Source organism: Hemitrygon akajei, chromosome 3 (genome assembly GCF_048418815.1).
Source record: "Hemitrygon akajei chromosome 3, sHemAka1.3, whole genome shotgun sequence".
Lineage (NCBI taxonomy): Eukaryota > Metazoa > Chordata > Chondrichthyes > Myliobatiformes > Dasyatidae > Hemitrygon > Hemitrygon akajei.
The window spans coordinates 99,513,145-99,754,266 of NC_133126.1; the positions used below are offsets into that span (position 1 = coordinate 99,513,145).

At 45.0% G+C, this 241,122-nt stretch overlaps 2 protein-coding genes across 8 annotated transcripts; one reads left to right on the top strand and one right to left on the bottom strand.

Annotated features, from left to right (window-relative positions):
* Positions 1 to 3,041: 3,041 nt before the first annotated feature.
* On the top strand, positions 3,042 to 94,993 carry dnal1 (dynein, axonemal, light chain 1). Its single transcript, XM_073040453.1, has 8 exons — positions 3,042 to 3,083; positions 3,169 to 3,207; positions 21,667 to 21,776; positions 33,520 to 33,575; positions 55,253 to 55,308; positions 71,609 to 71,735; positions 84,698 to 84,838; positions 94,299 to 94,993. Exons 1-8 carry the CDS (start codon positions 3,081 to 3,083, stop codon positions 94,340 to 94,342), a joined length of 576 nt encoding a protein of 191 aa, XP_072896554.1. The 5' UTR covers positions 3,042 to 3,080; the 3' UTR covers positions 94,343 to 94,993.
* Positions 94,994 to 112,666: 17,673 nt separating this feature from the next.
* On the bottom strand, positions 112,667 to 228,193 carry mideasb (mitotic deacetylase associated SANT domain protein b). 7 transcript variants are annotated; one of them, XM_073040459.1, is made up of 13 exons: positions 228,087 to 228,193; positions 192,505 to 194,795; positions 140,450 to 140,731; positions 135,281 to 135,620; positions 130,103 to 130,169; positions 128,501 to 128,643; positions 126,145 to 126,248; positions 125,960 to 126,035; positions 124,543 to 124,631; positions 123,839 to 123,988; positions 121,134 to 121,301; positions 116,652 to 116,809; positions 112,667 to 115,377 (listed from the first exon to the last, which is right to left on the bottom strand). In XM_073040459.1, the coding sequence occupies exons 2-13, from the start codon at positions 194,521 to 194,523 to the stop codon at positions 115,212 to 115,214; spliced, it is 3,762 nt and encodes a 1,253-aa protein (XP_072896560.1). In that variant the 5' UTR covers positions 194,524 to 194,795; positions 228,087 to 228,193; the 3' UTR covers positions 112,667 to 115,211. The 7 variants fall into 7 exon arrangements, with proteins under 7 accessions (XP_072896560.1, XP_072896555.1, XP_072896561.1 ...); XM_073040454.1 differs by lacking the exon at positions 228,087 to 228,193 and adding an exon at positions 227,374 to 227,725; XM_073040460.1 differs by lacking the exon at positions 228,087 to 228,193 and adding an exon at positions 227,374 to 227,723 and having other exon boundaries at positions 116,652 to 116,806.
* Positions 228,194 to 241,122: the final 12,929 nt, after the last annotated feature.

Sequence of the window (241,122 nt, forward strand, 5' to 3'; positions counted from 1 at the left end):
AGTTTTGGGCTCCTTATCTGAGAAAAGGTATGCTGGCATTGGCAAGTGTCCAGCGGAGGTTCTGAGAATGCTTCAGGAATAAAAGGGTTAACATATGAGGAGCACTGGGCCAGTATTCACTGGAGTTTAAAAGAATGAGGAGGGATCTCATTGAAACCTATTGAATATTGAAAAGCCTAGATAGAGTGGATGTGGAGGGCACGTTTCCTGCAGTGAGCGAGTCTAGGACCAGAGGGTAAGTTTCTGAACAGAGGGATGTCCATTTAGAATAGAGATGAGGAGGAATTTCTTTAGCCAGGAGATAGTGAATCTGTGGAATTCATTGCCATAGACAACTGTGGATCCAAGTCACTGAGTATATTTAAGGAGGAGTTTGATAGGTTCTTGATTAGTCCGGGCATCAGAGATTACAAGGAGAGGTCAGGAGAATGGAGTTGAGTGCTAAAATAAATCAGACAGGATGGAATGGCAGAGCATGCTTGATGGCCTGAGCAGCTTAACTCTGCTCCTATGTCTAACTGTTTTATGGTCTAATCCTTGAACTCAAGGACTGTCTGGTCATAATAGGCCATTGTTGGGTTACCAACATATTCTGATTTTTACTGATGTCTATAAGTCAATTTAATTAATGTCAGTAAGTACACAAGATCACTTGATACAGTAACCACACTGCCACAGCATTGTAATGATGAGGGCCTATTAACACAATCATTTATTTATGATCTTTCTTGTTACAATGGTACAGAATCAGAATTTGATGGGTTTTAAGTATCAGTGGATGTAACATTGTAATAGAGAATTGTTGAACCAAGTATCAATAGAAGCAATGGCATTATCAGTGCCCAAACAGCTACGATATGGCCTCTGGTGGTGAATTTGACATTCTGTGTTCCTAAGAGGCAATAGGTCCGATTATTTGCATTGTATTTGTATTTATTTATCTCTTACATCAAAGGGAGTAACATTTTTATGTTGCGTCTCTGTTGCAATGTACAAGCAATAAGGAAGGGAAATGTGGGAGGATATTGCCCAGGTACTAAGATTGTATACATAATTGTACCTGTGTACAGTCAGATACGATGTACAGTCAGATTTGCAATCAGGTCAATGTGTATTGATAAATCTGATGGCCTGGTAAAAGAAGCTGTCATGGAGCTTGTTGGTCCTGGCCTTAATGTACCATTAATTGTACCATTTACCAGACGGAAACAGCTGAAACAGTTTGTGGTTGGGGTGGCAGGAGTCCCAATTATCCTCTGGCCCTTTTTACACACACCTTTGTAAATGTTCTGAAGTGTGGAGGAGCGGAGGGATCTAGGGGTACATGTCCACAGATTCCTGAAAGTTGCCTCACAGGTAGATAGGGTAGTTAAGAAAGCTTATGGGGTGTTAGCTTTCATAAGCTGAGGGATAGAGTTTAAGAATCGCGAGGTAATGATGCAGCTCTATAAAACTCTGGTTAGGCCACACTTGGAGTACTGTGTCCAGTTCTGGTCGCCTCACTATAGGAAGGATGTGGAAGCATTGGAAAGAGTACAGAAGAGATTTACCAGGATGCTGCCTGGTTTAGAGAGTATGGATTATGATCAGAGTTTAAGGGAGCTAGGGCTTTTATTCTCTGGAGAGAAGGAGGATGAGAGGAGACATGATAGAGGTATACAAGATATTAAGAGGAATAGATAGAGTGGACAGCCAGCTCCTCTTCCCCAGGGCACCACTGCTCAGTACAAGAGGACATGGCTTTAAGGTAAGGGGTGGGAAGTTCAAGGGGGATATTAGAGGAAGGTTTTTACTCAGAGAGTGGTTGGTGCGTGGAATGCACTGCCTGAGTCAGTGGTGGAGGCAGCCACACTAGTGAAGTTTAAGAGACTACTAGACAGGTATATGGAGGAATTTAAGGTGGGGAGTTATATGGGAAGCAGGGTTTAAGGGTCAGCACAACATTGTGGACCAAAGGGCCTGTACTGTGCTGTTCTATTCTATGTTCACATCTACAGATGCACTGGGCTGTCCACATCACTCTCTGCAGTGCCTTGCAATTGATGGTAGTACAGTTCCCACAGCAGGCACAGCCAGTCAAGATGTTTTCGATGGTGCCCTTAGGACTAAGTGACTCATGCCAAACTTCTTCAGCCATCTGAGGTGAAAGGGGCGCTGTTGTGTTTTTTCACCACATAACGTATGTACAAAACTGGTGAGATCTTTGGTGATGTGTATACTGAGGAACTTGAAGCTACTCACCCTCTCAACTGCAGTCCTATTAATGTCAATGGGGTGAGCCTATCTCCCATTCCTCCTGTATTCCACGATACATTAAGGGAAAGTTTGTTTTCTTCACACCACCATGTCGGGGTGTTGACTTTTCCTCTGTAGGCTGTCCCATCATTGCTGGAAATAAGGCCTATCAACATCCTGTCATCTGTAAATTTAATCAGCAGAGCTGTGCATGGCAGGCAACACAGTTGTGATGTATAGGGAATAGCTCAAGACACAGCCTTGGGGGCTCCTGTGTTGAGAGTCAGAGGGGTATAGGTGAGGGAGCCCATCCTTATCACCTGTCGGCGATAAGACAGGAAGTCCAGGATCCAGCTGCACAAGGCCTGGTGCAGACCGAGGTCTCTGAGCTTCTTGTCGAGCCTGGGGGTAATTATGGTGTTGAATGCTGAACTGTAGTCCAAGAACAGCATTCTCACATAAGCATCCGTGGGAAGGTGACATGCAGACAGTTCTTTCCCCAGATGTGTTCTCGTTTGTGTAATAATATTCATGGGACTCCTCGTACGGCTGGGGTACCTATAAATAGGACGCTCAGAACCCTGGAAGGGCCTGTACCAGGTTATTGTTTGTGGGAACAAATAGGAAATTGGCTATGCCTTTGTTGCTGCTCCTGAGCATCAATTTAGTGGACGAAGAGCTCTGCAATACGGTCTTCTTCAAGCTGGACACCCTGTTACTGGTTTGAATAGGCCCGACGCTCTTCCTTCAGCCGACATCGGGCTTCAAGGCACTTGGCCCCGCCCCCTGGGGCCGCGCATGCGCGGAGCATCCGTGTGCCTAGCAACGGCAGCAGAGCGCGGAGGATGGTGAGTGAGTGCCATTTCGCTCTCTGCGCCGGTGCTGTCCGTCGGCCCACTCTTTCGTAATGCCGTCTTTACTCTTCTTTTCCAGGCGAAAGCGACCACCATTAAAGAGGCTCTGGCCAAATGGGTAAGTAACAGACGGATTCCTGCTCCTCCCGCCACCAGTTACTGATCTTCCTTACACCCCTGACCACACGACCGGCATCATCGTCGACCACCCGCATTCCCCTAACCGTGCCTGCCCTCCGTACCCATCACCTCTCTCCTCCAGTCCCTGACCATCGCACACATCACTCTTGACCCATCGCCCCACCACTTGAGGTCCATCCCTGTCTCCCAATGCACACGTCACTCATGACCCCCCACCCTTGTCCCCGTACCGAAGCTGAGTGCCAACCCCCTACATTCACTTCTTATTTTATCCCCTCCCCCATGGATTCCCATACCTCCATTCATCATAATATCTGCTTCTGTGATCCTGTTCCTCACCCTGTGAACTCCAACACACCTCATCCCTCTCTCTCTCTTTCCAGCATCTAATTCCTTTGCCTTCGGAGTCCAACAACTTATCTACCTCTCACCTGTTGACCCCTCAATCTGTCCCTCACCTTTTGACGCCACTAACCCCTGTCCCTTGTCCCATGGAGCCCAAAACGTCATCCTCTTCTGTTTCTCTGCTCCAGCACTCTGTTTCAACACCATATCCCTCAACTCAACTACCCTACCATCCCTTGTTGACCCCTACACACCCTGCCCCTCAGCCCATGGACCCCAACAACTCCTGTCGCTAATCTCATCTATCCCTGTGCCCCCTGTCTCTTGTGCAGTCCACTCGAATGCCCCCATCCATTACCTAATCAACCACAGCATCCTCTGCCCAATGCCCTAGCCCTGAGCTCTTTGATTGATACATCCTTCCTCTCTCTTTTTGTTCTAGTCCCTAAATCTGTTAATGAATGAGGTTAGGTTTCTGGAATTGTTGCCACTATAACATGTTGTGGATAGGCTTTCAATGCGTAGTGCTTCTGTCTTCACCACGAAACTCACAGTGTCATGGGAGCAGCACAGGTTGAATGGACTAATCAATGTTCTGAAATGGTGTGAGTTGGAGCAAATAATCCTAAAGAAGAAATGGAATGCTGCACATAATCATCTAAATACCTGTTCCTGTCTATTTTGTTTTAAAACATTGCTGCCCTCAAAAGTATTTGTAATTACATACAGATACACACTTTTAAGCAAAGTCCAGATCACTGAGTGCTTCTTCAAAAGCTAGCTGTTTATATCTGCCACTCTGAGCCTCAGCTTTAATCCCTCTCAAGTTAGGAAGCTGGACACATTTCCAGACTCTTCCTTCTCCGAAACCACTGTCCTTTTGCTGGGAAATGCATTAGGCTCAGATGCACATACCTGACTTTAATGAGTGAAATCTGAGAAGATAATTCAATTAAACTTGTAGCCCAATATGAAATGGTAGCTGTTGTCAAAAATTAACCTTGTTCACTAGTACTGTATCCTAAGTTTATAAATACAGCTCCCATGCCCATCTATACTGGGCACAATTTTTGTATTTGCATGACAGATTTGTGTACTATAAGCATTACATTCCAGCTGTGCCTACCAGTGTTTTACCCATGTGATGGACCTGTGGTACCCAGTAAACCTGAGCATTCCTCCCCATCTACTGGCTTTCTCTGGGCACATCACTGTTAAATTTTACCAGAACTGGGATTGAGAATTGCAAGGTAGGAAATTAGCATTTTGGATACTTTTGGATTCATTTTTATGTTTGCTGGCAGTCTTTACTCAATTTTCACCTAAATTAAATGTTCCTTCAATCTTCCTTATTCCAAAGAAAATAATCCCAGACTAAAAGGCCTCTTCAGGTAACCATGATTTTCCAGGACTGGCAAGATCCTTGCACATCTCCTCTGTATTCTAGTGCTGTCATATTTGTTTTGTGCTGTGGTGGCAAGAACTGTGTGCAGTACTCTGACTATAGCCTGTCTCTTTTTTTATGCAGTTATAACATAAACCTACTGAATTCAGCCAATATCTCAAATGCCTTTTTAACAACGTTATCTTCTGGTCCCGTACTTTCAAGAATTAATGAGCATTAAAGATTAGCTTTATTTTCACATGTTCATTGAAACATACTGTGAACTGCATTGTTAGTGTCAAACGATAATGACTTATTTTGTATTCTGCTGCCATCTTTACCACCCAAGCATATTACCTTGCATTTCTCTGGAATGGATTCCATCTGTCATTTTTTTGTATCCTTTTAATCAAGCCAGTGATAACTTTCTAAGGTGTAAAACTTTCTTCAAAGTCAACTTTATAGTCCTATTCACTATATGTATGCATACGTGCAATGAAAAACACTTATGACAACATTAGATAAGCAGCATTCATAAGAAAAACACAAGTTAAACATGTACACAACTTTTTAAAATCTGGGTTTTTTTTTCTTGTAGAAGTTCATTTTGGTGCGAAGTAATCAGACTGGTCATAGTGGTGCCAAACTCTAGTTTGAGAACCAGATGCTGGAAGAGAAATAGCTATAGTCGAATGTGGTGGTGTGGGACTTCAGGCTTCTGGAGACCACAGTGCATATTTTAGTATAAACATCTTAATTTTTGCCAATTATATAAATACAGATATGTTTCCAGGATCAAATACAGATATACTTCTAGGTAATAGGGGGTGTGGGTTGAACTCTGCAATCCCACTGCGTTTTTATTTCTTGTATTTATAATGATAGAGGAGGACATTCAGCTTATCAGATCAATGACAGCTCCCAGGGAGTAAGCCTATTTCCCCTTCCTTGTTTCTATATATCCCTGTATCTTATTCTTATTCATAAATGTCCATCAAATCCCATTGAGGTTTTGATGGGAGGAGGCTGAGTAGAGAAGAGGAAATGGGTGAGGTTGGGTAAATCATTAAAGCTTTACTATTTAGAATGAGTTAGTTGAGATGTCAAGTTAAGGTAGCGGTGAGCTCCTGCAGAATGTGGGAGATTGGGGAAGCTTCTAGCATCTTGAGGACTACACCTGTGGGGAGTGCGCCCAGGTACAGATCCTGACTGACTACATTAAGGAACTGCAACTGAATTTGGACATAGTTCATTCAGGATACTGAATGTGTCATAGACTAATATGGTCACACCTGGGGTGCAGGCTGTAGATAATTGGGTGACCACCTGGAGAGGCAAGAGGAAGAGACAGACAGTGTAGGATCCCCCTCCCCAGTGGTCATTCCCATCAATAACAAGTATATTCCTTTGGATACTGCTGTGGGTGTGGTTGGGTAAATAATATTGACAGGCCATCCATTGTGTGAAAGGTTTGGACAGAGTGGAATTTGTGAATGATGTCCAAGGAAGCTTCCTTATCCAGTATACCGAAGGAACTTCTAGAGAGTACAATGCTGGGACGACTCCTGGAGAATGTGGTAGGACAAGTGGATGTGTGTGTCGGCAAGCACCTTGGGTCCTGTGACCATAATTCTATTAGTTTTAAAATAGTTATGAAGGGGGATATGGCCAGTTTACAGGTAAAGGTTTTGAACTGAGGAGGAGCAGATTTTGGTGCCTAAAGTGAATCTTAGAGGTTGATTTCCAGGGAAAGGAGTGTCTGCCAAGTGGGCAGACTCTAAGAGTGTGATTTCAAGTGTTGAGGGCCTGCAAGTTCCTGTAAATGTGAATGGCAAAGCTGATAGGTTTTGGGAACCCTGATTATTGAGAGAGATTGAGACTCTGGCTAAGAATAAGTGGAAGGCATACACAACCCATAAGCAATTGGGATCTAGTGAATCCTTTGATGACTTGTAGGAGTGCACTTCAGAGAAAAATTCAGAGGATATGAGATATATCTGGCAGGCAAGGTGAAGCCGTCTGTGTGGGACCAAAGGAAATAGTTGATATTTTTAATGAATGTTTCTCTTCAGTATTTACTGTGGAGAAAACTGAAAGTTAAAGAAATAAGTGGTGTTGTCTTGGACCATATAGAAATTAGCAGGGAGGAGGTACTGGAGGCCTGAAAGTGCATGGAAGTGGATAAATCTCTAGAGATGACCTAGTGCATTTTTGGACTTGCAATTGTGGGCAGGTGGAGTTCCAGAGGACTGGAGATTATAAAGGGTAGCAGAATGAACTAGGAAGCCACAGGCCAGAGAGTCATGACATCAATAGTGGGTAAATTTCTGATGACAGGGTGTGAGAGGGGACAGTCAGCATGGCTTTGTGTGTGAGAAATTGTGTCTATAAATCTTTTGGAATTCTTTGAAGGAGGAACCAGAGAGCAAGTAAAGGTAGGACAGTGGATATTGTCTGTAAGGACTTTAGAAAGTCTTTTGAGAAGGTCCCTCATGGAAGTCTAATCTGGAAGGTTAGATTGTATGAGATCCAGGGAGGGATAGTGGATTTGATTCATAATTGGCTTAGTGGTAGGAAGCAGAGGGTAATGGTTGAGAGTTGTTTGTCAGACTGGAGGTCTGTATCTTGTGGTGTGGTACAGAGGTTGGAGCTGGGACCTTTGTTTCTAATTTATATAAATGATTTTGATGTGAGTGTACAAGGCACGGTTAGTAAGTTGCAAATGTAAAGTACCAGTAAAGTAAAAAGTACCAGTAAAAATGTAAAGTAAGTAGACAACATAGAAGGTTATGAAAAATTACAGCAGATTTCAGTCAGCTGGGTATGAGATCTGTTGGTTGGCAAATGGCTTTCAATCCAGATAAGTGTGAGAGATTAGTCCAGGGTACGACTTATTCAGTGAATTGCAGGACCCTGAGGTATGTTATGGCACAGAAAGACTTCATCAGTTAGGGCACTGATTATAGGAGTTGGGAAGTTATGTTGCAGTTTAGTAAGATGTTGGTAAGGCCCTACGTAGAGTATTATGTCCAGTTTTATACAGTTTCTATAAATATGTTATTGGAAGGATGTCATTAAATCAGAAAGAGTTTATTAGCTTGTTCCCTGATTTAGAGGCTTGAGTTAAAAGGGTAGATTGTGTAGACTGGGACTTTATTCCCTGGAACTTAGGAGAGGTGCTAGAAACAAGAGGGTATAGATTTAATGCTGAATCCAGTTAATTAACTTATTTATTCCTGCCCACCAGCTGCATCGCCTAGCGACCCACCTATTTAACCCTAGCCATATCACAGGACAAGTTACAATGACCAATTAATCTACTGACCAGTACGTCTTTGGAATCTGGGAGGAAACCAGAGCACCTGGAGGAAACAAATGCCTCATGGGAAGGACATACAAACTTCTTCCAGATGACATCAGAACTGAACTCTGAACTCTGCCCTGAGATGTACTAATGTTGCGCTAACTGCTACGCTACCGTCACACCCTCTTTAAACCATGTTATTAAGTTCACTGATGACACAACATTATCAGCAACAATGATGAAACACCATACAGGGAGGAGGTAGAGCAACTAGTGGACAGGTGTAAACACAACACATGAGTCTCAAAGTGGACAAGACTAAAAACATGATTGTGAATTTCATGAAGGTATTGGCTGACCACACCCTCTTGCACATCAGTGGCTTCTCTGTGGAGAGTGTGCATATTACTGACAGCTCACCTGGTCCCTCAATACTACTACTTTAGCCAAGAGAGCACAGCGGCATTTCCACTTCCTGAGGATACTGAGGCAAGCAAATCCCCATCCCCTCCATTCTCTCCACATTTTATCAGAGCACCATCAAGAGCATTCTTATCAGCTGCATTACAGCCTGGTATGCAAATTGCAATGCATCAGATTGCAAGACCCTGCCATGCATAGTGAGGACTGCTGAAAACATCATTGGGGTCTATCTCTTCCTTCCCCCACCACCCCATTCAGGATATACTGTATATCAGAAATGCTGCATATACAGTATCTCCAGCATTGTCAAAAACGCTTTTCATCTTTCCCACAATCTCCTAGACCTCCTGCCAGCAAGCAGAAGGTATCGCAGCATAAGAACCAGAACTGCCAGGCTGTGTAACAGCTTCTTCCCCCAGGCTGGTAGATTTCTTAATACCCTGCTGCCTCCCAGCACACGTGTACACCCCATCTGAATGCCCTGCTGCCTCCCCAACTCCCTCACTCCCCTACTCACAGATGCACACTCATCCTGCACTTTTCATCTTTTATTGCTGATTTTGATGTATTGAAATTGCTTGTTTTATTATCATAAATAATATTTTAAATTAGTGTAGTGTATTGGTTAGCACAACGCTTTACAGTACAAACAACCTGGGTTGAATTCCCACTGCCGCCTCTAAGCGGTTTGTATGTTCTCCCCATGACCATGTGAGTTTCCTTCGGATGGTCAGGTTTCCTCCCACAGTCCAAAAGTGTACCAGTTGGTAGGTTAATTGGTCATTGTAACTTGTCCCGTGATTAGGCTAGCATTAAATTGGGGGAATTGCTGGGCGGCGTGGTTTAAAGGGCCGGATTTGCCTACTCCGAACTGTATCTCAATTTAAAAAAAAATAATAGTGCCAGTAACATTACACTGTCTTATGTCAACATGCACTTCATCAACCTGCCTATCTTTATGCAATGCCACTTGGACTTGTGCTAATATTATTTTGTGACTGCATCTGCTGGATTGTAACTATATGTGCTGTATGTCACTATACATGTAATGTGCTGAGGGAATTTGAGCAGCTAGGGACTAAATTAAAAACCAGGACCAAAAAGGTGGTAATCCCTGGTTTACTACATGCAAATTAGAGTTCAATGCGTGACTCAAGGATTGGTGTGGGAGAAGTGGATTTAATTTGTGAGAGATTGGTACCTGTATTGGGGAAGGAGGGAGCTGTACCAATGGGACGGACTCCACCTGAACTGTGATGGGATCTGGCTCCTAGCGAATCACAAACCTATGGCTGTGGATAGGGCTTTAAACTAAATTGTAGGGAGGTAGGTTCAACAGATTGGGGAAGTATAGATAAAGTCAAAAAAGAGAAGTATGGATAATGTTAAAGTAAAAGCAAAAGACAAAAAGAGAAAAGTAAGAGTGGTGAAGAAAAGTCAAGTGCAAAAGAGTAAAAGATTACACGATTTTAAAAGCACAGTGAGTATAAGGGCAATTTATTTGAATGCCCATAGTATTCGAAAGAAGGTCAGTGAACTTGTGACACAAATCAGTACAAATGGGTATGATTTAGTGGCCATTACAGAGACGTGGTTGCAGGGTGGAGAGGATTGAGAATATCCAAGGATATCAAGTAATACAGAAGGATAGGCAGGAAGGTAAGGGAGGTGGCATAGCGCTCTTAATTAAAGATGAGATCAGGGCAATAGAGACGATATAAGATCTAAAGAGCAGAATGTCAAATCCATTTGGGTAGAGATTAGGAATAGTAAAGGGAAAAAATTCACTGGTGGGAGTTGTCTGTCGGCCACTGAATAATGACATGGCACAGGCAATAAACAGAGAAATATCTGAGGCATGTAAGAATGGAACAGCAGTTATCATGGGGGACTTCAACTTGCACGTAGATTGGGTGAATCAAGTTGGTTGAGGCATTCTTGAGGAAGACTTCATAGAATGCATCGTGATGTCTTTCTTGAGCTTAGATCTGGTCCTGTGCAATGAGACAGGTAAAATTAGTGATCTTGTAGTTAAGGATCCTCTTGGAAAGAGTGAGCACAGTATGAATGAGTTTCTCATACAAATGCAGGGTACAATAATTCAACCTGAAGCAAGTCTATTATGCCTAAATAATGGAGACTACAATGGGACGAGGGAGGATTTGGCTAGTGTAGACTGGGAACAGGCTATATGGTGGAATGATCGAGAAACAGTGCAAGACTTTCGAAGAGATTTTTCACAGTGCTCAACAAAAGTATATTCCAGTTAAAAGCGAAGACAGTAAGGGTGGGGAGCGCCAGCCTTGGATGACTAAGGAAATAAAAGAAGGCATCAAAGTTGCCAAGAGTAGTGGGAAACTGGAAAATTGGGAACATTTTAAAAAGCAACAAAGAACCACTAGGCGAGCAATAAAGAAAGGGAAGACATTATGAAAATAAACTAGCACAAAATACGAAAATAGATAGTAAAAATGTTTATGATTATATAAAGCGGAAAAGGTATAAAGTAAACATGGGTCCCTTGGAGGATGAGAAGAGGGAATTGATATTGGGTAATGAGGAAATAGCAGAGGCTTTGAATGACCATTTTGTGTCAGGTCTTCACGATGGAAGACACATCTAACATGCCAGAGAGAGATGTTATGGATGCGATGGGAGGTGAGGACCTGGATACAGTAGCTATCACTGAAGAGGTAGTGCTGAGCAAACTTGTGGGCCTGAAGATAGAGAAATCCGCTGGTTCTGATGGCATGCATCACAGGGTACTGAAAGAAATGGCAGAAGTTATAGTAGAGGCTTTGGTGATAATTTACCAAACTTCTCTGGATTCTGGGCAGGTCCTGGCAGATTGAAAGATAGCAAATGTCACACCGCTATTCAAAAAAGGATATAGGCAAAAGCAGGTAACTATAGACCAGTTAGTTTAACATCTCTAGTTGAGAAAATACTTGAACCTATCATTAAAGAAGAAATAATGAGGCAGGCATCTGGAAAGAAATGGATCCATCAGGCAGACACAGCATTGATTCAACAAAGGCAACTCCTGTTTGACAAACTTACTGGAGTTCTTTGAGGATATAACAAGCACAGTGGATAGAGGGGAACAGATGAAAGTTATTTACTTGGATTTCCAGAAGAAATTTGATAAAAGGCTTATCCATAAGATAAGGATATATAGAGCTGGGGGTGATGTATTAGCATGGATAGAGGATTGGTTAACTAATAGAAAGCAAAGAGTCAGGATACAAGGTGTTTCTCTGGTTGGCAATCAGTGGTGAGTGGTGTGCCACAGGAGTCGGTGCTGGGCCTGCAACTGTTCATGATATACATTAACGATCCAGAAGAGGAGACCAAGTGTAGTATATCTAAGTTTGCTGATGATACTAAACTGAGTGAAAAAGCAAATTGTGCAGAAGGTACGGAGAGTCTGCAGAGAGATGTAGATAGGTTAAGTGAGTGGGCAAGAGTCTGACACATGGAGTACAATGTTGGAAATGCGAGGTCATTTACTTTGGAAGGAAAAATGGAAGGGCAGATTATTATTTAAATAGTAAAAGATTGCAGCATGCTGCTGTGCAGAGGGACTTGGGAGTGCTTGTGCATTAATCACAAAAGGTTAGTTTGCAGGTGCATCAGGCTAACAAGAAGGCAAATGGACGGTTGGCCTTCATTGCTAGAGGGATTGAATTTAAGAGCAGGGAGCATATGCTGCAACTGTACAGGGTACTGGTGAGGCCACACCTGGAGTACTAAGTGCAGTTCTGGTCTCCTTACTTGAGGAAGGATATACTGGCTTTGGAGGCAGTGCAGAGGAGGTTCACCAGGTTGATTCCAGAGATGAAGGGGTTAGACAATGAGGAAAGATTGAGTCGCCTGGGAGTGTACTCACTGGAATTCAGAAGAAATGAGAGGAAATCTTAATAGAAACATAAAATTGTGAAATGTATAGATACGATAGAGGTAGGACAATTGTTTCCACTGATAGGTGAGACTAGAACTAGGGAACATAGCATTAAGATTCAGGGGAGCAGATTTAGGACAGATGAGGAAGAACTGGTTTTCCCAGATAGTGGTGAATCTGTGGAATTCTCTACCCAATGAAGCAGTGGAGGCTACCTCAGTAAATATATTTAAGTCAAGGATGGACAGATTTTTGCATAGTCGGAGAATTGAGGGTAATGGGGAAAAGGCAAGTAGGTGGAGATGAGTCCATGGTCAAATCAGCCATGATCTTATTGAATGGTGGAGCACGCTTGTTGGGCCAGATGGCCTGCTCCTGCTCCTATTTCTTATGCTCATATGTGGAATGATGTGTCGGTTAGCTGTATACATGTGCATGGTTGAATGACAATAAACTTGAGCTTAAGATCAGAGACGAGAGATTTAAATAGGACATTGAGGTAGCTTTTTCATGCAAAGGGTGCTGCTATTTAGAATGTGCTGTCAGAGGTAGGCATATTAGCTACATTTAAAAGCTATCTATGGATAGGAGATGCTTAGAGGGCTGTTGGCCAAACGAAGGCAGATCGACTAATTCACAAGGCAACAGGGCATGTATGAGTTCAATGGAAGGGCCTGTTTCCATGCTGGATGACTAATTTATTCTAAGTGGTAATTTACTGTGGTTAATTAATCCACTTCACATACTAGGGATGTGAGAGGAAACTGGAGAAGGCCAAGGGTCAAGAAATTTGCAAAATGTGCCCATCCAAGATTAGGATCAAACCCAAGTCCCTCAAGATGTGAAACAGTAGCAATAATTGTCACACCATTGTGATGCCCACATCACTTCAGTTCATGTTGATCCTTTGCTTTCTGCAGCTGAGACATAGAACACAGTACAGAACAAGTCTTTCAGCCCATGATGTCTGTACTGACCATGATGCCATTTTAAATGTGTTCTATCTGCCTGCACATGTCATACATCTCTCCCTCTGACTGATTTGCAGTGTACATACACTGTGTCTGCAATAGCTTTCCCAATCTTCCATTTGTGTGCCATTTCAATTTCCCTTTACATTTTCACACTGACCTGTCAGTTTTGTTTCTCACTGCCAGGGTGGAATCCCAATGAAAACTAAAGGAATACCACATTCCATTCTGACTGGGTAATCTACAAGATTGATTTTTTTCCCATTTTAGATAACAACCCCAACCCCTCCCATGCACTCTTTCTTCCAATCCTTCTGCAGTCCCTCTATTTTTGTCTGTTTTCCCATACTCCTCCCCGCCCCCTTCCCCTCCCAATTCTATCCACCATTATTTCACTCACTGGCTTTCTGCTGCTCCCCCATTTGGTCCTGGTTCCCTCTGCCTTTCACCTCTCTCCTAATAGCCCCCATTATCACCTCCTTGCTTATCAAATTCCAGAACGGGTGGCTCTTTGTGTATCACACTCGAGAGCTGCCTCTACTTTCATTCTTCCCTTCCTACTTCTAGCTCAGCCTGCCTCCATATATGTCTCCAAACTCCAGTTCTACCCTTTCCCAAATTGGCTTAGTCTGTTCATTTTCTTCAACACCCCCTTCTCTCCTAAGCCTACCAATCATCTCATTGCTTCCCCTGCAGAACCTCTTATTTTCTGCTAATGAAATTCTGTTCTTTCTCCTCTTGTTCATTTTCTTTCCACTTATGTCTGTGACTCTCTAATACTCTCAAAAACAGAAGGGGGTGTTGAAGAAAGTGGCTGGAGTGTGATACGCAGACAAAGAGCCACTCGTTCTGCCGTTAGTAAAAGCTCATTTCAGTGGGTCTATTGGCAAGAACTGGACCAAGAATAGGAGCTGTTCTGATTGGCTAAGAGCTTTACAGAGACACATTTATTTGACTACTTGTGAAATATACCAACCAATAAAAGGCTTTAGTTGAGCTGTCATTTTAAGAGTGGCCCTATGTGTGTGTGGTAAGTAAAGAGCCTTGGGCATGAGGAGGCGGAACAGTGGCCCAGGAAAGGTTGTTTAGATTTTCTTTACTGGTTTTATAGCAGTGGCATGGACTTGCAGGATGTGAAAGATCAGGGAGTCTTCAAGTGTCCCTGCGCCCATAATATTACAGGAACGTTATTAGCACAGACAGAAGGTTGGCCAACCTGCAGGAAACAAAGAGTGAGAATAAAGGGGGTCTTTTCTCGTTGTTGGCCGGTGCTTAATGTTGTTCCACAGGAGTCAGTTTTGGGATCACTTATTTTCATGTTACATGTCAATAATCCAGATGACCATAAGAGACTATAAGATGCTGCAGCAAAATTAAGCCATTTGGCCATCAAGTCTGCTCTGCCATTTGATCATAGCTGATCCATTTCCCTCTTAACCCTATTCTCCTGCCTTCTCCCGGAAACCTTTTGTGTCCTGACTTATCAAGAATCTATCAACTTCTGCTTTAAATACCCTCAATGACCTGGCCTCCAATGAATTCCACAGTTTCAACACCCTCTGGCTAAAGAAATTCCCCTCCTCTCTGTTCTAAATGGACACCCCTCTATTCTGAGATTCTGCCCTCTAGTCCTAGATTCCCCCACTATAGGAAACATCCTCTTCACATCCACTGTATCTAGGTTTTTCAATATTCAATAGGTTTCGATGAGTTCCCCTCCCACCCCCATCTTATTTTTCTAAATTCCAGTACAGGCCCAGAGTCATCAAAATCTCCTCATATAATAGGCCTTTCAATCCCAGAATAATTTTTATGAACTTCCTTTGAATCTTCTCCTATGCCAGCACATCTTAGGCACCCAAGACTGTTCACAATACTGCAAGTGAGGCCTCACAATTGCCTTATAAAGATTCAGCATTCCATCCATATTTTTATATTCTTCTCCTCTTGAAGTGCATCGTAACGTTGCATTAGCCTTCCTCACCACTGTCGCAACCTGCAAGTTGGCCTTTAGGGAATCCTGTACAAGAACACCCAAGTCTCTTTGCACCTCAGAGTTTTGAATTTTTTCCCCATTTAGAAAGTAGTCTACGCATTTATTTCTTCTACCAAAATGCATGGTCATACACTTCCCAACACCATATTTCACCTGCTGTTTCTTTGCTCATTCTCCTAATCTTCTGCAGCCTCCCTGCTTCCTCAACACATCTGCCCCTCCACCTTTCTTCATATCACCCGCAAACCTGGCCACAAAGCCATCATCCAAATCATTGACATACAACATAAAAAGAAGTCGTCCCAAAACCAATCAATGCGGAGCACCACTAGTCACTGGCAACCAATCAGAAAAGGTTCCCTTTATTCCGATTCTTTGCCACCTGCCAATCAGCCAATGCTCTATCCATGCTAGTCTAGTATCTTTCCTCTGATACTAAGGGCTCTTATCTTCATCTCATGTGTGGCACCTTGTCAAAGAGCATCTGAAAATCCAAGTACATAACATCCACTGATTCTCCTTTGTCTATCCTGCTTGTTATTTTCTCAAAGAATTCCAACAGATTTATCTGGCAGGATTTTCCCTTAAAGAAACCATGCTGACTTGTGCCTCAGAACCTCATCCTTAACGATTGACCCAAACAACTTGCCTATAATTTCCTTTCTCTGCCTCCCTCTCTTTTTGAAGAGCAAAGTGACATTTGCAATCTTCCAGGCCTTTAGAACCACGCCAGAATCTCATGATTCCTGAAAGCTTATTACTAATGCCTCCACAATCTCTTCAGCTATCTCTTTACAAACCCTTGGCTGTAGTCCATCAGATCCAGATGACTTGTCTACTGACCTTTCAACTTCCCAAGCACCTTCTCCCTAGTAATAGCAACCACACACACTTCTGCCCCCAACATTCTCAAACCTCTAGGATACCGATAGTACCTTCCACAGTGAAGACTGAGGCAAATTTGATCACCTTACCATAGGAAAGATGCCACTGTTCAAAAATGGATGTAGGTAAAAGGCAGATAACTATAGGCCAGTTAATTTAACATCAGCAGTTGGGAAAATGCTTGAACCTATCATTAAAGAAGAAATAGCAAGGCATCTGGAAAGAAATGGATCCATATAGCAGACGCAGCATGGATTCAACAAAGGTAGGTCCTGTTCAACGAACTTACTGGAGTTCTTTGAGGATATAACAAGCGCAGTGGATAGAGGGTTATTTACTTGGATTTCCAAAAGGCATTCGATAAGGTGCTGCATTAAAGACTTGTCCATAAGATAAGGATGCATAGAGTTGGGGTGATGTATTAGCATGGATAAAGAACTGGTTAACCAGTAGAAAGCAGAGAGTTGTGATACATGAGTATTTCTCTGGTTGGCAATTAATGGTGAGTGGTGTGCTGCAAGGCAAAGGTCGGTGCTGGGCCCGCAACTGTTCACGATATGCATTAACGATCTGGAAGAGGGAACTGAGGTTGTGTATCTGAGTTGGCTGATGATACTAAATTTAGTGGAAAAGCAAATTGAGCAGAGGATACAGAGAGTCTGCAGAGTGATTATAGATAGGTTTAGTGAGGGTCTGGCAGATGCAGTACAATGTTGGTAAATTCATGGTTATCCACTTTGGAAGGAAAAATGAAAGATCAGATTATTATTTAAATGGTAAAAGATTGCAGCATGCTGCTGTGCAGAAGGATTTGGGAGTGATTGTGTATGAAACGCAAAAGGTTGGTTTGCAGGTGCAGCAGGCTATCAAGAAGGCAAATGGAACGTTGGCCTTTGTTGCTAGAGGTATTGAATTTAAGAGCAGGGAGGTTATGCTGCAACTGTACAAGCTACGGGTGAGGCCGCATCTGGAGACTGCGTGTAGTTCTGGTCTCCTTACTTGAAGGATATACTGGCTTTGGAGGCAGTGCAGAAGTGGTTCACCAGGTTGATTCCAGAGGTAAAAGGGTTAGACTATGAGGAGAGATTGAATCACCTGGAATCCCTTCTTATAGCTTTTTTAGTTGCCTTTTGTTGCATTTTAAAAGCTTCTCAATCATCCAATTGCATTCCAATACACTTTTGTGAATCTATATGGCCCTTCCTTTGCTTTTATGTAGTCTTTAACTTCCCTTGTTAGCCATGGTTGCCTACCCCTGCCATTTGAGAACTTCTTCCTCTGTGGAACATATCAATCCTGCACCTTGTGAACTATTCCAGAAACTTCAGTCATCTTTGCTGTGCTGTCATCCCCATCAGTATCCTCCTCCAATCCACGTGGGCAAGCTCCTCTGTCATGCCTCCGTAATTCCCTTTATTCCATTGTGATACTGATAACATCTGACTTGTGCTTGTCTGTCTCAATTGCAGTATGAATTCAAACATGTTATGATCACTGCCTGCTTATATTAAGCTCCCTCATAAGATTTGGCTTATTATACAACACCCAATCTAAGACAGCCTTTCTCTGAGGAGGCATAAGCACAAGCTGCTCTAAAAAGCTATCTCATTGGCATTCAACAAATTCCCTCGCTTGCAATCCGCCACCAACCTGATTTTCCCAATCCTCTTGCATATTGAAGTCCCCCATTACAATTGTGTCATTACAGTCGGCCCTCCTTAACCACGAGGGATTGGTTCCGGGACAACCACGGATACCAAAAATCACGGATGCTGAAGTCCCTTATTTAACCTGAATCAGTGTGGTGGTCTTTAGGACCCAGCGGAACCCCAGACTTTATTTAACGTGATCAGAGCGGTGGGCATTAGGACCCGGCGTAGCTCTGAAAACAATTTTAATGGAGCATGTAAAACGCCCTGCCCCGATGAAAGCTACGATTATTACTAAGCAATGCAGTGGTTTAATTATTGGGTTTTGAGGTTTTGGGTTTTTGATCCTCCACATCAACCCGGCACGATGGAGAGCGCACTCAATAGCGCACTAGATCGAACTCGGGAACTGAAACGTTCCCCCGGCGTAGAAAGGTAAAATATATACTATATACGAATGCAAACATTTGACTAACTGATGTTAAATAATACCAGATGTACCTGTTCCAACTTAATTAGTAAGAGAACTTCCGATTTTTTTTTATCCCGATCCACGATAACCCAAGCACATCCTCCCGTATACTTTAAATCATCTCTAGATTACTTATAATACCTAATACAATGTAAATGCTATGTAAAATAGTTGTTATACTGCATCGTTTAGGGAATAAGGACAAGAAAAAAAGTCTGTACATGCTTGAACAACAAATGCTGGAAGAGCACATCCGGGTTTTCGCGGTTCGCGTTTGGTTGAATTCGTGGATGCGGAATTCGCAGATAAGGAGGGCCGACTGTACCATTATTAGAAGCCTTTTCCAGCTCCCTTTGCAATCTCAACTCCACATCTCAGCCACTATTGAGAGGCCTATATATGATTCCCATAAAGGTTATTTTTATTCTTGGAGTTTAATTGCACCCACAAAGATTCAACATTCTCTGACCCCATGTTACCTCCTTCTAAAGGTGTAATTCCATTTCTTACCAAAAGAGCCACACCACCACCTATGCCTTCCTGCCTGTCCATTTGATACAAAATATACCCTTTGATGTTAAGTTCCAACTATGGCATTCTTTCACTTACTAATCTGTGATGCCTGCATTATCATACCAGCTAATCTCTAATTGTGCCACCAATTCATCCACCTTATTCTGAATGCTGCACACATTTAAATACAGCACCTTCGGTCCTGCATTCTTCGCCCTTTTGAATTTTGCCTTTGTGGTACAATTTAAGTCTTTGCTTGGTTTACATTTGTACCCAATCATTGACTTGTCTTTCCTTACATTCATGTTCAATAGATACATTTAATGTTAGAGAAATGTATATAATATACATCCTGAAATTCTTTTTCTTCACAAACATCCATGAAAACAGAGGAGTGCCCCAAAAAATGAATGACAGTTAAACATTAGAACCCCGAAGTCCTCTCCCCCCAGCTCCCCCCTCCCACACAAAAGCAGCATCAAGGGAACAATTCCCCTCCCCACCAGCAAAAAAACATCAGCACACTTCATCGACCACTCAAGCGTGCGGCGAAGCATCAATAAAACCACAGACTTGCAGTACACCAAAGACTACTCATTCACCCGGTAATTCGACATACCACAGGCTCTTTCTCTTTCCTTAATAAGGGGAAAAAGAGGTGTCCCTGTTTCACAGAGAGAGGGGAGACATAACAACTAGCTTGCTGATTGTAATGTTGTAAGTCTGTTGCGTCGTTTTTTCCAAGCTTCGCTCCCAGAGAATTGGCAACGGAAAGCCTCAGGTCTCTGGACACACAGCTCCTGACGTTCTGTGTTCCTGCAAAGAACTGAAGTCAGAGTCTAACTCCAGGTCAGGGTATTCAAGAGAACCTTGAAAAGGAAGAAGAGAGATATCGTCCATTATCTACTTGGCTGGCTCATCCTCAGTTCTATCATATTGGTTCCCACCCCCTGCCGTATTAGTTTAAACCCAACAGCTCGATCAAACCTGCCTGCAAGAATATTGGTCCCCCTTGGATTCAAGTGTAACCCGTCCCTTTTGTACAGGTCACACCTGCCCCAGAAGAAGTCCCAATTATCCAGAAATCTGAAACCCTGCCCCTGCTCAAATTCTTCAGCAACGCATTTATCTACCACCTCTTTCTATTCCTATCCGCACTGTTCCTCACTATCCTTGAGGTCCTGCTTCTCGGGTTCCTTCCTAACTCCCTGTATTCTTTTTTCAGGACCTCCTCCCTTTTCTATCTATGTCATTGGTACCAATATGTACCATGACTTCTGGCTGCTCACCCTTTCAGGATATTGTGGACGCATTCCAAAACATCGCAGACCCTGGCAGCTTGAAGACAAACTGCTATCCATGTTTCCTTTTCGCGGCCACAGAAGTGGTAGCGATATAAGTGATAACAATAGTGGGAGTCTGGAAGAGATTTGCCAGGAATTTGCATGGGATGGAGGGCCACAGTTGCAGGGTTTATTCTCCCTGTAATTTAAAATGCTGAGGAGTGACCTCAGAGAGATTTAAAAAATTGAGGGGCATAGATAGGATATTTAGTTAGGATCATTTGGAATGTAATCACAGCTGATCCAGGATGTACCTCCCTCTTGTCTGCATTAAACTTCACATGTAAGGCAACCTAGAATTAGAGGGCATATGCTTAAGGTGAGAGGAGAATTTCTGTTAGGAGATTTGAGGAGTAAGTATTACACACAAGGGAAAATGAATATTTGGAATAAGCTGCGAGAGGAGTTGATGAAGGCAGATACAGCTGCAGTGTTTAAAAGGGTAGGTACTTGGATTGAAAAGGGTAGAGGAATATGACTTGATATGGATAAAGGTTTAATGTAGGTAGGTATCACCATTGTCATGAATGAGGGGGGCTGTTAAGGGCCTATTTCTCTGTTATACATTTCTATAATTCAAATCAAAGGTATCATAGAAATCTGTATAGACTCAAGCTATGCCTGACTCCTTCTGGGAAATGTGTTAAAGTCCTGTTATATTCATTGTTTGTCTTTCTCAGATTCTTTTACTCAGCTTTTGGTTGGTGTGTTGAAGTCTATAACTGCTTCCTGCCCTGTTGCTGAACTGAAGACAGGAAGTTACATGGCCTATTTTGCCATTTTCCACTCTCCTCACTTTCTCATGTCCAGATCTAGAGACTCCTCCTTTTCTTCAACTTCTCTTTGTAGTTATTAATGTAGAGATAATGATTATTCCAAGCCCCCAGATTCCCGCAGCTATCTTGACTATATCTTCTCCATCCCACTTGATCCATTCTGCTTTTAAGAGTTTGGTCTAATTATGCACATCTCTATAGCATCATTTGGCTGGAAGGAATAATTGCTAAATTGTCTCTGTCAAAGTCAGGCTTTCTGGTGAGGTTTAGGAACTCTATTTCCAGATGAAATTGTTGGCGACCTTAAGAAAAACTAACAGCTGGAGGAGAACAGATTTCCAAATTTGTAGATACTGGAGAGGTAGTTAAGGGATCTGTGGCAAAGCATTGGAAGGACAATAACAGAAGGGTGCAAATTATTTGTGTTTCAGACAGAAATGTTTAAAAGGTTGAAAAATAATTATGATTTTTCAGGAAGAAAAATCGGGTGAGAAGGCAGCTGAAGCATTGGAGGTGAAGTTATATGGTCAGATCCCTCCCATTGAAAAGATGGATGCATCCCTTTCCACGCTTATCAACTGCGAGTAAGTTTTCTTTTGGATTGAACCTTGTGTACTTATTTGTGTCTTGCTACCATTGGACTGAAAGAAAGCATGAAAACCATAATGGTTTCAAAATTTCTCCTACCCTTGCAGCTCCTAACATGTTTAGTAATTGTTCCACTGCTATTTTTGTATCTTGCTTAATTGGGCATTCTTTATCTAAGCCTTATGACAAGGAGTTGTGATCTGTTGATATCTGTGTCCATCACTGGCATTGGAACAAGGATTTTGGTCATTTCATTCAAGTCCCAAATCAGAAGTAACAATTGTGGAGATGAGGAAACTGTAGAAATTAAAGCTCAATCTTGCATTTGCTCGTTTATTGCAGACTTGTAATTTTAATCGGATCTTTTTCATAGTCTCTTTTCCTTCCCTAAATATCTTCAAATGAACATACAAATTTGGAGTGAGAGGTAGCCACATGGCCTCTCAAAACGTTTTCTCAGCACTTTTGTTTTCCTAAAGTAATCTTTCAATACTTCATTAAGAATTCCTCTATCACTTCCTTGATGCATTCTAAGACTCTGCTTCTACCCTCTTTCGTAGAGAGTTCAAAAGACTCTTAAACCTCATTGGGAGGGAGATAGAAGTTGCAGTACTATGTAAAAGTCATGTAAAAGTCATTTCTGGTTTTGTAGGAAAGGTTAATAAAGGAACTGTTGAAGATGACAGGAACCTCTAGTTCTAAAATATCCCATAAAGAGCAGATATCCTTACCGTATCCACCCTGCTAAAATCCCTCAGGGTCTTTAACTGTTTCAATTAAGTTGACTATCACTCATCTGAATTCCAGAGGATACCAGAGTAACCTGTCCAGCCTTTCCTCACAAGGCAATCTGCCAATTCCAGATTTTACTTTAGTAAACCTTTTCTAAAATGCTTCCTATGTGTTATCGCCTTCAAATAGAATTGTCAATATTGTTCATGGTGCTCTGGACCTTACCATGGCTTATATAACTGAAGCGAAACCTCCATACCAGACAATGATATTCTGTTGAATTTACTAATTGGTTGCAATACCTGACAAAAGTTCTAACCAATGGAATAACAGAGGAAAATGTGAAATCTCCATTTTTGGCAGTATTTTTAAAGTATATTGTCTGAATGGTGAGAAGGAGGAGTGACTAAGTTGAGGAAAGGTTGGGCAAGCTTGGGTGGTATTCACTGGAGTTTAGGAGAATGAAGTGACTTGATTGAAAATGTAGGATCCTGAGGGGCATTCATGGGGAGTCAGTGGACAGAGTGTCTCCTTTTGAGGGAGACTTGAGAACTTGGAGCCACTACAATGGGTTGTCAATTTAAGACATTAGGAGGATCATGAGTGTTTGGAACTCTTTCTCAAAGGGCAATGGAAGCAAACTCTTTGATTATTTTTAAGATTGAAGGAGATGGATTCCTGATGAGCAGAAGTTGAAATATTATACATGTAGGTGGAATTGTAGAGTTGAAGTTACAGTTTAATTAGCTGTGATTTTATTAAGTTCGAACCCGAAGGCCCAACTGACCTTTGACTGTTAATTTGTTTGTAAGCAAGCCTACAACTAATGGATCAGATCAAAGCTCCGCAGTCCTGCACTTCCAGATTTAGATTATACTGGAGATTTAAACACTAATATTTAGAAAAAGGTCTGTGATCATCCCACTCTTAACATACCAAAGCAATGACTAAAGCATTTGCAACAGCCAGGGGTGTCTCACCTCCCCATAATCTGTTGATTCACTCTATATGGTGTCAGCAGTTAAGAATACCGTGATCTGTCAGTATCCTAGCTGTAGTGTGAAAGATTTCTGCTGCAAAACTAGCCATGCCTCCAACCAACCTATTGCAGTAGACTTGTGAAACTGACATCTACTTGACAATGTAGAAAATTTTCCCATGTTTTGTCACTATCCATCAGTTTGCTCTCTAACAAGTGTAAATTGATGGAAGATGTTGTTAATCATATTAACTAATGCAGTGATAATTAGGGAGGAGCATTGGTGTAGCTGTGGCCCACCCTCAATTTCATTTATGGAGTTTTCACATTCTTCCTATGACCACCAGGTTTTCTTTGGGTGTTCTGGTTTCTTCCTCATGCTAAAGATGTGCAAATGATATATTAATTGGCCACTGTAAATTGCCCCTTCTATGTTGGCAGAATATGGTGAAGTGAATATGTGGAGAATAAAATAAAATTTTTGTAAATGGGCAGACTGAAAGGCCTATTTGTATGCTCTGTGGTTGTGTTCAGGTGAGATTTTGCCAGGAACTTTGGCTAATCACAGTATCAATGTGAACAAGGTGAGATGAAAATCTCAGACTTTGACATCAGTGTATCTTTTGACCGAGTATAACTTCACAGTTTTGGTAAACTAAATGTGAAGATGCTCCATTGGATGGTGTCATACTGAGCACATGAAGATGGTTGTGTTGTAGTTCAATCATCTCAGCTTCATATAATTATTACAGGAGTTCCTCTGAGCTTTAGGTCCTTCATGAGTGTGCAAATTGGATTGATAAGGCCTATGTCCTTTTGCATTTGGAAGAATGAGAGTGTTTCATTGAAACATGTACATTCAGATGGGGCTGACAGCGGATATTCACTTGACTGCTTGGGATATGAGTGTAGATAGTTTAACATGAGGATTCACAGTGTTGGTTTGCAAACTGAGCTGGAGAAATTTTATCACTCAGTGTGGTGTGAATCTGGATTTCTTAATCTTAAACAGCTGTGAAGGTCGATTACTGAACATATTTAAGAAAGATTTCTATGCACAGACGTCAAGGGATATAGGAGGAGAGTGGGAATATGGTGTTGAGATGATCTTATTGAATAGCAGGATAAGACTAAAGAGCTGAATGGCCTATTCAAAGTGAAAATTGAGTTTATTATGCACAAATACCATTGTGCACGGATGCAATGAAAAACTTGCAGCAGCAATACAGGCACATAGTGTTACATAGAAAACCTACAGCACAATACAGGCCCTTCGGCCCACAATGCTGTGCCAAACATGTACTTACTTTAGAAATTACCTAGGGTCACCCATTTTTCTAAGCTCCATGTACCTATCCAAGAGTCTCTTAAAAGACACTATTGTATCTGCCCCCATTGCTGTCGCCGGCAGCCCATTCCACACACTCACCCCTCTCTACATAACAAAAAAAAACAACTTACCTTGACATCTCCTCTGTACCTACTTCCAAGCACCTTAAAACTGTGCCCTCTCGTGTTAGCCATTTCAGCCCTGGGAAAAAGCCTCTAACTATCCACACGATCAATGCCTCTCTTCATCTTACACACATCTATCAGTTCACCTCTCATCCTCCATCGCTCCAAGGAGGAAAGGCCAAGTTCTCTCAACCAATTCTCATAAGGCATGCTCCCCAATCCAGGCAACATCCTTGTAAATCTCCTCTGCACCCTTTCTATAGTTTCCTGTAGTGAGGCGACCAGAACTGAGCACAGTACTCCAAGTGGGGTCTGACCAGGGTCCTGTATAGCTGCAACGTTACCTCTTAGCTCTTAAGCACAATCCCACGATTGATGAAGGCCATATGCCCTCTTAACCACAGAGTCAACCTGTGCAGCTGCTTTGAGTGTTCTATGGACTGGGATCCCAAGATCCCTCTGATCCTCCACACTGCCAAGAGTCTTACCATATATTATATACTATATATATAATATAATATACTATATTCTGCCAACATATTTGACCTACCAAAATGAACCACCTCACACTTATCTGGGTTGAACTCCATCTGCCACTTCTCAGCCCAGTTTTGCATCCTATCGATGTCCCGCTGTAACCTTTGACAGCCCTCCACACTATTCACAACACCCCCAATCTTTGTGTCATCAACAAATTTACTAACCCATTACTCCACTTCCTCATCCAGATCATTTATAAAAATCACAAATGTAAGGGGTCCCAGAAAAGAGCCCCGAGGCACACCACTGGTTAATGACCTCCATACAGAATATGACCTGTCTACAACCACTCTTTGCCTCCTGTGGGAAAGCCAATTCTGTATCCACAAAGCAAGGTCCCCCTAGATCCCATGCCTCCTTACTTTCTCAATAAGCCTTGCATGGGATACCTTATCAAATGCCTTGCTGAAATCCATATACACTACATCTACTGCTCTACCTTCATCAATGTGTTTAGTCACATCCTCAAAAAATTCAATCAGGCTCGTAAAGCATGATCTGCCTTTGACAAAGCCATGCTGACTATTCCTAATCATATTATGCTTCTTCAAATGTTCATAAACCCTGCCTCTCAGGATCTTCTCCATCATCTTACCAACCACTGAAGTAAGACTCACTGGTCTATAATTTCCTGGGCTATCTACTCCCTTTAAGGGAACAACATCTGCAATCCTCCAGAACCTCTTCCATCCCCATTGATGATGCAAAGATCATTGCCAGAAGCTCAACAATCTTCTCCCTCACCTCCCACGGTAGCCTGGGCTTATGTCTCTTCTGATCCCAGTGACTTCTCCAACTTGATGCTTTCCAAAAGCTCCAGCACACCCTCTTTCTTAATGTCTATATGCTCAAGCTTTTCAGTCTGCTGTAAGTCATCCCTACAATCGCCAAGGTCCTTTACCATAGTGAATCCTGAAGCAAAGTATTCATTAAGTACCTCTGCTATTTCCTCCGGTTCCATACACACTTTTCCACTGTCACACTTGATTGCTCCTATTCTCTCACGCCTTATCCTCTTGCACTTCACATACTTGTAGAATGCCTTGGGGTTTTCCTTAATTCTGCTCACCAAGGCCTTCTCATGGCCCCTTCTGGCTCTCTTAATTTTGTTCTTAAGCTCCTTCCTGCTAGCCTTATAATTTTCTAGATCTCTGTCTTTACCAGGTATTTTGAACCTTTCATAAGCTTTTCTTTTCTTCTTGACTAGATTTTCTACAGCCTTTGTACACCATGTTTGCTGTATCCTACCCTGTCTCATTGGAACGTACCTATGCAGAATACCACACAAATACTCCCTGAAAATTTGCCACTTTTCTGCCATACATTTCCCTGAGAACATCTGCTCCCAATTTATGCTTCCAAGTTCCTGCTGGTAGCTTCATATTTCCCCTTACCCCAATTAACCATTTTCCTGATTTGTCTGTTCCTATCCCTCTTCAATGCTCTGGTAAAGGAGGTAGAATTGTGATCACTTATCTCCAAAATGCTCTCCCACCGAGAGACCTGATGCCTGACCAGGTTCATTTCCCAAAAGCAAATTAAGTACAGCCTCTCCTCTTATAGGTGTATCTACATATTGTGTCAGAAAACCTTCCTGAGCACACCTAACAAACTCCACCCCATCTAAACCCCTTGCTCTAAGGAGATGCCAATTAATGTTGGAGAAATTAAAATCTCCCATCACGACAACCCTGTTATTATTGCACAGTCCCAGAATCTGTCTCCCTGTCTGCTCCTCGATGTCCCTGTTACTATTGGGTTGTCTATAAAAAAAACACCCAGTAGAGTTATTGACCCCTCCCTATTTCTAACTTCCACCCACAGAGATTCAGTAGACAATCCCTCCATGACTTCCTCCTTTTCTGCAGCCGTGACACTATCTCTGATCAGCAGTGCCACACCCCACTTCTTTTGCCTCCTTCCTCGTCCTTTCAGAAACATCTAAAGCCTGGCATTCGAAGTAGCCATTCCTGCCCCTGAGCCATCCAACATTCTGTAATGGCTATATCATCATAGCACCAAGTACTGATCCACGCTCTAAGCTCATCTGCTTTGCTCATTATACTCCTTGCAGTAAAATAGACGCATCTCAAACCATCAGTCTGAGCGCATCCCTTTTTTATCACCTGTCTAATCTCCCTTTACACTGCTTATAAGCTTTCTCTATTTGTGAGCCAACCACCCCTTCCTCCGTCTCTTCAGTTTGGTTCCCACCCCCCCCCCCCCCCATAAATTCTAGTTTCCAGTAGCCTTAGCAAACCTCCTTGCCAGGATATTGGTCCCCATTGGATTCAAGTACAACAGATCCTTATTGTTCAGGTCACACCTGCCCCAAAAGAGGTCCCAATGATCTAGAAACACCTCATTCACAAGAAAAACTAAATATGTTGCACAAAATTTTACAATAAAGAACATAAATTAGAAAAATAAACTCCTGCTATGTTCGATATGTGCATACACAAAAGAACCCAAGCACTAACCAATGAAGTGTAGGGGTGTTTTCTCAGTTTTCTTGACATTTTTTGCCCAGACAGTAACATTAGGTCACAGATTACTCAGTCATATGTTTGAAGGAACAGCTTCACTTCCCATGTTATAACCATAACTCCATGTAATAATAAAAGACTTAATTATATATAAAAGTACAATATAAATGTAAATTTTTTCCTTATTTGGTATTAACATTTTTTTCTATTTCTCTCATTAAATACTCACTTGAGTAAGTTTGCCAATTTTGTGTTTGAGTTCCTTGCAACTAAGATCTAGTCAGAATAGATGAAATCATTTTGCTTAGATCCTTGCAGCCAGCAAAGCAAGACATTTATCCTTGGAATTGGTTCATTATTGACACAAAGTACAGTGTTGTAGCAGCGTGCTACACACAGCGCTGAAATTACGACACGGAGTCGGTAAACTGCAACCACGGAATAAGTTTATTTCACAAACACAGTCTTGCTTAAAAGCCTGTCTCCCCCCACTCGAAACTTGGAGAGGCACGTAACTGAAACTCCCTGAGGCTATGTATCTTTGTCTCTGGCTCTGGCTAATTGTCAGCTGGTTCGAGTGTGCTAGTAATTGGGTCGCCACATAACCCCCCCCCCAGAACCGGCGGTACACCCCCCAATGTCCACAGTCTGGGCCGGGCCCTGTTTGGGAGGTCGGCCTCTGCGCCGCGGTGCCGGAAACTCGACCGGTTGCGCCAAGTCCACGTGGGCCGGTTTGAGTCGGTCCACCGTGAAAACCTCCTTTCTCCCCCCAACGTCCAGCACGAACGTGGACCCGTCGTTTCTGATCACCGTAAACGGCCCCTCGTAGGGCCGTTGCAGCGGTGGCCGATGCCCGCCCCGGCGTACAAACACAAACTTACAGTTCTGCAGATCTTTGGGTACGCAGGTCGGGTGCTGCCCATGCTGCGAAGTGGGCATGGGGGCCAGGGCACCGAGTCTCTCGCGTAGTCAGCCCAGGACCACTGCGGGTTCTTCCTCTCGCCCCCTTGGGGCTGGTATGAACTCCCCGGGAACGACCAGGGGCGCGCCGTACACCAACTCGGCCGACGAAGCGTGCAGATCGTCTTTGGGCGCCGTGCGGACGCCGAGCAGGACCCAGGGAAGCTCGTCCGCCCAGTTAGCTCCTCGCAGGCGGGCCATGAGAGCCGACTTCAGGTGGCGGTGGAAACGCTCCACCAGTCCGTTCGACTGTGGGTGGTAGGCAGTGGTGTGGTGCAGCTGAGTCCCCAACAGGTTGGCCATCGCTGACCAGAGGCTGGAGGTGAACTGGGCGCCTCTGTCGGAGGTAATGTGGGCCGGGACACCAAAGCGGGACACCCAGGTGACGATCAGCGCCCGGGCGCAAGATTCGGAGGTGGTGTCGGTGAGCGGGACCGCCTCTGGCCATCTTGTGAACCTGTCCACGATAGTCAGGAGGTGCCGCGCCCCGCCCCGCCCCACGATATCCACATGAATGTGGTCGAAACGCCGGTGGGTGGGGTGGAACTGCTGCGGCGGGGCCTTGGTGTGTCACTGCACCTTGGCCGTCTGGCAGTGCAGGCACGTTCTGGCCCAGTCACGGACCTGCTTGCGGAGTCCGTGCCAAACGAACCTGCTGGAGACCATCCGGACGGTAGTGCGGATGGAGGGGTGGGCCAAGTTATGAATGGAGTCGAACACACGTCGCCGCCAAGGTGCCGGGACGACGGGACGGGGCTGGCCGGTGGCGACGTCACAAAATAGGGTCCTCTCACCTGGGCCTACGGGGAGGTCCTGGAGCTGCAAACCGGAGACTGCGGTTCTGTAACACGGGATCTCCTCATCTGCCAACTGTGCCTCAGCCAGTGCCTCAAAGTCTACCCCTTGGGAAAGAGCGTGAATGTTAGGGCGAGAGAGCGCATCCGCCACGACATTGTCCTTACCCGAGACGTGCCGGACGTCCGTCGTGTATTCAGAGATGTAGGACAGATGGCGCTGCTGGCGGGACGACCAGGGATCGGACACCTTTGTGAATGTAAAGGTAAGCGGTTTGTGGTCCGTGAATGCGGTGAAGGGCCTACCTTCTAAGAAGTACCTGAAATGCCGGATTGCCAGGTATAGCGCCAACAGCTCCCGGTCGAAAGCACTGTACTTGAGCTCGGGTGGCCGCAGGTGTTTGCTGAAAAACGCCAGGGGTTGCCAGCGGCCCGCGATGAGCTGCTCCAGTACCCCACCGACTGCCGTGTTAGAGGCGTCCACCGTGAGGGCGGTAGGGACGTCCATTCTGGGGTGCACTAGCATCGTGGCATTCGCCAAGGCATCCTTCGTTTGAATGAAAGCGGCGGCGGACACCTCGTCCCAGGTAATGTCCTTGCCCGGACCGGACAGCAAGGCGAACAGGGGGCGCATGATCCGGGCAGCTGAAGGGAGGAAGCGGTGGTAGAAATTGACCATACCTACGAATTCCTGGAGGCCTTTGACCGTGGTGGGTCGGGGGAAATGACGGACCGCATCTACCTTAGCGGGCAGAGGGGTTGCCCTGTCTTTAGTAATCCTGTGGCCCAGGAAGTCAATGGTGTCGAGCCCGAACTGGCATTTGGCCAGGTTGATCGTTAGACCGTAGTCACTCAGCCGGGCAAAGAGCTGTCGGAGGTGGGACAGATGCTCCTGACGACTGCTGCTGGCTATGAGGATGTCGTCCAAATAGATGAATGCGAAGTCCAGGTCGCGTCCCACCGTGTCCATCAACCGCTGGAACGTCTGTGCGGCATTCTTCAGGCCGAACGGCATGCAGAGGAACTCGAAAAGGCCGAACGGGGTGATGAGAGCCGTTTTGGGGATGTCGTCTGGATGCATCGGGATTTGATGGTATCCGCGGATTAGGTCTACCTTGGAGAAGATCTGCGCGCCGTGCAGGTTGGCTGCAAAGTCCTGAATGTGCGGCACAGGGTAGCGGTCCGGTGTTGTAGCCTCGTTCAGCCTGCGGTAGTCGCCGCACGGTCTCCAGCCCCCTGTCGCCTTGGGCACCATGTGCAGGGGGGAGGCCCATGGGCTGTCGGACCGCCGAATTATCCCCAATTCCTCCATCTGCGTAAACTCCTCCTTCGCCAGTCGGAGCTTGTCCGGGGGAAGCCGCCGAGCGCGGGCATGGAGGGGTAGTCCCTGGGTCAGGATGTGGTGCTGTACACCGTGTCGGGGCATGGCTGCCGTGAACTGTGGTGCCAGAACCGATGGGAAATCCGCCAGGACCCTGGTGAAGTCGTTGCCGGACAGTGTGATGGAGCCGAGGTGAGGGGCTGGCAACTGGGCTGCACCCAGGGGGAATGTCTGAAAGGTCTCGGCGTGAACCAGTCTCTTCCTGGGCAGGTCGACCAGTAGGCTGTGAGCCCGCAAGAAATCCGCACCCAGAATCGGTTGGGCTACGGCGGCCAGTGTGAAGTCCCACGTAAACTTGCTGGAGTCGAGCCGTAGCTGCACCGGACGGGTGCCATAAGTCCTTATGGTGCTGCCGTTCGCGGCCCGTAGGGGGGGACCCGGCGCCCTGCTGCGGGTGTCGTAACTCGTCGGAGGTATGACGCTGATCTCGGCACCGGTGTCGACCAAAAACCGGCGTCCCGACTGTTTGTCCCAGACATACAGGAGGCTATCCCGATGGCCAGCCGTCGTAGCCATCAGCGACGGCTGGCCCTGGCGTTTCCCGTGGAACTGGCAGGGCGGGCGACAATGGCGGGCATCTGCACTCCACCGTTGGTGGTAGAAACACCAGTGTTCGTTGGGCTCCACACCCCGGCCTCTGGGTTTAGCGGGCTCTGCGGCCGGGCCTGGACTGGTTTGCTGCTGGGATGGCCTGGTGATCTGTGCGATGGACACCCCACTCACCTTCTTGGCGTTCCACAGCGCGTCCGCCCGGGCTGCCACCTTCCGGGGGTCGCTGAAATCCGCGTCGGACAGCAGCAGGCGTATGTCCTCGGGCAGCTGCTCCAGGAATGCCTGCTCAAACATGAGGCAGGGTGCGTGTCCGTCGGCCAGAGACAACATCTCATTCATCAAAGCCGATGGAGGCCTGTCTCCCAAGCCATCCAGGTGCAGTAAGCGGGCAGCTCGCTCGCGGCGGGAGAGCCCGAAAGTCCTTATGAGCAGGGCTTTGAATTCCGTGTACTTGCCGTCCGCCGGGGGAGACTGTACGAACTCTGCGACCTGGGCCGCTGTGTCCTGGTCGAGGGAGCTCACCACGTAGTAGTAACGGGTGTCCTCTGAGGTTATTTGCCGAACATGGAATTGGGCTTCTGCTTGCTGAAACCATAGGTGAGGTCGTAGCGTCCAGAAGCTTGGCAGCATCAAGGAAACCGCGTTAACCGCCATCTCCGGTCCAAAAAAACGGTTGGACCGTCACCAATGTAGCGGCGTGCTACGCGCAGCGCTGAAATTACGACACGGAGTCGGTAAACTGCAACCACGGAATAAGTTTATTTCACAAACACAGTCTTGCTTAAAAGCCTGTCTCCCCCCACTCGATACTTGGAGAGGCACGTAACTGAAACTCCCTGAGGCTATGTATCTTTGTCTCTGGCTCTGGCTAATTGTCAGCCGGTTCGAGTGTGCTAGTAATTGGGTCGCCACAGTGTAAAGCTTGTCTTGTATACTGTTGAGATAGTACAATGTGAAACAATAAGAATGGAAGAATAAAGTGCAACAACTACAAATGAAAGTGCATTGTAGGTAGACAATAAGGTGCAAGACCATAACAAAGTCAAAAGTCCATCTTATCCTACTAGGGAACCATTCAAAAGTCTTATAACAGCAGGGTAGAAGCTGTCCTTGAGCCTGGTGGTATGTGCTTACTGGCTTTCTGCTCGATAGAGAGCTGAAAAGAGAATGTCTGAGGTGAGTAGAGTCTTTGATTATGCTGATTGCTTTACTGAAGCAGTGGGAAGTGTAGACAGTCCATGGAAGGGAGGTTGGCTACTGTGATGTGCTGAGCTGCATCCACAACTCTCTGTAGTTCCTTCCATCACAGAAAGCAGTTGCCATACCAAGCTGTGATGCATCTAGATATAATGCTTTCTGTGGTGCATCAACAAAAATTAGTAAGGTCAATGGGGACATGGTGACTCCTATGAATTTGAAGCTTTCAACCCTCTTAATCTTAGCATGGTTGATGATGAAAGGAGCATGTGTACTGCCCAACCTCCTGAAGTCAGTGATTAGCTTTTTTGTTTTGCTAACATTGAGGGGCAAAGTTGTTGTCATGACACCATGTCACTGGGCTCTCTCTCAATCCTGTACTCTGATTTTTATTTGAGATACAGCTTGCTACAGTGGTATCATCTGTAAACTGATTGTACCTTGGAAATGAAAGAACATTGTTCTAATCACCATTTCTCAGAAATGCTATTTTAGTCACTTTGGTGATGTTTTGCAGACCTGAAGGCCTTGATTTTGCTTTTTTTTAAAAAAAGATCCTTGTTTCTCAATCAGTAGTGCCGCTTTAAGTAATGAAAATCAGTGCAAAGAAGGAAATGTGCAGTGATCTCTGAAATCTGAAATATTCCTTCCCTTGTTTTTCAGAAAGTTGTCCCTTTCAACTAACTGCATTGAAAAAATAGCGAATTTGAATGGACTGAGTAAGTGTCAGACTTCTAGTAATTTTTCCTTTCAAGTGTTTTTAGTTTTACAACAAACATTTTTTAAAATGAAACTGTGATAATGTTTCAATTAAAGGGAACAGTGTATGTTTGGATTTTTGCTGGCGCTTGTTACATGCCATTTTTACATGAAGGTTAACAACATTTACATCGGTAAAGCTGGCATCCTAAGACCTTTAAATAAAATCAGAGATGTACATAGAACAGCAAACAGTGCAGCACAGGAACAGGCCCTTCGGCCCATGATATGCTGAACTAATTAAATTAATGATACCTAATTGCACTACTCCCTTCTGCCTACACATGGGCCATATCTTTACCTTCTCTGCATATTCATTTGCCTGTCTAAGAAACTCCTCTATTGTAATTGTTTCTGCAGTACAGTCTAGACACCTAGCAATCTCTGTGGGGGGAAAATACTTGTCCTACACTTCTCCGTTGAACTTTCCCCTCTCACTTTAAATGCATGCCTTCTGGTATTAGGTATTTTAACTCTGGGGGAAAAATACTGGTTGACAATCAATGTTCTCATAATTTTATAAACTTCTATCAAGTGTCCCCTCAACCTCTGTTACTCTAGAAAACATATTCAGAGAAAGTATATCGTCAGAGATGTATTCTGAAATACCGTTATGCTATCAATTACCTTGAATATTCACTAATGGTACAATGCAACTTATAGCAGCAATGCTACCAGTCTTGTAATGTAGTGATCTGGAATAATAATTCAGAAGATGTGAACTCAAATCCCACCAGGTGGTATGTTATTTAGAATTCAGTTTCAAAAAGCTAGTAGAGAGAACAAGCTGTTATCCCTAATCCAGCATTAGTTCCATTTCCTTAAGTCTAAGGGACACAGGTGAATGGAAATAATGGACAATGTTTCTAATCTGTTCTTATCTACCAATAACACAAGAAACTTCAGGATGATGGATAGCTGATGGATAAAAGGATCCATCCATTTTAAAAGGATGATGGTTTATTTTCTTCCGGCTGCAAACTCTTTTTGAGTCTCTCTTAACTGACTTTATTACCCTTCCCACCAAAGACAAATGAGGAGGTTATGGACTTGTTACTTAGAATAAAATTGTCTTAACTACATGTGTTAGTGTCACGAGGCAATTCTGTACTTAAACAGGAAATAGGTGCCCAGATTAACCAAAGTTTATAATGCATCGTAATCCCTTAAAGTCACAGGTAACAATGATCAAGTTTATTTAATTAGTTCTTATCATCAAAGGTCTTCTGTCCACTGGTTCCCTGGTCTAGTGGCACTGCTAGCTTAATGTGTGAGGCATGTATCCACATTGACTTCTTTTGGTCCTTCAAAGCAGTAAGATTGGTAAGATCTTGGCTAGGTACCGGTGAGATCTTACCAATGAAAGAACTGCCTTGAGCCCTGGTTGAGGCCCGTTTCAAGTATCATTAACTGGGAGGGAAGAGAGAAACACAAGGTGATAGGTGGAACCTGAAAGGGGAGGGATGAAGTAAAGAGCTTGGAGCTGGCAGTCTTGCACATAGTGTGCTTTAGTTCATAAAGTCTTTTCAGCCTCTGACACATCACGCTGTAATTGGACAAGTTCATCAAAATATTTTGGAAAGTATTGGCAGCTTGGTCACACTGGGATGCCACGTGACCATAAAGATCTGGTGTTGCTGCCTTAGCAGAGGAGTTAACTCGTTTGTTTCCTCCAGTTATTTCATAATTGTATAGTTTATAATAGTAGCAGTAGATATTTGAAAAACAGGAGAAGATTCATAATTAATTCACTGTGATTTATTAGAGTTCCCAAAAAAGGTGAGAAACTCACATCGTTTCCATAATTGTCCATTGTTATGTATTACTCCTAAGGCATAATGGCAGTCTGTAATTATTTACAATAATTGCAAGGATACAGGCAAAAAGTTTGGCTGTTTGAGCAAAGTAGGAGGAAAGGTAGCTGTGCCACCTCAGCTGTTATGAGGTGCACACACCACATATCCACTAAAAATTTCTCAAAATATTTTCCCAGTATCAGATTAGGAGGAAAAGCCATCAAAGAAAAATTACATGTGGGCTTACATCGGGTTGCATTTTACAAAGTTCAAACTTAAAAGTAAACTTATTATCAAAGTATATATATGTCAGCATATACAATCCTGAGATTAGTTTTCTTGTGAGCATACTCAGTACATCCAAGAACCATATTAGAATCAGTGAAAGAGTGCACCCAGCAGGGCGAACAAATAACCAATGTGCAAAAGACAACAAACTGATTCGCCGATTGAGTAGCAAAGGCTGTGACTCACGACATTTTGGAGCTTTGAACAGTGGCCAATTAACATTCAGGATTGTAAGGCAGGTGCGAGCAGAGTGGCAATTGTTGGAGTGGTCAGTCAGAGTTACTGGGGTTTTTAAGGTTTCAGCTCTTTGAGACTTCAGCAAAGAGAGACTTCATTCAGATAAGGCAAAAAACACTGTAGAGTTTCTCCTCCTTCATAGTTTATAGTTTTTTCTTCTTTATAGTTGCTCAGTTAGGAACAGTAGAGATGCCAGGCAGGATAGTGGAATGCTGCTCTTGTGAGGAGATCTCCAGTGTCCCTGATGACAAAACCTGCAAGAAATCCATCCAGCTGCAGCTTCCAACACTCTGTGTTAAGGAGTTAGAACTGTATGAAATCCAGATCATTCAGGAGGACAGATGAAGGTTCTGGGGATGAGAACAAGATTCCCGAGTGCCAGGGTCCGAAACATCTCAAATTGAGCCCTCGGCATTCTTAAGTGGTAGAGTGAACAGCCAGAGGTCATGGTCCAATGACCCCAGGTAGGAAGCTGACGAGGTTCTGCAAAGTGAGCTCAGGGAGTTAAGTGCTAAGTTTAAGGGCAATACCTCAAGGGTTATGATCTCAGGATTGCTCGTGCTAGTGAGACCAGAAATAGGAAGATTATAGTTTTACATATGGCTAAGGAATTGGTGTCGGAGGGAGAGCATAAGATTTTGGATCATTGGGCTCTCCACCAGGGAAGGTGTGACCTGAACAGAAGAGACGGTTTGCCTCTGAACTCGAAGGGGATTAATAGTGTGGGGGGGGGGGGGGAGGTTTAAACTAGAGTTGCAGGGGGAAGGGAGCCAGAATACCAGAACAGATAGTGAAGAGGTTGTGATGACAGATGTTGGTAAGAACTAAGTCAAAAGTCAGGAATCAAAAGGTTGAGCATGGTGAGACTAATGTCCTGAGCTGCGTATATTTCAACTCAAGAAATGTCAAAGGAAAAGTAGATGAGTTCAGGGCATGGATCAACACATGGAATTATGATATTGCAGCCATTAGTGAGACTTGGTTGCAGGAGGTGCGGGACTGGTGTTATGATCCCAGCCCCCTCCTTTGTGAGAATCACAAGAGCCCTAGTGAAGGGGGGGGTCAATGACCCAAGAGAAGAGAGAGATACGTGCGGTGTCCCTCGTTTCACGGCGAGGCAAAAGCTGGCGACTGTGGTCATTGTCTCGTGGAGACACCTTTGTGAATTGGAAACTGTACTACGTGTATACCCTCAGGGCAACGTGGGTGGAGAGACGGAGAGAGATTGCATCATCCCAACCTGATTGACATCTGAGACCCCGTGAGTTCAGATAAAAGAGGGGTTGTAAAGACGGCCCCCCCAGACGCACCAGAAGACACGCTAGAAATCCTGTGACAGCGTTTAATAGCGACAGCCGGTGGGGGGGGGTTCGTGTGCGTCTTTTCCTTGCCTGGGATTGGTGACCTCACCACGAAAGAACGGCCTTAGCTACAGGAGAGGCCACAAGCGAACGGCCACCCCCCAACGAGACTCCAACAGATCAAACTCATAAAGGTTGGAAAAACCCGCCGGGTAACTGTTCCATTCAATCTCTATCTCTCTATCTCCAACAAAGTGCACCACCGCGACACCCCAAAAGACGGCAGCTGGTGGAACTGCAGTGACCGCAAGAGACTTTTAGATATACAGCGGACAATATATACATTACCCCTAGACAACGATAGAGCTTATTTCTTATTGATTATTACTATACCTGCGCTTTAGATTGAGTATTGACGACGTATGTTATTTGAATGTTTGTATTAACCTTACTTTTGTGCCCCTTTATAAATAAAAACGTTTAAAAATGGTACCATCAGACTTCAGCGGACCTCTCTATCTTTGCTGGTAAGTGATCCAGTTACGGGATACGTAACAACTTGGGGCCTCGTCTCGAGATTTGATACCAAATTGGGAGGTCAGGGAATTGGGTTTGTAAGTCAAAAAATTTGGATCTGGTACGCGGGTAGCCAGACGGGAAACCAGCAAAGATGGACGTGGATGAATTTATGAAAAACCCGACTCTGGGGGCGCTAGAGGCGGCTACAAAATTAGACTTGGTAAATCTGTCGAAGGGGTTAAGCCTCACAGAGGTGAGGTCATCAATGAAAAAGCGGGAAGTGTGAAGGGTCATAACTCAGTATTACATTGGGAAGAAGGTGTTTGCAGCTGAGGAGTTGGAAAATATCCCTGAAAAAGTACCAGCTAGTGGGATGGATCAGCTAGAGTTGGAGAAATTAAGGTTGGAACATGAATTTAAAATAAAGCAGCTGGAAGCAGCTGAGAAGGAGAAAGAACGGGCTGAGAGAGAGAAAGAAAGGGCCGACAAACAAAGGGAGCAGGCGCTCCACATAAAGGAGTTAGAGGTGAAACGGGACCAGGAGCTCCAACTAAAGGAGTTAGAGGTGAAAAAAGAGCAGGACCAAGCTGAAAAGCAAAGACAGCATGAAATTCAGCTAAAAGAGCTAGAAGTAGCTGAGAAAGAGAAGGAACGAGCCGAGAGAGAGCAGGACCGAGCTGAAAAGCAAAGAGAGTATGAGGAGAAACAGAAACAGAGGGAACATGACTTGGAGATGGAGAAGTTAAAGAAAGAGCGAAGAGATCTAGGGTTAGATCGAGAGGAGAGGTTTAATGTTAGTCGGGAGTTGAGGGTAGTACCTCCATTCGAAGAGTCGGATGTTGATAGTTATTTCTTGCTTTTTGAAAAGGTGGCAGTAAATCAGAAATGGCCCAAAGAGCAGTGGGTGGCGTTGTTACAAAGTGTATTAAAAGGGAAGGCACAACGAGCATATGCGGCATTGGCCGTCGAGGGAGGGGAAGCGGAGAATTATGCCAAAGTAAAGGAGGCCATTCTCTGGAGTTATGAGCTAGTACCTGAAGCTTATAGACAAAGGTTCAGAAATTTACGGAAAGGGTGGAATCAAACGTATACCGAGCTAGCCTATGAAAAGGGTGTGCTCTTGGACCATTGGTGCACCGCGGAACAGGTGGACGGGGATTATGGGCGTATCAGGGAGTTATTTTTGATTGAGGAATTAAAAGGGTGTGTTCCAGAGGAGATCCGGATGTATTTGAATGAGAAGCCGAATAAGTCCATCTCGGAAATTGCTAGGTTCGCAGATGAATATGCCCTAACCCACAGGACAAAGTTTTCCTCGCCAAAAGGTTATCCGAGAGACCGTGGGAACGACTGAGAAAGTCCTCCGGCTGAGGCAGAGGTCCCGCCGGGAGCTAGTGGTAAGGTTGAGGGAGAAAGGCCAGGCGGCCCGAGATTTCCAAACTTGACCTGTTTTAATTGTGGGAAGGGAGGACATATTGCCTCTAGGTGCTTTGCTCCGAGAAAGGAGCCAGAAAAAGGGAAAGCAGCGGTCCCTATCGGGTGTGCTGTGGTTATCAGTAAATCGATGAGAGAGCCCCGGGGTAGACAGAGTACGAGAGGGGTCAGAGACTTGGCTGTCACCTGGAACCGTGTCTGTGAAGGGGGGAGACCCACCCATTCCCGTCCGAATCTGGTGAAACACCGGGGCGGAGCTGTCGTTGATCCGCCGTGAGATACTAGATTTCGGTTGGAGAAGGGGAATGGTCGCCGTGAAGGGGATAGGTACAAGAATAGAAATGGTACCCCTACATCAGGTAATTATGGATTGTGAGCTGGTATCTGGACCAGTCGAAATAGGGGTGCCATCAGAATTCCCGAGAACTGATGCGGACGTCCTCCTCGGAAATGATTTAGCCGGGGGGCAGGTTTGGACAAGGGTGACACGGCCCAAGCAGCCTGTGAGGATTGCAGCCCCGCCCCTCACATCTCCAATCTGTACCACAGGCGCGAGCATTCGCAGCCTGTCGAGAAAGGCAGCTGAGAAAGCGAGCAGTTTAAATCTGGCCAGTATTGGTTTGGCTGAGACGGTCCTACCGACCCTGTACCACGAGGGTTCTGAGGGTGATAAACCGAAGAGTAGTAAAGTGAAAGGGGTTAAGGGAGAGGAGCTAGATCTTCCCTTAGCGAAGAGAAAGGTCCTAGAGGTAGGAAATAAAGATGAGAAACGGAAAAAGCTGTTAAAAGGTCCAGAGTTGGACATGGATGATCTGTCGGGGGTGGCAGCCCTGTTTGAAGAAGTTGAGAGTTGTCAAGGTGTTCCCGATAATGAGATGAAGGCAGTCCTAGATGAAAAGGATGCCATTACCTTGGAGAGGTCTGCTGGGTTGGCAGACGAGGTTGTTTCAGCCCACGGGGTTGAGTTTACTCCGGAAGGGAGTTGCCCAGAGAGGAACTGGGAGGATCAGGGGAATTTAGAATTTGAAAAGGGTACGGGTATTGAAAGCCTGGAAGAGGCAGATGTCCTGTTTGAGTGTGTCCAAGATGTGGATGCACGTGGTACTGAACCTAGTAATGGAGCTCAGAAAAAGTCTGAGGTATTTGATTCAGTTGAAAAGGAATGCAGTCCCTGTGGGTCAGATGGACTGGGTTCCGTGAAGACAGGGTTAACCCTGGTAATTGGGGGATGGGAGGGTTCCCAGGTGTTTGTACACGAAGGGGTGGTGAACCTTAAAGTGGAACTCGACCATGGGGGGATAAACATTATTATTGAAGGGAACGGGAAGTTTGTAGTTCCCAAATCGAAGAAAGAAAATTTAAAGTTTAGATTGGTGTCAGAAGAAGCAACCGGGCTACAGAAACGATGGCTTGGTAACACGGTGCCTGCGCATCGATTACAGGTTGATTTGGAATGTAAAGGTGCCCCACACGCTGTTGTTATTCAAGAGAGCGCTGTGAAAAAGCCGAATTTTAAATGCGGTCTGAGGGAAAGGTTCGAACTGAAACCCATCAGCCTGCATGGTCTTGACAAAAGGGTTAGCTACCTGTGTAACATTAAAGAATTGGGTGGAAATTCACACGATGATTTAAGTTTGGGGCACGGTGTTGAGAGAATAACCCTTATGGAACGGAAAGGCGGGAGAGTACCTCGCCAAATTACCCAGGTCCCCCACGTAGGAACTCACCGGAAAAGAGGTGACGGTTAATGGGGGCGCCATTTTTAAATAGAAAAACCAGCTGTACAGGATTTTGACAAAGCATGTGAATAACAAAGACAACCCCCTTGGAACCCTGCCTGTTGAAATCTGATGCTACCAGCCTTTAGTCAGGGACAAGATGTTACCATATTAATGGAAGTGCCACTGTAATCGTTAACTGTTTAGATGCTGAAAAATGTATGATGGTACAGCTCTGTAGTTAAAAGAAAAGCTTTTGTACTATGTTAGATCCTAAAACCCTGTAAAACTCTGTACCACTCCGTTTTAACCGCTGGTAAAAACGTTTTTAAGAGGGGAGGTGTTATGACCCCAGCCCCCTCCTTTGTGAGAATCGCAAGAGCCCTAGTGAAGGAGGGGGGGTCAATGATCCAAGAGAAGAGAAAGATACGTGCGGTGTCCCTCGTTTCACGGCGAGGCAAAAGCTGGCGACTGTGGTCATTGTCTCGTGGAGACACCTTTGTGAATTGGAAACTGTACTACGTGTATACCCTCAGGGCAACGTGGGTGGAGAGACGGAGAGAGATTGCATCATCCCAACCTGATTGACATCTGAGGCCCCGTCAGTTCAGATAAAAGAGGGGTTGTAAAGACGGCCCCCCAGACGCACCAGAAGACACGCTAGAAATCCTGTGACAGCGTTTAATAGCGACAGCCGGTGGGGGGGGGGGGGGGGTTCGTGTGCATCTTTTCCTTGCCTGGGATTGGCGACCTCACCACGAAAGAACGGCCTTAGCTACAGGAGAGGCCACAAGCGAACGGCCACCCCCCAACGAGACTCCGACGGATCGAACTCATAAAGGTTGGAAAAACCCGCCGGGTAACTGTTTCATTCAATCTCTATCTCTCTATCTCCAACAAAGTGCACCACCGCGACACCCCAAAAGACGGCAGCTGGTGGAACCGCAGTGACCGCAAGAGACTTTTAGATATACAGCGGACAATATATACATTACCCCTAGACAACGATAGAGCTTATTTCTTATTGATTATTACTATACCTGCGCTTTAGATTGAGTATTGACTTCCACTTTCAATTGAATTCAATTCCACTATTGATGAACGCCAATACACCATATGCCTTCTTAACCACAGAGTCAACCTGCGCAGCTGCTTTGAGCATCCTATGGACTACGACCCCAAGATCCCTCTGATCCTCCACACTGCCAAGAGTCTTACCATCTTACCATTAATACTGTATTCTGCCATCATATTTGACCTACCAAAATGAACCACTTCACACTTACCTGGGTTGAACTCCATCTGCCACTTCTCAGCCCAGTTTTGCATCCTATCAATGTTCCGCTGTAACGTCTGACAGCCCTCCACACTATCCACAACACCTCCAACCTTTGTGTCATCAGCAAATTTGCTAACCCATCCCTCCACTTCCTTATCCAGGTCATTTATAAATATTACGAAGAGTAAGGGTCCCAGAACAGATCCCTGAGGCACTCCACTAGTGACCAACCTCCATGTAGAATATGACCCGTCTACAACCACTCTGTTCCTTCTGTGGGCAAGCCAGTTCTAGAACCACAAAGCAATGTCCCCTTGGATCCCACACCTCCTTACTTTCTCAATAAGCCTTGCATGGGGTACCTTATCAATCTAACATCAGCCTCTGAGACTGAGATCACAGGGTTATCAGGTGCAGCAGCGATCTTGACAGCTGAAAGTTAAAAGCAGGCATAAAAGGCATTGAGTTCATCTGGTTGTTAGGGTGTTTCAGGACGTGATGGAGCGGGAGGGATTAAAGGGGAAGGGGTGGCGTTACTAGTCGGGAAAATGTCTTGGCAGTGCTCCATCAGTACAGACTGGAGAACTAGTCTAGTGAGGCATTATGGGTGGAACTGTGTTTTAAAAAAAGGAGAGGTATTACCATGTTAATTGGGCTATAATACAGACTACCCAACAGCCCGTGGGATTTAGAGGAACAAATTTCTAGAGCGATCATAGACTGTTGCATGAAACATAAGGTTCTTATAGTAGATGCATTTAACTTTCCACATGTTGTGGAAATATTGTAAAATCCCATATTGTAAAAGGACAAGATGGGATAGAGTTTGTTAAATGTTATCATAAAAGTTTCCTTAATCAGTATGTGGAAGTCCCAACGAGAGAGTGTGCGATACTTGAACTGCTGTTACAGAATGACACAGGGCAGGTGACAGAAGTTTGTGTAGTGATCTTTGCATAGTGATCACAGTGCCATTAGGTTCAAAGTAAATATGCAAAAAGATGGGTCTGGTCCATGTGTTCAGATTCTAAATTGGAGAAAGGCCAATTTTGATGCTATCAGAACTGATCTGGCAAGTGGGGATTGGGACAAGCTGTTTTCTGGCAAAGGTGTTCTTTGTAAGTAGGAGGCCTTCAAAAGTGAAAATTTTAATGCATAAAACTTGTGTGTGCCTGTCAGAATAAAAGGTAAAGATAACAGGTATGGGCAACCTAGTTTTCAAGAGATATTGAGGTATGGTTTTAATAAAAAGTTGTGTTGCAGGTATAGGCAGATAGGAACAAATTAGTGCTTTAAGAGTATAAGAAATGCAAGAGAACACTTTAGAGAGAGAAATCAGGAGGCTGACTTAGCAGACAAGGTAAAATAGATTCCTAAGGGATTCTGCAGATATGTTAAGAGCAAAAGGATTGCAAGACAAACTTAGTCATCTGTAAGATCAGAATGGTAATCCATGCATTGAGCCTAAAGAGATGGGGGAGATCTGTATTTACTCAGGAGATGGACACAGATTCTATAGACGTAAAGAAAAACAGCATCAACTTTATGGGCTCTATACATATTGCAGAGGTAGAGATGTTTGCTGTTTGAGGCAAATTAAGGTGGATCAATCACCAGGGACTGACAAAGTGTTCCCTTGGACCCTGTGAGAGGCAAGTACAGAAATTACTAGGACCCTAGCCTAATTTACTGGCAGGCGAGGTGCTGGAGGATTGGAGAATAGCTAATGCTGTTCTGCTGTTTAAGAAAGGTTTAAAAATAAACCTGACATCAGTAATGGGAAAGTTACTGGAAGGTATTCTAAGGGACTGGATATATGAGTATTTGTATAGATATGGACTGATTAAGGATAGTCAGCACAGCTTTGTGCATGGTAGGTTGTGTCTAACCAATCTTGTCGAGCTTTTCGAGGAAGTTACCAGGAAAGTTGGTGAAAGCAAGGCAGTGGATGTTGTCTTCACAGACTTTAGCAAAGCATTTGACAAGTTCCCTCATGGGAGGTCAAGAAGGTCCAGTTGCTCTGCATTCAAGATGAGGTGGTGTTTTGTATCAGTCTGTCTTGAAGGACAATGGATGAGGCTCATCATCGTCTCAAGTTTGGGTGGAAGTTATGGAAATCTTTAGATGCCCAATCGTCAAGATCCTCCTCTCAGCCTCGCCATTGTAGTCCAAAGGAAAGCTTATATAGAAATACATTTGGCACCAGCTTGGCCCCCGGCTACCAGAAGGATGTTCAATAACGTCCAGTCACCTTTGGGGCTCCACTCCAATTTTGCTGTCTGGGTTTACTCCCATAGCCTTCGTCTCCCCCAAGGCTGCCCACAAGGCAGTGGCTATTTACCCATAGTTGGGGATCTGGTTCACGAGCATCAGGGTGTGTCCACATACTAGTGGGCCTGTGTACTACATGTGCAGGGGTCAAACCTCCTCCCCATCCTCTGTAGTTCAGCCTGAGTCCAAAAGGAGTTCAGTTTCTGTGTGTTGCCTGCAAGGAGGCAGTACATGAGGCTTCCTGTTGGAGAGGCTATATACTGGCAAGGAGAGACTTGCACGTTCATCTTTCCTTTTCACAGGCTACTAGCCAGCAGTGGAAGCTGAAAGTGAGAGTGACAAGCACACCCGATACACTGCCACACTAGAAGCACACTAGATAAGGTAGTAAATTGAATTAAACATTGGCTTTGTGGGTGAAGCCAGAGAGTGGTAGTAGATGGTCAACTCTGTGACTAGAGGTGTGCCACAGGATTAGTGATGTTTGTCATTTATATCAACAATCTGGATGATAATGTGATTAACTGGATCAGTGGCATCGCAGGTTGAGAGGTTCGTAAAGAAAACTTCTGGCACATTGGTCCTCGTAAATCAAAGTACTGAGTACAGGAGATGGGATGTACCGTAGATTCCGGACTACAGAGCGCACCTGATTAAAAGCTGCTGGCTCTAATTTTAGAAAGAAAATCAATTTTGTACTTGTACAAGCCGCACCGGATTTTCGGCCACAGGTGTCCCACGTTGTAATATGAGATATTTACACAGAAAGATATTACACGTGAGGATTTTTTAACTTTTAATTAAATCCATATGGTAACATAAACAAATACATATTGCAAATGCTTTTTTTTGAACCGTGCCTGTAACGCGGCTACTTTTAAATATACATACGTATCGGTAACACACAAATTACGTTGTGTATACTTTTTTACCGAACAACATTCCAATATCTCCTAACGACTGGTAAAAAATATATATACTGCAGCCTACCAGGAAAAGTTATTGATCGCCTTTAACTTAAAAGCAGCGTTTTCGCTCGGGTAATGTGCTCGGCTAATGTGCTCCCCCCCACCTTCCCGTTTATCGCAAACCGGTATTTCCCACAAGACGCGGCGAAACCGGATGTGACGTCATAGCATCCCGGGATGTAGTACAGAAAACAAATATACTTAAAACACTTCTAACTTTAACTAGAAAATACTAACAAATGAATTACTAAGCGAAAATATTATAAACTAAATAACTGCCATAAAGGCAGCACAATGCTTTTCTTCGAGTGTTTTCCATGTTGATGAGGGTGAGTACAAATGACTGATTTACAATAATTTAATTGTGAAAGTGCGCTTGATTTATCGTACAATTTCATTGGACCTCTGTGAACTACTCATCAATTTTATTGGTCTACTGTTACGAGGCAAAATGTTTTTGGCGGCATGAAAAAAAAACATGCATTAGCCGCACCGTAGTAAAGGCCGCAGTGTTCAAAGCTGTTCAAAATGTGGGAAAAAAGTAGCGGCTTATAATCCGACATCTACGGTAATTTAGAAGTTGTATAAGATATTGGTGAGGCCTAATTTGGAACAGTGTGTGCAGCTTTGGTCACCTACCTACAGGAAAGATGTAAGTAAGGCTGAAAGAGCATAGAGAAAGTTTACAAGGATGTTGCCATGTCTGGAGGACTTGAGTTATATGGAAAGATTGAATAGGTTGGGACTTTATTCCTTTGAACATAGAAGACTGAGAGGAGATTTGATAGAAATATACAAAATAATGAGGGGTATGGATAGGGTAAATACAAGCAGGCTTTTTCCACTGGAACTGTAACTAAAGGTCATAGGTTAAGGGTGAAAGGTGAGAAGTTTGAGAGGAACATGAATCAGAATCAGGTTTATTATCACCGGCATGCAACAGTGAGAAAAGGGTACTGGAGGTCCTTAATAATGGATGCTGTCTTTCTGAGGCACCGCTCCCTGAAGATGTCCTGGGTACTTTGTAAGCTAGTACCCCAAGATGAAGCTGACTAGATTTACAACATTCTGCGTTCACTCAGAGGGTCGTGAGATTGGGGAATGAGTTGCCAGTGCAAGTGATACATGCAATCATGATTTCAATGTTTAAGAGAAGTTTTGATAGGTACATTGATTGTAGGGGTATGGTCCCAGTGCAGGTCAATAAGAGTAGGTATTTTAAATAGCTTGGTACAGACTAGATGGGCCAAAGGTCCTGTTACTTTTCAATGACTAAATATCGAGAATATAAGATGAAGAATGATTGAAAATGAGTCTATAGGTTGTGGGAACCATTCAGTGATGGGGCAAGTGAAGTTAAATGAAGTTATCCCCACTGGTTCACGAGCCTGATGGTTGAGGGGTAATACAATGGGCAAAATTATTGTTGTACAAGTTCTTAAGCACAATTTGGGAAAGAATTATTATAAATAAACTGTGGTGTCTGTGGTGCTGGTGGCGGGTGAAGCAAAAACTGTTAACTAAGTTGTCTTGGTGCTGAGGGTATCTTTTGAGTCAGTGCCCAAGCTGTTCAAAAACAAAAACATACCCTTCAAGGACATCCCTATGTTCTACCCCTACCATGTCCACTATCGCCATTTCTGTGTTTGTTTACATGAATCAATGAATTATAAAATCACATATTTAGAATAGCATTATCTAAAATATAAATATGCTGTTGAAAACAGAAATAATACAGTATCAGGTGGGTGACAGGAGTATATGTATATAAAACAGATAACGTTAACAGTGAAATTTTAAACAGAAGTTAATCTGGTAATGATTAGCCAAAATTTGGTCACTGTCAATTTAGTTAAATATAAAACAAAACTGTGTTAAAATTGTATAGGACAACTGTTGCAGTAGTTTTGAAATGACATACAATATTGCCCAGAGGCTATAGTGGAGCAGCCTGGGAAGACTCACGCAAGTATTGTCCTCATTCCCCTTAACAGCTTTAATCTTATGATGTTTTAATTGCTTTTGGCAATATTCCACAAATTTTATTTAGCTCTTCTCATCTCACACAAGTAACAGTATATGTTTTGTAACAGTATGTAATTTATTTTAAATGCCATTTATTAAAACAGGCATCCCCACTTTCAGAATTAATCTGAATACTTTTGAAAACATTTACGCACACGTTCTACGTATTCATTACCATCATTGTGTTTTCTATGGTGCTGTATCTTATGCCAATCTAGTATGAGGGAAACATTTTCATAGAGCTGCTTCTAGATCAGTTCAATTTAGGTCAACATTTTGCTCATCTCCTCTGCATCCTTCTGCCTTTTGTCTCCCATAGTGCTACTGGGAGCCAAAACATTGACTGTTTATTCATTTACATAGATACTATCTGACCTGCAAGTTCCTCCAGCATTTTGTGTGTGTCACACTGGAGGAAACTTGTGTTCCAGCAGCAGTCTCAGTCCCTTCCTCAAATATGAACTGCCTAGAATTTAGAATTGATCAGTTACCAGGGCTGAATTCCTTTCTCCTGTACAACAAAGTTAAGGGTCTAGCCATCTTGCTGGTACCTCTGAGTAACTGTCATCGCCGATTACCTGAACACACGCATCATAGTTTATTTTACTTGTGCACAAGGAGAACAGCGAGGTCCCTATCACCACACTGTTCTGAAGTGAACAGAGAAATGCCATTTTTATACAGAATTGACTGGCAGTTACAGATACTGACCATTTGGTAAGCTGCATATGTTTCAAATCCTTGCTTGCAAGACAAATCGCCATTCACAATACAGTTATTAAAAGTTAATAGAAACTATAAGCTGGCAACCGATGATACTTTGAAGATAGTAAAGCAATTGCCCCTTAGTGTGTGTGTTTCACATCCTTCTGTTATATTCTTATCTCATCTCCAGTAAGTGAAAATGGCTTCAGGAATCTGCTCTGTAAAGGGAGGCTATGCACTTCAGAGACAAATAAACTCTTCTCAGCTTCCAGTCGGGTACAGGTATCGATTGTAACCGATCTTTCAATGACAAACTCTGCCATCATCTTCAGGGATGATGCCTACACACGTCTAGTCCAGTGTTATACATACCACCCTCACCCCCCACCCCTCCCCATCATCTGTCTCTCCTGATTGGTTAGACCTCATCCAATCAGTAGTTTTATGCAGTCAAAGTCAATCCTATAGCCATTACAAATGCAATATTCTGCTACTGCCAATTTCACAATAGCAAATTGACTTCGGTACGTAACTACTGTGCTTACCAATGGTTTCTGGGACCATCAGGTGAAGGAAGCCTTCGAAATAAAACTAGAGGAAAGGAATTTTAACAAAGATAAATGTCTTGCTCCAAGTAAGAGCTGGAATTCAATTGTAAACAAGGTGGAACAGTGGAAACCTGATTGGATGAGGACTAACTGTTCAGGAGCGACGGATGACAGGAGTGTATATATACCAGCGGACTAGACTTGCAGAGATATCATCCCTGATGAAGATGGCAGAGTTTGTCATTGAAAGATCGGTTAAAGTCGATACTTGTGCCTGGCTGGAAGCTCAAGAAGAGTTTATTCATCTCTGAAAGCATTAGTTCCTTTTTCTCCTCAAAGACCTTTCTTGCCTGGGCTCTCTGCACTTTGGTTGCAATCTAAACTTGTCTGGACATTGTTAACCCTTGCCTTGCCAAAACTTCTACAGTGTAATCCCAGTTGACAGATTTGGAAAATCTATTGTACTATTGTACACTGCCCCATCGAACTCTTATAGAACAAACTGGCTCAATACAAGTTTCCCTGAGCCTCCCACAGCTGAATTATGGTGGGAAGTTGTGCTTCCGTTGGATTTGTGGGTTGCAAAATTTTCCTCAGTTACTTTCCTAGCATTCAAAAGATCTGGCTGTGTTGCCCTTAATGCATTTGTTTAGCTTTATTACATTTTCGCTTTAGGAATTCATTTGAAATTATTTTCTAGTTAAAGTTAAGGTTGATAACTACGTTGCAGTTGTTGAAGGTAAATTCATTATCTGTGATGTATCGCATGCGATGACGTCACACCCAGTTTTGCCACATCTTGTGAGTAAATACCAGTTTGGAGAAACAGGAAGGCAGGGGCTTGAGTATGCAGGATCAGCGCGAGAAAAGTTCCATTTCTACGCACTAAGAAACATCATAGAAGCAACGCCATAAGTTCATAAGTCAGTCGATATGTTGAAGTAAAAATATTAATGCTGATTCTGTTAAAAGTAATGACGGTTGATAAAGTTTATTTTCTTGTGCTATTGAAAGCGTTGCTGGATAGTTTGTGTTGAAGTGTATTTAAAGTTGTTGATGGCGAGGTAGATTCTGAATGTATGTTGTACTTTAATGAGACTTTAATGTAATATAGTTTGTTGTAGTTTTACAAGTATTTATGATGTAAATGTGATGCCAAGAAGGAAACAAATACTGTATATATTTTATATTGTTTTATCAACAGTTTTCACCATACGTTAATGTGGAAGAGTGAACAGTAAACGGTTAATCTTACTGTGATCCTGTCCTCATTGACTTCGGTTTAACTCGGAGTTTCTACACCTGCATGAGAAGACTACACTGGCAGAGCAGCTAGATTTTCAGTGGGATTAATGTAGATCAATTACACAATGGTGTCTGGCTGCACCTTTATTTATTCATTAATTGATGTGCAGCGACTTGGATTCACTCCACTTAGCTTACCATCACAACAGGTCAACAGGCGATGCCATTTCATAGGCTCTTCACTCAATCCTGGAACATCCAGGCAGTGAAGATGCGTACATCAGGGTGCTCTTGACTGTAGCTCTGCATTCAGTACTATCATCCCCTCAAAGCTAATCAATAAGCTGCAAGACCTATTTTTAATATCTCCTTGTGCAACTGGATCCTCAATTTCCTCACTTGCAGACCCCAGTCAGTTCAGATTGTCAGCAGCATCTCTTCCACAGTCACCAACAGCACAGGTGCACCACAAGTCTGTGTGCTTAGCCCCCTGTTCTACTCGCTTTATACTTATGACTGTGAGGTTAAGCACAGCTCCAATGCCATAATTACCTTTTGCTGACAGCACCACTGTTGTTGACTGAATCTGACAAAACAGCATATAGGAAGGAGATTCGGTGGAGGGGGGAGCTTAGGATGATGGCGCCTAACGGCAACTCCTCTGCTTGCATCTTTGGAAGCAGCTCTATTTCTATATTTAATATCTCTTTTCCCTTTTTGGGGTTCTTTTGAAGACCCTGACCTGGAGTTATATGCTGACTTTGGGTCTTTGGGCACAGAGCTCGAAAAAAGCGACGCATCCAACTTTTAATGCCATGAATCGGCAGGTTGTTTGTTATGTCTGCCCTCTCGTTGTGAAACAGGGACACCTCTTTTTCCCTTATTAGGGAGAGAGAACCTGTGGTATGTCAAATTACCAGGTGAATGAGAAGTCTTTGTGTTCTGCAAGTCTATCTTTATTGATGCTTTGCTACACACTTGAGTGATCAGTGCGGGGGGGGGACCGATGCTTTTTTGCTGGTGGGTGGGGGTCGTTGCCTTGCTGCTGCTTATGTGTGGGAGAGGAGAACTTTGGGGTTCTAACGTTTAACTGCCATTCATTCTTTGGGGCACTCCACTCTTCTCGTGGATATTTGCAAACAAAAATAAGTATATTGTATACATTTCTCTGACATTAAATGTACCTATTGAACATGTCGAATCTTCACAAACTTCTAAGTAGAGGCACTGCTCTGCTTTGTTTCTAATTGCACTAATGTGCTGGGCTCAGGACAGGTCCTCTGAAATGGTAACACTGAGGAACTTAAAACAACACACACAAAATGCTGGTCAGCAGGCCAGGCAGCATCTGTCAACAAGGAGAAGCACTGTCAACATTTTGGGCCGAGACCCTTCATCAGGACTAACTGAAAGGAAGGATACTAAAAGATTTGAAAGTAGTGGGGGGGAGGGGGAAATCGAAGTGATAGGAGAAGACCGGAGGGGGTGGGATGAAGCTAAGAGCTGGAAAGGTGATTGGCGAAAGTGATACAGAGCTGGAGAAGAGAAAGGATCATGGGATGGGAGGCTTTGGAAGAAAGAAAGGGGGAGGGGGGAGCACCGGAGGGAGATGGAGAACAGGCAGAGTGATGGGCAGAGAGAGAGAAAAAAACAAACAACTAAATATTGTCAGGGATGGGGTAAGAAGGGGAGGAGGGACATCAACGGAAGTTAGAGAAGTCAATGTTCATGCCATCAGGTTGGAGGCTACCCAGCCGGTATATAAGGTGTTGTTCCTCCAACCTGAGTGTGGCTTCATCTTGACAGTAGAGGAGACCATGGATAGACATATCAGAATGGGAATGGGACATGGAATTAAAATGTGTGGCCACTGGGAGATCCTGCTTTCTCTGGCGGACCGAGCGTAGGTGTTCAGCGAAACGGTCTCCCAGTCTGCGTCGGGTCTCACCAATATATAAAAGGCCACACCGGGAGCACCGGACGCAGTATACCACACCAGCCGACTCACAGGTGAAGTGTCACCTCACCTGGAAGGACTGTCTGGGGCCCTGAATGGTGGTGAGGGAGGAAGTGTAAGGGCAGGTGTAGCACTTGTTCTGCTTACAAGGATAACTGCCAGGAGGGAGATCGGTGGGAAGGGATGGGGGGGACGAGTGGACAAGGGAGTCGCATAAGGAGCGATCCCTGCGGAAAGCAGAAAGGGAGGGGGAGGGAAAGATGTGCTTGGTAGTGGGATCCCGTTGGAGGTGGTGGAAGTTACAGAGAATTATACGTTGGACCTGGAGGCTGGTGGGGTGGTAGGTGAGGACAATGGGAACCCTATCCCGAGTGGGGTGGCAAGCGGATGGGGTGAGGGCAGGTGTGCGGGAACTGGGAGAGATGCGTTTGAGAGCAGAGTTGATGGTGGACGAAGGGAAGCCCCTTTGTTTAAAAAAGGAAGACATCTCCTTCGTCCTGGAATGAAAAGCCTCATCCTGAGAGCAGATGCGGCGGAGACGGAGGAATTGTGAGAAGGGGATAGCATTTTTGCAAGAGACAGGGTGGGAAGAGGAATAGTCCAGGTAGCTGTGAGAGTCTGTAGGCTTATAGTAGATATCAGTAGATAAACCGTCTCCAGAGATGGAGACAGAAAGATCAAGAAAAGGAAAGGAGGTGTCGGAAATGGACCAGGTAAATTTGAGGGCAGGGTGAAAATTGGAGGCAAAGTTAATGAAATCAACGAGCTCAGCATGCATGCAGGAGGCAGCACCAATGCAGTCGTCGATGTAGCGAAGGTAAAGAGGGAGACGGATACCCATATAGACTTGGGACATGGACTGTTCCACAAAGCCAACAAAAAGGCAGGCATAACTGGGACCCATGCAGGTGCCCATGGCTACACCTTTAGTTTGGAGGAAGTGGGAGGAGCCAAAGGAGAAATTATTGAGAGTAAGAACTAATTCCTCTAGATGGAGGAGAGTGGTGGTAGAGGGTAATTGGTTAGGTCTGGAATCCAAAAAGAAGCGAAGAGCTTTGAGACCGTCCAGCTGGGGGATGGAGGTATATAGGGACTGGATGTCCATGGTGGAAATAAGGCGGTGGAGGCCAGGGAACTTAAAATCATTGAAAAAATACAAAGCGTGAGAAGTGTCACGAATGTAAGTGGGAAGAGATTGAACAAGGGGATAAAACAGTGTCAAGGTATGCAGAAATGAGTTTGGTGGGGCAGGAGCAAGCTGAGACAATAGGTCTACCTGGACAGGCAGGTTTGTGGATCTTGGGTAGGAGGTAGAAACGGGAAGTGCAGGGTGTGGGAATTGCGAGGTTGGTGGCAGTGGATGGGAGATCCCCAGAGCTGATAAGGTTGGTGATGGTATAGGAGACAGTGGCCTAGTTCTCCTTAGTAGGGTCATGATCAAGGGGTAAATAAGAGGAGGTATCAGAGAGTTGTGGCTGTGCCTCGGCCAGGTAGAGGTCAGTACGCCAGACAACAACAGCTTCCCCCCTTATCAGCGGGTTTTATAGTGAGGTTGGGATTGGTACAGAGGGAGCGGAGAGCAGAGCGTTCGGAAGGAGTGAGGTTGGAATTGGAACAGGGTGTGGTGAAGTCGAGACAGTTGATGTCCCATCGGCAATTAGCAATAAAGAGATCCAGAGCAGGCAGAAGACCAGAGCGAAGCGTCCATGAAGAGGAGGAGGGTTGAAGACAGGAGAAGGGGTCATCGGTGGGGGTAGGAGAGTCCTTGCCAAAGAAGTAAGCTCAGAGACAGAGCCAGTGGAAGAAGAGTTCAGCATCATGGCGTACACGGAACTCACTGAGGTGTGGGCGAAGGGGACAAAGCTGAGGCCCTTACTGAGGACAGAGCGCTCTGCCTCAGAGAGTTGAAGATTGGAGGGAATGGTAAAGACCCGGCACGGATGAGAGATGGGATCAGAGGGGGGAGGGAGGCTGGTAGTGTCAGTGGAGAGGGAAGGGTTGGGGTGAGAGGAAGATGGAGCCTCTGAGGGCCCAGGAGCTGACAATGGGATCTGAGGGAGAGGGGATTGCAGAGTGGTGGTGGGGGAAGGGGAGACAGGAGTCACAATCGCAGCATGTGAAGACTCGGCCTGGAGTTCAAGGCTGGAGTCGCAGTCGGTGGTTGCGCAATCACTTTGAAGCTGTCCGTGGTCGTTGGAACCCGTGTTGATGGTGCTGGAATCTGGGTTTTGAATATGCCCTGGGTTGCTGGGGCAGCCGAGATTGACGGCCGGTGCCAATCCATGGTCGTTGGAATATGTGGTGATAGTGCTGGAATCCGGGTTTTGAATATGCCGTGGGTTGCTGAGGTAGCCGAGATTGACGGCTGAGGCCAATCCATGGTCGTTGGAACCCGTGTTGATGGTGCTGGAATCCGGGTTTTGAATATGCCGTGGGTTGCTGGGGCAGCCGAGATTGACGGCCGGGCCTGAGGCCGTGATACGAAGTCCATGCTCTGGGGTCTGCAGATGGAAGATCCTGCGATCCTTGCAGGGAGTGATAAAGTCAAAGAAATGGCGATTGCACGCATGGATCCGACGTAGGATGAAATAATGGACAGGTCCATTGCAAACGGAGAAAAAGGTGTCCCGGAGGTGTGGAAGTGATTGTGACAGGGATGCCAGGTACCTTCTCATGGCGGAGAGTGTCACCCTCAGAGCTCGACGGGAGAAACAATGGGAGGCAGAGTCAATTAAATGTGAGTACCTGGGATCCTCTGAAGGTCTGAGGAACTTAAAGTTGCTTCCTCTCTCCACCTCTGATTGCCCAGTTAGGACTGGCTCATGGACTTCTGGTTTCGTTCCCCTGAAGTCAATATTCAGCTCCTTAGTCTTGCTGACATTCAGCCAAACTTTCAATCAATTGGTCAATAGGTACATTTAATGTCAGAGAAATGTATACATATACATCCTGAAATTCTTTTTCTTTGCAAATGTCCACGAAAAGAGGAGTGCCCCAAAGAATGAATGACAGTTAAATGTTCAAACCCCAAAGCTCCCCCCAGTGCCTCCCTCTCCCTACCTGAAAGACTACTCGTTCACCCGGTAATTCGACATACCACAGGCTCTCTCCCTCCCTAATAAAGGAAAAAGAGGTGCCCCATTTCACAGCGAGAGGGGAGACATAACAAACAAGTTTTTTGTTTTGTTTTTGTTCCATAAGATTTTTGTTCCATAAGATTAAAGTGGGCAGGGGAGAGTGCTAAGTGACATGCCCAACCATGATTGGATGGTTTGATGAACATGCTGACATATCCATGCTGATTATTGTAAAATTAAACGTAATACTGAACTATTGTGTTTTCCAGAGAAACTGAAAATTCTATCTCTCGGAAGAAACAACATAAAGAATTTGAATGGTCTGGTAAGTGAATAACAGATTGACCATTTGATTCTAACGTCCTTAATTAAAATCTAAACTTCTTTCTGTAATGGTGTAGTAAAGTCGGAATCAGGTTTGATATCACTGGTATATGTTATGAAATTTGTTTGGTGTTAGCAGTAATTTTCAATATGCACTCATATACTCTCATCTCTCTTGCGCTCTCTCCTCACTCTCTCTCTCACTCTCTCCTCACTCACTCACTCTTCAGGCTTCAGTACCACCTCCTTGATGGTAGCAAAAAGATGGTACGTCCTGGATGATGGGGGTTATTAATGATGGATGCCACATTCCTGAGGCATTTCCTTTTGAAGGTGTCCTTGACTCGGGATGCTTGTGCCCATGATGAAACTAGCTACATTTACAACTTTCTACAGTTCTTTCCGATTCCATGCAGTGTCCCCAGACGGTGAAGCAACCAGTTAATGCTCTCTGTGTATAAATTTTTGAAAGTCTTTGGTAAGTCTCCTCAAATTCCAAATGAAATATAGTTGCTGGTGTGCCTTCTTTGTAATTGCATCAGTAAGTTGGATCCAGGATAGATCTTCAGATATGTTGACACCCAGGAACTTGAAACTGCTCACCCTTTCCACTGTTGATCCCCCAATGAGGACTGGTGTGCTATCCTTCAACTTTTTCCTGGTCCACAATCAGTTCCTTGGTCTAGCGTTGAGTGCAAGGTTATTGTGACACAACTCGACCAGCTGATCCATCTCACTCCTGTATTCCTTATCATCACCATCTGAAATTCTGTCAATAATGGTTGTGTCATTGGAAAATTTATAGATGCTGTTTGAGCTGTGCCGAGCCACACAATTGTGAGAGTAGAGCAGTATGCTAAATGTGCAACCTTGATGTGCACTAGTGTTGATTGTCAGTGAGGTGGGGGAGAAGCTTTCTGCTTTTATTTTTTGGCTAGAGAGGCAGCTAGGTTGCTTGCAGCGCAGAGGGGTCATTCATGCAGCTGAGGTGGATTAGTTAAGAGTGGACCAGATAGCCAGGGGTGCCCTGTCTCAGGACCTGATTGCTTGGGGTCTCCAACAGTCTCGTAAGACGTGCCCGCCCCTCCATCTTTTGTTGAAGCTACTGGGTACTGACCATACTATCTGATGTTTGGGCGCAAGGCGAGGTTGCCCATTGACCTTTGCTTTGGGACTGATGAGGGCGACTTACCACCGAAGACTTATCTGAAGTAGTGTCTGAACCTGAAGAGATAGGTGAGTGGGTGCAGAGGTCTCAGAGAATTAGGAGACCACCAGATAGCCTGGCCTACGTAGCACCAGGGGAGCAGAGTATGACTCCTACTGTTTTGGGGAGCTGTGTCACTGCTTTTTACACCTGGATTAGAGACTTTGTTTTGCAAGAACAATAGCGTTTCAGTTCTGATGGGGACCAACACCCCTCTTGTGAGGAGGCTCGTGGAGGCCTGCAAGCTCCATTACTGAAATAATGGCCTCGGTTGGAGCTGGGGAACCAGATCCTGTACCGGGTCATATCACCCCCAGACTGACCTTGGCCTTGCCAGCTGGTTCTGTCTGAGAAGTATCGGAGGATTGCATTGAAATCACTTCATGATGATTCTGGACATTTGGGGGTTGAAAAGACCTATGGATTGCTCAGAGTCCGGTTTTAAGTCAGAGATCGAAGAATACTGCAAGTCGTGCATTCAATGCATACGGCGGAAGATGCTGCCTACGTAGGCAGCTCCCTTGTTCCACTTGCAGAGTGCGGGTCCCCGTGGATCTGGAGTGTATGGATTTCCTGTCAACAGAACCCGATGCCAGCAACACGGCAAATGCCTTGAGCGTCACAGACCACTACACCAGATATGCACAGGCTTTTTCTTGCACCTGTCGCTACGGGATACTGCAACCTGATGGCTCTCACCACATCAGCCACCTGCCCATTCTCATGAAACAGTCAAATGCGCAACGTTGGAGCTCATGGTTCCATTCACTTGTTCTCCGTCGACCTCCTCCAAGCGTAGCCGACCCTTGGACCCTCGCTGCTCCTCCACTCCGTCTGGAGGTCTACCCACTCTCTCCATTCAATTCTTCTTTCCTCTACTAAATCCCTACTCCCAGACCCACAAGAAAGAACATCCTGCTCATCAGCTAACATACATTCCAAAGTCCCCATTATCTCTAGTCATAACCCAAACATTGATGCTACAGAGAAACCCACTACCTTAGCAGTGGAACATTACAGAGCGGCCATTACATTAACAGTGAAACCTTACAGCGCGTTAGACGAGGATGATTCTGGAAATGAAGGGATTAACATATGAGGAGTGTTTGACAGCTTTGGGCCCTGTAATCACCGGAATTTAGAAGAATGTGGAGGGATCTTATTGAAACCTACTAAGTGCTGAACAGACTAGATAGGATGTTTCCTCTAGTGGGGGTGTCCAGAACTAGAGGGCACAGCCTCAAAATTGAGAGGCGACCTTTTAGAACAGAGGTAAGGAGGAATTTTTTTAGCCAGAGAGTGATGAATCTGTGGAATTACTTTGCATTACTTTCATAGACTTTCCCTGTCTAAACACTTAGTTAGTGAAACCTAGTTTGCCTCTAAAAATCCAATGATAGCTCTCCTTTATTCAGATTTCTGAAGGTTACTATTAATAATTTTTATTGATTACCATTTTAAAAATTATTCTGATCCAGATTTTCCTCAGACTTCCTTCTGGACAAGGATGTAAAATTTTCACTTTCCTCTGTCCACTGCTATGCCAAAAAGCAAGTTGCTAACCTTGCAGTTCTCTCCTGAATCTCTCAGTAGCCTAGGAGGCACTTCCATCCTTCAGTCAGCTGTTCCAGTACTACTTTCTTGTCAGTTTTCATCATGTCCAATGCTTGAAAAAAAAGATTTTACACTACTTACTTCATTAAAATAAATCCTAGTGTGACAGTAATACTCTTATTGTGAGTGGGAGGCCAGTAGGAGCCTGCAAGGAGAGAGTTGGAGAGAGATTTCTGAAAACATTGTCCATTCACCCTCTGCCCCAAGCTGCTTTTGAGGAAGTGTGTGGCTGCACTGGGCTGGATGATGAGCATAAATGAGAGATAGTGTGATACACCCAGTCCAAACCAGTCGTGTTACAGCCTGGGGAAGTAGCTAGAGTTTCAGGAAGCCCCAAATTTCCCAGAATGCCTGATGCTGAGGCCCTCTTGGTGGATGTTTCGGAAGACCACGAAGAGGAGTCATGCTTACCTGCTGTGGTACAGGTGAGGCCCGAGCAACCGAAGCTCTCGGTTATACAAGTGAACAGAATGACGTTGATTGTCAGGAATACCTCGGAGAGGGAGATTACCCTCAGGGTCAGGTGGCAAATGCCAATGGTGTATCTCTTTCCAGTGCCGGTATTGTCTAGTGTCTCTGTGAGACAAGCCAGGGAGAAACTCTGTCCGTAAAAGGGAAAGTTGACTGTAGAGTCATTCAACTTTGGTGACTCCCCAGTACCTGGAAGTTGATAGAGAAAATGTTGAAGCTGTGAAATGTCTTTTCTGCTGACAAGTTTGATGTGGGTTGTTCCAAGAGCACTTACCACACCATCTGGGTGACAGAGGACATCCCGTTCAGGGAAAGGTCATGGCGACTGTCACCTGTAGAGGTGGAGGACATTTGGCAGCACCTATGGAAGCTGAAGGAAGCTGGAATCATCACTGAGTCCAGAAACCCCTATGTGTCTCCAATAGTGGTGGCCAGGAAGAAGAATGGGAAGGTATGGATGTGTGTAGTCTATCAAACTCTGAACAGTCGTACAGTCCCCGAGCAGGACACATTGGCTTGCCTGAGTGGTGTAAAGTGGTTCAGTGTGCTGGACTTGAGAAGTAGGTATTATCAGATACCTATGAGTGAGGCTGACAAAGAGGAGATGGCATTCACATGTCCACTGGGATTCTTCCAGTTTGAAATGATGCCCCAGGGCATATCAGGAGCCCTGGCGACTTTCCAGCATGTCATGGAGAAAACGGTGGGGAATATGAACTTGCTTGAGGTGTTCATGTACCTGGTTGATCTCATAGTGTTCAGTTCCACCTTGGAGGAACATGAAGCGAGGCTACTGAAAGTGCTGGGCTGCCTGAAAACTGAAGGGTTAAAAATTTCCCTGGACAAGTGCTAGTTCTGCAAAATCTCTGTCAACTACGTTGGGCCCATAGTCTCACAGATTGGAGTAGCTAAGGATCCAGCTAAGATGGAGGCAGTGATCAGATGACCAAGGCCCCAAACTGTGAGCCCCCTGCGCTCGTTCCTGGAATTCTGTGGGTACTATCGGAGGTTCATGAAGGACTACCCTCAAATGAGTCACCCTTTAAATCAGCTTCTGTGTGGTTACCTTCCCTTGGGGAAGAAAGGGAGGAGGGCGAAAGGAGAGGATGGTAAAGATTACCTTAGCTCTTCAGAGCATTTTGGAGAAAGATGAGAAGAGGCCTTTCTCATGAGAAGTTGCTGAAGGAGGTGCTGATGAAAGCACCTGTGCTGGCTTTTGCTGACCCCTGATTGCCGTATGTACTGCATACGGATGCCAGCAGAGAGGGCTTAGGGGGTGTTCTGTGTTAGGATCAGGGCACAGGGTTGAGACCCATAGAGTTTGTCAGCTAGAGTCTGTCACCCTCTGAGCGAAACTACCCCACACACAAGTTGGAGTTTCTAGCATTGAAATGGGCTGTGGTGGATAAGCTAAGTGACTATCTATATGGTGCCAAGTACAAGGTGAGGACTGACAACAACCCACTAACTTATGTCCCGACTTCGGTAAAATTGGTTGCCACTGGCCATCTGTGATGTGTGCATAGAAGGCTGGAGAGTTACGGAGAGTGGGAGAACATTCCTGCCCCTGGAGTGAAAGCAATGTGCCAGTTTTCCATCACGGGAAATGCAGAAGAAAGGCAAGGGCAAAATCAAGCAGTAGATCATTTGGGAGCTTCTGATGGTGCCATTCCACAAGTTTACTGTAACCTGACTGCTCTGAAGAGAAAGCAGTTGGCGGAATTGAGTTCTGGGGAAGTGGCCACCGATCAGTGAGATGACCTGTGCATAGATACTGTTTGGTCAGCATTTGTGAAAGGGGACATGGCCCAAGCAGACAAGGTGAAACACTTTGCTGTGTCTCTGCTACTGAAGGAATGGCCCAGATTCTATACCGGGTCAGCTTTTTTTTCTCTCCATTATTGTGTATTGCATTGTACTGCTGTCGCATGGACAAGAAATTTCACAGCATATGCCAGAGAAATTAAATCTGATTCTGATCTACTACTCCACTTTTGCTGAGATGTTGGTACTGTCCTCTGCCTGATGAATAATAGATACTAATATGTGTTTCAGCCATGATCTCTGGCTCCATGCATAGATTCCTATTTTAATCTTTATTTAGCCCAGCCCTCTTACTATCCATATTTGTTAATATCGAAGACATTGAGGTTTCTCTTGTTAACTTCAACACTATAAAAAAGTCAAATTTATTGTTATATGCACAAGTACTTGTAGCTGCATTCCAGGTACATAGCATCATACAAGCAACATTCATAAGAAAAAGATAAAATAAGCATAAACTACACGGAATTTTTACAAGAAAGGATATAATTAGAACAAAAATGTCAATTTTGTGCAGTGTTCAAAGTAGTAATGCTAAACTGCAGTGATTAAGGCTGTGGCAGTTGGTCAGGAATCTCATGTTTGCAGAGAAGTAATTGGTGGTGTGAGATTTAAGGCTCTGTACCTCCTATCTGATGGTATCTGCAAGAAAAGGAGATGGCTCAGAGCCATCTTCTTTCTCTCTTTGACCTTTTATTAACTTTTCCACTTTGTTTTCCATACTTAGCCTGGTGTCCCCATTTGTATTATAAGACCATAAGATACAGGAGCATAATTAAGCTATTTGGCTCATTGAGTCTGCTCTGCCATTCCATCATGATCCATTTTCCCTCTCAGCTTCAATCTCCTGCTTTCTTGCCGCGAACAATCAAGAATCTATCAACCTGTGCCTTAAAAATAGCTAATGACTGGACCTCAACAGCTGTATGTGGAAACGAATTCCATAGGTTCACCACTCTAGCTAAAGCATTTCATCTTCATCTCCTTTCTAAAAGGATGCCCTTCTATTTTAAGGCTGCGTCCTCTGATCCTAGACTCTCCCGCCATAGGAAATATCCTCTCCATATCCACTCTATCAAGGCTTTTCAACATTCGATAGGTTTCAATTAGGCCACCCCTCATTCTTCTGAATTCTAGTGAATACAGGCCCAGAGCCATCAAACACTCTTCGTATGACAAGCAATTCAATCCTGGACAATCTGGCAATAGAAACCTATCTTTGACCTCTAATTTTTCATTCAATGGTGTACATATTCTTTCTTTAGTATTATCTACTGTTCCTATTCCTTTGTCCATCTTCTACTTATTGCTAACACTGCATGCTGATGCTTTAGACATCTGCTATGAATGTAAAATGGTTATTGGAACATAACTATGCAGTAAACCTGGGTATCATAATAAAACTTAATTTTAAAAATAAAATATTTTTTAATTTTTGGAATATTAATCTGAAGACAAAGTAACCCAAACAAAATCAGTACTTTAGAGCCAGCAAGATACTAATTCCAAATTGCCATTAATTTTGCTTTAATAGATCTATATATATATCATTCACAAAGCATAACATTTTCAGGCTAATCTACTCTGAGAATAGTTTGGAAATACCTGAAGTTGTCATCAGATCACTAATATTCAGAAGCAACATTGGAGGAAATTACAGACTGCAGCTTCAGATTTTCATGTGCATCTAATGTATAGGAGATCTCTTTTTGTGGAGTGAGTGAGAAAGATTAATACTGCCTGTTTCACAAATGTTACAACTGCAAAGTCTACGTTATTTAAATAACAACACAGCCTCACTACTGTTCCAAGTTTATAAAAGGAATGTCTTATCAGTTATTAAAAGAGTCCATAATAATGGATGTAGTGAACATTTCATTCATTGGATTTTTATTGCATTTATTTAGTTAATATAGAAATTTCTTTCTTTCTTTCTTTTTAAATCTTTTTATTAATTTTAAGAAAAACATAAGTGAAATATGAATACAGAACATTTGAGAGTACATAATTAATAGTTTAAATAGACAATCAGATATGTAATAATCAATATATAAGGCCTCCCAAACTCCTAGTATTAATGTTAAAAGAATCGAAAAAAAGAGAGAAAAAAACCCCCAAAAAAACTAAAAGAAAACTTTAAAAAAAACTTTAAAAATAACTAACCAACATGGGCAATTGCATAATGTTAAATACATACAGTAGTGCCGATAACTCCGAACCTCCATCCAAATAATTAAGGATAATAACAGTAAGGTTCAGGATCAGACCATTTAACTCATATGAAAATGTTGAATAAATGGTCTCCAAGTTTCCTCAAATTTAACTGAAGAATCAAAAACCACGCTTCTAATTTTTTCTAAATTCAAACAAGAAATAGTTTGAGAAAACCACTGAAATACAGTTGGAGGGTTAATTTCTTTCCAATTCAGTAAAATAGATCTTCTAGCCATTAATGTAACAAATGCAATCATTCGTTGAGATGAAGCGGATAGACAATTATTATCTATCATTGGTAAACCAAAAATTGCAGTAAAAAGATGCGGTTGGAAATTGATATTTAAAACTCTTGAAATAATATTAAAAATATCTTTCCAATAATTTTGTAAACAAGGACAAGACCAAAACATATGAGTCAATGAAGCAACATCAGAATGACATCTGTCACAGGTTGACTTAACATGAGAATAAAATTGAGCAAGTTTATCTTTAGACATGTGAGCTCTGTGTACAACCTTAAATTGTATTAGGGCATGTTTAGCACAAATAGAGGACGAATTTACCAATGATAAAATTTTTTCCCATTGCTCAGTAGATATAGGACAATGCAATTCTTCTTGCCATTCCTTCTTAATTTTCTCTGATACATCTGGCTGTACACTCATAATCATATTATAAATGATAGCTACTAAACCCTTTTGACAAGGATTGAGGGATAAAATTCTTTCTGTAATGTCCAATGGACATTCTTTCGAAAAAGACTTTAATTCATTATACAGAAAATTTCTGACTTGCAAATATCTAAAAAAATGGGTTTTAGGTAAATTATATTTATTAGATAGCTGTTCAAAGGACATAATGTTATCATCCAAAAACAGATCACGAAAACATGTTATACCTTTTGTTTTCCATAAAAGAAAAGCTTGATCTATAGATGAAGGCCGAAAGAAGTACGTAGTTAGATATTATAGGACATGACAACATAAACTTATTCAAGCCAAAAAATTTACAAAATTGAAACCAAATTCGTAATGTATACTTGACTATGGGATTAGTTATCTGTTTATTCATTTTGAGTAACGAAAAAGGAAGTGAAGATCCTAAGATTGAGATCAGTGAAAAATCTTGCACAGATTTACATTCCAAATTTACCCATTGTGGGCAAGCAGCTATAGTCAATTCTTGTGTCCAGAGTATTAAATACCGTATATTAACTGCCCAATAGTAAAATCTTAAGTTTGGTAGAGCCAAGCCGCCCTCCTTCTTAGGCTTCTGTAAATATTTTTTGCCTAGTCTAGGATTTTTGTTCTGCCACAAATAAGAAGATATTTTAGAGTCAACCATATCAAAAAAAGATTTAGGAATAAAAATTGGTAATGCTTGAAATAAATATAAAAAATTTAGGTAGTATCATCATCTTAATGGCATTAACTCTGCCTACCAAAGACAAAGATAGTGGAGACCACCTATTAACAAGTTGCTTAATTTGATCGATTAAAGGTAGAAAATTAGTTTTAAATAAATCTTTATGTTTTTTAGTAATTTTAATACCTAAATAAGTAAAATAATCTGTAACAATTCTATATGGTACATGATTATAAATTGGAACATACATATTTAATGGAAATAGTTCACTCTTATTAAAATTCAATTTATAACCAGAAAAGTTACTAAATTGAGCAAGCAAAGAAATAGCAGGAATAGATCTTTCAGAGTCAGATATATATAATAGCAAGTCATCCGCATATAATGATACCTTATACGTCGTCTCCCCACGGGTAATACCGAAAATATTGGGTGATTCACGAATAGCTATAGCCAAGGGTTCTAAAGCAATGTCAAATAATAAAGGACTTAAAGGACAACCTTGCCTTGTACCCCGAAATAACTGAAAAAAAGGGGATCTTTGATTATTGGTAAAAACCGAAGCTAAGGGTTTATGGTAAATTAATTTAATCCATGATATAAATTTTGAACTAAAATTAAAATGTTGCATTGTATTAAATAAATATGGCCATTCGACTCTATCAAATGCTTTTTCGGCATCTAAAGAAATGACACATTCTGGTATTTTAGATGAAGAGGTATAAATAATATTAATTAATTTTCTAATGTTAAAAGATGAATAGCGATTTTTAATAAATCCAGTCTGATCTTCAGAAATAATTCAAGGTAATATATTTTCTAATCTAATAGCCAAAATTTTACTGAAAATCTTAAAATCCATATTCAACAAGGATATAGGCCGATAGGATGCGCATTCAGTAGGGTCTTTATCTTTTTTAAGAATTAAAGAAATAGAAGCTTCATAAAAAGATTGTGGTAGTTTGCCTATACTTAATGCATCTTTAAAAATTTTACAAAGCCAAGGAGAAAGTATGGAAGAAAAAGATTTTAAAAATTCTGTAGAAAAACCATCTGGACCAGAAGCCTTACCCGAATTCATTGAAAAAATAGCTTTTTCTATTTCAGTCTCAGTAATAGGTGTATCCAAAAATACACTATCCTCAACAGTTACTTTTGGAATATTCAATTTCCTTAAAAATTCATTTATTATAGAAGAGTCCTTAGTACATTCTGATTGATATAAGGAATTATAAAAATCTTGAAAGGCTTTATTTATCTCTTTGTGATCAATCGTCAAAGTACCATCTTGTTTACGAATCCTAGTAATCTGTCGTTTATCCGAAGCGATTTTCAATTGGTTAGCTAGTAATTTACCAGACTTATCTCCATATGTATAGAATTGGGCTTTTGATTTAATTAACTGACTTTCAATCGAGGAGGATAATAGTAAGCTATGCTCCATTTGAAGTTCCACTCTTTCTTTAGAAAGTTCTTTGCTAGGGGTCATTGAATAAATCTTGTCAATTGCTTTGATTTTATCAACTAGTGTTAATATTTTAGAATTAGTTTGTTTCCTAACTCCAGCAGAATGAAATAATCTGTCCACTAATATATGCCTTAAAAGTATCCCACAAAGTTCCACTAGAGATCTCTGCTGTAGAATTTGTTGAGAAAAACAAATCAATTTGCTGTTTAATAAAGTTGACAAAGTCAGAATCCTGCAATAAAACAGGATTAAACCTCCAACCTTTAGTATTAATATATGAATCCGTCATCTTAATAGATAACTTCAAAGGTGCATGATCAGATATGGTAATAGAGTCATATTTACAATCCATAACATCTGTAAGTAAATGGTGATCAATGAAAAAGTAATCAAATCTTGAGTAATTATGGTAAACATGGGAAAAGTATGAAAACTCTTTGTCATTAGGGTGTAAAAAAACGCCAAATTTCACAAATAGCTGAATCAATCATAAAAGAGTTAATGAGAGAAGCCGATTTTTTCGGAAGAGTTTGGGGGGGCTTGGATCTATCCATCAAAGGGTTTAGACAACAATTAAAACCCCCACCCATTATCAATCTATATTGATTCAAATTAGGAAAGGATGTAAATAAACATTTAAAAAATTCAGGACAATCAGTATTTGGAGCATAAACATTAACTAAAACAACTTTTTGATTAAAAAGTAGACCAGTAATAAGCAAAAATCTACCTTGCGGATCTGAAATTGTTTCATGATGTATAAAAGAAGTTGATGAATCTATAAAAATGGAAACACCTCTTACTTTGGCTTGCGAATTTGAGTGATACTGTTGGACCTTCCAAAACCTAAACAACCGTTGACTATCCACCTTCCTTACATGAGTCTCTTGTACAAAAATAACATTAGCATTCATTCTATGGAATACTTTGAATGTTTTTTTCCGTTTGATCGGATGATTTAAACCATTAGTATTCCAAGAAACAAAGTTAATAGTCCTATCCATATTGACAATATTTATTACAGTTAACACATAAGTTTGGAAAAAAAGTGAACTCATGAACCCGGAAGAAGGAAGTACCGTAGATTCCGGATTATAAGCCACTACTTTTTTCCCACATTTTGAACAGCTTTGAACTCTGCGGCCTTTAATCCAGAGCGACTAATACATGGTTTTTTTTTCATGCCGCCTCGTAAACATTTTGCCTCGTAACAGTAGACCAATAAAATTGATGAGTAGTTCACAGAGGTCCAATGAAATTGTACGATAAATCAAGCGCACTTTCACAATTAAATTATTGTAAATCAGTCATTTGTACTCACCCTTATCAACATGGAAAATACTCGAAGAAAAGCAAGACCCGAGCGCGTCAGACCCGAGCGCGTCAGACCCGATTAGACCCGATCGCGTTACGCAAGCGCGTCAGACCCGATTAGACCCGATCGCGTTACGCAAGCTCGTCAGACCCGATTAGACCCAATCGCGTTACGCAAGCGCGTCAGACCCGATTAGACCCGATTGCGTTACGCAAGCGCGTCAGACCCGAGCGAAAACGCTGCTTTTAAGTTAAAGGCGATCAATAACTTTTCCTGGTAGGCTGCCGTATATATATTTTTACCAGTCGCTAGGAGATATTGGAATGTTGTTCGTGCTGTTCAGTAAAAAAGTATATGCAACGTAATTTGTGTTACCAATACGTATGTATATTTAAAAGTAGCGGTGCGGCCTAAAATCCGGTGCGGCCTTTACAATTAAAAAATTGATTTTATTTCTAAAATTAGAGCCAGCGGCTTTTAATCAGGTGCGCTCTGTAGTCCGGAATCTACGGTAAGTTCAAGGAGAAACCGGAAGTCACGGCACTGCGACCATTTTTGTAGTTTCATATAAGCCCATGAAATAAAACTAAGCAGAAAGCAAGCAAAAAGAAAAGAAAAAAGAAAAATCCCCCTCCCTCCACCCTCAAAACCCCAGGAAAAAAGCCAAAAAGAGGCAAGCAAGCAATCTAATACTAAAATTACCCCCGTGTCTTAAGACGGCAACTCAGACATAACAAAGTTTAAAAAAAATACAAACAACCCACATTATAAAAGAGGGTTGGTATAACAAAAGTTAAAATATAAAATTAGTATTATGAATGTGTATAAACAAAAGGGTTAAAAAAGAATTAAAACGATAAAACCCATAAATGACTAATACTGGATTGGTATTGTAAATGAAAGTTTAAAACTTTCAAACACATCAAAACAGATATGACGTCCCAAGCACTGAAGTCTGTCGGGAAGAAGAAACGCCATTTTATTTTTTTTAAAAATCTTAATATTTAAATGTTAAGAGTATAAAAAAGCGTATATCAGCTTAAAAAGAAAAGCAAAAAGGAAAAAAAACCCTAATAAGTTATTTTCAATGCTAATAGATTAATAATATGGAAAAATAATAAAGTCAAAATAAACCCAGCAAAAAGAGCTTTAACTGTATATAAGAAATACATGTAAGCCATACCCAAAAAAAAACCAAACATCATTCTGTAACAGATCCAAATCTATAGGCTAAATTACATTAGTCAGCCCGATAGAATGTCATTGTTCCAGGAAACCTTGAGCATCCGCTGGAGATTTAAACAGCCGAAAAGTTCCGTCCTCAAGAGTGACTCTCAAGTGTGCTGGAAATAACAGCGCTTGCTTGCAGCCTTTCTGGTGAAATTTCGACATAACCGATCTAAAAGCCATTCTTGCCCTTAAGACTTCAGGGCTATAATCTTCCAGAATGCGAAATTTAAACTCTTGATAGCTGATCATACCCTTTTTCCGAGCTGCCCGATTCAAACGTTCTTTGGTATGAGGGTAATGGATCCGGAGAATTACATGTCGTGGTTTCAAACTTGAATCAGACCGAAAACGGGAGACACGGTGTGCCCGATCAATTACCGGGAGAGAGTCCAGTACCTCTGGACCCAAGACATCCATTAGAAATTTAGAGAAGAAAACGGTAAGATCACCGCTCTCAAATTTTTCAGGAATCCCAATTAAGCGAAGATTTTGTCTTCGAGAGCGATTTTCCAAATCAGTAATTTTAACTTTATAATGATCCATCTGTTGAGAAGTCGAAGTTTGCTCTTCTTGTATTTTTTCAATTATACGATCTTTCTTGCGAGCGGCTTCTTCAAGAGCCAAAATACTTGCTTGTTGTTTTTGTGATTCCAGTGTAAGTATCTGGAGCTTTTCTTCAACCAGCTTCAGACGTTCATCATACCGAAAAAGCTTTACGGTTAATTTTCTCTCCAGTTCTTCAAATTTGTCTTCTATAAGCTTCACAATTGTTTCTAAAGTTATCGGTTCTTTCGTCTGTTTCGATTCTTTTGCTTTAGACATTTCAGCAAGTTGAGAATGATTCAAATAGTTAAAAAGAAAAATTCTATATGTTTAGACCCCTTTAGAATAAGTATAAGAAGATCCTTTAAGGGGTGTTTGTAGGTTAAAAAGATGTAAAAGGTTTGGAGCAAAGCCTAGAAGCGGTTTACTCCATGAGCGCCATCTTGAGACTCTAGAAATTTAATCTGTAATTTAATGTATCTCTAATTTAAATTCATCTGAGAATGGTTCTTGGTTACATCTAAATTGCCCATCTCACAATTAAGGGAATACAAATTTAGCATATTCAGCAAGCACTTGGAAGATTCAGCAGGTCAGACAACGTCTGTGGAGCAAGAAACAGAATAATGTTTCAGGTCAACGATCTTTCACCAGAACCGGAAAAAGTTGGAAAGCAACATGGAAGTGATTTGCAAAAGGAATGTTTGAAATTGGGTGGAGACTGGGTGACTGAAATGGTGGTAAAGCAGAGGGGAGAGGAGGTTGAAAGCTTATTCATTGCTATCTATGTAACTCTTTTGCTCTCGCTGTCTCGAGATTGTTGCGAATTCTCAGATCACAGAACTCTGGTGGGGGGTTGTAGGAGAGGGAGAGCAGTGCAACAGACTTTGAACACCGTAAATCAGCGCGTTGCTTTGTTATGCCCCTCCGCCTTGCTGTGAAAAGGGACACCTCCTTTTCCCTTTATTAGGGAGAAAGCCTGTGGCAGCTCGGATTATTGGGTGAACAATTAGTTTCTGTTATACTGCATATCATGGTCTTTATTGGGGGCCTTGCTATTGCATGTTTGGTGAGTAGAGGGCGCTGATGCTTTTTTGCGAAAATCGGTGGAAGTGGGGAGGATTGTTGCTTTGCTGCTTATGTGTGGGGGAAAGTTGGAGGGGGCTTTGTGGTCTAATGTTTTAACTATCATTCATTCTTTGGGGTGCTCTTCAGTTTTCATGGATGTCTGGGAAGAAAAAGAATATCAGGATGTACACGTTTGTATATTGTATACATTTCTCTGATATTAAATTGAACTGTTGAATCTATTTTCATAATTTAACATAGAAACATAGAAAACCTACAGCACAATACAGGCCCTTTGGCCCACAAAGTTGTGTCGAACGTGTCCCTACCTCAGAAATTACTAGGCTTACCTATAGCCCTCTAGTTTATGAAGCTCCATGTACCTATCTAAAAGCCTCTTAAAAGACCCCATCGTATCCGCCTCACCACTGTTGACAGCAGCCCATTCCATGCACTCACCACTCTCTTGAGTAAAAAAACTTACCCCCGACATCTCCTCTGTACCTATTCCCCAGCACCTTAAACCTGTGTCCTCTTGTGGCAACCATTTCAGCCCTGGGAAAAAGCCTCTGACTATCTACACAATCAATGCCTCTCATCATCTTGTACCTCTCCGTTTTGATACCAGTCTAATGACTGCACAGCAACTCCTTACAAAACCAATATATTAGAAACATGCTGTCCAGAACTAAAAGTTGTGCTCCAGATGGTTACCAAGCAAACTTTTATTAACATATTTCCATGCATGGTAACCCAGTGCCCTGAGATAAAGAACAATACGGGTCCACAATCCCTTATCCAAAATCCTTGGGGCCAGTTGCATTTTAGAATTTTTCGGATTTCAGAATCCCTCCTTATTGGTTCCAGGACCCCCCGCAGATACCAAAAAACACGTATGCTCAAGTCCCTTATTTAACCTGGCTCAGTGTGGTGGACTTTAGGACCCGGCAGAGTTCCAGACCTACGCACATCCTCCCGTATACTTTAAATCATCTCTAGATTACTTATAATATCTAATACAATGTAAATACTATGTAAATAGTTGTTATACTGTATTGTTTAGGGAATAATGAAAAGAAAAATATTTTATTTTCAACAAAAACATTCAATAAAACATAAAAGAATACAGCTTCGAACGAACCGAATCAAACACGTGGTAAATGACTTATTGGAATAATAGTAGAATGTTACTGTCACTATAAAACTTCAGTAACTTGTCTTTCTGTTTCTTTAAATCATATACAGTGGTAGTTCCGACACCATATTCTTAAGTAAGACGCTGCACAGACACACCACGAACAAGCTTCTGCAATAACTCCACTTTCTGCATTATTGATAATGATAGATGCTTCCTTTTTTTCTCATTGTTACCCATAGGGGTATCTGCATCTCTTTTTGACATTTTCACAGTGAAATTAAACACAAAGTCAACAGTGAACACAAAATATCAGCAAACAGCAAACGCAGGTGCAACCAGTACCAGCGCTGAGCCACAACTGATGTCTGGTGGCCTCTGCTAGTGCTGCCACGTCACACCTGAGTGACGTCAGCTGTTGGTGAAAAAAACTTTGGTTTTCGGAAGTTTTTGGATTTCAGAATTTCGGGTAAGGGATTGTGGGCCTGTATTTAATTCTACTCTAGATTTCTTGCCCTAAAACTCTGCATTTCCTCCTTTTTTTTCTTTCCTTCCTTCTTTTGATGCTCATCGTGTAAAGATAGTTATTTTGGTTATATTAATTTTCTTTTGTACCTGTCCACTAGCTTTTAGCTATTCTTAAATGTACTTTGCCTTGTGGATTATCTTCAATATTCTGCCAGTCTGCCTGTTTTCCTATTTGACTTTTAAATCCTTTTGCACTACTAGACTCCACAGGAAGGAAATAATTGTTATTTGATCATTAAATGCTGGTACAAATAAACAAGTCAAGCTTCCTAGCTTTATGTACATTTGCTGTTGTAATCAGTTTGACTTTCTGCAGGAGGCAGTCGGGGAGACATTGGAAGAATTGTGGATATCATATAATTTAATAGAGAAGCTTAAAGGAATTCATGCTATGAAGCAGCTACAAGTACTATACATGTCGAACAACCTAGTAAAGGATTGGGGTACGTTCCATGTCATCTATTTTTAAGAAAAACTTGCATTTCTGCAGAGCATATAATAACATCAAAACATGTAAAAATGCTTTATCGTCAATGAAATGTTTTTGAAATAGAGCTACTGTTCTCACGCAAGAAGCAGGGTGACCAATTTGTGTTTGATGTGATTCCCCACTCATGATTAAGGAATAAATATTGATTGGAATAGCAGCAAAAACTCACCTAGTGTCCTTCAAAATAGTGTAAGTCGTTTATGGGAATATTTGTACTTCACTAACAAACAATACTGTTTCTTTGGTCCTTAAAGCTATGATTCAGTCCTCCGTACAAAAGTTTCTTCTTAGAAATACCACACAGTGACAGGCCATTCTGATCCAATGATCCTGCACTGCCAATTACACCTACATAATGAATTACCCTATGGACCCACATTCTTCAATGAGCCTGCACTGTCAATTACACCCACATAATGAATTACCCTACCGACCCATATTCTTTTTACATTATATGTCAATGATTTGGATTATGGAATTGATGACTTTGTTGTTAAGTTTGTAGACAGTACGAAGATAGGTGGAGGAGCAGGTAGTTTTGAGCAAATATAGAGTCTACAGTAGGACGTAAACAAAGGGGAAGAGTGGGCAAAGAAATGGCATTTGGAATTCAGTGTTGGGAAGTGTATGGTCATGTTTCGGGGTACTTGGAAGCACATGATAAAATAAGCTATAGTCAGCAGGTTTCCTCAAGGGATAATCTTGCCTGACAAATCTGTTGGAATTCTTTGAAATAACAAGCAGGATAGACAAGGGAGAATCAGATAATGTTGTGTACTTGGATTTTTAGGTATTTGACAAGGTGCCACACATGAGGCTGCTTAACAAGCTACGAGCTCGTATTTCAGGAAAGATTCTAGCATGGATAAAGCAATGGAGGCAAAGAGTGGGAATAAAGGGAACCTTTTCTGGTTTGCTGCCTGTGACAGGTGGTGTTCCACAGGGGTCTTTGTTGGGACTTATTCTTTTTACATTATGTGTCAATGATTTGGATGATGGAATTGATGGCTTTGTTGCAAAGTTTACAGATGATATGAAGACAGGTGGAGGGGCAGGAAGTTTTGAGGAAGTAGAGAGGCTACAGAAGGAATTAGGCAGATTAGGAGAATGGGCAAAGAAGTGGTAGATGGAATATTGTGTTGGGAAGTGTATGGTCATGCACTTTGGTAGAAGAAATGAAAGGATTTTCTAAATGGACAGAAAATATTAAAAATCTGAGGCACAAAGAGATTTGGAAGTCCTTGTGCAGGATTCCCTAAAGGTTAATTTGCAGGTTGTCTGTGGTGAGGAAGGCAAATGAGGTGTTAGCATTCATTTCAAGAGGACTAGAATATAAAAGCAAGAATGTAATGTTGAGACTTTATAAATCACTGGTGAAACCATACTTGGAGTACTGTGAGCAGTTTTGGGCCCCTTAGAAAGGATGTGCAGAAACTGGAGAGGATTCAAAGGAGGTTCATAAAATTGATTCCAGGATTAAACGGCTTGTCATATGAAAAACGTTTAATGGCTCTGGGCCTCTATTGAGTAGAATTCAGAAGAATGAGTGGTGACTTAATTGAAGCCTGTCGAATGTTGAAAGGCCTTGTTAGAGTGAATATGGAGAGGATGCTTCCTATAGTGGGACTGTCTAAGACCGGAGGATACAGCCTCAGAACAATGGGGGGGGGGGGGCGTCCTTTTATAATGAAGATTTGGAATTTCTTTAGCCAGAAAGAATTGAATCTGTGGAATTCATTGCCACAGGCAACTGTGAAGGCCAAGTCTTTAGGTATATTTAAGGCAGCGTTTGATAGATTCTTGATTGGTCAGGGCATAAAAGAATATGGGAGGAAAGGCAGGAAATTGGGGCTGAGAGAAAAAAATGGATCAGCCATGATGAAATAGCAGAGCAGACTCGATGGACCAAATGGTCTAATTCTGCTCCTATGTCTTATGGTCTTATGCTCGTGTATATCTTTGGAATGTGGGAGGAAACGAGCACCCAGAGTAAAGCCATGGGGAGAACATGCAAAGTCTTTACAGACAGTGGTGGGAAACTGTCTACAAATACTAATGAAACATAAGAAATGCTGCCCTGACCTGCTGAGTTCCTCCAGCATTTTGTGTATGTTATAAATACTAATGCAGATTGCAGGTCTGTGAATTCCCTCAGTATCCTGCTGTGTTGGAAACTGGGGTAAAATCTGTCTTTGGTTGTTATCAGAATCAGGTGTATTATCACTGGCATGTGACGTGAAATTTGTTAACCTAGCAGCAGCAGTTCATTCAATGCAATACATAATCTAGCAGAGAGAAAAAAAATAATAAATAAAATAAAACATAATAAATAAACAAATAAATTACATACATTGAATAATTTTTTTTTAAATGTGCAAAAACAGAAATACTGTATGCTATATTTAAAAAAGTGAGGTAGTGTCTAAAGCTTCAATGTCCATTTAGGAATCTGATGGCAGAGGAGAAGAAGTTGTTCCTGAATCATTGATTATGTGTCTTCAGGCTTCTGTACCTCCTACCTGATGGTAACAGTGAGAAAAGGGCATGCCTTAGTGCTGGAGGTCTTTAATAATGGACTCTGCCTTTCTGAGACACCACTCCCTAAAGGTGTCTTGGGTACTTTGTAGGCTAGTGCCCAGGGTGGAGCTGACTAGATTTACAATCTTCTGCAGCTTCTTTCAATCCTGTGCGGTAGCCCCTCCATACCAGACAGTGATGCAGCCTGTCAGATTGCTCTCCATGGTACAACTGTAGAAGTTTTTGAGTGTATTTGTTGACATGCTAAATCTCTTCAAACTCCTAATACAGTTTAGCCACTGTCTTTATGACTACATCGATATGTTGGGACCAGGTTAGATCCTCAGAGATCTTGACACCCAGGAACTTGAAGCTGCTCACTCTCTCCACTTCTGATCCCTCTATGAGAATTGGTGTGTGTTCCTTCATCTTACCCTTCCTGAAGTCCACAATCAGCTCTTTTGTCTTACTGGCATTGAGTGCTGGGTTGTTGCTGTGGCACCACTCCACTAGTTGGCATATTTCACTCCTGTACGCCCTCTCGTCACCACCTGAGATTCTACCAACAATAGTTGTATTGTCAGCAAATTTGTAGATGGTATTTCAGCTATGCCTAGCCACACAGTCACATGTATACAGAGAGTAGAGCAATGGGCTAAGCACACACACCTGAGGTGCACCAGTGTTGATTGTCAGCGAGGAGAATATGTTATCACCAATCCGCACAGACTGTGGTCTTCCAGTTAGGAAGTCGAGGATCCAATTGCAGAGGGAGGTACAGAGGCCCAGGTTCTGCAACTTCTCAATCAGGGTTGTGTGAATGATGGTATTAAATGCTGACCTATAGTCGATGAACAGCATCCTGACGTAGGTGTTTGTGTTGTCTAGGTGGTCTAAAGCCAAGTGGAGAGCCATTGAGATTGTGTCTGCTGTTGACCTATTGTGGGGATAGGCAAATTGCAGTGGGTCCAGGTCCTTGCTGAGGCAGGAGTTCAGTCTAGTTATAACCAACCTCTCAAAGTATAAATGCATGCAAGATGATCTGTTTTTGGTGTATCTCCCTGGGCATTCCATTCTTGTGAATCAGTGGAATAAAGTGTGCTGAGGTGAGTCCACCAGTCACAATTGTGGAGACCATAGCTGAATTTTTACTCTATAATGTGTTTTTTTTTAAAACTCCAAGGAAACGTTATATTCACACTGGCTTTCTCAGCCCAGTTTTAGGCTTGATTAAGCCACTTTGATCTGACTCCATCCTTAATCTTCCTTAACCTTTTTTTTAAAAAAAAGGAGCTATTAAGTTAAAAATATTTGAATATAATTATCTAGAAAATAGATTATGATTACAATTTTCTTTCTTGGTCCTCTGTGTATCTGAAGCATTGGAGCAGGGACAGATATGTACAGTGAGATACAATCCATATGCAACATCATTTCCTGGAAATTCAAGGGTACATATGCAGCCTGTGCCATCCATAAGCAACTCCTGTAAGAGCAGGCATTCTCAGCCACTGCAGAGCTTGCTTTTAATGTGACCTAAGGGTGATTTCTCAAAGTTTACCAAGAGCTTCTATGAACCCAGTTCAGGTTTGTACTTTTTGAGTAACTTAATTTGGAGAAGGAAGTCGGAGGATCAGAACGGGAGTGCGGCGGGAGACGTTTTGTTGTTTTTTTCCTTCTTCTCATCGGAGTTAATGGAGTTGGGGTTGTGCAGGCATGTGATGTTGGGCAGTGAAGCAGGGAAGATTTTAAAAAGGCGGACATTCTGAATCGGGTTTCATTTGGAGAAAGAAATCGGAGGATCAGAACAGGAGTGTGGTGGGAGCCATTTTGATTTTTTTTCTTTTTCTTCTCATCTGAGTTAAGAGAGTCAGGACTGCGCAGGCGTGTGATGTCGGGTAGTGAAGCGGGGAAGATTTAAGAAGGACACAGCCTTATACAGCAGGCAGTGGAGTGAGCCGGGAGCAGAGTGTAAGCTTAAGGGCTTTGGCTCAACAGGCTGAGGCGGAATCGGGCGAGGCAAGGTAGGTTTAGGTTTGCTTTTCCTGTTATTTGAGGAAAGGGGAAGTATGAGGGTGAGGGCAGCTTGTTGTTCTCGGTGTCGGATGTGGGAGGTCCTGGAGTCCCCTAGCCTCCCGGACGCCCATATCTGTGCCAGGTGCACCAAGCTGCAGCTCCTAAGGGACCGTGTTAGGGAACTGGAGCTGCAGCTCGATGACCTTCGTCTGGTCAGGGAGAGTGAGAAGTTGACAGAGAGGAGTTACAGGCAGGTGGTCATATCAGGGCCACAGGAGGTAGACAGGTGAGTCACGGTTAGGAGAGGGAAGGGGACGAGTCAGGTACTAGAGAGTACCCCAGTGGCTGTACCCCTTGACAATAAGTACTCCTGTTTGAGTACTGTTGTGGGGGTGGGAGGACAGCCTACCTGGGGGAAGCAACAGTGGCCGTGCCTCCGTCACAGAGTCTGACCCTGTAGCTCAGAAGGGTAGGGAATGGAAGAGGAAGGCAGCAGTAATAGGGGACTTGATAGTTAGGGGGTCAGATAGGCAATTCTGTGGACGCAATCAGGAGACCCGGATGGTAGTTTGCCTCCCTGGTGCCAGGGTTCGGGATGTTTCTGATCGTGTCCAAGATATCCTGAAGTGGGAGGTGAGGAGCCAGAGGTCGTGGTACATATAGGTACCAATGACATAGGTAGGAAAAGGGAAGAGGTCCTGAAAGGAGAATATAGGGAGTTAGGAAGGCAGTTGAGAAGAAGGACCACAAAGGTAGTAATCTTAGGATTACTGCCTGTGCCACGCGACAGTGAGAGTAGGAATGGAATGAGGTGGAGGATAAATGCGTGACTGAGGGATTGGAGCAGGGGGCAGGGATTCAAGTTTCTGGATCATTGGGACCTCTTTTGGGGCAGATGTGACCTGCACAAAAAGGACTGGTTACACTTGAATCCTAGGGGGACCAATATCCTGGCGGGAAGGTTTAATAGAGCTGTTAGGGAGGGTTTAAACTAATTTGGCAGGGGGATGGGAACCGGAATGAGGGAGTGGAGGAGAGGGTAAACAGAATTAGATCTACGGTAGAGAGCAGTAAGGATGTCAGGAAGGACAGGCAGGTCATGGAGCAAATTTGCAGCCATTGGGATGAGTTGCAATGCAATCAATGCAAGAAGTACCAAATACTGGACTTAATGTGTTATACTTAAATGCACGCAGCATAAGGAATAAGGTGGATGATCTTGTTGTACAGTTACATATTGGCAGGTATGATATTGTGGCCATCACTGAGACATGGCTAAAGGATGCATGTCTCTGGGAGCTGAACGTCCAAGGATACACGGTGTATCGGAAGGATAGGCAGGTAGGTAGAGGGGGTGGCGTGGCTTGAGTGGTAAGAAATTACATTAAATCATTAGAAAGAGTTGACATAGGATCGGAAGGTACAGAATCTTTATGGGTTGAGCTAAGAAATCGCAGGGGTAAAAGGACCCTGATGGCAGTTATCTACAGGCCTCCAAACAGCTGCAGTGATGTGGACTACAAATTACAACAGGAAATAGAAAAGGCTTGCCAGAAGGGCAGTGTTATGATAATTGTAGGGGATTTTAACATGCGAGTGGATTGGGAAAATCAGGTCGGCACTGGATCTCGAGGGAGAATTTGTAGAATGTCTACGAGATGGCTTTTTAGAACAGCTTGTTGTTCAGCCCACTAGGGGATCAGCTGTACTGGATTGGGTATTGTGTAATGAACCAGAGGTGATTAGAGAGATGGAAGTGAAGGAACCCTTAGGAGGCAATGATCACAACATGATTGAATTCACTGTGAAATTTGAGAAAGAGAAGCCGAAATCCGATGTGTCGGTATTTCAGTGGAGTAAAGGAAATTACAGTGACATGAGAGAGGAACTGGCCAAGGTTGACTGAAAAGGGACACAAGCGGGAAGGACATTTCGAATGGATAAAGGATGCAACCATGGCTGACAAGAAAAGTCAAAGCCAAAGTAAAAGCAAAGCAGGGGGCATACAAGGAAGCAAAAATTAGTGGGAAGACAGAGGATTGGGAATTTTTTAAAAGCTTACAAAAGGAAACTAAGAAAGTCATTAAGAGGGAAAAGATGAACTATGACAGGAAGCTAGCAAAAATATCAAAGAGGATACTAAAAGCTTTTTCAAGTATATAAAGAGTAAAAATCAGGTGAGAGTAGATATAGGACCCATAGAAAATGATGCTGGAGAAATTGTAATGGGAGATGAGATGGTGGAAGAACTAAACGAGTATTTTTCATTAGTCTTCACTGAGGAAGACATCAGCAATATACTGGACATTCAAGGGTGTCAGAGTGGGAATGAAGGGATCCCACTCTGGTTGGCTGCCGGTTACCAGTGGTGTTCCACAGGGGTCCGTGTTGGGGCCGCTTCTTTTTACGTTGTATATCAACAATTTGAATTATGCAATAGATGGCTTTGTGGCTAAGTTTGCTGATGATACAAAGATAGGTGGAGGGGCCGGTAGTGCTGAGGAAACAGAGTCTGCAGAGAGACTTAAATAGATTGGGGGAATGGGCAAAGAAGTGGCAAATGAATTACAATGTCGGAAAGTGTACGGTCATGCACTTTGGTAGAAGAAATAAACAGGCAGACTATTATTTAAATGGGGAGAGAATTCAAAGTTCTGAGATGCAACGGGACTTGGGAGTCCTTGTGCAGGATACCCTTAAGGTTAACCTCCAGGTTGAGTCAGTGGTGAAGAAGGCGAATGCAATGTTGGCATTCATTTCTAGAGGAATAGAGTATAGGAGCAGGGATGTGATGTTGAGGCTCTATAAGGCACTGGTAAGACCTCATTTGGAATACTGTGTGCAGTTTTGGGTCCTTATTTAAGAAAGGATGTACTGACATTGGAGAGGGTTCAGAAAAGATTCACTAGAATGATTCTGGGAATGAGAGGGTTAACATATGAGGAATGTTTGACAGCTCTTGGACTGTACTCCTTGGAGTTTAGAAGAATGAGGGGGGACCTCATAGAAACATTTTGAATGTTGAAAGGCGTGGACAGAGTGGATGTGGCAAAGTTGTTTCCCATGGTGGGGGAGTCTAGTACAAGAGGACATGACTTGAGGATTGAAGGGCGTCCATTCAGAACAGAGATGCAAAACAATTTTTTTAGCCAGAGGATGGTGAATCTATGGAATCTGTTGCCACAGTGGAGGCCGTCATTGGGTGTATTTAAGGCAGAGACGAATAGGTATCTGAGTAGTCAGGGCATCAAAGGTTATGGTGAGAAGGCAGGGGAATGGGACTAAAGGGGAGATTGGATCAGCTCATGATGGAATGGCGGAGCAGACTCGATGGGCCGAATGGCCGACTTCTGCTCCTTTGTCTTATGGTCTTATTTGCTTGACTTTCCCAAGGCAGCACTTCCACTGAGCTCACAGCATTTACCTAGGCCTCATCCACCCACTTACTGTAGTGCAATGATTAAATTACTTATCTGGCAAACAAGAGTTCTGGACCATTGATCCAGAGTCATGAATTCATTTCCACTATGAAAGCTGGGAAATTTAAATTAAACAAGTATATCTTGAATAAAAAATAATAAATTTCTTTCAGAAACAATAACCATGAAGCTAATTGTTTTGCTGTAAAGATCCATCTGAGTTCCAATCTGCAATTTAATTTTAGTAAATAATATAGAATTTAAACAAATCTAGTCATTAGTAATGATATATCATTTCCAACACTATTCCTGGCTATACAGTTGGTCAGAAGTTTACAGACACCTTAGCCAAATACGTTTAAACTCAGTTTTTCAGAATTCCTGACATTTAATCCTAGAAAACATTCCCCGTCTTAGGTCAGATAGGATCACTATTTTAAGAATGTGAAATATCAGAATAATAGTAGAGAGAATGATTTATTTCAGCTTTTATTTATTTCATCACTTTCCCAGTGGGTCAGAAGTTTACATACACTTTGTTAGTATTTGGTAGCATTGCCTTTAAATTGTTTAACTTGGGTCAAACGTTTTGGGTAGCCTTCCACAAGCTTCTCACAGTAAGATGCTGGAATTTTGTTCCATTCCTCCAGACAGAACTGGTGTAACTGAGTCAAGTTTGTACGCCTCCTTGCTTTTTCAGTTCTGCCCCCCAAATTTTCTATCGGATTGAGGTCAGGTCTTTGTGATGGCCACTCCAATACCTTGACTTTGTTGTCCTTAAGCAATTTTGCCACAACTTTGGAGGTATGCTTGGGGTCATTGTCCATTTGGAAGACCCATTTGCGACCAAGCTTTAACTTCCTGGCTGGTGTCTTGAGATGTTGCTTCAATATATCCACATAATTTTCCTTTCTCATGCTACAATCTATTTTGTGAAGTGCACCAGGCCCTCCTGCAGCAAGGCACCCCCACAACATGATGCTGCCACCCCCATGCTTCACAATTGGGATGGTGTTTTTTGGCTTGCAAGCCTCATCCTTTTTCCTCCAAACACAACGATAGTCATTATGGCCAAACAGGCTGATTTTTGTTTCATCAGACCAGAGGACATTTCTCCAAAAAGTAAGATCTTCATCCCCATGTGCACTTGAAAGCTGGAGTCTGGCTTTTTTATGGCGGTTTTGGAGCAGTGGCTTCTTCCTTGCTGAGCAGCCTTTCAGGTTATGTCGATATAGGACTCGTTTTACTGTGGATATAGATACTTGTCTACCTGTTTCCTCCAGCATCTTCACAAGGTCCTCTGCTGTTGTTCTGGGATTGATTTGCACTTATCGCGCCAAAGTACATTCATCTCTAGGAGACGGAATGTGTCTCCTTCCTGAGCAGTATGATGGCTACGTGGTCCCATGGTGTTTATACTTGCATACTATTGTTTGTACAGATGAACGTGGTACCTTCAGGCATTTGGAAGTTGCTCCCAAGGATGAACCAGACGTGACATCATTTTCTAACCTCAATCTAATAGAAAATTTGTGGGCAGAACTCACCAGTTCTGTCTGGAGGAATGGAACAAAATTCCAGCAACTTATTGTGAGAAGCTTGTGGAAGGCTACCCAAAACGTTTGACCCAAGTTAAACAATTTAAAGGCAATGCTACCAAATACTAACAAAGTGTATGTAAACTTCTGACCCACTGGGAAAATAATGAAAGGAATAAAAGCTGAAATAAATCATTCTCTCTACTATTATTCTGACATTTCACGTTCTTAAGATAAAGTAGTAATCCTAACTGACCTAAGACAGGGACTGTTTTCTAGGATTAAATATCAGGAATTGTAGAAAAACTGAGTTTAAATGTTTTTGGCTAAGGTATATATAAACTTCTGACTTCAACTGCATGTAGCAATATTGTACAGCTGGTTTAATTGGTTTGTTAGGAGATTGCTTACTGTCTCTTGTATGGTCTTTGTGTGCTGTTATTACACTGTACCGTATTGCAGATTCACAAGTTTAGCCCTCCATTTTTATGTTGGCTACTCACATGTTCAATTCCAGTCACAACTCTGGATCAAATAAAGTGTGCACAAAACAACATCCAAGCATGGACCAGAAAAGTGACAAGTAATATTAGGTCTTTATTCTTGGGAGCGTAGAAGGTTGAGGGGGGACTTGATAGAGGTATTTAAAATTATGAGGGGGATAGATAGAGTTGACGTGGATAGGCTTTTTCCATTGAGAGTAGGGGAGATTCAAACAAGAGGACATGAGTTGAGAGTTATGGGGCAAAAGTTTAGGGGTAACATGAGGGGGAACTTCTTTACTCAGAGAGTGGTAGCTGTGTGGAAGGAGCTACCCCTAAGGAAAGGAATGAAGGATTATGGGCTGAGTGTGGGTCAGTGGGACTAGGTGAGAGTCAGTGTTCGGCACGGACTAGAAGGGCCAAGATCGCCTGTTTCCGTGCTGTAATTGTTATATGGTTATAATATTTATGTCAAAGAAATGTAGGCAAGAAGGAATCTATTCTCTTACCCTTGACAGTTAATAGCATTACTATTGCAGCGTCTTTGCTATCAATGATCTGGGGCTCAGCACTGATGAGAAACTCAGTCCAAGTTTCTACCACCAAGAAGCCAAGGATTTAGGTGCAAGGGAACACCATCATATGCAAGTGTCCTCCAAGTCACATGCCATCAAGGCTTTGAATATATTAGTGTTCCTTCCTTGTAGCATTATCCAAATCCTGGGTCCTCTTATCTATCTGGATTACTGGAACCAGTATGATTACAATGTTTACAAAGGTAGCTCACTACCATCTTCTCAAGGACAATTAGAGATGGAAATAGACTCTGGCCTTGCTAGAGACATGCAGATCCTGAAAATTAGTCTATATTACTAGAGTAAAGAGATGTACTGATTATATAATGCCTTGGTGAATGTGCACCTGGAGTATTGTGTACAGTTTTAGTTTCTTTATCTTTTTTTTAAAAAAAACAATATATTTGCCATACAGGAGTGCAGTGGAGATTCACTGGATGAATTCCAGGGATATCATGTTTGTTATGAGTTGGGATGAAGTGGATCTCTGAGGCAGCTCATCACTACCTTCCTGATGGCTGAGGAGTATTGAACTAAGGATCGGCTTATTAGAATAAAGGGCTGAGTTGAAACCAGCTGAGAGGGAAGATAGATGGATGGGGGAAGGGGTTGAAGTGAGAAGTTGGGAGGTGATAGATGAGAAATGTAAAGGGCTGAAGAAGATGAATTCTGACAGGACAGGAGAGTGGACCATGAGAGAAAGGGAAGGAGGAGGAGCATCAGAGTAAGGTGAAGGTCAGGCGAGGAGAAAAGCAGGGTTAAGAGAGGCGCCACAATGGGGAATGGAAAAAGAGGAGGAGAAAGGGGGTGTGAAATTACCACAAGTTAGCAAAATCAATATTCATGCTGCCAGGTTGGAGACTACCCAGACGGATTGCGAGGTGTTGCTCCTCTAACCTGAGAGTGGCCTCGTCATGGCAGTAGAGGTGATCATAGATTGACATGCCAGGATGGGAATGGGCAGTGCAATTAAAGTGGTTGGCTGGGAAATCCTGCTTGTTGCAGGAGCAGCAAAGGTGCTTGACAAAGCGGTCTCCTAACATGGCTCTTTATTCCTTTCCAGATATGCTGCCTGACTCCTGAATTCCTCCAGAATTTTGCCCATCTAATCTGCTCTGCCATTTCATCATGACTGATCCATTTTCCTCTCAGCCCAAATCTCCTGCCTTCTCCCCATAACCCTTCATGTCCTGACTAATCAAAAATCTGTCAGCCTCTACCTTAAATATACCCAATGACTGACCTCCACAATGGCCTGTGGCTACATATTCCATAGATTCACCACCTGCTGGCTAAAGAAATTCCTCTTCATCTCTGTTATAAGTGGACGTCCCTCTGTTCTGAGGCTGTGCTCCAGAATAGACTATATACAAATGTAGCATTTGTAATATCACAGCAATCACTGCAAATCTTGTGGCATTCTGCATATATAAAGCAGCTATTTAAATGCATGCATTTAAGAAAATAATAGGCTTGCGCTCCAGGCGCTTTTTTGGCATTTATGTTTGTAGAGCATAATATTCTCTCATTATTGGTAACATGAGAAGTGTAGAATCTCCCTTTTTTTTTGTTCCACTTTCTGCCCAGTGTACAAGGCCAGTTGGCCCCTTGAGACTTTTTTTTACCACTTCTCTGACTTTAACTTTGGCTGCATTTTTATGTTAGCATTTCAACCCCTTCACACCCTCCTCCCCGCTTCTTCCCACCCACCAACCTAGACTGACAAGACTCTGTCTACATCTACTTTAAAAGGGTCAAAGATTCCTCTTGCAATGAACTTTGAAGAAAGGGTCCAAAGATTCATAACATTCTGAGAGGAAAATATGCACATCATTTGTCTTAAATTTTTAGTTTCTCCTAAAAGGGGGACGCTTGCTCTTGTAGGTTCTCTCACAAGAGGAAGCATCATCTCCACATCCCCTGTGTCAGAGCTCCTCAGGATTTTGTATGCAATGTGCAGGAGAGCATAATAACCATTAGGCAACTATTTACCCCCTCTGACTTGGACTGCCTTACCTCTTTGAAGAAATATTAATTCTGATGAGGGTGCAGGTAATGAATTTTTATTTCTTCACAGGACAGCAGTTAGTTACCAATTTCTCTATCAAGCTCTCTACCCCCTCAGCACCGCCCACTCCCTAACCTTGCCACTTCTCTCTATCCCTACCTACCCCCATCTTTCTTCCTCTTACCCACCTTGTTGCCCTCTTATTCCCCCAGTCAGTCCCCTCTACTTGCCCCCAATCTTGCACAGTCACCCACTTCGAACACCTCCATTGTCAGCTATCCCCCACCACTCCCTCTCTCACCATCCCCCTCAACCTTCTACCTGCACTCAGTTTCTCATAATTGCCTTTGTTACCTTTAGCTGAGTTTAGCAAGCTAGCCGATCTTCCTAACCTGGTTGACCTCGTTTTTGTGGGAAACCCATTAGAAGAGAAGTATTCGTCTGAAGGCACCTGGGTGGATGAAGCAACAAGGAGACTCACACGGCTGAAAAAACTGGATGGTATGTTAATTGGGCCAGTACATATTTCATCATGGGTGTAGAAGGAGGTTGTACTGTTTATTGAAAATATGTTAGCTAATGGTCCCAAAATGTCTATTCTACCCTGATCCTCCCTTTAGTCACCTATATGGGGCTGGAATTGACAGTGGTCTTAGGATGTGGGGAAAATATGGGCCTTTATAGTTGAACGCATGACAACCAGTGGTGCAGTTAGGGGCTTGTACGTAAGTTGGGCAAAAGCAGCAATCTTGGAGGTGGGGTTGAAGGAGGGCACTGAAAAAGGAGGAATAAGTTTGTGGATCTATTTTAAAACTGAGATTTTAAATCTGAAGATATTTGGATCTGGGTGAAGGGGTTGGATACAAAGTTCAATGCAAGCAGTAAATCTTTAGCTTAGTTTATGACAGATATAAACTAGAGGCCTAGCAGGTTGAAAGTTACAGTGGTTCGCAAGACTAATCTTAAAACAATATATATTTTAAAATGACACAGCACACACTGCCACACAGTGGTTGAATCAGGTTTGTTGATATTCCTTTCTGGCAAGTAAGGGTCACACTCACTGATAGTTTGCAAAGATGATGGAGGTGGATCATAGTAATCAGCCAGAGGATTTCAGTATGTAGTGTACTATGCATTGTTCATGTGAGATGTAACTCATATCTGTTTCACCTATTGTACAACCTGAAGGCTTCTCAATTCAACAGATGGACAGTGTGATGTCCTTGGACAAAGAGGGAAGGAGGGATCCACTTCCTAATCAATCCTCATGGTGCTCAGGCATTGAAGACTCTGACAAGTTCCTACTCACCAGACAGTGTATATCTAGTAATGAGGTATTACCATACAAGAAATTCTGAAGATACTGGAAATCTGAAGCAACACACACAGTAGGGCAGGCAGGACCATTGGAGAGGAATGAACAGTGGATGTTCCGTGCCCAGACCCTTCATTGGATGAAATATCAACTGCTTACGAACAGAAACTGAAGCATGAGGATCCAGTACAGAAAGTCATACAAGTTTGCTGTGAGGTGACCCTGACCTATACAGGAAATTCACGCTCAGTGGCCTCTTTATTAGGCACATCTGCACACCTGCTTGTTAATGCAAATATCAGCCAATCATATTGCCAATGCCTTAATGCAGAAAATCATACAGACAGAGTCAAGAGGTTTGGGTAGCCTCCAACTTGATGGCATAAACATCAATTTCTTGAACTTCTGGTAATTGCCCCCACCCCTTCACCATTCCCCATTCCTGTTTCCCCCTCTCACCTTATCTTCTTACCAGCTCATCACCTCCCTCTGGTGCTCCTCCCCCTTTCCTTTCTTACATGGTCTTCCATGGATGACTGCGGAGGTGCGTGCGCTGCTGAGGACCTGTGACTCCGCCTTCAGAGCAGGCGACAAGGCTGCTCTAGCAAGAGCAAGGCCCAAACTGTCCTTAGCCATCAGAGAGGCAAAGTGTGCACACGCCCAGCGAGTCCACAGCCACTTCCAGGACAGCGGCACTTCGAACCATAGAATACTACAGCACAGTACAGGCCCTTCAGCCCTCCATATAATCCTTAAAAAAAGGTACTAAACCCACACTACCCCATAACCCTCCATTTTTCTTTCATCCATGTGCCTGACCAAGAGGCTCTTAAATACCCCTAATGTTTTAGCCTCCACCACCATCCCTGGCAAGTCATTCCAAGCACTCACAACCCTCTGTGTAAAACAAATTAGCCCTGATGTCTCCCCTAAACTTCCCTCCCTTAATTTTGTACATATGCCCTCTGGTGTTTGCTGTTGGTGCCCTGGGAAACAGGTACTGACTATCCACCCTCTCTATGCCTCTCATAATCTTGTAGACCTCTATCAAGCCCCCTCTCATTCTTCTACTCTCCAAAGAGAAAAGTCCCAGCTCTGATAATCTTCCTTCATATGACTTGTTCTCCAAACCAGGCAACATCCTGGTAAATCTCCTCTACACCCTCTCCATAGCTTCCACATCCTTCCTATAATGAGGTGACCAGAATTGAACACAATACTCTTAAGTGCGGTCTCACCATTATAGAGTTGCAACATGACCTCTCTACTCTTGAACTCAATCCCTCTGTTTATGAAGCCTAGCATCCCATAGGCCTTCTTAACTACCCTATCAACCTGCGCAGCAACCTTGAGGGATATATGGATTTGAACCCCAAGGTCCCTTTGTTCATCCACACTCTAAAATAACTGGCCATTAATCCTGTACTCAGTCTTCTGGTTTGTCCTTCCAAAATACATCACCTCACACTTGTCTGGATTGAATTCCATCTGCCATTTTTCTGCCCAACTCTGCAGCCTGTCTATATCCTCTTGTAACCTTCGACAACCTACAGCTCCATCCACAACTCCTCCAATCTTCGTGTCATCCGCAAACTTACTCACCCATCCTTCCGCCTCTACATCCAGGTCATTTATAAAGATCACAAATAGCAGGGGTCCCAGGACAGATCCCTGCGGCACTCCACTAGTCACCGACCTCCAGGCAAAATACTTTCCTTCCACAACTACCCTCTGCTTTCTTCCTTCAAGCCAATTTTTTATCCAAACAGCCAAGGTTCCACTTATCCCATGCCTCATGACTTTCTGGATGAGTCTCTGATGAGGGACCTTGTCAAATGCTTTGCTAAAATCCATGTAGACCACATCCACTGCCCTACCCTCATCAATTTCTTTTGTTACCTCTTCAAAAAACTCAATCAGGCTCGTGAGGCATGATCTTCTCTTCACAAAGCCATGTTGACTATCCATGAGTAGACTGTACTTCTCCAAATGCTTGTAGTTGAATATACACAGTATACAGAATAAGGCAGATGATCTTGTAGCCCATTTAGAGAATGGCAGGTATGATATTGTGAGCATCCCTGAGTCGTAGCTGAAAGAAAGTCATAGTTGGGAGTTTATCATCCAAGGATACGAATCGCATTAAAAGGACATGCAGGTAGGCAGAGGGTGTGGGGTGGCTCTATTGGTTAAAAAAAATTTAATCAAATCCTGAGAAAGAGGTGACATAGGATAGGAAGATGTAGAATCCTTGTGGGTAAAGAAACTGCAAGGGTAAAAAGGCCTCCAAACCGTAGCCAGGATGTGGGCTACAAATTACAACAGGAGGCAGAAAAGAGCAATGTTGCAATAATCATGGGGGATTTCAATAGGCAGGTAGATTGGGAAAATCAGGTTAGTGCTGGATCCCAAAAGAGGGGGAGTTTGTAAAATGCCTATGAGATGGCTTTTTAGGGCAGCTTGTGGTTGAGCACTGTAGGGGAACAGCAGTTCTGGATTGGGTTTTATGTAATGACATAGATTTGATGATTAAGAAGGTTAGGAGGCAGTGAGCATTGGAAGGGGAACACAGTAATGTACTTGGTATTTCAGTAATATTGTAAATACATTGTTTGATTAAGCATGCTTTATTTGTTTGCATCATTCATTATGGGTTATATGTAAGGTATATGTGACTGGCATGCGTCATTACGCCATCATATCAAATGGGAATGTCTCACTTAACAAAAGGTAAGAAAATCTAAATAGACAAGTATCCTGGGTTCCTGTGTTTTTCTTCCGATTAATTTCTGGAGTCACAAACATTACAGTGGTGTCTGAGTGATGTATACTAAATGAATGTGCAGTTTTTTGAAACAAAAGAAATAGCCGAAGAAAAACGAGCACCATTGTTGCTGAGTGCAATATGTGGAAAAGCATACAGTTTGCTTAGAAGTTTAACTGCTCCGACTGAACCAGCAGAAATGAACTTTGTTGATGTCATGAACATAATGCAAGAACATTTAAAACTGAAACCATTGCTGATTACAGAACGCTTTAGGTTTCATAAGCGGAATCAAAAGGAAGGGGAGTCCATTTCAGCTTATGTGGCTGAATTGAAGAAGTTGAACATTATCAGTTCAGTAACATGCTTAATAATGCACTGGGAGATCATTTAGTTTGTGGAATCTTAGAACCATAGAAAACAAGATAGAATCAAGTTTTCTTGTAAGTTCTTAATTTCCATATTTTCCTTTGGGATCAATAAAGAACTTACAGGAAAAAAGGTAACTCCTGTGGGAATGACATTCGTAACAGTGAAGTACAACAACCAACAAGCCTCATTGGACATGTATATGTTTAAAACAGGAAGAACAGCAGTTGTAGTTGGCTGAGACAACTACAACTTGATTAGAGATCCATCCACCATTTGCCTGCCACATCCCCTGCAATGAAGTCAACTGAAAACAAATTAAGAAAGGTCCTGGATGATGCCATGGTAGTGCTCAAGGATGGCATTGGAAAACTGAAATATATCAAAGGTAAAATAGTACTAAATGAAAATGGAGCCTATGGACAATGCCAGTCCTCCCAGTACCGAAGAAGGAGCGTCTGTCAGGATCTGTGGTGATTTGAGCATCACTGTCAACCCAGTACTGAAAGTAGACCAATACCTCTGTCCAGGATAGAGGATATCTTTGTAAACCTTTCTGGAGAGAAACAGTTTAACAAAGTGGACTTAGCTGAGGCCTGCCTACAGATGACTGAAAGAAGTGTACGTCCATAGTGTTTCTCAGCATACAAAGTCACAAAATCTTTATTGCCGTAATAGACTTGGTTTTGGAGTAACATCTGCACTGTGGCAGAAATCTATGAACCAGGCTGCCCATGCACTTGGATGTTACACTTGGTGTTATGTGAATGACATCATTGTTACCAATGAGAATGACAAGGAACATCTCCAAGATCTCAATATTAGAAGATTGAAATTATGGGCTCAGAGCATGACGCAACAGGGCTTACACAAGTCTGCTGAGAAAATTCAAGCAGTGGTAGCTGCCCCAAGGCCAAATGATGTGTCAGAGCTGCAGTCCTTTTTAGGATTTGTTAAATACTACAACAGGTTCCTGCCAAACCTGACTACTTTGCTCCATCACTTGAACTCATTACTACAGATCAGGAAGAAATAGCAATGGACAAAACTGCGTGAGGTGGCTTTCCAAAAGCCAAAGGAAATGTTGATGTCAGACACTGTACTCACAGATTATGATCCACACTGTCCAGTGAAGCTTGCCTTATGATGTAGGTGCAGTCATGTCACATGTCATGAGTGATGGAAGTGAATACCCCATAGCCTTTGCCTCACATTCCCTTACCAATGCAGTGTAGCCTCTCTACTTCCTCAAAACTACCTGCCTCTCCACTTACCTTCATATCGTCTGTAAACTTTGCAACAAAGTCAACAATTCCATAATCCAAATCATTGACATATAACATAAAAATAATCTGTCTCAACACAGACCCCTGTGGAACACCACTAGTCACCAGCTGTTAATCAGAAAAGGCTCCCTTATTCTCACACTTTGCCTCCTGCCAATCAGCCACTGCTTTATCCATGCTAGAATCTTTCCTGTAATACCATGGGCTCGTAGCTTGTTATTTCTTCAATGAATTCCAATAGATTTGTCAGGCAAGATTTTCCCTTGAAAAAAGCCATGCTGACTACAGCCTGCTTTATCATCTGCTTCCAAGTATCCTGAGAGCTCATCCTTAATAATCAACTCCAACATCTTTCCATCCACGGAGGTTAGACTAATGGACCTATAGTTTACTTTCTTCTGCCTCTGTCCCTTCTTGAAGACTGGATTGACATTTGCAATTTTCCAGTTTTCCAGAACCACTCCAGAATCTAGTGATTCTTGAAAGGCCTCCCTGCCTTTCCACATCCTGCAAGAAGAGCATTCAAGTAACCTTCCTGGCATCTCTACATATCTGGCTGAGCAGATATAAAGAAGGGAAGAGGGGGAAGAGTTCTTCTTTTCTTTTGCTTTCTCTGACTGATTCCTGTCTTCTATGAAGCTTCGAAAAGCTAAAGCCTCAAGATCACCTCTCTGACTCTGTCCACTCAGATGATGGCCATTGCATTTGCCCCTGACCTCCTTTAATTTGCTCTTGCTAATCAATCCCAAATGCCAGTTGTTTGTTGATGAAAGCTCTTTTTCCACTGTAGTGACCCGCTGCTGCCTTTTGTACTTGGGCAGTGAACCTCATTGAAGTCTCCCCCCCCCCCCCCCTCTCAAATTTTCAGATCTCCCGCTTGTCTGCTGGTCAAAGCTCTTTTTTGCTGTAGCAAGCCATTGCTGTCTTTTGTACTTGGGCATTGGACCCGATTGAAGTCCCTTCCTCTCAAAACTTCCAACATTGGTCAGAGCTCTTTTTAAAGCAATAATTAAAACATTGAATATGGAAAGGCTTTGGATAGTGTGCATGTGGAGAGGATGTGCGGGTTGTCTAGGACGAGAGAACATACCTTAGAATTGAGAGAGGTCCATTTAGAGCAGAGATAGGACAAATGGTGGTGAATCTGCAAAATTCATTGCTGCAGACTGCTTCAGGCCATGTCATTGGGTATATTTAAGGTGGAGGGTTGATGTGTTCTGGATAAATCATGACATCAAAGGTTAAGGGGAGAAAGCAGGAGAAGGGTTGAGAAGGATAATAAATGAGCCATGATGGAATGGTGGAGCAGACTTCATGGGCAGAATTGCCTGATTCTACTCCTAGGTCTTATGGACATGTCACCCCTTCTGTGCAATTGGATCCTTGACTTCCTAGCTAATAAAAACAACAATTTATGACATTTTGCTGCCGGTCAGTGTCCTCAGCCCCTTCGTTTACTCTCTCAGTACTCTCAACCATTTGGCTAGATTTTACTTTAAATCCATCTGCAACTTTGCACCTGACACACAGTGGTAGGCCAGACCTCAAACAATGACAAGACAGTGCAGAAAAGGGATGTAAAGCCAGTAACATGGTATCAAAACAACAGCTTTTCATTCTATGTCATCTGGAAATTGACTTCAGGAAGTAGGGTAGAATATCCTGTCTGTGTTGGTGGTGCTGTGGTGGAAATCAGAATCAGAATCAGACTTTAATCGCCAAGTACCTATGCACATACAAGGAATTTACTTCCGGCAGATGTTGTCTCTCTGCTCATCACAATAATAATGATAAATATAAATGAAAATATAGATTATACATACAGGTAGTGCAATCCAAGTAATAGTTAGCCAACAGTTAACCAGCAGTTAACTGTTCAGCAAAGTGACCGCAGTAGGGAAAAAACTTCTCCAGTGCCTATTAGTCTTAGTCTGGAGGGATCTGAAGCGCCTACCAGACGGAAGCAGATCAAACAGTCCGTGCGCAGGATGGGAGGAGTCCTTTATGATGTTCCCCGCCCTCTTCTTCAACCTGGAAGAGTACAGGTCCACAATAGAGGGCAGGGAGGCTCCAATGATGCGCTCGGCAGTCCTCACTGTGCGCTGTAGTCTGATTCTATCCTGCTTGGTGGCGGCTCCAAATCACACAATGATGGAGGTGCACAGGACAGACTCAATGAGTGCAGTGTAGAACTGCAGCAGCAATTCCTGAGGCAGACCGTATTTCCTCAAGAGCCGCAGGAAATACATCCGCTGCTGGGCTTTCTTCAGGATGGATGCATGTAAATATCATCATGTTCTGATCTAGTCAAGTAGTTGCTATGGGTATGAAAGCATGTCAGCACCTCTTCTTCCTCAGGTGACTAATGAAATTTACATGTCTCCAATAACCATCTCTGGGATTTTGCTGTGCACCAAAAGCTTGAGAATATGTACCACTGGGTTCAAAGATGGTTTCTATTCCACTGTAATCAGACTCTTGAATGGACCCTGTGTAAAATAAAGATGAAGTCTTGATCTCTTAATCTACTTCATCATGGCCTTTGCACTTTCTCTGTATCTGCAACGTTATGTTATGTATTCTGTTTTCCTCTTGCACTACCTCAGGGTAATTGTGTATGGAATGGCTGGATGTCATGCAGACAAAAACATTTCACTGTCTTGTGGTATGTGATAATCATAACCTAATTACCATTTATCTGTTGTGAACAGAATATAGAAACACTGGTACAGAAATAATTTGTGTGCAAAATTAGAGCTGAGAGGTTATAATCATTAAAAACAGATTAAATGAGGTGGGTTTCACATCACCAGATAACTGATGATCAAAGGATGGCTTTATAGAATATCTTGTACCTCAGACTCGTAATGAAAAAGGAAGCTATTAGATTTATTCAAAGCAAAACCCACAAAATGCTGCTGGAAAAACAGAGCAGGTTAGGCAGCATCTATGGAAATGAATAAACAGTTGACATTTTGGGCCCAAATGCTTCTTCAGGACTGGAAAGAAAGGGAGAAGACACTAGAATACTTTGGGGGGAGGGTAAGGAGGCTAGCTGGAAGGTGATAGGTGAAGCCAGGTGGTAGAACAGATAAAGGGCTGAAGAAGAAGGAATCTGATGGGAGAGGAGAGTGAGCCATAGGAGAAAGGGAAAGGAGGACCAGGCTCAAGGGGAAGTGATAGGCAGGTGAGAAGAGGCAAGAGGCCAGAGTGGGGGGTTACCAAAGGAGAAATTGATATTCATATCATCAGGTTGGAAGCTCCTCAGAAGGAATATAATGAGTTGCTCCTCCACCTGGAGGGCAGCCTCATTGTGGCACAAGAGGAGGCCATGGACCGACATGTCAGAACAGGAAAGGGAATTGGAATTAAAATGTTTGGCTGTTGAGAGGTTCAGCTTTTGGCAGATGGAGCAGAGGTGCTCAATGAAGTGATCCCCCAATTTGCAATGGGTCTGACCAATGCCCAATGAGGAAGCCACATTGGGAGCACCAGACACAATAGATGATCCCAGCAGATTTACAGGTGAAGTGTTGATTCACCTGAAAGGACTGTTTGGGGCCCTGAATGGAAGTGAATAGGTAGGTTGTAGCACTTTGGCTGCTTGTAGAGATAAATGCCAGGAGGGAGATTAGTGGGCAGGGGCGAATGGACAAGAGAATCATAGAGGGAGCGATTCCTACGAAAAGCTGGTGTAAGGATATGTTTGGCAAGATGTCCCTTTGGAGATAGCAGAAGTTGCGGAGAATGTTGTGTTGGTTGATGTTTATTCCTGAATTTTGCTTATTGCAGTGTTTTTCTCCCATATCCCAACACATGCTGATTGGTAAGTCATCAGTTGTGGTAAACTTCCCCAAGTGAAGGCAGTTCACAGGAGAATTTGTGAAGTTGGTGGGCATGTGGCAGAGAATGAGTTACTGGGAAAATAGGTAGGGGAATAGGACTGTTTAGACTCAATGGGCTGAATGACTTTCTATGTCAAAAGGAAATATGAAATACATAAATATGAAATTAAAGCCATTCATTGCTTAGTCATTTTATGTCTAAGAATGTGGGACTTGGGGATCACATGGAAATTCAGCTATGGTTCAAAGGGACTTGTGTCTTGCATTCTGCAGTCATGAAATGTACTGGTTTTTCAATGGATCCTTAAGCTTGAGTGAGGAATTGTCAGTTGTCAAATGGCAAACAATTTTCTAACTATGTAATCTTTTGTAAATGTAGGGGTCCCTGTCATTCAACAGGTGGAAGAAGAGGCTGAGGACTAACACTCACATCACTGAGGCTGATGACTGTAAGACCTCCCAATTGCACTTTCTTTATCTTCCTTGCGAGTGAACATTGTGAAGATGATCACAACCTGCAGTCTTTGGAACTTTCCTAGCACGTTGTTGTCCTGTTGCCTATGTGATTTTTTTGTTGTGTTTGTTGAAACAATGTGATAATCTGAAATCTGCTGGCCAACACTGAAAAACTTCAACCACAAACAGGAAAATATTAGCTTGAACTACAATTTTTAAATTTTTTTCTACCTTTTATGTGGCAAGTGCATTAACTTATAAAGATATTGTTTGCCAACATGGTAAACGATTGCTCATTTTTGGTAAAGCACATGAAATTACTTTCTTCAAAACTCTTAACAGTTGTAATATAAATTAATATTGTTACAATCTAGGCATGTGGTTAATGAATATTATTGGATTAGGTCCTACCCTTACTTATTGGATAATGCAATAAAACATCGGCTTTTCTCAATGCTTATTCCATCAAACAGACATACTTTATAAGTGATATTCTTATTTTTGTAAAGTGATTTTATCTGTTTTATACAAAATTATTTATCAGAAGATGTTGTACTTGTATGCACAATCTTGTGGAAAATGATTTATTCTGGTAACTATTAAAGATGATTAACTTTCTCATGTCTTTTCCTTACTAATGATTTTTCACCTCCACAACAATGCCCCAATTCCCCCCACCCCCCAGCACCTAATCATTCCTTCTCCCCAACAATTTACCCAAGCCTTTTCACTACTTCTTGAAGGTTGTCTAGGAGTTGGAGTGCATATTATTTTCTAAATGCAACACTAATTTGGAAAAAGTGGCACTTTCAGCCCTCTATGAAACTTGTATTCAGGTGCTGCCACTTACCTCATGTATCCTAATCTTCTATCTGTCTCCTATTTGCATATGTACGGTTAAGTTTTTAAATTTGTTGTCCGTCCCCAGTATTTTCCAAAACTAGAAACCACTCAGTAGTCAATTACGTCCATGAGCCTGGAGTCACATAAGGGTTTGTCCAGGTAAGGATGCTAATTTCCTTTCTCATGAGAACTATTACTGATGGTAGTTTTTAAACCTAGGTTTATTTAGTTGACTGAATTTAATGTTCAAAGTAAATTTATTATCAAAGTAGGTACATATCACCATACACTGCTGAGACTCATTTTCTTGTGGCCATTTTCAGGAGATACAAAGAAACACAATAGAATCAATGAAAAACTATATACGAAGACGAACAAACAACCAATGTGCATGAGAAAACAAACTGCGCTTACAATATTAATTAATTAATATTGACAACGTGAGTTGTGGAGTCCTTGAAAGCTAGTCCGTAGATTATAGAACAGTTCAGTGTTGAAGTGAGTGAAGTTATCCACGCTGGCTCAGGAACCTGATGGTTGAGGGGTAATAACTGTTCCTGAACCTGGTGGTGTGGGAACTAAGGCTCCTGTACTTCCTGTTGGCAGTTACTGCTTTCTCTCCTGCCTCCCTCCTCTCCATACACATGACTGTACCACTCCTTTTCCTTTACTGCCTCCATCTGCCTTATAAAATGATTGTTAATCAAGTAGAGTGACCATTGTGTGAGTAAATTTCTGGTAAGTTTCTTCTGCATTCCTCAAGGATAGACAAAGTAGATGTTGGGTGCTTGAATTTTCAGATGGCCTTTGACAAGATGCTGCACGTGAGGCTGCTGAACAACATATGAGCCCATGGTATTACAGGAAAGATACTAGCATGGATAGAGCACTGGCTGATTTGGAGGCGAGTGAGTGGGAATACAGGGAGCCTTTTATGGTAGGCTGCTGGTGATTAGTGGTGTTCCACACCAAGTCTGTATTGGGACCACTTTTTATTTTATATGTCAATGATTTGAATGATAGAATTAATGGCTTTTTGGCCAAGTTTGTAGACAATACAAAGATAGGTGGAGGAGCAGGTAGTGTTAAGGAAGCAGGGAGGCTGCAGATGGACTTAAGACAGATTAGGAGAATGAGCAAGGAAGTGGCAAATGGTATACTGTGTCGGAAAGTATATGGTTATGCATTTTGGTAGAGGGAATAAAAGCATAGACTATTTTCTAAAAGGGCAGAAAATTCAAAAATCTGAGGTGCAAAGGGATTTGGGAATCCCTAAAGGTTAACTTGCATGTTGAGTGTAGTGAAGACAAGTTCAATGTTAGCATTAATTTCAAATGGATAAGAATATAAAAGCTGGGATGTAATGCTGAGGCTTTATAAGGTATTGGTGAGGCCTCTCTTGGTGTATTGTGATTCTTTTGGTCCCTTATTTAAAGATGTGCTGACATTGGAGAGAGTTCAGAGGAGATTCATGAGAATAATTCCAGGAATGAAATATCTTGCGAGGAGCAATTGATAGCACTGGGCCTTTACTTGCTGGAATTTAGAAGAATGAAGGGTAATCTCATTGAAACCCATTGAATGTTGAAAGGCTGAGATAGTGAATGTGGAGAGAATGTTTCCTATAGTGGGGGGAATCGATGACTAGAGGGCACAGCCTCAGAATAGAAGGATGTCCATTTAGAACCAGGATGAGAAGGAATTTCTTTTGCCAGAGGATGGTGAATCTGTGGAATTCATTACCATAGGTAGCTGTAGAGGCTAGCTCATTAGGTGTATTTAAAGCAGAGGTTGATAGGTCAGTGTGAAAAAGGTTACAAGAAGAAGGCAGGAGAATGGGGTTGAGAGGGAAAACAGATCAGCCATGATGAAATGGTGAAGCAGAGTCAATGGGGCAAATGGCCTAATTCTGCTCTTATATTTTCTGGTCTTAACTTTGCTGTGTCCTGTTACAGGTAAGCTGTCAGCTTTCTGCAATATTAAACAGTTTTCTTGCTCTTCTAGTTCTGCTAAGGGTCCCTGACACAATGTCAAGCATTCTCTTCCCACACTTGACGCCTAACAAATTGTTTTGCTCCAGTGAGGTGAATAAGATCTTCCTGATGAGCATGCAGAATTGAACCATCTGATAGGAATCTTTCAATAGGTGACCACTCTACATATTCACTTCCCTTACTGTTTAAGACATAGGAGGAGAATTAGGCCATTCAGTCCATTGAGTCTGATCTGTCATTCCATCATGGCTGATACCAGATTCCAGATTCCACTCAACCCCATACACCTGCCTTCTCACCATGTCCTTTGATGCCATGACTGATCATGAAACTGTCAACTTCTGTCTGAAATGTACCTATGGTCATAACCTCCAAGCACAGTCTGTGGCAGAGCATTCCACAGATTCATTGCTCTATGGCTCAAAAATTGCTCCTTACCTCTGTTCTAAAAGGTCGCCACTCAATTTTGATACTGTGCCCTCTAGTTCTGGATACCCCCTCCATAGTAAACATCCTCTCCACATCCACCCTATCAAGTCCTTTCAACATTTGGTAGATTTCAATTCTTCTAAGTTCCAGTGATTACAGGCCCAATTCTGTCAAATGCTCTTCATATGTTAACCCCTTCATTTGGGATTCATCCTCATTAACCTCCTGTAATCTCACTCCAATGACAACACATCCTTTCTGAGATATGAGGCCCAAAACTGTTGACAGTAATTCAGTGTGGCCTGACTAGTGTCTTATAAAGGCTCAGCATTAACTCCTTGTTTTTATATTCTATTCACCTTGAAATAAATGCCAACATTGCATTTGCTTTCTTTACCACAGACTCAACCTGTAAATCAACCTTCAGGTAGTCTTGCACGAGGACTCCCAAGTCCCTCTGCACCTCTGATGTTTGTACCTTCTCCCCATTTAAATGACAGTCTGCACTATTGTTCCTTTTACCAAAATGCATCATCATACATTTCCCAACACTATTCCAGCTGCTACTTTTCCCCCCATTCTTCCAGTTTGTCTAAGTCTTGCTGCAATTGTATTGCTTCCTCAGCACTACCTGCCCCTCCACCTATCTTTGTATTATCCACAAACTTTGCCATAAAGCCATCAATACCATAATCCAAGTCATTGACAAACAATGTGAAAATTAGCAGTCCCAATACTCATCCCGGAGGAACACCACTAGTCACTGGCAGGCAACCAGAAAAGGCCCCCTTTATTCCCACTCGCTGCCTCCTGACCATCAGCCATTCCTCTATCCATGCCAGTATCTTTCCTGGAATGCCATGGGATTTTATCTTGTCAAGAAGCCTCGTGTGAGACCTTATCAAATAAATGCCTTCTGAAAAGGACATCCACTGATATTTTTAAGAAAATATCAATGGGTCAGGGCACACACTTAGAAAGCTTTAACCAAATTGGCAGTTAATTTTATTTTAATGCTAATTTAACTGTAAAAGTATCTGCATCTACATACAGCAGAGGAATTCTTCCAAATCCTTTGTAATCTAACCTGAATATTTGTTTTTTTAAATAGAAAATTAGGAATATTAATGACTTTTTTAAAGTTGGTTATAACATTATTAGGTAGAAAGTAATTATTTCCTCTGGCTAAGAATTCAGAACAAGGTACTTAATTTTTAAAATAGAAACCACATTTTGTCAGTGAGTACACACCATCGTAAAAATGGCAGAGTTTGTCATCGAAACATTGGTTAAAATTGATACCTGGACCCAGTTGGAAGCCTGAGAAGAGTTTATCAGTCATAATCTAATTGAATGGGAAAGTAGCCTTCACAGAAACTGATGCTCTATATAAACTGATTTATCCAACAGATAAAGTGTATCTGATAGCTGTGTGGATAAAGATTTTGTGAATGGAAAACTAGAATATTAATTGTGACACTTTAGATCTGGAGATTGCATAGAGTTGGAGAACAGCAAGAGTACAATTTGTTTGGAGTGATTCCTAATAGAATCCACTGTAAACAGGTTCAAATGTTCTTTTGTGGCATGTTACCAGGGCAAAGGAACTCTTTCCTTGACTTTAAAGAATTTTACAGCAAGAAAAACATTCAACCAGTGTGCTCCATCTTGGGATCAATAAAAGTGGGAAGGGTTGGCAGGGGACATTATTAGAGTATAAAATACTATGAGCTATATTAATGAATTTATCTTCAATGATTATTGGCCAAGCTAAGTGCTCAGGTGCAGGGTTAGCAGATCTGCACTGGGTAAAGTAAGGTGTTTTAACAGGTGCAATTATATTGGAATAGAGCTGTACTGTTGGCAAGGATTGCCTGAAATATGGGCCCATACAATAAAAATAAAAAAAGTTTCAAGGATTTTAACTAATGAGGGGTGGGAGTAGGTTGCAGGGTTTATGAGACATGCGTTTCAAAGCTAAACATAAGGAATCAACTAATGGTGTACCACTTCTGGGCAGGATGACCTAGCAGAGGAAAGTCACAGCACTCAGGTCTCTGGCACTGAGTCTGAGCCTGTGGCTCAGAAATGAAAGGGGAGAAGCGGCGAGCTGTGGTGATAGGGAATTTGATAGAAAAAACAGAAAGGAAGTTCTGTGGAGAAGAATGAGATACCCAAATACCCAGATAAAATGTTGCCTCCCGGGTGCTAGGGTCTAGGACACCTTTGGGAGGTGACAAACTCATGGCACAATTAGGGATTGGTCAGTAGGATGTTGTGGGCATCACTGAGTTGTGGCTGAAATAAGGCCATAGCAGGGAGCTTAACCTCAAATGGTATACTTTGCATCGAAAGGATAGGCAGTGGTGTGGCTCTGGTGGTAAGATATAGAATTTCATCTTTAGAAATAGGTGACATAGGGTCAGAGAATGTTCAGTCTTTGTGGGTGGAGTTCAGAAACAACAAAGGTTAAAAAAAAGACATGCCATTATGGGAATCATATAGGCCTCCAAATAGCAGCCAAGATGTGGGGTTGAGATTGCAAAGGGAGCTGGAAAAGGCATGTTTCTCCCTATAGATGCTGCCTGGCCTGCTGCATTCCACCAGCATTTTGTGTGTGTTGCTTGAATTTGCAGCATCTGCAGATTTCCTTGTGTTTGCTTAATAAGGGTAATGACACAATTGTAATGGGGCACTTCAATACGCAAGGGTTTTGGGAAAATCATTTTGGTGTCACAAGAGTACGAATTTGTTGAACGCCTAGGAGATGGCCTTTTAGAGCAGTTTGTGCTTCAGCTTACTCGGGGAAAGGCCATCTTAGACTGGATGTTGTACAAAAACACAGATCTTATTAGGGAGCTTAATATAAAGGAACCCTCAGGAGGCAGTGATCATATGATTGAATTCATACTGCAGTTTGAGAGGGAGAAGCGTAACTCAGATGTATTAGTATGCAATGGAATAAAGGGAATTACAGAGTCATGAGAGAGCAACTTGGCCAAGTGGATTGGAGGTGGATATTGGTGGAGTTGACAGCAGAGCAGAGATGGCTTAAGTTTCTAGGAATAGTTTATAAGGTACGGAATAGATATGTCCCACAGAATAAGTTGTTCTCAAATGACCGGGCTAGGCAATTGTGGCTTACAAGAGAAATTAAGGACTGCATAAAAGTGAAGGAAAAGGCATAAGGTAGCAAAAGTGAGTTGGAAGTTCGATGATTAGGAAGCTTTTAAATTCCAAGACAACAAAAAAAGCTATAAGAAGCAAAAAGATGAAATATGGGGGAAACTAATAAGCTAATAATATAAAGCAGGATACTAACAGTATTTTCAGTTATATAAAGAGTAAAAGGAATATGAGAATTGATAATAGAGCATTGGAAAATGATGCTGATGAGGTAGTAATGGGGGACAAAGAAATCGCAGATTAACTTAATGGGTACTTTGCATCTGTCTTCACTGTGGAAGACACTAGCAGTGTGCCACAAATCCATAGTGTCGGGATGCAGGGGTGACTTATCCATTGGACAAAAGAAAAGGTGCTAGGCAAACTCAAAGGTCTTAAGGTGGATAAATCACCTGGACCAGATGGACAACATCCCAGAGTCCTGAGAGAGGTTGCTGAAGAGATAATAGATGCATTGGTCATGATCTTTCAAGAATCATTTGATTCTAGCATGGTCCCAGAGTACTGGAAGATTACAAATTTCACTCCATTCTTTAAGAAAGGCGGGAGGCAAAAGAAAGGAAATTATAGGCCAGTTAGCCTAACCTCAGTGGTTGGGAGAGCGTTGGAATCTATTAAGGATGAGGTTTCAGGGTACTTGGGAGACTGATAATAAAATAAGTCAAAGTTAGTATGGTTTCCTTAAAGGGAAATCTTGCTTGTCAAATCTGTTAGAGTTCTTCATCTGATGGAGTTATGGTCTTATCTTGGATTGAGTAGACCAGAAAACCTACAGCACAATACATGGCCTTCAGCCCTCTGCTGTGCCGAAAATGTACTTACTTTTAGAAGTTACCCAGGGTTATCCGTAAGCTTCTATTTTTCTAAGCTCCATGTACCTACCCAGGAGTCTCTTAAAGGACCCTATCATATCTGCCTCCACCAGCAGGCCATTCCACATACTCACCACTCTACATAAAAAACTTACCCCTGACATCTCCTCTCTACCTACTTCCAAGCACCTTAAAACTGCCCTCTCATGCTAGGCATTTCAGCCCTGGGAAAAAGCCTCTGACTATCCACACGATCAATGCCTCTCATCATCTTATCAGGTCACCTCTCACCCTCCCTGGCTCCAAGAGAGAGTTCACTCAACCTATTCTCATAACGCATTCTCCCCAATCCAGGCAACATCCTTGTAAATCTCTTCTGCACCCTTTCTATAGTTTCCACATCCTTCCTGTAGTGAGGTGACCAGAACTGAGCACAGTACTCCAAGTGGGGTCTGACCAGGGTCCTATATAGCTGTAACATTAACTCTTGGCTCTTGAACTCAATCCCATGATTGATGAAGCCAATACACCATATGTCTTCTTAACCACAGAGTCAACCTGTGCAGCCACTTCGAGCATCCTATGGACTCGGACCCTAAGATCCCTCTGATCCTCCACACTGCCAAGGTTCTTATCATTAGTACTATATTCTGCCATCATTTTTGACCTACTAAAATGAACCACCTCACACTTATCTGGATTGAACTCCATCTGCCTTCCCTCAGCCCAGTTTTGCATCCAATTGATGTCCCGCTGTAATCTCTGACAGTCCTCCACACTATCACAACACTTCCAACGTTTGTGTCATCAGAAAATTTACTAACCAATCATTCTACTTCCTCATCCAGGTCATTTATAAAAATCACAAAGGTAAGGGGTCCCAGAACAGATCCCTGAGGCACACCACTGGTCACTAACCTCCATGCAGAATATGACCCATCTACAACCACTCTTTGCCTTCTGTGGGTTAGTCAATTCTGGATCCATAAAGCAAGGTCCCCTTGGATCCCATGACTCCTTACTTTCTCAATAAGCCTTGAATGGGGTACCTCATCAAATGCCTTGCTGAAATCCATATACATCTACTGCTCTTCCTTCATCAATGTGTATAGTCACACCCTCAAAAAATTCAATCAGGCTCGTAAAGCACAACCTGCCCTTGACAAAGCCATGCTGACTATTCCTAATCATATTATGCCTCTCCAAATGTTCATAAATCCTGCCTCTCAGGATCTTTTTCATCAACTTACCAACCACTGGAGTAAGACTCATTGGTCTATAATTTCCTTGGCTATCTCTACTCCCTTTCTTGAATAAGGGAACAACATCTGCAACCCTCCAATCCTCCGGAACCTCTCCCCTCCCCATTGATGATGCAAAGATCATGGCCAAAGCCTCAGCAATCTCCTGCCTTGTCTCCCACAGTAGCCTGGGGTACATCTCCTTTGGGTCCCGGAGACTTAGCCAACTTGATACTTTCCAAAAGCTCCAGCACTCTTAATATCTACATGCTCAAGCTTCTCAATCCACCGTAAGTCATCCCTACAATCACCAAGATCCTTTTCCATAGTGAATACTGAAGCAAAGTATTCATTAAGTACCTCCACTGTCTCCTCCAGTTCCACACACATTTTTCCACTGTCTCTCACATCTTATCCTCTTGCTCTTCACATACTGTAGAATGCCTTGGGGTTTTCTTTAATCCTGCTCACCAAAGCCTTCTCATGGCCCCTTCTGGCTCTCCGAATTTCATTCTTAGGCTCCTTCCTGCTAGCCTTATAATCTTCTATATCTCTATCATTACCTAGTTTTTTGAACTTCTTGTAAGCTTTTCTTTTCTTCTTGACTAGATTTTCAACAGCCTTTGTATGCCATAGTTACATCCTACCATCCTTTCCGTCTCATTGGAACGTACACGTGCAGAACGCCACGCAAATATCCCCTGAACATTTGCCACATTTCTGCTGTACATTTCCGAGAACATCTGTTCCTAATTTATGCTTCCAAGTTCCTGACTGATAGCCTCATATTTCCCCTTACTCCAACTAAACGCTTGTCTAACTTGTCTGTTCCTCTCCCTCTCCAATTCTATGGTAAAGGAGATAGAATTGTGATCACTGTCTCCAACACGCTCACCCACTGAGAGACCTGACACCTGACCAGGTTCATTTCCCAATACCAGATCAAGTACAGACTCTCCTCTTGCAGGCTTATCTACATATTGTGTCAGGAAACCTTACTGGACACACCTAACAAACTCCACCCCATCTAAATCCCTTGCTCTAGGGAGATGACAATCAATATTCAGGTAATTAAAATATCCCACCACGACAACCCTGTTATTATTACACCTGTCCAGAATCTGTCTCCCTATCTGCTCTTCAATGTCCCTGTCTATATAAAAAAAACACCCAGTAGAGTTATTGACCACTTCCTGTTTCTAACTTCCACCCACACAGACTCAGTAGACAATCCCTCCATGACTTCCTCTTTCTCTGCAGCTGTGACACTATCTCTGATCAACAATGCCACGCCCACACCTCTTTTGCCTCCTTTCCTGTCCTTTCTGAAACATCTAAAGCCTAGCATTCTAAGTAACCATTCCTGCCCCTGAGCCATCGAAGTCTCTGTAATGCCTACAATATCATAGTTTCAAGTGCTGATCCATGCTCTAAGCTCATTGGCTTTGTTCATGACGCTTGTTGCATTAAAATAGACACATCTCAAACCATCGGTCTGAGTGCATCCCTTCTCTATCACCTGCCTATCCTCCCCCTCACACTGTCTACAAGTTTTCTCTATTTGTGAGCTAACTGCCCCTTCCTCCATCTCTTCAGTTCGGTTCCCACCCCCAGCAATTCTAGTTTAAACTCTCCGCAACAGCATTAACAAACATCCCTGACAGGATATTGGTCCCCCTCACATTGAGGTGCAACCCATCTTTTTTGTACAGGTCATGCCTGCCTCAAAAGAGGTCCCAATGATCCAGAAATCTGAATCCCTGCCCCCCTCCAATCCCTCAGCCACTCATTTATCCTCCACCTCATCCTATTCCTATTCTCACTGTCACGTGGCACAGACAGTAATCCTGAGATTACTACCTTTGCGGTCCTGCTTCTCAACTTCCTTCCTAACTCCCTGTAGTCTTTCTTCAGGACCTCCTCCCTTTTCTTGCCTATGTCATTGGTACCAATATGTACCATAACTTCTGGCTGTTCTCCCTCCCACTTCAGGATATCGTGGACGCGATCTGAAACATCCTGGAACTTGGCACCGGGGAAGCAAACCATCTGAGTTTCTTTCCTGCATCCACTGAATCACCTGTCTTACCCCCTAACTATAGAGTCCCCTATCACTGCTGCCATCCTCTTCCTTTCCCTACCCTTCTGAGCCACAGGACCAGACTCTGTGCTGGAGGCGCAGTCACTGTTGCTTCCCCCAGATAGGCTGTACCCCACCCCCAACAGTACTCAAACAGGAATACTTATTGTTAACGGGGACAGCCACAGGGGTACTCTCTAGTATTTGCCTCTTGCCCTTCCCTCTCCTGACTGTTACCCACTTCTCTGTCTCCCGAGGCCCTGGTGTGACTACTTGACTGTAGCTCCTCTATCACCTCCTCATTTTCCTTGACCAGACGAAGGTCATCGAGCTGCACCTCCAGTTGTCTAACCCGGTCCCTAAGGAGCTGCAGCTCGATGCACCTGGTGCAGATGTGGCCATTCGGGGGGGGCTGGGGGTCTCCCGGAATTCCCACATCTGACACCCAGTACAGAACACCGGCCTCACAGGCATACTTCCTGTTTCTATTCCTCACAGGTAACTTACCTCACCTCAACCCGTTATCACCAAAGCCCTACCACTCTGCCTCAGATCACTCCGTCGATGACCGCTCTGCTAGACAGTGTCTCCCTTTTATGCCTGAACCCCCCCGCTATTTAACTCATGACTGATGATCCGGTTATAGCCGCGGATAGGGCAAGTACAATGGACAGACGCTCGCGAAGCTTCCTTTTTAAATAACCGCCACTGACCTGCGAGAAATCCCTCTTCTAAATGTAAGGGTGAGCAGGCGGAGGCCGTGGTCCATATAGGTACCAATGGCAGGTAAGAAGAGGTATGAGGTTCTGCAAGGTGAGTTCAGGTGCTAAGTTAAAGGACAGGTCCTCCGCAGTTTTGCTGGCCAGGCCAGAACTAGGAACATCATTCAGTTTAACACATGGCTAAGGAGTTGGTATAGGAGGGAAAGCTTCAGATTCTTGGATCATTGGGCTCTCTTTCACGAAAGGTAGGACCAGTACAGAAGAGACTGCTTGCACCTGAACTTGAAGGGGACTAATATCCTCGCAGGATGGTTTGCTAGTGCTGCATGGGGAGTTTAGCCTGGAGTTGTAAGGGGATGGAAACCAGAACAAATAGTGGAGCGGTCTGGAGACATGTTGAGACCTCTGACAACACCAGGAGTTAGAAGGTTGAGCATGGTGCGACTAATGTCTATATTTCAATGCACTAGGTATTGTAGGAAAGGCAGATGAGCTCAGAGCATGGATCAACACATAGAATTATGATATTGTAGCCATTAGTGAGACTTGGTTGCAGGAGGGGCAGGACTCCTGTATTCTGTATTCTGGGGTTCTTTTGTCTTAAACATGATAGAGCGGGAAGGATTAAAGGGGGAGGGGTGGCATTACTAGTTGGAAAATGTAATGGCAGTGCTCAGTCAGGACAAATGGAGAACTCGTCTAGTCAGGATTTATGGGTGAAACTGAGGAATATGAAAGGTATGACCTCATTAATGGGACTATCTTATAGACCACCCACCAATCTGCAGGATTTAGAGGAACAAATTCGTAGAGGTCACGGACTGGTCAACACCTCCACCCGCTAACCCTCCCCACCACCACTACTTCATCGTTTCCTGATAGGATCACCTTATATACAGACAATCCTGTATCTAATGCCACTTTATGCACCAATCAATCTGTGTATATAAGCTATCTTAATTTGTAGAGAGATTACAGACTGTTGCAAGAAACACAAGGTTAGTGTAGTAGGTGCTTTTAACTCCCATACTGTAAAAGGACTAGATGGGATAGAGTTTGTCAAAAATGTTCAGTAAAATTTCCTTGATCAGTACATAGAAGTACTAACAAGAGAGTGTACAACACTTGATCTTCCATTAGAGAATGAGACAGGGCAGGTGACAGAAGTTTGTGTAGGGGAACACTGCATCCAGTGATCACAATGCCATTAGTTTCAAGGTATTATGGAAAAGGATAGGTCTGGTCCTTGGGTTGAGATTCTAAATTGGAGAAGGGCTAATTTAGATGCTATCAGAAAGGATCTGGCAAGTGTGGATTGGGTCAGGCTGCTTTCTGGCAAATGTATATTTGATAAGTAGGAGGCCTTCAGAAGTGAAATTTTGAGAATACAAAGCTGTCAGAATACAAGGCAAGGGTAACAGGCTTAGGGAACTTTGGTTTTCAGGAGATTTTGATGCCCTGGTGAAGAAAAAAAGGAAATGCATGGACATACAGGCAGGTAGGAATAAATGTGTTACTTGAAGCATATAAGAAATCCAAGAGAACACTTAAGAAGAATCAGGAAAGCTAATAGAAGGTGTGAGATTGTTCTAGCGGACGAAGTGAAGGAGAATCCGAAAGGATTCTCCAGATATGTTAAGAACAAAGGATTGTAGGGGATGAAGTTGATCCTCTGGTAATCAATGCATGGAGCCAAAAGATTTGGGGGACATCTTAAATGCAATTTTTCTGCCGTAATTATTTGGGAGACGGGCACAGTCTATAGAAGTGAGATCAGCCGCAAGGTTTAGGACCCTATACACATTACAGAAGAGGTGTTGTTGTCTTTAGGTAAATTAGGGTGGGAAAAGCCCTGTGGGAGGCAAGTGCAGATATTGTAGAGGTATTTAATCATCCTTAGCAAATGGTGAGGTATCGGAGGATTGGAGGACAGCCAATGTTGTTCCGCTGTTTAAGAAAGGCTCTAAGAATAAACCAGGAAATTATAGGCTGGTGAGCCTGACAATAGTAGTGGGGAAATTAATGGAAGGTATTCTAAGGAACCAGAGATATGAGTATTTGAATAGACAGCGACTGATTAGGTATTGTCTTAACCAATCCTACAGAATTTTTCAAGGAAATTACCAGGAAAGTTGAAGAAGGCAGTGGATGTTGTCTACATGGACTTCAGCAAGGTGGTTGACAAGGTACCAAATGGGAGTTTGGTCAAGGTTAATTCCCTTGGCATTCAAGATGAGGTAGTAAATTGGTTTAAACAATGGCTTTGTGGGAAAGTAAATGGCTGCCTCTCTGACTGGAGGCTTGTGACAAGTGGAGTGCCACAGGGACTATGTCAATGATGTGGATGATAATGTGATTTACTGGATCAGCAAATTTGTAGACGACACCAAGACTGGTGGTATAGTGGACAGCAAGGAAGGCCATCAAAGCTTGCTGCAGAATCTGGACCAGCTGGAAAGATGGCAGTTGGAATTTAATGATGTGAGGTGTTGCACTTTGGAAGGACTGACCTGGGTAGGTCTTCCACAGTGAATGGTAGGGCAGTGCAGTAGAACAAAGGGATCTGGGAATATAATTCAATGAAATTGGTGTCATAAATAGTTAGGGTTTTTGGCACATTGGCCTTCATAGATCAAAGTATTGAATAAGGAGATGGGATGTTCTGTTGAAGTTATTTAAGATGTTAATGAGGCCTAGTTTGGAATATTATGTGTAGGTTTAGCCACAGAAGAGGTGTAAATAAGAATGAGGGTAGAGACTGGAGGACCTGTGTTATAGGGAAACATTGAATAAAGGTTAGAGCGGAGTCTCAGGACATTGGAGATTAAGGGGAGATTTGATAGAGGAGTACAAAACTATGAGGGGTACAGAGAGGGCAAATGTAAGCAGGCTTTTTCCACTGTGTTTGGGTGAGACTGCAATAAAAGGTCATGGGTTAAGGTGAAATGTGTTTTTAACAATATTTTAATTGTTTTTTTAAATAAAGAGAACATAGTATAAAGGAGAATTGTGCAGTGCATAACACATTTATGAAAGAGATGCACCCATAGAACAAACATTATCACCCCCCGCTCCCAGTCCCCAACTCCAAGCCATCAATGCATTGGCAAAAAGGGTTAAACAGAACCTTTCTCCCCACAGAGCAGCATTGGTATAGAGAAGGTGTATTTTTCTAATATGTAGGCTGTTGTATGGTAACAAATTTGAGTCCGAAGAGTTTTACTGAAAAATGCTGAAGGTCAGGGATTTATGTACTGAGGAAAGGGAGAGAGAGTGGACCTGGGAATTTTGAAAATATTCAAGGGTCCCCACACCTTTTGGAATTTCATGTCTGAATTGAGGGTTGGATAGTGGACCTTCTCAAGGTGTAGTCTGGACATGATGTCCCTAAGCTACTGAGCGTGGGTGGGCGGGGCATCATCCCTCCACCTGAGCAAGACTGTGCACCTGGCCAACAGAGAGGCAAAAGACAGTGTGCGACGTTTAGTTGGACTTAGGTGCGTGTCCCCCTCTCCGGAGGTGCCGAAAAGAGCAATCGAAGGGTTAGGTTCCAAATTGTAATTAAGTATTTGGGATAGAGTTTGGAAAACATCTCCCCAGTATTTTTCCAAGCTAGGGCATGTTCAGTACATGTGAATAAGGGAAACCTCGCCCCTTTTGCATTTGTTGCAGCAGGGATTAACACCTGGGTAAATGTGAGATAATTGAGTTTTAGACATATGGATCTTGAACTGTGACAGGCAGTGGTGGGCACATAAAGAGGTTGAGTTAACTAGTTTGAGGACTTGATCCCATACCTCATCTGACATTGAAAAGTTTGAATCTTGCTCCCGGGCAGTTTTAATTTTGTCAAGAGAGGCTTACCTCAGAGCCGCCAGCTTGTCACAGGTAATAGATATTAGACCTTTGTGCAATGGATTCAAGCAGAGAAACATATCAATGACATTTGTGTCGAGTGTCTCAGGTAAGTTTGGTATCAGAGGGCAGATAAAATGTCCAATTTGCAAATATCTAAAGAAATGAGTGTTGGGTAGATTAAACTTTGCAGACAGTTGTTCAAATGATGCAAAACAGTTGTATAAAAGATCTTTAAAGCATCTGATACCCTTTCTGTACCAGTCTTGAAATGTTGAATCATGTATAGAAGGCTGAAAGAGATGATTATGTAGAATAGGACTTTAAAGAAAGAAGGCATGAAGACCACTATACTTTCTGAACTGAGCCCACACTCTCAGGGTGTGCCTGATTAGCGATTGGTTTAGACGTACGAAAAGGGTGTGCTGAGATGGAAACATTCTTAGTAGAGTTCAGCTCCATTGTTACCCATATTGGGCAGTCAGATTGATTATAAAAATGAGACCAAAAGATGAGACAACCAATGTTAGCTGCCCAGTAGTGTAGGTGGAAATTGGGCAGAGTCATGCCCCCAACACTTTTAGATTTTTGAAGATGAACTTTATTCAGTCGGGGACGCTTGCCCTTCCGTAGGTAGGACGATATGACTGAGTCTAGAGAGTCAAAAGAGACTTTAAGGAATGAAAATTGGTATGGATTGAAAAAGGTATAAAAATTTAGGAAGGATGTTCGTTTTGACAATATTGATTCGGCCCATCAGGGACACAGACAGGGGTGACTACTGTGCTAGGCACTGTTTTGTTTGATTTAACAAATTAATGAAGTTTTCTCCAAAAAGACACTTATATTTCATTGTTACTGTGATGGCAAGGTAAGTAAAGGGTGAAATGTTTGAAGGGAACATGTGGGGAAACTTCTTCCTTCAGAGGGTGGTGAGAATGTGGAATGAGCAGCCAGTGTAAGTAGTGGATGTAATTTTGATTTCAAAGTTTAAGCGAATTTTGGATGGGAGGGTTATGTTGATTTGTAGTCCAACTACTGGTTGATGGCACTAGGCAATTTAATTTGTTCAGCACGGACTAGGTGGCCTGAAGGGGCTGTTTCTGTGCTGTAGTTTTCTACAGCTCTATGCAGTTCAAAAGGAAAAATAAGCAGATATTAAGAAATATGCAGAGAAGAATAAGAAACGCACAAGTAGAAAGAGAGAAGGACAGTTAAGAGTAGGTGGTCCAGGAAAACAAATACACAGATGTATGAATTCAACTGAATTACAGACTCAAATTCAATGTTTATATTTCGAGATCATTGGCAAGGCCAGCATTTGTTGTCCTTGAGAAATGATGGCGAAGTTTTTTTTGAACAACCACAGACCTTCCCATGGTGCTGTGATGATTTATACTGAGTAACTACAAAGGAACACCAAAGCTGCTGTGATGGTAACGAGCTGAAACTGGAATGTGGGTAGTCTTAACTTGAAACAAAATACTTCACACGATTCTACAACAATACAGTAGATGACTAGATTGGGAGTTATTTATAAACCTCTGGCAAAATGCCATAACTAAACAAGCATTCAACAGAAGTATTTTTAATCGGTAATTTAACTTTCATATTGATTGGGGAAAAACAAGTATATTCACATGAAAAACTAAACAAATTTATGGAACCCTGTTCAGGTGTTTTCTACAACAGTATAGACCAGGAGCAAAAGAAAACGTAGTCCTTATGAATTTTAACAATGAATAATGAGTAATTGAGTTAATATCTAATAGCATAAGAACACTCATCTAACAACTATTTAATGGATGAAACATATCTTCAGCTCAAGTCCTGTATTTCGGACCTTGAACTGGTGTTCAAGCTGGTGTTATTATAGTCCAGAGGTTGAGAATTTGGTAAATTGTACACCAAATTTGCCTATGCTCACTTCTTGGTTTTCTACAAAATTATGAACCTCAATTTATTGTAGGCTTCTGTTTAATTTTGATCCACTTATCTTAGCTCATCCAGGGACCTTAACCATTAAATGTCCTTCCAACTTGTGGAAAATGTTTGCCGTGTTCTAACTTTCTCCTCTTTAACAGGCATACTTGCTGTTTGAACCACAGTCTTTGATTCCATTTGTCCAGGGCCAGATTCCCTCTTAACACTTCTATTTAGCTCCATTTCAGTTGAATATTTAATGTTTGAATTTCCTTATTTGCTATAAGAGCTCAGAACCTAATTGAAGTGTCCACTGCTCCTCCACTGAAACATACACCATTTCCAGTGATCCAGATCCAACGAACACTTTCAGACTAGAAAGCTTAATCAAGGCAGTTCTCCTTGATGTTGGGAGTTGAACACCCTCTTTATATTTATTACTGGTTCATGTGAGCATACTTTGTTTAAGCCCTTCTCTCCCACAGCCCTTGGCTATTTAAATATACCAGCTATTTATCTCAACTCCATGTGATAGCAAGTTTCTTGTGTGTAAAAACCAATGTTTTTCTTTAATGGGTTTAAAAAGTTGTTCATTCTGATCTCCAATTCCAATTCTGACAATATCTCACTACATCTACATTAAAAACCATTTCATAAATTTAAGAACTTTATCAGCACAACCTTTTCTTTTTCAAGTCATCAAGAACAAATTAGCACGTCTGTCTTGAATCATAGCTTAGTAATTATAGAAAGGTTCAAATGCCGAAGTTAAACTTGCCCTTCCGACAGGGTTTCACTGATGACACTCAGCAAGCACACAGGTTCAATAATCATTCTAGAAATTTAACACATGAAGAAACTTATCAACACTCCACTAGCAGAGATGCTATATTTTGTACAAAATAGCAAAACACCCTCTCAGGTAAAGCATAGAATGACCTGATCCATATTTATCCCAGAATAAATGTCACTAGTTCTAAAAGAGATCTTCATCATCCCAGTGCTGTTTGTGAGAGCCTTAACATCATACCGATAACCTAGTGTTTATCTATCTGCTCTTCACAGTGGGCTGAATCACTAATCCAGTTAACAACAGTTAATAATAAACGAGAAATTTTGCAGAGACTCTCCACAGCAACACGTACAAAATGCTGGACGAACTCAGCAAGTCAGGCAACATCTATGGAAATGAATAAACAGTCGACATTTCGGGCCAAGATCCTTCTTCAGGACATTTAATAATGGTGTGTTTACATTTTGTTTGTAAAACATAACATTGCCATAGATACAAAAAGGTGCATTTCAAGGGGCTGATGCTTTTAAGCAGGTAATAAAAGAACTGAACCCACTAGTTATTGGCTTAAGTTTAAAAAGGGGAAGGAGCAAAACAAAGGTTGCTGAAAAGTAAAGATATTTACAAACCCATTCACAGAATATAATGTTCAGGCCAGCCTTGCTAAAATCAATGACTTTACAAATCTTATAAAGTTTTTATACAGAAACCAAATAGCTGAGTAAGAATAAATAATACCTATTTTTAATATATTTACAAGGCTCATGTTAAAATAGACTGCTGAATTCAGTTTTGACAGCATAGCTTAAGCTGGTTTGTAGAATTACTCTTGTGCTGTATATACAATGGCATAACGAGCAAAAAGCTGCAATATCACATTTAAGATATATATTAAAAAGTTCAGGGTTGCCTAGTTTAATACCCCAGAATCTAAAAAAATAATCCTATTTTCCCCATACATTAAATATGTTTTTCCTCAGCAGGTTAGGCAGCATTTGTGAAAAGAGAAGCAGAGTTAATGTTTCTGTTCTTTTTTTAAAAGAAAAATCCATTTTAAAAGGTAACTGTTTCTCTCCTCAGAGATGCTGCATGACCCGCTGAATACTTTCAGCATTATATTTTTGTTTTAGATGCTTTTGCGTCAATGTGTCAACACATAAAGTATAGCTTCCAAACTCACTGACTGCCCCGAAGACTTCAAAAATTGCATTTTGATCTCGAGACAGATGCAAAGAGAAAGCTGGTACACACAAGGACTGTACATTGTACCAATGAAGCAGTGGACACAATAGGTACAAGTGGGTTAAATTAACAAAGTGACCCAATTGGCAAGCAACTGAAATCACTTTGCTCCTGCAACTTCGGAGAAAAATCACAAGGCTTCTAAAATGTTATGTTTGTTTTTGGACGTAGGTGTAGTTAGCTTTTCCCAAAAAGGTAAAAATATACTATGATGATCCCTCCAAGAACAAATATACTCAACTAGAGATGGCAATCCTGCCACGGTAAAGTGCTGCAAAGACTGGCCAGGTTTCTACTGGGCGATTGTTAGGGCCCACAAGCTTACCCCATTCATTGCGTTGTGGAAGGAAAATGCAACAGAGTAATAATGATGGCGATTTGTTTCACTCTGTTAATAACCTGATTTTTTTCTCTGCCTTTCAAATAAATATCACTTGAGCTGATTTTAAAACAAGTACTGATTTCATAGAACATGAAGCCAAGTCCAAGTACAGATCTGCAGCTACAGATTTAGTGAGGCAGACAACATACCAAGCACTTTTTTCTTTTGAAAAGGATTGTGCCAGGAATGGGTAATCTGAAAGTATTCTTCTTGTATCAATTGCAACAAGCACAGGCTTGATGGGCATGTAGCTTCTCTCTTTCTCTGTAAACAACTGCACTGACTCCATTTAGTAATATTACAGGAAGGGTTGCAGAAACAAGTATGACAAGGAAAACTTGGATTGGAAAGTTTAGAAGGGGAAACTAGATCTACAATATTTCCTTTGCCAACTATAAGACATGTTACAGTAGGGAAAATAGTGAAACGAGTGTTTCAGTGAGGAAGCAAGGAAATAGACAATATCACAGCTTCCTAAGTTAGCACAGCATTTGTTAATGTGCAAGGTGTCTCACCCGGTACACCAGTAATCCTTATGTAGGGGACAGTGCTGATTTGTGCTGTGTCCAGGTACAATGGAAGCTAAATGATTTGATTCAAGTGTTGGAGACAAAGTATAATAACAATAAAGGACAGTCCCAATGTGCATCAAGCAAGAGTGAAACTGATTATTATTTTACAGGGTAACAAGTCAATTTTCACAACTTAGATCTAGGATTCCAAATGTAATTTAAACAAAAATTCAATCCTAATTTTGTCTAGCTGCAGAAATGAACCATTATAAATGAGCCCAAAGTTTGTGCTGTAACTTTAACATGCAGTGCAAACATGCAACTGCATCTGTTTGGTGTAATGTTAAACCAGACTATTGAGATCTTTTTCTACTGAACATTTTAAAACCCATTCTTTGAGATAAGTAAGATTTAGCAACCTAGCCTTAACTGGTGTGCAACACTTTCACAGCATCCAAGCAACTTTGAATCTTTGCAAGAAATTTGTGTGACTGCAAAATAAAGGGAAACTAAGTGGCAGGTGTTGTTCTGTTAGTCAGGCAGAACAAGAATTGTGTGATTTTTTACAATGTGCAACAAAAAGGCCTCTCAGTCATTGTGGCTTCAGTTAAACACCTGAGCAATTGGCCTTCGGCATCAAAAAGCAGCCTCCATACTCAACTATACATGAGGTTGAGTTCAGGGCAAGAAAAAACAAAACGAGCTGGAACTACCCAGAGTTGTACCCATTCCGACATCCAGATGAAATTACAAGTCACGTCTCAAGTTCCACAGCTGCTCGTAAATCGGAGAGAACCAGTTTACTTCATCACCATTTCATTACTATCCATCCTGGCAATAAAGGGAATAATCACTGCACTCCTCATCGTCCTTGGCCTGCTCGTCCACTGCTGGGGCTTGTAGTTTTAACTCCACCTCCCTCTGTTTCTTTTCCTGGACACTGTGACTCTTCATGTGCGCACTGCGACTCTTCACTTTGTAGAACACCCTTAAACAGAAAGATTGTGCCAGACATCAGCTCAGACTGTGCACAGTTAGAACACCAAGTAACAAAAAGGAAGCAGCACAACTGTGCTATGTGGCCAGTGGGTTCGGTTCCGGATTCCTGCGGGTGCAGGGTATGTCCTGTGCTGCACTGAGATTGCGAGGTAGTGACATTCAAGCAGGGGCCATGGACAATTTCATCTTGCACTACCACATTCCAAAAATAGTCAATGGCCTAGGGAAGACATTGGCCCTTCCAACAATTGTGATGTGGTTCACTATTACCCTTCAGGGGAATAAAGCTGCCGTCCTTACTCAGCCTGGTCTATGAATAACTCCAGATCCACTAGTACGGTGAATCTTTGGATATCCTCTGCAGTGGTCCAGCAAGCCGCATAATACAAGGGCAAATAGGTGTAGGTAAAAAAAAATGCCAACCCTGTAAAAGTATTAAATAAAAGAAACTTGTCTGAATGGAGAGAGGAGACAGCCAGATTGCAGAACAAGAAGTCTTGGGGGAAACGGTAGAACTGGAAGAATTTACTGATTCAATAACTGGTACAAAAGTACCTCCACAGCCACATTGAGACTACTGGTACACCACCTGATGCCAGGAGCAGACAGCGTGATGTAGCTAGGGAGGAATGAAGAAATATCAAATGGATGAGTTCCATCTTGTAACAAAAAATATTGGGAAGACTTCCTTAGGTGTTATCAGGAGCTCAATAAAAGCAGTTCTGCCCTGCAGAGAGGGCCGATTTGTTATTGCAGTCTTGCTCCTTCAATCTGAACATTCATAGACACTGTAGGTAGCTAAATACTTTATAAGACAACATCCAATCAGGGCAAATGCTAAGGTCCCACCAACTCTAATCCTATTCACCTATACGAGGGACAATCTCTGATCCTGATCTCTGGGATGCGTGAGGAAGGAACAACACAGAGGAAACCCATGCAATTACAGGGAGAACATGCAAACTCCACTTAAACAGGACCAGAAGTCAGAATTGAACCTGGGTTGCTTGAGCTGTGAGGGAGAGGCTCAGCCAGATTTCCTTGTTACCGCGGTAAATCTTTGAGAAGAAAGTTTTTAAACCAGAAGCTTTTACATTAAACTGGGAGGGGCATCTTAAACAAAGTTACAGAATTATTAAAAATTAACACCCCATTGCCATACTTGGGCATCAACTACCACCACTCATTAGGAGAATGAATTCAAAAAGAACTTCTCCCATTCACCTAATGAGGCATGAATGCCTCGGCTAGAAGCCCACTTACTTTCCACACTTTTTGCAAGGGAAGATATTTTCTTGAGTCTGCTTTCCAAGCTTGGTTGAATCACCCAGCTGCACACGCTCATTCCTGGGCAAAGCAGCAGGCTGCCGCTGTCTGTAGGCAGGGTTGTGACTCTTCCGCAAGTGAACATTTTGGGCCTGCTTTGAGAGAAGAGGAAAGAGCAAGATTAGGGGGGGAAAAAATCAGAGAGGTGCAACTCTCCCAGAAATACAAAAACTTGCAGCTTGCAAAATACAGTCACAATTTCTGGTGGATGCTTCCAACTATTTAGCAAGTGTGGCAACCATTCCCAAGTACAGCATGGGATAATGATCAAATAAGCATTATGATGATGCTGGTTGAGGGATTCACTTGCCAAACATTCAGGAAGAATCCATTTGCTCCACCAAAAGAGGGCAGAGGTTTAAACAGAAGGATGGGAGTTTTAAAGGGAATTTGAGGGGAAAGTTTCTTTTAAATCTTGAATGCACTGCCAGACAAGGTGACAGAATCAGATACAATCTCTGTTTAAGAAGCATTTGGGCACATACTTCAATAGGGAATGGTTCCAATGCAAGTAAGGGGATTGCTGTAGAGGGACAAAATGATAGGCACGGTCAAGGTGGGCCAAAGGTTCCACTTCTGTGGTTCCCTTTCTCAGATAGTGCTCATACCTTTTATTTACAAATGAGGAGGGTAACTGGGCTTTGACAATACTCTACTTGGAAGATGGCGCCTCTGAGAGTACAACACTCCTTCAATACTGTTGCCTGCACTTAGTTCTCAAATTTGGTCTATATTCATAGAACATAGAAAACCTACAGCACAAAACAGACGCTTCGGCCCACAAAGCCCTGCCAAACATGTCCTTATCTTAGAACTACCTAGGCTTACCCATAACCCTCTATTTTTCTGAGCTCCATGACCTATCCAGGAGTCTCTTAAAAGACTCTATCGTATCCACCTCCACCACCGACTCCGGCAGCCCATTCCTCGCACTCACCACTCTCTACGTAAAAAACTTATCCCTGACATCTCCTCTGTACCTACTTCCAAGCCCCTCAAAACTATGCCCTCTCATGCCAGCCATTTCAGCCCTGGGGAAAAGCCTCTGGGAAAGGCTGTTGTGCCCAATCAACAGGAATGCTGTGCTTCCACCTTCAATCTTCAGACTCGGAAGCAATGCACCCAAGACTTTGTGGTAGACAGTTTCAGGCTGTAAAACAAACCTGGATTAGACAGATTGGATAAACACATGAATGAGGTGGGTGTTTGATATGAGTGTTCATTAAATTCAACCACGTTACCCAACAAACTTTTATGTTTCTAACTCTAATGTACAAGTTTATGTAATTTGCCTGTCATGTTTGTAATATACTTGCTGTTGCTGCAAAAAGCTAACTTTCATGGCACGTACACCTTGGGTAAGTATGGCCATGACAATAATAAAAAATAAAATCTCCCACAAAGCCAAAGTCTAATCCAATTTACTACCTCATCTTGCCGAGCAACCGAACCTTCTTGACCAGCCTCCCATCAGGGACTTTGTCCAGTGCCTTGCTGAGTTTAGCCACTTGGTAAACTCTAATCGGGTCTCTTTTACAGTGTTTGCGACTGAAGGAGAATTTAGAGAAAAGGCTGTTGTGTCCAATCAACAGGAATGCAATGCTTCCACCTTCAATGTGTGAAAACAAGTAACCTAGGGGCTCCTGTCTTTATCAGACACCTAGGTTTAGTGTTAGCACTTGTAAAATGCAAACAGCAACTGCACGGTTCCTGTCCCAAACAAAATGCCTCAGCCTTTCCAGGAATAGTGAACCATTCAGCTCATGATCAATGTTAAACTTCCATAGATGTGTGGTGGAGACTGGCTGCCAATGCCCTTGAATGGAAAATCCTAGACAAAGTAGTGGATACGGCCTAGTCCGTCACGGGTAAAGCTCTACCTACAATCGAACACATCTACAAAGGAGCGCTGTAGGTCACAGGAAAGCAGCATCCATCATCAAGGACCCCACAACACAAGCCGTGCCTTCCTTTTGCTGTTGCCATCAGTAAGGTACAGGAGCCTCAGGACCCACATCCCCAGCTATTACCCTTCAACCATCAGAGTGGATTAACTTCACTTGCCCAAACACTAAACTGTTCTCTCTAACTATGGACTCACTTTCAAAGACTCTTCATCTCGTGTTCTCGATATTTATTGCTTATTTATGATTATTATTTCTTTTGTATTTGCACAGTTTGTCTTTTGCACATTGGTTGTTTGTTCTGTACGGTGCAGCCTTTCATTAATCCTACTGTGTTCATTGGATTTACTGTGTATGCCCACAAAAATGAATTTCAGGGTTATATATGGTGACATATGTGTGTGTTGTAAATATAACAATATCCTGGTTTAGATGGCACGATTCACTACCACTTCTGGAATTTTGTAACACATTTTTGAATATGATTGCCCATGCTTTAATATAATTGTTTCTGGTACCTTATCTGTAGGCCTACCCCCACTTCCTACAAATCAAAGCTGTAGCCACTTGCAGAGACCCCAGCTACATCTGCCATTTCATTGTCTATTTGGAGCAGTCCACATTTCAAACCAATCAGTACCATTCCCAAGCTCTTCCTTCGCTACACTGGGGCTGCTTCCTACACCGGTGTGGAATTCATCAAATTTCTACCTTCCTTGGACCACTTCCTCTTCTCTCTCCTTTCTGGATAGATCTCCAGCTATTACTAATCCACCCATTCCCACAGCTACCTAACTGACACCTCCTCCCAGCCTGTCTCATTTAAAAACACCATTTTTGTCTCAGATTTTATATCTGTTCTTGAGAGGAGCCCTTCAACCCCAAGACATTGGAGATGTCCTTTTTCCAGGGAATGGAACATTCTCTCTGGCACCACTCCATCCCCAGTTATTGACGGAGTACTCATCTCCAATGTTCAAAGTAAATCAAAAGTATTAAAAAATATAAAGTTAAAAGTAAACCTGATCTCTTTTATTTCTAGCACTTCTACTCTTCCCCACACCGGGAGTAAGCTCCCTCGCTCATTTTAACACTTTTACTCTCCCCTCACACCGGGGGTAAGCTCCCTTGCTCATTTTACACCACCAGGTGACACATCTAGAACACTTCCCTGTAGTTACAACAAGATCCCACCACCAGCCACATCCTGCTTTCTGCAAGGATCACTCCTGCCATGACTTCCTGCTCCACTCTTCCCTCCCACTCCCCAAACATTTTCCTTACAGCCAGAGAAGAGTAACACCTTTAGTGTAGTAACACTACACCATCTAGGGCCTTTCCAGGTGAGGCATGCACCTCCTCAATGAGACCAAGCTCCTGTGCTTCATCCACCATGGCCCATCTGGATCTACCTGTTGCCAGCTCCTTTAATTCCCTTCCACACTGGCCCATTTATCCTCAGCCTCCTCCACCACCAGCATGAGGCCAAACACAAACTAGCAGAACTGTACCTCATATACTGCCTGGCTAATCTACAACCAATACCATTAACATCAAATTCTCCAACTGTGGTAACCTGCTCCTTGTCCTTTCCTTCTCATAAAACAGTTCCTCCCAAATCTGCCCCAGTCCCCATCACCCTGTACTTCTCCTCCCTCTCCAACCGCACACATACCCATCATTCACCTGTTCCTCCCACTTGACTCCTCCTGCCATTGCTTTCCCTATCTCGCTTATTTAGTTCCTACTCCACTTTCCTTTATCAGATTCCATCATCCACAGAATGTTTATAGAACTGCTCTGCTTTTTTGAAGACATAACAAGGAAAGAAGGTGAGGGTAGGGCAGTGGATAGTGTCTCTTTATCTTTGCAAGTTGTAGTAAAGACAACAATAGCTCTTTAACACCTCTACTGTAAGTAGCAATTGGTCTTGCAAGTAAGGAATTCAAATATGTACAATTTACAATGATCAATGCCAATTCTATATTAAAAAAATTAGCAGTTTCCTGTTTCAACTTCAGAACGGTGTGGGTGACACTGGGTGATGGTGTTCTATGCACATGGAAAATAAAAGAGAATGCTTGTGTTGTAAGAGTGCTTGTGTTCTGGGCCAGTTACTGTATCATCGGCAACAACAGTTACTTCAACACAAGGTTTTTGACTAAGTCCCCAGAATATCATAGACAATCCTTATTGGTATATCTGTCTGTAACTTCAAGCATCACAGCAACCATGCTGAGTTACAAAGAACAATAGTTTTAAGTCAGGCAGTTGAGCCATGAATAAATGAGAAAAGATAGTCAGATTCTCTCTCCACAGGTGCTGCACAACCCTCTGAGCATTTCTAGTATTTTGTTTTTGGTTTACTAAATGGTCTTTTATCAAATTATGTGCAGTACACTGAAAAGAGGTCAACTACAAGTAATTAACATAAGCCTCTGATCCTGCACTCTACAACTCATTGCACCAGATTAACTCAGGCTGCTAGATCCCACTCATTCCCCACAAACCTCACCTGATTCAAGATCACTCTCTTGTGATCAGGTTTGTATTCTTCTTTATCTTCCTCTATTTCCTCTTCTTCCTCATCCTCCTCTTCCAACTCATCCTCTTTCTCCTCCTCCGATAATTCATTCTTAAAATCTTCTGCAAGAGGAATTCGGGCTTTACGTCGGAGCGAAACCTGCCAAAAAAAAGCAATCTGCAATCTGAGTAAGAGATTCAGGTTGTAGATTCACAGAAGGATCTCGGCTTGACCCCGTGTTCAGCTTAACCTCAAGACCACTTCAACAGAATATCACATTATCCAAGTCAACCACTCTTTTCTGTTCACCCATGCCCTAGTCTGAGCTAGTCTAACGTATTCTCCTCTGTACAGAAACTAGTTTATTTTTCATTGACTGCCTTAATTCAAAACTATGCTGTTGCAGTTAAGTCCTGCTCACCCATCACTCAATGCTCATCTCAAACCTTAGTCATTGAACACCTTGGTTTTAAAATTCACACCCTTATTAAAATTCCTTCCATGGTCTTTTCCTGCTTGTTCTCTGCAAACTCTTTCATCCTACAGTATGCCAAGATTAACATCTTGGTTAACATCAAGCCATTGAACATCTTTGTAAACTATGTAATTCCCTTAATAAACCACAAAAAACCCGTTCCCTTCTCTCCTCTTCCACTGGGCAAAAGATTTAAAAAAACCTCAAAATACATATGACCAGGATCAAGGACAACCACTATTCTGCCGTTATAAAACTATTGAATTGTCCCCTTGAATGATAAGATTAACTCTTGGCTTAATGACCTAACTCACGACCTAGCACCTTCTCTGTAACTATAACACAAACTGAATTCTGGTTTTGCTTTCCCGATGTACTACAGGTCCACAATCCCTTATCCAAAATTCTGAAATCTCAAAAGCTCCGAAAACCGAACTTTTTCTCGTGGAGTGTGGAGCGTGTCGTAACAATGCTTGTTTGTTGCGCCAACAGCTGACGTCACTCAGGTTGATGTGGCAGCACTAGCAGAGGCCGCCAGACGTCAGTTGTGGCTCAGCGCTCGTACTAGTTGCACCTGCGTTTGCTGTTTGCTGATATTTTGTGTTCACTGTTGACTTTATGCTTAATTTCATTGTGAAAATGTGACACTTGAAGGAGTGTCTTGATGACACTTGAAGAAGACACTTGGTGACACTTGAACTCTTTAAAAATGCCGTCCATTGTAGTGCTGCTTCATAACTTGAGAATCCTGTTCCTGGCCCATCAGGTACCTGTAGAGTATTTAGCTTTGTTTGCCAGACGTAATGCAACTTAACTAGAGGTACCTGTACGTATTTAGCTTAGTTTGAACCTGTATATGTCCTAGAGTATTTACTTTCTACATTTATTCCAATAAGTCACTTGCCAAGTGTTTGATTTGGTTCGTATATTTTTATGTTTTATTGAATGATTTTGTTGGAAATAAAATGTACTAGTGTATTTATGGTCTATAATTACCCCACTATTTCATTTACCAGTATATTATTCTATAAATAAACTGTAATAGTATTTGTAAAAGAGTGCGGATCGGGAAAACCCAGAAGTTCTCTCTCCAGCACTTGTTGTTTGAGCATGTACAGACATTTTTTTTTGTCATGATTCCCTAAACAATACAGTATAACAACTATTTACATAACATTTACATTGTATTAGGTATTATAAGTAATCTAGAGATGATTTAAAGTATACGGGAAGATGTGCGTAGGTTCGAAGCTCCCCTGGGTCCTAAAGTCCACTGCAATCGAGACAGGTTAATTATCAACATAATTATCAATTTTCTGAAATCCAAAAAATTCTGAATTCCAAAATGCAACTGGCCCCAAGGATTTCGGGTAAGGAATTATGGACCTGTTCTTCAATGTACTGATGTGATAAAATGGCAAGCAAAACAAAGTTTTCCCTTCGTGCATCCAAGAATGAAACAATTTACCAAACTAAAGAACATGACTCTCTAGTTTAATTCTTGCTCAATCACATTCTCAAATACAGATTAATAATTTGTATTAATTTAATTCCTCTGTGCAAAATTGAAATACCACGCTATAACTGCAAAAGATTATTGATTGGTAGATTATTAAGGTGATCTTTACATTAAGCTTAACAAAAGCACCTTACATTGATCAGTATGTCCCAAAGGAGCAAATAAAATTTAAGTTGGGTCTCAGATGGCCTGAGAGGGGCTTTCAGGAGCAGTAGGAAGTAGAGGGGCTGAGAGATTTGGCTCATTAACACATTTGGCCCAGACTTTAACACATTTATTTCAGTACTCCAGTGCGAGGAGTTTTCTGCTTTTGCCTTCAATACACAATTCGATATTACACTACAAAAATGCAATTAGGAACTGGGAAGAAATGCTGGTGGTGCCAACCATACCTAGATGGTACACCCACTGTCAACATCTAAATCTGTGTAGATTACACCAAGGTACAGGTGTCCCCCGCTTTACGAAAGTTCGCTTTTACAAAAGACCTACAGGCAACAGATGAAGTTCACCGCTTGGGCAGCATCTGCAAGACGAAGGAATTACTGACACTTTGGGTCAAAACCTTGCATTAGGATTCTTCCTTTTCCCTTCCCCCACCGCAAACAGATCTTCGCTTCTCACTGAGTTCTTCCAACAGATTGTCTGTAGTATTTTGTGTCTGAACTTTTACAGGTCCTTTCACAACCTACTAGGCATTACCTTTCTATCGATTGTGCTCGACTCATCCACGGTTTTACTGTCAGTGGTGGACATGTCACCAAATATCAGCGTTCCATTCTTGCCAATTTTCACCTGCTTTTTGTATGTATAGTAAAACTCCACACACTGGGCTACAGTCTTTGTTTTCACCTGTAGAAATCAACGGGGGGGGGGGGGGGAACAGTTCAATTAATTTGTTAGTACCCATTGTGTCCTTCTGAACCCCTTAAATGTTAGTACCACTCTCTTGCTATTCCCATAGCACTGTGAATTTCTTTTTTTTAAATTATACATGAAGTCAAGTCAAGTCACTTTTTATTGTCATTTCGACCATAATTGCTGGCACAGTACACAGTAAAAACCAGACAATGTTTTTCAGGACCACGGACCATCCAACATCGTTGAAGGTTTCTGATGAATCTATTTGCTTTAACCCTTCGAGTAATGCATTCCAGATTACCACTACGAAGTATTTTTATTTGTATCACTGACTCAAGAGAGCAGAATCTGGAATAAAGCTAAACATCCTAGTAAAACACTCCATTAATCTTTGCTACTCAAGGGAAACAGCCCCGGATTTCTCCAAGATTTCCATTAACTGAACTCTAGTTTGAGTGAATTTTCCCGTAATCTTCACCATTCCCCATTCGAGCAGCATCGCCACAAAGCCTCTCCACTTTAGCAGCACAGAGTTTGGGCCTTACCAGTTTCTGAACAAGGAAGAAATCCTTCTTGTGTGCTGTCAGCCCTTTGTTAAACATCGCCTTCTCTCGAGAAGTCCATTTATCTGAACCTGTGGAACATTAAAGGTAAGCATATTGGTGAATGTTTTATAAAGGCAATATCTACTCAATACAGGACATAAATTCACCCATAAACCTTTAAAGAATTTTTCAACATAGTAATAAAGGACACTAAACTCACTTGTCTTTAATTTAGGTGCTTTTCTGTTAAATTCTCTTCCTTTGTAGCATATTGTTATTGTATGCTTAACCTTGCTCTGTATTAATGCTCCTCACTGGGATTTGGGGTTTTTAATTTTGTAAAATGTTTTGAAAAACTAATAAAAAAAATTTTTTTAAAAAAACATAGTAATAACAACATTAATAATGTTTCATAATGTTCGATGATGACTGGATACATTACACGTTTCATTGGTTTATTTATCGGCAAAGTTAGGATGGAATAACAGGATTGAATCCAGTATGTGTGGAACGATCAATATGGTTACTACAGAAAGTGGATGTTTCTGAGTTATGGACAACTAAACTGTTCTGTAAACCAAGAACTGGCTGCACACGACAGCAACAGTGATTCTCATACCTGAGTTACTGTTGTCGCCGGGCTCAGACAGCCTTGCACTCTTTGTATTAACGGTTCTGATTCTGTGCTACTGAAATAGGACTGCTATATTGGGGGGGGGGGGGGGGGGTTGGAAGCCAACATTTAAACTTTGTTCATTTACCAATGCACTCCCTCCATTCCTGGTGGAACGAGTAAGGGTTGTGTCCATGTTTTGGAGTGAGACACTGCAACAGAACAGAATGGAGAGGCAAGAGGCTAGGAAACAGAGAAGGGGAGTGGCGAGAAGGGGGAGGTGGAGGCAGGAAGACGATGGACAGAAGCAGACAGAGCTAGATGAGGGGGTGGAAGGGAGAAGGTGTAGTCGGCTATGGAAGGGAGACAAGCAGGAACACTACAGCTATCAGTGCAGGAACCTGATAAGTAAGGGAGCACCAGTGGCTTTTGCATTCCTACTTACCTGTGTAGTGATGCTGGTTCAGGATGAGAACTGGTGAGAACACTGGGAACAATGGCATCTACTCATCTTACAGAGGTTTCACATGCTTTTGGACAGACCTCCTTGTACCACATCGCAGTGGGGTGGAAGCCATGACCTCTGACTTGAGGAATGTAATTATCACTCATGAACCATGGATGATTGCTGTCGAACCGGTGCAGTCTGTTGTTAAGATGTCGAAGACTCACTGTGACAGAGAGTAGCATCACTGCCCATTTCAGGGATAATCTCATAGTCTCACATGGTTTCTTTTGCAACTGCTATGAGAATGGGTGTGAAGGCAAACGAGAGTCAGAATCGGTTGTGAAAACTCCACTTACCTGCATAGTGGTAGTTGATCAGTGCCCTGCTCCTGCCTCGTGGACTTTTCCTGAGAAGCAGCATGTTCAGGGCTGCCTAACAGATAAAAAGACAACATGGAGATCAAACAGAAATACAAACAACGATAAACATATACATCTTCATAGATGAGAGTCAACAAACAAAGAGACGGGGGTTACTTTACCAATATGTTGCCCTTGGCCTCATGCAGACAGTGCAGAGTGAGCTCCTGGTTTGTACCTCCACCTGGCAAAATACTGGAGCAGGCCACAGTCATCAGGTCTTCCACTACAAGACAAACCAAACAAGTGGGTCAAAGGTTAGCAGGAGGAATAACACAATCTCCAAGTGTCTCAAGTTGCTTCATCCCCTACCCTGACACTCCAATCAGCCCCCATTTCCTTACCGTGCCTTCGCCTCTCTTAAAGAGGATGCCAACCATCAGCTTCTGACTGCCCAGCAGCAGAGGGACTCAAGAGTCCACGCTGATGGTCAAACAGCTATGTCTCAATCACTGCCCTTAGATTCTACCACACACCTTTGGAAAAATTTACAGTGGCCTACTAACCTGAACATCTTTGGAATGTGGTAGGAAACTAGAGCATGACAGTCTCAGGGAGAAGCTGTAAAGTCCACCCGTTAAGATTGAGCACAGGTCAGTGACGCTGTTAGGCTGTGGCTCTACCAGCTGTGCCATTGTGCTGGGAAGAGGCCACGTGGTCAATGGCAACAGATTAGCTTGTCACTATCAGCAAAGGCCAGCCCGTTCTTCTCCCCATTCTACACTTTCCAGCAGCGAAGCAGTTAGAAACGGCTGATAGTCGTCACACATTGCTCCACCCAGACACCTGTTGTAGGTCTGTCTGCATTACTGCTCTCAATGCTGAGAGCATCAAACTCTGCCCTAACGCAGGACCAAATGACATCAGTATCTCCATAAGGTAAAATGCTTTAAAAAATGTCTAAATCAAGCAAGTCTGACTGTGAAAAAATGCTGTGGTATATGGGTATGTCACTAAAGTCTTTGCCCTAGTAGATGCATGTTAAAGATGGAATGAGGTAGAGATATTTAGGAACAGAATTCCAGAGCTTTGGGCCGAAATGGTTGAAGACACGGTCATCAGTGGAGCAGCAAATCAACCTGGAGATGGTCAGGTGGCTGGGAATGAATCAGGGACAGCAGAGGAAGGTAGTGTTGGAGTTTACTAAAATCGAGAGGTGGCATGGGAATAAAGTGATGCCAGTGGAACGATGAGATACTTAAATAACAGGGTTCTACCAGATCGGAGGTCACTTGAGTTTGGCAAGTATAGGACTAATTTGTTGCTAGAGTGACATTTATGATCAAATATCTGCAGCATCTAACATTAATCTTAATCACTGCCTTCACTGTGTAGCATGAATTTGTCCCAGCATCACTATCAGTATAGCTAATATATTGATTGCTGGCTACCACTGTTCAGAATACACAAACACCATCATTTTCAATTTATCCAGAGAATCAAAGAATGCTGGGGTCAGTGCACCTAAGTGATACTTAGATAAAAGATTAATCACTAATTTGCCGGATTCCTGTTAATGTAGAACCATAGAACATTACAGCACAGAAACAGGCCCTTTGGCCCTCCTTGGCTGTGCTGAACCATTTTTCTGCCTAATCCCACTGACCTGCACCTGGACCATATCCCTCCATATATCCCTCATTCATGTATCTTTCCAAGTTTTTCTTGAATGTTAAAAGGGAGCCCGCATTTACCACTTCATCTGGCAGCTCATTCCACACTCCCACCACTCTCTGTATGAAGAAGCCCCCCCCCCCCCCAATGTTCCCTTTAAACTTTTCCCCCTTCGCCCTTAACCCATGTCCTCTGGTTTTTTTTCTCCCCTAACCTCAGTGGAAAAAGCCTGCTTGCATTCACTCTATCTATATCCATCATAATGTTATATACCTCTATCAAATCTCCCCTCATTCTTCTACGCTCCAGGGAATAAAGTCCTAACCTATTCGACCTTCCTCTGTAACTCAGTTTCTCAAGTCCCAGCAACATCCTTGTAAACCTTCTCTGCACTCTTTCAACCTTATTAATATCCTTCCTGTAATGTACTTGTGTTTTAATTCATTAAAGTGCCATTTTGTGAGGAGATAAAAAGATTACGGTTATCAAGTAATGGAAAAATGAACATTGACACATCTCTATCAGCCAGCAGTTTGGAGGTGGGCTTCCCAATTATACTCTGAGTAGGTAGTCTAGGTTACCGAAAACAAAGGCAACTCAGCAAACACTCGACTGAAACTCTATTAACAATCTCTGTGCCCTGAGCAGATAAAGAGAACTCGAGAGCCAAGAGAAGCAGGATTACTTTTCCAGTACACTGTGGACACGGCAGGGTAGTTATATAATATCACTCCAAAATAATCACATTACAGTATGACGCAAAAGACTGATTAACAATCTTCACTCTGCTGTGATTTGTGGCACTGCAATATACAGACACATAACAAACTGCTTCTCTTAATAATTCCAAATTATAGTTCTCACTTCTTTGTTGGTCAAGCTGATGGTTTTTACGACTCTCCCAGGGCTTGAATACCAGATCAGCATGGTTGGCATCCAAAACAGCCAGGGACTTATCACGTAGTTCGGGTATTTCTGCCTGGAACTGGGGGCCAATGTTGATCCGCCTAAAGAACAGGACAGAGAACATGCTAAATCAGTCAGTCGCCTTCCAAACAACCCCAGATCCATCAGCAAAATGAGGGTTTGCATCCGATACTGTCCACACGTGTGGCAAGTTTCTCCCCATGAATCTTATACAGTAAACCACATAATACTGTACTTGCAGTAAAATGGCGGTGTGTTTGAACACAGCAGCTTCTACAAGACCAACCGAAGGTGTTATTGTCTTTTATAAACATTTTTTTTTTACAATCGCAAGACACTGCTAGACATTAAAAACGAAGTTCTACAGGTCTACCCCATCAGCCAGTTGTCCACTGGCAGACAAACTTACAGAGCTGGACTTGGCACAGATCATGCTGCTACTACCAGCGTCAGAGAGGTGTCGGTGTGCAGTCTAATAGTCAGTGATTGTCTCAGTCACTTTTTTGTGATCGCAAGACACTGTTGGACTTTGTTAATGTGGAAGGCTGCAAGTCTGGTTTATTGGCAGGCGGCCTCGGTCAGAGCAAGGACTGGGCCTCGAGCTGCGTGGCGCCTGTTTACAGCCGCCCAGGAGAACCGAAGGCAGAGTCGTGGGACTCCACCAGATGCGTGGTGTGGCATCCATGCTGAAGTGAGTGCTGCCCCCCAGTGTTCACTTGGCAGAAGACAAGCTGTACTGTGTTCAACTGCAGACTGCTGCGACATTCACCGACTTAGGGACGTGAACTATAGTTTTTTGTGTGTCTCGTATGTGCTGTGTGTGACTGTTGGCATGGTGTTCTGCACCTTGACACTGTTGTTTGGCTGTATTCACGTATGGTTGAATGGCAAATAAGCCTGAACAAAGTGTTTTGGGAGACTCACCCTCGACCGCTATTCATCGTTATTATAGATTGCCTGTGTCCCAACCATGTTCTCCCCATCACCCAAACACTATCAGTCAAGCATCTCCTGTACCACACAGTCTTAACCTCAGACCTGGGTCCTCTTTGGGATTTTACCACACAAAGCAAAATTCCAGCTAGTGACAAGAAAAGCTCAAATTAAAAGCACCAGGAAGAAATTGTATATGTCAGAATGAAAACAAGATGTTCTCCCCATCACCCTCACCCTCTTCGCTCTTTGTGCGCACCCAATGGAAATAATCCCCATTAACTGATCAAGCCCAAACCCTCCAAGGTGCAACAGGCCCATGGTGGAGGAAGTAACACTGAGATATCAGAGTGGCACTGAAACTAAGGCCAGGCCGATCCTGTTCGTCTGTCTGTGTGCACCTGTGCAGAGGGGGGAGACATGTAACTGGCAGCTCCACACAGGGGCCATGAAGACAAAGCTATAACATAGCATCCACTAACCAACCTAACACAAACTAGCCAGCTTGGACTTGTGGAAACCTGCTCCTTCTGTTCTACTGACAACCTCTGCTTCTCAGTCGTATGTGTAAAATTGAAAACCCAACACCTTTTTTTAGTTACTTACGGTTCAATGCTTGCAGGTGTGGCTTCATTCATGAGAGGCAGGACTGGAGGAGGGGTATCAGCGCTGTCTAAAGAAACAGGAAAAGTGGTATTACAAGCATTATAGTCACATTGAAGGCAGAGTGCTGTAATCCGTGTGCTCCCAAGTAACTGGGTGAGCAAGAAATCTATGTTCTAAACCTCACATCCCACTTTGTTTGACAGAGTTGTGCTGACAACAGCAATCAAACAACATGCTGGAATCAGATATTCCCTGGTTCTTGCACACCTCTTCAGCTGCATCAGCTCTCAGCTCCATGCCACTCAGGTCACTGTGTTAGGGGGCTGAATACTCAGGCAACAGGTCAGACGCTTGGCAATTTACTTCCATCCCATCTCTCCTACTTAACCAAACTTCTGACCAGCTTTCCTAATATCTGACACCATTTTGGTTCCTACAAATGCATGTTATTCATAAAGCCACAGAAAGGTTTGAACACAAAGCTTTAAAGCACAGGACTATACATGAGAAACTATTCCCCTGCTGAAGATTTCCAATTCAGCAAAGCTCTGGTCACAGGTGAGGCTGACATGGTACCGCCATAGCGAGCATGCGTTGGTGTGCGCCAAAACGCTAGTTGGCGGTGGGGTTTCTACGTCACTGTGTTGAGTTTCTTCGTTAGAGACATGGACGAGGAAATGCATTTCAAACATTTTCACATGTCGGCAGGTAGATTTCATGACTTGGTTCATCTATTTCGTATCGGAGTACAGTCATGGCGGAGAAGAAGCAGCCGGAAATGCGTAGGAGGAAATGCGATGCTACCAAGCGGACTAATCACAGTTGTTGCGGTCTGTGTCGCCACGACACGCGAGTTACTTTATTGGGGAAGTGCACGTAACCCTACAGCGTAGAGTATACGGTACCTCGGGCGTAGATTCAACGCAGAAGTATAAATCAAGCTTAATAAACCAGATCTTATTAGTCAGCTTGACGTGAAGGAAGCCTCAGGAGACAGTGATCATAATATGATGGAATCCATATTGCAGTTTCAGAGGGAGAGGCACAATTCACATGTATCAGTATCGCAATGGAATAAAGGGAATTACAGAGGAACAAGAGAGTAGATTGCCCAGGTGGGTTGGAGTGGGATACTGGTGGGATTGACGACAGAACAGAGGAGGCTGAAGTTTCTGGGAATAGTACACAATGGATATGTCCTACAGAAGTAATTCTCAAACTGCAGGGTTAGGCAACCATGGCTGACAAGGGAAGTTAAGGACTGCATAAAAGCTAAGGAAAGGGCATATAAGGTAGCAAAAGTGAGTGAGAAGTTGGATGATTGGGAAGCTTTTAAAATCCAACAAAAGGCAACTAAAAAAAGCTAGAAGAGAAAAGATGAAATATGAGGGCAAACAAGCTGATACCAAAAGTTTTTTTTCCCTTATATGAAGAATAAAAGGGAAATGAGAGCTAGAAATATAGAAACGTAGAAAACCTACAGCACAATACAGGCCCTTTACCCATAATGCTGTGCTGAACATGTACTTACTCTAGAAATTACCTAGGGTTACCCATAGCTGTCTACTTTTCTAAGCTCCATGAACCACAAATAACATGAGTTGATATTGGACCACTGGAAAATGACACTGGAGAGGTAGTAATGGGGACAAAGATATAGCAAATGAACTTAAGTACTTCGCTTCAGTCTTTACTGTGAAAGTCACATGCTATATATAGAGGTCCGTGAGAGTCAAGGAGCAGGAGTGAGTGCCATTGCTATTACAAAGGAAATAGTGTGAGGCAAACTCAAAGGTCTTAAGGTGGATAAGTCACCTGGACCAGATGCACTACATCCCAGATTTCTCAAAGAGGTTGCTAAAGAGATAACGGATGTATTGGTCACGATCTTTAAAGAATCACTTGATTCTGGCAAAGACCTGGAGGACTAGAAAATTGCAAGTGTCACTCTACTCTTTAAGAAGGGAGGAAGACAAAAGAGAGGAAATTATTGGCCAGTTAGCCTAACCTCAGCAGCTGGGAAAGTGCTGGACTCCATTATTAAGTACAAGGTTTCGGGTTACTTGGGGACTAATGATAAAATCAGTCCAAGTCAGCATGGTTTCTGTAAAGGGAAATCTTGTCTGACAAATCTGTTAAAAGAGTTCTTCAAGGAGGTAATAAGGAGGATAGACAAAGGAGAGTCAGTGGATGTCATTTACTTGGATATTCAAAAGGTCTTTGATAAGGTGCCTCACATGAGGCTGCTTAACAAGATAAAGCCCTTTGGAGTTACAGGAAGGGTACTAGCATGGATAGAGGAATGGCTGACTGGCAGAAGGCAGCGAGTGAGAATAAAGGGGGCCTTTTCTGATTGGCTGCCAGTGACCAGTGGTGTTCCTCAGGGGTCAGTATTGGGACTGCTACTTTTCACATTACATAGAAACATAGAAAACCTACAGCACAATACAGGCCCTTCAGTCCACAATGCTGTGCTGAACATGTACTTACTTTAGAAATTACCTAGGGTTACCCATAGCCCTCTATTTTTCTAAGCTCCATATACCTATCCAGGAGTTTCTTAGAAGATCCTTTTGTATCCACCCCCACCACCGTCGCTGGCAGCCCATTCCACGCACTCACCACTCTCTACGTAAAAAACTTATCTCTGATATCTCATCTGTACCTACCTCCAAGCACCTTAAAACTGTGCCCTCCCATGATAGCCATTTCAGCCCTGGGAAAAAGCCTCTGACTATCCACAAGATCAATGTCTCTAATCATCTTATACACCTCTATCAGATCACTTCTCATCCTCTGTCACTCCAAGGAGAAAAGGCAGAGTTCACTCAACCTATTCTCATACGGCATGCTCCCCAATCCAGGCAACATCCTTGTAAATCTCCTCTACACCTTTTCTATAGTTTCCACATCCTTCCTGTAGTGAGGTGACCAGAACTCCAAGTAGGGTCTGACCAGGGTCCTATATAGCTGTAACATTAACTCTCGCCTCTTAAACTCAATCTCATGGCTGATGAAGGCCAATGCACCATATGCCTTCTTATAGCATTGTTTGTCAATGATTTAGATAATGGAATTGATGGCTTTGTGGCAAAGTTTGTAAATGATATGAAGACAGGTGGAGGGGTAAGTAGTGCTGAGGAAGCAATGTGATTCCATGAGAACCATAGAACATTACAGCATAGAAACAGGTCTTTTGGCCCTTCTTGGCTGTGCCGAACCATTTTTCTGCCTAGTCCCACTGACCTGCACCTGGCCCATATCCCTCCATACACATCTCATCCATGTACCTGTTCAAGTTTTTCTTAAATGTTAAAAAGGAGCCCACATTTACAACTTCATCTGGCAGCTCATTCCACACTCCCACCACTCTCTGTATGAAGAAGCCCCCCCCCCAATGTTCCCTTTAAATGTTTCCCCCTTCACCCATGTCCTTTGGGTTTTTTTTCTCCCCCTGGATTTGGACAAATTGGAAGAATGGACAAAAAAGTGGCAGATGGAATACAGTGTTGGGAAATGTATGATAATGCATTTTGGTAAAAAGGAACAATAGTGCAGACTATTATCTAAATGGGGAGAAAATTCAAACATCAGAGGTACAGAGGGATTTAGGGGTCCTTGTGCAGGACACCAAGGAGGTTAATTTACAGGTTGAGTCTGTGGTAAAGAAGGCAAATGCAATGTTGGCATTTATTTAGTGAAAATGACTGACAAAGCGGTCCCTCAATCTATGTCGAGTCTGACCATCTATAGAGGAGGCCACCCTGGCAGCAATGGATACAGTAGACGGCCCCAACAGAATCACAGGTGAACAGATAGGTATAGCATTTCTGCCACTTGTAGTGCAAGTGCCAGAAGGAAGATTAGGGACAAATGGACAAGGGAATCAGGGGGAGCATTGCCTGCAAAAAGCCAGGGAGGGTGGGGGGGGGGGGGTAAGGATGTGATTGGTGGGAGGATCCCATTGAAGATGGTGGAGAATAACGTGTTGAATGCAGAGGTGCATGGGTGGTGGGGGAACAAGATGAACACAATCCCTGTTAAGGCAGGGGGAAGATGTGGTGAGCATGGATGTCTGGAAATGGAGATGTGGGTGAGAGCAGCATCTACGGTGGAGGAAGGGTATCTCCATTCTTTGAAGGAGGAGGACACCTTTAATGTCCTGGAAAGGAAAGCTTCATCCAGGGAACAGATGTGGCAGAGACAAAGTAACTGAGAAAAGGGAATAGCATTTTTAAAGGAGTCAGGGTGGAAAGAGATTGAGTCAAGTTAACTGTGGGAATCGGTTAAGTTGATAAAATTTATCAATATACAGTTTGTCTCCAGAGATGGTGTTGGAGAGACGAAGAAATGGGACGGAGGTGTCAGAGATGGACCACTTGAATTTAAGGGCAGTGTGGAAGTTGGAGGCAAAGTTGATGAAATTGATGAGCTCAGTGTGGATGTAGGAAGCAGCTAGAGTTGTCAATGTAGCGCAGGAAGAATTGGGGAGCATTACCAAAGAAGGCCTGGAAAATATACTGTTGTACGTAGCTGGGGTCCATGTGGGTGCCCACGGCCACACCTTGACTTTGGAGAAAGTGGAAGGAGCCAAAAAGGAAATTGTTGAGTGTGACGACCAGTAGACAGAGGAGGGGGTGGTGGAGGGAGACAGGTCAGGACTATTGTCAGAAGGAAGTGGAGGATTTTAAGGTCTTCTTGATGGGAGATAGAAGTGTATTCAACTGGACATCCATGGTGAAAATGAGGTGATCGTTAAAGGCAAAGTAGGATGTAGAGATAATGCAGGAAGGGTGAAGGCAGGAGAAGTGAACAGAAGGGACAAGAGAGTGCAAACGCTGGAAAGTGAGCAACAATCAACATGCTGGAGGAACTCAGCAGGACTTACAGGGGGAAGGGATTGCTGAAATATCAACAATTCCCTTCCCTCCACGGATGCTAACTGACCTGCCGAGCTTCTAAGCAGATTGTTCAACGAGATATCTGGAGAAAGATCAACTAAACTTCCAAAGTGGAACTTGGCATCTCATACTATGAGTTTACTTCCCACATGCAAATTATTTTGACTGTAATTGATTTCTCAAGATGAGAGGCTTTATTTTTCCTTCTTTTTAGAGGCGGAAGGTTTAACATACACAACTTACTGCTGAAGGGAAAAATAAAATCTATCAAACTTACTTGATCGGCTTAGGCAGAATTTGGGTGTAGACCTTGGGGTGACAGGTTGGGATGAGCTGGTTGAGGCTGACAAGATGGCATTGAAGTAGAGTCCTGAGCCCTCGCGCATGGGGCTGAGAATTGGAGGGGGAGTGTAAGGTGGAGGTTGGAAGTTCCTGTCCACAGGGTGCTCGGGCAGTCTGACCGGCGAGCGGAGGTTGCTCTGATAGAGGGCACCAGGTGGATAGGCAATGACTGAGACGTGGTTGTGCGGCTTGGGTGGAATGAAGAGAGGCTCCGGCCTGGGCCGCCGTTTTAGTTTGGCCGTCAGGTTCATCTGACTTCTGGAGTGTTCGACCTCCTGCAGAAATGGACATCACACACAGAAATTATGATGCAGCTGAAACCTGCACTATATTGACCAAGACTCAGGTCTAAGCTAGCACTGTTAGCCCACACATCCCTTAAAACTTTTCTATCCATATATCCATCCAAATATTGTTTAAATGTTGTTAGTGCACCTTCCTCCGTCAGCTAGTTCCACATATTGACCACTCGTGCAAGTGTCTAACACTCAAATTGTTCATGTGTACACTATTATGATTCTCAGCAAGTCCTTTCCCCAACTCGAACGACACCCCTATGGTCTCAGGGTCAAGTGTTCAGACACAGACATTTAACTGCCAGTTCATGTGCAAAGTCACACTCCTGGTTCATATGGCCTATCCTTTTCTGCGAGGGTACTACAGAACCAGATGGGCTTTTACAACAAATCAGTGGCTTCAAAATTACCATTACTGAGACCAACAATTTAAATCACAAACTATCATCTGCGTTAGCTAACAGTTTATCCCACTGTTCCCGAGTTACGATGAGGTGGGGAAGGAAATCAGGAAACACTAATACAGTAACCCTCAACTGTAGAGTGCACTTTAACAAGAGGGCCAGGTGTGAGAACCTCACAGTCATACTGCAGTACCAGGTGAATTGACTCTGGGTAATAATGTGATTGGCTTAGAAGCTCAGAGAGAAAATCATGTATGTTTGTACCAAGACCATCATAAATAGTCACTTTATTGGGGCAACTAACCATTAGTACTGAATACCAGACTTGTCAGTGGTACATTTACAAGTTACAAAGAGAATGTGGCTGATGAGCAGTGTAGACATGTTTTAAATATACTGTATATTTTATGTGTTGATCAGTTCTTCCTCAGCCGATTAACCCACACAAGACCAGTCTACTGGTACTCTGTTCAGATCACAACATCCCTTCATCATGTGCCATGTCACGTGCTGTGCGTGATCATGGTCCACTACCGTAATTGTTCTTGGCCAATTTTTCTACAGAAGTGGTCTAAAGAAGAACTGCCCTTCTTTTGGGCAGTTTCTTTACAAGGCAGGTGGCCTCAGCCATTATCAATATTCTTCAGAAATGGTCTGCCTGGAATCAGTGCTCCTCCCATGGCTTCAAGTGATCCTGATTGGGGGCTAACAGGTGCTACACCTTGCCCAAGGTGACCTGCATGCTAGCAAAGAGAAGCAGCTCCTTACACCTCTTGTGGTAAAGGCAAATCTCCACCCCGCACCTGCCTCCCATCAGATAATCCCTCCAGAACCCAGCACAGGAGCTAATTAGTTACTAACTATGACAAGCACAGGATAAAAATGGAGGAAAAAAACTGTTACCTAACCATGTTCAAGAACATAAAGTATTCAATCAATTCCATAATATTTTCCATCTCAAGCATCTGCACATCTACTGCTGAAATTCTCCTCCACAACTGTTAGCACAACTTCCACACTCTCTTGGTCTATCCCCATCCTCCACTTCAACTCCTCCTAAATTTGACAACACTTGATCAGACCCAGAATAAACTCCTCACTTTTCACTTTGTAGCCCAGCCTCAGCTTCAACGTGCTTGCTTTTAATTTCAAATCCAGGCATGACCTTGCCTTTCCCCACCTTCCCAACCCTACTTGCACTTCCTTCCTTCCTAAGGATCCCTCAATTCCCTGTACTCCCCAGAAAATTACACTCACCAGTAACATATTCAAACATACCTTTCCACTTAAAAAAAACAGGAGTAGAATTAGGCCAGTTGACCCATCGAGTCTGCTCCGACATTTCATCATGGCTGATCCAATTTTCCTCTCAGCCCATAGCTCCTGCCTTCTCCTCATATCCCTTCATACCCTGACAAAACCAGGATCCATCAACCTCTGCCTTAAGCATATATAAAGATTTGGCCTCCTGTCCATGGCAAAGAGTTGCACAGATTCACCACGCTCTGGCTAAAGAAATTCCCCCCTCATCTCCATTCTAAAAGGACACCCATCTAATCTGAGGCTGTCCCCTCTGGTCTTATTAGGAAACATCCTCTCCACATCCACTCAACAAGGCCTTTCACTGTTCGATAGGTTTCCCTAAGGTCACCCCTCATTCTTCTGAATCCTAGTGAATACAGGCCCAGAACCATCAAACGCTCTTCAAGTGAGAAGCCATTCAATCCTGGAATCATTTTAGTGAATCTCCTTTGAAACCTCTCCAGTTTCAGCACAGCCTTTCCAAGATAAGGAGCCCAAAACTGCTCACCGAACTCCAAGTGAGGCCTCACCAGTGATTTATAAAGTCTCAACATTACATCCTTGCTTTTATATTCTAGTCCTCTTGAAATGTATGTTAACACCACATTTGCCTTCCTCACCACAGACTCAACCTGCAAATTAATCTTTACGGAATCCTGCACAAGGACTCCCAAATCCCTTTGCACCTCAGATTTTTTTATATTTTCTATCCATTTAGAAAATAGAAAATACCCTTTCATTTCTACTACCAAAGTTCAAGACCAAACACTTCCCAACACAATATTCCATCTACTATTTCTTTGCCCATTCTCCTAATCTGATTCCTTCTGTAGCCTCTCTACTTCCTCAAGACTACCTGTCCCTCCACCTATCTTCATACCATCTGCAAACTTTGCAACAAAGCCATCTATTCCATCATCCAAATCATTGACATATAACGTTAATAGAAATGGTCCCAACATAGACCCCTGTGGAACACCACCTGTCACAGGCAGCAAACCAGAAAAGGCTCCCTTTTTTCCCCTCTCTTTGCCTCCTGTCAATCAGCCACTGATTTATCCATGCTAGAATCTTTCCTATAATACCATGGGCTTATAGCTTGTTTAGCAGTCTCATGTGTGGCACCTTGTCAAAGGCCTTCTGAAAATCCAAATACACAACATCATCCAATTCTACTTTGTCTATCCTGATTGTTAATTCTTCAAAGAATTCCAACAGATTTGTCAGACAAGATTTTCCCTTGAGGAAACCATGCTGACTACAACCTATTTTATCATGTGCCTTCAAGTACCCCGAAACATCATCCTTAATAAACAACTGCAACATCTTCCCAACCTTCCCAGTCAGACTAACTGGCCTATAGTTTCCCTTCTGCCTCTCTCCCTTCTTGAAGGGTGGAGTGACATTTGCAATTTTCCAGTCTTCCAAAACCATTACTGAATCTAGTGCTTTCTGAGAAATTGTTTCTAATGCCTCCAATCTCTTCAGCTACCTCTTTTAGAACTCTGGAGTGTACACTATCTGGTCCAGGTTACTTATCTACCATAAGACCTTTCAGTTTCCCAAGAACCTTCTCTCTAGTTATGATAACTTCACACCCCTGACACCTGGTACTTCCACCATACTGCTAGTGTCTTCCACAGTGAAGACTGATACAAAATTTCACTGTCCCCCATCACTACCTCTCCAGCACTGTTCTCCAGTGGTCTGATATCCACTCCCACCTCCCTTTTACACTTTATATATCTGAAAGAAACTTTTGGTACCCTTTTTAATATCATTGGCTAGTTTACTTTCATATTCCATCTTTACCTTCTTAATGACCTTTTTAGTTGCCTTCTGTTCGTTTTTAAAAGCTTCCCAATCCTCTAACTTCCTGCTAATTTTTGTTCTATTTTATGCCCCCTCTTTGACTATTATGTTAGCTTTTACTTCTTGTTAGCCACAGTTGTGTCATCTTTCCTTTAGAATACCTCTTCCTCTTTGGATGTATTTATCCTGTGCCTTCCAAATTGCTTCCAGAAATTCCAGCCATTGCTCCTCTGCCATCATCCCTGCCAGTGTTCTTTTCCCTTCTCATGCCTGTAATTCCTTTTACTCCACTGTAATATTGATACATGTTCCTACCTCACCCAGCTTCTCTATACTACTGACATCCTTCGGATAATCTGCTAACTAACTCAGTGGCACATCACTGGGATATGCAAGCACCCGGTCACACGGCAAGTGGGTTAACTCAAAGGCCAAGGTCAGGGCTGAGCTCTGCTCGCTCTGACAATCTGTCATCCAAAGGAAGATTTATACAGAGCTATGCAGCGCTGACTGAACCCATTTCTAGCATCTCACTTCAAACATCCCTCCCTCATTTCCTCATGGCCATCTCCAAATTTCAGATGCTGTTTAAGGTTTCTCTCTTCAAAGTAAAAAGTAAATTTATTTTCAAAGTATCTACCCTGAGATTCATTTTCTTGCAAGTACTTACAGGGGAAAAAAGAAATACAATAGAATTTATGAATCAACATAGTCCCCTCCTACATTCACACACATAGTCCAGCGGTCGTGGAGCATACGGATCCCTTCTTTGTAGAAGTTGGCGTCTTGGACCCCCAGAAAGTGGTCCACAGCAGGGGTGATTGATAAGTTTGTGGCCTAAGGTAGAAGGAGATGAGTTATACAGCTCTCGTTACACGCACACACAGCTCAACTCTTTGAGTGATTATGCAGAATGTTTGAAGTTAATAACTTTAGTGGTATTTCTGTTTCAGATAATTGAAAATTGCAAGTAAGCACTGTCTGAGAAAATGGACAAGATCGGCCTTCGTGCAGTCATCCGCTACCTCATTCTCAAGGGATTATCATCCAAGGAGGTCCACAAGGACACGGGAAAAATAAATGTACCAGGTTTTCTAAAATTGACTCCTTCTACCTTAGGCCATGAACTTATCAACCACTCCTCGTAAGTGCAAAATCCAAACTGCAGATCACTTATCCTAGTCTCTTTAAACTGGCTGTATGTCAGATTTCAAGCTGACAATGCACACTACCGAAACGGATATGTTCAAAGTACCACAGCAACACGAGGCTGATGTGAAACTATATTACCTGCATGGAGGGCCCAGAACCGCGACTCAATCTGCGCTTGCGGGTGGTCAGTGCAGAGGAATTCAGCTCGGACAGGTCACTTTCACTTGACAGGTTCCTTTGAGATTCTTCACCTCCTTTCTGGTTGATGTTTCTGACAGGCACCGACACGGGTATGACCAGTGGCATCAGGCAGCTGTCATCGAGCCGGCCTACAGCTGGAGCAGCTTCTGCGAGAGTGCCCGTATCCTTCGAGTGCTCCAACGTCCCCTTCCTCTCCTCCTGGGGACCATTCTCCTGAGTCTGAAAGCAAAGACAACATTTCTCCTCAGAGCTGCCATTCTCACATTTACTAATGTCAAGGGATGCCAATCTGCTCATCCATCAGTTCCATGCCCCCACTTATTTCCCCGTGATCCTTTCAAACACGCCTTTCAACTTTTTCCCCATCCCTTCCCACCTTCCTGATACTTGCCAGCCCCAGAATAACTTGCAGTATGAGGAACTGGTCACAGGGAGAAACTGCAAACTCCACACAAACAATACCTAAGTTCAGGATTGAATTTGAGTTGCTGGCCCTACCAGCTGTGCAGTTTAGAGCAAGGTTTGTACAGATCGATGCAGCACACGAGCACCCCAGATATCTGTACTTAGCCCCCGCTCTACTTATCTTACACCTATGAGTGTGTGGGTGAGTACAGCTCCGGCCCCGTATACAAATGTGCTGATAGATCACTGTTGTGGCTGTGTCAAAGGAAGTGATGAATCAGTATACAGGAGGGAGATCGAAATCTTAGCTGAGTGATGTAATAACAACCACCTCGCACTCAATGTCAATAACACCAAGGAACAGATTGTAGACTTCAGAAGAGGGAAACCAGAGGTCCACGGGCTAGTAATCAATCATCAGAGGATCAGAGGGTCAGTAGCTTTAAATTCCTGGGTCTCACTATCTCAGAGGACCTGTCCTGGACCCATCATATAAATATAATTGCAAAGAAAGCACGACAGCGCCTCTACTTCCTCAGGAGTCTGCGAAGGTTCAGCATGTCATCAAAATCCTTGGCACACTTCTGGAGATGAGTGGTGGAGAGTGTGCTGACTGGCTGCATTACGGCCCGGTATAGGACACCAATGTCTTTGAGCGGAAAACTCCACAGAAGGTAGTACCGTGCCATCACAGGTAAAACCCTCCCAATCACATCTATATGAAACACTGCTGTAGCAACCATCAGAGATCGTCACCACTCTTTTCTCTCTGCTGCCATCAGGTAGAAGGTACAGGTGCCTCAGGACTCACACCATCAGATTCAAGATCAGTTACTACCCCTCAACCATCAGACTCTTGAACAAAAGGGGATAGTTATACACATTTAAGTACTCTGCTATATTGTTATTTCATGTTTGTTATTTATTGCTATTTATTTATATCTGTATTTGCACAGTTTATTTGCAGTTTAGTTTCCTGATGTTTACAGTTACTCTTCTATAGATTTGTTAAGTATGCCCGCAGAAAAAGAATCTCAGGGTTGAATGTGGTGACGTGTATGTACTCTGATAATAAATTTTCCTTTGAATAGAGTGAAAGTGATCAGCACATCTGTAAAGGGGGATTTCTTCTTTTTCTTTGTTACTGCGTATGTTAATCAAAATGGCTTCTTTGTTTTGTTAAAAGTAGGAATGCTTCTTTGTTGCGAGAGAGTGCTGGAAGTTTGTTTGGGTTAAAATTTACTGATAACGAGAATTGTATTCCTTTGTAAACCAATTGGGATTAATGTTGTTCTTTCTTCTGAGTCTGTAAGCTATTGTTGGTGGGCTTTTGGGGAGAGCGGCGCGAGGGGGTGAGAGAGAGAGGATGCGATGCTGTAAGCTGGGCGAGGAACGGACCCCAAGCGGGGGGGGTCCAAGGACAGGAGGTACCCCGAGGAGAGGAGACTACGATAGATGTGCTTGGTTGACCACTTCAGGTGGTCCTGAGCTGCGAGTCGAGGAGTTCGGAGGGGATCGAATGGTGGCCAGAAGACTTCAGTAATTGAACTCCAACGGTTGTGCACGAAGTGGTTTGGACTTTGGTAAGTTTGGCGCCTTTTCTTTATTTTCTTTTCCTTCATATATAATGTATCGTTATTAATCAGTTATAGTAATCTTTATAAATTGTACTCATTTAATCGCATATGGTATACTGTCTGTTTTTGGGTGAGGCGGGGACATCACACAGAATCCACACCAGCTGATTACCCAGTTTGGCGGGGCCGAAGGCTGCTCCCTATAGACGAGAACGAGCTGAGCGAGCCTGAGGCGACCCAGAGGGTTACACATCATTTTAGTATCATGCTCCACATCTCTCCCAGTATAATTCACGTCAGTCTATTACAAACAGCTCAAACCTCTCACTTACCTGAATTAATTTAGCTTTCCCTCAAATGAATACTGACTAACTTCTTTAAAAATTGTGTTATTCCCCGGGCAAAGTAATTTCTCCTAAACTTTTGTTTTAATTCATTGGCAAACATACATATTTTTGTCTTTACATTGGTTCCACAGAGGTGCAGGATTTATTCCATGACTTTACATTTGGTATTTTTATTCTTTTGTCATTCGTGTACTGGCAAGGAACATTACGGTCCTTGGAAAGTCACAAGAGCAGAGGGAAAATGGGACTATCTGTCTGGAGTTGGCACGGGCCTGACAGACCGTCTCTGATGTCACACTGACTATGATGGTGCTGAACTGCAGCTGTCCATGTGAAGTACCTCCTCCATTGCTATCACATGGGGAGAATCTGGATTCGGACCCAGCCCAGCAGTAATGAACAAACAGTAACATGCCTTCAAGTGAAGATGCTCTCAACTGCAAGTGTTGTCCTCAGTAGAATTCTTGGCATTGATACTGTCGACAGCAGACACTGCAGCCAGTTAATGAGAAGCTAAGGGACTGCAGCTTCGGGAGTGATTTCAGAGCTGAACCCCAAGTGCACCCCTGGCATCCAGGCAGCATTTGATTATCCAGAAGTCATGAGAATCACGGGGAAATGCCTCGGTTGTGGTGGTTGGAGATTAGTCACCTCAGCCACAGGACGTTTCTCCAGGAGTTCCTCAGGGTAGTACACTAGCTTCAATCAGACAGCTACTTCACCCTTCCACTGTAAGGTCACAAGCAGGGATGTCTGCTGACCATTACACAATGTTGAGGCAGTTGGTAAAATCCCACCTTCACCGGAAAACTCGGGTGCAAATTTACACTGCCGTCACAGCCAGCACCCTCACATCTTCACCGGAACACTCGGGTGTGAATCTACACTGCCGTCACAGCCAGCACCCTCACATCTTCACCGGAACACTCGGGTGCGAATCCACACTGTCGTCACAGCCAGCACCCTCACATCTTCACCGGAACACTCGGGTGCGAATCCACACTGCCGTCACAGCCAGCACCCTCACATCTTCACCGGAACACTCGGGTGCCAATCTACACTGCCGTCACAGCCAGCACCCTCACATCTTCACCGGAACACTCGGGTGCCAATCTACACTGCCGTCACAGCCAGCACCCTCACATCTTCACCGGAACACTCGGGTGTGAATCTACACTGCCGTCACAGCCAGCACCCTCACATCTTCACCGGAACACTCGGGTGTGAATCCACACTGTCGTCACAGCCAGCACCCTCACATCTTCACCGGAACACTCGGGTGCGAATCCACACTGTCGTCACAGCCAGCACCCTCACATCTTCACCGGAACACTCGGGTGTGAATCTACACTGCCGTCACAGCCAGCACCCTCACATCTTCACCGGAACACTCGCGTGCGAATCCACACTGTCGTCACAGCCAGCACCCTCACATCTTCACCGGAACACTCGGGTGCGAATCTACACTGTCGTCACAGCCAGCACCCTCACATCTTCACCGGAACACTCGGGTGTGAATCTACACTGTCGTCACAGCCAGCACCCTCACATCTTCACCGGAACACTCGGGTGCGAATCCACACTGTCGTCACAGCCAGCACCCTCACATCTTCACCGGAACACTCGGGTGTGAATCCACACTGCCGTCACAGCCAGCACCCTCACATCTTCACCGGAACACTCGGGTGCGAATCTACACTGCCGTCACAGCCAGCACCCTCACACCTTCACCGGAACACTCGGGTGCCAATCTACACTGCCGTCACAGCCAGCACCCTCACATCTTCACCGGAACACTCGGGTGTGAATCTACACTGCCGTCACAGCCAGCACCCTCACATCTTCACCGGAACACTCGGGTGCCAATCTACACTGTCGTCACAGCCAGCACCCTCACACCTTCACCGGAACACTCGGGTGCCAATCTACACTGCCGTCACAGCCAGCACCCTCACATCTTCACCGGAACACTCGGGTGTGAATCTACACTGCCGTCACAGCCAGCACCCTCACATCTTCACCGGAACACTCGGGTGCCAATCTACACTGTCGTCACAGCCAGCACCCTCACACCTTCACCGGAACACTCCGGTGTGAATCTACACTGCCGTCACAGCCAGCACCCTCACATCTTCACCGGAACACTCGGGTGTGAATCCACACTGCCGTCACAGCCAGCACCCTCACATCTTCACCGGAACACTCGGGTGCCAATCTACACTGCCGTCACAGCCAGCACCCTCACATCTTCACCGGAACACTCGGGTGTGAATCTACACTGCCGTCACAGCCAGCACCCTCACATCTTCACCGGAACACTCGGGTGCGAATCCACACTGTCGTCACAGCCAGCACCCTCACATCTTCACCGGAACACTCGGGTGCGAATCCACACTGCCGTCACAGCCAGCACCCTCACATCTTCACCGGAACACTCGGGTGCCAATCTACACTGCCGTCACAGCCAGCACCCTCACATCTTCACCGGAACACTCGGGTGCCAATCTACACTGCCGTCACAGCCAGCACCCTCACATCTTCACCGGAACACTCGGGTGTGAATCTACACTGCCGTCACAGCCAGCACCCTCACATCTTCACCGGAACACTCGGGTGCGAATCCACACTGTCGTCACAGCCAGCACCCTCACACCTTCACCGGAACACTCGGGTGCGAATCCACACTGTCGTCACAGCCAGCACCCTCACATCTTCACCGGAACACTCGGGTAGAATCCACACTGTCGTCACAGCCAGCACCCTCACATCTTCACCGGAACACTCGGGTGTGAATCTACACTGTCGTCACAGCCAGCACCCTCACATCTTCACCGGAACACTCGGGTGCGAATCCACACTGTCGTCACAGCCAGCACCCTCACATCTTCACCGGAACACTCGGGTGTGAATCCACACTGTCGTCACAGCCAGCACCCTCACATCTTCACCGGAACACTCGGGTGCGAATCCACACTGTCGTCACAGCCAGCACCCTCACATCTTCACCGGAACACTCGGGTGTGAATCCACACTGTCGTCACAGCCAGCACCCTCACATCTTCACCGGAACACTCGGGTGTGAATCCACACTGCCGTCACAGCCAGCACCCTCACATCTTCACCGGAACACTCGGGTGCGAATCTACACTGCCGTCACAGCCAGCACCCTCACACCTTCACCGGAACACTCGGGTGCCAATCTACACTGCCGTCACAGCCAGCACCCTCACATCTTCACCGGAACACTCGGGTGTGAATCTACACTGGGTCACAGCCAGCACCCTCACATCTTCACCGGAACACTCGGGTGCCAATCTACACTGTCGTCACAGCCAGCACCCTCACACCTTCACCGGAACACTCCGGTGCCAATCTACACTGCCGTCACAGCCAGCACCCTCACATCTTCACCGGAACACTCGGGTGTGAATCTACACTGCCGTCACAGCCAGCACCCTCACATCTTCACCGGAACACTCGGGTGCCAATCTACACTGTCGTCACAGCCAGCACCCTCACACCTTCACCGGAACACTCCGGTGTGAATCTACACTGCCGTCACAGCCAGCACCCTCACATCTTCACCGGAACACTCGGGTGTGAATCCACACTGCCGTCACAGCCAGCACCCTCACATCTTCACCGGAACACTCGGGTGCCAATCTACACTGCCGTCACAGCCAGCACCCTCACATCTTCACCGGAACACTCGGGTGTGAATCTACACTGTCGTCACAGCCAGCACCCTCACATCTTCACCGGAACACTCGGGTGCCAATCTACACTGCCGTCACAGCCAGCACCCTCACATCTTCACCGGAACACTCGGGTGTGAATCCACACTGCCGTCACAGCCAGCACCCTCACATCTTCACCGGAACACTCGGGTCTGAATCTACACTGCCGTCACAGCCAGCACCCTCACATCTTCACCGGAACACTCGGGTGCCAATCTACACTGTCGTCACAGCCAGCACCCTCACATCTTCACCGGAACACTCGGGTGCCAATCTACACTGCCGTCACAACCAGCACCCTCACATCTTCACCGGAACACTCGGGTGTGAATCCACACTGCCGTCACAGCCAGCACCCTCACATCTTCACCGGAACACTCGGGTCTGAATCTACACTGCCGTCACAGCCAGCACCCTCACATCTTCACCGGAACACTCGGGTGCCAATCTACACTGCCGTCACAGCCAGCACCCTCACACCTTCACCGGAACACTCGGGTGCGAATCCACACTGCCGTCACAGCCAGCACCCTCACATCTTCACCGGAACACTCGGGTCTGAATCTACACTGTCGTCACAGCCAGCACCCTCACACCTTCACCGGAACACTCGGGTGCGAATCCACACTGCCGTCACAGCCAGCACCCTCACATCTTCACCGGAACACTCGGGTCTGAATCTACACTGTCGTCACAGCCAGCACCCTCACATCTTCACCGGAACACTCGGGTACGAATCTACACTGCCGTCACAGCCAGCACCCTCACATCTTCACCGGAACACTCGGGTGTGAATCCACACTTACGTCACAGCCAGCACCCTCACACCTTCACCGGAACACTCCGGTGTGAATCTACACTGCCGTCACAGCCAGCACCCTCACATCTTCACCGGAACACTCGGGTGTGAATCCACACTGCCGTCACAGCCAGCACCCTCACATCTTCACCGGAACACTCGGGTGCCAATCTACACTGCCGTCACAGCCAGCACCCTCACATCTTCACCGGAACACTCGGGTGTGAATCTACACTGTCGTCACAGCCAGCACCCTCACATCTTCACCGGAACACTCGGGTGCCAATCTACACTGCCGTCACAGCCAGCACCCTCACATCTTCACCGGAACACTCGGGTGTGAATCCACACTGCCGTCACAGCCAGCACCCTCACATCTTCACCGGAACACTCGGGTCTGAATCTACACTGCCGTCACAGCCAGCACCCTCACATCTTCACCGGAACACTCGGGTGCCAATCTACACTGTCGTCACAGCCAGCACCCTCACATCTTCACCGGAACACTCGGGTGCCAATCTACACTGCCGTCACAACCAGCACCCTCACATCTTCACCGGAACACTCGGGTGTGAATCCACACTGCCGTCACAGCCAGCACCCTCACATCTTCACCGGAACACTCGGGTCTGAATCTACACTGCCGTCACAGCCAGCACCCTCACATCTTCACCGGAACACTCGGGTGCCAATCTACACTGCCGTCACAGCCAGCACCCTCACACCTTCACCGGAACACTCGGGTGCGAATCCACACTGCCGTCACAGCCAGCACCCTCACATCTTCACCGGAACACTCGGGTCTGAATCTACACTGTCGTCACAGCCAGCACCCTCACACCTTCACCGGAACACTCGGGTGCGAATCCACACTGCCGTCACAGCCAGCACCCTCACATCTTCACCGGAACACTCGGGTCTGAATCTACACTGTCGTCACAGCCAGCACCCTCACATCTTCACCGGAACACTCGGGTACGAATCTACACTGCCGTCACAGCCAGCACCCTCACATCTTCACCGGAACACTCGGGTGTGAATCCACACTTACGTCACAGCCAGCACCCTCACACCTTCACCGGAACACTCGGGTGCGAATCCACACTGCCGTCACAGCCAGCACCCTCACACCTTCACCGGAACACTCGGGTCTGAATCCACACTGCCGTCACAGCCAGCACCCTCACATCTTCACCGGAACACTCGGGTCTGAATCCACACTGCCGTCACAGCCAGCACCCTCACATCTTCACCGGAACACTCGGGTCTGAATCCACACTGCCGTCACAGCCAGCACCCTCACATCTTCACCGGAACACTCGGGTCTGAATCTACACTGCCGTCACAGCCAGGACCCTCACACCTTCACCGGAACACTCGGGTGTGAATCCACACTGCCGTCACAGCCAGCACCCTCACATCTTCACCGGAACACTCGGGTGTGAATCCACACTGCCGTCACAGCCAGCACCCTCACATCTTCACCGGAACACTCGGGTCTGAATCCACACTGCCGTCACAGCCAGCACCCTCACATCTTCACCGGAACACTCGGGTGCCAATCTACACTGCCGTCACAGCCAGCACCCTCACATCTTCACCGGAACACTCGGGTCTGAATCTACACTGCCGTCACAGCCAGCACCCTCACATCTTCACCGGAACACTCGGGTGCCAATCTACACTGTCGTCACAGCCAGCACCCTCACATCTTCACCGGAACACTCGGGTGCCAATCTACACTGCCGTCACAGCCAGCACCCACACATCTTCACCGGAACACTCGGGTGTGAATCCACACTGCCGTCACAGCCAGCACCCTCACATCTTCACCGGAACACTCGGGTGCCAATCTACACTGCCGTCACAGCCAGCACCCTCACACCTTCACCGGAACACTCGGGTGCGAATCTACACTGCCGTCACAGCCAGCACCCTCACATCTTCACCGGAACACTCGGGTGCCAATCTACACTGCCGTCACAGCCAGCACCCTCACATCTTCACCGGAACACTCGGGTGTGAATCTACACTGTCGTCACAGCCAGCACCCTCACATCTTCACCGGAACACTCGGGTGTGAATCTACACTGCCGTCACAGCCAGCACCCTCACATCTTCACCGGAACACTCGGGTGCCAATCTACACTGCCTTCACAGCCAGCACCCTCACATCTTCACCGGAACACTCGGGTGTGAATCTACACTGCCATCACAGCCAGCACCCTCACATCTTCACCGGAACACTCGGGTGCGAATCTACACTGTCGTCACAGCCAGAACCCTCACATCTTCACCGGAACACTCGGGTGCGAATCCACACTGTCGTCACAGCCAGCACCCTCACATCTTCACCGGAACACTCGGGTCTGAATCTACACTGCCATCACAGCCAGCACCCTCACATCTTCACCGGAACACTCGGGTGTGAATCCACACTGCCGTCACAGCCAGCACCCTCACATCTTCACCGGAACACTCGGGTGCGAATCCACACTGCCGTCACAGCCAGCACCCTCACATCTTCACCGGAACACTCGGGTGTCAATCCACACTGCCGTCACAGCCAGCACCCTCACACCTTCACCGGAACACTCGGGTCTGAATCTACACTGCCGTCACAGCCAGCACCCTCACATCTTCACCGGAACACTCGGGTACGAATCTACACTGTCGTCACAGCCAGCACCCTCACATCTTCACCGGAACACTCGGGTGTGAATCTACACTGCCGTCACAGCCAGCACCCTCACATCTTCACCGGAACACTCGGGTGCCAATCTACACTGCCGTCACAGCCAGCACCCTCACATCTTCACCGGAACACTCGGGTGTGAATCTACACTGCCGTCACAGCCAGCACCCTCACATCTTCACCGGAACACTCGGGTGCCAATCTACACTGCCGTCACAGCCAGCACCCTCACATCTTCACCGGAACACTCGGGTGTGAATCTACACTGCCGTCACAGCCAGCACCCTCAAATCTTCACCGGAACACTCGGGTGCGAATCCACACTGCCGTCACAGCCAGCACCCTCACATCTTCACCGGAACACTCGGGTGTGAATCTACACTGCCGTCACAGCCAGCACCCTCACATCTTCACCGGAACACTCGGGTGTGAATCTACACTGCCGTCACAGCCAGCACCCTCAAATCTTCACCGGAACACTCGGGTGCGAATCCACACTGCCGTCACAGCCAGCACCCTCACATCTTCACCGGAACACTCGGGTGTGAATCTACACTGCCGTCACAGCCAGCACCCTCACACCTTCACCGGAACACTCGGGTGCGAATCTACACTGCCGTCACAGCCAGCACCCTCACACCTTCACCGGAACACTCGGGTGTGAATCCACACTGCCGTCACAGCCAGCACCCTCACATCTTCACCGGAACACTCGGGTGTGAATCTACACTGTCGTCACAGCCAGCACCCTCACATCTTCACCGGAACACTCGGGTGTGAATCTACACTGCCGTCACAGCCAGCACCCTCACATCTTCACCGGAACACTCGGGTGCCAATCTACACTGCCGTCACAGCCAGCACCCTCACATCTTCACCGGAACACTCGGGTGTGAATCTACACTGCCGTCACAGCCAGCACCCTCACATCTTCACCGGAACACTCGGGTGCGAATCTACACTGCCGTCACAGCCAGCACCCTCACACCTTCACCGGAACACTCGGGTGCGAATCTACACTGCCGTCACAGCCAGCACCCTCACATCTTCACCGGAACACTCGGGTGTGAATCCACACTGCCTTCACAGCCAGCACCCTCACATCTTCACCGGAACACTCGGGTGCGAATCTACACTGCCGTCACAGCCAGCACCCTCACATCTTCACCGGAACACTCGGGTGTGAATCCACACTGCCGTCACAGCCAGCACCCTCACATCTTCACCGGAACACTCGGGTGTGAATCTACACTGCCGTCACAGCCAGCACCCTCACATCTTCACCGGAACACTCGGGTGCGAATCTACACTGCCGTCACAGCCAGCACCCTCACATCTTCTCCGGAACACTCGGGTCTGAATCTACACTGCCGTCACAGCCAGCACCCTCACATCTTCACCGGAACACTCGGGTGCGAATCCACACTGCCGTCACAGCCAGCACCCTCACATCTTCACCGGAACACTCGGGTGCCAATCTACACTGCCGTCACAGCCAGCACCCTCACATCTTCACCGGAACACTCGGGTGTGAATCCACACTGTCGTCACAGCCAGCACCCTCACATCTTCACCGGAACACTCGGGTGTGAATCCACACTGCCGTCACAGCCAGCACCCTCACACCTTCACCGGAACACTCGGGTCTGAATCTACACTGTCGTCACAGCCAGCACCCTCACATCTTCACCGGAACACTCGGGTGCCAATCTACACTGCCGTCACAGCCAGCACCCTCACATCTTCACCGGAACACTCGGGTGTCAATCCACACTGCCGTCACAACCAGCACCCTCACATCTTCACCGGAACACTCGGGTGTGAATCCACACTGCCGTCACAGCCAGCACCCTCACACCTTCACCGGAACACTCGGGTGTGAATCTACACTGTCGTCACAGCCAGCACCCTCACATCTTCACCGGAACACTCGGGTCTGAATCTACACTGCCGTCACAGCCAGCACCCTCACATCTTCACCGGAACACTCGGGTGTGAATCTACACTGCCGTCACAGCCAGCACCCTCACATCTTCACCGGAACACTCGGGTGTGAATCTACACTGTCGTCACAGCCAGCACCCTCACATCTTCACAGGAACACTCGGGTCTGAATCTACACTGCCGTCACAGCCAGCACCCTCACATCTTCACCGGAACACTCGGGTGTGAATCCACACTGTCGTCACAGCCAGCACCCTCACATCTTCACCGGAACACTCGGGTGCCAATCTACACTGCCGTCACAGCCAGAACCCTCACATCTTCACCGGAACACTCGGGTGTGAATCTACACTGCCGTCACAGCCAGCACCCTCACATCTTCACCGGAACACTCGGGTGTGAATCCACACTGCCGTCACAGCCAGCACCCTCACATCTTCACCGGAACACTCGGGTGTGAATCCACACTGCCGTCACAGCCATCACCCTCACATCTTCACCGGAACACTCGGGTGTGAATCCACACTGCCGTCACAGCCAGCACCCTCACATCTTCACCGGAACACTCGGGTGTGAATCTACACTGCCGTCACAGCCAGCACCCTCACATCTTCACCGGAACACTCGGGTGCCAATCTACACTGTCGTCACAGCCAGCACCCTCACATCTTCACCGGAACACTCGGGTGTGAATCTACACTGCCGTCACAGCCAGAACCCTCACATCTTCACCGGAACACTCGGGTGTGAATCCACACTGCCGTCACAGCCAGCACCCTCACATCTTCACCGGAACACTCGGGTGCGAATCCACACTGCCGTCACAGCCAGCACCCTCACATCTTCACCGGAACACTCGGGTGCCAATCTACACTGCCGTCACAGCCAGCACCCTCACACCTTCACCGGAACACTCGGGTGCGAATCCACACTGCCGTCACAGCCAGCACCCTCACACCTTCACTGGAACACTCGGGTGCGAATCCACACTGCCGTCACAGCCAGCACCCTCACACCTTCACCGGAACACTCGGGTGTGAATCCACACTGCCGTCACAGCCAGCACCCTCACATCTTCACCGGAACACTCGGGTGCGAATCCACACTGCCGTCACAGCCAGCACCCTCACATCTTCACCGGAACACTCGGGTGCCAATCTACACTGCCGTCACAGCCAGCACCCTCACATCTTCACCGGAACACTCGGGTGTGAATCCACACTGCCGTCACAGCCAGCACCCTCACATCTTCACCGGAACACTCGGGTGCGAATCCACACTGTCGTCACAGCCAGCACCCTCACACCTTCACCGGAACACTCGGGTGTGAATCCACACTGCCGTCACAGCCAGCACCCTCACACCTTCACCGGAACACTCGGGTGTGAATCCACACTGCCGTCACAGCCAGCACCCTCACATCTTCACCGGAACACTCGGGTGTGAATCCACACTGCCGTCACAGCCAGCACCCTCACATCTTCACCGGAACACTCGGGTGTGAATCCACACTGCCGTCACAGCCAGCACCCTCACATCTTCACCGGAACACTCGGGTGTGAATCCACACTGTCGTCACAGCCAGCACCCTCACATCTTCACCGGAACACTCGGGTGCGAATCTACACTGCCGTCACAGCCAGCACCCTCACATCTTCACCGGAACACTCGGGTCTGAATCTACACTGCCGTCACAGCCAGCACCCTCACATCTTCACCGGAACACTCGGGTGTGAATCCACACTGTCGTCACAGCCAGCACCCTCACATCTTCACCGGAACACTCGGGTGCGAATCTACACTGCCGTCACAGCCAGCACCCTCACATCATCACCGGAACACTCGGGTGTGAATCCACACTGTCGTCACAGCCAGCACCCTCACATCTTCACCGGAACACTCGGGTGTGAATCTACACTGCCGTCACAGCCAGCACCCTCACACCTTCACCGGAACACTCGGGTACGAATCTACACTGCCGTCACAGCCAGCACCCTCACATCTTCACCGGAACACTCGGGTGCGAATCTACACTGCCGTCACAGCCATCACCCTCACATCTTCACCGGAACACTCGGGTGTGAATCTACACTGCCGTCACAGCCAGCACCCTCACATCTTCACCGGAACACTCGGGTGCCAATCTACACTGCCGTCACAGCCAGCACCCTCACATCTTCACCGGAACACTCGGGTGTGAATCCACACTGCCGTCACAGCCAGCACCCTCACATCTTCACCGGAACACTCGGGTGTGAATCTACACTGCCGTCACAGCCAGCACCCTCACATCTTCACCGCAACACTCAGGTGCCAATCTACACTGCCGTCACAGCCAGCACCCTCACATCTTCACCGGAACACTCGGGTCTGAATCTACACTGCCGTCACAGCCAGCACCCTCACATCTTCACCGGAACACTCGGGTGCGAATCTACACTGCCGTCACAGCCAGCACCCTCACATCTTCACCGGAACACTCGGGTGTGAATCTACACTGCCGTCACAGCCAGCACCCTCACATCTTCACCGGAACACTCGGGTGCGAATCCACACTGTCGTCACAGCCAGCACCCTCACATCTTCACCGGAACACTCGGGTACGAATCCACACTGCCGTCACAGCCAGCACCCTCACACCTTCACCGGAACACTCGGGTACGAATCTACACTGCCGTCACAGCCAGCACCCTCACATCTTCACCGGAACACTCGGGTGTGAATCCACACTGCCGTCACAGCCAGCACCCCGACATCTTCACCGGAACACTCGGGTGCCAATCTACACTGTCGTCACAGCCAGCACCCTCACACCTTCACCGGAACACTCGGGTGCAAATCTACACTGCCGTCACAGCCAGCACCCTCACATCTTCACCGGAACACTCGGGTGCGAATCTACACTGCCGTCACAGCCAGCACCCTCACATCTTCACCGGAACACTCGGGTGCGAATCCACACTGCCTTCACAGCCAGCACCCTCACATCTTCACCGGAACACTCGGGTGCGAATCTACACTGCCGTCACAGCCAGCACCCTCACATCTTCACCGGAACACTCGGGTGTGAATCTACACTGCCGTCACAGCCAGCACCCTCACATCTTCACCGGAACACTCGGGTGTGAATCTACACTGCCGTCACAGCCAGCACCCTCACATCTTCACCGGAACACTCGGGTGTGAATCCACACTGCCGTCACAGCCAGCACCCTCACACCTTCACCGGAACACTCGGGTGCCAATCCACACTGCCGTCACAGCCAGCACCCTCACATCTTCACCGGAACACTCGGGTGTGAATCCACACTGCCGTCACAGACAGCACCCTCACATCTTCACCGGAACACTCGGGTGTGAATCTACACTGCCGTCACAGCCAGCACCCTCACACCTTCACCGGAACACTCGGGTGTGAATCCACACTGCCGTCACAGCCAGCACCATCACACCTTCACCGGAACACTCGGGTGTGAATCCACACTGCCGTCACAGCCAGCACCCTCACATCTTCACCGGAACACTCGGGTGCCAATCTACACTGCCGTCACAGCCAGCACCCTCACACCTTCACCGGAACACTCGGGTGTGAATCTACACTGCCGTCACAGCCAGCACCGTCACACCTTCACCGGAACACTCGGGTGCCAATCTACACTGCCGTCACAGCCAGCACCGTCACACCTTCACCGGAACACTCGGGTGCGAATCTACACTGCCGTCACAGCCAGCACCGTCACACCTTCACCGGAACACTCGGGTGCGAATCCACACTGCCGTCACAGCCAGCACCCTCACATCTTCACCGGAACACTCGGGTGTGAATCCACACTGCCGTCACAGCCAGCACCCTCACATCTTCACCGGAACACTCGGGTGTGAATCCACACTGCCGTCACAGCCAGCACCCTCACACCTTCACCGGAACACTCGGGTGCGAATCCACACTGCCGTCACAGCCAGCACCCTCACATCTTCACCGGAACACTCGGGTGTGAATCCACACTGCCGTCACAGCCAGCACCCTCACACCTTCACCGGAACACTCGGGTGTGAATCCACACTGCCGTCACAGCCAGCACCGTCACACCTTCACCGGAACACTCGGGTGCGAATCCACACTGCCGTCACAGCCAGCACCCTCACATCTTCACCGGAACACTCGGGTGCCAATCTACACTGCCGTCACAGCCAGCACCCTCACACCTTCACCGGAACACTCGGGTGTGAATCCACACTGCCGTCACAGCCAGCACCCTCACATCTTCACCGGAACACTCGGGTGCCAATCTACACTGCCGTCACAGCCAGCACCCTCACACCTTCACCGGAACACTCGGGTGTGAATCCACACTGTCGTCACAGCCAGCACCCTCACACCTTCACCGGAACACTCGGGTGTGAATCAACACTGCCGTCACAGCCAGCACCCTCACACCTTCACCGGAACACTCGGGTGCGAATCCACACTGCCGTCACAGCCAGCACCCTCACACCTTCACCGGAACACTCGGGTGCGAATCCACACTGCCGTCACAGCCAGCACCCTCACACCTTCACCGGAACACTCGGGTGCGAATCCACACTGCCGTCACAGCCAGCACCCTCACATCTTCACCGGAACACTCGGGTGTGAATCCACACTGTCGTCACAGCCAGCACCCTCACATCTTCACCGGAACACTCGGGTGTGAATCCACACTGCCGTCACAGCCAGCAACCTCACATCTTCACCGGAACACTCGGGTGAGAATCCACACTGCCGTCACAGCCAGCACCCTCACATCTTCACCGGAACACTCGGGTGCGAATCTACACTGCCGTCACAGCCAGCACCCTCACATCTTCACCGGAACACTCGGGTGCGAATCTACACTGCCGTAACAGCCAGCACCCTCACATCTTCACCGGAACACTCGGGTGCGAATCCACACTGCCGTCACAGCCAGCACCCTCACATCTTCACCGGAACACTCGGGTGCGAATCCACACTGCCGTCACAGCCAGCACCCTCACATCTTCACCGGAACACTCGGGTGCCAATCTACACTGCCGTCACAGCCAGCACCCTCACATCTTCACCGGAACTCTCGGGTGCGAATCCACACTGCCGTCACAGCCAGCACCCTCACATCTTCACCGGAACACTCGGGTGTGAATCCACACTGCCGTCACAGCCAGCACCCTCACATCTTCACCGGAACACTCGGGTGTGAATCCACACTGCCGTCACAGCCAGCACCCTCACACCTTCACCGGAACACTCGGGTGCCAATCTACACTGCCGTCACAGCCAGCACCCTCACATCTTCACCGGAACACTCGGGTGTGAATCCACACTGCCGTCACAGCCAGCACCCTCACATCTTCACCGGAACACTCGGGTGCCAATCTACACTGCCGTCACAGCCAGCACCCTCACATCTTCACCGGAACACTCGGGTGCCAATCTACACTGCCGTCACAGCCAGCACCCTCACATCTTCACCGGAACACTCGGGTGCCAATCTACACTGCCGTCACAGCCAGCACCCTCACATCTTCACCGGAACAGTCGGGTGCGAATCTACACTGTCGTCACAGCCAGCACCCTCACATCTTCACCGGAACACTCGGGTGTGAATCCACACTGCCGTCACAGCCAGCACCCTCACATCTTCACCGGAACACTCGGGTGCGAATCTACACTGCCGTAATAGCCAGCACCCTCACATCTTCACCGGAACACTCGGGTGCGAATCCACACTGCCGTCACAGCCAGCACCCTCACATCTTCACCGGAACACTCGGGTGCGAATCCACACTGCCGTCACAGCCAGCACCCTCACATCTTCACCGGAACACTCGGGTGTGAATCTACACTGCCGTCACAGCCAGCACCCTCACATCTTCACCGGAACACTCGGGTGCGAATCTACACTGTCGTCACAGCCAGCACCCTCACATCTTCACCGGAACACTCGGGTGTGAATCCACACTGCCGTCACAGCCAGCACCCTCACATCTTCACCGGAACACTCGGGTGTGAATCCACACTGCCGTCACAGCCAGCACCCTCACATCTTCACCGGAACACTCGGGTGCGAATCTACACTGCCGTCACAGCCAGCACCCTCACATCTTCACCGGAACACTCGGGTGTGAATCTACACTGCCGTCACAGCCAGCACCCTCACATCTTCACCGGAACACTCGGGTGTGAATCTACACTGCCGTCACAGCCAGCACCCTCACATCTTCACCGGAACACTCGGGTGTGAATCCACACTGTCGTCACAGCCAGCACCCTCACATCTTCACCGGAACACTCGGGTGTGAATCTACACTGCCGTCACAGCCAGCACCCTCACATCTTCACCGGAACACTCGGGTGCGAATCTACACTGCCGTCACAGCCAGCACCCTCACATCTTCACCGGAACACTCGGGTGTGAATCTACACTGCCGTCACAGCCAGCACCCTCACATCTTCACCGGAACACTCGGGTGTGAATCCACACTGCCGTCACAGCCAGCACCCTCACATCTTCACCGGAACACTCGGGTGTGAATCCACACTGCCGTCACAGCCAGCACCCTCACATCTTCACCGGAACACTCGGGTGTGAATCCACACTGCCGTCACAGCCAGCACCCTCACATCTTCACCGGAACACTCGGGTGTGAATCCACACTGCCGTCACAGCCAGCACCCTCACATCTTCACCGGAACACTCGGGTGTGAATCCACACTGCCGTCACAGCCAGCACCCTCACATCTTCACCGGAACACTCGGGTGTGAATCCACACTGCCGTCACAGCCAGCACCCTCACATCTTCACCGGAACACTCGGATGCCAATCTACACTGCCGTCACAGCCAGCACCCTCACACCTTCACCGGAACACTCGGGTGCGAATCTACACTGCCGTCACAGCCAGCACCCTCACATCTTCACCGGAACACTCGGGTCTGAATCTACACTGCCGTCACAGCCAGCACCCTCACACCTTCACCGGAACACTCGGATGCCAATCTACACTGCCGTCACAGCCAGCACCCTCACACCTTCACCGGAACACTCGGGTGCGAATCTACACTGCCGTCACAGCCAGCACCCTCACATCTTCACCGGAACACTCGGGTGCCAATCTACACTGCCGTCACAGCCAGCACCCTCACATCTTCACCGGAACACTCGGGTGCGAATCCACACTGCCGTCACAGCCAGCACCCTCACATCTTCACCGGAACACTCGGGTGTGAATCCACACTGCCGTCACAGCCAGCACCCTCACATCTTCACCGGAACACTCGGGTGCCAATCTACACTGTCGTCACAGCCAGCACCCTCACATCTTCACCGGAACACTCGGGTGTGAATCAACACTGCCGTCACAGCCAGCACCCTCACACCTTCACCGGAACACTCGGGTGCGAATCCACACTGCCGTCACAGCCAGCACCCTCACACCTTCACCGGAACACTCGGGTGCGAATCCACACTGCCGTCACAGCCAGCACCCTCACACCTTCACCGGAACACTCGGGTGCGAATCCACACTGCCGTCACAGCCAGCACCCTCACATCTTCACCGGAACACTCGGGTGTGAATCCACACTGTCGTCACAGCCAGCACCCTCACATCTTCACCGGAACACTCGGGTGTGAATCCACACTGCCGTCACAGCCAGCAACCTCACATCTTCACCGGAACACTCGGGTGAGAATCCACACTGCCGTCACAGCCAGCACCCTCACATCTTCACCGGAACACTCGGGTGCGAATCTACACTGCCGTCACAGCCAGCACCCTCACATCTTCACCGGAACACTCGGGTGCGAATCTACACTGCCGTAACAGCCAGCACCCTCACATCTTCACCGGAACACTCGGGTGCGAATCCACACTGCCGTCACAGCCAGCACCCTCACATCTTCACCGGAACACTCGGGTGCCAATCTACACTGCCGTCACAGCCAGCACCCTCACATCTTCACCGGAACACTCGGGTGCGAATCCACACTGCCGTCACAGCCAGCACCCTCACATCTTCACCGGAACACTCGGGTGTGAATCCACACTGCCGTCACAGCCAGCACCCTCACACCTTCACCGGAACACTCGGGTGCCAATCTACACTGCCGTCACAGCCAGCACCCTCACATCTTCACCGGAACACTCGGGTGTGAATCCACACTGCCGTCACAGCCAGCACCCTCACATCTTCACCGGAACACTCGGGTGCCAATCTACACTGCCGTCACAGCCAGCACCCTCACATCTTCACCGGAACACTCGGGTGCCAATCTACACTGCCGTCACAGCCAGCACCCTCACACCTTCACCGGAACACTCGGGTGCCAATCTACACTGCCGTCACAGCCAGCACCCTCACATCTTCACCGGAACACTCGGGTGTGAATCCACACTGCCGTCACAGCCAGCACCCTCACATCTTCACCGGAACACTCGGGTGCCAATCTACACTGCCGTCACAGCCAGCACCCTCACATCTTCACCGGAACACTCGGGTGCCAATCCACACTGCCGTCACAGCCAGCACCCTCACATCTTCACCGGAACACTCGGGTGCCAATCTACACTGCCGTCACAGCCAGCACCCTCACATCTTCACCGGAACACTCGGGTGCGAATCTACACTGTCGTCACAGCCAGCACCCTCACATCTTCACCGGAACACTCGGGTGTGAATCCACACTGCCGTCACAGCCAGCACCCTCACATCTTCACCGGAACACTCGGGTGCGAATCTACACTGCCGTAATAGCCAGCACCCTCACATCTTCACCGGAACACTCGGGTGCGAATCCACACTGCCGTCACAGCCAGCACCCTCACATCTTCACCGGAACACTCGGGTGCGAATCCACACTGCCGTCACAGCCAGCACCCTCACATCTTCACCGGAACACTCGGGTGTGAATCTACACTGCCGTCACAGCCAGCACCCTCACATCTTCACCGGAACACTCGGGTGCGAATCTACACTGTCGTCACAGCCAGCACCCTCACATCTTCACCGGAACACTCGGGTGTGAATCCACACTGCCGTCACAGCCAGCACCCTCACATCTTCACCGGAACACTCGGGTGTGAATCCACACTGCCGTCACAGCCAGCACCCTCACATCTTCACCGGAACACTCGGGTGTGAATCCACACTGCCGTCACAGCCAGCACCGTCACATCTTCACCGGAACACTCGGGTGCGAATCTACACTGCCGTCACAGCCAGCACCCTCACATCTTCACCGGAACACTCGGGTGTGAATCTACACTGCCGTCACAGCCAGCACCCTCACATCTTCACCGGAACACTCGGGTGTGAATCTACACTGCCGTCACAGCCAGCACCCTCACATCTTCACCGGAACACTCGGGTGTGAATCCACACTGTCGTCACAGCCAGCACCCTCACATCTTCACCGGAACACTCGGGTGTGAATCTACACTGCCGTCACAGCCAGCACCGTCACATCTTCACCGGAACACTCGGGTGCGAATCTACACTGCCGTCACAGCCAGCACCCTCACATCTTCACCGGAACACTCGGGTGTGAATCCACACTGCCGTCACAGCCAGCACCCTCACATCTTCACCGGAACACTCGGGTGTGAATCCACACTGCCGTCACAGCCAGCACCCTCACATCTTCACCGGAACACTCGGGTGTGAATCCACACTGCCGTCACAGCCAGCACCCTCACATCTTCACCGGAACACTCGGGTGTGAATCCACACTGCCGTCACAGCCAGCACCCTCACATCTTCACCGGAACACTCGGGTGTGAATCCACACTGCCGTCACAGCCAGCACCCTCACATCTTCACCGGAACACTCGGGTGTGAATCCACACTGCCGTCACAGCCAGCACCCTCACATCTTCACCGGAACACTCGGGTGTGAATCCACACTGCCGTCACAGCCAGCACCCTCACACCTTCACCGGAACACTCGGATGCCAATCTACACTGCCGTCACAGCCAGCACCCTCACACCTTCACCGGAACACTCGGGTGCGAATCTACACTGCCGTCACAGCCAGCACCCTCACATCTTCACCGGAACACTCGGGTGCGAATCCACACTGCCGTCACAGCCAGCACCCTCACATCTTCACCGGAACACTCGGGTGCCAATCTACACTGCCGTCACAGCCAGCACCCTCACATCTTCACCGGAACACTCGGGTGCGAATCCACACTGCCGTCACAGCCAGCACCCTCACATCTTCACCGGAACACTCGGGTGTGAATCCACACTGCCGTCACAGCCAGCACCCTCACATCTTCACCGGAACACTCGGGTGCCAATCTACACTGTCGTCACAGCCAGCACCCTCACATCTTCACCGGAACACTCGGGTGCGAATCCACACTGCCGTCACAGCCAGCACCCTCACATCTTCACCGGAACACTCGGGTGTGAATCCACACTGCCGTCACAGCCAGCACCCTCACATCTTCACCGGAACACTCGGGTGCCAATCTACACTGTCGTCACAGCCAGCACCCTCACATCTTCACCGGAACACTCGGGTGCCAATCTACACTGTCGTCACAGCCAGCACCCTCACATCTTCACCGGAACACTCGGGTGTGAATCCACACTGCCGTCACAGCCAGCACCCTCACATCTTCACCGGAACACTCGGGTGCGAATCTACACTGCCGTCACAGCCAGCACCCTCACATCTTCACCGGAACACTCGGGTGTGAATCCACACTGCCGTCACAGCCAGCACCCTCACATCTTCACCGGAACACTCGGGTGTGAATCCACACTGCCGTCACAGCCAGGACCCTCACACCTTCACCGGAACACTCGGGTGCCAATCTACACTGCCGTCACAGCCAGCACCGTCACATCTTCACCGGAACACTCGGGTGTGAATCCACACTGTCGTCACAGCCAGCACCCTCACATCATCACCGGAACACTCGGGTGCCAATCTACACTGCCGTCACAGCCAGCACCCTCACATCTTCACCGGAACACTCGGGTGCGAATCCACACTGCCGTCACAGCCAGCACCCTCACATCTTCACCGGAACACTCGGGTGCCAATCTACACTGTCGTCACAGCCAGCACCCTCACATCTTCACCGGAACACACGGGTGCCAATCCACACTGCCGTCACAGCCAGCACCCTCACATCTTCACCGGAACACTCGGGTGCCAATCTACACTGTCGTCACAGCCAGCACCCTCACATCTTCACCGGAACACTCGGGTGTGAATCCACACTGCCGTCACAGCCAGCACCCTCACATCTTCACCGGAACACTCGGGTGCCAATCCACACTGCCGTCACAGCCAGCACCCTCACATCTTCACCGCAACACTCGGGTGTGAATCCACACTGCCGTCACAGCCAGCACCCTCACATCTTCACCGGAACACTCGGGTGTGAATCCACACTGTCGTCACAGCCAGCACCCTCACATCTTCACCGGAACACTCGGGTGTGAATCTACACTGCCGTCACAGCCAGCACCCTCACATCTTCACTGGAACACTCGGGTGCCAATCTACACTGCCGTCACAGCCAGCACCCTCACATCTTCACCGGAACACTCGGGTGTGAATCCACACTGTCGTCACAGCCAGCACCCTCACATCTTCACCGGAACACTCGGGTGCGAATCCACACTGTCGTCACAGCCAGCACCCTCACATCTTCACCGGAACACTCGGGTGCGAATCTACACTGTCGTCACAGCCAGCACCCTCACATCTTCACCGGAACACTCGGGTGCGAATCCACACTGCCGTCACAGCCAGCACCCTCACATCTTCACCCGAACACTCGGGTGCCAATCCACACTGCCGTCACAGCCAGCACCCTCACATCTTCACCGGAACACTCGGGTCTGAATCCACACTGCCGTCACAGCCAGCACCCTCACATCTTCACCGGAACACTCGGGTGTGAATCCACACTGCCGTCACAGCCAGCACCCTCACATCTTCACCGGAACACTCGGGTGCGAATCTACACTGCCGTCACAGCCAGCACCCTCACATCTTCACCGGAACACTCGGGTGTGAATCCACACTGCCGTCACAGCCAGCACCCTCACACCTTCACCGGAACACTCGGGTGCCAATCTACACTGCCGTCACAGCCAGCACCCTCACATCTTCACCGGAACACTCGGGTGCCAATCTACACTGCCGTCACAGCCAGCACCCTCACATCTTCACCGGAACACTCCGGTGTGAATCTACACTGTCGTCACAGCCAGCACCCTCACATCTTCACCGGAACACTCGGGTGCCAATCTACACTGCCGTCACAGCCAGCACCCTCACATCTTCACCGGAACACTCGGGTGCCAATCTACACTGCCGTCACAGCCAGCACCCTCACATCTTCACCGGAACACTCGGGTGCCAATCTACACTGCCGTCACAGCCAGCACCCTCACATCTTCACCGGAACACTCGGGTGCCAATCTACACTGCCGTCACAGCCAGCACCCTCACATCTTCACCGGAACACTCGGGTGCCAATCTACACTGCCGTCACAGCCAGCACCCTCACATCTTCACCGGAACACTCGGGTGTGAATCCACACTGCCGTCACAGCCAGCACCCTCACACTTTCACCGGAACACTCGGGTGCGAATCCACACTGCCGTCACAGCCAGCACCCTCACATCTTCACCGGAACACTCGGGTGCGAATCTACACTGCCGTCACAGCCAGCACCCTCACATCTTCACCGGAACACTCGGGTGTGAATCCACACTGCCGTCACAGCCAGCACCCTCACACCTTCAGCGGAACACTCGGGTGCCAATCTACACTGTCGTCACAGCCAGCACCCTCACATCTTCACCGGAACACTCGGGTGTGAATCTACACTGCCGTCACAGCCAGCACCCTCACATCTTCACCGGAACACTCGGGTGTGAATCCACACTGCCGTCACAGCCAGCACCCTCACACCTTCTCCGGAACACTCGGGTGCGAATCTACACTGCCGTCACAGCCAGCACCCTCACATCTTCACCGGAACACTCGGGTGCGAATCTACACTGCCGTCACAGCCAGCACCCTCACATCTTCACCGGAACACTCGGGTGTGAATCTACACTGCCGTCACAGCCAGCACCCTCACACCTTCTCCGGAACACTCGGGTGCGAATCTACACTGCCGTCACAGCCAGCACCCTCACATCTTCACCGGAACACTCGGGTGCGAATCTACACTGTCGTCACAGCCAGCACCCTCACATCTTCACCGGAACACTCGGGTGTGAATCTACACTGCCGTCACAGCCAGCACCCTCACACCTTCACCGGAACACTCGGGTGCCAATCTACACTGCCGTCACAGCCAGCACCCTCACATCTTCACCGGAACACTCGGGTACGAATCCACACTGTCGTCACAGCCAGCACCCTCACATCTTCACCGGAACACTCGGGTGTGAATCTACACTGCCGTCACAGCCAGCACCCTCACACCTTCACCGGAACACTCGGGTGTGAATCTACACTGTCGTCACAGCCAGCACCCTCACATCTTCACCGGAACACTCGGGTACGAATCCACACTGCCGTCACAGCCAGCACCCTCACATCTTCACCGGAACACTCAGGTGTGAATCTACACTGCCGTCACAGCCAGCACCCTCACACCTTCACCGGAACACTCGGGTGTGAATCTACACTGCCGTCACAGCCAGCACCCTCACACCTTCACCGGAACACTCCAGTGCGAATCCACACTGCCGTCACAGCCAGCACCCTCACATCTTCACCGGAACACTCGGGTGCCAATCTACACTGCCGTCACAGCCAGCACCCTCACATCTTCACCGGAACACTCGGGTGCCAATCTACACTGCTGTCACAGCCAGCACCCTCACATCTTCACCGGAACACTCGGGTGCGAATCCACACTGTCGTCACAGCCAGCACCCTCACACCTTTACCGGAACACTCGGGTGTGAATCCACACTGCCGTCACAGCCAGCACCCTCACATCTTCACCGGAACACTCCGGTGTGAATCCACACTGCCGTCACAGCCAGCACCCTCACATCTTCACCGGAACACTCCGGTGTGAATCCACACTGCCGTCACAGCCAGCACCCTCACATCTTCACCGGAACACTCGGGTGTGAATCTACACTGCCGTCACAGCCAGCACCCTCACATCTTCACCGGAACACTCGGGTGCGAATCTACACTGTCGTCACAGCCAGCACCCTCACATCTTCACCGGAACACTCGGGTGTGAATCCACACTGCCGTCACAGCCAGCACCCTCACATCTTCACCGGAACACTCGGGTGTGAATCCACACTGCCGTCACAGCCAGCACCCTCACATCTTCACCGGAACACTCGGGTGTGAATCCACACTGCCGTCACAGCCAGCACCGTCACATCTTCACCGGAACACTCGGGTGCGAATCTACACTGCCGTCACAGCCAGCACCCTCACATCTTCACCGGAACACTCGGGTGTGAATCTACACTGCCGTCACAGCCAGCACCCTCACATCTTCACCGGAACACTCGGGTGTGAATCTACACTGCCGTCACAGCCAGCACCCTCACATCTTCACCGGAACACTCGGGTGTGAATCCACACTGTCGTCACAGCCAGCACCCTCACATCTTCACCGGAACACTCGGGTGTGAATCTACACTGCCGTCACAGCCAGCACCGTCACATCTTCACCGGAACACTCGGGTGCGAATCTACACTGCCGTCACAGCCAGCACCATCACATCTTCACCGGAACACTCGGGTGTGAATCCACACTGCCGTCACAGCCAGCACCCTCACATCTTCACCGGAACACTCGGGTGTGAATCCACACTGCCGTCACAGCCAGCACCCTCACATCTTCACCGGAACACTCGGGTGTGAATCCACACTGCCGTCACAGCCAGCACCCTCACATCTTCACCGGAACACTCGGGTGTGAATCCACACTGCCGTCACAGCCAGCACCCTCACATCTTCACCGGAACACTCGGGTGTGAATCCACACTGCCGTCACAGCCAGCACCCTCACATCTTCACCGGAACACTCGGGTGTGAATCCACACTGCCGTAACAGCCAGCACCATCACATCTTCACCGGAACACTCGGGTGTGAATCCACACTGCCGTCACAGCCAGCACCCTCACACCTTCACCGGAACACTCGGATGCCAATCTACACTGCCGTCACAGCCAGCACCCTCACACCTTCACCGGAACACTCGGGTGCGAATCTACACTGCCGTCACAGCCAGCACCCTCACATCTTCACCGGAACACTCGGGTGCGAATCCACACTGCCGTCACAGCCAGCACCCTCACATCTTCACCGGAACACTCGGGTGCCAATCTACACTGCCGTCACAGCCAGCACCCTCACATCTTCACCGGAACACTCGGGTGCGAATCCACACTGCCGTCACAGCCAGCACCCTCACATCTTCACCGGAACACTCGGGTGTGAATCCACACTGCCGTCACAGCCAGCACCCTCACATCTTCACCGGAACACTCGGGTGCCAATCTACACTGTCGTCACAGCCAGCACCCTCACATCTTCACCGGAACACTCGGGTGCGAATCCACACTGCCGTCACAGCCAGCACCCTCACATCTTCACCGGAACACTCGGGTGTGAATCCACACTGCCGTCACAGCCAGCACCCTCACATCTTCACCGGAACACTCGGGTGCCAATCTACACTGTCGTCACAGCCAGCACCCTCACATCTTCACCGGAACACTCGGGTGCCAATCTACACTGTCGTCACAGCCAGCACCCTCACATCTTCACCGGAACACTCGGGTGTGAATCCACACTGCCGTCACAGCCAGCACCCTCACATCTTCACCGGAACACTCGGGTGCGAATCTACACTGCCGTCACAGCCAGCACCCTCACATCTTCACCGGAACACTCGGGTGTGAATCCACACTGCCGTCACAGCCAGCACCCTCACATCTTCACCGGAACACTCGGGTGTGAATCCACACTGCCGTCACAGCCAGGACCCTCACACCTTCACCGGAACACTCGGGTGCCAATCTACACTGCCGTCACAGCCAGCACCGTCACATCTTCACCGGAACACTCGGGTGTGAATCCACACTGTCGTCACAGCCAGCACCCTCACATCATCACCGGAACACTCGGGTGCCAATCTACACTGCCGTCACAGCCAGCACCCTCACATCTTCACCGGAACACTCGGGTGCGAATCCACACTGCCGTCACAGCCAGCACCCTCACATCTTCACCGGAACACTCGGGTGCCAATCTACACTGTCGTCACAGCCAGCACCCTCACATCTTCACCGGAACACACGGGTGCCAATCCACACTGCCGTCACAGCCAGCACCCTCACATCTTCACCGGAACACTCGGGTGCCAATCTACACTGTCGTCACAGCCAGCACCCTCACATCTTCACCGGAACACTCGGGTGTGAATCCACACTGCCGTCACAGCCAGCACCCTCACATCTTCACCGGAACACTCGGGTGCCAATCCACACTGCCGTCACAGCCAGCACCCTCACATCTTCACCGCAACACTCGGGTGTGAATCCACACTGCCGTCACAGCCAGCACCCTCACATCTTCACCGGAACACTCGGGTGTGAATCCACACTGTCGTCACAGCCAGCACCCTCACATCTTCACCGGAACACTCGGGTGTGAATCTACACTGCCGTCACAGCCAGCACCCTCACATCTTCACTGGAACACTCGGGTGCCAATCTACACTGCCGTCACAGCCAGCACCCTCACATCTTCACCGGAACACTCGGGTGGGAATCCACACTGTCGTCACAGCCAGCACCCTCACATCTTCACCGGAACACTCGGGTGCGAATCTACACTGTCGTCACAGCCAGCACCCTCACATCTTCACCGGAACACTCGGGTGCGAATCCACACTGCCGTCACAGCCAGCACCCTCACATCTTCACCCGAACACTCGGGTGCCAATCCACACTGCCGTCACAGCCAGCACCCTCACATCTTCACCGGAACACTCGGGTGCCAATCTACACTGCCGTCACAGCCAGCACCCTCACATCTTCACCGGAACACTCGGGTGCGAATCCACACTGTCGTCACAGCCAGCACCCTCACATCTTCACCGGAACACTCGGGTGCGAATCTACACTGTCGTCACAGCCAGCACCCTCACATCTTCACCGGAACACTCGGGTGCGAATCCACACTGCCGTCACAGCCAGCACCCTCACATCTTCACCCGAACACTCGGGTGCCAATCCACACTGCCGTCACAGCCAGCACCCTCACATCTTCACCGGAACACTCGGGTCTGAATCCACACTGCCGTCACAGCCAGCACCCTCACATCTTCACCGGAACACTCGGGTGTGAATCCACACTGCCGTCACAGCCAGCACCCTCACATCTTCACCGGAACACTCGGGTGCGAATCTACACTGCCGTCACAGCCAGCACCCTCACATCTTCACCGGAACACTCGGGTGTGAATCCACACTGCCGTCACAGCCAGCACCCTCACACCTTCACCGGAACACTCGGGTGCCAATCTACACTGCCGTCACAGCCAGCACCCTCACATCTTCACCGGAACACTCGGGTGCCAATCTACACTGCCGTCACAGCCAGCACCCTCACATCTTCACCGGAACACTCCGGTGTGAATCTACACTGTCGTCACAGCCAGCACCCTCACATCTTCACCGGAACACTCGGGTGCCAATCTACACTGCCGTCACAGCCAGCACCCTCACATCTTCACCGGAACACTCGGGTGCCAATCTACACTGCCGTCACAGCCAGCACCCTCACATCTTCACCGGAACACTCGGGTGCCAATCTACACTGCCGTCACAGCCAGCACCCTCACATCTTCACCGGAACACTCGGGTGCCAATCTACACTGCCGTCACAGCCAGCACCCTCACATCTTCACCGGAACACTCGGGTGTGAATCCACACTGCCGTCACAGCCAGCACCCTCACATCTTCACCGGAACACTCGGGTGCCAATCTACACTGTCGTCACAGCCAGCACCCTCACATCTTCACCGGAACACTCGGGTGCCAATCTACACTGTCGTCACAGCCAGCACCCTCACATCTTCACCGGAACACTCGGGTGTGAATCCACACTGCCGTCACAGCCAGCACCCTCACATCTTCACCGGAACACTCGGGTGCGAATCTACACTGCCGTCACAGCCAGCACCCTCACATCTTCACCGGAACACTCGGGTGTGAATCCACACTGCCGTCACAGCCAGCACCCTCACATCTTCACCGGAACACTCGGGTGTGAATCCACACTGCCGTCACAGCCAGGACCCTCACACCTTCACCGGAACACTCGGGTGCCAATCTACACTGCCGTCACAGCCAGCACCGTCACATCTTCACCGGAACACTCGGGTGTGAATCCACACTGTCGTCACAGCCAGCACCCTCACATCATCACCGGAACACTCGGGTGCCAATCTACACTGCCGTCACAGCCAGCACCCTCACATCTTCACCGGAACACTCGGGTGCGAATCCACACTGCCGTCACAGCCAGCACCCTCACATCTTCACCGGAACACTCGGGTGCCAATCTACACTGTCGTCACAGCCAGCACCCTCACATCTTCACCGGAACACACGGGTGCCAATCCACACTGCCGTCACAGCCAGCACCCTCACATCTTCACCGGAACACTCGGGTGCCAATCTACACTGTCGTCACAGCCAGCACCCTCACATCTTCACCGGAACACTCGGGTGTGAATCCACACTGCCGTCACAGCCAGCACCCTCACATCTTCACCGGAACACTCGGGTGCCAATCCACACTGCCGTCACAGCCAGCACCCTCACATCTTCACCGCAACACTCGGGTGTGAATCCACACTGCCGTCACAGCCAGCACCCTCACATCTTCACCGGAACACTCGGGTGTGAATCTACACTGCCGTCACAGCCAGCACCCTCACATCTTCACCGGAACACTCGGGTGTGAATCCACACTGCCGTCACAGCCAGCACCCTCACATCTTCACCGGAACACTCGGGTGTGAATCCACACTGTCGTCACAGCCAGCACCCTCACATCTTCACCGGAACACTCGGGTGTGAATCTACACTGCCGTCACAGCCAGCACCCTCACATCTTCACTGGAACACTCGGGTGCCAATCTACACTGCCGTCACAGCCAGCACCCTCACATCTTCACCGGAACACTCGGGTGTGAATCCACACTGTCGTCACAGCCAGCACCCTCACATCTTCACCGGAACACTCGGGTGCGAATCCACACTGTCGTCACAGCCAGCACCCTCACATCTTCACCGGAACACTCGGGTGCGAATCTACACTGTCGTCACAGCCAGCACCCTCACATCTTCACCGGAACACTCGGGTGCGAATCCACACTGCCGTCACAGCCAGCACCCTCACATCTTCACCCGAACACTCGGGTGCCAATCCACACTGCCGTCACAGCCAGCACCCTCACATCTTCACCGGAACACTCGGGTCTGAATCCACACTGCCGTCACAGCCAGCACCCTCACATCTTCACCGGAACACTCGGGTGTGAATCCACACTGCCGTCACAGCCAGCACCCTCACATCTTCACCGGAACACTCGGGTGCGAATCTACACTGCCGTCACAGCCAGCACCCTCACATCTTCACCGGAACACTCGGGTGTGAATCCACACTGCCGTCACAGCCAGCACCCTCACACCTTCACCGGAACACTCGGGTGCCAATCTACACTGCCGTCACAGCCAGCACCCTCACATCTTCACCGGAACACTCGGGTGCCAATCTACACTGCCGTCACAGCCAGCACCCTCACATCTTCACCGGAACACTCCGGTGTGAATCTACACTGTCGTCACAGCCAGCACCCTCACATCTTCACCGGAACACTCGGGTGCCAATCTACACTGCCGTCACAGCCAGCACCCTCACATCTTCACCGGAACACTCGGGTGCCAATCTACACTGCCGTCACAGCCAGCACCCTCACATCTTCACCGGAACACTCGGGTGCCAATCTACACTGCCGTCACAGCCAGCACCCTCACATCTTCACCGGAACACTCGGGTGCCAATCTACACTGCCGTCACAGCCAGCACCCTCACATCTTCACCGGAACACTCGGGTGCCAATCTACACTGCCGTCACAGCCAGCACCCTCACATCTTCACCGGAACACTCGGGTGTGAATCCACACTGCCGTCACAGCCAGCACCCTCACACTTTCACCGGAACACTCGGGTGCGAATCCACACTGCCGTCACAGCCAGCACCCTCACATCTTCACCGGAACACTCGGGTGCGAATCTACACTGCCGTCACAGCCAGCACCCTCACATCTTCACCGGAACACTCGGGTGTGAATCCACACTGCCGTCACAGCCAGCACCCTCACACCTTCAGCGGAACACTCGGGTGCCAATCTACACTGTCGTCACAGCCAGCACCCTCACATCTTCACCGGAACACTCGGGTGTGAATCTACACTGCCGTCACAGCCAGCACCCTCACATCTTCACCGGAACACTCGGGTGTGAATCCACACTGCCGTCACAGCCAGCACCCTCACACCTTCTCCGGAACACTCGGGTGCGAATCTACACTGCCGTCACAGCCAGCACCCTCACATCTTCACCGGAACACTCGGGTGCGAATCTACACTGCCGTCACAGCCAGCACCCTCACATCTTCACCGGAACACTCGGGTGTGAATCTACACTGCCGTCACAGCCAGCACCCTCACACCTTCTCCGGAACACTCGGGTGCGAATCTACACTGCCGTCACAGCCAGCACCCTCACATCTTCACCGGAACACTCGGGTGCGAATCTACACTGTCGTCACAGCCAGCACCCTCACATCTTCACCGGAACACTCGGGTGTGAATCTACACTGCCGTCACAGCCAGCACCCTCACACCTTCACCGGAACACTCGGGTGCCAATCTACACTGCCGTCACAGCCAGCACCCTCACATCTTCACCGGAACACTCGGGTACGAATCCACACTGTCGTCACAGCCAGCACCCTCACATCTTCACCGGAACACTCGGGTGTGAATCTACACTGCCGTCACAGCCAGCACCCTCACACCTTCACCGGAACACTCGGGTGTGAATCTACACTGTCGTCACAGCCAGCACCCTCACATCTTCACCGGAACACTCGGGTACGAATCCACACTGCCGTCACAGCCAGCACCCTCACATCTTCACCGGAACACTCAGGTGTGAATCTACACTGCCGTCACAGCCAGCACCCTCACACCTTCACCGGAACACTCGGGTGTGAATCTACACTGCCGTCACAGCCAGCACCCTCACACCTTCACCGGAACACTCCAGTGCGAATCCACACTGCCGTCACAGCCAGCACCCTCACATCTTCACCGGAACACTCGGGTGCCAATCTACACTGCCGTCACAGCCAGCACCCTCACATCTTCACCGGAACACTCGGGTGCCAATCTACACTGCTGTCACAGCCAGCACCCTCACATCTTCACCGGAACACTCGGGTGTGAATCCACACTGCCGTCACAGCCAGCACCCTCACATCTTCACCGGAACACTCGGGTCTGAATCTACACTGCCGTCACAGCCAGCACCCTCACATCTTCACCGGAACACTCGGGTGCGAATCGACACTGCCGTCACAGCCAGCACCCTCACATCTTCACCGGAACACTCGGGTGCGAATCCACACTGCCGTCACAGCCAGCACCCTCACATCTTCACCGGAACACTCGGGTGCGAATCCACACTGCCGTCACAGCCAGCACCCTCACATCTTCACCGGAACACTCGGGTGCGAATCTACACTGCCGTCACAGCCAGAACCCTCACATCTTCACCGGAACACTCGGGTGCGAATCTACACTGCCGTCACAGCCAGCACCCTCACATCTTCACCGGAACACTCGGGTGCGAATCTACACTGCCGTCACAGCCAGCACCCTCACATCTTCACCGGAACACTCGGGTGCGAATCTACACTGCCGTCACAGCCAGCACCCTCACATCTTCACCGGAACACTCGGGTGCGAATCCACACTGCCGTCACAGCCAGCACCCTCACATCTTCACCGGAACACTCGGGTGCGAATCTACACTGCCGTCACAGCCAGCACCCTCACATCTTCACCGGAACACTCGGGTGTGAATCTACACTGCCGTCACAGCCAGCACCCTCACATCTTCACCGGAACACTCGGGTGCGAATCCACACTGCCGTCACAGCCAGCACCCTCACATCTTCACCGGAACACTCGGGTGTGAATCCACACTGCCGTCACAGCCAGCACCCTCACATCTTCACCGGAACACTCGGGTGCCAATCTACACTGCCGTCACAGCCAGCACCCTCACATCTTCACCGGAACACTCGGGTGCGAATCTACACTGCCGTCACAGCCAGCACCCTCACATCTTCACCGGAACACTCGGGTGCGAATCTACACTGCCGTCACAGCCAGCACCCTCACATCTTCACCGGAACACTCGGGTGTGAATCCACACTGCCGTCACAGCCAGCACCCTCACATCTTCACCGGAACACTCGGGTGTGAATCCACACTGCCGTCACAGCCAGCACCCTCACATCTTCACCGGAACACTCGGGTGTGAATCTACACTGTCGTCACAGCCAGCACCCTCACATCTTCACCGGAACACTCGGGTGTGAATCCACACTGCCTTCACAGCCAGCACCCTCACATCTTCACCGGAACACTCGGGTGTGAATCCACACTGCCGTCACAGCCAGCACCCTCACATCAGCCAGTCCTGTTGAGTTTGCTACAGCATCCTCTCACAGTATCAGAAAACCACAGCAAGCTCAAGACAGTAAAAAAGGTTAGTGGCCACAGATAAACATCACTATGTGTCCAGGATAAAGAAGCAGGCAGGAATGATCACTGCAGATACTACACATCCAGGAAACCACATCTTCCTAAAGCTCTCTTCTGGAACTTCACGTTATCCTAAAAGTGTCTTCACCCAGGTCTTCAACCACCTCTCACTCCACCACTGAAGCACAGTCGCAGAAGTTTCTGATCAACCACTCTAGTTAGCCACCCCCCCCCCCCCATTACCTCAGTCACTGCACCACAAACCCTTTTTATAATGCTGTTTCCATTGCAAACACATGCTGGCATTTATGTATTTTGGCAAATGTATTCCTTATTCTTTTTACCATTTACATTTAACGATTTGGATGAAGGCATAGAAAATAACATCAGTAAATTTGCTTATGATACTAAGCTGGGTGGCAGTGTGACATGTGATGAGGATGTTAGGAGAATTCAGGGTGACTTGGATAGGCTGGGTGAGTGGGCAGATACTTGGCAGATGGCGTTTAATGTGAATAAGTGTGAGGTTATCCACTTTGGGAGTAAGAACAGGAAGGCAGATTATTATCTGAACGGTGTAGAGTTAGGTAAGGGAGAAATACAAAGAGATCTAGGAGTCCTTGTTCATCAGTCACTGAAGGTGAATGAGCAAGTGCAGCAGGCAGTGAAGAAGGCTAATGGAATGTTGGCCTTTATTACAAAGGGAATTGAGTACAAGAGCAAGGAAATCCTCTTGCATTTGTACAGAGCCCTGGTGAGACCACACCTGGAGTATTGTGTACAGTTTTGGTCTCCAGGGTTAAGGAACAAAATCCTGGCTGTAGAGGAAGCGCAGCGTAGAATCACTAGATTAATTCCTGGGATGTCTGGACTGTCTTATGCAGAGAGGTTAGAGAGACTGGGCTTGTACATGCTGGAATTAAGGAGATTGAGAGGGGATCTGATTGAAACATATAAGATTATTAAGAGATTGGACAAGATAGAGGCAGGAAATATGTTCCAGATGCTGGGAGAGTCCAGTACCAGAGGGCATGGTTTGAGAATAAGGGGTAGGTCATTTAGGACAGAGTTAAGGAAAAACTTCTTCTCCCAGAGAGTTGTGGGGGTCTGGAATGCACTGCCTCGGAAGGTAGTGGAGGCCAATTCTCTGGATGCTTTCAAGAAGGAGCTAGATAGGTATCTTATGGATAGGGGAATCAAGGGATATGGGGACAAGGCAGGAACCGGGTATTGATAGTAATTGATCAGCCATGATCTCAAAATGGTGGTGCAGGCTCGAAGGGCCGAATGGTCGACTTCTGCACCTATTGTCTATTGTCTATAATTGTTGAACATTGTTGTATTTTGTTACATGCCATGCCTACACATCACAGCGAGTTTCTAATACATGTAAACGTATATGGCACATAAATTTGGTCCTTGATGTTCAGCTCTATTCACGACTCTCCAGATAACAAAGCAGTCAAATTCTGGCCTGGGCTGAGAGCTGACAATTGACACTGGCACCACAAAAGTGCCAGTCAATATTCAGCCTGGGCTGAGAGCTGACAATCGACACTGGCACCACAAAAGTGCCAGTCAATATTCAGCCTGGGCTGAGAGCTGACAATCGACACTGGCACCACAAAAGTGCCAGTCAATATTCAGCCTGGGCTGAGAGCTGACAATCGACACTGGCACCACAAAAGTGCCAGTCAATATTCAGCCTGGGCTGAGAGCTGACAATCGACACTGGCACCACACAAGTGCCAGTCAATATTCAGCCTGGGCTGAGAGCTGACAATCGACACTGGCACCACAAAAGTGCCAGTCAATATTCAGCCTGGGCTGAGAGCTGACAATTGACACTGGCACCACAAAAGTGTCAGTGTCAACGACAAGAAACTCTGATCACCCCAACACTGAACAGCATTACTGCCACTGAATTCTCCCACTATCAATGCCTCAGTGTTACGGTAAGAACGCAGAACACTGACGTAGCCAAATGTACAATGTGACTGCAAGAGCAGCTCAGAGGCAAGGAATCCTGTGATGAGTATTCCAGAGTAACCTGCAAAACCTGCAAACCAGCTCCAAAGCTCCAGTCAGGAGCGCAATAAAGAATTCTACACCTGCCTGAATGAGTGTAGTTTCAACAACACTCAGGAAGCTCAACATCGTACAGAACACAGCAGCCCAGTGGTAGCATCCCACCCACAACCACCTCTCACTCCACCACTGAAGCACAGTCGTAGAAGCTTCTACCATCTACAGGAAGCACTGCAGCAGCTCATGGAGATACCCAGACAGCATCTTCCAAACCCACAAGCTGCACCAACTGGAAGTGGCAAAGTTGGAAACACCAACGGGAACAGGGGTTCCCAACCTGGGGTCCACAGACCCCTTCGTTAATGGAAGGGATTCATGGCATCAAAAAGGTTGGGAAGTCCCGGTCTCCTAACCCCATGCCATCCTGACTTGGAAATTTAATCACCATTCCTTCATCATCACTGGGTCAAAACCATGAAACATTCTTCCCCACCGTGAGAATGCAGTGGTTCAAAAGGCATCTCGGGACCAGGAATGGACAATTATATGCTGAAACCCACAGCCTCTGAATAGAAAGAAATTCAACCAAGTGAATGCTGTTTATTCTACCCCATTCCTCACTTACATTCTGTAGATGGTATTGAGGTTTTGGAAGTCATGAGGTCAGCAAATCATCCTAGGAAACACAGCCTTTGACTTGGTATTGTAACCACAGAATTTCTGGCACCTTGCAAACCTGCACTTGACAAAAGGTAGCACGTGCATGGGACCAATCTCCTTCAAAGCTGAACTCCATTCAGACTGAAAAATACATTGCTTTTCCTTCATTGTCACTGGATCCAAATCCTGGTATTCTCCTTAGCCCAAAGGACAGTAATAGCTCAAGATGGTTCACAATCACCTTCTCAAGGGACAGGCAGTAAATCCTGGGTATGCTCACATCCCTGTGATGGTAACAACAACACACACAAAATGCTGGTGGAACGCAGCAGGCCAGGCAGCATCGATAGGGAGAAGCGCTGTCGACGTTTTGGGTCAAGACCCTTCGTCTGGACTGCCTGGCCTGTTGTGTTGTTTGAATTTCCAGCATCTGCAGATTTCCTCGTGTTTGCTCCCTGTGATGGTATTACTGTTGGAAGTGACAGAGAGATCTCCAGTCTCTTGTCGGAGATTGTCAGTGTCTGTCACCAGCATTACCACTCCATACACAATGTTATTCAGATGTTACTCCTGCAGGTGGGGACCAAATTCTCAGCTTACAAATTGCAAACAGGATTAAGCATGGTACAATTATCTCTAAACATCCCCAATTCTGATCTAATGAAAGAAGGAGATTCATTAATAAAGCAACTAAAGATAAGTGATTTGGAAATTCTTAGAACAATGTTCTGGGGCTAGGTAACAGCCACACTAATCTTCATTCACACCTTAAGGCCTGGGATGGTGCACAGTTTATTCCTACTCCCACCTTTCTTTAGCATCAGTCAAGTGGCCCTGGTAAACAAATGGAGCTAAACTTTTACAGAAAACAATAAATGAAGCAGTACCTCTGCAGAGAGAAACAGTCAACAACGGTGACACCAAACTTCTATGTGCCTGTCACTTTAATTTTCCATCCTGCTCCCTCTCTGAGTGTTCCAACAAGCTCGAGGAACAAAGTCTAGACACATTGCCGCCCTTGGGACTCTACAATTTCAGACAATCAGTGTCAGAACCGATGAGTTTTTATACAGTTATACAGTGACTTTCTCACTCCGTAGATGCTGCTTGATCTGTTGATTATTTCCAGCAGATCATGTGTTCTAGTGCAGTTATTTTTTCTCCTCCCTCTGCTCTCATCTTTCTGTCCTTCACTTACAGTCCTCCAGACGAATTAACTACAATTAACAAGCATTTAACACTGCCTTTTGGGTAGCAACAACAGCATTGCTAACACGTGGACAGTATTAGTCCTCAACCTATTACAGACATGCCCCTTGTTCTCTCTAGCCATTCCATCCTCTGATGATATTTCATCAAAAGCTGACTCTTCTCTCCGTCAGAGCTGCCTGAGGAACACACTGCACAGCACCTTCAGGATCCCATTTCCATCTCAGATTTTCAACGGTGGCATTTTTTTCAATGAAACCACACATAAACTACTGATGTGTGGTGTTAGATTACTGGAGGATTAATCCAGAGGCTAACATAGTGATTCCCAATGGGGGTGTCAGGAGAAGAAGAAGTTGTCAGAGGGTGTTCAAGATTGTTGGGCTGTGGGGCGGGGGAAGCAGTACCCTAACTTGCAGCACAAAACAAGACCACTGGAGTGAAAAATGGGACGGGGCACTGGAACACAGGAAGAACCTTCGCTCCGAGCACTCGTCATCACAACGCACCTGAAACTCGGCAACCTCATCCGACCAGTGTGGAGGATCAGAGGGATCTTGGAGTCCGAGTCCATAGGACACACAAAGCTGCAGTGCAGGTTGACTCTGGGGTTAAGAAGGCGTATGGTGTATTGGCCTTCATCGACCGTGGGATTGAGTTTAAGAGCCGGGGGGTAATGTTGCAGCTATATAGGACCCTGGTCAGACTCCACTTGGAGTTCTGTGCTCAGTTCTGGTCGCCTCACTACAGGAAGGATGTGGAAACTATAGAAAGGTTGCAGAGGAGATTTACAAGGATGTTGCCTGGATTGGGGAGCATGCCTTATGAGAATAGGTTGAGTGAACTCGGTCTTTTCTCCTTGGAGTGACGGAGGATGAGAGGTGGCCTGATAGAGGTGTATAAGATGATGAGAGGCATTGATCGTGTGGATAGTCAGAGGATTTCTCCCCAGCGCTGAAGTGGCTAACATAAGAGGGCACAGCTTTAAGGTGCTTGGAAGTAGATACAGAGGAGATGTCATTGGTAAGTTTTTTTTACTCAGAGAGTAGTGAGTGCGTGGAATGGGCTGCCGGTGATGGAGGTGGAGGCAGATACAATAGGGTCTTTTCAGAGACTCCTGGACAGGTACATGGAGTTTAGAAAAATAGAGGGCTATGGGTAACCCTAGATAATTTCTAAGGTAATTACTGTTTGGCACAGTATTGTGGGCCGAAGGGCCTGTATTGTGCTGTAGATTTTCTATGTTTCTAAGAAACAGAAACTACAGGAAGTGCGTCAATACGATGTTACATACTTTGAGTATGGTTTTATTCCGTTCCAATCATATCCGCAACGCCCCATGTATCTGATTTGTAATACTGAACTGTCTAATGGAGCCATGAAACCATCAAGATTGTAGGAACACTTCCACAAAAGACATCCTGAAAAGGCTATTTATGTTATCACTTAGTTCCAGAAGACGAAAGCAGCATTTAAAAACCATTGTACATTTGAGTCGTTTGCCAAGATATCTAAAAATGATAGTGGTCTCTTTGCTTCTTGTAACAGTTCCAAAATGATAGCAAAGTGTGGAAAATCTCATACAACTGGTGAAAGAAATGCTCACCACTGTTCTCTGTAGGTCTTCATATTGACGAAATGAGTTAAGTCATTGGGCATCAACTATGAACAAGAGAAAACCTTCAGATGCTGTTAATCCAAGAAACACACACACAAAATGCTGGATGAACTCAGCAGGCCAGGCAGCATCCATGGAAAAGAGCAGAGTCGATGTTTTGGACCGAGACCCTTTCACAGGGCTGGAGAAAAAAAGCTGAGTAGATTTAAAAGGTGTGGGGATGGGAGAGAGAAAACCTGGAGTGTGAGGGATGAAGTAAAGAGCTGGGAAGTTGATTGGTGAAAGACACAGAAGGCCATGGAAGAAAGAAAAAGGGGGAGGAGCACCAGAGGAAGTCGAGGGGATAAATTGAGAGAGGAAAATGAGATGGGGAATGGAGAGGGAAAGGGGTGCAGGGGGTATTACTGGAAGTTTGAGAAATTAATGCTTATGCCATCAGGTGGAGGCTACCCAAACAGAATACAAGGTGTTGTTCCTCCAACCTAAGTGTGGCCTCATCACAACAGTGGAGGAGGCCATGGAATGGGAAACAGAATGAAAATGGGGGGCTACTGGGAGATCCCACTTCCTCTGCTGGGTGGAGCATAGATACTCAGTGAAGCAGTCTCCCAGTCTGCATCGGGTCTCACCAACATACAGGAGGCAACACTGGGACAACAAAACACAGTAAATGACCCCAACAGACTCACAGGTGAAATGTCACCTCATCTGAAAGGACTGCTTAGGGCCCTGAATGGTAGTGAGGGAGGTGCAGCGGCTGGTGTAGCACTTATTCCGCTTGCAATCATAGTGCCAGAGGGACAAATGGACAAGGGAGTCACATCGGGAGTGATCCCTGCAGAAAACAGGAAGTGGGGGGAAGGAGAAGAAGTGCTTGGTGGTGGGATCCCGTGGAGAGGGCAGAAGTTTCAGAGAATTATGTGGTGGATGTGGAGGCTGGTGGGGTAGTAGGTGAGGACAAGAGGAACCCTATCCCTGGTAGGGTGGCAGGAGGATGGGGTGAGAGCAGATGTGCGTGAAATGCAAGAGATGTGGTTGAGGGCAGCATTGATGGTGGAGGAAGGGAAGACCCTTTCTTTGAAAAAGGAGGACATCTCCTTAATTCTAGAAGAAAAGCCTCATCCTGAGAGCAGATGTGGTGGAGACAGAGGAGCTGAGAGAAGGGCATATGGTGTTTTTACAAGTAACAGGGTGGGAGGACGTACAGTCCAGGTAGCTGTGAGAGTCCATGGGTTTATAATAAGACATCAGAAGATAAGCTGTCTCCAGAGATAGGGACAGTGAGATCAGAAAAGGGCAGGGAGGTGTTGGAAATGGACCAGGTAAATTTGAGGGCAGGATGGAAGTTGGAGGAAAAGTGGATGAAGTTGATGAGCTCCACATGGTTGCAGGAAGCAGATTCAATGAAGTCGTCGATGTAGCGTAGGAAAAGTGGGAGACGGACACCAGTGTAAGCATGGAACATCGACCGCTCCACGTAGCCAACAAACAGGCAGGCATAGCTGGAACTCATGGCTACACCTTTTCTTTGAAGGAAATGGGAGGAGCCAAAGGAGAAATTTAGAGTGAGGACAAGTTCCAGTAGACAGAGGGTGGTGGTGGAGAGGAACTGGTTGGGTCTGGTGTTCAGAAAGAAACAGAGCTCTGAGGCCTTCCTGGTGGGGGAATGGAGGTACATAGGGATTGGGCATCCATAGTGAAAATAAGATGATGGGGGCCAGGGAACCTGAAATCAATGAAAAGATCCAGAGAGTGTGAAGTGTCACAGATGTAGCTAGAAAGGGACTGAAACAGGGGGGATAAAACCGAGTTGAGGTATGCCGATACAAGTTCAGTGGGGCAGGAACAAGCTGAAACAACGGGTCTACCAGGACAAATGGGTTTGTGGATCTTGGGCAGGAGTAGAAACGGGAGGTGCAGGGTGCAGGAACAATGAGGTTGGTGGCAGTGGATGGGAGATCCCTAGAGTCAAAAATGTTGGTGATGGTGTGGGAGACTATGGCCTGGTGTTCCTTAGTGGGGTTATGAACTATGCACAGATTGACAAAAAAAAACAGAATTTTGGATAGAACTGGATAAGTCAACCACACAAAACAATGAGGCATTGCTAATGGTATATGTACAGTTTATCAAAAATGGAAAAATTTATGAAGATTTTCTCTTTTATAAGTTAAAAACAAGTATCAACAGAGAATCAAACTACAATGAGCTCAAAATGTTTATTGAGGATAAAAGTATTCTGATTAGGAACATGATTTCTTGTGCAACAGATGGAGCATCACATATGACAGGTCGCCATGCTGGTTTAGTGGCATTCATGAATAAAGAAATTCCCAGTCTGTTTGTTATCCGGTGTGTAATTCACTGTTAACATCGCGCAGCCAAGAACATCAGCCAGCAACCTTTTTCAAGCATGACTCTTGTAATATCTGCTGTCAACAAAATTAAAACTCATCTATTAAATAGCAGAATATTTTGCCATTTATGCTAAAGTAATGATGAAGAGCTTGAACACTTGCTTCTTCACACTAAGGTGCACTGGCTGTCAAAAGGCTGCTGTTTAAAACGTTTCTTTGATATTTTTGACATTGCGGTTGAATTTTTGCTCAAAGTTGACAGGAGCTTGGGAAACAAGATTGAACATCCATATGGAGATGTGGCATACCTAGCTGATCTGTATGACAAAAGGAACATTCTAAATATGAAACTGAAGGTTGAGAATTTCAATTTAATCCAGGCAAAAAGTGCAGTGTCCACTTTTAGTAGAAAACTGGAAATGTATAAGCAAAACATTGGGAGAAGAATGTTCTGAGTTTCTCTACATGGAAAATATGGTACTTTCACAGATGGAGATTTGCAAGAGTACTGTTTACACCTGCAGTCACTGAAGAAGCATTTTCAGAAACGATTTAAGAATTTGACCGATCTGGAAGTTCCAGATTTGGAAATTAAGCCATTTCTTTGCAAGGTAGAAGAACAGGAAGAAAGCTTGCAAGAAAAAATATTAAAATTCAGAATGATGAAGAAGCAAAAGTGCTTTTCAAAAATGTTAGCTTTTGTGGTATGTGGCTACAATGTCATACAAAGTTTGCTGGTCTTTGGAAAAGAGCCAAACTGCTCTTCGTTGTACTTCCATCCTCCTACCTCGTTTAAACAGGCTTCAGTACAGTGAACCACATACTCACAAAAACAGAAACTTGGACATTGTTACATGTGGGGACTTAAGGCTTTTGCTGTCCCAACTTGAACCAGATATTTCAACTCTTGCTAAAACCATCAAACTCAAGGATCACATTATATTGAAGCTGCTGTACAGTGCACAGGTACTGTGTAGGCTAGATTTAATTTTCTCACATTAGCATATGGTTCACATGTTTTTACACTATGGCTGTAAAGTTTATTGTACCTAAGAGGGGTGTTGGCATTTCTGAAGGTGCTTTGGGGGGCATGAGGTTAAAAAAACATTAGGGAAACATTGGGCTAACCTAATGATACGGAGACAAAATTAAACTTCTGGAAAATTTCAAATAACTTGACTAATTTCCCTCCCTTTCAAGCAGCAATTTCCAGGCCATCTTCTCAAAGACCATTTTCCTTATCATACCTCTCATCTTTCTTTAAACCTCTGCCCCCAGGTTCTGACCCCTGTTAAGGGAAACGGGCCCTTCCTCATAACCCTGTCTCAAGCCCTTCTCAGTTTATTACCCCCCCCCCCCCAGTCTCATACAGCCTTTCCTCGTAACTATAATTCTCCTGACCTGACAGTGCTGTCCTCTGCACCCTTTCCATCTGGTGATCAGAAATGCACATCACAAAGCTAACTAGTACATCCTCTCAGGCTTTTATCATCTATGCGATCTGGAGGGGGGGGGGGGGAATCTCCTTTTCAATCATGCATTAAGCAGTCTTTCTCACTTTGTAAATGTAGGTTAACCTGTTTCTCCCCACTACTCAGTACCTTTCCATTCATTGTGTTTTCCTTGCCTTGTTGCACCTCCCCAAATGCAGTACTTTGTTTCAATTCCGTTTACCACTCGTGATGGAGTCTTGCACCCTGAAGCTTGTTAGCTGCACATATCATCGCCACACATCTTTATACACGATTTGTATCAGAGTGAGCATGCCATGAGAAAGCAGAGACAACATTACAAAAAGGATGTGGCTTTTTCAAACACAGTTGATTTACACTGAAATGTATTGAGCCTGGAGGAACCCCAGCTAATATCCTTCTAGCCAAGAGAAATCTTTTCTGCTTCTAGGTAAGAGAAATCTCTCTCTTGGATAGGCATGTGAGTGTGCACAGAATGAAGAAATATGGATGCTGAAGGGATCCGTTTAATTACACCTTTAAGTAACAGTTTAATTAGTTTGGTACAACTGCCTCTGCTGTGATGTTCTGTTCAAAGTTCTAAAAGACACAATCATCATCCTTTGCTTTCTAATCCTTGGCCAGTTTGTATCTAGCTTAACATTCTTCTCTGCTTCTATAGACATTCCTTTTCCAACCAGCCTAAGCAGGTCCTCATCAAATTCTTGCTGAAATCTACTCACACTACATCAGTGCCTCCATCTGGCTGCTGTTTATCAATTACAACTTGGCATTCAACACCATCATCCCGAGTGTTAGTCACCAAACTTTTCAGCCTGGGCTGCTGTACCTTCCTCCACAACGGGATCCTCAACTTCCTCATCGGTAGACCACAGTCTATACAGATGGGTGATAACATCTCCACTTCAATGTAAATCAATATAGGCACATCTCAACGATGTATGCTTAGCCCACTGTTCTACTCTCCCTACACTCATGAATGTGGGGCTAAGCACAGCTCAAATGCCATTTATAAATTCACAGATGAAACCAGTATTGTTGACAAAATCACAGAGGGCGATGACAAGGGAGATGGATCGCTGATTTAATGAGGTCACAACAACAACCTGGCACTCAATCTCAACAAGCCAAGAAATTAACTGTGGACTTCAAGAAGGAGAGGTCAGGAGAACACACAGCAGTGCTCAATGAGTGGAAAGGATGAGGAGATTGAGCATCTCACCAAAGACTCTTGCAAATTTGTACATATGTCCAGCGGAGACCATTCTGACCGGTTGCATCATCACTCGGAATGCAGACACCAATGCTCAGCGTTACAAAGGGCTGCAGACTCTGTCACATCTTCATCAGAATTTGTACCTTGGGGCATCTTTGTGTCTCTACAATAAGTGTTTTATTTGAATTTAGTTTGTGTTTCAATGAGCCAGAGGAGGCAATAGAGACCATTGTTTGCTTACTGTTGTGCACAACAGGTCAAGCGGCATCTGTGGAGCAGAGAGACAGTTGATGTTTAGGCTCAAGACACTGCGTCATTGTCTCCACAGATGCTTCTCAATCTGCTGAGCTCCTCCAGTAAGTTGTATTTGCTCCATATTACAGTATCTTCAGGCCCTTGTGTTTAGTCACAGAAAAGTACAGCACAGAAACAGGCTCTTTGGCCCATCTAGTCCATGCTGAACCATTTAAACTGTATGGTCATATCGACCTGCACCCGGACCATAGCCCTACCATCCACATACCTATCCAAGCTTCTCTTAAATGTTGAAAATGAGCTGGCATGCACCACTGGCAGCTCATTCCACAATCTCACCACCCTCTGAGTGAAGTGTCCCCATATGTTCCCTTTAAACATTTCACCTTTCACCCTTCACCCTTAATCCATGACCCCTAGTTGTAGTCCCAACCAGACTCGGTGCAAAAAGCCTGCCTGCTTTACCCTATCTAAATCCCTCATAATTTTGCACATCTCCACCAAATCTCCCCTCAGTCTTAGAACATGAGAACATAAGAAATAGGAGCAGGAGTCGGCCATCTGGCCTGTCGAGTCTGCTTCGTCATTCAATAACATCATGGCTGATCTGGCCATGGACTCATCTCCACCTACCTGCCTTTTCCCCATAACCCTTAATTCCCCAACTATAAAAAAAATCTATCCAGCCTTGTCTTAAATATATTTACTCAGGCAGCATCCACTGCCTCCCTGGGCAGAGATTCACCACTCTCTGGGAAAACGAGTCCCTCCTTATCTCCATCCTAAATCTACTCCCCTGAATCTTAAGGCTATGTCCCCTAGTTCTAGTCCAGGGGTGGCCAAACCGTGGCTCTTTGGCATTCAGTGTGCGGTTCATGGAAATATGTTGGTCGACCTCCTTTTTACTGCGTGCTGCCATTTCATAGAAATGAATGGGAAAGCATTTTGGCGATAAATAGAACCGCGGGAAATCCCTTGAGACTTAATTCCATCGCTCAAGAGTTGGTGAGAATCGCTACATGGCGCTGCAGACAGCTTGAAAACAGAGGCGTGAGTTTCCAAGTACACGATGTAGATCTACATCATTGGGCACTCAAAGTGTTAGTGAGTCTAGGCCCAACCTCACTCACGTCATGTACATTAACGCAGTGTAACATTGGACGCTGAATTGCGCAGACCTAGTTGGTACACTGCAGATACAAGTTTTGTTTACAAGTGTCTGTGAAAATTTTGTGAAGGAAGATGGCATCATCAAATTGTAAGAAACGAAAATATGAAGATGAAAACAGACATTTTAAGCTGCAGTGGGAGGAAGATTTTGCATTCACCGTTAAAGGAGGTAAACCTTTGTGTCTTATCTGCAATGTATCACTCAGTCATTACAAAGCCAGTAATTTGAAAAGCCACTATGAAACAAACCACAAAAACTTTTCGGCTGATTATCCACGTAAATCCGAATTACGGAAAAACAAATTAACTGTGTTAAAATCATCTCTAAATAGCCAAATATTATCTAAGTATTATGATAAGACTGTAATTTTGTAAGGTGGTATCTGATTAAAATATCTCTAATTTTATTGGTCTGCTTTTTTTTTTACATATTTTCCTCCATGTTTTGACCAGATATTTACTTAAATAAATATCATTAAAAATATCTCCGTTTTTTTTCCTTCTATTTTTATTTTTGGCAGTCTAATATTATGTTACTGAAATGCAAATTTGCATAGTTTTCTTAGATGTTCCGGTAGTTCATTACCGTATTAAATACGCTCAATATAGTTAAAACAATCATCAGTCAAGATTTTGAAAACATTTTGTATATATGTACATTATGATTACTGAAACTAATACAAATTAACAGTTTAAAAAACTACATGCATGAATAAATATTGCGAACATGTATTTCTTAACATTAATATAAAATTTTTGTAACAAAATGTATATGTAACAATAAAAACGTGTGTGTAAATTTTGTTCATGTCTTGCAGCTCTCAAGCATCTGAAGTTAATCGTACGTGGCTCTTACATTAAGTAAGTTTGGCCACCCCTGTCCTAGTCTCACCTACCAGACTTTGCTGCCTCTATCTTATCTATCCCTTTCATAATTTTATGTTTCTATAAGATCTCATCTCATTCTTCTAAATCCAGCGAATACAAGGCGACTTAATCTCTCCTCATAGTCTAATCCCCTCATTTCTGGAATCAACCTTGTGAACCTCCTCTGCACTGCCTCCAAAGCCAGTATAACCTTCCTCAAGTAAGGAGATCAGAACTGCACTTAGTACTCCAGGTGTGGCCTCACCAGTACCCTGTACAGTTGCAGCATATCCTCCCTGCTCTTAAATTCAATCCCTCTAGCAATGAAGGCCAACAGTCCATTTGCCTTCTTGATAGCCTGCTGCATTTTGTGATTCATGCACAAGCACTCCCAAGTCCCTCTGCACAGCAGTATGCTGCAATCTTTGACAACTTAAGTAATCTGCTCTTTCATTATTCCTTCCAAAGTGGGTGCCCTCACATTTACCAACATTGTATTCCATCTGCCAGACCCTTGCCCACTTAATCTATCTATATCTCTCTGCAGACTCTCCTGCAGAACTTGCTTCTCCACTCAATTTAGAGTCATCAGCAAACTTAGTTACACTATGTTCACTATGTCTTCTATGTTCCAAAGAATAAAGTCCCAAGCTATTTATCTTTCCTTATGACACAGATACTCCAGACCCAGCAACATCCTTGTAAATTTTAAATACTAACAAGAGAAAATCTGCAGAGGCTGGAAATATAAGCAATACACTCAAAATACTGGAAGAACTCAGCAGGCCAGGCAGCATCTAGGAAAAGAGTACAGTTGATGTTTCAGCCCAAAACAGTGACTGTATTCTTTTACTAGGTGCTGCCTGGGCTGCTGAGTTCCTCCAGCGTTTTGTGTATTCCTTGTAAATTTTCTCTGTACTCTTTCAATCTTATTTACATCTTTCCTGTAGGTAGGTGACCAAAACTGCACACACTACTCTAAATTAGGCTTCACCAACAACTTATACAACTTCAACATAAACATTGCATCTCCTGTACTGAATAATTTGATTTATGAAGATCGGTGCTAAAAGCTTTCTTTACGACCCTCCCTGTGACAGCACTTTCAATGAATTATTCACAGATCCCTTTATTCTACTACACTCCTTCACTGTGTAAGACCTACCCTGGTTGGTCCTCTGAAAGTGCAACACTTGTCTGCATTAAATTCCATCTGCCAATTTTTAGTTCCTTTTTCCAGCTGGTGGAGAAGCCTCTACAAGCTCTGATAGTCTTCCTTGCTGTCCACTAAATCCTCTATCTTCGCGTCAACCGCAAATTTGTTGATCCAGTTAACCACATTATCATCCAGATCATTGATACAGATGACAAACAACAACGGATCTAACACCAATTTCTGTGGCACACCACTGGTCAGAGACCTCCAGTAAGAGAAGCAACCATCTACTGCCACCCTCTGGCTTCTCCCACAAAGCCAATGCCTAATCCAATTTACTACCTCATCTTGAATGCCGAGCGACTGAATTTACTTGACCAACCTCCCATGAGGGAACTTGTCAAATGCTTTGCTGAAGTCCATGTAGACAACATCCACTGTCTTGCCTTCATCAACTTTCCTGGTAACTTCCTGGAAAAACTTTATAAGATTCATTAGACATGAGCAACCACACACAAAGCTATGCTGACTATCCCCAATCAGTCCACGTCTATCCGAATACTCATATATCCACCTGGTCCCTTAGAATACCTTCCAATAACTTTCCCACTACCGATGTGGGGCTCACCGGCTTATAATTTCCCGGTTTATTTTTAAAGCCTTTCTTAAACAGCGAAGCAACATTAGCTATCCTCCAATCCTCTGGTACCTCAACAGTCATTAAAGATGATTTAAATATCTCTGCTAGGGCCCCTTCAATTTCTGCACTTGCCTTCCGCAGGGTCGAAAGGAACACCTTGTCACCCCCCGGAGATTTATCCACCCTAGTTTGCCTCAAGACAGCAAACCTCCTCCTCTGTAGTCTGCATCGGGTCCATGATTTCACTGCTGTTTTGCCTCATTCTACAGACTCTGTCTCTTGAGTAAATACCTTCCCCATCTCCTCTGGCTCCACACATGGATTACCATTCTGATCTTCCAGAGGACTAACTTTTGTCCTTGCAAACCTTTTGCTCTTAACCTATCTGTAGAACCCCTTAGGATTCTCCTTCACCTTGTCTGCTAGGGAAACCTCCTGCCTTCTTTCAATCACCCTGATTTCTTGAGTGTTCTCTTTCATTTCTTATACTCCATAAGAACCTCATTTATTCCTACCATTTTTTATTATTAAATATCTCTTGAAAACTAACCTGTTATCTTTCACCTTATATTCTAATAGGCACATTCAAGCTTTGTACTCTCAAAATTTCACTTTCCAAGGTCTCCCATTTACCAAGTACACCTTTGCCAGAAAACAGCCTGTCCCATTCCACACTTTCCAGATCCTTTCTGACACCATCAAAATTGGCCTTTCTCTAATTTAGAATCTCAAAACATGGACCAGACCTATGTTTTTCCAAATTTACTTTGAAATTAATGGCATTGTAGTCACGGGATGCAAAGTGTTCCCATGCACAACCTTCTGTCACCTGCCCAGTCTCATTCTGTAACAGCAGATCGAGTATCGCACACTCTTGTTGGGATTTCTACATACCGATTAAGGAAACTTTTCTGAACACATCTGACAATCTCTATCCCATCCAGTCCTTTTACAGTATATGAATTCCAGTCAATATGTGGAAAATTAAAAATCACCCCCAATAACAACCTTATGGTTCTACAGATTTGTTTCTCTAAATCCCATGGACTGTTGTGTGGTCTATAATCTCACCCCATTAACGTGGTCATACCTTTCTTATTCCTCAGTTCCACCCATAATCCTGACTAGATGAGTTCTCCAGTCTGTCCTGACTGAGCACTGCTGTGACATTTTCCGATTAGTAACACCACCCCTCCTCCTTTAACCCTTCCTGCTCCATCATGTCTAGAACAAAAGAACCCCGGAATACTGAGCTGCCAGTCCTGTCCCTCCTGCAAAAAAGTCTCACAAATCATAATTCTATCAGTTAATCCATGTCCTGAGCTCATCTGCCTTTCCTACAATACTTCTTGCACTGAAATATACACAGCTCCATGCTCAACCTTTTGAGTCCTGATTTTGTCTGAGGTCAGAACACCTGTCTTCACAACCTCTCCACTATCTATTCTGGCACTCTGGTTCCCATGCCTCTGCAAGTCTAGTTGAAACCACCTCCCCCCTCCCCCCCAATGCAGCACTAGTAAACCTCCCCATTAGGGTATTTGTCCCCCTTCAGTTCATGTGCAGTTTCCACTGTTCCACTGTTCAGCATTGGCTTTGTCATGCTCCACCGCACTATACAAATCCTTGATCAGGCAGCCCCAGAAAAGGCAATTTTGGAAGCAGTCTGCACAAATACAACCTGCCTTGCTACTCCATTGTTGCTTATTTTACTTGCAGAACAAAGAGAGACCACTTGGTATGCTAGCTATCACAGCCAGAGTTTTGCCCACACATCTGGGCAGGTTACTAACCTATGATGTGTCAGTGTTTTTGCTTTCTTGGCAGCTTAATGAGGTGAAGCTCGTCACCAAACACCAACAAGCTTCTTTCAACGTACTTTTAAAAGTACGCCGACTGCTTGCATCATGGGCTGGGATGGCAGTTTGGATGTGCGAACCTGCAGACAGTACCGGACTCAGCCTTACACCTTGCAGACATACCCTTCCCCACCATCAGTAGTAACCACATGAGGCAACATCAAAGGTCCTCACTATTCAGGCCATGCCATTTTCTTGCAGCTACCTCTGAGCAGTAAGAGCAAACACAAATTTCCACAGCGCCTGGTTCAGGAACAGCTACTGCCCTTCAACCATTCGGTTCTTCAACTAACAAGCACAAGCCTAACGACTGCAGTAGATCAATACTTTGACCACTAAGCAATTTGCACTAAAATACTGTAGATTTTGTTTTAATTACGTTGCTTCATGTAAAATTGTGCATAATCTATGTTTAATTTAGGAATTTCTTCTGAATACTGCCACCACGTATAACGTGACCCACGTATAATAGACACCACGTATCTGTGATGCCCTGCAACTAAGTTTTTCATTGCTCCTGTGGTTGCATCTGACAATAAACACAGCTATGACTAGTCACCTTCTGCACAAGAGGACTGTTCTACTGAACACCACTTGTAAACTTCTGTGGTAGTTAAAGTACATGACATTGAGCAACCCCCATCCACTCCAATAAACGAGAGCAACCAAGTTTTATCTCAGTTATCAAACTGTCTCAATAAGGCAGCTGTAAACTAAAGCTCCAATCCAGATGGCTTAACGTGTACTACAGATCAACGCTCCAGAGCAATACGGAAGGTGCCGATTCTGAACTGAAGTCCTATCTTGCTGCCCCAAAGAGCCAGGAGTGAGCAAGGAGTTCTTCCTTAGAATCCTCACCAGTAATTAACCCCAAAACTATGTTATTACTTGGTTTGCTGGCTGTTGAATATTTAGCAGTAACTGCACTGTGCCACTCTCAGATCCTGAAAGACAAGCACTTTCGAGGTAGGGCAAGAGATGGGGGATGAGGAATTTTCCCAAAGTTTATAAAAGTAAGTCAATAGCAAGACAGTGTTCATGTGCTGCAGAAGGTGAAAAAAAACTGTAAAAGGCAAAACTGACCTCAGTGGAGGAGTTCTGATCAGACAAGACTTGCTGTGGTTGGAGACCACTTGCTTCATTAGAAGTTCCTCCTCCCTTTCTTGCAGCTTGTATAACACTCTCAGTTGACTCTTCAATCTCTGAGGAGGTCTCCTGAGCAGACTTCTGACTGCTTTGATTCACCTGGATTTTCTCATGTCCTCTCTCACTCCTGATGTCCTCATTTGTCTGAGTGTGTGCTTGAATGTCCTTGGGTTGAACTAAATCCACCCCATACAGTTTGTGTTGGTTCTGTGCACCACGATTTGATGGCATGTTCAGCAATTTTTGGAGCTCTGGCCCATATGCTTGTGGCCAATACTGGCTGGTGTTTTCCCTAGAGCTACGTTCATTTCCCAGTCTGTGCAGCTCAAAAAGGCAGGGTTTCACCTTTCTTTCCTTGAGGGCACATCGAGTCTGCTTTGCTAAGGGTGTTTGAAACTCAGTCTCCACTCTGCATAGAGGGTGTTCCAGTTTATGGCCACCGGTGGACCTCTGCACGTCTTTGCTGATCTGCGTATCGGAAGCCTGTTGCAACTGAGATGGTGCTGAAACCATCAGATGTGTGGGTGGATCTGGCCCCTGGCTTGTCTGAATCCTGTGGAGACCCAGAGACTGGGGTGGCTGTTGGTGAGGGAAGAACTGCTGGAACAGGTGCTGCTGACATGCAGCTTGTGATGGACGGCTATAAAGAGGAAGAAGTGATGGCTGGCGATGGAACATATTTAATACTGAGTTTGGCGGCAAGTCTGGTTTCTGACACTGCCCATATGGAAACTGGAAGAACTGATGATGAATCAAAGTTTCATTACTTGTCTGTGGCTGCTGGAACTCCTGGTGATGCAACAGCTGAGCCTGCTGGTTTTGGAGTTGGGTCTGCTTGTATTGCCGTTGGTTCTGCTGGTGCTGATGCTGTAGTCTGATATGTTGTTGGTGCTGGTGCTGCAGCTGAGCCTGCTGGGATGGCAGCTGCATCTGGGCATGTGCTTTGGTTGTTTGGTGTTGATGCTGCAGTTGATTGTTCTGCTGAGATTCATGTAATAGCTGATTCTGGTGTTGCAACTGGTTCTGCTGGGATTGTTGCTGTAGTTGGTTCTGCTGGGATTGCTGCTGCAGTTGGTTCTGCTGGGATTGCTGCTGCAGTTGGTTCTGCTGGGATTGCTGCTGCAGTTGGTTCTGCTGGGATTGTTGCTGCAGTTGGTTCTGCTGGGATTGCTGTTGCAGTTGGTTCTGCTGGGATTGCTGTTGCAGTTGGTTCTGCTGGGATTGCTGCTGCAGTTGGTTCTGCTGAGATTGCTGCTGCAGTTGGTTCTGCTGGGACTGGTGTTGGCGATGATGCTGCAATAGGTTCTGTTGGATTTGATGCTGCAGGTTCTGTAGTTGTGGTTTTGGTAGCTCAGTAAACAAATGAACTGGTTGCTTGGCCAGTCTCTTTGTTAAGTGGGCTTTCTCGTCCATCTGTTTTATTGCATCTGCAAATAAGCCCAGCTGAGACCCAGTGCCCTTGTTGTCCTGCTGACTTTGGAGAGATTCGTGCAACAAGTGGGTTGAGCTCCCTTGTTTGGCAAGAGTGTTTAGAAAGGGTCCTGGGGCACTGCTTGAAGCTCCACTACTGGAACAGAAAGGGGCTGCACTTTGATTCCATGACACACCATGGCCAGCTGGCTGCCAGTTCAGCCCACCCTTGGGAGGCAAGTGATCGACGAGAATGGATGCTGTCCAGTTTGGTGGCACAGTGCCATCTTTGGTCACATTCTCTTGGTCCATTTCCACATTCACACCAGCCACTGGATGGCAATGCACACCAGTAATGGGGGCTGTGGGTTTGGGGGGTTGTTGTGGCTCGACCATATCCTCAGAGACCCTCACTTCCCCATGTAACATACCGTTCTTCCTCTGCCGATTTGGGCTTGGTTGAGTAGCTCTGGTATTCTCAGTGAAAAACGAAATCTGCTTGCCTCTCCGCTTGGCTGAGCTTTTGCCCGGGGCCTGGGCACTCATGCTTAGAGTGGCATTTATGGCAGTAATTGTTGACAAGAGTATATTTTGGGGTTTTTTAAGATTCACTCCTCACCTCTTTCAGTTTTAAGATTGTTATTCCTTGCAAGCTTGATGTTTCCGATTAAAAATATGGTATCCAAAAGCTAGCAGTGAATCATGGATGTCTGCTCCTGTCAAATCTGTCAGAGCTCCACAATACGAAAATAAGTTCCACAGAGGTAACTTTCACTGTCACTAGTCACTTGCAAAGACTCAGAGAGGAACTTGTCAACCTGGAACAACAACAAAGTTCAAACATTAGCAAGTCAACCCTCTGATGCAAAGAAGACTATAATTTTAGCCAAACAGCACTACCCCACCAACAGTGCATAAAACACCTGCCCCACCAATAGTGCATAAAACACCTACCCCACCAACAGTGCACAAAACACCTGCCCCACCAACAGTGCACAAAACACCTGCCCCAACAATAGTGCACAAAACACCTACCCCACCAACAGTGCACAAAACACCTACCCCACCAACAGTGCACAAAACACCTGCCCCACCAACAGTGCACAAAACACCTGCCCCACCAACAGTGCATAAAACACCTACCCCACCAACAGTGCATAAAACACCTACCCCACCAACAGTGCACAAAACACCTGCCCCACCAACAGTGCATAAAACACCTGCCCCACCAACAGTGCATAAAACACCTACCCCACCAACAGTGCATAAAACACCTGCCCCACCAACAGTGCATAAAACACCTGCCCCACCAACAGTGCATAAAACACCTACCCCACCAACAGTGCATAAAACACCTGCCCCACCAACAGTGCATAAAACACCTACCCCACCAACAGTGCATAAAACACCTGCCCCACCAACAGTGCATAAAACACCTACCCCACCAACAGTGCATAAAACACCTGCCCCACCAACAGTGCATAAAACACCTACCCCACCAACAGTGCATAAAACACCTGCCCCACCAACAGTGCACAAAACACCTGCCCCACCAACAGTGCATAAAACACCTGCCCCACCAACAGTGCACAAAACACCTGCCCCACCAACAGTGCAAAACACGACAGGAATGTTTTCTAAAAGTTTGGAAAGGATTATTAAAACATCTGACACCAACATGGTTTGTATCACATGCTCTCACAGCAAAAAACAACTAGAGAAGACTGAAACACGAGAAAATCTGCAGATGCTGGAAATTTAAGCAACACACACAAAATGCTGCTGGAACACAGCAGGCCAGGCAGCATCTATAGGAAGAAGTGGAGTCAACGTTTCAGGCCGAGACCCTTCGTCAGGACTAACTGAAAAAAGAGACAGTAAGAGATTTGAAAGTGGGAGGGGGAGGGGGGAGATCCGAACTGATAGAAGACCGGAGGGGGAGGAACAAAGCTAAGAGCTGGAAAGTAGATTGGCAAAAGGGATACAGAGCTGGAGAAGGGAGAGGATCATGGGACGGGAGGCCTAGGGAGAAAGAAAGGAGGAGGGGAGCACCAGAAGGAGATGGAGAACAGGCAAGGAGTGATTGTGAGAGGGGCAAAGGGAGAAAAAAGAGAGGGGGGAAGGAGAATAATAAATAAATGAATAAAGGATGAGGTAAGAAGGGGAGGAGGGACATTAATGGAAGTTAGAGAAGTCAATGTTCATGCCATCAGGTTGGAGGCTACCCAGATAGAATATAAGGTGTTGTTCCTCCAACCTGAGTGTGGCTTCATCTTGACAGTAGAGGAGGCCATGAACTGACATATTGGAATCGGAATGGGACATGGAATTAAAATGTGTGGCCACTGGGAGATCCTGCTTCCTTTGGCTCCTCCCACTTCCTCCAAACTAAAGGTGTAGCCATGGGCACCCGTATGGGTCCCAGTTATGCCTGCCTTTTTGTTGGCTTTGTGGAACAGTCCATGTTCCAAGCCTATACGGGTATCCGTCCCCCTCTTTTCCTTCGCTTTGGAGCATTGACTGCATTGGTGCTGCCTCCTGTACACATGCTGAGCTCGTTGACTTCATTAACTTTGCCTCCAATTTTCACCCTGCCCTCAAATTTACCTGGTCCATTTCTGACACCTCCATCCCCTTTCTTGATCTTTCTGTGTCCATCTCTGGAGACGGTTTATCTACTGATATCTACTTTAAGCCTACAGACTCTCACAGCTACCTGGACTATTCCTCTTCCCACCCTGTCTCTTGCAAAAATGCCATCCCCTTCTCACAATTCCTCCGTCTCCACCGCATCTACTCTCAGGATGAGGCTTTTCATTCCAGGATGAAGGAGATGTCTTCCTTTTTTTAACAAAGGGGCTTCCGTTCTTCCACCATCAACTCTGCTCTCAAACGCATCTCTCCCATTTCACACACGTCTGCTCTCACCCCATCCTCCCGCCACCCCACTAGGGATAGGGTTCCCCTTGTCCTCACCTACCATCCCACCAGTCTCCGGGTCCAGCATATAATTCTCCATAACTTATGCCACCTCCAACGGGATCCCACTACCAAGCACATCTTTCCCTCACCCTCCTTTCTGCTTTCCACAGGGATCGCTCCCTACGTGACTCCCTTGTCCACTCGTCCCCCCCATCCCCTCCCACCGATCTCCCTCCCGGCACTTATCCTTGTAAGCGGAACAAGTGCTACACCTGCCCTTACACTTCCTCCCTCACCACCATTCAGGGTCCCAGACAGTCCTTCCAGGTGAGCTGACACTTCACCGGCTGGTGTGGTATACTGCGTCCGGTGCTCCCAACGCGGCCTTCTATATATCGGTGAGACCTTATGCAGACTGGGAGACGATTTCGCTGAACACCTACGCTCTGTCCGCCAGAGAAAGCAGGATCTTTCAGTGGCCACACATTTTAATTCCACGTCCCATTCCCATTCTGATATGTCTATCCATGGCCTCCTCTACTGTTAAGATGAAGCCACACTCAGGTTGGAGGAACAACACCTTATATTCCGTCTGGGTAGCCTCCAACCTAATGGCATGAACATTGATTTCTCTAACTTCCGTTAATGCTCCTCCTCCCCTTCTTACCCCATCCCTTATTCATTAATTTACTTATTATTTCCCCCCCACTTTTTCTCTCTCTCTCTGCCCCTCTCACAATCACTCCTTGCTTGCTCTCCACCTTGCTCTGGTGCTCTCCCCCCTTCTTTCTCCCGAGGCCTCCCGTCCCATGATCCTTTCCCTTCTCCAGCTGTGTATCCCCTTTTGCCAATCAACTTTCCAGCTCTCAGCTTCACCCCTCTCCCTCCGGTCTTCTCCAATCATTTCGGACCTCTCCCTCCCCCCCCCCCCCCCCCCACTTTCAAACCTCTTACTATCTCTTCCTTCAGTTGGTCCTGACAAAGGGTCTCGGCCCGAAACGTTGACTGTACTTCTTCCTATAGATGCTGCCTGGCCTACTGCGATCCACCAGCAATTTTCTGTAGAGAAGAATAAAATATGCGTGGGTTGTGCTCCAGTCTCAACAGCGAACTTTGGGAGGCCAAAGTCTTGCTGAAAGGTTCCATCTGCCGAGAGCTAAAACAACTGCTGCTGCCAGATCTTCCTGAACTCACTCCACAGTGCAGCAAATGGACAGGGCTTCTCAGAGCCCATTGTTGTTGTGTGATCAGTCTGGCCTGTCGCTGCATGCGCTCTGAGCCTGTGGAATGTTACACAATGCCAGTGCCCAGTTGTACTCTCTGCGAATGTAATTCTAAACTTTAAAACTAATCGTCATGCTGAGGTTTGGACTGCACTCGCTTTCACCAACAAAAAAGTCCAGCACGAGACACACAGTGTAGCTGCACCTCTGCAGACCTGGAACCCATTCTGAATCAGTTCGGCTTTCTCTCGAATGCCGAGGAATAATATTGTTCATGGCAGCCACGAGAAAGAAGAGGAGGGGAGTAACAGAAGTTGCATGTCCCACAACCCCCTCCCCCCAACCTCTACACTGTCGGTCAATCCAACAACCAGCTTGCATCCAAAGTAGTGAGGAGGAACTGGCTAGCTGAGAGTAGTTGAGGTGAACAGTGTAGGTGCTTTTAGCAGGAAGTCAGATATATGCACAAAGGAGAAGGGAATAGAAAGATAGAGATCCAGATGGAGATAAAGACAGCCTGACACCCTGGCAGGAATGGCCAATTTGTGTTATTAATTCTATTCAATTCCCATGATCTACAATTGGCAAAGGTCATACACAGGAATTAACATTTGCACTCCCTTACTTCAGCATTAATCAAGCACAATGTTACTGAATATTACAAGAGCACCAATGATTGTATGCCTTTTGGCGCATAGAGTTGTTGCTGATACACTGACAGTCAACAAAAGATCACGTAAGATGTGGATTTTCTCGTTACTTATTTCAGAGGTGCTGGCTAAACATTGTAATGTGCAGATTAGCTGAGTTTCTTCCTTGCAACAGTCACTATCTGTTGAAAGCAGTTTGATCATGAAAGGCACTATACAAAAATGCACATTATTTTCTCTACTTTTTAGGTATGAATAGATAGATTCAGGCTATCTATTACACAAGGTTAATGGGGCCTGATTCAACACAGACTGAAGATCAGTGTTTGTACAGCTATCCAAGAACGACTAGCATTTTCACTAGCATGGAAACAACATCTGATGAGGAACAAGCTGTGTCCACCCTTCTGGTCAATTCTGGATGCAATACTACTACAGCCCAGAGTCCACAACAAACATTAAAGCACTTCTAAAAAAACACTTCAGAATTTTCTTACCCCAACCCGTTTTAGTCTCCCCACATCTCCCTTGGACCCTGACACTCACCAGCATCCCAAAGGCCAATTACCTCAGCTGCCTGCACATCTTTGGGATGTCAGAGGAAACTGGAGCACCCAAGGGAAACCCGTGCAGCAGCACTCAGGGTCAGGATTGAACCCAGGCCATTCGAGCTGCTGCTGCACCACCCTTCCATCTTCTCAGGAAAATGACTGACAGGCAAATCGTGGAGGAAATGCTGGCACAATCACACACGATGGAGTCATTCTCTTCAGTGTTTACTCTTGTGAGATTTAAAAAGTCATAGTTTACTTTGAGCAAAAGACACAGAAAGCCTCCCCTTATTGTACCCATCCATTTTCAAACGATTCATGGACTTTATACTAATTCACTTGGCTGCATTAATGGTATTACTGTGGAAACATTCTGTGGTGGCACTCCAACTGCTGGCCTACCATCACACGAGCCAGCCAGAAAGCAAAATAAACGCACAATCTGTGAAACTGAAGTAAGAACAGGGAATACCATTTATACCCACCAGTCAGAGACCATCTGTGGAAACAGAAGCAGTCAATGTATCAAGTCAACCTACCCCATGAAAGGTCAGTCTGGGGCATTACCTCAGTTTTCCTCTCTCCACAGATGCTGCCTGCCCTGATGAGTGTTTCCACCAGTTTCTTTTTAATGCAGTTGCAATCCCACACCTTCCCTTCACCATCTTCTCCCTTAACGGGAAAATGAAGCCAAAGACCAGTACTGATAACTAAATCTTCAGCACCCACTGATTTGGCTACAGTTTCTGAACTTCAATTACAGCACTACGAACCATCAACAGCAAGCCAACAATCTGTACACGTGGATTGCTGAGGTGCTACTTTCTGCATTGGCCTCGAGCACTCAGATAAACACTCAAATGGACACGTGACTCAGTGGTATTCAGAATCCCAGAGATCTGGATTCAATTGTTGCTGTCTAAGTGGAGTTTACACAGCCTCTCGATGTAAACACATTTGGATCAGTGAATTCACTCCTGTAGTATTGCCAGTCAAAAAGAAATGAGAGTCGATGGGCATTTGAAAGAAAGAATAAGCAGCAGAGATACAGAAAAATAAGGAATCAGAAATTGAGATTAATGGGATTGTTCCGCTGAGATAAGAGACTCAATGGGCCAAATGACCACCTTCTCCTTCATGTTAAACTGGGCAAGGCAGTAAACTCAAATAGACAAAAGTTATCAGTGTTTCTCTGGTGAACTCTGTTCCAAGTCAGAGAGGCAGGGCACGCAAGGCCAGGGAGGTGCTTAGATATCAAATATCTGCAATAAACTACCATGGACTCAGCCCTGGAAAGTCATACCTATTTTGAAAATTCTCCAACTGGTAATTCCTTGATAGCACATTGTTAAAGTAAGGGCTCAGTTAGGAGCAGATCACCAGCTCTGCTCATCCGTTACCTGCAGAAGTATAAATAGTCTCCATAGCACAAAAAAAGTGCAGAAAAGGACAAGACCTAAACTGTAAGATTACGTATACAAGAAAAAACTGAACCTGAAGAAGTTTTTCACCTAGAAAAACTGAAAAGTTCTGAGTGATCCAACAAGGCTTCATTATAAAACTCCAATGTGGTAAACTTAGAGATGTTTCTACTACAGACCAGAAAAAGAGGTCATAAGTAAGAAAGCTGCTAATAAATCAGATAAAGAAACCTCAAGCTTTCTTTATTTGGGAAGTGGTTAGAATGCAGAGCACACCACAAGGAAGAGGTGTGGCAAATAAAAGGTGTTTCAGGGAAGACGACAGATAACCCTGCAAGAGGAATGGGAATTGAAGAGGGCATCAAAAGCTGGAAGGAAGTTTTTGTGTGGAATAAACGATGGCAGGCACTGGTTGAGCTGAACGGGCTGTTTCTGAGTTGTGCATTTTATTGCATAATGTCCCATAGCTCCTCACAGGGAAACAAGCATACAAAGTTACACATCAATTCTATGTGGTTTGTAATGAACCACTGGCTGAAAGGAGGGGAAATGGAATCAATTTAAGGAAGGAGTTACAGATCTTCAACCTCAGACGAGGTGTATTAGCCAGCGCTGGGGAAGATGCACAAAAAGTTGTAAACGGGAACATAAGCAATCTTAGTCATTACTAATACCCAAAAACTTTGTGAAGTATCGAGCACAAGGCTGTTACACTAAATATCCTATTTGCCTCCATGGACAACACATACATCAGCCCAAAACATCACAATGTAAAACATCCATAGTTATTTGGACAATCACAGTACACAGACAATACTCAAAGCATGCCTCTTTGATTTGTCTTCCAAACTGATGGGTCAATAGGATAATGTGTCAGATTCAAGTCAGGAGTGAGATGAAATACTCTCCACTTGCCTGGCTAAATGCAGCTTCAGTGACACTCAGGAAGCTCTGCACCATACAGGACACAGTAACCCAGTTGATAGGCACCCCATTCACTATCCAGTGCATGTCGTCACTAAAACTCATCAGTCAGCCCTTTCTATACCCATGACCTCTACCAGGTCTGCTTTCCTCCCACATTCCACGAGCTGGGCTTAGTAACTTATGGGCAAACTATGTCGGTGCAGGAAGCATCATGTCACTTATGGGCTGCCCCAGGACATCCTCCACAGAAACAGCACACTTCACTGTATGTTACGATGCACGGGACAAATAAGGCTAATCATTAAAAAAAGGTGAGAGCCACAGCAGTATGGGAAGCAACACCCACAGAGCGCCGGAGGAACTCCACAGGCAAGGCAGCATCACAACAGTCGACATTTCAAGCCCAGACCCTTCAGCAGGATGAGAAAAAAGATTTGGAGTTAGAGGGTGGTACGGGAACATCACCACCAAACCTCATGGCGCCCTACCTTGGAAATATATCACTGTTCCTTCACTGGAAGTCCTGGAACTCCCTTTCTAACAGCACTGTGGGCATACCCACACCAAGGACTGCAGCAGTTCAAGACAGCTCACCAACATCTTCAAGGTCAGCTAAGGATGGGCAACTAAAAACTAGCTCAGACTGTGAAGCCAACATCCTTGAATGAATAAAAAAATGCTGTGCTGCTAAGTTGAACACAATTTCTGTTCTTTCTATCATGTCATGGGAGAGGAGACTTCAGGCAAGTATTACAGACATAATCTGGATCCTGATGAGAATTCTCAAAGCCATGTCCAAAACTCTGGCTTTGTGCCAACAAACCGAGCAGTTTTCCAACACTCCCAATGTTCCTAATGCAGGGAAAACCTGTCCAAGGATCTCACACAATTATCTGCTGCTTCAGATTTAAATTCAGTATTTCTTGTAGCCAGACATCCCTAGTTAGGAGAGCAAGATCTTTTATTTTGCCACAATTTGCTTATATGGACTGAGTAATTTGAACTATTGATTTGGAGAATGAATTCACAATCAATACAACAGCCGGGGTATTAGTGTTATTTAAATGTCTAGAATAAGAAGGCCAGTATTTATGACAGAGGCCATAAAACTACCAGATTGCTGAGAGATGGGGAAGGTCACCTACATGATGACACCATACCAGCACAGAGTAATAGTCTTAAATAGCAGAAGGTTCTGCAGAGCAATGCCCTGGGACCAACCATCTTCACCTGCTTTATCACTAACATCCCTCCCATCACAAAGATGCTGCTGATGAATGCACAAGGTTCTCAGGTAATGAAACAGCCATGGCAGCATGCAGCAAGACCTAGAGAGCACTCTGGCATGGGCTGACAACAGACAAAAGCAGGCAACACGCGTCCCGATTTCCATGATAGCGGATCGGCTCTCGGGTGAAAACAGGGCAGTTGATTTTGGCTAGTGAATAATTTTATACAAATATATAACCCTGAACTTTGCCTGCATTCTAGCACATTTTAAGTTGACTTAGCCAAAAATAGTGCCGATGTAATGCACCGTTTGTGCTAATTGGAGGTCACAAACAGACAGACAGAGCATGAGTGTTTTAGTAGTATATAGATAGATAGATGAGGGATGACCTTATTTAAACATAAAGGGGCTTGACAGAGTAGATTCTCACTAGTGAAGTGTCTGGGGAGAAACAGGAAGGTAGTGGGTATCCTGGGAGATTATCAAGTACCAGGCTGGGACCAGTTTTGTTTAAAACAGTCGATTTTCAGACTAAGCATTATTGGATGTAGAAACAATTAGAACCAGATTGCATTCTAGTAAGTCATTCTTAGAGTATGTTGGGTTGAAGGAAGTGTACCATGTGTCCAAGTTTCTCAACCACTCAGTAAGACATTACATTAGCCTGCTCCATAGGAACAAAAGATCCCATATTACTCTTCTGATGAGGTCCACGGAGTGACCTAACCCCTCAATCAAGACTAAAACAAGTCTCTCATTCTCACATCGCAGTCCATGGAATCTCGATGTGCCCTTATTTGATGCTCAATTTCCCATATTTAAACTTAAGAACTAAGTCACTGACTACATTTTTGAGATGTCCTTAGTTTGTGAAAGGCAAAGTGCAAATCACAGTTCATCCTTCCTGCAATTCTTTACCCAATTCAATGAAACAAATAAACTGTGAAATTCTACCCGGAGCAACGGATGGGATTTGATATGCATACAACACCAGGAGAACTTTTGTACACTGGATTCCTGAACTAGAGAGAGCTGCTCTGCTGCCAAATGACAGACCATGGAAACAAGATACCACATTCTTGCCACAACAGCAGCTGTGACCCCTTCGAGATACTTCTCTAGTTACAAAGAGAATTAGATTTACCCTCCTAGTTTTGATCGCCTGCTTGGGGTGGGAGGTAGTGGGAGAAACTGGTATGTGGACTAATTAACTAGCAGCATGAAACAGAACTAACTGAGGGCAATTTTGCCTCTAAAACACACATGGTAGAGCAAGGGGAAACCACTTAGCTTTTCAAGCCTGTCCTTGTGGTTGTGGCTAATCTGCCCCTGCTCTAAATTCCACTTCTATGCCAGGTCCTCATTTCTCTCCATTCTCTTCTTCCAAATATTATTTACCTCCTCTTTAAATGCAACCAGTGAGTTAGCCTTCCCAACTTTCCAGGGTATAGTGTTCCAGAAGTTCACCACCCTGTCAGAAGAAATTACTCAAGTTTATAGTGAAGTAGCAAATCTTTCATCCAAATAGGCCTAGTGTTTTTAAATAAGCACAAGGGTGCTCCAACCACTCTAATAATGTTCAATTACAAAGCCACCAGCTTCACACATTGGACCTAAAGAAAAGCTATAGGTCCCTGTATTGTGTTCAGTTCTGGGAGCCAGACATCAGAGGGAATTAGAAACCAGGCAAAGGTACAGGGAAAATTTATGTCTATGGTAACAGAGAAAAGTATCAGTTCTACAGAGAAATATGGCATTAGCCTCCTTAAAATTGATATGGGGTTGCGATTCTGAAGGGTATTTGAAAGTACTGAAGTAGAAAGTAACACTTTGAGCGGACGGGTTGATTCAAAACAAGACGAGGATTAATGGAAACTGGCCAGAGGAATGCAGATACACCTGGAATATGTTGTCTGAAGGGTGGTGGAAACAGATATCACTGACATACAAAAAGGAACATATTATATACATATATAGTAAAGCACAAGAATAGGCTGTTCAGCCTGTGATGTCCATACTGACGATGATGCCAATTTAAACTGCACATCTGCCAAGGCCCACATCCCTCCATTCACTGTCTGTTCACGTGCCTGTGTAAATACCTCTTCAACACTGCTAATGTGTTTGCTTCTACCACTGCACCGAGCAACACATTACAGGCTACTACAACTTTCAGTGTTAAAAACCTCAAATCTTCTTTAATTGCCCTTCCATCTCCCCTTAAAGCTGTACTCTTGAATAGCATTTGCTATTTCTACCATGGGGGAAAGTACCTGACTGACGATGCTCTCATTATTCTGCAAGCTTCAAGTAGCTCTCCACCAGAAAACTAGACAGTCCAGGTAGCATCTTCAAAGCACCCATATTCTTCCTGTAATGTACTGGCCAGAACTGGCACAATGCTCCAAGTGAGGTCCAACCAAACTTTAATAGCAGCAACATGACTTTTTGACTTTTATAATCAATGAGTCAGAATCAGGTTTAATATCACTGGCAAATGTAAAATTTGTTGTTTTGTGGCAGCAGTACAATACACAGTAATATAAGATATAAATTACAGTAATTGGTGGCATCCGTCGGTCTCGAGAGACCATGGATCTGCGCCTGGAGTTTCCAGGGTGCAGGCCTGGGCAGGGTTGTATGGGAGACCGGCAGTTGCCCAAGCTGCAAGCCCTCCCCTCTCCATGCCACCGATGTTGTCCAAGGGAAGGGCATTAGGACCCATATAGCTTGGCACCGGTGACATCGCAGAGCAATGTGTTGTTAAGTGCCTTGCTCAAGGACACAACCACGCTGCCTCAGCTGAGGCTCGAACCAGTGACCTTCAGGTTACTAGTCTGATGCCTTGCCCACTAGGCCACGCGCCAAAAAATTTCAGTAAGTATATATAAAAAAGAAAATTAAATTAAATGTAATGCAAAAAGAGAGGAAAAAGTTACCGAGGTAGTGTTCATGCAATCATTGTCCATTCAGAAAGAAAAACAGAGCCTGGAAAAAGTATTCACCCTCCTCTCCCTCCCCTTTGGAAGTTTTCATGTTTTATGTTTTTACAACATTGAATCACAGTGGAATTAATTTGGCCTGTTTGACACTGATCAATAGAAAAACTCTTTCATGTCAAAACAAAAAGAAATCTCTACAAAGTGATCTAAATTAATTACAAATATAAAACAAAAAATAATTGCTTGCATAAGTATTCACTCCCTTTTAATATGAAACACCAAAACATCACTGGTGCAGCCAATTGGTTTTAGAAGCCACATGATTAGTTAAATGGATGTCAGTCAAGGTGTTTCAATTGATTGTAGTCGAACAGACCCGTGTCTGGAAGGTCCAGCTGCTGTACTCCAGCAGCAGAGGGTAGCTGGGCCGGGCAGGGGAGGGGTACTGCTTTGATGTTTGATCAGCGGTGGTTTCCCTTAACTTTTGGTTGGCCAGTTTGTTTAATTTTATGTATTTTATTAATTTATTTTCTTCCCTTTTATTCAGCCTGGTAGTTTGAAAGGATTAGTTTGTAGCCTATGGCTGCAAAGGGGGGAGGGTTGAGATTGAAGGAGGAGGGAGGGAGACTGTGGAATACTCCAGAAGTAAGGGTAGCCAAAAAAGAGGTGTATCAAGTGTAATAGGGGACAACAAATTGAGGAAAATGGGTGACTTGGAGGAATTTGTATAAAATTAAAGGTCAGAAGGAAGGTGAAGGAGGATTTAGAGCCTTTAATCCTTTGAAAGTGGCAACAGCATTAGAGAACCAAACAGATAAAGGATTCCAGGCCAAGATTTTGTATAATGGATTGCTGAAAATTTGTTGCAAAGACGTTGAGCAATATAACAGTGCTAAAACAGTAAGAAAATTGGTTGTGAAAGTGGAGTGTATTATTCCAAAAGAAAGGAAGGGAGTTTGGGGGGTAGTGTGTGGTATTTGGTCTGGCATGACTGAAAAGGAAATTTTGGACAATATTACAAGTGGTCGAGTGATTGAAGCCAAGCAATTAAAATCGAGAGAAGGAGGTGCCTGGGATTCCCCTGTCCTACTGGTTTTTGCAAGTGACGTTCTTCCAACTAGAGTCTATCTTAGGAGCATGTCTTATCAAGTTAGAGAATATATTAGACCTCCCTTGCACTGTTATAATTGCCAGAGATTTGGACACGTTGCTGGTTCATGTCGAGGTAAAAGAAGATGTGTGAAATGTGGAGAGGATCACGATCGTCTAAGGCAGCGGCACCGAAATGCAGTAACTGTGGAGGGGACCATGTAGCGGCGTTCAGAGGATGTGAGTATTTTATCAAAGCAAAGCAGATTCTGGTTGTTAGTAACCAACAAAAAAATATCATATGCTGAGGCAGTAAAGAAAGTGGATAGAGAGCAAAGGATAAGTAAAGATTGGAACGATGGGGCGTCAGCACATTCTGTGTTCTCCAACTATGGTTCCTTCAGACATGCTGTTGATGACTAAAGAGTCTTTTTTGGCATTGCTGTTGATGTACTGGTCGGGGCTAAAACTGCAACCAAGAGGTCGGATATGATAAAAGTAGTTGTTGGAGCTGCAGAGAAATTCCTTGATATGAAACAGGTTTTACTGGAAAAATTACATGAGTATATGACAGACAAATAATCTCTGAATACTTCCCAGTTTGTCAGGGTCAGAGAGTATGAAGGAGCTTTATGTAGATACAGAGGCTGATAATTAGTATTTGGATGTTTTTAATATTACAATGGAATGCAAGAAGCTTAACTGCAAATGGTCAGGAATTAAAAAGATTTGTTGGAACTTTTAAAGATAAGCCTGATTAGATCTGTATACAGGAGACATGGTTAAAGCCTCAGATTTTGTGATCCCTGGATATGATAGTTTGAGAGCTGACAGAATAGGTAAATCTGGCCGAGGGTGTGCAACTTTCATAAAAACAGGACTTCAGTTTAGAATACTTGATTTTAAATCTAACCTTGAAATTGTGGCTGTGGAATTTTGGAGCTCTCATGGTGAAACAACTTTGATTAACTTTTATAATCCATGTAATATGATGATGTTATCAGATTTTGATAAAATTATGGATAAGGTAAGATCCCCAATAATCTGGGTTGGAGATTTCAATGCCCATAATCCTATGTGGGGTAGTGGAAGTAAAGATAGTAATGGAGCGGGAGTAGAGGAGTTTCTAGATAAATACAACATGGTGCTTCTAAATGACAGAAGGCCTACAAGATTTAATATTGTAAAGAATACTTGTAGTCACTTATCAATCACTTCCTCAAACTTAGCCAGGGTTGGGGAATGGGATGTTATGGACAGGTACACACTAGGAAATGATCACTACCCTATATTATGTAGATTTGGTAGAAATTTGATAGTAGAAGTTGAGGAGAGGGCTGCTAGGTATAATTTTTCATTGGCCTGGTGGGATGAGTACCAGGAGAAAGCTGTGGATATAAGAGTCTGATAGCAAGGGCTCCACAGACGAGTGAAATGAATCCTTCCTTTCTATGATTCATAAAGTTGCTCAGCTGATTATTCTGCTACAGAATGTGCCTAAGGCTCGAGCATTAGTTCCATGGTGGAATAAAAATTGTGATATAGTAGTAAGAAACAGAAATAGAGCTTACAGGAAATTACGAAAGTATCCAGTGTTAGATAAGGTTATGGAGTATAGAAAGGAAAGAGCAGTGGCAAGGAGAGTAATTAAAAATGCAAAGAGGGATAGCTGGGCCCTGAGACACCTATAAAGCAGCTATGGATGATCATTCACAGGATGTCAGGGATATATAGACTACCATCTAATCTATCCCAGCTTTGCTGGAGGGAAATAGTGAAGCTGTAAACAACAAGAAAAAGGCTGAAATATTTGTAGAAGTGTTCCAAGCATTACACAGTTCTGGAGAGCCAGGTGATTTGAGAAAGAAAATTATGTTAAAGGAAAGTTGGAAATTGGACAGCAGTTTGTATGATAATAGCTCCATGAATTTGTTTTTCTCTCTTCATGAATTGCAGGAAGCTGTCCGATCAGGTTCAAACACTTCTGGTAGGGATGGACTGTGTAATGAATTGCTTAAGCATTTAGATGACTCTGGATTAATAGAAATGCTAGCTTTGTTTAATTCAATGTGGAAAGAAGGAAAATTACCAGTAGAATGGAAGCATGTGGTGGTAGTTCCAGTTTTAAAGCCAGGTAAAGATGCATCTAGTCCTAGTTTGTATCGGCCTATGGCTTTATAAAACTATGGAACAAATGGTCAACAACAGACTTGTTTATTTTTTAGGTAAACAAGTTTTTAGGTGTCTGTTTTGATGAAAGACTTAGAGGATTCATATAGATAAAACAATTGGGAAGTGTGAGAAAGTTTTAAATGTTATGTGAAGTATTGCTGGATGTGACTGGGCAGCAGGGCGGGAAACTATATACTTAGTATATCCAGCTATGATTAGATCAGTTATTGATTATGGTTGCATTGCTTATGGTTCCACTGCTATGGTAGTGCTTGAAAAATTAGACACTGTGCAGTCCAAAGCACTTAGACTCTGTTATGGAGTTTTTAGAACATCAGTCCCTGCATTATGTGTGGAGATGGGAGAAGCGCCTCTAAATTTAAGACCAGTTAAGTTGGACCTGCAGTATTAGGCAAAACTAAATGGCTTCAATCACAGCTGTCCATCAAAATGTCTTTTGCAGGAGACGTCAGAGCGCCAATGTAAAATTAAAAGATAACCATTTTTAGATTTGGTTAATAAATGTCAAAACCAAAAAACCAGTTTTGAAATCAAAACTGATTGAGGAAGACATAGCTGACCAAATTTGCTTGCCACCCATTCCTTTTTGACTTTTGCCAGAACCAGAAGTAGACCTGTTCCTCCTTTTTCCGCTTCAAGGAAGCAGAGCAATTTCAACAGCGTCGATCATAAATTAATATTTAAATAATAAATGGGGATCTTGTATGAAGATTTTTAGTGATGGCTCAGTGGACCCAGAGAGTAGTAAGGCAGGATTTGGGATGTACGTGTCTCAACTTGGAAGTTGAGATTAGTCACCGGGTTTCAGATGGTGTTTCTCTCTTTGCAACAGAATTATTAGCAATCCTCTGGGCTTTATGGTGGATAGAAGACTCTCAACCATGCAGGGTTATCATCTGTTTGGATTCTGCTGCTGCCTTAGAGGGAATAAATCAAAAGCTCATCCTGACAAAGTTATTGAGATTCTCTTAGTTTTGTTTAGAGTAGGGAAGATGGGTTGTGAAGTCAGATTTACATGGATACCTGGGCATGCTGGGGTGGAGGGAAATGAAATTGTGGATGGCATTGCAAAGTCTTCCTTACAGAGCGGGCAAGTAGGCATTAGAGTACCCCTAGGCAGGGCAGAATTGAGAAGTAGGATTAAGAAAAAAGGTGTGGAGAAGAAGTGGCAGGAGGATTGGAAAACTGAATTAAAGGGAAGGCATTTCTTTTCTAGTCACCCACTAGTTAAAAAGCTCTCAGACTGTTACTCTTAAAATCATAGAGATATGGTGAAATTAACAAGACTTAGGTTGGGGCATTGTGGGCTAAACTATTATTTAAAAATAATAGGAAAACAGCCTACTGGATTATGTGACTGTGGTAGTCCAGAGACAGTTCAGCATGTTTTGCTGAGTTGTAATCAATATAAATATTGTTTAAGAGGCTGTCTGACTTGAATGTATTTTGTTTTTCTATTAAATCTTTGTTTGGCCACCATCCAATTGAAGTTTATTATTCAGTTTTTACATGCGACTAGTTTATATTTGAGAAATTCTATAATTAATTATACATCCTGCAGAGGACAGTAGTACGTCTAGATGCATCTAAACTGCCGGAAATAGAAGAAGAGGAAGGTGCAACTGCTGGTGAGTCAGTATCCTGGCAAAAACTACATCATGAAGACAAAAGAACACTCCGAGCAACTCTGCGAAAAGGTTATTGGAAAGCACGTCAGGAGAGGGATACAAAAACATTTCCATGTCATTGAATATCCCTTGGATATCATCAAGAAATAGAACGAATATGGCATGGCTGTAAATCTGTCTAGACTAGGCTGTCCTCAAAAACTGAGTGATCATACGAGAAGGGGACTTGTGAGGGAGGCCACCAAGAGACCTATGACAACTCTGGAGGAGTTACAAACTTCAGAGGCTGAGCTGGGAGAGACTGCGCATACAACAACTGTTGCCCGGGTGCTTCACCCATCACAGCTTTATGGGAGAGTGGCAAAGAGTAAGCTACTTTTGGGGAAAAAAAACTCATGAAATCTTGGCTAGAGTTTCCCAGAAGGCACGTGGGAGACTCTGAAGTCAATTGGAAGAGGGTTCTATGGTCCGATGAAACCAAAATTGAACTTTTTAGCCATCAGACTAAACTGTTTGGCGTGACCCAAACAATGCACATCATCAAAAACACACCATCTCTACCGTGAAACATGGTGGTGGTTGGATCACGCTGTGGGGATGCTTTACTGCAGCAGTTCCTGGAAGGCTTATGAAGGTAGAGGGTAAAATGAATGCAGCAAAATACAGGGAAATCCTGGAGGAAAACCTGATGCAGTCTGCAAGAGAATGGCAACATGGGAGAAGACTTGTTTTCCAGCAAGGCAATGACCCCAAACATAAAGCCAAAGCTACATAGGAATGTCTTAAAAACAACAAAGTTAATGTCCTGGAGAGGCCAAGTCGGAGTCTTGACATCAATCCAATTGAGAATTTGTGACTGGTCTTGAAAAGGGCTTTTCACTCACAATCCCCATACAATCTTGAGCAGTTTTGTAAAGAAGAGTGGGGGAAAATTGCAGTGTCCAGATGTGCAAAGCTGATAGAGACCTATCTACACAAACTCTGGGCTGTAATTGCTGCCAAAGGTGCATCTACTAAATACTGACTTGAAGGGGGTGAGTAATTATACAATCAATTACTTTGTGTTTTATATTTCTAATTAATTTAGATCACTTTGTAGAGTTCTATTTTCACTTCGATATGAAAGTCTTTTTCTGTTGTTCAGTGTCAAAAAAAGCCAAATTAAATCCACTGTGATTCAATGTTATAAAACGTGGAAACTTCTTGGGGGGGGGGGGTGAGTGAATACTTTTTATATACACTGTATGATGGTGGAGAGGAAAAAGATGTTCCTGAAATGTTGAATGTGTGTCTTCAGGCTCATGTACTTTCTTCCAGATGGTAGCAATAAGAGGGCATGTCCTAGCTGACAGTGGTCCTTAATGACAGATGCTGCCTTTCTTTGAGGCATTGTCTTTTAAAGGTGTCCTGGTGCTGGCAGAGTTTACAACTCTCTGCAGCTTTTTTTCTGATCCTGTGCAGTGGCCCCTCCATACCAGACAGTGATGTAGCCTATTAGAATGTTCTCCACCGCACATCTGTAGAAATTTGCAACTATCTTTGACATACCAATTCTCCTCAGACTCCTAATGAACTACATGCCTTCTTTGTAAATGCATTGATATGTTGGGTCCAGGATGGATCTTGAGAGATGTTGATACCCAGGAACTTGAAACTGCTCACTTTTCCACTTCTGATCCCTTGATGAGGACTGGTCTTTGTTCCCTCGACTTGCCCTTCCTGACGTCCACAGTCAATTCCGTGGTCTTACTGACACTAAGTGCAAGGTTGTTGTTGTGACAGCACTCCACTATCGATCCAGCTGATCTATCTTGCTTTTGTGCGCCTCATCACCATCTGAAATTCTGCCAAGAAATTCTGTCAATTCTGACAGTTGTGTCGTTGGCAAATGTATAAGTGGCATTCGAGCTGTGCCTACCCAAACAATCATGGGGGAGTAGAGCAGTGGGCTAAGCACACATCCTTGAGGTGTTGAGTGACAGCGAGGTGGAGATGTTATTTCTGATCTACACAGAATGTGGTCTCCCGATGAGTAAGTCACGGGTCCAGTTACAGAGAGGTAGAGGCCGAGGGTTTGGAGCTTGTTGAATAGAACTGAGATATGATAGTGTTAAATGCTGAGCTGTAGTCACTTAACAGCTGCCTGACATGTCCAAATGGAGACCAGTGAGATTGCTTCTGCTGTAGACCTATTCAAGCAATAGGCAAATTACAACAGCTCCTTGCACAGGCAGAAGCTGGCCATGGCTAGAATCAACCCCTCAAAGCACTTCATCAAAATAAATGTGAGTGTAACTGGGCAACAGTCACTGACACAGCTCGCCCTGCTCTTGGGCACTGCTTTGATTGTTGGCAGCCTATGAAGGGCAAGCATGCCATATGCACTTTTACCACCTGATCTACTGGCGTTGCTACTTTCAGTGTCTTGTGGCCTTGCACCCAAGACCACTCAAAGATCCTGCTACCTACTACATAATCTCCTCCTTGCATTTGGCCTCATTTCACAGGAGCAATATTTCACACTTGTCTGGGCTGAGCTCCATCTACCACTTTACTGTTGATAATCTCCCTCACCATCCACAACTTAATTGAGGAGGGTCTCTGTTGCTCAGAATTGACCGTGGATATTGTCTGACACACACATCCGGGCAGTACGTTATGGAGGGCAAGTTGTTGCCTGTGTAGCAGCCTCCCCCTCTCCACGCATCTGATGAGCAGCAGACACCGATACAGTTTGGCACCAGCAGCTTTGCAGGAGTTGCCAGTCACCACTGAACCCAATGTAGGACTGCCTTAGGGACTCCAGCTCTGAATTTTTCCCTCTGGATCTACTCCCGAAGCCTTCCCCATGAGTGGGTATAGCCACAAGGCAGCAGAGGTTTGAGATCAGAGTTTTCCTTCTCCTAGATAAACTGTCAACCACAGCTGATGAGCCCCATCTGCTGAAAGTGGACGCCACTGGTTAGAGAACTCCAGTCAGAATAATACCCACTCCACCACTACCCTCCATCTAAGGCAAAGCCAAATCTTAATCCAATCTATCGAGTCATCAGTTATCTGTGGAGTTACAATTTCAAATGTACTATCACTATAACTTTCAATGCAAGTGCTTTATAAAATGGTAAAAATTCCATTTCTTTATAACATGGTACTTTGATCCAAAGGTTTAAGGCACTTGATGACTTGGTAAACCAGATTCAAAACTGCACCAACAGTATATAATTACTACAACATGCTTTTGGAACACCTTGTAAAACACTCAGTTACTGTTGGAAGACAGTGCGAGTATCTAGTATTTGTTTACTGACAATTTATGCAAATATATAATATCTGTTGGTGTGAAACTGGCAACATTCAAGCATGTATTTGTTTCCATTTGCATAATAATACCAAGCCAACAGCAGAGGAGATGCCAGATATTTGAAGGCACAAATCAATTTATCCTAATCTGTTGCTATATTTTTTCCACAAAATCCCTGTTTTTTCTTTATCAAAGCCACTGATTAAATCATTTACGAATGTGACAAGTTGAGCAATGCCAACACATCCATTTCAGTCTTCCCACTTTCCATCAATGTTTCTTCATCCAGCTGGACTGGGTTACACTTGCCTGGTTCGATGTTGTTTTCCAATTTGAGTCCAAGTCATCCACAGTAGCCCTGCTTCACAACCCAATATCAGTACCTCTGGTGTCTCCATCTTCGGCCCCTCCTGCAACTCATCTGCAAGTTGCGTATGGCATGACCATGCAAAAATACCAGTCCCAGCTCTCACAGCTTTACCTCCTCTCCTCTAAACTGACCAATCACTTGCAACGGACAGCAGAAACATGCACAAGTAAAACCTGGGAGGCCTGAAGTTATTGACTTTGGTTCTGGGTGAAGTTTGTTCTACTGCCATCAGCTCTCCAGCCCTCTACCATCATTCTGAAGCTGAATGGGACTGCTTGCTATCTTGGTATCACATATGATTCAAAGATGAGCTTTCTGCCAAAGTCTGCATTGACGCCATCACCAAATTTTCCATTTCCATCTGATAAAGCTTCCTGATTCACCAACCTTTTAGACAGAAAATATCTGATTTTCACTTGCCACTATCTTCTTCACTTACCTTTTCACAGAAATCAAAAGGCATTTCCATATTTCTCTTGACACACTAAAGGTGTAATTGTGCTGGAGAGAGTACAGACGAGATTCAACACTAGGAAATAGAAGATTTTGAGAGGGGATTATTTACTCCCTCATTTAAATTTCTCAGCTGATCTTTTACCTCGCACCACTTCCACTAATTCCAGATCCCTTGATTCCCTTAACAGGTAAAAATGTAATGATCTTTCCCCTGAATATATTGACGACATTCTCTATAACCCTATTTATCAGAGAATTCCAAAGAGTTAACAATCTCAAGCTGACCATGTTTTTCTCACATCTTTGCAAAGTTAGCTCCTTATTTAGAGACAGTGGCCCTGGTTCCAGGCAACAGATTTTACTTTGACTGCATATTCTCAATACCTGTTTGCATCTTCCTCATAGCCTGTTCTGTACTGTCAGAAAGATAACATAGCGTAATGTTACTACAGGGCCATCAACCAGAGTTTAATCACCACCACTGTTTGTATATTCTCCTTGCGACCACATGGATTTCCTCCCAGTTAGTAGGTTAATCAGTCATTGTACATGGTCCTGCGGCTAGGCTGGGGTTAAGTAGATGGATTGTTAGGTGGTGTGGCTTGTTGGGCCAGAAGGGCCTGTTTTGCACTAACTCAACCAAAATAAAACTTGTATGTCTTGTACTTAATCCCCTCGTCCAACAATCAATACTGTGAATAGCTAAGGTCCAAATCAGATCATTTTGTTGTTTTAAATCAAATAAATTAAATCTTGTATCATTTTTTTTAAAAACACCATCTTTCTCCGGCAAAGTCATTCCTCTCCAGTGATATAAATGGAGACAATGGAAGTGCCATTGGTCTTGTATGCTCATTTAACCTGAAGTGGAAACTGCTTTTCTCTCCAAATGCTGCCCAACCTGCTGAGTATTTCTGGCTATCATTGCAGCACAGGTACATTAGGCATATTTCCCCAGCCCAAGTTCTGGGAAACTACAAGTCTTCATCAGAAGAACACTATAGCGCTTTGACAGCAGCCGATTTGCTGTGCAGAAGATGCACATTTGTACAGGAGTCCCAAGCTCCTGCAGAGATACAGAGCTAAACACCAGCAACTTTGTGTCAGCGTGGCAGATCTTTAACTGAGACCCAGGTATGACCTTGTAGTTAACCAACTATTGCAGCATATTAAATACTATTATGGAATTAGACTGGTTCTAGCACAGGAGGACATTCAATCTATTGTGTCCATGCTAGTTCGCTACTAGACCTTCTCAGTAGATCCATCCCTAGGAGACGCAAGATGCTGATGCTGCAATCGGGAGTTAGACTGCTCAGGAACTCTGCTGGTCAATCAGCATCTGTACAGGCAAAGGGATCATCAGAATTTTGGATTGTGACCCTGCATAAGGACTGAAAATGTAGAGGTGAGATGGCCAGCCTGAAGTATGGGCCTACAGGTGACACAGCTGCTGATGAGAGGCCGTGGTACACTCAACAAGAAAGTTGTAGTCAATTGTCCATACAATCCATCCGCAGCACTTTCTCCATAGCATTGCTAGTTTTCCTCGCCATTTATTTGTCCAATTCCTCGTTGAAGCCCACAATGGATCCTGCCTCCACCTCATCAGAGCTGGCAAAATGCAATGCAAAAAGGTTCATCTTTGTTACCACTTTTAAAGTCTCTTCCCTTTTATTATTTATGTGACCTCTAGAACTTAACAACGGTGGGAATAGTCTCACACCATCCACTTAGTCCAGATTAATTTTGCATACTTCCTTTAAATCTTTCTCTTCTCCAAGAAAAACAGTTGCAGACTCTCTAATCTATCAAGGTAACTCATTTCTCACCTCGGGAACCATTCCCAAAAATATTTTCTGTACTCTCCTCAATACCTCTACATTATTCCTCACAAAGCTCCAGCTGAGGACTGACTCATCTTTTACAAAGGTTCCCTACTTTTATTCTCCATGACTCGACCAATAAAGCCCAGTTTTCAAAGACTGATTCAGCTGGGAATGAGGCCATTTGACCCATCATGTTTACACTAGCCAGTAGGTACCCTTCCAAATTAATCCCATCTTCCAGTACTGAATAATGTATGGTCTATTTCTTAGAGCAATAACCTGCCTCCCCCTCAGCACTACACACTGATCTGTTGACTACGCATGTGCATTGTTCTCCTTCTCCCGTGTGAATACACCAGTTAAAGTCGTCTCCCACGTACATGCTTTATTTAATCGATATGTAGTTCAGCACAGAAACAACAAATTGGTGACAAGTATGAACCTGAATGTCAGAACATCACCAACTGCACCAACAGTTACGAGATTAAACAGAGAGTTAAACAACACAAGAGAGCCGCCACCAACACTAACAAAGTACAGCACAGTACACAGTGAAAGATGCACTGAATTTAAAGTGAAAATAAGGTGGTGATGGCTTCATTCGGGGAACGCTGATAAATTTGATAGCATTAGTGAAGGCTGGGAGTCATATCGATAGGGTGGAACCATATAACACCAACAATGTGGAGGAGCAAGAGAAAGCTCCTGCACAGCTTAGTTTAACGGGTGCAAGAACGTACAGTCCCTTACGCATCTCATTAACCTTGCAAAACCAGCAAGACACTCGCCGAAATTGTTACATTTTTTACAAAATCACTTGAGCCCTAAACTGCTGGTAATAGCTGAGAAATTTGTATTTTACAAAGGTAACAAGTCAAAAGATGAAAGCATTTCTGAATACATCGTAGAACTGTGCAAACTTTCCCAGTACTGTGACTTTAGAGATGAACTTTCTGAGGCCTTAAGGGACAGGCTTGTATGCGGCATGCATTGTCAAAACACTCAGAAGAGGCTATTATCCAACAGAGACCTAACCTCAGAACAGCAATTGACCATTACAATATAGTTAGAGACTGCAGGAAAGGAGGTTAGAATGTGAAATGTACAAAATGTCCCTGAATGGTGCAAAACACCAAAAATGCTCTTAATGTGGCAAATCTTCCCATGATAAAAATGGCTGTTAGATCAAAGAAAGTCTGCAGAAAGTGTCACAAACAATGTCATGTAGAGAGAAATATGCTAGACAGACCAAAAGCACAACTGTGTGAAAAATCTCAAACACAAAACTAAGCAAATGCATATAGTTAACAAATGTAAAACAAAATCAGACAACGTAGAGTCTGACAGGTAAACTGCATAGTATAACTGAAGCAGATCACAAAATCATGTGGATCACAATAGATGTGTCTGGTTTAAAACTGAAAATGGAGCTGGATACAGGGTCAGCTCTGTCCATAATTCCAGAGGCTAACTACAGACTCTTTTCTAAAGACCTACACTGGCGACAAAGTGTCTCCATAAGGTAAAATGAAAGTAGATGACGTATGGATGCCAAACCCAACAGTTGGAGCTTTGTGTTGAAAAGTGAAAAACGTGTTGAAAACCCACTTTTTGAATGTGACTAAGTGTTGCATCTTTGACAGGTGGGGAGGGATTTTCAAAGGCTGCCTATCTGCAGATGGAGACTGAGGACTCAAACAGACAGTTCCCTCACAATCAACACTCACAAGGGACTGTTCCAGTCTAATCATCTCATCTTTGGCATCGCATCAGCTCAAACAATTTGGCAAAGAGCAATGGGCCAAGTGCTCCCAGGAACACAGTGTTGCCAGTCACAATGCGGTCACCAAGGTGAGAATGGTGAAGCACACCTGCAGAACCTTGGAGAAGTGCTAACTCGGCAGTGTAAACATGGGCTGTATGCAAAGAGAGAAATGACTTCTTCAAGAATTAAATCTCATATTGTGGAAAGGTCATTGTCAAGTATGGCTTACGTAAATCACAACAGAAGACTGAAGCAGTGCTACCAGCAGCCAAACCAGAAAATGTGTCACACTCAAGTCATACTTGGGCCTGGTAAACCAGTACCACCAGTTTCTCCCAAAAATTGCTACAGCACTGGAATTAACATACAAGGAGCATTTGACAGCTTTGGGCCTATACTCACTGGAGTTTAGAAGAATGCAGGGAGATCTCACTGAAACCTATCAAATGTTGAAAGGACTGGATAGGGTGGATATGGAAAGGATGTTTCCTATGGTGGGGGTATCCAGAACTAGAGGGCACAGCTTTAAAATTGAGGGATGACCTTTTAGAACAGCAAGAAGGGATTTTTTTTTCCTAGTCAGGGTGGTAAATCTGTGGACTGCTCTGCCACAGACTACGGAGGAGGCCAAATTCATGCATATATTTAAGGTGGAAGCTGGTTGTTTCCTGATCAGTCAGGGCAGCAAAGGATATGGCGAGGCCAGTGTATCGGGTTGAGTGGGATCCAGGATCAGCCATGATAGAATGGCAGAGCAGACTCGATGGACTGAATGGCCTAATTCTGCTCCTATGTCTTGTGGCATTCATTGAACACAGGAGCAAAGTGAGAATAGTTAGAAAGATGTGAAAAAGTATTAAAGGAAGCAAAGACTAATGACATCTGATGGTCTGCTCACCCACTGAGCCATCCCTGCCCACCAGGCTGGCGTACGATGTGTGCCCTTGTGGCATTGGAGCTGTTTTGTCACACATTATTAAAGATGGATCTGTGTTTACTTTAAGATCACTGACCAGCACAGATTGACCAAGAGGCCCTTAGTCCAGTATGGGGAATAAAGAAGTTACACCACTACCTCTACGGATAAAAATTTACACTAGTGACAGATCACCAACCCGTGTCCATTTTCAATCCCAGGAAGGGAATTCCAGTGATGACGTCTACCCAGTTATAACACTGGGCACTGTTCCTAGGAGTCCACTCTTATGACATAGAGTTCAAGGGTACCAAACAACACAGCAATGGTGATGGTTTGTCACATCTTCCACTGTTGGCAACTGAAGAAGAAAAGTCTTCATACTGTGACCCAGCGGAAGTGTTCCACACTGCACTGGTGGACCAGTTGCCGATAACAAATTCCAAAATACAAAGGGAAACACAGAATGACCCAACATTGTCAAAAATCTATGAAATCACCATGCAAGGATGGCCAGTCAAGGTAATCTGATGTGTACAGTTCTCAGATGAGACCAGCTGTTATTTATGACAAAGAACACTGATGTGTGGATCTCGTGTTGTGCACCAGAGTGTTAGAGAATCTGCACAAAGGACACCTGGGTACAGTCAAGATGAAGAGTCTTGCCCAGAGCTACATGTGGTGATGGGAATAGATAAACAGATTGAAAAACTTGGCCAAAAGCTGCTTGGGATGCCAAAAAAAACCTACAGACACTTACAGCCGTGGGAGTGACCGTCTTCACCACGGCAGAGAGTACATATCGACTTTGCTGGGCCATTCATGGACTCCATGTTTCCGACTGCTGTGGATGCTCATTTGAAGTGATCGGAAGTTATACCAATGAAGTCAACCACGTCAGCAAAGTCTGTCTCAGCTCTGAGGACTACCTTTGCCAGAAATGGCTTAACTGAACAAATTGTGAGTGACAACAGACCACAATACACTTGAGAATGAGTCCAAATGTTCATGAAGAAAAAGTCATCAGACATTTCAGGTCAGTTCCTTGCCACTTGGCAATGAATGGGTTAGCCGAAAGGTTTATCCAAACCTTCAAGAAGTCCATTGAAGTGATGGACAATGAGGACATTTCTCTACAGCACAAGGTGGACAATTTCCTTTCTGGGTATTCGAACTCTGTTCACGTAACGTAAACCAAACGCATGCAATGCTGCTCTTGAACAAGAATATCAGCTCTTGCATAGACCTCCTGAAACCAGATCTATGGAGAGTAAGCAGTTCAGCCAGTTGCCAAGTAAAGCAGCAAGGAGCTGCGAGATTGGACAGGAAGTCCTGGCGCGTGATTACCGAGAAGACAAGAGGAAGCCCTGTAGGATAGCTACAGAGTGTACATTGGATATCCTATCTGGAGACCGGGTACGGGATGCTCAGCCAAAAAACACACCTGATTCCACTGCACCCATCAAGTCAGACACCTATACAGCCACCAGACTTGCCTCTCAGCGATGTCACTGACAGCAAAGTGACACGGGAAACTGGGAACGTTGTCTCAGACAAGACACGATGTCACTGACAGCAAAGTGACACGGGAAACTGGGAACGTTGTCTCAGACAAGACACGATGTCACTGACAGCAAAGTGACACGGGAAACTGGGAACGTTGTCTCAGACAAGACACGATGTCACTGACAGCAAAGTGACACGGGAAACTGGGAATGTTGTCTCAGACAAGACACGATGTCACTGACAGCAAAGTGACACGGGAAACTGGGAACGTTGTCTCAGACAAGACACGATATCACTGACAGCAAAGTGACACGGGAAACTGGGAACGTTGTCTCAGACAAGACACGATGTCACTGACAGCAAAGTGACACGGGAAACTGGGAATGTTGTCTCAGACAAGACACGATGTCACTGACAGCAAAGTGACACGGGAAACTGGGAACGTTGTCTCAGACAAGACACGATATCACTGACAGCAAAGTGACACGGGAAACTGGGAACGTTGTCTCAGACAAGACACGATGTCACTGACAGCAAAGTGACACGGGAAACTGGGAATGTTGTCTCAGACAAGACACGATGTCACTCCACAGGTCCAGAGGCGCTATGCTGAAAGAAACAGAGCGCTACCCAAAAGACTGAATCTTTAGAACTGGGAAGTTACTTATGGACTGTTATTGTGAAGTATGGAATGGGTTTATAAGAGGGAAATTGAATGTTTTGTACACTGTTTTACGTTGATTAATCTAAAGAGAAGTGAGTGTAATGTATGGATCTATTTCTTTTGGAGCAATATGTATTGATCTGTGCACAGACACAACGCTGACCTTCACTTCTATGCCTAGAGAATTCAAATGCTCTTCCTGATTGTTAAATCCTGGAGGCAACCATGCTATCTCCATGGTTCCAGGTCCTCGCCACATTTTGGGTAAAAATGGTTTCCCCTCAGATCACCTCCCAATGTTTTACCATGTCCCCTAAATCTAATGTCCTACAGATTTATTTGTATATGCCTTATTAATTGCATTCTCACCTTAGCCCTGCCAATTTCACTAACCTGCACACGTATTCCAAATCCATCTGCTTCTGCACCCTTTCCAGAATAGCATCCTTTATTTTGAATTATTTCTCCTCTTTCTTCCTACAAAAAGACACAACCTCACTTTCTCTGCATTAAATTTCATCTGCCATCCCTAGTGCTCATTATCCAATACTACATAATTTAAACTTCAGATGAAAATGCCACATGCTCCTGATCCAAATTTCTCAGCTCCCCTATGAAATGGACCAGTTCAATCCAATCTGATCAAATAACAGAACACTGACCAGCCTCCTGCCTCTCTTCACTTGATGACAATTAAACTGAGAGGTCAATAAAATAATTAAACATTGCTCAACTTTATTTTTCAAAACAGCAACCATATTCAAATAATTGAAGAATACGCTAACAGTGTGTTTAAAAATTGAATATTATCACTTTAAGGACTTAAAGCTCAACCTACAAGTCTTGAGGTCAACAAAACACAAACTGAACTAAGTTGCACAGAAAAAATACATTGTTCATTTTGTGGTGTTATGTCCTAGTTCTCAATCTCATTCTGAGCACATAATGCACAAATTCCTCCATGGGACCTGACATTATATGATGCAAATACTACACCAAACCATCTCAAGATAACATATCACTTGCAAAATCATCACTTTCTCTTATGTCATGGACAGTGAGGGCAAGGCTAGCATTCAACATCCAGCCCAACAGTCCTTGTGATTGACAACTTTCAGGTCAGTCAGTGGCCACTTCATTAGGTGCAGAAAGTCCCTAGTAAAGTGACCACTGAGTGTACTTGTGTATGCTCGTGGTCTTTGCTGCTAAAGCCCACCCATTTCAAGGTTCAACATGTTGTGCATTCAGAGATGCTCTTCTGTACACCACTGCTGGTTATTCACCTTCCTGTCAGCTTGAACCAGTCTGGCCATTCTCTAATCTCTCTCATTAATTCACCCACAGAACTGCCACTCGTTGGATGTTTTCACACCATTCTCTGTACACTCTAGAGATGATTGTACATGAAAATCCCAAGATATCAGCTGTTTCTGAAATATTCAGACCACCCCATCTGGCACCAACAATCACTGCACAGTCAAAGTTAACTGTATCACATTTCTTCCCCATACTGATGTTTGGTCTGAACAACTGAACCTCTTGACCTTATCTGCATGCTTTTATGCACTATTGTCTGATTAGAGATACTTGCGTTAATGAGCAGGTGTACCTGATATAATAGCTTAATATACTTGTGCTGCTACCCCTCTTGTTGGTGTTGATGTTGGTGACATCCTTACCCAAGTCAGGAAATCCTAGTTTATGTCTTCACTAACCTACACTGCCCAGCTGTGATAGAAGACAGTGGGAAAGAGTCATCCTTTCAATTAAGTTATTAAATCAAGGGCAAAGCAGCTCCTTGTACCAGCCTGTCAAGATCTACATCCCCAATGACACCTCAGAAAGGGAACAGCGTGAGACTGACTAATAGAGCCGCTCAACAATCAACCAATCCAGAACTGATTAATCGCTTATTCATTTCACTAAAGGTTGTGAGGCCTTGCGGTGCAGAGAGATCCTCACATGACTACCTTTCAAACTGATGAACTTATGTAAAAACATGGCGGTTTTAAAAAAAGACAAACCACATTCCACATTAGCTGTGCACTCTCAGCCTGGACTTCGCCACTGTAGGAAATAGCCTCATGAGCTGAGAAATAAAGCAAGGCGGGTCAGGAGAGGTATCAGAAATGAGTAAAAACTACAACTCTACCCAGAAACACTGCTGATCCTCTCAATTCTGAAACGGATATAAATCCATTGAGTAAAGTAGAAAAAGGCTGAGGGCTGTGAAGCAAATCATAGATTACTTCCAGCAGCTTCTCCGGAAATAACGATGCCAGCAACCCTGAGCACCTTTTTTCACCTGAGGCCAGTATGACACAAAGTTAGAAACGTCGTAGTTACTCCAGGTGAGAGCATCAGACACTTAACTCCTTCAGTGCTGAGCTCATCCGTCACATTTCATGAGGATTTTCTGATGCATTACATCTTTGATTGTGAATAAAGTTCAGCACAAATCCCCAAATGCAGTGTACTGTGTGAACAATTCTACAACCAATTTCTGACATTCACAAAAACAGGTGCAACTTACAGAAAGCCTTTCTCCAATCGCCTCATGGAATTGCAGAACTCAAGTGGAAGACTGGGGTTTACATCTTAAATCGGAAGGTTGTAGGTCAAGTCTAGACTCAACCAGTAATTAAAGTTGTACCACTTAGAAAAAGGAACCTACATTTCTATAGCACTTTTCTAAATCTTAAACCACATGAAAACATTTCACAGCTAAGGGCCTTCTTCTGAAATGGAGTCGATGTAGAAATAACCATGTACACAGCTAACTCCCACTCAGCACTATAACTAGAAGATCTGAGGGGAAATGTAGACTTGGAGGCGGGGGGGTCACTCCTATGACTCAGATAGTGAGTAGCAGACAAAGCCAAGCCAGGGTTTAGACTCACAGCTTGCTAGAAGGACAACACTCCTTGCTAGAGTGGAGTAACAATAAATATGCCCCGTGAAGGGTCAGAGGAACAAGGAGTCACCCTCGTCAGATAGAGGTGAAGGAGTTTCTTTTGACAATGTTTGGAACTCTTGGCCCCAGAGAGTTATGGTAGTGCAATGACTGAATATATTCAAGGCAGAGGCTGAGGGATACCTCCAACTGAGGAAGTTGAGGGCTACAGGGCGAGTGCAGGAGTTGTGCTGAGACCATAATTCAATCAGTTATAAAGTTACTCGATGGCAGAGCATGTTCAACGGGAAGTCTAGTACAAACACCCAAACCTGTTATACTGTGTGAACAAAGATCCTGCCACTCCCTGTGCTCCTCTTTCCAACAGTTAGTTTATAAGCAGAGAGGGCTGAGATGGTGCACTGGAGAACACAGGTTAGACTTCAGACAGTTTCCCTTCCAGCCCAGCAAGGTAAGAGTTAGGCACAGACCTAGATCAACTCCAGTTGCCACTTCCACTCCTGAAGTCAAACTTTCTGACACACACAGAATACTGTGCACTGTTTTCAGGGATAATATTACATGGGATGAGTACATTTTCAGGAACAAACAGGCTCCTCTCTGGAGAAACCCAAGACCAGCCTGATAGTAGCAAACTTTAAGATAATTAAAGCTTCTGATACGGCTGTCAGAGAAAAGCTATTCAGAACTCAGAAGGGTCCAAATATGCACAGAACAGTTCCGCAGGGAGATTTTGAAAGAAATTTGTATACCCCAATCAAAAGATTGAGGAATAAAGCAGCACACAGTAAATCTGGTGTGTTTTGTCTTGGAACAACTGAATCTGCCTCCTGTACCCTTTCAGACTGCATGACATTCCCTTCCTTATCTATGTACATTTTCTCAAGACATCATCACTTCAATGCCAAGCCACACTGGATATATTTCACAAGGGACTTGTACATCCTGCTTTGGACCCGAGTTGCATTCAACAGTCAGAGCTACAGAACAAGCAGAGGTTTCATAGTTAACATAAGCAGAGAAGAACTCCGCTTCTATTGATTGCAAACAGACATCTGGCTGCAGCACTGCACTGCTGGAGATTCCAGAGTTTAGTTAAAATGGTAGAGCAAACCCCTGTCTATTCTCTCCGTTGGCAGGGGATCCTTGCAATGTGTTCTGGAGCCTCGTACGTCCCATTACAGGATAGCGATTCCCCGCCCTGCAGCGTGGACATTATCATGCATGTTTCAATTCCGGGACGGGGAGCCCCCACACAACTCCGTTGGCATATTTTTTTGGGGAAGTCTGCAATGCAAGATGACAACAGCACTGGAGTAAACAATTATGGAACAAGATCCATCCCAATACGGGAGGACATTGTAAATCAGAGGACAAGTTCCCCAAGGCGGAGGCTTGCCCTGCAGTTCTGACCCAAATCAAACAAATCCCGACCGCACCGCAAAAAGCAATCGTGTTCACATAGATTTAACATCTACACCGGCCACCGAGAACTCTTGCTGCAGTGTCGGGACTTTTCCTTTTTGCATCGCAACGCACGAAACCACTTCCTCCTCCTTCCCCAAAGAAATCTCAATACCGCGTTCAACTCGAAAGCAGCCACCCATACACCATGCCGAAACACGCTGAGCTTGTGCGTTGTCGTGTCGACCAGCCGAGCTCGGAGTGTGTTTTTTAAGGGGGATCCGGCGGCCTGAGTGCGGGAGAAGCAAAGGCACCGTGTAGCCTGCACATCTAAAGTGGACTGAGGCCAGCTCATCAGGTGGAATCGCCTGGAAGCGTGGCCGCGTCCTCTGACACCACGGTGCTAACTTGCATTACAAGCGAAGATCACAATGCATACTTCAAGCGATTTTGCAATGCAATACACAATCTTACTAAAAATACGCCAGCCGCTGCTTAGGTATCAATGCATTTAACTTTGCTTTTCTCTTTCAACGATCCACGAAGCTGGGGGCATTCCATGGATGACAATACCTGTGCAGTTTTCTCGTTCCACAAGGTTGAAAAGAGCTTGGAAATGCACCCACGTCCCCAGCTATTCGCTGCATCCGCTCTTACCATCGCAATGCTGTGGTGAGCTTGCATTTGGCAGGCTGAGTCATAAGAGTTTACCTCATCGAGGGCTGAGCGAACATTGTTGCACATTTTCCCGAGGGGGGAGCGGTATGACAATCGCTCATCATCTGTGTACAACACAATCCGGGCGCTCTGCCTCCCACCTCCTCCACCCCCGCCCCCGATATTTTGCATGCTGTTCATTTGCGAAAAAAACTGCAAATTCTCCACAACTTTAAAAAAAAAGCTTTGCGATGATCCACAACTACTTCCTGCTGCCGTCAGAAAATGGCACAAGGCCCTTTTAAATCCCGTAAACAGGCCGGGACTTTCCGTTTAATGACTTACACGGGTTCTACTGAAGCAACTCCCTGCAGGAGCCAATCTAGGGGGTTCTTCAACCCAGGGCGAAATGTCGAAAGGGAAGGTGCGCAGTTTAACAATTAAATTGCAATTATCCTTACATAAAACGTAATTTCAAAAATGTCCACATTATGCAACATGACCCTTTGCAAAACAACCTTCGATCTAGCCAGTATATTTTTAGAATTTAAACTAGCTAGATAAGGGAGTGGAGGGGGGGAGGGAGAGATGAGAAATTATGATGAAAGATCCAGCAATTATTTCACCAACCCAGTCACTCCCTGTCACCCCAACTCAAACAATCCCAGTTTATTCCTGCAGACGCGGATCACCTGCTCACGTCAGTTTCAGATCTCGTGAACTGGACAGGGGGAAACGATCGCCACGACCCATGCCAACGAAAACTGGCAATATTCCGCCAGGCTCCGCGTCCACATTCGAGCACACTGTTGGAAAAACAGACTTCCGCCAACTTACACACTCGCAGGCGCCAGCGATCCCTGCAAATCGCCTGAAGTTTCACAATCCAGAACTTTGCCTGTAAAGGGTGTCCGCTCACTTCCTAGTTAAGAAACTGCGTCTTCTTAAAAGTTATGCGGTGACGTCAGAGCAGGAGCCAGGCTGCAGCGGAACAACACTTTCATAAATGTCATTTCTGGCTCTTTATTTTTGCTCCCTTTTATTTAACGCATCGTGTTTTCTTTTGCTCTGCATTACACAACGCCCTTCCCTCGCCACGGAAAATAAAGAACTATTTTCTGGTAGTGCACTGGCCCACGCAGGCTTGTCTTGAGGGAACTACTGATGCGATTTCACAATTTGGACTTGCCCACGATTCATTAAGGCTGACTTGGTAAACTTGTTGCATTGGAGTGTGATTGCCCCGTGACCCGCTTCTGAGCGCTGCTCTTCACTGCACGGCGTTGTACTGTAAATCGTAGTTTTAAAATGTACGGAGCACGTAACATTTTGCATGACAGCGTTAACTGGAACAGCGTGCTTAAGCTAGCGCATTAATAAATTGTGGAAACATAGCCCTGGTTAGGTTAAGGAAATGTATAAAAACATTTGATGGAGAGAGCAACTTGGGTCGGGGGGGGGGGGGGGACAGTCCAATGCTGTCCTTGTAAATACTCTTGCAGACACCTCTCTGCTACACTGAGGAAGCAAATTATGATTTTTTTCCTAACCTTTTCCCCTTCACAAGCATTGAAACCACCGGATTCTTATCTTTAACTTTTCAATCATAGCTTATGTTCGGTTTCAGTTGATCCCGCAAAGGTCCGAGAGCTTTACCGCGGGAGTCACGCTCAGTCTCCATTTCCAATGCGAAATATTACAAAATGCGCACACGTGACATGTTAATGGCGCTTCTTACTGTAGGATGTTTCTGTTGTATCTGAATTCACAAGTGGGTGTGTTTCCAAATGAAAAGGATCTACCAGTTTGGGATTACATTAAAAAGTAAGAGAATGTTTTTGCGTTTGCGTACGCCTCCTTACTGGGTGTCCATCAAAAAGTATTTTTTTAAAGAATAACAAACAGAGGACTTTTGGTGGGTCAAAATCTTTTGAGCTAACTGCACTATGGCATTCATACTGTAGTGGTTTAAATGGCCAGTTCATCGTCACCTTTCGAACGGCAGTAAGGTATGAGCAGGATGTAAAGGATCATCAAACATTAAGGTAGTTGTGAGTAGACTGAGGAAGGTGAGCATCTGGTCCAGAAGGTGTGCCTGGCCAAATACTGAAGACGTGCTAATCAACTGGCTGGAGTGTTTATGGGCATTTTCAACCTCTGGCTTCTGCAGTGTGAGGTACTATTGCTTCAAGCTATCATACTGGCCCCCAAGAAGGTGGTAGCCTGCTTCTATGACTATAGTCCAGTAGCACTTAATGGAGTGCTTTGAGAGGTTGGACATGAAGCACATCAGCTCCTGCCTGAGAAGTGACTTGCACCTGCTCCAATTTGCCTACCTGCACAACAGGTTAACAGCAGATGCCATTTCATTGGCTCCTCACTCATTTCTGGAACTGAAGACTGAAGATCCATACATTACAATGCTCTGCATTGACTATAGCTCTGTCATAAGGGGGGCAATGGGAATGGACCCAAAAGCAAGACAGACACTGACCTACCAGGAACAGGACTAGGCATCAGAAGGAAGCAAGGAAAGTGGGGAAGAAAGGACACTAGACATGACACAGGCCCGGGACAAGACAAGGATTCCGGGCCTGGGCTAGGACCTGACTAGGATAGGGAACCAGGACATGGAACTGGGAACTAGGAGCCTGGGCTTGGACTCCAAGCCAGAGACTGGACAAGGACCCAGAACCTAGGTCTTGACTCGGGCTCAGACCCCAGAACTAGACAAGGACATGACAAGGAGAAGCACAGGACTGGACAGGAGACTCCTGGATGGGACAAGGGAACTCCAGCACAGGATGAGGAAATCCCATCACCGGGCTGGGCAAGGCACTTCTGTGCTGGGGGAGGCACATGGACATGATGAGAACACAGAGCCTTGGTCAAGGGAGGGACAACAGAACTGGACATGAAACTCCTGGACAGGACAAGGGAATCCCAGCATCAGGCTGGGCAAGGTACTCCTGTGCTGGGGGAGGCACATGGACATGACAAGAATAAAGCCAAGAGAGAGACAGGAACATGGAACACCAAGCCAGGACCCCTCCTTGGGTACAGGACATAGGGCCAGGACTCATCACACAGAACACTGAACACAACAAGACATTTCTCAACACTAGGTAGCAGCAAACAGCCAGACCTACCCAGCAAAGGCATGGACACAGACAGTTCCAACAGGGCAAGGCTCCAGGAGAGGAGGAAAGGGAAGGGATACAGACATGGGGTTTGGACAGGAACAATCCAGCAGCCAGAGGCTGAATCCTGAAGCTATTTATGAGCCAGCCCAAATGAGAATCACCTGCCTCAACAGAAACTGGGGAAACCCAGAAAACCTGGAATAAGGAGACTGGACCGGACTGGACTGTGAACCGGAATGTGGATTTCATGGACCAGACCATGACAAGCTCAACATTCAACACTATCAACTGCACAAACCTAATCAATAAGCTCAAAGTCTTAGTCCTCAATACCTCCTCACACAACTGGATCCTCGATTTTCTCTCTTGCAGGCTCCAGTCAGTGTATCTCCTCCACAATCACGACCAGCACAGGTGTACCACAAAGCTGTATGTTTAGCCACTCGATCTATTCACTTTGTACTTATGACTGTGAACTAAGCACAGCTCCAATGGTATATTTAAGTTTGCTGATGACACCACTGTCATTGGCTGAATCAAAGGTGATGAAGAATCAGCATATAGAACAAAGATTGAAAATCTGGTTGAATGATGCCATAACAACAACCTCTCACTCAATGTCAAAGAGCTGATTATTGACTACAGGAGAAAGAAACCAGGTGTCCAAGAGGTAATCCTCATTAGGGGATTGGAGGAGGAGAGAGTTAGTAACTTTAAATTCCTTGGCATTATATCAGAGGATCTGTTGTGGGACCAGCATGTGTACATTCGACATATCACCTAAAACTATCTATAGATGCACAGTGGAGAGCATCCTGACTGGTTGTGTCACAGCCTAGTATGGAAACACCAAAGCCCAGGAATGGAAAAGCCTACAAAAATTAGTGGATAGCCCTTCCAGTCTTTCCGCTGGGTTTAAGTGGCCGCTGCTCCGCCACCTGAGCGCTGTCTTTCTTCTCTCTGTCGCTGCTGGTTGTCTGCGGCCGTTTGCTTGGGCGGAGTTTCGGGTCACATTGCTGCTGTGACATGGCTACATGATCGAGGGAATGTGTACCAGGGAAGAGGCCGGCCTCCTCCTGCTGCTGCCCCGTCTGAGGCTGACGGTGCGCCCCAAGCACTCGCCACTTTACAAGGCTTCACAAGTTGGGAGAATTTGATCCTAGCTAGGAATGGAAGTGGAGCTGACTGACATCTCTCTGCAATTTCAATAGCCCAATCATCTGTGCAAATTACTTGGTTCCAAAACTTCCAGAACAGCAAACCAGGATGCACCACAATCTATTGGAGAACCAGTAAGGACACCTCTATGTAAATATGACTGTTTAGTTTTAATCCGATACAAATAGAAACTAATGCAGAGATCTGTAATCCCACCTTTTGTAATTAAAAAAAACACACGTAACTTAAAAAAAAATTAGTGGATACAGCCCAGACCATCAGAAGCAAAGCCCTCCCAACCATTGAGCAAATCTACAAGGAGCATTGCCAAAGAAAGCAGCATCCATCATCAAGAACCCCCTCCATCCCAGGCAGGTTCACTTCTCAGTGCTGCCATCAGGAAGCAGGTACAGGTCCCACACCACCAGTAAGCTTCTGAACCAACAACTCAACAACCTATGGACTCACTTTCAAGCACTCTACAACTCATGTTCTCAGCATTATTCACTTATTTAGTACTCGTTCACTCATTATTTGGATTTGCACAGTTTGTCAGTTGTTCTGTGTAGTTTTTCATTGATTTTATTGTATCTACTGGGAATGCCTGCAAGACAATGAATCTCAGGGTGTACATTCTTTCTTAATTAATGTATTGCGAACTGATCAGTTAGTGTCTCTGTACTGCATCTGGAGACTCTCTTGTCCTAGTCAGGCCCAGTGGGACAAGTTGTGATTGTAAGGGAATGTTGTGCAATTACCCCAAACACTTCTGTCTTTCCACTGTGTTTGGATTCATTTCCAGAAGATTCCTCACACAACTTCAGCCACCCTGTTACGCCAGGCAATCTCTTTCATATCCCCAGTTTCAGCAACCAATCAACCAGCAGTTCCAATTTATGTTAATACAATATTTTAATGCCTCCTCATGTTTTCAGCCATCCCATTGTTTACATAGATTTCCATCTCAATGGTCTGCAATTTCATCTTTCCTGGAGGTTGAAGGATATCCTGCTAAGATGTTAAGTTTTTGCTTGCCACAGAGCCTTTAGAGAAACTGCAGTGTACAGGAAGTTAGGATGGGGGGGGGGGGGGCCGGGGGAACAGAAAAAGGCCACCAGGTGTGACCAGGAGATTGGATGTTTCTTAACAGAGATTGTGAGATATATGTGAGTCAAGGAGATAACATACAGTGGAACAGAGAGATGGGATGATGAGGGAAAGGGAAGAAGCATCTCATGACCGGAATATTGGGATAAAGAAGTGAGATGCTGTGGGAAAGATGGGAAGCCATGTAACATAGAGGCAACTTGCTGAGAGATTGGGAGGAGTTACTCTGAGACCATGAGATGGGATGCCTCAGTGCAGGTGAGGTGTAAATGGAAATGAATGGTACTGTATGCCAATGAGCTGACATTGTTGTTGAAGCATCAGACTGGGGGAAAAGGATAACTGTGGAGCACGGATGTGAGATGTACTGGGACAGGGAAATGAGTGAAATGGAGATGGACATGGAAAGGGGATGAGTGGGACAGGGAGGTGACATTCCATGACACAGAGAGCTAGGATACTATGTGTCAGGGTGATGGTGTTCCATAGGACAAGGAGAATAGGTGGCAGGACTGTAACATGCTGGAGGAGAAGAAGAGGGCATTATTAAAATAAATACTGTAGAGTGGGGCAGGAAGATGGCATGAAGTAGGATAGTGAAATAGTATGCTATGAGTCAGCGAGAATATTTTCAATAGAGCTATGGAATGTCGTGGGAAGAGAGAATGAAGTGATTCTCAGGGAGATGACTTGGAGACCATATTTTGTGGGACACGGAGACAGGGTGCACTGGGATAGGGAGCAATAATGCTGTTGGAGAGTTGAGAGTCTTTGGGAAAGGGAAATGGGATTAAGTGGGACAGCAAGATGACAGTGTGAGATGGTAAGATGACTTTCTGAGATGGAGTGTTGTAAGAGACAGATGTGATTCTATAGGTCAGGGAGTTGATATGTTATGGAACAGGGATATGATATTCTTTGTTACAGGGAAGATGGGGGGTTGCTGTGAAATTTGGAGACCTGAGAGAGGTTGCAGAAGAGATGATGGATGTATTGGTCATGATCTTTCAAGAATCACTTGTTTCTGGTGTGGTCCTAGAGGACTGTAAGATTGCAAATGTCACTCCACTCTTTAAAAGAAGGGAGGAAGGCAAAAGAAAGGAAATTAGAGGCAGTTAGCCTGACCTCAGTAGCTGGGAAACTGTTGGAGTCTATTATTAAGGATGAGATTTTGGGGTACTTGGAAACTAATGATAAAATAAGTCAAAGTCAGCATGATTTCTGTGAAGGGAAAGCTTGCCTGACAAATCTGTTAGAGTTCTTCAGGGAAGTAACAAGAAGGGTTGACAAAGGAGAGGCAGTGGATGTCATTTATTTGTATTTTCAGAAGGTATTTGATAAGGTGCCACACGTGAGGCTGCTTAACAAGATAAATTCCTATGGCATTACAGGGAAGATACTGGCATGGATAGAGAATTGGTTGACTGGCAGGAGGCAGAGAGTGGGAATAAATGGTCCTTTTCTGGTTGGCTGCCAGTGACTAGTGGTGTTCCTCAGGGGTCAGTATTGGGTCTGCTACTTTTCACATTGTTTGTCAATGATTTGGAGAATGGAATTGAAGGTTTTGTGGCAAAGTTTGCAGAATAGGTCATGTTAAGGAAGCAGTGGGATTGTAGCAGGATTTAGACACATCAGAAGAATGGGCAAAAAAGTGGCAGATGGAATACAGTGTTGGAAATGTATGATAATGCATTTTGATAAAAGGAACAATAGTGCGGACTATTATCTAAATGGGGAGAAAATTCAATCATCAGAGGTGCAGAGGGTATTAGGAGTCCTCATGTAAGACTCCCAGAAGTTAATTCACAGGGTGAGTCTATTGTAAAGACGGCAAATGCAGTGTTTCCATTTATTTCAAAGAGAATAGAATATGAAATGCTAGTCAGGCCATACTTAGAGTATTGTCAAAATTTTGGGCCCCATTTCTCAGAAAAGAGAGTCCAGAGGAGGTTCCACGAGGATGATTCTGGGTATGAAGGGGTTAACAAATGAGGAGCATTTGACAGCTTTGAGCCTGTACTCACTGGAATTCAGAAGAACATGGGGGGAGGGGGGATCTCATTGAAATCTACTGAATGTTGAAAGGACTATATAGGGTGATTGTGGAGAGGATGTTTCCTAAGGTGTGGGTATCCAGAACTAGAGTACACAGCCTCAAAATTGAGGGACAACCTTTTTAGAACAAAAGAACACTCCAAGCAACTCCACAAAAAGGTTATTGAAAGGCACCAGTCGGGAGATGGATACAAGAAAATCTCCAAGTCACTGAATATCCCTTGGAGTACAGTTAAGTGAATCATCAAGAAAGGTGAAGAATACGGCACAGCTGTAAGTCTGTGTAGAACACACCTTCCTCAAAAACTGAGTGACTGTGCAAGAAGGGGACTAGTGGGGGAAGCCACCAAGAGACCTGCGGCAACTCTGGAGGAGTTACAGGCTGAGATGGGAGAAAATATACCTTGAAGCATATTGGTGGTTACATCATGCTGTGGGGATGCTTCACTGCAGCACACCCTGGAAGGCTTGTGAAGGTAGAGGGCAAAGTGAATGCAGGGAAAACCTGATGCAGTCTGCAAGAGAACTGTGACTTAGGATAAAGTTTGTTTTTGAGCAAGACAATGACCCAAGAATAAATCCAAAGCTACACCGGAATGGCTTAAAAACAACAAAGTAAATGCAAGCAGGCTTATTCCACTGAGGCTAGGGGAGAAAAAAAAACAGAGGACATGGGTTAAGGGTGAAGGGGGAAAAGTTTAAAGGGAACATGGGGGGGGGGCTTCTTCACACAGAGAGTGGTGGGAGTGTGGAATGAGCTGCCAGATGAAGTGGTAAATGTGGGCTCACTTTTAACATTTAAGAAAAACTTGGACAGGTACATGGATGAGAGGTGTATGGAGGGATATGGTCCAGGTGCAGGTCAGTGGGATTAGGCAGAAAAATGGTTTGGCACAGCCAAGAAGGGCCAAAAGGCCTGTTTCTATGCTGTAATGTTCTATGGTTCTCATGTCCTGGACTGGCGAAGTCAAAGTCCAGACCTCAAGCCAATTGAGAATTTGCGACTGGACTGGAAAAGGCTGTTCACTCATGATCCCTGTGCAATCTGACAGACCTTTAAATGCTTTGTAAAGACGAATGGGATAAAATTGCAGTGCCCAGGTATGCAAAACTGATAGAGACCGATCCACACAGACTTGAGGCTGTAGTTACTGCCAAAGGTGCATCTACTGAATACTAACTTGAAGGGGGTGAGTAATTATGCAATCAATTATTTTGTGTTTAGTAATTATAATAAATTTAGACCAATTTGTTTTCACTTCGACACGCAAGAATCTTTTCTATTGATCAGTGTCAAAAAAGCCAAATTAAATCCACTGTGATTCAGTGTTGTAAAAACAATAAAACATGAAAACTTCCAATTGGGGGAGGGGTGAATACTTTTTATAGGCATTGTATCTGCCAGGTAAAATATGACAGACTTAGCAATTCATAATTTGTTCTCCAAGCTGCTTATCACTTAAAAATGCTGCAATACTATCCTGAAGTGCACCAAAGCAGAAAGACAATTACCTTTTGATAACATTCAGAACTTTGTATGCATTAGCCATTCAAAACCTTACTCATTTTCCTCACAAGAAGAAACTTGATTTGATGAAGTTGACAGCCATTATTACAGCAGCAAAGTTGTTGTACGAATATTCTCTCAATTTTCTTTGCCACCAAATGCAGAGTGGATAACAGAGTGTATGCAAAAAGCATCAAGCATAGTATTTTTTTTAAATAAACAATGAATCCTCTTGTATCTTTTTACCATCAAAGCAGCTTCAGTTGCACAAGCCATTATATTTTCCAGCGGAATATTGTTTTTCCAAGAAATGGCTCTTGACTTCAAAAATTGTTTCACCTTTGGTATGTGTCTTAAGCTTTTGGGCAAAAAGCATTTCCTCACTGGCCTGATTGTCATTCATAAAGCTAACTTACGTTATCAGAAGGGCTTCGTTATCACATAATGTGGTTTCATTAATTTGTAGGACAAAATTCTTAACTCACAGTTCTATAACTAGCTGTTTATCCACATCATCTGACATTTCATCAATCCACCTTGATGCTGATGAATTGCTCAAGGGGATTGCTTGAATAGTTTCATATGTGTAACAGTAGAAATTATAACAGAAATTGCAGCCAGAATCAATGATCCACCTATATTATGTGGCTTGCCTGTTTTTACAATTAAGTTTAAAATTGAGATGAGATATATATATTAAAACAGTAACAACAATACAATTGTATGAGTAGGCTCTATAGAAAATTAGTAAATGTCAAAGAATTATAACAAGTATCAGGAAAGCATGTGAAAAAGTATCAGAATTGAATATACTCTACATGTAAAAATAAAACTAGCTTTTTGGCAGTTCTTTTTAATAATTTAATTTTAGGTGAATGTTTTTTAATGCTATTATTGCAAATTCCATGTGCTAACAAAGAGTGTGTACTCACCAAGAAAAGCAAACGGGATTTCTTTCGAAACTTGAGAAGTTTCAGGGATTTAATGGAAGTTGTACAGTGATGAAATGTTAGACTTCTGGTGTTCTTGCCTCTCTGCACTTTGGCCATTTCTGGCAGATGACCCCACTGCAGGAACTGCAGCCTTCATTTCACGTTTTATAAGTATTATAACACGCACGGGTCAGTGGAACAGCAAACAGAACCAGTCTCCTATTGCCTTACTCACTGATCGGCCTCCCCGCAGACAGCCCCACCCAATGTGCAGTTTGTAATTTTGGGGGTGGATGTGGAGCAAGCCTTAGTGGGTTGCTCTGCAGGGTGTGAATGGTGATTTGTGTGTGGTCAGGCAGGAAGAGAGATAACAATTGACGTGCTGCACACACACACACACACAAACAGACACACACACAGACACGCATGTATACAGACAGACACACACACACACACACACACACACACACACACACACACACACACACACACACACACACACACACACACACACACACACACATCATTTGCATCATCTATCATATTTTCCCATTCATTTCATTCAGGTTCCAATTAAATTACATATAATAATTTCTTTTTTTAACTTACATCTGTAGTTTAGTAATATTTCATTAAAACAGAAACTTGTAAATGACCATTCAGAAATCCCTGTGGCCACCAGTTTCTTGTTATTATTTCTTGTGTCCCATTTGAAATCTGGCAGGGCTCCTGGAGCCCCTGGGGGGGGGGGCACATATGATCCACATTGAGAACCACTGATCTAGTGGCATGGGGAGATGGGTAGCTGTGGGACACAGAGCTGAAATACCGTCATTACAAGCTATGGGACAGGGGGATGAAAGTTGTAGGACAGCATGAATAAATATTAGAGACATGCAGCACCTAAACAGGTCTTCTGGCCCACCAGGTTCATACCTACTATCATGTACCCATCTGTACTAAGCCAATTTACTATCACTCTATAATCTTCTACACCTTGACAATACAAGTGATTGTCTAGATAGCTCTTAAATGTTGAGTGAGTACCTGTCTCCATCGTCAACTCAGTGCACTCCTGACTCAAACCTTCCCCTAGGCAAAAAAGTCCTTCCTAAGATCGACTCCAAGTTTCTTACACCTTATCCTGGAACCTATATCTTTTAGTTTCAAATACCTCTGCTGTGGAAAAAGAAGCTTTCTGCTCTCTACATTATCTTTGCCCTCATGATTTTTGTCCACTCATTCTCCTCTCCTCCAAGGAAAATTAACTTAGCCTGTCCAGTCTCTCCTCAAAACTGAAATGCTCCATCCTGGGCAACATCCTGATTGCTATCCTCTGCATCCTCTCCAGTGCAGCTATACTCCTATAATGTAGAGACAGAGCTACAATTTCCCTTCTCATATTCTGTTCCCCGGCTATAAAGGAATGTATGCCTTCTCCACCATTTTATCAGGGATCCTTGGATTTGTGCACCAAGTTCCTCTATTCCTTGTTACTTCCCAAGGCCTTTCCATTCATAAACATGTCGTTCTAGTCTTCCCAAACTGCATCACCCCACATTCAATATTCAACTATATTCCACCTTCCATTTCTCTGACTATCTTACCAACCAATTGATATTATCCGTGCTGAGAGACAAGGAGATGAGATGTCACCAGAGAGGGAGATAAGATATTGTGACCTCGGGACATGGGATGTGGGAAGGGATGACCTGTGGGGAACAGGAAGATGCAATGCCTTGGGTGATTGTTGTGGGAGAGGTAAAGATAAGACATGAGACTGGTCAGCTTGTAAATATGGCTGGCTACACAGGTTGATAGGGTGGATAAGAAGGCCAAAGAACTGAGTTCAAAAGTCAGCAAGTTATGTTTCAGATGTATAAAACTCAAGTCAGACTGCATCTGGAGTATTGAATACAACTATTGTCACCCCTTAATAGGAAGGATGTTGAGGCTTTGGAGAGGCTGCACAAGAGGTTTACCAGGATGCCGCTTGGATTAGAGGCCATGTGCTCTTATAAGAGGTTGGACAAACTTTTGCTGTTGTCTTTGGGGTGCTAGAGGCCAAGCAGAGAACTGATAGAGGTTTATAGGAATGTGAGAAGCATGGACAGAGTAGACAGACAGTATCTTTTTTCCCAGGGTTGAGATGTCTAACACCAGAGGGCATACATTTAAGGTGAGGGGAGATCATTTCAAAGGAGTTATGAGGGGCAAGTCTTTCACACAGTGGTGGATGTCTGTAATGTGCTGCCTGGGGTTGGTGTTAGAGGCAGATACATTAGATGCTGTACTGTTGTATGTTCTGAGTATCTTATAGCAAGATTCTCCCATAACTGTAAGGCATGACGCTAAAATAAGTGTGTTGACAGTGAAGATGTTGTCAGAAGCTACAGACTGATCTTGATCAACTGACTACATGGGCTGAGGAAAACCTATGGAGTCTAATTTGGGTAAGTGTAAGGTGTTGTATTTTGGGATGACAAATGAAAGCAGGACCTTCACAGGAATGACTGAGCCCTGGGGAGTGTTGCAGGGCAGAGGAACCCAGGAGTAAAAGTACATGGTTCCCTGAAAGTGTGTCATAGGTAGACAGGGTAGTGAAGCACCGAGTACAGATGTTGTAGTTGTTGAGGTCACATTTGGTTGTGCTGTTATAGGAAAGACGCAATTAAGCTAGTAAGAGTTCAGGGGAAATTTATGAGGATGTTGTCAGGACTTAAGGGACAGAGTTATGGAGAGGTCTTTGTGTGCATTCTTTTTCCCAAGTTAGGAGAATCAAGAACTAGTGGGTGTAGGTTTAAGGTGAGAAGGGAAATAGTTAACAGGAAATTGAGGGGCAACTTGTTTGTCCAGAGGGAGGTCAGTATATGGAATATGCCGCCAGTGGAAGTGGTTGAGGCAGGTACAGTAACAAAATTTAGAAGGTATTTGGACAGATACATAGGTAGGAAAGGTTTACAGGGATACGGGCCAAACACAAGTAAATGGGACTAACTTAGATGGGAATCTTGGATGGCATGTGGCCAAAGGGCCTGTGTCTGTGCTCTACACTTTTAGGTTTGATGGGACAATTCGTTTTGCTCTATCCATTGTTCCCCTTTGTAGAACATTGTTCCAGTCTCCACTCCAGACTATGAGAACCTTCAATTCACAGAGCCTTCAGTTCACAGAGCTTGCAATTAAATGCTCAGAAACAATTGCTTCTCCTCTTATCTACATCTAACAGATTACATTGATAAAATGTAACAGATGTTGTTGGTATCTGAAAAAGAAATGCTATGCTTAGATATTGGTTAATACCTGATGTAGTGGTGGAGGTAGAAAATCTCTCAATATTTATGAAGTATTCAGATGAGCACTTGAGTTTAGACAGCCACAAGCCGAGTGATGGAAACCAGGATTAGCCTAAGCAGGTACTTGATGGCTGACATAGACAGTGGACTGAAGGACCAACTTCCACAGTCACATCAGCTTCCGGTTCATTCAAGAAGTGAAGTTATGAGGCCAAGTTGCACTTACAATGCCTTTGTCCCCTGAAGCGACAGGATTAAGAGATGGTTAAGATAATAAGTAATGGGCAAATGGAGACAAATTATTTCTCTTTTGGGAGAATGTGAAACTAACAAATAGAATAGGATTTGGACTACACTTTTCAGGGTGATATCCGGAACATGTGAAGGTTGGGGCAAATCTGGAGCATAGTTGAGGCCGTAGCTGGCAATCAAGTGAAATTTTAAAACTGAGATTGTTCTTTTACATAGAGGAAAGTGGTAATAGTTGTGAAAACCCAAAAGTGTGAAGAAAGATATAGATCAGACAGGGTGTAATTTGAATGACAGGACTATCATGAGGCCTGATTATTTGTTTCTATGTTCCAAAGTCTGGATTAGTCATTCATTGTATCGATGAAAGGCTTCATATTTACAGGATAAGAGTACAGTGGTTCATTACCTGAAATCCCAAACCCCAGGGTGGGGTACACGTATTGTGATGGGAACCTCGTACTTCTGATCAAAGGTGTGAAAAAACGGTATTAAATTGGTCTCATCTTTCACACATAAAAAAGGAATATTAAGTGTAATTGATGTGATTAGATCTATTTCTCACAGGGGATTCTGTATTTACTAAAATGGATAAAAGAGAGAGGGAGATTTGTTCCAAAGTGCATATAGCAGTAAGTATATTTTCTTATCCAAATACAGGCATAGTGGTTAGCACAACACTGTTACAGCTTGGGGCATTAGAGTTTGGAGTTCAATTCTGGTGCTGTCTATGAGGAGTTCATACGTTCTCCCTATGGCCTTGTGGATTTCCTCCAGGTTCTCTGGTTTCCTCCCACAGTCCAAAGATGTACTGGTTAGTAAGCTAATTAGTCATTGTAAATTGTCCTGTGATTAGGCTAGGATGGTTGCTAGGTGACATAGCTCATAGGGCCGGGAGGGCCTTTTCCATGCTAAACAGAATAAAATAAAGTCTTCATCCATTGTGTCAATTGCATAACTTTTGAAAAAGTGCGAGGGGATGGAAATTTTATCTTGAGATATATGCAGATGAATTTATCAGTTGTCTGCAGTGTCTGAGTGGGTGGTACACTTGTCACTGAGTCAAGGCTGTGTGTAAAAATTTCTGCTTCAGAAATGAGAATAAAATCCAGGGCTGAACATCTAGTGCAGCTCTGTAG

Excerpts from the sequence above, each read along its gene's own strand:
- dnal1 (XM_073040453.1), top strand. Across the intron at positions 3,208-21,666 it reads AAGAGGCTCTGGCCAAATGG|GAAGAAAAATCGGGTGAGAA; the intron begins GTAAGTAACAGA and ends ATGATTTTTCAG. Across the intron at positions 33,576-55,252 it reads AGCGAATTTGAATGGACTGA|AGAAACTGAAAATTCTATCT; the intron begins GTAAGTGTCAGA and ends TGTGTTTTCCAG.
- mideasb (XM_073040459.1), bottom strand. The coding sequence starts at position 194,523 with ATGAGTGCCCAGGCCCCGGGCAAAAGCTCAGCCAAGCGGAGAGGCAAG. Across the intron at positions 140,732-192,504 it reads ATCAGAACTCCTCCACTGAG|ACTCAGGAGAATGGTCCCCA; the intron begins GTCAGTTTTGCC and ends CTTTGCTTTCAG. Across the intron at positions 128,644-130,102 it reads ACACCTGCAAGCATTGAACC|GCGGATCAACATTGGCCCCC; the intron begins GTAAGTAACTAA and ends CCTGTTCTTTAG.